At 37.8% G+C, this 288,358-nt stretch overlaps 1 protein-coding gene across 1 annotated transcript; it reads left to right on the top strand.

The window, feature by feature from the left end:
• Positions 1–65,250: 65,250 nt before the first annotated feature.
• Positions 65,251–259,804, top strand: CNTLN (centlein). The gene is given in 27 exon segments (XM_069880520.1): positions 65,251–65,422; positions 84,753–84,841; positions 95,581–95,665; positions 113,892–114,026; positions 114,616–114,795; positions 123,666–123,803; positions 132,113–132,268; positions 143,299–143,493; positions 154,548–154,721; positions 159,455–159,580; positions 163,531–163,652; positions 166,414–166,543; positions 187,910–187,973; positions 192,386–192,477; positions 196,360–196,519; positions 196,522–196,879; positions 199,430–199,604; positions 202,514–202,607; positions 203,246–203,469; positions 227,050–227,214; positions 230,496–230,593; positions 232,185–232,311; positions 233,921–234,052; positions 234,582–234,767; positions 250,416–250,601; positions 251,375–251,452; positions 259,127–259,804. Coding segments are annotated over 27 exon segments (3,843 nt in total). The 5' UTR covers positions 65,251–65,350; the 3' UTR covers positions 259,229–259,804.
• Positions 259,805–288,358: the final 28,554 nt, after the last annotated feature.

The following is a 288,358-nucleotide window of genomic DNA, read 5'->3' as shown; positions in this document are numbered from 1 at the left end:
CTTGAGAAACTGGATTCCAGTGGCCTGGACAGACACACCCTCTGCTGGGTAAAAGCTGGCCAGATGGCCGGGCCCAAAGAGCGGTGGTGAATGGAGCTAAGTCCAGTTGAAGGCTGGTCACAAGTGGTGTCCCCCAGGGCTCAGTGCTGGATCCAATTCTGTTCAATATCTTTATCAATGACCAGGAGGAGGGGATTGAATATACCCTTAGTAAGTTTACGGATGACGCTAAGCTAGGAGGAAGTGTCAATCCACTGGAGGGTGGGGAGGCTCTACGGAGGGATCTGAACAGGCTGGATCCATGGGCTGAGGCCAATGGGATAAGATTTAACAAGGCCAAGTTCCAAGTCCTGCCCTTGGGACACAGCAACTCGGTGCAGCACTACAGGCTTGGGGAAGAGCGGCTGGAAAGCTGCCTGGAGGAGAAGGACTTGGGGGTGTTAGTTGACAGCCGACTGAACATGAGCCAGCAGTGTGCCCAGGTGGCCAAGAAGTCCAATAGCATCTTGGCTTGTATCAGAAATGGTGTGGCCAGCAGGTCCAGGGAGGTGATTCTGCCTCTGTACTCAGCACTAGTGAGGCTGAACCTCAAATACTGTGTTCAGTTTTAGGCTCCTCACTACAAGAAAGGCATTGACATCCCAGAGTATGTCCAGAGAGGAGTAACAAAGCTGGTGAAGGGACTGGAGAACAAGCCTTATGAGAAGTGTTTGGATTACTGGGGTTGTTTAGCCTAGAGAAGAGGAGGCTGAGGGAGGAGACTTTATCACTGTCTACAACTACCTGAAAGGAGGTTGTAGAGAGTTGGGTGTTGATCTGTTTGCCCATGTGATAGGTGATGGGACGAAAGAGAATGGCCTCAGGCTGTGCCAGGGGAGATTCAGATTGGACATTAGGAAAACCTTCTTCACTAAAAAGGTTATCAGGCACTCGAACAGTCTGCCCAGGGAGGTAGTTGAGTCACCATCCCTGGAGGGGTTTAAAAGACAGGTAGATGAAGTGCTTAGTGATATGGTTTAGTAGTGGACGGGTATGGTTGGGCTTGATGATCTCAGAGGTTGTTTCCAACTTCGTGATTCTGTGATTCTATGATAGTATTGCAGGACAAGTCAGAAAATCTGTCATGTCCAGTCTTGAAAGATCACTACTAAAATTTCCTGATTTTTAGCAGAACAATTTTTCTGTTCTTTATGTAGGGCTTAAATGGAGACTTAAAATGGATGTGGCAACCTAAGCTGAATACAGTACAGAACATTAAATGAGTCTTTAAATAATGGAGCATGATTCCTCATGCATCATAACTTCTTTATGTCCTTGTTTCTTTTGTAATTGCTTCAGATATTAAAATACAATTTGATCTGCCTGTCAAGAGAAAGAAAAGAAGGCAGAAAAATTGACAGCTTGATCCTTGCCTTCTTTCCAGAAACCAGCTTTTAGATTTTGACCTCTCCTAGCAGATGATTCAGCCATTGTAACTGCAAATATTTAATCGGTCTTGTTTGAACTTGAGCTTGGTTCTAAGCCTCACATCCAAAGGTCTAGTTAGAATGACAGGTACTCTCACTGCGTTTTAGTACAAATACTTTTTTTGAGGGCATCTACTAGACTTTTTTTTTTTTCTTTTTTATTTTACCACATTGTGGCCAGGTGCAATTGCAAAAAGAGGGTTTCGATTTCACAACAGGCATTGCTTAAAATATGAGGAACCTGGAGAAAGCAGAAAATTAAAATACTGTGTACAAAAACTACTTTGCTTTTTACTGTACGTTTTCCTTCATGTACTTCTGTCACTTGATTGCAAGCCAAATACCACTTGGAATTGGCAGTGCTATCCAGATAGGATTTTGGTTTTCTCCTTCAGCTGCCCTACTATCAGTTCATTTGATTTCACATCCAAAGGATTGGTCTTGGGCCTTAAACAAATCTCTCCAAGTCTATGGATGTTCTAGGAGTGTTTTCTGAAATAAAAAAACATTAAATTGACCCTACTTGTGTGTATAGAGTGATATATATATGAAATGAATAAAAGAAATTTATTCCATGGATGGACAAGGAGAATAAGAGAAATAGTAAACTGTTGGATAGATGGTTCTTTTTAATATCTCGAAATATTTTAAAGTCAATTCAAAATTCAAATATGGTTCTTGCAGCATTCATAATTTGTCTAGCTGGTGAGTTTCAGTTATGCAGGGCTGGAAAGTCTTTAATTACATTTTATTTCAAGGATAGAAAAGCGTGACTTTCTGCAATAAAAGTTGGTTTACAAATGTGCTTAAAGAGACTTCCTGTAATTCGCCCTACCATTACTGCTCACTGAATACCTGTCTTAGATGAGAGATGGATGTGAAGAGGACAGAGCAATGGTTCTAAAGAAGAGGCAAAGGTAGTTACCATTTGAAGGACTGCAAGAAACTCTTCCTTGTGAAATACTGTCCCATAAAGGCTGGCTACTCTTAGAACACGGCATTGAGTCTATAGCAGATGACATTCTGTTTGTGATTTTATGCTGTATATGGTGAACATTTTAATTTTACCATCTATTTGTAATTTCTGGATACATCTGAAAATCTTTTGTATGCCTGTATCCTCTGCCTTATGACTTCTACAAACAAATACACAAGTGTACAAGACATTTTATACGCACAAGTGAAAAGAAGTTGGTAGCACTCTGATTGTCTTTGTGATATAGACACCATCACTTTAAATATTTTAGTACCCAGAAGCGTTAAAACAGTTACAATAGCTGTTGCAACAAAATGGAGCCCATAGAAGGACACCCCCAACTGCCAGCTCCATCTTACTCTGTAAAAACAACTTTAAAACAAAACCTGTCCCAGTCCAAACTGGTAGCAGTGTTTCACAGATCATGGCTATGAGCTTAGGTTCACTCTGCCTGACCTGTTTCTGCCAATTAATGGGTATGGCCCTGGTAGCAAACTACATATACTGCAACTAAGGAAGAAATGCTACAAGCTCTGAGATAAGAACTATGACAACTGCTAGAAAATGAAGATCTCAGTAGCGTTAATTTGGCTTCTTCAGTTCAATGACATGACTAGCAAATAAAATACTTGAACTTAAATTATCAGCTTTACTGCTCCATAGCCTGTAACTGAATAATCACAGAATTAGCTGACTCTTCAGATACATATGCCTGGCAGCTACAGACTAGTAGGTTTTGGTGGTGTGGAAAGTACATGAACCCAAGCTTTATTGACAGTGCCTCCCATAACATTATTGCTATTTCCTGTTTCAATCTTCAATAGTATAGGATAGGTTAGGGTTTCAATATGTTTTTCTCTCTCTTTTCTTTTTCTTTTTCCCCCTGAAAGTTTAAAGAATGGTTGAAATACAGTCCAAGTCACATTTTTTAAAAGGATGCTGGATAGTTACTGTCTGCATTCTTCTAACTTATTTCACATATTTCTCTTAAAAGGCAAAAAGCACTTGAAACTTCTTCATCTTCTTTGTGTTCTTATTCCTTCACAGACCACACACACATGCAAGTGTTTTGTAAGACATGTTGATAGAATTGAAATAATTACGTAAAAGTGGGAGGTAAAATAAATTTTGTATATAAAAGGAAGGATGATCTTTAATTGGAGTGCCACAGCAGAGGAAAAACACAGACATCTGGTCCTCCATGTAGAGTTTTAGGAGGCAGTTATTCCGGAAATCTGTTTTAGAAGTTTACCTATGGATACATTTTTCCAGACTCCAAAGGAAAATGCTGTCCATTAGGAGTGCAACTAGCTCAGAATACCTCATTTTTTAACAGAGGAGCATCAAAACAAATATATAATGAGCTACTTCTTGCTCTCATAATACTTCATTCTCTATTTCACTTATTAAAAATTATTTTACTCACCTCCAACTTTAAAGCACTTTGTAACATTATTGTAAAGGCTAGGCTAATAATTTAGGTTCCAAGCTTAATCACTAATTCCAGGAAAAATACATATGTAAATATAAAGTAGCACCAGGTTACTGGTGTTGTGCCTTTTAGATGGAAAGCAGGTACTGTAATGCCAAGAAGGAGGCAGAATCCATTCAGCAACAGTAGTCTGTATGATCAACAGAGGTGTTATTTCAATTGAAAGGGTACATGTGCAGCCTGTATGTGGCCTTGTATTCATGGCACTGCAGAGTTTTACATCTGGATGAAATCTCAGGACTTCTAATCTGCTTTGAGACAGGATTAATATGTGTAAAACAACTCTTAGGAGATGTTAGTCCAGAATTTTCAAAAACAAAAGATCCCACTCTGCCCTCCATAAGTGGCTTACTCCAGTACTCCACTACCTGTAATGTTAGATTTTCACAATAGCTAAGCAATTTTTTTCCTCTTATAAATAAACTGAGTACTTCTTGTCCTATCCTAGATAGTCTTCATAGCAGGCTTTTGAACACTGCAAGACCTTTATAGTGTTCTTTTTCAGACTTCTCCCTCCCCTCCTAGACCAAACAATGGCTTTTCCTTCAAGCATTCTTCATAGTTTGTATTTCTGAGAATTGTTAGCACCCTTTTTGCTTTTCCCCAAGTACTACTCAACTTACCATAAATGTCAACAAATTCACTGGAGTGATTTGCAAATAGTTGTCTAGCTGAAGCCTCTGATGTCCATAGACAATAGAGTAAGTACTTCACGTATTTTATCTACAATGTTCTTGGTAACACAGCTCAAAATGGGATTTCCTTTTTAATATCGAACTGATCTGGTCAGTTTACGTTCCACTCTAACTTATCTCTCGACACATATTACTGTGATCTACAGTATCAAAGATGCTAGTCCTTTTTTCTTATTATTTGATTTTTACTTTACTCTGTGTTGTTCTTTACCAGTTACTTCTCAACAATCCCTTCTTGAATGCTTTTAGTCGATCAAGACCAGGTTAAACCCCACCTTCAGTTTCTGTAACCTTTTCTAGCCAATTGCTATTGTAGTTTTTAAACATATAAAATATGCTTTACTCTGCCACCGAAATTGTTACTAAAATTATGATCAAACTTACTGTCAAAATTCCTCAGTTTGAATAAGCCATGTCAAGTGTTTCCGGACACAAATAAGCCAACTAGTTGTGACTCTGCTGACCCAAAGATTGCCAGCTCAGTTACCAATGCAGTACAGATGTTATCAAGTAGGACAGAAGACATAGAATCATAGAATCATAGAATAACCAGGTTGGAAGAGACCCACCAGATCATTGAGTCCAACCATTCCTATCAAACACTAAACCATGCCCCTTAGCACCTCGTCCACCCGTCCCTTAAACACCTCCAGGGAAGGTGAATCAACCACCTCCCTGGGCAGCCTCTGCCAGTGCCCAATGACCCTTTCTGTGAAGAATTTTTTCCTCATGTCCAGCCTAAACCTCCCCTGGTGGAGCTTAAGGCCATTCCCTCTTGTCCTGTCCCCTGTCACTTGGGAGAAGAGCCCAGCTCCCTCCTCTCCACAACCTCCTTTCAGGTATCTGGAGAGAGCAATGAGGTCTCTCCTCAGCCTCCTCTTCTCCAGGCTAAACACCCCCGGCTCTTTCAGCCGTTCCTCGTAAGGCCTGTTCTCCAGCTCCTTCACCAGCTTCGTTGTTCTTCTCTGGCCTCGCTCTAGAGCCTCAACACCCTTCTTGTGGTGAGGGGCCCAGAACTGAACCCAGGAGTCGAGGTGTGGCCTCACCAGTGCTGAGTACAGGGGGAGAATAACCTCCCTGAATATTAAATATTTCCTAAGTATATCATTAGCAAAGAATTCCAAAACCCTGTTTTCCAAGCGTTAGACTCTTAAGATTGATGAACAAGTCTCCACGGTGGGCAAACCTTCAAAGAAAAGTATGTTAAGTCTCACTCAACTTTTGGGTTATTCCATCCACAGCTCTGAAAGAGAGACGCAGCACAAGAAAGGGACCAGAAGAAACGTCGTTCCTCAAGCTAATAAATGCTTTTATGTGACTCTTGAAACCCATTGCAGACAGCCTGGTAGCTCTATGCAGAATTAGCTTGTATCCTGAAAAGCTTACCCATTCAGGTTTAGCTACAGCCGTGTCAATAGGGCACAGTGGAGTTACACTGACAAACCAGTAAAGACTTGTGCATTCTGCTCTGAAAATTACCATCTAAGACTTAACCAGTATAACAGATTCTGAGGATGGTAAATTCAAGCTGGCTTGACATAGAGCTATTAATTCCTTTAACATTAATAAAAACTAGACCACCCATACTGATGTATTCTCAAGTTTGAAAAATTTATTTGAAATTTCTTGGTATTTCATGCATGGCCCTCTTCTTTGTAAAATCACCCTAAGAAGAGTAATGATTCTGTGATTTTCAGAGATTTGTGGATGAAAGATGTAACATAGGCATGAAGATAGCTGTCTGTTCGGTCAAGTATGCAAAAACAGGGAATCAAATTGAAGTCTTTTGCACTGTCTTGCAGACCATTAACCACAGTAAAAGTATTTGGCTGGCCCAGATCTAACATGTGATACTTAAGTCATTTCCAGACTGGGGATTTCTTGAATCACTGTATTCTCAGGAAGCAATAATTTTTTGAGTGATCACACGATGATCGTTTTGTTGTCTTCTAAATTTTTTCTTATACTAGTTGTGATTGCAGTATGAAATAAGAGATCTGTCCAGTGTGATATTCATTAAATACATCTCATATCACAGCCAAAATTCTAAATTTGTGAAACTTAAAGGACTGTCTGTTTAGAGTAGAAAAGTATTTGTTTGCAGAAATGTGTTTATGTAAGCAATAAGAATAAAGTCAAACAGCAGAATTAGACAGCTTTCAGATAAAGGCTGCCCCAAAATACATAACACTTGCAATGCATACAGATATAATAGAAGAAATTAATCTGTCTTGTGCAGACAGTACTAGGCATCTTAATTTGACTTTTAAAAATTGTTCAGCCTTTAAAATGGTTACAGTATTTTTTATTAGTACAGACCCTCAAGAATAAAAGTTTCAAGCTTTGCAAGAAACACAACCAAACAGCACAAAAACAGAAGTATAGATCTGTGAATTAAATCTGCTAGGTAGGTGAAGAGTATTAAATAATTTCACCCTATGCTTTATTGCAGAACTTGGGCAGTATTTAACAGGGAATGAGTACACTTCATCCCCTCTTGGTAATTTGTGTTGATGTTCGTGTGTCCTATGTGCTTCCCTCAATCATCTGTCATTAAGATCAGTTCTACTGGCAGTCAGGTTTCCATGCTGAGAACAAGGAGGGAAAATAGTTATGATTAAAGAGACATATTGCTGCTATTACTGACCCTGAATGGTTTATTTTGGACACACTAGATTATGACTTTCTTTTTTTTATTTCCCACATTTGGGCAAAAGTCTGGGTGTGTGCTTGAAAAAACAGAGAATGCCCATGTGTTATCTGATTCTGTCTACAGTTTAGGTAGTGTAGCATATCTGAGATAGACAGCAAAATTGAAAACAATGTTGTTGTTGCTGTTGATTGTAATTTGTAGTACATGTATTTACTTTGATTTGAACAAACATAGGGCTCTTTTAGTGTCAGGGACCAAAATCAAATTGACACTAAGTCCTATTCTATACTTTAAAATAAATTTCAGACTCCATCATTTTTATTACCTTATTTTTTTATGGTACATTAAAATAAATTCTCTCTTTGATTTGCCTTATTAACACTGATAGCAAGGTAAATAAGTGGAAGCAGATAGAATCCATAATTCCGTTGAATACGTGAAGCCAGCAAAAGTAGTTTCTTCTAGTTCTTTTAGAAGTCTAGACCCTTAGAACTAGTAGTCCATTTCAGGAAGTAAACTACTTTTCAAACACTTTGGGGAAGTTTATATTGATGTTGTCTAATACTGCAGTTTACACATCCTTAGCAGATTGTTCACATGCAGAACTATATTGATGTTTAATTATAAGCATATAGTTTAGAGAACACCTGTTGACACCAATCATTTAATACTTAGCAACACTGACTCAGGCACTTAGTTTCATCCTACTGCAGAATTTCTTCTGAGTGCTCGGAATTGTTTAGAATAGCTTGTCCTGATATATTTTGCCTTCAATACTGGTCTAAGACTTCCAAGTCACTTGTTTAACTAAATGCTTACTCTTCTAGTTCTGCCATTTTCTCTGTTAATATTTGCTTCTTCTCCAGTCACTGCAGACAGCTGTATTCTCAAGCTTTCTCCACTTCTTCCTCTGCTCTCCAGGTTAGATAGATAGTATAATCTCCAACAACTAGTAACATTAAGTACAACTTCTCTTTTAACCCTCAAGCCACTTATCTTTCATTCTCTCCCCTTCCATCCTAAGACAGAATTTCTTCCATGAATTAAAAATAAGGAAAACGATGAAGTATTTAGATGAAACAAAACTGCCATGGGAATATATAAATTATTGCACTCATTTTCCACATAAAATAATTTATATATTACCTTGGTAAATGTACCTCTTACTTTGGAGTGTGTTTTAGTACTAGCAAACATCTTCTGGATCAAAGATGCAGTCATCTTAACTTATAAGTTCTTTGCATCAGCAAAAGTACTTTTCAAGATTGAATTTATTTTTACATATCAACAAAGATGCTATTCACAACCAGAGGTACGTACCAAATCTGGAAATACTAGAAGCAGTTATTGTAGAGGAGGAATGTCTCATGGGGCACCTCAGGGATTCTTGAGAAAGTTGGATTCAATTTTGCTTTCCTCCTTATTCTTGTTCTGTGTCCTCAGCCAAGTTACAGACTCATTGTGGTTCAGTTCCTCCTGTGTGAAATGGGTGGTATTAGAATTTTCCAACTTACAGGAGTAGAGGGATGTACACTTGGCTAAACCTATGGGATGAAGACACTGGTCACTACATATACTCCACTGGAAAAGTGCAGCTTTTAATAAAAACATTTCATCTGTACAGGAGATCAAGCTTTCTTTGTCAAGCTTTCTTTGCAAATCTTAGCAGTTTCTGCTCCGAACACAATTTCTTCTTCAAATACAAGGTGCATTTCCTGACTCTGTTGCATCTAGGGTAAACATACGGCAGGGCAAATTTTTACATAGTTTTAGAAATATTCCAAGTATGCTCTTTTGCCCCTAGAGAGAGGTTGAGAGATACAAATTGCATTGCTGAGAGGCTGCTGAGACACAATTGTAAGAAGAGTAACAAAAAAGCTGTGTATAGAATCTGTTTAATGTCTTGCAGCAGTGGCAGACAAATTGAGATTACAATGGAGACCTCAGCACAGGAAGGACATGAATGTGTTACAGTGAGTCCAGAGGATGGACACAAAGATGATCAGAGGACTGAAGCACCTCCACTGTGAGGACAGGCTTAGAGAGCTGGAGTTGTTCAGCCTAAAGAAGAGAAGGCTGCGGGGAGACCTTATAGCAGACTTTAGTACTTAAAGGGGTCCTATAGGAGGGGTGGGGAGGGGCTCTTTATCAGGAAGTGTAGATGAGGGGTAATGTTTTTAAGCTGAAGGAGAGGAGCTTTAGAATAGATAGTAGAAAGAAATTTTTTACTTTGAAGGTGGTGAGGCACTGGCACAGGTTTCCCAGAGAAGTTGTGTATGCCCCATACCCAGAGGTGTTCAAAGCCAGGTTAGATGACGCTTTGAGCAACCTGATGCAGTGAGAGGTGTCCCTGGCAATGGCAGGGGGATTGGAACTGGATCATCTTTAAGGTCACTTCCAACACAAACCATTCTATGATTCTATGCAAGGCAACCTAAAGTTTGTGATGTCCCCTATTAAATGAAAGAGAAATATTGAAAATGTAGAAGAGATAAAGATGTATAAGAGCTTGCATATGAAATAAAAAGGAATGGACAACAGAGAGGGATACATACTTTCTGTCTTTATTTCTGCTTTTCACTTTTTATATAATTTTTGCAAGTGAAAAGTAGTATCTGATTACTCTATTTCTGGTATAGTAAATTAATCCTTTTCCACAATGCAATTTCTGCATATGTTTTCTTTTCTGATTTAAGGCATATATTCTTATTTTCCACTGTAATCTCATTTGCCCACCCTCAAACACCTTTCTTCCATTTGCTTTGAAGACAATATTTAGTGCTTTTAAATTTCATTTTGATTTGGTTCTGTATGTTGAATATGTATTTCCCTTATGGTTTTAACACTGTAAAAAATTACACTAAATAGAACACAGCTACTGCTGAAAAGGAATCACATTATTTTACTTTGGAAAACTAGCACACACAATGCACTGTAGCAGTAGTCACAATGTTTAAGATGGCTTTTCTGTGTGCATACTTTTCTTCCTTCCCTAAAAGAATGCTCCTAAAAACATTCAAATACAAGTGGCGAATCATATGCCTTTCTAATATTTGGGAGAAAAAGAAAGTCTCCTGGTGAATTTACAATCTATTTGAGGTCTATTTACTTTATATTACTTCAGAATATGACCAGCAATGAAAACAAACCTACACTTTGCAGCAACTGAAAGCTTTGGAATAGAACTTCTGCATTATTACAGGACTTACTTCTTTCCTTTATGAAAGCAAGTCATTCATACAGTACCTTGAGAAGACTCCAGCTTTGTAGTGGACAGTATGAATTCACCGAGGTAGGAGAACAATTTGGACATAAAGTCATTCAGTCTCAGGGAGGGGAAAATCTGCAGGGCAACAGATTATAAATTGTGAGAAAGAAGTATAGGTAGAATCTAGCAAAGCTGAAGCAAATAAAGTTACAAATATCAAAGGGGACGAAGAAGAGAAAAGTGGCCCACTAGCAAGATGGCAGATATTGTCACATGGTAAGGGTGGGCAGGAGTATAGAGAAGACACTAAAAGGCATTTAGTTATCTCCTCTGAGGGGCTGATACCAGCAGAAAAGGAGATCATGTTAGGGTCAGTTTTAGGGTCACTGATTACAGAAAACAAATATTTAGAGGAAAATACACATGGAAAAACATTTAGCCTATTAAGCCTGGAAACTTTGTGCCTGTTATTCAAAGAAGATGTGTTTGTAGAAGTTAAGTACTTACTAAATATCAAAGTGAAAAATAGAATCATAGAATGGTTTGGGTTGGAAGGGACCTTAAAGCCTATACAGCTTGAACCCCCCTGCCTTGGGCAGGGACCTCTCCCATCAGACCAGGCTGCCCAAGGTCCCATCCATCCTGGCACTGAACACTTCGAGGGTGGGGACATCCACAACTTCCCTAGGCAACCTGCTCCTGTGTCTCACCACCCTCATTGTGAAGAATTTTGTCCTGATGTCTAATCTAAATCTTCCCACTTCCACTTTAAAATCATCCCCCCTCATCCTATCACATGAAGAGACCAAAGTGGTGCCACAAACACAAATACTAAGTAATGCACAGAGCATACAGCAGAACAGGCTCAGGCTTGCAGAAATAAACTGAGAGCCAGAGAGGATTCAGCTTCAGATCGAACCCTAGATGCTAGGCATAGAAGCTCATGGGATTTGTTCTGTATTCTTTTGGACTGCTTGTGCAGGGCGTGAGTTGAAATTCTCATTTTATGACAGTTCTTTCCATCTCTTCTCAGGTTGGAGAGTATCATATTTATTTAACTGATTATTTAGAAACCTATCAAATTTCAATGCAATATTACAAGAGAAAAAGCTTCAAGGATGTAAATTATTGGACTTTTATTACTCCATATAGTGCTGCTCCTCAGGAAGTAGATTCCTATTCAGTACTAAGTCCTTGGTCTGAAAAGCCTAGTCTTGATAAGTCTGTGACCTCCTGGTTAATCCTTTACTCCCTTGCCCTGAAAATACTGTTTTCCTTGTGCACCTTCAGATTGATTACTCTGTAGTCAGAATAAGTGGTGAGAACATGGAAACAAGTTTTTTCTTCAGGTATTTGTTCAAGGTTTTCAAGGAGTGGTGAAAGGTATTCTGTGACTATCTGTGGCTGTGGCCAATAGTTCAGCTACTCCATAGTTGCTGTATCTATGTCTTCCCAGGCTTTTCAGCAATATTGCACTCATTTTTTATTCCAGAAGTTAAAGTGTGTCAGCATAGAAGAGCAGTTTCTTCAGTTTTGGTGAGGAAAAGTGAGTTTAGTGAGAATCCTATTGACTTTTCATGGGGTAAGGTGATATTCTGTCACCTCGTGGGAGAAGAAAACAAGGAAAGCAATGGTGATGACAGAAAAAGATCTGGCAGAAGTCTACACTATTGACATGGGACTAACTGCAAAAATATATACTTGGGCTTAAGAATAAAAAGCTGTACAGCGAAATGTCTTTTATTCCTGTGATTTTTTTTCTGTTTCCTCTTGATACTGTCTAGGAAAGGAAAATAAAAAGATAGAGCCAAACAATCTTTTTTCCAGTGGAAATAATGGAAGATGGGAAATGGACATCTTTGAATACAAGTATAAGGCCACAGAGATTAATAGCCTCCAAGGGAACAGATAGTTCTACAGGGAAAAGAAAAAAAAGGCTCCTTGGAGATCCAGATCCAGTGGCAAAGTTACCTGAGTTTCAGAAACTTCTATTTCTCACATCAAAAACTAAAAAACTGAATAGTAACGCAGGCGCCTGAGGGAGGTGAGCAAACTGAGTCCCCCAATGAGCAGTACCCATGCCATTCAGGGAGAAGTAAAGATCATCCAATTCAATGTGCCAAAGTGTTTATAGCTTGCATCCCCTGTTTCGCCTTTGCACTCTGCTGAGGCTTCTGCCAAATCCCTGCGTACATTAAAAATACTAACCACACTCCCTACTTGCCTGACAGACTGTGTATCAGTGAAGAATACAAATTAGGCCTGGATACTAAGATTTTCTAGCATGTAAAACACTGATATACAAAGATGACCAGTAGTGATTAAGCTCTGGTACTACACAGAAGTTCCTCCATGTGAACTGAATTAATTGATACATTAGTAGCAAAATAGCCAGGTGGGTCAGGCTAATTAAGACTATGATTGCTAATTGCCAACACTGGGGACAGTATGAATGGTTGCAGAGGCAATAGATGCAGTTTGTTTGCAACAGCTCTATAAAGTGTCATTTAAGACTTGGGAAAATAGGGGAGAAGATGTTGCTGAAGATGCAAGTGTAACTCATCATAGGCTCCATTCAGATGAGGTGAAAGCAACCAGTCCTATTGAGAACTTTTGTCATTCATCAGTATTTTAGTCCTGTATCATAAGTATTTTAGTAGTATTCTTCAATATTTTAGTCCAAATTGGGGTGTGTACTAGATAATCCACTAGAGTGCAAGAAGAAATTTTTTTTGTACCAATAATAAAAAAAACTTAAAATTAATGTCATAGAATCATAGAATCATAGAATAACCAGGTTGGAAGAGACCAACCGGATCATCAAGTCCAACCATTCCTATCAAACAGTAAACCATGCCCCTTAGGACCTCGTCCACCTGTGCCTTAAACACCTCCAGGGAAGGTGACACAACCAGCTCCCTGGGCAGCCTCTGCCAGTGCCCAATGACCCTTTCTGTGAAAAATTTTTTCCTAATGTCCAGCCTGAACCTCCCCTGGCGGAGCTTGAGGCCATTCCCTCTTGTCCTGTCCCCTCTTATCCTTACCCTCTGTCCCCATCACTTGGGAGAAGAGGCCAGCACCCTCCTCTCTACAACCTCCTTTCAGGTAGTTGTAAAAAGCAATGAGGTCTCCCCTCAGCCTCCGCTTCTCCAGGCTAAACAACCCCAGCTCTCTCAGCCGTTCCTCATAAGGCCTGTTCTCCAGCCCCTTCACCAGCTTCGTTGTTCTTCTCTGGCCTCGCTCCAGAGCCTCAACATCCTTCTTGTGGTGAGGGGCCCAGAACTGAACACAGTATTCGAGGAGCGGTCTCACCAGTGCCGAGTACAGAGGGAGAATAACCTCCCTGGACCTGCTTCTCACGCCGTTTCTGATACAAGCCAAGATGCCATTGGCCTTCTTGGCCACCTGGGCACACTGCTGGCTCATATTCAGTCGGCTGTCAACCGCCATCCCCAGGTCCCTCTCCTACAGGCAGCTTTCTAGACAGACTTCTCCTAGTCTGTAGCACTGCATAAGTTTGTTGTGTCCCAAGTGCAGGACCTGGCATTTGGCCTTGTTAAACCTCATGCCATTGGGCTCAGTCCACCGCTCCAGCCTGTTCAGATCCCTTTGCAGAGCCTCCCTACCCTCCAGCAGATCAACACTTCCACCCAGCTTAGTGTCATCTGCAAACTTGCTAAGGGTGCCCTCAATGCCTTCATCCAGGCCATTGATAAAGACATTGAACAGGGCTGGACCCAGCACTGAGCCCTGGGGAACCCCACTTGTAACTGGCCTCCAGCTGGAGTTAACACCATTTACCGCCACTCTCTGGGCCCGGCCATCCAACCAGTTTTCCAGCCAGGAGAGTGTGCGCCTGTCCAGGCCAGAGGCTGACAGTTTCCGAAGCAGAATGCTGTGAGAAACTCTGTCAAAGACTTTACTGAAGTCCAGGAAGATACATCCACAGCCTTTCCCTCATCCAGCAGCCGAGTCACTTTGTCATAGAAGGCGATCATTTTTAATGCTACTGTCCTGCTAACCACCCTCTTCACTTCACCTAGAACAGAAAACCCTATCATCTCATGTTCACTTTGTCCTAGGCGTCCACCTACTGCCATATCCCCCGCAAGGCCTTCTCTGTTCACAAACAGCAGGTCCAGGAGGGCACCTTCACTTGTTGGTTCATTCACCAGCTGTGCAAGGAAGTTGTCTTCCACGCAGTCCAGGAACCTCCTAGACTGCTTCGTTTCTGCTCTATTGTACTTCCAGCAGATATCAGGAAGATTGAAGTCTCCCAAAAGAATGAGAGGCATTGATCTAGAGATTAACCCCAGCTGTTTATAGAAGAGCTCATCAGCTGCTTCTCCTTGGCTGGGTGGTCTGTAACAGACTCCCATCACAAAATCTACCTTCTTGTGGGCTCCTCTGATTTTAACCCACAGGCACTCAATCTCCTCATTGCCACCATCCATCTCAACAGTGTCCAAGTCCTCCCTTACAAAGAGGGCTACCCTGCCTCCTCTCCTACCCTTCCTATCCCGCCTGAAGAGTTTGTACCCCACCATCGCTGCATTCCAGTTATATGAGTCATCCCACCACGTTTCTGTGATGGCAACGACATCATAGGCTCCTTGCCCTACAACAGCTTCCAGCTCTTCCTTCTTATTCCCCATGCTGCGTGCATTGGTGTAAATGCACTTCAGCTGAGCTGCCGAGCCTTCAACCCTCTTAGAGGGAACAGAGTTCGTTCCCAATTGCCTGGTAACTGGAGTAGCTAGCTCCAGAGTGCCCGTATCTCCCTTAGCACCCCCAGGTGTGTTCTCCCCCATTTTCTGTGTGGTGATGTACTGGTGGTCCTCTCCAGCACACTCACTCCCAATCACCAGTGCCCCGTGTCCAGGCTCGCTCCTGTCTAGCCTGGTCTCCACCCCCTCCCCCTTCACATCTAGTTTAAAGCTCGATTTATGAGCTTAGCTAGGTTTTTAGCAAGGGCTTTAGTCCCCCTAGGAGACACACGTGTCCCATCCTTAGCAACAAAGTCTGGGGTGCATGAGCCACCCCATGATCAAAGAAGCCGAAGCCCCTCTCCTCACACCAGGCTCGGAGCCAGGCATTAATCAGATTCTTCTTCCTGACTTCCAGCTCCTCTCTATTTAGCCTTGGGATGGAGCAGAATACTCTTTGTGCCCCAGAGCCCTCCATCATTTTCCCAATGGCCCTGAAGTCTTTCTTGATGGCTTTGGTCTTTCTGTTTACTAGATCATCATTACCAGTTTGGACTACTGTCAGAGGATAGTAGTCTGTCTCGTGGACCAGGGAAGGAAGTTTTCTAGCTACCTCCTTCACTGATGCCCCCGGTAAGCACCAGACCTCTCTGTGGAGCGGGTGCAGTCTGCAAATGGGTCCCTCCATTCCTTTTAGGAGGGAGCCGCCTACAACAATCACCCTCCTCTTCTTAATGGAGGATGTTTTTATCTTTTTCTGAGGATGGTGCGGCCTAGGGAAAGATTCTAGGCTGTGGGAGCCATCATCCTCATCGTCAGGATTGGATTCCACCTGCAGCACATGGTACTTGTTCACCAGGGGGATCTGGGGTTTTGGTGTCTGGTTGAGGGGAGCAGGTTTCCTTCATCTGGCAGGAACTTGCTGCCACTCCCCATCTCTTGTTCCCCCAACCTTGCAGTTTGCAGGTGGATGGTGTTTGGACACACCAGCTCCAGCAGGCTGCTGAGTTAGTGAGAGGGCCCTGCTCCACTGGTCTATCTCCCTCTCACACTCCCTGATGGTCCTCAGCCTCTTTACCTCCTCCCTTAGCTCCTCCACCATGCGAAGGAGTTCCCCCACTCGAGCGCAACTTTCACAAGTGGAGCCAGGACCAGAGGCACGAGCTGGTGTGGGAGGGGGGCACTGCCTGCAGCCCAGGGTCTGGGTAGCTGCTGCACCCACTGTGGCTCTGGCTGGGTGGCAACATCCATCCTGCCTGCTGCAGCACACGGAGGAGCTTTAATCTTCTGCCAGGTGGCCACCATGGTCTTCGGTGTCCTCTGTCTAGTCTCTAGGTCTTCTCTGCGCCCTGCCTTCTCGCCCTGCCTGCTCAAACTGCCACACTCCTCTTTCACAGAATCACAGAATAACCAGGTTGGAAGAGACCCACCAGATCATCGAGTCCAACCGTTCCCATCAAACACTTTGCCACGCTCCTCTTTGCCACACTTCAACCATGTATTTAATTTGTCTTTATCTCATCCTTTTGTAATTTCTATTTTGTGAATATTTTATAATGTACATCATATATTAGTATAGTAGAACACGCATATAATTTACATATTATATAGGGGTGTACAATCCAGAAAGTTTGGAGTCCATTGGTTTAGTTGGAAGTTCAGAATGTCTTTCCTTCAGGTTTCCAGGGTTTTGTGTGTTTTGGTTTCTAGTATACAGGATAGTGTCAGGTAGTTTGACTGCCACGTTTAGGTTCTTTAAAGAAAAAAGCAATACAATGTCATTGTTGATGTTTGTAAAACTTAAGATTTAAACTTGATGTTCACATACATTTAAAACTGAATGTTTCTCTGTAATGCTTCATAAACAATACAATACAACTGTAGATTCAAATGGGACCAACTGATGTTTATTTTCAAATTGTTTGACTAAACAAATGCTATGGAGAAAAGTGCTGGCTGAGAATGTATAATCTAAATTTGGAAAATCTATTTTAATAAGTCTATATGACCATAGCTGTATTAATTCTAAAAAAAATTCAAATAGTATGCATATTTTAGAAGGCTGAGCTTTTAAAAACTTAGATTTTGTAGATCAAAGAAATGAAAAAACAACAACACATTTCTATTTATTGAATTGCCGTGGAGGATGATTTAAAGCAATATCAACACTGTAATTTTTGAAGCATTTCTTATTCTGCACCCATCTAATTTATGCTAGGTTAATTTCAAAAACAGTGACATTTTTTACATGGAACATGAGGTTCTCCATACTTCTTCCTTTATACTTCATTACACAGTTCTAGACGTTCCTGTGCTTAACGTCCCTTTCTTTTTGTCTCACTAGTAAACAAACCATAACATTTAGTCCATTAAAATAAGTTTCTTGTTTCTTCCAGCTTGCCTGCCAAAACTGGTCATCTCCTTGGATGCTGACACAGGTGCTTTAGAGTGATACAAGTTCTATAACTTATTCCATGTTGATAGTGCCATTCAGTAAAGGGCACTTTACCTTCTGTTCTCTATTCGTCTTCGCCATAGCTTAATCTAAGAACTAAACAAAATGCAGGTTTCAGATAAATACTTTAGTTTGTTCTAAGAGAAACTTTTATATGTGTGATTTTTTTTCCTTTACCATAGCTTAAAAGGCAAAAGTGAAATGTCACATTCTATTAAAGAAATTTTGGTTAATAATTGATTCTAATGAATAACGATATTCGCAGCATTGCTTACTCAAATATAATTCAATCATGATTACAGATCATTTTATCTTGCCAATTTTTGCCAACAAATGTGGCAGGCTTGTTGGAGGAATGTTTATTTCCCATTCTAGTTATATCTGTTTAGTTGGGGTTTCTCTTAATTCACTGATTTTACTTCACTTAGCTGGTGTTGGTTCTTTTCTCTAGGGTGCCACCACCTCATTTCATTTTCTCAGTGAGAGAAATTCTGATCCTGAAGAAGCTGCTGGGATCAGAATTTCCCCATCAGACTCTTTCCAGTGCTTTGTGTTTCCTCTGACATGCTTTTCCTAGCGATTATAGGAATTTACTTTTAGAACCGTTATTTGGTAAATAATAAAAATTTTAAGGATAATTTCTTTTCAGAGATTAGCAACACATGGCAGTTCTGTGGGATTCTTTCTTCCTTAGCTTCAGTCTGATCTTTAGTCTCTTGAGCATAAAATGTTGAGTTGCCTGTGGGAATTTTTAGTGCATTATTTCACTAAGCCAATTAAATTAAATTTATTATCTATCTGTATACCCATTCTATCTCAAAACATTAACTTTCATCTGATTTTTAGATTTGGTTTTGATAGATTGGTGCCAAAGGATATGTGTACAGTCTTTCCTGAAGTCTCCCCTATATGTCATTATGTTCAAGTTTCTATGCTGCCACACAAGTTGCCACAGATGCCACATTTTTTAGCTTTTCTTCCTGTCTGACACATCCCTGGCATTTATTTCTCCTTCTGTTTTGGTTTGGGTTTTTTTTTTTTAATTTTTGAAATTAGATTAATTGCACGTCTTTTTAAAGCTACTTAATATTCATCACTTTTTTTGATATTATGCAGTAGTTTTGAACCCATCTGTACCAAAAATAGAAGAAATATAAATGTGACTTTCTGACCTCAAGTCATGAGCTTATGGGTTTCTTGTCACTTGGTCCTTTATAGAAATATTTTAGCAATCTGTTTAGGGACACATCAACAGTAATATCCTTGCTTTATAATTTAGAAATACTCAGTCTGTTGCCTGAACTGTCTGCTGTTAAGCTGAAAGAGTGCTGTATGCTCTAGGTGCTGTACGGGTATGCTGTGCACAGCTTTGAGATACGCCCCTACATAAACTCCAAGTTGTGCAGAATGCTAATATTAGCATTACTACTAGTGCTCTGATCTCACACAACGTTGCTTAAATAGTTGTATGAGCAACGCATTCAGTTTTACTGTTCTTGCAAGAATATATTTTAACTTGCAAAACAATACTGCAACATAGAGCATCCACTTTCTGGGTCTGTTGTCTAACTGTGTGCCTGGAGTTAACCTCCTGAGGTCTTACACTGCTGACCTATGGCCTGACAACTCAAAGTTATCTGAAGGGATTTTTGTATCTCTTTCAGCTGCTACACTTCTCAAAGATGGAACTGGGTATTGTCTATGGAGGGGCAAGATGCATCATATACATCAGATTTTAGATCAGAGTTCAAACCTCACTAGCTCCATTTGGCTTCAGCTGTTTAACTGAGAGCTGCCATTAATACCTGTGAAATGTCTTGGTAGACCCATCTGAATGATGTTATTTAAGTCCAATGTGTGTTGCACAGACAAGTTTAACTGTATCTGTTATTTTTCTGTAAGGACAAATGTATTGGGTTTTAATTGTTATTTTAATGGATAAGAGTAAAATATTGTTCTGTTTTATTTGGTCTCAGTCCCTTGGTAGGCTTTCTTTTTTTTCTTTCTTTCCAACAATGTGACAGTTTCCTCTTCAGACTTTAATTATGCCTCCAAGGATTTCCTGTATTAGCAATGGTGGTGGCAGTTTACCATTCTGAGATCTAACCCAGCTAGCTACTCCCAGGCTATAGCAAGTTTTACAAAGATGAGTCTTGTATATTTTTAAACTCCAATAGATTTGGGGCATTTACTTGAATAATGAAATGGCTGACAGCCAAACCTTCTTATATCTGGCTGTAGAAGAAAATGCCACATTTATGATTGTCGTGCCATGGTGTATTCAGGTCACAGATCAGACCTGAACATGGAAATTCAGACCAGTTATTTCACAACAAAACTGCTAGTGGTGGTGTCCTTCCGAGGGGATCTCATCAAGTCCCTCTGTTTTTTGGAAGCTCTGCAATAGTACTTTTACAATCAAACGTTTTAGGTATCTCTTTTCCTCAGCTTTAGGATTAATATAAATAATGCTGCATTAATTACGCTGTATCTTTCTGCTTTACATTCATTCTGTCACTCTTTTTTACCACATCTTTACATGTCTTTCTGTGCTACTGTAATCAAAATATATGTTGTGCATCTTCCTTTTCGTTCAAAAATACTTCCCAAAAACCTATTTCCCCCATGAAGTCCAGAAAGAAGAAGAGTCAGACATCTCTTCACATGGCATATTTGTAAAAGTAGAGTAAAAGTAGTGCTGGCTATGCAACATTTGAAAATTGGAATTAAATATATAATAAGATAGCTACGAGTAACCCTACTATCTCACTCAAAACATGTCCTTAATTTCTTATTTTCCCAATTCTTCTTAGCTCCCCTTCATAGTCAGATTATCAGGTCTAATACAGAGTAGTTTTTAAGGACTTTGAGGCTGGTACCAGCTTTTAATGATTGTTACAAAAAAGAATAATGTACACATGTATATAAAAACACGGACTTAGTGAAGGTGCTTTTATTGACAAGTTGCATCAGGAATGCTAAGTATTTTTTTTAAAAAAAGTTTCAGTCTGAACAAACTGTGAAAACAAGGCTAGTCCAACCCAAGATAAACAGTGACTGCACCCATGTAGTTCCGGGGAAAGAGAAGACCCCCCTCTTCTGGCATGAGCTGGAGTAGCTCTTAGCAGAAGATAATAAAAGATGTTCAAACCCATGTTTTGATCACAAATTGGGATACACCTAGGATTAATATTTGTGTAGCAAATATTTCTTCCTCTATCATGTCCAGTGAAGTTTTCTCACTCCACACTGCACACACAAAACTTAGTCCTCCACATCAGCTCTCTGAAGGCATAGTGAAAGTGTTCTGGATTCTTTGCCAGAGATCAAGCACACAGTGTGTCACAGTCAGATTATTTTTACATAGTTGTTTTCTGTTTCAGGACAAAATGTAAGAAGAACTCTCTACTCCAAGCATAGAGTGGATTGAGCACCGATATTAAAAATATGCCCTACAGTCTTGATGGCTGTAGTAGGAAAAGCCTTTTGTCGGACAAATTCTCTTTGTTTAGGCAGTATTATTTGCTGCATTGTTCCCTGAAGGTGATAAAAAATTCCAGCTGGTGAGAGAAGGCTGTTGCTAAAGATGTTCTGAAATCCTGCATCCAGCATTTCAATGTTCCTGTAAACAGAGGATTTTCTCTGTCATAAATATGGCAGTGAGAATTCTGTCCCCATCAGACTTCAAAATTGAAAACTGTATGTGTATTTATCATTATATATTTTGTTGCCAGAAATAAATAAGACACATTTACAATGTTTCCTGTTGTTTGTTTTTATATTTTGCATTATTTTATGTTTTTACCAGCACTTGCAGTACATGAGTTAATGGTAGGTAGATGGAATTCTACCCTATTAGATCATGTATTTCAGTCTTCATAAATGCAAAATAGACTACTTTTCCCTACACTCAACAGCTAAGAAAAAAATAAAGCAGTGAGAGACATTCACATTCCTTCTGCCTTGCCAAAGGAGCAGCTGTTTTGCTTTAGTTTTAAAAATTGAAGTCATAAATGGAGAGAAATGTAATGCTATTTAGTGTAATTCGTGCACAAGATAGAATGTGCCCTGCAAAATGGGAGGAGTTTTAAAGACTAACACTGTACAGTTGTCTCATTTCTATGCAGTAATACAGAAAATAATATATTTCATTCCAACACACAGATGAGGTATAAACTCAGCATGGTTACTCTGGTAAGTGTTGGAAATAGAATGGCAGCTATTAGGATAGTTACTGAACTGGTATAGCAATTTATCTCAAAAATAACAGAAAAGCTCTTAATTTTCAGCTTTTCCTCTCCTGTATTTCAAGCATATTCCAAATCACTTTAATATATATTATACCTTTTAATTCCAGTTTGCTATGTCAAACCTAAGTAAAATGAAATTAGCAGTTTTTATTTTTCTTTTCTCAGTGTTTTTTCTATTTTTATTTATATTATTCATGTCTAATATTAACTAACGTTTTTAAATTTTATTTGTGTAAAATCTGAACAAAGTGTGGAAAACTATAGTAAACATCATCTTTGCAACATTTTTCTAGGTTTTTCTTACACCTTCCTCAGTTGTGCAGTAGAATGTTTCTTTTTTAGATTTGTTTTATAACTGGAGCAGTTTCCAAACACTACTACAAAACAGGAATTTGCTCTGGAGCTGCTGTACTAATGGGTAAGAATCACAGATTCACTTATGTTGGAAAAGACCTTTAAGATCATCAAGTCCAACCATAAACCTAGCACTGCCAAGTCTACCACTAAGCCATGTCTTTAAGCACCACATCTACACCTTTTAAATACCTCCAGGGATGGGGACTCCAGCACTTCCCTGGGCAGCCTGTTCCAAGGCTTGACAACCCTTTCTGTTGTAATATTTCCCGAAGTGATATTTCCTAATACCCAATCTAAACCTCCCCTGTTGCAACTTGAGGCCATTTCCTCTTGTCCTATCTTTTGCTACTTGTAAAAAGAGACGAACGCCCATCTTGCTACAATCTACTTTGAGGTAGTTGTAGAGAGTGATAAGGTCTCCCCTGAGCCTCTTTTTCTCCAGACTAAACAACCCCAGTTCCCTCAGACGCTCCTCACAAGACTTGTGCTCTAGACCCTCCACCAGCTTCGTTGCCCTACAAAGAGACCTTCCTTTTCTTCAGAATACTTTTGCATTTTGAGATCTTTAATGAATTTATCTAATGTCCCAAATAAACTCTATTATGAACCATCGAGAAAGATGAGATCAAACCTTGAGAATAAATGGCTAGTATGTCAACAGATCACCCAATATATTTCTGAAGTTTTCAGTTATGGATGTTTAACAGTTGCTGCCAAACTACATTAAATTTAAGGAAGTCACAGTTAGGAGGGTGAGGATGAAGAAGGTTTCTTGGTGTAGACCAGTAAGCTAGGAAAGAAATCAGTTATATATTTCTAATTATTTCAAAGTATGCTTTAATTAAGAAGAATCTTTGCCCAGGACAAACATACACTGTGGAGTCTAAGATAGTATTGTTTTAATTATGATTCTATTATAAAACTATAACTGGGGAAAAGAACTTTGATCAGCAAAAATACTAAAACTGGTTAATCGTTAGTGTATTGTTATCTTCTTGAATGTTTATATGGAGAACACATTGTACCTCTACCTGCAATATATTTCATGAATTGTTCCTCAAACTTTTCTAAAACTACTACAAATGTAAATAATGATTTTCTACTTGCTTATCTAATGCTAGGTCAGTTCTCCTTTCTTCAATGAAATGTCATGCTGGAAGCTTTTTGTGAGCACTTGTCAGCAGGTGGGTTACAGAGTGAGAGAAGAAGGGTTTTATCTCCTATGACAGTGAGGCTAAGCCTGTTGCTCTGTTGCTAACCAGAGTTTTAAAAGGTTTGGAATCTATATTCCATTTTACTGGTGACTTTAACTGACTTTCAAGCAGCCAACTTACAGCTAAGTTTTAAAAGGTTTTCTGCTTTCTATTTTCTAAGGATTTCAATGGTTGTCCAGCACCAAAACACTTCAAAAATATCGGTCCTTTCTGTGTGCTGCCTTTAGCCTACAATCCGTTAACATCCTTCCTCAACAGGTATGTCAGAGGACTGACTATATGTTACATATATACTAGTATCTTACAATATTGATACAGACGTTGGATGCTCAGTTCTGCTAGGGAGGGGATTAGTAGTAATTAAAACAGGCTGAGGTTGTCTCATAACTATGACTTCACCAGGGGCAAATCCTGTATGACCAACTTAGGCGCTTACTATGATGGGGTAACTGCAGCAGTTGTCATGGGCTTGCATATAAGTAGAACTTGCCAAGAAGACACAGAGCTTGTGCCCACCACCCCAACAGAACCCGCCTGGAAGAACTACTGGACCATGTGCTCCCGAAGAATTGCTTTTGAGCTACCAGACCATGTGTCCCTGCGCAACTGCCGTGTCCCATTGGAGTAGTGACCTTTTCTTATTTTTTCTTTTCTCCCTGCTACCTACCATTTCCCACCCCCACCCCCTTTCTTACTTATCTTATTGTGCCTTCTTTTTCTTTCTTGGCATTGTGGGGTGTGTTGGATCAAATCTGAGTTGTGTTTTGCGACCTTGGCTATGTTCAGGGTATGAGATTGTGGTCTGACCAGACTGAGATCTGTTTTGGCAACGTTGGGAAGTTGCCACTCAGAGTGCACCAAGGTATCTGGTTTGTTATCTTGACTGTGTCCAAAATAAACACTGTGTTTGGTTTTACTCTGGGAGATTTATTGGTCTCCAATTTGCTGCACAGGTATCAAATGACCCTCCCTCTTCAACGATGCAGGTCGGAGGGGACCCAAACACTCATGGTTGTTGGAAGTGGGTCCTGACAGGGACCATTAAAGGTCACCTAGTTCAATACCTCTGCAGTGAGCACATCTGCAGCTCAATCAGGTTACTCACAGCCCCATCCAACAACACCTGGAATGTTTCCAGGCATGGGGCATCTACCACCTCTCTGTTCCAGTGTCTCACCACTCTCATAGTAATTTTTTTTTACTTTATATCCAGTTTAAAAATACCCTGTTTTAGTTTAAAGCCTCTACTCCTTGTCCTATTGCTAAAATGTTTGTCCCTGTCTTTCTCATGGTTCCACTTTAAGTACTGAAAGGCCACAATAAGGTCCCCACGGAGACTTCTCTTCTCTAGACTGAACAACTCCAACACTCTCAGCCTTTCTTCATAGGAGAAGTGTTCAATCCCTCTAATGTATTTTATTACCTTCCTCTAGACCCACTCTAACAGGTCCATGTCTTCTGTGGGCTGAGGACTTCTGAGGTCCTCCAGGTGGGGTCTCACCAGAGCAGAGTAGGGGGTGGAGAATCACCTCCCTCAACCTGCTGGTCATGCATCTTTTAATGCAGCCCAGGATACCACAAGGTTTCTGGGCTGCAAAAGCACATTGCCAGCTCATGTCCAGCCTTTTACCTACCAGTAAATCCAAGTCCTTCTCCACAGGGCTACTTTCAATACCTTGTTGCCCCAACTTGGGTGCAGGGCTTTGCACTTGGCCTTGTTGAACCTCATGAAATTCATATGGGCTCATTTCACAAGGTTGTCCAGGTCCTTCTGAATGACATCTTGCCCCTCAGGCACATCAACTTCACCACTCAGCTTGGTGTCATCTGCAAATTAGTTGACGGTGCACTCAATCACACTGTCTATGTCAGAATATATTAAAAAGTACTGATCCCAATACCGACCCCTGAGGGCACCCCTTGTCACCAGTCTCCTTCAGGATACTGAGCTATTGATCACTACTTTCTGCATGTGACTATCCAGCCAGTTTCTCCTCCATTAAACAGCCCACCCATCAAATCCATCTCCTTCCAATTTAGAGAGACGAATGGTGTAAGGGACCATGTTAAAGGCCTTATAGAAGTCCAGATAGACATCAGTAGCTCCTTCCTTGTCCTCTCATGGAAATTCCCTTTTCACTACATCATAGAAGGCCACTAGATTGGTCAGGCAAGACCTGTCCTTGGTGCAGCCATGCTGGCTGTCCCAAATCACTTCCATGTCCTTCATATGCCTTAGTATAGCTTCTAGAAGTTCTGTTCCATCATCTTTCCAGGCACAGAGGTGAAGCTGACAGAGTGGTAGTTCCTAGGGTCATCCTTTCCGCCCTTTTAAAAATGGGTGCAATATTTCCCTTTTTCCATTCACCAGGGACTTCTCCTGACTGCCATGACTTTTCAAATACCACAGAGAATGACTTGACAACTGCATTAGCCAATTCCCTCATGACTCTGCGATGCATCTTCTTAGGTCCTGAGGGTTAGGTATGTTCAGGTTCTTCAGGTGGTCATGAACCTGATCTTCTCTTACAGTGAGAAGGGCTTTGCTGCCCCAGTCCTCATCGTGCAGTCCATCCACTCAAGACACGTGGGGAAAATTGACTGCCAGTGAAGACTGAGGTAACAAAGTTGTTGAGTATCTCAACCTTCTCCTTGTTCATTGTTTCCAGTTTGACACTTGTTTTCATCAGGGGAGATACTCTTCCCTTAACCTTCCTCTTCTGGTTGACATACCCACAGATGCCCTTCTCGTTATTCTTTGCTTCTCTTGCCAAGTTCAGCTCCAGCTACACCTTGGCCTTCCTGACCCTATAACTACACAGCCGGGCAGCGTCCCTATACTCTTCCCAGGTTCCCTGTCCCTGCTTGCACTGCCCATGCAGTTCCTTCTTGCCCTTTCATTTGAGCAGCAGGTCTTGACTCACCCATACTGGTCTCTTGCCTTCCTTTCCTGATTTCTTATACCTGGGGATCAAGAGCTTTTGCACTCTATGGAAAGCATCCTTAAAGGTCTTCCAGCGCTGTTCTGCTCCCTTGTCCCTGAGGGTAGTTTCTCAGGGGATCCTACAGACTCACTCCTTCAACAGCTGGAATTTTGCTCTTCTAAAACCAGGGACCTGACTATACTCCTCACTTGTCTCATATCCCTCAGGGCTGCAAACCCTGCCAGTGCATGATCACTGCAGCCCAGGCTGACTCCAATCGTGACATCACTGATTAGCTCACTTGTGTTGGTGACCATCAGGTCCAGTATCGCCTTGCCTCTGGCAAGGTTGTCTATAACCTATGTTAAGAAATTATCCTCAATGCACTCTAGGAGTCTCCTAGATTGCCTACAGCTCACTGTGCTACTTTTCCAGGAGATGTTGAGGCAGTTGAAGTACCCCAGCAGGACAGGCACCTGCAAGCAAGATGCCTCCTGTAGCCGAATTAAGAAGGCTCCATCAGTAGACTCCCCTTAGTCAGGCGCCCTGTGGTAGACAAACCACAAGGCTCCCTTTATTGCCTTTGTCTCTAATTCTTACCCATAAGCTTTCAACCTGTTTGTGGCTATTCTTCAGAGACAGCTCTTCACAATCTATCTATTTCTTGAGGTAGAAGGCAACCCCTCTGCTCCACCTTCCTCACCTGTCCCTTCTGAACGGCCTGTCGCCATTGACAGCTTCTCTCCAAGTGACAGAAGAGCCAACAAGGTGAGGTGCTGTGCTGGACCTTGTTCTCACAAAGAAGGAAGAGATGTTCAGAAACCTGAAACTCAAGGGAAGCTTTGGCTTCAGTGATCATGAAATGGTGGATATCAAAATCCTTAGGGCAGCAAAGAGGGTGCACAGAAAACTCACTACTCTGGACTTCAGGAGACCAGATTTTGGCCTTGTAAAGTACTGTGGGATAAAGCCCTGGAGGGGAGAGGGGCCCAAGAAAGTTGGTTAATGTTCAAGGATCATCTCCTCCAAGTTCAGCAGTGATGCATCCCAACAAAGGCAAATACACCAGGAGGCCTGCAAGGATGAGCCAGGAACTCCTGGGCAAACTTAAACTCAAAAAAGCTTCCTGAGGGTGAAAATAAGGAGAGGTAGCCTGGGAGGAATACACAGTAATTGTCTGAGCAGCCAGATTAGGGAAGATAACACCCTGGTATAATTAGATCTGGCCAAGGACATCAAGGGCAATAAGAAAAGCTTCTATAGGTACATTGGCAACAAAATGAAGACTAGGGAAAATGTGGGCCCTCTCTAGAAGCAAATGGGAGACCTGATTACTCAGGATATGGTGAAGGCAGTGGTACTCAACTGCTTTTTCTCCTCAGTCTTCGCTGACAAGGACTCAAGCCACACTGGACAGGTTGAAGAAGGTAAAGGTAGGGACTGGTAGAACGAAGAACAACCCACTGTAGGTGAAGATCAAGTGCAAGACATCTAAGGAACCTGAAGGTGCACAAGTCCGTGGGAACTGATGAGATGCATTCGTGGGTCCTGAGAGAACTGGTGGATGAAATTACTAAACTACTATCCATCATATTTGAGAAGTCACAGCAGTCTGGTGAAGTTCCCACTGACTTGGAAAGGGAAAACATAATCCCTGTTTTTATAAAAGGAATAAAGGAAGATGCAGGGAACTACAGGTCATTCAACCTCACCTCTGTACCCAGCAAGATCATGGAGCAGATCCTCCTGGAAACTCTGCAGATGTACCTGGAAACTAAGGAGGTGATTGGTGACAGCCAATGTGGCTTCACTAGGTGCAAATCTTGCCTCATCGATTTAATGGCCTTCTACAATGGGGCTAAAGCATTAAGGGGTAAGGGAAGAGCAACTGACATCATCTACCTGGACTTGTGCAAAGCATTTAACATTGTCCCACGTGACATTCTTTCTCTAAGTTGGAGAGTCAAGGACTTATGGATGGTCCGCTTGGAGGACAGGGAACTGATGGTCACACTCAAAAGGTTGTGGTCACCAGCTCAGTGTCAAAGTGGAGGTTGGTGGTGAGTGGTAGTCCGCAAGGGTCAGTATTGGGACTGGTATTGTTTTAATGTCTTTGTCAGAGACAAAGATGTCCTTTGTCAGGACAGTGGGATTGGGGACACCCTCAGAAAATTTGCTGATGACACCAAGCTGTGTGGCATGGTTGACAAGCTAGAGGGAAGGGATGCCATTCTGAGGGGCCTTGACATACTTGAGAGATGGGCCTGTGCAAACCTCATAAAGTTCAACAAGGCCACGTGCAAGGTCCTCCACCTGAGTCAGGGCAATTCCAAGCACAAGTGCAGGCTGGACAGGGCATGGATTGAAAGTTGCCCTGAAGAGAAGGACTCAGGGGGTTCTGGTGGATGGGAAGCTCAACACAAGCTGGCAATGTGAGCTTGCAGCCTGGAAAACCAACCATATCCTGGGCTGCATCAAAAGAAGTGTGACCAGCAGGTCAAGAGAGGTGATCCTGCCCCTCTATTCTTCTCTCATGAAACCTCACCTGGAGTACTGTGTTCAGTTTCTGGATTCCTCAGCACACAAAGAACATGGATCTATCGAAGCGAGTCCAGAGGAGGGCACAAAGTTGATTAGAGGAATGGAACTCCTCCCATATGAGGATGGACTGAGAAAGTTGGGATTGTGCAGCCTAGAAAAGAGAAGGCTCTGTGGAAACCTTATAGCAGCCTGCCAGTACTTAAAGGTGGCCTACAGGAAAGCTGGGGAGGGGTTCTTCATCAGGGAATGCAGTGATAGGACAGAGGGTAATTGTTTTAAGTTGAAAGAAGGGAGATTTAGATTAGACACTAGGAATAAATTTTTTACTGTGAGGGTGGTGGGGCACTGGCACAGGCTGCCCAGAGAAGTCATGGCTGCACCCTCCCTGGAGGTGATCAAAGCAAGGTTGCATGAGGCTTTGAGCACCCTGGTCTAGAGGAAAGTGTTACTGCTCATGGCAGGGGGGTTGAAACTGGATGATCTTTAAGATCCCCTCCAATTCAAACCATTCCATGATTCTAAATCTAATTAAGTATCAAGTTTTGTGATTATAGATCAGTCTTGCTACACTGTTGGTGACAGTTCAGAATCAGTGGTATATTTTGGTTCCGGAGAAGTTTTATGCAAATGGCAGACATGCATCAAATTTTACAACAATGACTAGACACCTTCAGTGTATGGTACTCTTTACGAGACAGCGTTGGAAGAAGAGCATCTGCAAGTTCTAAATCTAAAAATCATTAGTCATTATACAAAGAAAGAGATACATGTTCTTTAGCGATTTACAAGTTTGTGTTAATTATTTCTAGACATAGAATCACAGAGCAGCCCAGGTTGGAGGGGACCTTGGAAGATCATTTGGTCCAACACGTTATGGGAAAGGGAGCCTGGATGAGATTATTGAGCACCCTGTCCAATCATGTGAAATCCTCCAGTTATGGGGACTCCACAACATCCCTGGGGAGGTTGTTCTAATGAGTGATTGTCATGATGAAACCTTTCTAGGTGCAACTTGTTCTTCTCCATGTGGCTTCTTGTACAGAGGGAGCCTCTGTTCTCTTTCTAGCTGCGTTTTAAGTAGCCATGTCCAAACCACAGAAAACCAAGATGTTCTATTTCATACTAAGGAGACTAATCATGTAACAAGTGATAGCTGTGCTTTGTGATTATTGGCATGGCATACAAACATATCTACAATAAAACAAAACTGTCCTGATAAGTTCCAAGACAGAATTTTTTCTCTGTTTGTCATAATGAAACAGGCTGTGTTTGTTGCAGAAAAGAAGTTACAAGACAGTACAAAATGTTCTCAATTAAGAAAGTGGGTTCCAAAACATACACACCACAAGCCAGAACCTGGGCAGAATCAAGGAAGACAATAAAGCCCTGGGGGTACAAGTAACAAATATTGGTGCCTAAGTTATCTTTTCCTCCATTTTACCAGTTGAGGGGAGGGGGCAGTAAGAAATGACATATAATGCATATTGACTCCTGGCTACACAACAGGTGCCATTGTGGGGACTTTGGCTTTTATCACAAAAGGACATTCATAGATATCTATTACCTGTTACGGAGGGATGGAATCCACCTGTCTAGAAAAGGCAAGGGAATCTTTGACAGCAGGCTGGCCAGCTCGGTGAGGCAGGCTTTAAACTGAAGGGCTCTGGGAGTAGGATCCAAAATGGCAATGCTCATGCCATTGCATCCGAGTGGGGAATAAGACAGGCCAAACAGAGCAGGACTAAATATTCTGTAGCTACCTCCCATGACAAGAACCAGAGGGCCAGCCATATCAAGGGTATGTATGACTATGGTGGATTCTCTTGCATCCCTCCAAGAAAACCTGCAAACCTGCACGCTTGCCTCCCTGAAATGCCTGTACAAGACAACATGGTGGACTATGCAGGGATGCAACAAGGCACACCTGAAATTAAATCTGGCAAGTGATGTCAAGGACAATAAGAAGGGCTTCTTCAAGTACATGAACAGCAAAAGGAAAACTAGGGAAAATGTGGGCCCTCTGCTGAATGAGGTGGGTCCGCAGGTGATGAAGGATACAGAAAAGGTGGAGTCAGTTAATATCTTCTTTCCTTCAGTCCTTACTCTTAAGACTGGCTCTCAGGAATCCAAGACCCTGGAGGAAAGAAAATTTGAGAACAGAAGACTATCCCTTGGTAAATAAAGAGCTGGCTGGAGATCATTTAGGCAAACTGAACACCCACAAATCTTTGGGTCTGATGGGATGCACCGATGAGTGCTGAGTGATCTAGCAAGTGCTATTGCTAAGTCACTCTCTATTAGCTTTGAAAGATCATGGAAAAGTGGAGAAATGCCTGAGGACTGGAGAAAAGCCAGTGTCAACCCAATCTTTGAAAAAAAAAAGCAAGAAGGAGCACCCAGGAAACTACAGGCCAGTTCGCTTCACCTCTGTCCCTGGAAAGGTGATGGAGCAGCTCATTCTCAATGTACTCTCCAAGTATCTGGAGGAAAATAAGGTTAGCAGGAGTAGTCAACATGGATGCCCCAAGGGAAAGTCATGCTTGACTGACCTGGTAGACTTCTACAGTGGTGTAATTGGCTGGATCAGTGAGGGGAGAGCAGTGGATATTGTCTACTCCGATTTCAGCAAGACTGTACCCACAACATCCTTATAGGTAAGCTTAGGAACTGTGGGTTAGATGAGTGGACAGTGAGGTGGTCTGAGAATAGGCTGGATAGCAGAGCTCAGAGTGTTGTGGTCAGTGGTACAGAGTCTAGTTGGAAGTGGTGTACCCTAAGGGTCAGTACTGGACCCAATCTTGTTCAACATCTTCATCAATGACCTGGATGAGGGGACAGTGTGTACCCTAAGCGAGTCTGCTGATGACACAAAACTGGGAGGAGTGGCTGATACACTAGGAGGCTGTCTTGCCATTCATATATTGCCATCTGGACAAGATAGAGAGTTGGGTGGAAAGGAACCTGATGAAGTTCAACAAAGACATGTGCAGAGTCTTGCACCCAGGAAGGAGTAAACCCCTGCATCGGTACAGTTTAGGGATTCACCTGCTGGAAAGCAGCTCTGCAGAGAAGGACCTGGGAGTCCTGGTGGACAACAAACTAGCCATGAACCAGCAATGTGCTCTTGTGGCCAAGAAGGCCAATGGTGTCTTGGGTGCCTTAAGAAAAGCGTGGCCAGCAGGCTGCAGAAGGTTATTCTGCCTTGCTACTCTGTCCTAATGAGGCCAAATCTGGAGTACTGTGTCCAGTTCTGGGCTCCCCAGCTCAAGAAAGACAAGGAGGAACAACTGGAGTGCCACAAAGATGATTAGAGGACCGGAGCATCCCTCTTATGAGGAAAGGCTGAAAGATTGTTTAGCTTGCAGAAGAGAAGACTGAGAGGGGATCTTATCAATGCTTATAAATATATAAAGGACTGGTGTCTAGAGGATGAGGTCAGACTCTTTTCAGTGGTGCTCTGCAACAGGACAATGGTCAATGGGCACAAACTAGAACACAAGAAATTCTACGTTAACATGAGAAAAGACTTTTTTATTTTGAGGGTTACAGAGCACTGTTACAGGCTGCCCAGAAATATTATGGAGTCTCCTTCTCTGGAGATATTCAAAACCTTCCTGGATGCATTCCTCTGCAACCTACTGGAGGCAAACCTGCTATAGTAGGGGAGCTGGACTAGATGATCTCCAGAGGTCCCTTCCAATCCCTGCCATTCTGTGATTCTGTGATTCTGTGATTCTTTCATTATTTGAACCACAGTGTCTTTCATTTTAAACAGAGACAGGTGATTGTTTTTCTTCAGGTGCTTAATTGTAAAGGATGACTGATAGGGCTTGTTGGTAGCTGCTTGTGCAGTTTTCCTGAAGCTTCACAGAACAGATCCATCTTATGTAAAAAGTCATGCTGAATTCCAGGAGAAAATCTAGACTCACAAACTTCTGTGGTGAGACATGAAAATATCTGACTTAATACAGCAAATGACAAACACTCGATACATTAAAAGCAATGTGGAAGAAATAAGCTTATATGCCAGCTACATGCCAAGAAAAAGAATACTTAGTATTGAACTGATCTATATGCACATGAATAAAATACAGGCAACAGGACCGAAATCTGCTTTTGTAAAATGCTGTGTACCAATTCTTGACATGGAATTAGAAATTATACATATGGCACATGATTGCCCTCTGTGCCTTGGCATGTCAATCTAGACTGTCACTACACAGAGTTGTCCATTGGGCAACAAAAATTAAGTAATAGGGTTTTTAACAGAGTAAATAAGCAACTGATTACATAGATAGAGTTCCTAAGATGCTTGGTTCTGAGATAAATTCCAAATACAGATGTCAAAGGCAGGAAAACTTATTGTATTGCTAGCACTGTACATACAATATTAGGAATTATTGCTTAGAAATTACACAGACTAATATATTTATATTACTCTCTTTTCAGTGACACATCTTTCATAAGCAGAAAGCATGTCAGACAGATACGTGGAAAATCATTCTGGAAACTATATTGCATATAGCATGCACAGATTTCTGTGGGATGTTATCATTGCCTTCAATAGTGTTAATTTACTTCCATGGCAATGCATTACATTTAAAACTTCAACAATTTCTTACTGCTACAATGTGCTGCTGATAAGAGGTGTTACTACTGAAGTCTATTGCATCCCTATCATTTCATGGTCAACACATGATGGAGGAAACAAAATTCTGTACAATAATCTCAAGCACTATAATATTTTGAACTGAGAGAGAAAACAGTGAAGTTTATGGCATCCAGATCCAGAGATGATGTTAAACTGCACACCATTCTTCATGCTTTAATAAGAAACCTCCAAGATTTCCTTGGTACAGATTATATTCTCTTTTGTGCACACTTCAAGTCAAGAATTATTAATGTTCAAACTTTCACTACTCCTCTTATATTTAATAGCTGTGAATGTTGCTCTTAGTAACTATTTGATGTATCTGTTTTCATTTCATGGTCTGAGCAAACATAGTACAGTATTTTCAGCTTACAATTGTGAAAAATTTTGGCATACATAGTTGTTCTCTCTTTTCAGTTTGCATACATCCATGCTGAGTATTTCTGCAAGGAAAATATAATTTATGAAATAATTCAGCAAATACATAAATAGACCTTCATTCTAAAGAAAAAATACTTGCTGTGGAAATGGCTGATTCTAGCATTCTAGCGTATTCCACAAATAATCGTAAACTTCTGCTTGAATAGGCTGAAAAACTACAGTCCTTTTGTTTGCCATATCATAGCACATTCTGATGAATTTATGCAGTCTTCTGTCTGCACATTTTCAGCTACTCAACCCAGATTCTTTTTTACCTTCAGATTGAACTTCCACTCCCACAAGCAAGCCATTCTCAGTATGGAATGTACCCATGATCCGGTTACAGGTGTCACCTAAGCAGAATTTGTCTTCAGCTGTGCCTTTTACCTGGACTGTATACTTGTTAGCACGTAGAAGAACAACACATGTTGTTATTACTGTAAGAGGGGAGGGATGGGATGGGATGGGATGGGATGGGATGGGATGGGATGGGATGGGATGGGGGGGGGGAGGGGATGGGATGGGATGGGATGGGATGGGAGGGGAGGGGAGGGGAGGGGAGGGGAGGGGAGGGGAGGGGAGGAGGGGAGAGGGGAGGAGGGGAGAGGGGAGGAGGGGAGAGGGAGAGGGAGAGATTAGTTCAACTAGAAGGGACATGCAACGATCATCTAGTCCAACTGCCTGACTACTCCAGGACTGACCAAAGTTAAAACATGTTATTAAGGCCATTGTCCAAATCTTTCTGAAACTCTGACCAGCTGAAGGGAGGAGAGGGAAGGGAAGAGGACGGGAGGAAAGAGGAGGGAAGAGGAAGAGAGAAAGGGAAAGGGGAAGGGAGCAGAGGGGGTTTCCAGTGGTGCTCAGTGACAGGACCAGAGGCAAAGGACATAAACTAAAACACAGGAGGTTTCCTTTGAGTATCAGGAAAACTTTCTCCTGTGAGGGTTACTGAGCCCTAGCACAGGTGACTCTGGAAGGTTGTAGAGTCTCCATCCTTGGAAATATTCAAAAGTCATCTGAACATGGTCCTGGGCAAATGACTCTAGATAGGCCTGCTTGAGCAGGGGAGTTGGGCAGGATGACCTCCACAGGTCAGTCTCAGCCTTAGCCAGTTCTTTGACTGACCTCATGTCAGGTGGATGACCTGCCATTTGACCATGTTTTAGCATGTAATCGTGTTATACACCAACAGCAATTTATAGCCAGGAGAAGACTATAAATCCAGTACTTCCCTGCAATTGTATATTCTTGATAGCACAAGTGATAAGTATGAAAAGAATGGTCATCAAAAGTTTAAAATTGTATCTGATTATAAGATATGAATTCATGTCCCAGTTTAGCCCCTGAATTGGCATCTAACACAGTGTGGTCTAAATTGCCCCCAGCCACCAAAAAAGGGAAAGGAATCAGGCAGAGACACTTATGGGTTGGACAACCTCACCCCCACAACCCCCCAAAAAAATCTGCTTTAAAAATTAAAAAAAAAGGAAAGAAAATTATTAATAAGAGAATAATCAAATATATACACAAAATTACACTCCTCTGATGACAATCAGTTCACCACTGACACTGCACTGGGAAAATCCTGAGCTGTACTCTGTGGCAGGCAGCAGCTGGATCCAGAAGCTGGATTCAGGAATGCATAGATTGGGATGGAAGGCAGGAGAACATATTAGATCCTTCCATGCATACAAGAAGAGAGCTTGACCCTTGTGATCCCTCAGCTTTATACTGAGTATGACATTTACTGAATGAGCTACTTTGTTGGTCAGTTTTGGATTACCTGTCCACTCCTCCCTGCAGGTATGACCCCTTTTCACCCTTTGACTTACAGCATTCCACCAACTTCAGCAATGGCCTTGGTTTCAATAGAAATAACTATAAACGAGAATCTGCATACCTTCATACCGTTACTTGGCACTAACTATAAATGTAACGCGTTATCACTTCTAGAGGCAGACACTGTCTGAAAAACGTTCTTCAGAAAATGCATTCTCTCAGAAAAAAGCTTTAACTGAAAAGTTAAAAGAGAATTGGTTCTGTTTTAGCTTAATCCAGGGTATTGCATTATCTCAGATTTTACAAATCACAAGATTGCTGGTACTGATAGGACTGATGGTAAAAGTTGTTCACTGTGGGAAGGAAGGTAATGATATATAATCTAGAATTATTAAGTAAACACTGATCTAATGTGCAAGAGAATGCATGGTAACCTGGTTAGAGTAAAAAGCTTTTAAAAATGCGGGTAAAGAGGAGCTACTATTTGGCTAGCTTTCTTCAAAATTAAAACTTATCTTCAAAACCAGTCCATTTGCACACAGTACACACATATCTCCATTTGGAAAGGGAATGATTAACTTCATTCTAATATCTAAAATATTGGGTAATCCTGAAACAGTGCAATGATTCTACTCTGATCTCTCTGGATTCCAGTAATAGTCAAAATTAGGACGGATTTTTTTTTTAATGGAGACAGACAACACTAGGAAAGTAAGATTATTTTATCAAATTAAATGCATTTCTCTGTTATATTAAAAATCAGAAATATATGCAATTTGAGGCAAAGGTGTAATTTCCTCCCCCTTAAAAGAGAGGAGGAAGTATTGTACCTTAGATTAGTTTCACTGAGCTGTGTCATCTACTGTGCTTCCTTCTTGGAGCCTTTCAGTTCATCAGAACACAACAGATGACATCCAGCAGCAGGTAGCTAGTTCCTTAGGTTCGGTATCCTATCATCCATAACATTAGGTAGTGCTGAGCTGCAGTAACAGAAAACAAAACCTATTTGTACACAAAACAGCTGATAGTCCACAACTCCCAATTTAACAACAAACATAGAATTAGAACTGTCATGCTGGAACTGATCCAATGCACTGTGTCCAGCACTGATATCACAGAAAGTTGTACTCAATAATTAAAGACTGTAAAAAAGGGTGTTCTATTCAGTCCTTTTGTTTGCTCAGCATTATCTATGATGACCTCTGCACTGTCTTTACTGCTAGAAATCACCAGCCCCTTTCAAGTCTTAGTGAAGTCCCACACTCTAATTATTTGTCATATAAATAATTATTATTTTAATTTATTTTGAATTCAACAACTTTAAAATTTTCTTTATATCTCACTATTGTTTTCAGTAATGCAATAGGGAAATGAAAACTTATTTTCTCCACACCATTTACTTCCTCGTATGCTTTTATCAAAGTGTCTGTGCATGATTTCTGTAGAGATCCTCTATTGTGCTGTGTTTTGTAAAGTCACTTTTGACTGTGCCCTGTAAATAAATAAAAAAAATTCCAGACTAGAAAAACAGTTTTGAACACGTTTGTAAATATAGAAAAAGTAGGCCAGCAGTGTATTTTTGTACAGCCACAGATTTCTGACTCAGTCACAATCCTAATGAAAAATATGTAACAGCTCAAAATATTTTTTCCATTACTACTCAAAATCTTAAAGCAATTATAATGAGAGTTTAATTAACAGAGTTCAGGTTTCCTGGGAAGGAGTATAAATATGTATTCTTTATGCTGTAGGCTGGAAATCAATGTTCAAAGTGCCTGCTTGGCTTATTTCTACCTGCACATTGTTGAAACAAATGGAAGGTCAGTCTTCTTCATTACCATGCCATAGGTGGGAATGCAATGCAACTTGATTTTTTTACATGAATCCTCTGTAATGCAGGAGATTCTCAGACTTCACTGTTTTGAGTGGGAGGGAGGCTGGATTATCTTAGAAGTCCTACCTGACTCCCACCATAATCTTTTGATCCACTGGCAACAACTGTATCATTCTTCTCAAGCTCTCTTGAACTGTTTTGCCTCTATTTACAATTCTTTAATTTCACATTTTGAGGCACATTTTGGGCACCATGGCCATCAGACATTAAACTCTTAAGAGCCAGAGAGCGGAGCTATACTTAGGATTTGGATGTGTTGCAGACTAAGCATTGCTTTTCAGGATGGAAAGATGAAGCTGGCTGGAGAAAACACTAATCTGTTTGTTCTGTCTGAGGATTTCCTTTGCCTCAGTATAGCAATTATGGCCATCTGATTCAGTCCCTTAAGAGGCCAGCTGCTCTCAGAAAGCAGGAAGGGCTATCAGTCAGCTGAGAAAAGTCTCCTTCCTTTAACACCGCCTGCATCTGCTGCCTGAAGTCTAAAGGATAGCAACTGTCTGTGCTGAATTATACTCTAAAGAACAAAGTAACTGGCAGCAAAACCTGCAGTTAGAAGCCTGGTTCAACTGCAAAATAAAATACACTGCATCCTGCAGATTGTGCAGTTTTGTTTGTCAGGACTTTCTATTGATATTTCTAGTGCAGTGGAGCTGTTGCACTAAACACATGTACAAGGCAAAGAATCACGTACCTGGACAGTCCTTAAAAATTTCTTGTGCACTTGACTGTGAGTCCACACGAGTGCTGGGGTTTGGCAGATAAGGAGAGTGAGACAGGGAACAGAGAATAGTCAGGCAGGTTTTTCAGTGGACAAACTGGACTGCCTGTGCTCCATTGCATTATCTTTTTCAGCTGACAAATATATCTTGAAAAATTTGGAAGTTACTGTACTTTTCAGCAACATTGGCTTGCCACTAAAAATCTGCAGTTGTAGGACAAAATGTATACCGTATATATCCAACCATACAGATCTTCAGACTACGACAATGTAAATTCTACTTCAGGCTACAGCAGCCTATAAATGTTTGTGATACAGATCCATACAATATGGCTTGGGTAACAGAGATTCTGTACCAGAACCACAGTCTCCATCTGTGTCTCCAACCATGACAGACACTCCTTCTTCAGTCCACTCAGGAAGTGTTTCTATTTACATGTGCTAGAAAGGACTATAAAAAGGATTTTCTTATGACTGAATGGTATCATTTATATGACTTTGTACTAGTTTATCATAGTTTTGTCCTGACAGAAAGCAAAAGGAAATGTAAATGTCTGCTTTCCCCTACGTGTATGCTCACGCTATGCTGATGCAGTTTGGACCTACAGAGGCCAGAGTGTTGGTGAGCTTTTGGTACAAAACTCTCTCTGCCAGGAGGTCATCATTGATTTGTGGTGCCTCTGAGCGAGCCTCGGAGTGCCATCTTTCCCAGCTGTGATGCCATGCTCACCTCTGTAAAGGGGATGGTGTGCTGCTGGAAAGGGATATACTGTCCACAGAAGGATGCACTTTCTTTTATTTGTTACGACATGGCTAATGTAATATTTCCGTGGGAATATTGTTTGTATGCTCAAATTGATTACCAACATTTCAGTTGGGTTTTAGTCCAGCTTTAAAGGCAGATTATAAAATATGTACTTTGTTGGTGTATATACCCAGGCAAATACATAAACAGATAAAACTCATGCTTTAAGTCTGACATCCCATCATGGCCAAAGGATTGGCATTGGAGATAATAATTATATGCCTCAGCTGGGGAAGTTGCTTTTAAGAAATGATATTTAAAAAGGCTTTCTAATTAAATTATATGGTACATGAAATGATTAGATAAATAAAGACCATCAACAATCCTGTGTAAGTGGCAGATTCACAAAAATAATCTGATGGATGCTCTTAAAAGCCATCAGCTGATGAAAGATATCTCAACGTGATTTTGCATCTGCATTCCTTGTTACAGAAATATGAAGCAGGATGTATAAACAAATAATGTCAGAATATACATAATATGCTGCAATGATTTTATAGTAAAATAAAGTGCATGATATGTTGTGAAAAAACCCCATAGTTAGGTTATAAATTTTGCAATTTTGTATTTTAAAAAAATGTAGCAACTAATAAGCATATTTTGCTAGCCATAATTTTGTTGCCAATTAAAGGATCAAAGAGAAAGTGAAAAAATAGGTGGTTGCCTGTTTTATTTCCCTCTTATTTTTTTTTTAAAAAGCTACCTTTATTTCTTTATTCCTTTGCAGGTAGGTCTTTCATATCTATTTCTTTGTAGAGCTCACTTTTTACTTTGATGCTGCAGAGCACGCATGGGAAAAGGTCCTGAACTAGACTCAGCAGCACATGGAAGCAGGATTCAAGAATGCATCGATCTGGGATCAAGACACAGAAGGACAGAGGAGTTCATATTAGATGCTGGTCATTGAAGAAGAGGCCCTGACCCTCGTGCTCTCTCAGCATTATACTAAGTAAGATGTATGAGGAATGGAATACTCTGCTGGTCAGTTTGGGGTCACCTGTCCTGTCCACGCCTCCCTGGAGGTGCAACCCTTTTTCACCCCTTTGCATTATGGCCTTTCACCAACTTGCAAATAACCGTGGTCTCTCCAGGGCTGAATATAAACAATGGCTGTTCTGCATATCAAAGCCCTACTCCATTGGTGATAATCATAAATTTTAAGCATTATCAATTCTAGAGAAAGACAGTGTCCAAAGAACATGTAGCTAAATTTCAGAAAAGAAGTTACTTAGATGAAGCTTAGCTGAAAAATTAGAAAATTGATCCTGCTTTAGCTCAAACCAGAACATGCATTTAAAACAGAAAATAAGAAAATAATATAAAAGTTGTTTTATGATACTACATAGGCTATGCTTTTTTTGATCACTTAGTGATGCTTTCTTTCTTGTATAATTTTGATACAATCTAAGACTTTCCATGTTTACCTGCTGACTTGCTGATAATTATAATGAAATTTCTCACCTAAATATTGGCTCTGATACCGTGAAAGTAGGAGACATTTTTGTGCATACAGGATGAAAAAGATTCCTCGAAAATCACCTTGCTGCCTTCAGAAACAGAAATATGGTAATTATGAGAAAGCTACAATAAACAACTCCAGTGAAACACAGGAATGCAGGTTTTGCGCTAGCACTTTTCAGAATCCAGAGGGCTTTTATATACTGGTGGCAGTATAGCTCAAATGGCCTTTTAATAGAGTGGTTAAAAGATACTGAAGACAGCATGGCAATCATGCAACAAGATGAATTTTAATATCACTCACCTCTTGTCGATCTCAGTGCGGTCAGAAACTCAAAATTCCTCCTTCCTTTGCTGGCTAGCAAAGGTCTGGAGTCTTTCCCCATGTAATACAGTGGCCAGAGGAAATCACTGCCAGGGATCCTTGCAGAGTTCTGTTTTTATGAAAAAGAAACAGAATAAACCTGGCATTTCATGAGCCAGAAAACTCTTGAAGCTTTGTTCACAAAGACCTCTCCATACCAGTAAGATTCTGTGACTTGCAAACAGTTCTGTTCTGCCCGGCATTTTCAGGTAAATCTAAAACATTAGCAGCACACATGTTAGAAGTAAACAAACCTAATCAGCAGTGAGGCCATAGTTTAAAGTTCTTCTTTTATATTCAGTGAAAAAAAATAATTTCCACCATAGTATTTCAATATTTAGGCAATAAAGCAAGATACTCTATTTCTTATATGCTTAAGCATGCTATTAGTTACAATGAATAAATGCAGTACCCTACACTTAACAGTATTTTATGTGGAAAATTATGCAATGAATCCTTCCATTTTTCTGATAAAATAAAAAAAAGGTGTTCACACTTTGACAAAGATTAAATCATCCTTCAGTGCTTATGTGTGCTGTATTTGTGAATATGAATAGGTCATTGTCTTCAAAGTTACTGTTCATGCATGAAAAATTCAACACATGCATCAGTTTATGCATGAAGAATGTATTGTGCTTGTATTGCTATGGCAGTGTTTCTGGATAGAGTTTAAGCATGTTTCTTTGCCAACGTGGAGCATTTTCTACTTGCTTCAAATCCTGTAACAGTTTAGTGGTTATGTAGAAGGTAGCCTGTAATCTAGACAATCTTTTAATTTTCATGAAAGTGAAAATAACTTATAACGAAGTGAAATACACCACAGTGTTAAAATGTTAAAAGTCATAAAATATTAAATTCCTTATTTCAAAAATCCCCCACTGCACATCAGGTGGTAGCTATCGATTCTCTTTTCATTCAAAACTTCCACTATCTTAAACAAATTGCTTCTTTAGGGGTCATGTGTGTCCCATTGAATTCAAGTGAATTTTACTAGAGAACAATGTTAAATGACAAATTCAAAACTCCGGATATAGCTAATGTTTTCTTTCTAAGCACTTCGGGTTATGTTTTTAGATTCCATGCACCTGCAATTTGTGATAGAAAAAAACAGAGGCAGAAAAGGCTGAAAAATCACTTCTTAAAGTGTCTACAACTGGAATTGTTGCCTGTTGGCATCATTTGATACTGCAATACCATGTAGCATAACCTGGCTGGAAAGTCTCAACAGCTAATTTTTTCAGTGTAAGAAATAATTGCAATATTACAAGAAGCTTAGGCAGGTGCTATGATCTTTTAAAAGAGGCTTCTAGTCCTCACATCTATCAGAACATGAGGTCTTCAAAACCAGTCCCAGATCACTGTTAAGGCTAAAACAGAAATTAGACATGATCTTCAGCACTAACTTAGGTGGAAGTTAGTGGTTCTATAATACTTTTCCACCTGCACTTTGTAATGCATTGGAACATAAATAAGTGGAGAGCCGAGCACCACTTTCCCTTCCAAAACATTCAGCTTTCATTGACTTCAGTGGGAAATGAAGGACGACCACTTCTCCAATAATGGAAGTTGCAAACATTACTCATTAGTCTTTTTCTGTTCATTCAATTCTATGGGACACATTAACATACACAGGGCTGTGGTGCTGAATGCAAGAAGAAAATAAAGTGTTTGAGGGCAAATACTGCTGGGCAAATACTGCCTGGCTGCCTCTTTCAAATCACTGTGATGAACTCTGCTATTGGTATAATCATAATTGTAGGATTGCTTTCAGTTCACGTGGATGTATTAGAGACAGGAATTTGTCCCACTGAGATTACTTTGAAGGCTGATGTAACAGCCCATTGAGTTTGGTAAAGACAGCAGAATTTGGCTTGCAAGGGAAAAACTCTCAGGATTTACAGTCCAACTGAAAAAAGAATGCATAATTACACTACAAAAAGGATGCTACACATATTATATTTTCTGTTTTTCTGTATTTCACAGAGAAAATGCAAAAAATTCCCATGTTAGGTACAAAGCAAAAGAAATGTCACTAAAAATTACTTTGTCCTAAAACAATATCCCACTCCTCCAAATATCGTGACATTTATGACTATGGTGAGAGTGTATCTAGCCACTAGTTAGATTGCCTTTCAGTTCTCAAGGCAAAATGCTTTCCATGGGAAGCTGAATGATGGAATTTTAGTTACAACATAATTTTCCAGCTGCTCAAAAAAAAGCGTGTCATGGTGTATATTTCACAACTGCTGAAAAGCAGTAAAATTAACTGATGAATAGTCATATCCATCTGGGCCCAATCCTGGGTGTTAAGTGTCCTGAATTTCTGCATTTCTATTGAGGCTTACAGGCGTCTGGGGTTTGCTGAGCATTTTGTGGTCAAAATAAGAGGAGAGATCTTTTGCCACCTGTCAGACTAGGAACAACATCCAATGATATCAAACCTATCCTAATGTCATTAAACTAAGTCCAAGCTACATCAGTATGAAACATGGTGCCAGTGAAAATTTGCTGTGCATTAGATGATTTGTATCTGTTTCTCTAACACTAACTTTGGAGATCTCTTGGATGAACAGCAAGACAGAGTATGAAAAAAGAGCTTGTTCTCTGCAGTCCGGTGGAAAAGAATCATCTGTGTGAACTGCTGCTACAGCAGTGAAAAAAGTCTACAAGTTTTTTATTTGCAAAATATTTATGCTAGCTCCTGAAAAGAAATGAAGATAATCTTAATCTTTACATCAGTTCTTATTTTAGAGCCAAAAAACATTGTCTGCTTTGGGAGGATAACAAATCTGACAGTTTTAACCTGTCTAATGGATTAAAACTTTCCCTTTTCTTTTGGTGCCCTGAAGTAGGAATATCACAGCTGGACACGCTTTCTGAGGACTGTAACTTCTTTACTGAGGACTGCAGGGCTATAACTTCTTCACTTCAGCTGGAATATTCCACTGGATTTACACTTAAAAGCCTCTTTTCACTTGCCAGTCACACTCAAAGCCAACTGTGTTCCTGATTCAAGAGCTTTGTCTCATGTAATCTGCTTACTCCAACACTGAATTGTAGTATCTGAAAAGCACAATGCAAATGTGCTATTGGCTTCTTTAATGGTCAGCCTCCTTCTCTCTCCCGTCCTATATCAAAGACTTTGTCTTTCTATAATACAGAGAATAAAGAAACAAGGGTTTCCACAGGCTTTCAGCCTGACTTCTTAATAAAAATTTTTATTTCTTTGAGTGCCAAGCTCCTTTTAAATATTTCTTCAATGGGCCATTAAGAGAATAGTGGCTAAAATCTTATTTTACTGCTTTGATAGATTCAGCAATTAGAGAAAACTGTGGGACATTCTAAAATGTCTCAAAAATATGAGAATATTTTTATTGTCATATGGTCAAAAATATCTGTTTAACAGAGAAGATGACCCTTCACCTGAAATCTGAGCCTACTTCCACAAAATCTAGTCTCCTGAGTGATCTTTGCTGCCTGTAAATTTACTAACGTGAAAAAGGACTACTGCTGTCAGTAAAGATTGTGGAATCTGGATCCTAAAGCTCCACTAACAATTTTACCATTAACTTTCTTATTATTTGCTTAAAAAATTATTTGTTACAGAGCCATCCAGGTTGATGCTGTATATCACATACTTCTGCTCTGTGTATCCATTCAGGGTCTGAGTGTTTGCAAGTAGGAATACAGAGGCAAAACCAAACCGAAGCTTAATTACTCTCCTGCAATTGAAACCCCATACCTCTGAAAATGGCTGGACCATATAAACCATGAATTTAAGGAAGCCCATAAATGCATAACAGAATAATTGTAATGAGTAACCTAATTCTGCAGAGATCCAGTGAGGGACCAGACAAAGGGTAATGCTCAATGGCTCAAAGTCCAGGTGGAGAGCCATGACAAGCGGTGTCCCTCAGGGGTCCAGTGCTTTCTAATATCTTCATCAATGATATTGACAGCGAGATCAAGTGCACCCTCAGCAAGTTTGCAGATGACACCAGGCTGAGTGGTGCAGTTGCTGCACCGGAAGGACGGGATGTCATCCAGCGGGACCTGGACAGGCTGGAGAAGTGGGCCTGTGTGAACCTCATGATGTCCAACAAGGCTAAGTGCAAGGTCCTACACCTGGGTCTGGGCAATCCCCGATTTCAGTACACGATGGTGGAATGATGTCATTGAGAGCTGCCCTGCAGAGAAGGACTTTGGGGTGCTGGTTGATGAGAAGCTCAACATGAGCCAGCAATGTGCGCTTGCAGTTCAGAAGGCCAACCATATCCTGGGCTGCATCAAAAGAAGCATGGCCAGCACATCGAAGGAGGTGATTCTGCCCTTCTATTCCTTTCTTGTGAGACCTCATCTGGAGTGCTGTGTCCAGTTCTGGAATCCTCAACATAAGAAGGATATGGAACTATTGGAACAGGTCCAAAGGAGGGCTACCAAGATGATCAGAGGACTGGAGCACTTCTGTTCTGAAGACAGGCTGAGAGAGTTGGGCTTGTTCAGCCTGGAGAAGAGAAGGCTCTGAGGAGGTCTTATAGTGACCTTCCTGTACTTGAAAGGGGCCTACAAAAAAGCTGGAGAGAGACTATTCATAAAGACTTGTGGTGAAAGGATGAGGAGGAATGGGTATAAACTGGAGAGGAGCAAATTTAGGCTTGATGTAAGGAAGAACTTCTTCACCGTAAGAGTGGTGAGACACTGGCACAGGTTGCCCAGGGAAGCTGTGGATGCCCCATCTCTGGAGGTGTTCAAAACCAGGCCGGATGGGGCTCTGGGCAGCCTGACCTAGTGGGACCTGTCCCTGGCCATGGCAGGGGTATTGGAACAATATGATCTTTAAGGTCCCTTGCAACCCAAACTATGTTATGATTCTATGATTCTATGATTCTATGGTTTAACAACTATCAAAATCTTAAAATCTTAAAATTTGCTTGAAGTCTTCTTTATTTTGTAGCTTGTAACAACCTTTTTAAAGAACTCTTGGGAACATTCTCCAAATATGTCATTTCTTTGTAGAAGAAATGAAGAAAGAGCCATCTGCTGCAAATGCCATCAACAGAAATGCTACCTGTCTAGCTCAGCTATGGTGTTCTTTCATTGATTTACACAGCTGCTATCTGTTTGTGACTATTCCTGCTCTAGATTTGTGTGTGCTGGCATATCTTTCCACAATAAAAGGGCAAACTAATGGCAAATGAAGAAAAGACCTCTTGATCATAGCTCAGATTCCCTCTCATTCTTCTGTCTCTAAGTTAAGTTTCCAGAAGCTGTGATTGTGCAGAAATATTTCATATGTAGTTATGTAGCTAAGAGTTACCAGCATAACTTGGTAGCAACTAGCTTGAACAACCACAACTGAAGTCTAACTGCTCTGTTCATTTTCATTATCACATTATCTAAATTCTAAAGGAGTTGGCATTACAGTTATAAATATTAACAGTTGTATTATTCAAAACCTTTAAGAAAGTTGAGATAATGTAATCTCAGAAAGTAATAGTATATTAACTATGGAGAAATCTTAGCAGCAAAGTTCCACTTGTCTTGGTGACGAGCATGATTTGCAGAAGTTTGAGAAAAATTTTCCTTAAATGATCATTAATTCCAGTCTCATGCAATGTGACTACTAAAGAAACAAACACGTAACAGCAGTTGAAGAAAAATACTAGATGATATTCACTTACTTGATAATCTACCTTTATCTGTTCCTTAAAAAGCAGTGATTTTAAACACTACAGTGCCACGATGTCTACATTTTAGTCACCCTGCCTCCTCTACTTATTTTAGACATGTCTTGTTAGCATCAGAATTTCCATCTTAAAATCTCACTCTATAGTTATCAATAGTTAACATCAGGAAAAAAAAGAGTCAAACAAATTATTGCTGGCAATTAGCATTTCAATCCATTATAATGCAGGGAACAAGGGAGATGTTAGTTGTCATAATACTTGTAGCACCACAGTCTAGTTCTAGCCTATTCTATCCTAAGACTCTTCCCAGTCCACATTGTTAGAGCCATATGTATAACAGAAATGATAGAAGACTTGCAAGAAAATTCTGATGTCAGTAGATCTGAGTGGAATCCACTGTCTGACAGAAAATCCTTTTCACTTTCTTTTTTCCTATCCATGCTCATGAAATAGGTGGAGTAGTTTCAAGGAATTCCACTATGAACTATAAACTTGAGAGGGAGCAAGGAGAACCGAAATAACTTCCCTGCACAACATTACTTCCCTTCTGACTTCAAGAGTACACGGTCCCTAAAGTAAGAAGACTTTCAGCCTCCCCAGGCTTATTGCCAGGCCTGTTCAGATCAGAGGCTGCTCATCCTACTGATTGATGCCAAATTACGTGTGATGGTTTTCCTGATAAACTAAACTGTCTGCTAGGGGATGAGCTGAGACCGCTAAACTAATTTCATGTAGGAGTTCAGGTTTAAGTCATTTTTAGACAACATTAACATATTTCATATATTTCTCTCCAGAAAAAAAAAAAAAGCCCTTGAGAGACCAAAGCAGAATAGTTTCTATAACATAAGGTAATCTTAAATTCATATGAAGGATTTGCCTACAACTTGCCGTCAATTACAGAATTTATCCCATATCAGGTGAAACAAGTTTAATAAGCCACTTAAGCGTTATAAGGTATGCTTCCTACCAACATAAATTATGTATCTATCTGCAGCTAAATGTATGTGTTCTATTGCTCTGAATATTAAATACAAAACCTATGTTTAAATAATGTGAAGGTTCTGATTTAAAGCAACAAAAGCCAATAAATTCAAAGTTTATGCTAGCACTCTATCCTTAACTCACACAAATTGTTTCAAACAGGTATAATGGCATGAATTACATCCCTCTTACACTTACGTTTCTACTTCCACATTTGAATTTCCTGAGATCTGTCAGGCTCAGTCTCTCCATGAAGGTCTTTAAACAGAAATCTAAAATGTAATTTACTAGCTTTGGTTTTATTTTTTGAGTCAAACGTATGGCTTATAGAAAACTTAAAAAATATACATTTTTTTCTCTGGTGATGGAATGGTTCCTTTAGAACAGTTTAAGTTTCTGTATTTAATACACAAACAGAATATTTAAAAATATTTATTGATTACTTTATTAACTTTGTATTATTTACACAAGAGATTGTAACTTGTCTCTCACAGTTTTTCTGACTGCTTGTGTTACCATGGAACTGGCCAGATATTTTGAATTCTCATCAAAAAATAATTGTTATAAGCCATTTGAAGAGACTTAGCAATATGCATAACAGCAAAGTGAAGGTCTACTCAAATGCTGAGTTGGGTTTTATCTGCTTTGCTGTTTCTGTCACTTTATATTTCATCATATAAATGTGAATAGGACTATAAGAGCCCAAAATAAATTGTACTCAAGTGGGGGTTTGTCAGGGGATTCCATGTAAGCATAATTGGAAAAAAAAATGGTAGAAAACACATGGGAAGGTATGATATTTGTAACTATGGCAATGCTGCTAATCAATAAGTACCTGTAAGTCCTTGGTGAGAGGTAAGAACCAAGCAAGATGGCATTCAAAAATATGATGTCTCAGTACAGCAAATAAATGCAAATCTCAACATATAGGCACATAGAGTACAGTCTTAAAATGCCGCTTAGTTTTAAGTTTCTCTAGAGACGGATATGAGCAATAGCTAAGTTGGGAGCAAAGAATGTATTTACTTATAAAACAAGAGTTCTGTAGTGTAGTACAAAAATCTCAGAATTGGAAACTGAAAAATCTGAATTGTAAGTTTCAAAATTAATATCAGTACATTGGGAAAGCCATTAAATCTTTTTCCCTTTAAAATTTCACACCTATAATATGGAATACTTACTCCATTGTGATAGCCTCAAAGATTTACTTGTTCTTGTTGCTAAGCACACAAACTCCGGAAAATCATTCCTTGGCCAGAGACCAAATAAAGTCTGCATTTTCTGGTTCAGAAATGTTGGACCTGCATTTAGAATATTTTTTTTAAAAAAGCACCTAGATATAAGTGTTAACGATTTAAAATTATAGTACTCGGTTGTAAGAATTTGGGACTTTAGGCATTTTTTTAGAAGTTAATGAATTCATTGGTTATATTAAATTGACTTAGTTTTGAACCCTTCAGTGCCTCTAGATTCACTCATCTGCTGTGTGGACTCCTGTGAAATATGTTAGGGGGGCAATGAAAAGTGGCTAGCCCTGTCAGCTGCAGACCACTCTCTTAGAACAACAGTGTCTGAAGCTACAAGTCCAGCTTGATTTTTATAAGCCAGGGAATAGTCAAATGGTAGTTAAGGTGTACTAGGAATTCCCCAGAAGGAAGGAATCAAAGTTATTGAAAATCTATTAAAGCTATTACAATTTTGGCACATATAGTTAGGAATACATAGAAAAGTAAATACAAAGGGACCCTGCTAAAAGGGAACAGGACATAAGGGAACAGGACATTTCTTGACACAGAAGTCAAGACATACTAGTATTTCGAAAATAAGGTATGTTGGAGGGGTTCTGCCTAGCAGAAGTGATGCGAAAAGTTGCAGTGACCATAGATTTGAATCTTATGAGCATCACAACTGGTGAGAAAACAAAGGCTGCAATATGAGTACTTGTTTTACTTAGATCTGAGTATCTCTTTTGCTTTCTAAAGCAAAGAAAAACAGTTCTTATGAAATATTTCCGAAGTCTTTGTCTGCTTTTTCTATTGATCAGATGACCCTGAATGGGTGAACTGTAAATCAGAGAAAGGAGCTCTAGGAAAAGACATTGTTTAAGCTTCTGAGGTGCTTTATGTATTCAGCACTACTGTAGAGTTCAAGGCAGCTGGAATGTGGTTACTAAATCTAGACAATCTTCACAATGAGGTACTGTGCTTACAAAATGTGTGGTGAACTGAGAGCTTATCCAGCCTTTGGAAAGTGTGAAAACAGTATTGACACAATTTGTAGCTCAAAGCAGAGAAAACTCAAAAACAACAAATGTCCTGCTATAAAGGTGCTTGGAAATGAGAGATCAGGTGTCTTTGTTTAAATGATGTATCTCTTAAATGCAAAGGAATTTTCCTGAAATATTTTCCATATCTTCCAAGTTCATGCTGGTTTATGTGTGTCATTTTGTGCAAAGTATTTAGTAGGCCAGTTCAAGAAAATAATTTTTGTATCACCATAAACATCACTTGATTTTCTTAGCACTGATGAAAGGTGAAAGACTGCAGGGCAAACTGCAATGCACTAGAATGTCCCCCACATTGCATCTCTGGAATACCTCTCTCAATCAATCTTTTTGTTTTCTACCATGGATCTTTAGTGAACCATAGCTCTATTCAAAATGGGTTTGCCCCGTGAGATAACTAGATCCAGAACAGTGAAAATGCATATGGCGTTAGCAGCCATTATTCTTATCGGCTTGCCCCCATTGAAGTTTTACACTCTGTCCTTTCTCAGGCTTCATCCAGCTTCATTTGTCCCTCTAGATTCTCTTACTTCTCCTCTTTACTATTTCTTAGTTTTGTTTACAGGATTAGTTTTCCCTTCCAGCTCTTTTTGCTGGTTGAGAGCCAGATAATCAGGAGAGATAATTATAAGAGGCTCTGGCCCTGGCCTCTTATAATGGAGGAAAAATTCCATTCATAGAATCATAGAATAACCAGGTTGGAAGAAACCAACCGGATCATTGAGTCCAACCATTCCTATCAAACACTAAACCATGCCCCTTAGCACCTCGTCCACCCGTGCCTTAAACACCTCCAGGGAAGGTGAATCAACCACCTCCCTGGGCAGCCTCTGCCAGTGCCCAATGACCCTTTCTGTGAAGAATTTTTTCCTAATGTCCAGCCTGAACCGGCCCTGGTGGAGCTTGAGGCCATTCCCTCTTGTCCTGTCCCCCGTCACTTGGGAGAAGAGGTCAGCACCCTCCTCTCCACAACCTCCTTTCAGGTATCTGGAGAGAGCAATGAGGTCTCCCCTCAGCCTCCTCTTCTCCAGGCTAAACAACCCCAGCTCTCTCAGCTGCTCCTCGTAAGACTTGTTCTCCAGTCCCTTCACCGGCTTTGTTGCTCTTCTCTGGACTTGCTCCAGACTTCCCCACAGTTCAGCTGAAAACATGACATTTCAGTGGCATGACAGTCAAGCAACATCTTGATTATTGAAGAGTTCCTGATGGACATCATTCAGAGATGCATTTCTGACTGCTTTCATGGTCTCCAATACTTGGCTGGGAGTCCTTCACCTATGTCTGCCTTTTCAGTCTTGGAAAAATCAAAAGTAGAAAAAGAAAGAACTGATTTCAATATTCAAATGTCAGAAATGGAAACTCAGTCAGAGACTTCTGGGATTTGTTGTTTCAGCAACTGAGGTCTCATATAGTGTAGAACGTAGCTGGCACAGCTATGTAAAGAGTTTTGCTGGAATATAGATTGTGTGGCTGATGGTGTTAACTGAAAGAAAGGTTAATCACCACACTGGTAGTGCAGTGAACACAACAAGAAAAATTCTGTTTTAATTTCTGAAGGTATTGCAGCTAAATGCAGTTGTTACTGCATATTCATAAGAACAGATATGAAACAGAAAAATGAACTATGCTACTGATTCTGGGAACACTGACCTGTTACTCTTTCCGGTACAGTAAACAGGTTCTTCATCTTTTCCTAAGCTCTCCTAGGATACTTCCTCTCCTTTTAATAAAGTGCTGCTTCAGCTCAGCAACTACAGCTGTGTGGCTTTTACTAAGCAATGTTTGGTTCTTTCCAGCTCCTCTTACTTGTTTGATACATACCAATAGAGAAGAGACATGGATTCAATTCCCATGACTAGGCCCATACACAGTAGGAACTTAATATAGCATCCAATTAATTAAAGAACAACAAAACCCCAAACAAACAGTAAAGCAGAATTTAGCAGAATAAGAAATTCCTAAATTACAGTGAGATGCTGTCTCAATTAATCCTGTGCTTTTTGCTTAAATACTAGAAAAGTAGCTTTAAAATTCTCATGATGAACACAAATTCTGCTGGTTTGTTGTGAATAGAGAGGTAGTCAGAAATAGTCAGCTTAATAAGATTCCTCTAACAATCTGGATAGTAAAAAAATGGTCTCTGACACGTACAGCTACTGCTGCTCTTGAATTAAAGCAGAACTAGAGTAATAGAAGAGCTAGCAGTATCTTTCAGACACCTGTTTTCCTGGGAGATGGAGGAATGGGTGAATCTGTAGTTGCATAACTTGTACAAGGGAATGGCAAAAGAAAATGCAATCCTAAATCTGGTAAAGGCAAGGGAGTCTTTCTGTTACCTTCACGGGTTGCAGATAATGACATATTTGACTTATGCTTACTCTGATACGTGGATGGAGTACAACCATTCATAAATGTAGCAGCAACAGTATCTATAGGAAAACAAAAAATCAAATCTATTGTGAGGACAATCTCTGCTTTTTTAACAGGAGTATCTGCAATATTAGATAAATTGGAATTGTGTTTGAATATTCAGCTATATTATTCATTAAATCTTAAATTATTTTTAGTTATAAAGAGAAGTTTCTTTCTGCACATACATAGTAGACATCTCTGAGTTTTTTCTCTGTTATCATAATAATTTGTAGAAAGGAAGAAAATGCTATGAATGAATTTTATTTTCCCATTTTATGCTTCAGTATTTTAACCTGTTTAGATAATTTATATAACTGAGTTCTCAAAGAGAAAATAAGAAAAATTGGAGAATTCCTTCCTGCCCTCACCCCTCTGTAGATTTCACAATTGCTATTATAATGGCTCCAAAAACAGTGAGCCAGAAATTGCAGTTGTTCGGGCAAGAAGGAGTGATCTGATCAGGGTAACTTCTCTTCCTGCAAAGAACTAAACTGATCATTGGAAGAATTTTGGGAACTTTAAGGACTAGGGCATAATTTTCTACACTGTGTATATCATGTAGATATTTAATGCTTTATTAAAGATTGTTCACAATGCTCTATAATATTGAGGTTCTAAGACTTTATAGTCATTGTGGTCAGGTCTGAATACTTAGATAAAATACAAGGCTGAGGCAAAATTCAGCCTTTGATTGGAGCATCATTCTGATTTGGAAAGTGCCTGTTGTTTGAACATAATTCATAAATCACATTATGTTGTGACTCATGATGGATTCCAGGCAAAACAAACAATATTGAAAGAGATCCCCCCCCAAAAAAAACCCAGAAAACCACCCAACCCAGGAACTGAAACGTAAAGTAAATAAAGCTTTTATTGTCTTTAATAGTCTTCTATTCTTTTATTCTTGAATGTGTGTATACATTTGTTATTTACTATAATCAAAACTATACCTTTATTCCCATATATTTGTTTTCAAGGAGGTAATAATACTGCTGCTACTACTACTCCTGCTGCTACTACTCCTGCTACTACTAATGATACTGCTACTGATAGCAATAGTATCAATACTCTTACTATGTTTTACAAACATACTATTCCAAATTTGTAAGTCAAATCTTCATTTTAGCCAACTGTATTTGGCCTGCAATTATAAAATCTGAGCAGTTGTGGTATATTGCAGGATAGAGTCACTCAACCAAACTGAATGCTTTGTCAGCTTACAGATCATTCATATAGGTCTGTCCTGTTAGATTCTTCAAATTATCTTTCCTAAATCATCTATAGATGCTAAATGCTATTGATAACTACAGCTTGTTTCAGGGACAGAAAAATAATTAAGAAATTATACAAAAATATCACTGCAAAAACTTTAATGTTGTAATTAAACCCTTGTGTTCTTTTAAAAGGTTAATTATTTTGGCTGCTTATCCTTTCTGGAAACCAGAATACTTATGGAACCTGCTAATAACAAAAAAGAATCTATTAATATCTGAAAGCTCTGAATACTTAAGTTTACTGAAAATTACAGGAAATATGACACCCTGCAAAAACAAAAAAAAAAACCCAAAACTCGCAAAACCACATAATCTAAAAAATAAAGACTAATTTGTAATTGACCTATTTTGTAACTGCTTCATCAGGCTGACTACCTCACACTGATAGCTGCTGGCTCCTTTCTGTAAATCTTTCATTTTATGCGAGGAGTGCCCAAAAGATTCAATTTTATTCTTGCTCAATAATAGCAGCTAGCATTACAGAATGTACTAAGGCAATCTCTATTAACCATATGTACGTTATATCTAGCTGTTGTGTCAGGACTTCATACATGCCTTCACCTTAGGCTCCTAGCCAGTATGAATCAGCTTAAAAATGCATTTGGTAATGCTCTTCTGTCACCTGGATTTGAAGGAAAGTTCAATTTAAAACGGTATCAGCACCAGAGTCATTTGTTAGCCAGGTCATTATCATTGCAATATTATGGATAAAAAAACTTAGAAAAGCTGGCCAAGATCGCAGTAGTAAAGGGGACATTTTTACGGTCATTCTGGTAAGCTGTTCTTGCTGGGCATTTTGCTCGAAGTGGATGGTACTTCTGCTATGTTCCCCTTTTTCCTAAAAGACATCACCTGCTTTCCTGTTGTATTGAGCTGAGGGTGTTCAGTTCTGTGTGTTCTGCCCAGGAGTCTGTCCATGAAGCCCAAAATAATCCTGGGAGGGAAGGTGGCACCATATTTTCAAGTGACTGCTGAAAAAGAGGAGGCAAACGGTAAGAAGCAGTTGGCAGGGATGGTCCTATTGACAGCAAACAGATCATACTAGTGAGTACGGGTGGGTAAGTGCTACTGCATGGGAAAGCCTTGGCTACTCTGTAATAGGTGTGTGGCATTTAGTGAAATAAAATGTATAAGAAATACTGTGTATGAAAGCCTTTGCACAGATACTGTGCACCATTTAAACCAAATAAATTATATGTATTTCCTACAATAAAATTGCCTCAGACTATGAGTAAAAGGACCTTGGAATGGAATTCACTGGCCTGCAGAAGAAAGGACAAAATTTCAGTACTTCCCACAATACCGCTTTTCATTTTAGCCACTAAAATTCTATTTTAACTCCATTCAAGAGACCAAAGGGGAATAAAAACTCTGAGGACTATAGTGTTGCAGAGACATGATAGATCATCAAACAGAACAGAAGAAAACCACTGGTGTATGCTGAATGGAAAAGTACATTAATTTTTCTGTAGTAAGTAACAAGCAACATGTGGTAGAATGACTGGCAAGGCCACACAGTGACTGCCAAACAAAGGTGACTGTGTGCAGACACTGGCAGACTCTACGGAAAACAATGTGAAGAACAAAGAAGATGGATATTACAATAGTCTGCACTGTAGGTTAGAATAACTGAGGGTGGATGGAAGACAGGAAGCTGACCTGAAGCATCCCTAAGCATTTGTTGATATTGCTGAATAAAAGGACATGGAAAGCCAACTCCTGTTAAAAAAAGGATAGCACATTAAGCAACACAACCACCAGCATAAGTCAGAGGAAGGACCAGCTCGAAGAAGAAACATAGATGTTACCTGCATTGATGATCAAGCTGAAGAAATGAGCAAAAGTGGTAATGAGGAGGAATAGGGATTAGAAACAGCATGTTTCTAATGTGTAGAACAGCATGCATTTTTCAAGAAAGGAGAATAAAATTCAAGGAGATGTGGATGGTAAAAAAGTATGCTTAAATGTGCCACAATGAAGGGAATAAAGAATAGTGAGATCTTTCTCTTGTGGTCTAATGTCTCCTAATCACAAGGAGTGGGCTGGATATGGATGGGGATCTTTGCAAAACACACACACACACACACAAATTACTTCTGATGGATTTTAAAAGTAAATAGTGCTGAGTTTTCTTTGCTCAGAGTAAAAGGGACTGACGACCAGAAGTGATAAACTTCTAACTAAAATTATACAGTTCCAAGGAACTAAAACACATAGCTGAAGTTTTGCTAGCTATATAAAGAAAAAGACTGTGAAATAAAGCAGTGGGCCTGCTGTTCAGTAGAGCTGCAACTCATACTTAATACTGTATTGTCTAGACATGGGCCCAAGATTAGAGAAAAGTCCTTTCTGCTTTCATTATGGATAACGCAGTTGCTGGGGGCAAATGCAATATGCCTACTGGGACTGAAGAGAATAGCAGACAACTACTGTTCCAATGCTATAAACACTAAGTTAGATAAGGAGGAAAAAAATGGGCAGATGAATAACATGCATGCACACCAATCTGCTGTAGTTTTGATTCTACAAGTCATAGTTTCTATGCCAATCCCTTATCAATGTAATCAATAGTATTTAAAGAATGTAAAGTATTTATAGTATTTACAGATCAGCATATTAACAAAGGATATTATTTTACCTCCTGTTATATTTTTCTAACTTTCTTCTACTACCCTGAGCGCTGATAAGGATGGGTAGATTCAGAATTTCCATTTGTTAAGTGAGTCTGGGGCTTCATATTTACCTGAGCCTTTGTGTGAATTTAATAGTGAAATACATTGCTTGCTGTTACAGAAACAAGTAACAGCACTTCTGTAAGCAGCATTCTGCTGTATATAATCCAAATAAGTAAATAATCTGTGCAAAGGGAATTTTCATCCAAATAAACTTTAAAACCATATTCATACAGAAGTATTATTCAATAGGAAAGAAAACCCCATTAAAGTGATGCAAAGAAAAAACAAATCATGTTCTTTCAATAAGTGGACCAAATAGGATGCCAGTTATTGATTTAGTCTGGGATACTGGAATACTAAATCTTCTGCTGCATCTAGGCATAGTATATCTTTTGGAACTCTCATGGTGATTTATTTTTTATATTTTAAAAATAAGAATTCTATTTAAGGGCAGAGACTCATCTTCAAATAGCCATGTTTTGTTTAGCTACTGGGAGAAATTACTGGCTTTTGCTGAAATTCCCTTGAATAAGTATTGTCCTTAAGATTTAATATTTTTTTTCCATCAGTGTCTCCGGGCATTGAAGCGTTGTTATTTTGTGCCTCTCCCACATGACTTGATAACTTGCCCAAACATAGGACTTCTAACTTCTCCTACTATTTCAGACATCATTTCCTATGTATATTTACTATCTTGTAAAGTATTTCCAAAGAAAAAGGTCAAGCCTTTCACTACACAACGATGGGACAGGGAAAAAGGACAATGACTGAAAATGTTTACTTGCTGAAGTCAGTTAGGGGAACACAAGTATGATCTCGGTCCAACTAACATTTCATCTATAAAAGAAATCAATATAATAGCTATTTCCCCTACAATGGCTGTTTTAACAATAATATAATTTTTTTCTTTTTTTTGTGAAGCACAAGGTCAGAACGACACCCTAATAAATAATGTGCAATTGGGTAAGTACTTATAGTGGGCTGAATGACCCTCATGTCTTAGGTTACATTTCCCCTGTCTATTCTAAGAACAAGAGTTTTAGAATGAAGTGGACCTCCTCGACTTGGCAGACTTGTCTTATTGGCACCAACAAAAATGTTCAAAGTGGTGTCTCAGCATGGTATAGATGAGGCATTAGCACTATGCTTTCCAAATTTTTGTTAAAAAAGTCAAGTATTTGGCAGTAATGCTGCAACATGCTGCAAAACAAGATAATAATCCCGTTAGCACTCTGTATGATAGATTCTCCAGACATGCCAGAGGAGTATTCCCCTTTCATAGCAGACAAAACCAGAATTATGCACATAGATAATAGGAACTCTTAGTGTCCAAGTTATATTATTGAGTATTCCTAGAGGGTATGTCACTATTACCACCTAGCCCAGAAAGCTTGCATATTTTAAGCAGTTACTGTCTGCTATTCCTTGCTCTGCTCCTCATATAAACGCTTCTATGCAAGATTTGTCCATCTACACAGGGCTAGAGATGACTAAGATTATATTTTAAACTACTGCTGCTAGACTCTTCAGAATTTCTTTGTCAAAGTGTTAACTAAATTAAGTTGGTTCACTAGTAGCTTGGGCTCTTGGAAATGATACCTCAGACTAAACACTGCAAAGGATTTTCTAGATCATGAATACTGCCGGAAAGCATGTGCAGAATATCAGAGCGTCTTAGGGATTGGATCATTTGAGAATACTTCTAAAACAGAATACATAAGCAGGAAACATGTCATCAGGATGCAGGATTGGTCAGGGGAGACAGATGACAACTGGGCACTCAGCCTTAGCTGAGAACTGAGAAGAAGCATTTTGCTTGCAAAATGAGATTAAAGGTATTGTTCTATTTGTAGCTACACCTCATTCCAAGTAGAGTGAAGGCAAATCAACACATGACCTAATGTACTGTCTTAACAACATATTTGTTCTATACTTTTCACAGCCTCAATGTCATATTGTAGAAAGAGTTCAGATAATTAAAGCAGTGAAAAATACTTGTATCAGTTTTTGAGTCTCCATTGGCATATTTCTACCATTGTTTGGGTAGTGAAATCAGATAACCTTTTTTGCTATTGTTTACAAAAGATATCTACTGTTACCTCTACTAAGCATCCAAAACCCCACAGATTTTAATGGAAATCAAATAGTGATATCTAATAGGTATTTCTATTTGATTTTCATTTTTTTTTTAAGTTCTTAGATCATATTTGGGTCATATTTCTATACTGCTGTGAGAGACAGAAGTACTGAAAAGCAGCAGAAGAAACAATCTCTTATGTAATCAAAAGACTCCAGAAAGGGGTTTTAAGGAAAGTAACAATAATAGGAAGCTTGCAATAAATTGTGAGGGCTGGCAATAATTAGATTTCATTTTTTGGGGAAAAAGGTAATAATGGAATATAATAATTCTTGGCAAACCATTCTGATAATAAGTTATTTATTTACTTTCCTAACAGAATGAAAAATGAACTGTGGAATGAATACGATTCCTATTTGTTTTGTGAATATGAAACTGAACATGGTTTGACAGCAGTCTGCCTACTCCACAAATGAGTAAGTATGAAAAGCTCTCTTCTGACCCCTCACTGTCTGACTTCAGAACTTAATTAACTTGTTTTACATGCTTAAATCAATTCTTATCTTGTGCACATTACTAAGCTACAACTGCTGAGGAAATTAACAGAAACACACTTGTGGAAAATCAGTATTTGAAGAAAAATAAAATCTTCTTTCCTCTGTGGATATCTTTTGTTTCTGAATTTATTCCAGACAATTTTACTTGCAGTCTGCTTTAACGCTTTATAATACTTCTGTTTGTTAGAAAGTACAGGTGCTTATGTGGCATGTATTTGTAAATATCTTCTGCCTCTAAAGGAAGAAATTCTGTTGAGTAAGTAGTGTTTAAAAACTTATATCAACAGACACAAGCGTAACACTTTGTTACGCTAAACTCAACCACAGTAGGAAAGGAAAGTTCAAAGTTACAACTTTGCATTGCTGCCAAAATACACCAGCCCTATCTCACTGGATTGATTCAGTTGAGTCCCACTGTGATGATGGAGTTCAGGCTGCAAGAAGAGTTCATGTTGGGCTGACTCTGCAGTACCACCCTAGAATGCAATGTGCAGTATCTGTTTTGTATTCCCTTGGGCTAGGAATTTATAGCAAACACTGCTTTTGGGAACAGTGTTAGCAACTGAAATACTGCAGCACGAAGTGGCCTCCCAGTAACTCTGAGCTACTGCCACAGTGTGCACAGATAATAAAAATACAATCCTGCTTGTTCATCTGAAGTAGTTTCTGAATTGTCAGTTTAAGCAATTGTAAATAACTGTAACTTAAAAAGATGGTCAAGTGAGGGAAGTACAAACACATGTAGCTTAGAATTAAGTAAAAAAATCCAGCAGGATAACTGGGATAATAATGGGGGATATTACACTGAGATGTCAAAAATCTCTTATCATACAGTGGGAGCAAGTATCTTTTCTTCTTAAAAAGCTAGTGCCTGTAAAATAATTCATAACAATAATGTAAGTAGACCAAGAAAACTAGAGGAAGTGTTTTAATTGCTGCAAATGTTTTTTATCCAAACTACCAGTGCTTATATTTTGTTACAATTTATTTGTTTTCCTAAGAGCCTTTTTTTTTTTAAGACAGTATGAGTTGTTAAACAAAGACCTGAAAATCATATGCCTTGGCTCTGTTCTTAGCAAAAACATTCCTGAGTTCCCATTTATGTGCTATTTCATAAATGTGGCTTTATCAAACAAGGCTACTGCTGTGCACTCTGCTGTGACTTAACCTGAACTACACCTTAACCTCTCCACCATGTAAAAGAAGGTGAGCTACACTTAAATGAATTTTGTAGTTTGCCTGAGATATTCACAGTAAAACTCCTGTTCAAAATTGTATTCTTTCTGAATGACATAAATTAAAATGTAGCAATTATTTTTTTAAATTGAAGCTGAAATACTTATTTCATTCCAGTACTTAGTCTTTCAATCTGCCTGCAGTCAGAAAATTAGCATGTTCCAGTGCACTGCTCACTAATATGCACTACTAAAACAGACAAACTGCTGCAAAACTGATTTCTAATATTCAAAATAGGTAGATTGGGAAGCGCCTGCATACATTTGTGGCTTTTGTGTTGTATGCATGCACATGAATGCAGCGGGCTGGTAAGAGTGAGGATGTGTAGGTGTATGTTCACAGCTGACATCCCTAGGGTGAGGGAGAGTCTCATCTGTGTCCTCTGCACACTGTACAAAGTTTGGGTGGTCATGGACAGTGTTGCCCCTTCCAGCAACCACTCCTAGAGTTAAGAAGGGTATCATGTCATACTCATTGAGCCTGGGTGGCCACATACTCCTCACACCCTTTTCGGGGTGATGGAACTCTTTTCTTCATTTTCCATGCAACCCTTCCGCAGCCAGGTGACTCTCCCAGTTAGTCTATGACACCAGGTTACATACCACATGCAAGGTCAAAGCTGAGATCCCTCCTGGGGTTTAACCTCACTAAGAAGCAAATTAACAATGAAACAATCAACTCCCAAGACTCAGCTAAAACCATCTCCTCATCTTACTGCAAACACAAACTCATTGCCCTCTGCCAGGACAGCCAGACTCCACAATATGCTTCCTCCTCTTAATTACCTCCAGCTGCTGGACCCTCCCTCTGGGCCTCATGTTGCTGGCAGGTGCTGTGGGGTGGGGCAAAATCATCCCCACATCCAGGACACTGTTAACTACCTCCTTCCTCAGTGCTTTATTTTGCGGCTAAGCCCTAACTTATATAACATTAGTGGTTTGTGTTTTTAATTGTCTTGAAGGGTATGGCACCACAACTTTTGACCTTATTTAAAAGACAATGAAAAACCAAGTCTTCCTGGTGGTAAAGGTAAGTGGAAGGGTGACTCCCAAGTCAATACTAGAGAGTCCCCAGACAAAATGATACAGCAGCCCCAGGGAGATGCAACCTGTTTATCTCATTGATTATTATATACTTTATACACAAGTCTTACTGTATAGCAGAGAATTATGCAGTAAACCAAAGCAAACCACCATATCCTAGCCATTTTGATAGATTTTAGGTGGCTACTTGGTCCAAACTTTTGTTTTTTTCAGGGGAAGATCAGACTTATGCTACATTTTTCTCTGTTCATGAGATGAAAATGACATTTTCTTTTCACTGAGTGAAAAGCAAGTCAGGCTACCAGTGGAACTCCAGGTCCCTCTGTCAGTGATTCTAGGATCCTATACTGAACCTTTCCAGCTTTGATTTCTAAACTGTGCAAATTCAATTGAACACATTATATTAGTACGAATGAGGCCTGAAGTAGTATCTTTTATTAGATGCAGTTAGAAAAAAAAATGGGTAGTTTTTGTCACATATTTTTTTCACCAATTTGTTCCTTCTAATCTTTTTGCCTGTCCTCTCAGTTATGACAGGTGGGCTAATACTAGAGATTACTTCTCCCTAAAGACCTTGCCACTTTTATATCCCAAACCTATTCCTGCTACAACTACAATCCTGTTATTACTTGCAGCTATCACAAAGGTGAAAAGAATATCCCCTGCAGCCCAGAATGCATAGATAAGCCGGCTTATACATAGTCAGTTGAAAAAACCCTGGAAACTAAATACACTTCACAAAACCACCAGAAACCTTGATTGAAAGTGATTACATTTTGAATTAATTTTCTAAACAAGATCTAACACATTTCTAGGATTATAGTATGTTCCTAAAATACAAATAAATTACTAAAATATTGAGGATATTGCCAAAACCTGTTAGAAATTATGTCAGCAATTTTGGCTTCTTCTGCTCACTGTAGCTGAAAAGCATCTTCCTGAAAGTACCTGTCTGATGATGCTGTTTCTTACCAAACTACTGGTGATGAACAAGAGTGGTCAACAAAAATCCTAGGAGATATGCAAAATAATTAGCAGAAAACTTTAACATTTCTAATTAAAATCAGAATAGTAATGACATCTTTTGTTTAAAAGGAAACAAGAACGCTCTATTACACACTTAAGTTTCTTGACTTCTAGCAATGCATCACTGGGGGTCGCCACAATGGATGCAATGTTCTATTTAACATTTGGACAAGGAGAGGACATAGGCAAACAGAAAAAAAGAAATTATGCGATCAGGAGCAACTGTAACATATTTGTAATGTGGACATTTTTCAAAGAAACATGTGGAATTTCCCAGCTTAAAAAACCTTAAACATTTATGCTTTCTGCCACCAACGAAACTTAGGGAGCACTTTTATTTGTGTAAACTTCCCAGACACCATAAATGGAAAAGCCACAAAAAAATCACATGCTTGCTCAATAGCTGTGTTTTAGGAAAATTTCTTGCTTTGACCCAATTCAAATTGCATGTTGTTTTACTTGAAAAAAAGTGAAATCCAAAGGGAAATACTTACGCTTGGAAGAAATCAACCCAACGTTCTCATACATTTGATAGTTGTAAATGTAGGTGTTCTAAAAAACAAAGATTTGGGGGGAGGATGAGGTACAAAATTCTCCATGGGAAAGCAATGTCTCCCTATTCATCAAAACTCGCCAACTGCAAGTTTTAGGTTTTCTAGAATATTGTAAGAATTATCACGAATGCTGCTTGGGTTAATAGCTAGAAAGTTTACATAGAGAGCCAATTTATGAAACTGCAGGCAAACAAATATGAAGATGATTAAAATGCATACAAAAATGTGATGTCCACAAAATAAGTATCTGGCTATGGGAAACCATTGCTTGTGTGCTTATTGTGGTAACGTGTTGTGTCTACACTAATAGCAAATGCTCAGATTTCTCTTCTAAGCTGTAAAGTTATAGGGATTGTGGCCTTCTCTTTCATGTGTCAGGCTGTGAACCTAGACCTTGTAATGCTTGAATCTTTTCAGCTAAACTTTAAATGACCTTGTACTTGGAAAATGTTTTTAAATCCCATTTAGTCATTACAGTTGTTTAGCAGTTAATCCAAGTATGTTGTTTTTAAGTAAGGTTAGGTTCTTGTTGCTCACATGTAATAGGGAACAAATGGTCAAAGGAACAATGATAAAAAAACCTAGGGAACTGATGAAAAGTAAAAATGACAGTTATTAAAAGGTGGGGATGTGGAGAAAGTGAAGTCTATATATTACACAGTGACTGGTTAATTCAAGGGGAAAAAAAAAAACCCTAAAGCAAAGAAAAAGGTAGTACTTTAAACATTTTAGGATTAAGACAGGATGGTTAAATGAACATATAATTATGAACAAATATAAGTAATTGGAATTTTAAGATCACAAATACAAGATGATACAATATGCAAGGAGACATAAACAACAGTAAAAATTACAAAGGATGTTCTAAGGAGAGACATGGTACTGATCAGGTTATGGTTGCATTTCCTTACATCTCCATATAACTGCACAGAGGATACTTAGATGTGGTCTCTCACCTTTAAATTTACATTTGTAATACCACAGGTAATAGTGGCAGGCATAATAAAATGCTTTTATATAAAATTATATAAAAATAGGTATTTTGGCCTTGAGTAGCATAGTAATTTTCAACAACTTTCACAGGCAAAGACCTCACCAAGTATGCTGAAGGCTTTCTCATTCCCACCAGTAGAAGAGATGGATATTTTAATGTGTAATTCCCATGATATGTAGAACTCCTTTGTTTCTACACATACATACACAGAAATAATTTTATTTCTTGTCATAGTGGTACAGTCAGGGCAACTTCTCTGGAATCTGTGCAAAAATTACAACAGAGGGAAAAAACCCATATACTTACATGTAAAAACACATATGACATTCCTATAGCAAAACACTGACATTGGTATAATGCAATTCAATTGGTGTTTATTTCCAGGCTACAAAAATGTTCTGACCTCACACTTCGATTTCCTTCTTCATGTGTTTGGGAACAATTCTAGTCTTTTTCTGAGTATTTTTTTTCACATGTAGGCTACAGGAAAGGAGCAAAGATTTGCTTTGGCAGCACCGTAAAATACTTTTATTTTTAAACCAAGCACTCTGCATTTCATCATCTTAAATCCAGAACGTTTATCTACCAGGGCCAGCCCAAATATCTCATGTGCTGTAACAGATTTTCCACGCCTTTCTCAGCTTACGGTTGTAGGTTCTCAGGTCCAACCCTGGAAATGATAAATGTAAATAAATCTAAATAATCATAGAATCATAGAATAACCAGGTTGGAAGAGACCCACCGGATCATCGAGTCCAACCATTCCCACCAATCTCTAAAACATGTCCCTTAGCACCTCATCCACCTGCACCTTAAATGCCTCCAGGGAAGGCGAGTCAACCCCCTAATCTTCCCTTGTGAGCGACGACCGGGTTCTTCTGCATCCTAAAGCGCTACCAAGTACTCTAAAACCAGGCTTCTGGCTCTTCTCCGGCCCAGGGAAAAGGGGGAATATACCCGCTAAAGCCTCGCTGAACTGACACAACGCAACAGCCTCGGAGACCACCGAGCCCGGGAGCACCAGCACCGCTCGTACGCCCACCTCCAGCATCGCCACGGAGACACCAGACACCCCTCGGCGTCCGTCACACCCCGGGCCGAGCACCGACTCGGACGGGGCCTCCGGGCACCACCGGGACCGCCGGCCGCGCGCGCGCGCCACCCCCAACCCCGATCCCCCGGCCCCGCGGGGCTCCGCCGGCCGGCACCGCGCGCACGAGGCATGCGCGGCGCGGCCGCCCGGGCGGGCAAATTCAAACGTGCCTCCCTCCCTCTCTCCGTCTCTCTTTGCCCCCGTTCTCGTCGCCGCAGGTAGCAGCGGTTGCGCTGACGTCATTGCACCGCGTCCTTCTCCTTTCTGCAGTTTCCGGCGCTCGCCCGAGCGGTAGGTGCCGCAGAGTGCGGGGGTGACGGGGGTCGGGGAAGTTTTCATTTGCGTGGTTCACGGCACCGTTTCTCTACCCTTTTCCCCTAGGGGCGGGCGGCTTGGCGCGGACCCCGTCCGCCGGGGCGGTCGCGGCGGCGATGGCTTCGGGGCGAGTGGCGGAGCTGGAGGAAGAGCTGCGGAGCTTGGCGGAGGAGCTGCGCCGCTGCCAGGTTACCGGGCGGCGGGGCTGGGGAAGGAACGGGGAGACAGCACGTGGCTCCCGGTCCCGGTGCCGCCGAGCCCCGAGGGCGGCGGGGGAGGCGCCCCGACACCCACCTGTTGGGCGCTTTATCTTGGCGCAAAACCAAGAAGCGCTGGGCCTGAAAAGCATCTCTCTTCTGCCTTTTATATGCATCTTCCCTTCCGCGAGAAGCTGGCGTTTATTTGCTTGTTGCTCAATGGGAAGGGAAGCACAATGCTGCCTTAGGCAGCTCCTGGTAAATCGAAGGGTGCAAGGCTTTTGTAGAAATAAACCTTTAGAGATCATTATATCTCTCCCTTCGCCTTGTTGCCCTTCATGGGTGGGAGGTCTTTATGAATATAAATCCTTATAAATATGAATCTTTATGAATCTATCAGAAACTGTGTGACCAGCAGGTCCAGGGAGGTTATTCTCCCTCTGTACTCGGCACTGGTGAGACCGCTCCTCGAATCCTGTGTTCATTTCTGGGCCTCTCACCACAAGAAGGATGTTGAGGCTCTGGAGTGAGTCCAGAGAAGAGCAACAAAGCTGGTGAAGGGGCTGGAGAACAGGCCTTATGAGGAATGGCTGAGAGAGCTGGGGTTGTTTAGCCTGGAGAAGAGGAGGCTGAGGGGAGACCTCATTGCTCTCTATAACTACCTGAAAGGAGGTGGTGGAGAGGAAGGAGCTGGCCTCTTCTCCCAAGTGACAGGGAACAGAACGAGGAGGAATGGTCTCAAGCTCCACCAGGGGAGGTTCAGGCTGGACATTAGGAAAAAATTTTTCACAGAAAGGGTCATTGGGCACTGGCAGAGGCTGCCCAGGGAGGTGGTTGATTCACCTTCCCTGGAGGTGTTTAAAAGCCAGGTAGACAAGGTGCTCAGGGACATGGGTTAGTGGCACATAGGAATGGTTGGACTCAATGATCCAAGAGGTCTTTTCCAACCTAGTGATTCTATGAATAATTGCAGTCGTACTTGCGAAAGTTCTCCCTGTGACCTTCCTTCACAGGTGCTCATTCCACACTTTTTCTAGCTTATGTTTAGGTACCTTTCATGGAAGTAGCAAAATGTTGATAATGTGAGGTCCTGTCATAGAAATCTGTGCTAGTTCTCTGCCAAACAAGTGTATTGCACTTAAAAGCTACATCAGAGAGGAAGGTGATACCTGATGCTCTGGTTGCTTTCTCAGTTGTTTACTGACAGCCAAAACAGTGTTTTCTTTTGGTTAAATCCACAATGGCCTGGGCTGACATAGTCTTATTTGTGAACAGAAAATAGTATTTGCTTTAGGGTTAATAGAGTTTTGTGATTCCAAGCAGCGTTGCAACTGGCACCATGTTTCTGTTACGGGTGGAATCCAGACTTCTTGCAAAAACTTGTTGCATAGGAGATCTGTGGAGAAGAGGGAGCTGTCAATAAAAGTCCTGTTTAGAAGTACTGAACGGTGAATGGTTTGGGGAGATCTTTAATGTCTTGTGGGACAATAGAAAACTATGATCATAATTTAGTTAGTTTCCTCTTCTCGGTACACAGATATGTAGTATCGGACAGAACTTGGCGAAGGCAGAAGGAAGGCCCAATGCTCTGCTTATTTGCTAGTTAAGCATAAATTGTATATTTCTAAAACACAGTAGCATAAAATATTTTTGAAGAACATTATAAATAATAGAAACTTGGAAATAAACTGTTCAAATGTGAATTTTTAATCACTTTGATAGTATAGCTTGATGTACACAAATTGTACTTAAGTATCTGACCCCCCCCTTTAGATTTGTGCAATTACACGTGCATTTCTACTTATTCCTTGATGAACCTGTTCTAATAATTTTGAAGTCAACAACCAGAAAATATTTCTAAATGTGCTTCTTTTAAGCCTCGTGCATATTGTCTTGCCATTCTTGTGTCTTTGTCTTATGTCAGATCAGATAGTTTTCTGTGAGGGAAGCACACAAATGAAAAAGAACATGAAAGTAGTTCCTGTACTTGAAAACAGAACCCAGTCAGTGTTCCACACTAACATCTCCAGCTCGAGGTAGAATCCAATACATAACCATCCTTATAACAACAGGGAATGCCTGTCTTCAGGATTTATTTCAGATTATAAATAAAATAAAAAGCACCACAAGAAGGATGTTGAGGCTCTGGAACGAGTCCAGAGAAGAGCAACAAAGCTGGTGGAGGGGCTGCAGAACAGGCCTTATGAGGAGCGGCTGAGAGAGCTGGGGTTGTTTAGCCTGGAGAAGAGGAGGCTGAGGGAAGACCTCATTGCTCTCTACAACTACCTGAAAGGACATTGTAGAGAGGAGGGTGCTGGCCTCTTCTTCCAAGTGTCAGGGGACAGGACAAGAGGGAATGGCCTCAAGCTCCGCCAGGGGAGGTTTAGGCTAGACGTTAGGAGAAAATTCTTCACAGAAAGGGTCATTGGGCACTGGCAGAGGCTGCCCAGGGAGGTGGTTGAGTCACCTTCCCTGGAGGTGTTTAAGGCATGGGTGGATGAGGTGCTAAGGGATATGGTTTAGTGTTTGATGGGAACGGTTGGACTCAATGATCCGGTGGGTCTCTTCCAACCTGGTTATTCTGTGATTCTGTGATTCAGTAATCCACAAGCAGAGTTTCTTCTTTGAAAGCTCTACAGTATAGATATATCCATGCTTTACCATTTTACTAATCCATCAATAAATGGAGAAGCATGTTTGAGTGTGTTTATGTTATGTAAGGAAGGAGTAAATCAGGTTTTAATGAGTTGGAGGTGATTAATTAGTCGATTATGCAGCTTTTCCAAATTAGGATTTATATAAAATGATAAACCTTTTCTGAAGTTTGGTGAAGTTACTCTGACTCTGGATGGGAACTAAAATAAGCCACTGCAGGTTGTTTAGCTGGTTTAAAAGCCAACTGATAAAATTATTCAGGGATGCTTAATCCATTTTAAGTTTATAGTCCAGAAATATGAAAACTTTGTGCAAAGACAAGCCATTTGAAAACATAAATATGCGTGGGAAATGTTAGTGTGCTTTTCTTACTTCTTTGCAGTGGAAACAGAAAGTTTTTACTGACCAACTATTCCTTCTAGTGGAATTATATTTAATCTGCTGTGTCTTTCTTAGTTTCATATGAATGTAAAATCATCTTTGGTTCTTATCTTAAGTTGTTACCTAACATTTGCAGGTCTTGTTAGTAAGAATCACGTGTGTGTTTAAGTGGAAAGGACCTCTTGAGAACAGCTTTGCCACCCCATCTTAGAGCAGGTTGTTCAAAATGGTGTCCAGTGAGATTTTCGGTATTTCCATGACTGGAGATTGCAGCCTCTCAGGGCAACCTATGCCAGTGTGTGAAGACCCTCACAGCAAGTATGTTCCAACTTCTCCTAAGATTTTCCTTGTCTTATTGTTTGTTCTGTTGGGAAGGTTTATCTCTTTAGGAGACTACCTTAGCAGGCATTTTGGATAGAAATGCTATGTCTTTTTTTTTTTTTTTTTTTTTAAAGCCATAGCCATAAATGCGAGGCTGTTAATTGAGGGTGTTAGTTTTTAATCCAGCAAGTGAGGTTTTTTTCCCTTATGAGTAATACGTCCACAGGCATTCAAACTACACTTTCGAAACAAACTTCCCAACTGAAAACTAGTTTTAACAGTGTACTGGAACAAAAGAACTAGCCTCAAATATTTGCTTAGGTATTAGCCTTTTGGATTTTTTTTTTTTTAAAAGAAGAAAACCTCATTTATCAAATGATTGAGGCTGAAAGTTTTAATTGATTCTAGGGAACACTAAACAAGGTTGTAGAAGTAGAGATGGATATAGGCAACAGTTACCTAACAGCTGAATAAAATATGTCATGTTTCTTTTCTAATTCTACGTACCTCCTTGGATTATTATATTCACTGTATTATAAACTACATTTCCAAAACAAAGTCTGTCTACTGGGAACTGGAATCCATTAATGGTATGGAGTCCATTGGCTAAATGTATGGAAGCCTTCTCTGGCTAATGAAGCTGCTGAGTGTTAGTGGAAGTATTGTGTCAGCTAGCTCTGCTCCAGCCACAGGTATTCCAGGCATTGACTTTTAGCTGTGTCTTTTTTGCAACAGGATGGTGGAGCAGTTGACCATGACCATTTTTCTCATCTGGCATGGTGGCTTTCATGTTAAAATCTAGGTTCTTTTACTTCTACATGTCTTTTGTCTTTTAAGGTAACACTTCCCACCAAGGAAGGATGCCTGCAGAGCCAGATATGGTATTTTGAAGACTTTTTTTTTTTCACTACTCTTTTCTAAAGTTAAGATTCTGCTAGTAAGTCTTGACTGCAGCATCTTAGGTTCGCAATATTTGGTTATTTTCTTTAGTACTCTTAAAAATGTAGGAGCCTGAGTCGTAATGAGCAGTATCTTTGAAGAAGGAGCGCTCTGTGAGAGGTGATGTTGTCTTGTAATTCCGTGATGAAATTTGCAAAAATGAGAAAGAAAAAAAAATAATTCATAGGTCCCAAATAGTCTGCTGAGGAGATCTGTATAAAGCTGAGAGTGTAAAAAAGAAAAAAAATCCAAAACTTTTTTACTTTGTATTATGCTGTTTTGGGAAAATTATTGTTGTGTCTGCACTAGTCATTGTATAATGATTTTGATAATCACTTAATAAATTACTTTTAATTTCAGTACTCTTAAATTTAATTGAAAATGATGCGAGTAATTGAGTAGTTTTCCTGAAAACACCTGAAAGGAATTTTTTTATTGTTGTTTTTGTTTCCTTTTGGACCTTTTGTTCCATTTCTGTGACTGTCTTGGCGTGGTTGAGGGGCATCAAGATAGCAAAGGTCAAACAGTATATTATGACACAGCTGGTCTCTGTTCTTTGCTTTAACTGCTGCATTCTGTTTTAAGGTTTATTGCTGCTGCCTACCACCTTAATATCTGAAGACCCTTCCATGGAGAATCTTCCAACATATATGTTCTTGTTACTCCATGGAGTTTTTTACTTGACTTGGTGTTTTACCTTTGTCTTCTTTTCTCCTGTGATTGTATATTTTACAGGGGAGATGGAGGTGCTGTTTTTGCAAGCATAGTTGTTCCTGGTAAAGGAAATCTGAGTGGCTTTTTTCTGTTTTTCTGTAAGGGGAATGATTTACTGTCCCTGGAAGCTAGCTCTGTGAGTGGAATTGCTGTGCCAAGAGCATTTTTCTTTAGCTTTCATGTTCTCTCTTTTATCTTGCATATTCTTTAAACCACCTGGTCACTTTATTGTCTAAGCATTGATTTACAGCATATTCCTTGGTTAGTTTCTTGCAGTTCTCTCTCTTATTTTTGTGTGTGGAAAACATTTCATTTGGTGCCAAATACTGTGCTTTCCTCAAGCAGAAGGTATGTTTTTGGTGTCCTAGCTCTCAGTCTCTTAGCTGCTGAACTAGATACTTTCATGCCCCCTTTTCTGTTAACTATAAAGATAGGAAATGTTCTCTAAGGTATCTCTTGGTAAGAAACTATCAAATCCTCACTTTGAAAAAAAGATTTGATTTGGGGCCAGGTTTTCTGCATCTATTTGATTGTCTTATATTGTTGGAAACATGGAGAGTTGGAAGAAGTAAGCATGTGACCACTGCATTTACCTATGCTGTTGGTGATGCTCACAGGAGGACCTTGGTTTGATTAGCTTCATTTCGTATTTTCCAGCCTAAAATCTCTGTCTTTATTTCCTGAAAGTGTTGTTGTGGATTCAGACATGTGTCTTGACAGTTTACCTATTATTAGTTTAAAATAACACAACAATCTTGTTTTTATTCATTACTGCTTTGATTTGTGATTCTGTGGCATTTGTCTCTGCTAAAATAAATAAGATGATGTTTTCCTAAGTACAAACTTCCTTTCTAACTTTGTGGTTTTTGAAAAGCAAAGAGCACCCTGTCTCTTTTTCTGTGGTTATATATGTACTGCTTTTAGGGAGCTCTTGTTATGTTATTTTATTTTATTTTTTTATCTCATATGCCTTTCCTGTGAATGATTGTTATAACCCTTACTCCTTTGCTATGTTAGGAATTTACAGGTGCCTGTAGCTGTAACTAAATAAGAAGTCTATCAAGAGAACTGTTTGTTACTCTGTTTGATACTCTGTACAGTTTGTACCCCTATCTCCAAAGGTAGTCTGTCAGCTGCCAGCAGTCTGCAGACCATGATGTTTATTCAAAGCAACCATACTGCTGCTTATGTTTTTTCAATTTACAAATGCAGTTTATAGATTAAAAAAATAAAAATTCAGCATTAGTCAAAGCATTATGAACTGATCAGTAATCTGTCTCTAAGTGTTCTGCTCTAGTAGATTGACCAGTAGAATTTCCACAGTTTCTGTCAAAGGTGACAAGTACAATTGGAGAAGGAAGAGATCTTCTGGTTGTAGATGTTAACTGTTGCTTCTCTTTGTTGTCAGGGATCGGAAAGAAGTCTGTATGAATGGACTATGTATATCCCAAAGTGTTTCTGGGTACAAGAGAAACTGGAAGGTGGACTGTTCCTTTGTGGAGAGTGAAGTGACAGGGGCTTCAGTTGCTGCTAGCTTTGTATTGTGTTTTGTTTCTTGCTCACTGTGGAAAGCTGCTTATAGACCTGTTCTGTTCTTCTAATCTTTATACTGCGTTTGCAGAAAAAGATCAGTACTTTGTGGAGAGCTAGACTGTCTTGTTTTGTTCATTTGTCAGGGAGGGATGTAAAACAGTCCGTTGGTATCACTAGCACTTGTAACAAATAGGATTGCTATAATGAACTTGTCTTATGAAGTCAGCTGAGTAAACAGGTGCATTCTTTCATTGTGGACTGATTTAACTTATTGCAAGTCTTATATAGCCATGACAAAGTTGATTTATAAGCAGTTTTAACACTTCCCACCCTTTATTAACAAGCAACAAATAAACACAGAAAATATATTAGATAACAAAATGTTGCATTGTTTCATGATATTTGAATAACTATTTGAGGTGTATGTTGGTTGCACCTATTAGAAATATTTTTTAATCAGTAACTGAGAATTGAAACTAATATTAAATGTAAAAAAAGCCGTAGCTCTTCCTTAGTGATGTGTTTTTATGCCAACTTGGTTCTTAGTCTTCTGACTTTGTGACTGAAATTTAAATACTACCAGTACGAGAATTCAAGAGTGTCAGTATTTTTCTCTGGATGAAATGTTGATATCCATACTGTTCTTTCAAAACAGAACAAAGTATTTAATGCCTCTGTTCACCAAGTACTAATTTATTTGTGACTAAGCCAAGACCATGTATTTATTGGTGCCAAGGGATCACAGCTGTTTAGTGTTTTGAGTGTTTGGGGTTTTTTTTTGTTATTTTATACTCTTATATTTTGCCATAAGTAGCCTAAATCACATGAGTCTGATTAGTACAGGTGTTGTTAATAAAGGCTGTATTTTTTATGTTTTATAGACAGCAGTATTGTTGTATAGCTAAGTTTGCTTTGTTCTGCTTTTTTTACTTTTGACAAATTTTAGCTGACTAGAATGAATTTTTACATCTAGTCTTTCCTTCTGAAAAATACTTGTTTGCAATATTAGAGTAAAACTGAAGATGAACTGAGAGGGAGATGTAAAAAAAAAAAAAAGTGTTTTTTAACTTAATAAGTACCTGCCTGTTCACAGTTTATTTGTGCACAAATATATCAAATTGCCCCCAGCATGTGAGTGGGAATCTAAAATTTGGTGTGAAGGATCGTGGAGTGACAGTATGGTTTGAGTTGGAACAAACCTCTAAAGATCACCTGTTTCCAGCTCCCCTGCCATTCACAAGGATGTCTTTCTGTAGATCAAGTTGCTTAAAGCCACATTCAGCCAGACTTTGAACACTTCTGATGATGGGGCACCGACAAGCCTGGTCCTGTTCCCCTTAATCTACGCTCTTTCGTTCTCAAACTGTTGCCCTGGCTCTTGATAGAATGTCTCTGTCTTATAGGCCCCTTTTAGGTATTGAAAGGCTTCAGTCAGATCCCTTGGGAGCCTTCTCTTCTCCAGACTGAAAAGCCACAACTCTCTCAGCCTTTCTTCACACGAGAGGTGGTCACCCCTCTGATCATTTTTGTGACCCTACTATGGACCTGTGCTGATGGGGGTATGTCTTTATGGTGCTGGGGTCCCCAGAGCTGGATGCAGTGCTCCAGGTAGGGTCTCACAGGAACAGAGGAGGAGGGGAAAGTAATCTCTGTTGACCTGCAGGCCGTGTTTCTTTTTATGCACCCCAGGATATAGTTGGCTTTCTAGGCTGCAAGTGCATGTTGCTAGATCATGTCTATTTATTTCATCTGCCAGCATCCCCAAGTACTTCTCCATGGGGCTCCTTTCAAGGCCTTCGTCCCCCAGCCTGTATTGCTACTGAGCGTTGTCCTGACCTAGGTGCAGAACCTTGCACTTGGCCTTATTTGAACCTCATGAACTCTTCCTGGGCCCATATCTCAAGCCTGTCAGTGTCCCTCTGGATGGCATTCCTTCCCACTGTGTAGAAACTACACCGCTCAACTTGACATGATCTGCAAACGTGCTGAGGGTGCATTCCCTTAATCCCACCGTCTGTCGTTGGTGAAGATATTTAACAGTACTGGTCCCAGTGTGGACCTTGGAGGTCCAACACTCATAACTAGTTTCCATTTGAACACGGAGCCATTAACTGTAACTCTCTGAATGTAACATCCTCTCCTCCTGTCACTAGGGGCTTTCACTGCCATGAGATAGGATTGAGTGGAAAGGTACCATTTATGGAAACAACAAAACATTGCTGTTTCTCAGTAAAGGAAGTTGTGTTTTACGTTCAAAGAAGTAGGCTCTTGCTTGGAATCTTCCCAACTGGATTGAGGATGCTTCTAGAAAGTGCTGAGATGTTTACATTTACCACGTAGTTACAGGTTCAGACTGAAGGGGAATGCCTGCAGCTGGTCTGGATTTCCCATCAAACTGTATTTTGGTTCAGAGAGAGGCATACCGTTCTTAGAGAATGACTTCAGCTTATCTTGTTCTCTGTTGACATTTTGTACACTGTTTCAACTATTTCAGGTATTGCTTAGCTCATGACTTGGAAGATATGCAAATACTCTCCTGTTTGTCTGCAGTTACACAGGATTTGGAAATTACTACAAATTAATTTCAGGCAGAGTTGACATGATGGACCCAAAATGTACTCCTGATAAGTCAGAATGAATGTGCCCAAATGTATGTGTATTTTTATATGTCTGTAAAATAAAACTACATGTGTATTCCTGTATTGTGAAATGCATTGAAAAATTATAAATGCAGCATGACTGTATTGATCCAGAATGCTATCTTTAAACAAAAAATCTGAACCCTATGTTGACACTTCTGGATTATCCTATACTCTCAAATAACTGATTAAAGTCTTAAAATAACTTTTAGATTTGTAGCACTTACAGAGAATGGTTATATATCTTAGAAAATTCGTGCCCTGTTCTATTCTGTGCATCTTGTATCCACATTATCTCAAAGAACTACAGTTAGTTTAAATTTACGTTGTTTGAAAATTTGTAGCTTGTGATGAAAACTTGGAGATCAGTTATCCTATTCTTGGTCTTATAAAGGGATTAAAGTAACTGGCACTCTGGAACTGAACTTGTTGCTTTCTCATATCCCCTCCTCTTTGAAAACAATTCTTAACATCAATCAAATGTTAAGTTTTTGAAGATGAGTACTCAGAAAAAGACAATTGTTACTCTAACAGCTGTACCAATGAGTGAAGGCAGGAGGCAAATTAAGTAATCTACTTTTAGCTTTTCAGTGAGGGTGACATTGTTTGTTGATGTTTATCTAATAACTTATAACATTTGACATGTGTCTTGCCCTCCTGTTATGGTACTGATCTGACTTTAATGATGTTAATTCATCGACTATGTCATAATGGGCCAGGAAATATCTTGTATTTCTTGTCTATTGATGCCTCAGTGAGTCCGTTAAATTTATGTCAGTTAGGAACATGTAATAGAATTATTCAGTTAAGTGCACTGCTGTCTTTTTGTAACACTGATAGACTAATCTGATAGTTCATTTATGAAAGTGTGTCATGGCAGCATCTTTTAGTATAAGTCATGTAGCATTTTTGTTAGACCACTATTACTGCGTCAACATTGTAACACAATAGCATTATATTATTTTTATGGTACCTGTTTGCTTTCAAAAGAGTTCTGAGTAAGGATGCAATCTTTTGGGAAGGGTATGTGTATATGTTTATCTACATACATTTTTTTCCATACTACATATATGTGTGAATGAAGCACTACTATCTTTTACCATTTTTGATTCAAAGGTTTCTTTGTTGCCAAATCTACTAACAGAGATGAGATAACAGGAAAGTCTTCAAACAGAAAATTATGGTGGGAAGTTATTTTAAACTATTTTCCTAGTATCATAAAATTCATTGTTGCTTGCATACTCCTGGTACTGGAACATTAAAGAATTTGGAAGGAAAGGTACACTTGTTTGCTGATGCTGTCTGTTTTGAAGCCATCAGTCTGGTCGGGTCACATACAAGTGTCTTAGAAATCTCTACCTGGCAATTGGTTGTAACTGCATACTGTATGTCAGTGACTTCCGTGAACTTGAAGATAATATTATCTTTAGAGCCTATTACGTATAAGGCACAAGTTGTCTTGTGAAGTACTGATCAGTCTTATTGTCTAGTGACTTTAGGTTGCTGAAAATCATAGCACCTCAATGATAGGCTTTGTAAAGTGTATTCTTTACTGTGAGCACACAGTAGGACTGGGTGAGTTGTAGAGAGTATACCTCTTATTTAGGAGTATAACGTGTGACTGGAAATCACAAAGAAACACTTGCACAGCAGGATCAAGAGAGTCTGCACTGGCAGTATACAGCAGTGCAAGTTTAGAGGTCTGTCACTTGCATGTAAAGTGTATGTGTCAGCGCGATTAAAGGCTTGAGCTCTTCATTTAGAAGTATACTAGATGTTAAGGGAGTCCAAATGCATTTCATATTAACGGGTTTCTTGCAGATGTTTCAATACTTATACCAGCTATATTATGCAATGATATTTTTTTCTCAATTCCATATGGTGTTTTGCATATCTGTATGAATTCTTTCAGCCTGGCAGTCATGCATATTTCACTTTGTGTTTAAATATTCACTTCATAATCAGATACTGACAGTTTTCTGTATTATAGAATTCCTTACTAAAAATTAACAGTGAACTAATAGCTCCCTCTGTCCTCCCAGCTGTTTAATTTACCTTTTTTTGAGGCATCTGCTGGCTGAAAAACTAAATGAAGGTTTGTATCCTGTGCTTTTCTGGCAATTATTGGGAGTGGGAGGTGGGGGTGGGAAAAGGTGGTTGATTTAGTTTTGCTGGTTTTATTTTTTTCTGTTCTAGAGATATTCTCTTCCAGTTTTCAGAAGATGGTATCTTTCTAATTAGTGAATAATAATTTGTACTGCTGTAAAAATTTAAGGTATGATATGAACACTAGTAATAGTTAATGTATTTTAAAATAAACACAGTGGAACATCAAAAAGAGTACTGATTTCAAACAAGGTAACTGAGATGCTTGATATATGAATTTGCAATAGAGGAGGAGGTTTTTCAGCTTATCCTTGTTCTGAACACAATGTGTGCTAGACAGGTAAACCAAAATTAAGCCTACCTGGAAACTGAATACCCAGACTGCGACAAAAGAAAAATAGTTCCTTGGCACTCATCTCACTGCTAATTAAAACCATCACCTACAGCAATTCAATATTGTTACTTTAGAAGAATGTCAGTTTGTTTCCTTGACAAAGCAGTGTAGAAATACTCAAAACTTTCTGTGCATGCGTCACTTTTGAGTTTCCATTAGACAAATATGCAACATTGATATGGTTTTATATGCTCTTGACGCCAAATGTCCAGAGCAGTGTTTATGCTTGGATGTTTCTTCCAAAAGGGAAGTAAATTATTTTAATTTAAATAAGAACATTTGTCTTTACCTGCTTATAGGACAGGTGGATTCTGCATTTTGTGGCTTAACACTAATGTAAGTCATTCACGACTTCACTTTCAAACAAGTGCTTTTGCTGTAGCTACTCATGCCACGTAACCTTTGTCAGTGACTCACTTGGTGCTTGTTCTTGCTTCTGAGCTTCATGCTGTTAAAAACAAGTAATAAAAATCCAATTTTCTTTGCAAAGAACATATTTGAGGCCAAAGGTACTCTTCATTTCTGTATGTCTTTCAGTATGATGATAATACAATTACTTCCACTTTGGGTTGAAAGAAAATCCAACTTTTCAGTGTATATGCAGTGTACTTCTGTTCTTTGTTTGCATAATTTTTTAGTTTTGGCATGCAAACAGGATCACAGGATGAGCATCTATCTGATATTAGATGTGTTGTGAATAATCTTAGCTTTAATGAGTAATTTTCACTAACTTTCAAATGACATCTGCATACTGCCTTGTACGTATATAAGTTCTCAGCTGTTCAAGGTACACTCTTGCTGACCTCTTGAGCTGTTAACATACACTTGAGTAGGCTCAAAGTTCCTTGGGTATGCTGAAGATTGATATATCCCAGGTCTTGACAGCTGTAGTGTTTTTCTGTGCCAACTTCAGGCAGTCTAAGCAGTCCATTTTTGGAAGAAATTGTTTGGCTTTCAAGATCACTGAGGGAACAGCCTTACTAAGTCCATTAATTGTGCCAAGAGCTTAAAACGGCTGTTTAAACTTCTCATCTTAAGCTAACAATTTCTGGCTAATACTTGTTCTGTTATACAAAATGCTTAATTATTTATAGATTTAAATGAAACGGTGTGTTAAAGAGAAGTCAGTCATATTTTATGATAACTTCCTATCCATTGACTAATGTTTTACTAATGTTTTACTGTCATAATGAGAAATTTTGTACATTTCTGTGTAAACTTTCATTTTAAGTAATGAAGTTCACAGACTTTTAACTGCAGATGATTTGTTTTTTTTTTTAACTTGTAACGTGTATTTGAAGAAGCTATTAAATCATTTGTGTCCTTATTCTTTCGGTAGAAAGACCACTTAAGCAGGACTCTTCTTTTTTGTGTACATTTAAAGAAATAGAAATATGCAGTGAAAGGCATTTGTTGATATAGATTAGAATATCTGTTGACAGTATTACACCTTTCCTTTATAGTTCAGTGTGTGCTAGTCATAGGTTGTCATAAAAAACTTAAATACTGTCTCCTGACATCATTAAAAATAACAAGCATTTATTTAAATGGCATTGTTTTGCAGTTCTGGAAATTCCAGTGATTTTTCACTGATTTCCAGACTAATTGGGAAGGATTTTGTTTGTTGTGGGGGTTGGTTTGCCTGTTTTTTTTGTTTGTTTTAAATGGACACTACTTAGCCGTTCAGTTTAGCTCATTCTTTGAAGTTCATTTAGTGCACACTGTTCACAATTAATATTCCTTACTGCAAGCTTTTTTCTTTTCAAATTAGGCTGTTTTTTCATTCCTTCTTCATCTACCTACCTATTTAATCTACCGTTCTTGTAGCACAGACAGAAACGTCGCAGAACATAGATGTGTAAGGAGTGGCAGTTCAACTGACATGAGTACAACTTGGATTTGATTTCACTCTTCCGTGGACAGCTGTGAAAGTAGTCTGTTTGTGAAACAGTTACAGGTTCTTTGAGGTTAATCTGAACTGCTTATTCAATCAAAGATCATTTGTACCCGAGTATCTGTGTGCTCATAAGGAAGACAACTTCCATTGAAACTCTTATTTCATATGTTATCAAAAGGTCATTTTCTGGGAGACTTGGCAAAACTTAGCTTGCCAGAGACTCAATATGTACTGGATACTCAGCAAAAATGATGGGAAGAAAACGAGCATTTCTCTCTTCTTGTGTTGTTCGTATGCATGTGTTTTGTACATATTTATTCATTAGGAACAATTCAGTGTATGTTACTGTAGTTTTACCTTTTCTTCATGTTTTTATAATGGAGGAAAGCTGTGCTTACAAGTATACATTTGAAAGTCATGCACTGTTTTGTTCTGTTGTGTTGCCTTGTGTTGTTCCGTTCTGGGACCTGCAGAGTGTGGGAACCTGGAGGGTAGGGTAACAGGCTGCCACCACTGCTTGTAGTGGGTCTGGTGGTATTCCATAGGTAGTACTTATTGGAATCATGCAGAATTCCAAGTGACTCATGTGTCTTCTAGTAAATAAATAAGCAGAAACACCAACAGCTACTCTTGTGTTGTTGTATACAGGACAATAAAGTGAAAATGTAAGGAAGCATGATGATAAGCAATTCCAAATCTTTAAAAAACCAAACAATTGAACTAAACAAAGCTCATGAGCTCATAAACCAACATCAGAAAACTATTTCATGCAAGTTTTTTGAGAATTAGCAGGTGGAGTACTCTTAGCATTTTCATAGAATCATAGGATCATAGAATAACCAGGTTTGAAGAGACCCACCGGATCATAGAGTCCGACCATTCCTATCAAACACTAAGCCATGCCCCTTAGCACCTCGTCCATCCGTGCCTTACACCTCCAGGGAAGGTGACTCAACCACCTCCCTGGGCAGCCTGTTCCAGTGCCCAATGACCCTTTCTGTGAACAATACGACTTCATGGCCCTACAACAATTTGGTAGTGATATAAAGTAGGTTAGTGTAAAAAATATACAGTTAATTGTGTATTAAAGATAAGGAAAATATACAACCACTATTATCAGTTCGGTTCTGCTCTCCATGTTACTGACTGAGAGATTTGAATTAATTATTTTAAAATTAGAGTTAGACAGTTTATTAGATATAGTGGTGTATTCCTTCATTACCATTCAAAGATCTCCTTTTAGTAAAAGTGGTGTCATTTAGAGTGTAAGAACTGATGACATACTTCTAAGTAACTGAAAAGAAGTCACATTTCCATGGCTGCTATTGGGCGAGATTTTGGCTGGCTTTCTGCTTTTTCTTTGGGCTCCGAACATAATACCAATATGTTTTTAGATGCTACAGTTACTGAGAATCTGTGTTCTGATTATAGATCCTAGTAGTTTTTGGAAGCCTGTAGCAATTTTTCCTAGTTTGGAAAACAGAATTTTGTTTCTGTCTGAGAAGCAGTAGGTTGTGCATGGTTCACATGCATTGTGACTTTTTGGTGATATGGTAAAGCATTTTCAGACAATGGTTGCTTTTTGGAGGACACATGAAGATAAGTCCACACTTCTTCTAGTCTCTCAGACTATACACAGAGAAATCTATGATCTTAAGTGGGCTGATGTCGTAGCACACAATGAAACGTTATACTTCTGTCTTTTTGTAAATAAAATGATTAAGAAATTATATAAAGATTAAAAAAAATAGCCTGAACTGAGTAACTTTAATATGATACTTACTGTTTGACTTCTAATTTAATTCCTAGCTGACAGTGAAATTGTTTTTAACATGTGTACTGAATAAGCACTTGAATCCTGATGTGATTTGAGTTCTTATTTATATGGTGTACAGCTTAACTTTTGTACAGTGTTAACTTTTGTTTTGAATGTGTTTGCGCACCATAGTGCACCATAATCCAGTTAGTTACTGTCTGTCTGCTTGCATGCAGCAGGATCACGTTTGGTTTTGGAGTCATTACATAGCTAAGCCGTTTTGGCCAGAGAAAGGTGATGATCCTTTTAAGAGTTTTGGAAAAAACAGTTTTTGTCCCATTTCTTTTAACATAAAGTTTTTTATTAATTGTTTGATTATGCTTGGAAATACCAAAAAAAAAAGTCTCCCTGGTAACACTTTAAATACTATTGGCTACCCTGTCACCATACCTTGAGGTATTTAAAAGATGGGTGGATGAAGTTCAGGGACATGGTTTAGTGGTTGATAGGAATGGTTGGACTCGATTATCCTGGAGGTCTTTTCCAACCTAGTGATTCTGTGAAAAGTTGTATATATCGTATGAAGACAGTTAGATGAAATTTCTCTGTTTTTAGGAGAGACAGATTCTTTCTGCTGTAGTCTAGTTTGTGTAAACTTGAATTTTGTAGGCTTGAATTATAAGATGTTTCTGGTGAGAACCTCCGTTTTATTTATTTCTGACATGATTAGAAAGCCAGTTGGATTTGTTAGTGGTGTGCATTCTTATAGTACACTGGTGAATTTTTTTAGGTTAGCACTGAAGGCATCTGATCTCCTTAAAGTTGACTTCCTTGCATGGTTGAAGAAGTTGATGTCATTTAAAGATTTAAAAAATGTAAATGAGAAATAACCATAGTTAAAAAGGTATTTCTTAAACCATCAGTAATAAAGTCCCTCAATTCTCACTTGCTCAGCATATTTCTTATGTTTTCTTGTAAGTTCAGCATTGCCTTATTTTTCTTTGCAATGTAAAAATTCAGAGTATGTGCACTTTAAATTTGAAGGAAAGACACATCAGAACTTTGGGAAGTCTTTGAGACTTTCCTCATAAATCATTGAGAAAATAGGTACAATACTGTTTCATCTTTAATCATTGTTAAAGTTCATCTCTTTCAACCTGAATGATCCTGTGATTCTGTATATTCGATGTATTTAGCTGTTACAGCATTAATGTTGATAAAATAATTTTGACTCAGTACTCTGATAAATCTTGATAAAATTCTGCTAGTTTGAGAGAGATCTTTTTATTTCATATTAAAAATAGTTCTTTCTTCAGAACAAACATTAAGATGAAGTGTTTGTCATGTGCTGGAATAGATATTGCTTGTGAAGTTCCCCTCTGCTTCCTAGAAGGCAAAACTGATAAGGCAAATGAAAAGGAAAAATAGTAAAAATAGAAAAAGCAGTTCTGCTCTTGTGAGACTTACTCTAATTCTATAGTACTAGATTTGCTCTTGTGAGGCCTGTCAAACTTGTACTTCTGTTGAAGTACATATGTCATAGATGACCATTGCTTTCAGTTGTTTCAATTCACAGTCTCGCAGTACTGTGACCAAAGGTGTGATTTATTCTTATTCACTCCAAAAGAGAAATCAGGGAAAGAAGACATGAAGTGGGAAACCTATGAGGAACTCAGGTCTTCTATTATTTCCTAGACAGGGAGGTGCTTAGAGACAGCCAGCACAGCTTCACCAAGGGCAAGTTCTGCCTGACTAACGTAGTGGCTTTCCGTGGTGGGGTAATCACAGCAGTGGACATGGGGAGAGCAATGGATGTAATCTCTCAGGATTTTTTTTAAATCTTTGACGTGGTCCCACACCACTTCCTTCTCTCTAAATTGGAGAGAGATGGATTTGAAGGGTGGACTATTCGGTGGATAAGGAATTGTTTGGATGGTCACAGAGAGTAGTGGTCAATGGCTCGATGTCGAGATGGAGATCTGTGATGAGTGGTGTCCCTCAGGGGTCTGTACTGGGACCAGTGCTGTTTAATATCTTCATCAGTGATATAGACAGTGAGATCGAGTGCACCCTCAGCAAGTTTGCAGATGACACCAAGATGAGTGGTGTAGTTACCATACCAGAAGGATGAGGTGTCATCCAGAGGGATCAGGACAAGCTGGAGAAGTGGCCTGTGTGAACCTCATGGGGTTCACCCAGGCCAAGTGCAAGGTCCTGCGCCTGGGTTGGGGCACTCCACAGTTTCAATAAAGGGGTTGACGTGATTGAGAGTAGCCCTTTGGAGAAGGACGTGGCTGCATCAAAAGAAGTATGGCCAGCAGGTCAAGGGATGTGATTCTGCCCCTCTGCTCTGCTCTCATGAGATCCCATCTCAAGTACTGTGTCCAGTTCTGGAATCCTCAATCCTTCAGCATAAGAAGGATATGGAGCTGTTGGAATGGATCCAGAGGTGGGCTAGAAAGATGATCTGAGGGCTGGAGCGCCTCCCATATGAGGACAGGCTTGAGAGAGTTGGGGTTTTTCAGCCTAGAAAAGAGAAAGGTGCAGGGAGATATTATAACAACCTTCCAATACCTGAAGGGGGCTACAAGAAATCTGGGGAGGGACTTTTTACAAGGGCATGTGGTGAGGGCAAGGGTGAATGGCTTTAAATTAGAGGTGGCAAGGTTTAGATTAGACTTTAGGAAGAAATTCTCAATGAGGGTGATGAGGCACTAGCACAGGTTGCCCAGGGAAGCTGTGGATGCCCCACCCTGGAGGTGTTCAAGGGGGCACCCTGATCTAGTGGGACGTGTCCCTGCCCGTGGCAGGTAGGTTGGAACTGGATGATCTTTAAGGTCCCTTCCAACCTTAACCATTCTACAATTTTATAATCAGGATTAGTTGTGCAGAGCTGGAATACTCTGCTCTTAGTTTAGCTGCTTTTTGTGAGGTCCTAGTAAAGTAATGATGCCTGCAATATCCTAGTAGGTTGTTGGTTCCAGAAGCTTGGGCAAAGAAGGAAGAGGGGTAAATGGATTGCCGTGATAGTGTTGTTTTTTCTTTTGGGTCATGTATTGTCCTCATGCAAATTGTAGCTGTCTTTAACATTCAAAAACTAGTAAAACGTAGATCAAGCTGCACTTCTGTGATTTTTACCTGTTGAATAGACCTAGCTGCCAATATAATGATTTTGGCTCATTAATTTCTATTTTTTGTTTAGGAGATTTGGTCTTAGTCCAGTCCATGATTTACTTGCATATGCTTTCTTATTTTTCTCCTTGTCTTCATATTTGACTGATTTATTTCCTCCTCCTCCTCCTATTTTTCTATAAATTTTTATATTTTTTTATATAATTAACACATTATGGTTTTAGTTTTTAGTAGCATAACTGTATCAATATTGCTTCCAGCAATAAAACTGTATTGCAATAAAAATATGGCAGTACAAAATAACAGCTTATGTGTAGCAGAAAATATAAATCTGGAAAACATTTTAGCTGACACACAGTTTTCACATGTTTTCTTAAGTGTATTTTTAAAGAACAGTGTTTTCTTGCTCTTGCTTGAGACCTTTTTCCAAAACTTTTATATAATGGAGGTCAGCTGAGCATATGCTAGAAGACTGATTTACTGTCTATGAAGAGCTACATATGTTAAAATTTAATGTTGAATCATGATTTCCACACTTAGTGTTTATTAATAGAAATTATGTCCTGCTGCTAGAAGTACCAGCAATAAATATAGCAAAAGGTAGCCTTGTTTGAACAATGTCAGTTGATGCTGCCTTATGTCATGTTGAATACTCTTTTATTTTCAAATATAGGTCTTTGTCTTCCTTTGAAATTCTGTGTGGTTAAAACTTTGTTTATTCAAGAGAACTCTTTGTCATGCCTCTTATTTGTAGGACAGTGAGTAACATTTAGAGAATTCTTGCTAGAATGGTGGGGCTGTAATTGTCTTGAAAATGCGCAGTATAACCTTTTTTTTTCTTTTCTTTTTTGTAGGCTGATAAAGAATTTGTATGGTCTCTGTGGAAGCGTCTCCAAGTGTCAAGTCCAGATCTTACTCAAGCTGTCAGCTTGATTGTGGAAAGGTGAGTTTAAAGAGTTAATGTGATACTAAAACCAAACAAAAAAGACACTGCTGATCTTCTTAATTGTGATCTGTATAGGATTATTAAAGTGTGTTCCAGAAATTCTGCTGTTAAATTTTGCCAAGAATACCTAGAACATGTTGCAAGTTTTTGGTTTTTTTTTTTGTTTCAGTTGAAGAATACTTAGAAACATGTTTTCACTGAGTTTGCTGTGCTGCGATTTAATTCAATTTTTAAATTTGAAATGTACTGCATATTCTGCTTTTTCTGTTGAAGGAGCCAGAGGAGGCACATGACATTTTCTGGTGTCATAAGTGGTTGCATAACAGTTAAATATTTAAATTATGTTTGTCTGCTTCCTTAAAGAAGTGAAAGGCTAGGAATTGATAATTGAATAAATGGCTATGCAGTTTACCTGTTATTCCTCTGAGGGTATTGATGATGATGATGATGATAATTTCCTCGTGGTACTTAGTTTTTGTCATCTGACTGCATCAGAAATTTTACAGGCCAGAGATAAGGAGGATATAAATGAGTTACTAATATGACTTTCAGAATTCAAACACTTGATTCTCTTATGGTCAAAAGATTTGTCTGTTCTATCTGCTTCTTTAAGTGGCTTGCCAACATTACTTTGAAAACTCCTCATAGAGCCAGAATGAGTACTAGCTCCTTTGGGTTCCCATTTAGTGCTTTGATCGCAAAAGGCATGTTTTGTTTGTTCACATCTTTGCTTTCTGGACTTGATCAGTGAATCTTCTTTCACTTCTGAAAATACAGCATGAGGTTCTGTAGCTGAGAGTGTGTTCACTATAGTGTTATCCCGTCTTCTGCATTGCATAAAGCAGTAAATTTTGTCAAAAAATACAGTGTGATCATGTAACTAGAGCTAATATTCTAAAGATTTCAGATCCAGGAGTAAAAAAAAAGATGGTTAAACATGTACAGCTTATTTTGGACAGTTGTTATCTGTAAGCTGACATTTGGTTACCAGCAATGATGTCAATTAAGTTCTGGCTCTGTACTGGGACACTTAACCTGCAGAGGGAAGTAGCTTGATTCTTAGGATAATGTACTACTTCAACGTTACTTGTGTGTTTTAGTTTGGGAAGTAATTTTAGTATCTGAGAGACGTAGGAACACCTTTACAACATCCCTTATTTGTGTTGAAATGCGTGTTCTTGCTGACTTGTTTCATGATAAAACTTGGGCATATGTTCATAAGGACAGTGGTGATAGTATCAGTGTTCCTTCTTCAAACACTAAAAATGCAAAAGCTGCATAAAATTTGTAAATATAGTATTTAATTTATATAAACATATATTACGTGTATATAAAGCACAAGTGTATTGAAAACATTAAAAAAGTTTTGTCTTAATCACATTTTATAGAGAGCTGAACAATATGGAAAATTTTAGCTCATTCACATGATGCTTAATAAGGTAGAGAGAGATGTTCAGGCTTACATAAACATATTTTGATTTGTATTGCATATAAAAATAGTCAGGTTATTAGGACAAATTGAAGTATAGAGGTGTCAGCATTCATTTAAACAATGTTGAATACAACGAACTACTTTGAGTTCTTGAATCATGGAAACTGTACCTTATATAAGTATATTCTTTATTTTTCCTTCTTCATGTCTATGAATATTTTTATGCTTGTTAATTATCCTTTGCTTTAAATAATTTCATACTTTATTTAGAACAGAAATCGATAATTACATGTCCGTTATCCTGATCGATACAGTGAACACGGGGCTTTTAGATACTACTTTGATGGCCAGAAGCGTGATCACAAGCTGAATTATTTTACAGTAGCAGGAAATGTGTGAGATGCTTTTAATGTAGTGTTCAGCTTATCAGAAGAATTGCTACAGAAATCTGTTGTGAAAAATAGTCTATTAAGTATGAAGTAAAGATGTATTCTGTGTATGTGCTTTGCACTTTGTGTAGAGGTGTAGATGATTGGTAGTCTTATGTGAAAGCATGACAATGTACTTCTACTGAAGTGCTTGTCTCGTTTTTTATGTCCTCTCTTCTTTCAGAATAATGCTAATGCTTTAGAACACCTCTCATAAACTCAAGGCTATATATCTATAACATAGCTTTCTCATGCTTCTCGGAGTTATGGAGTTAAGAAAGAAGAAATTGCTTCTGCAGCATCTTTCTAGGTGTTATCTTTACCCAAGAGAATCCTGGAATAGGCTTGGATAAAACCCATTTAGTATGTAGGAGTTGCATTAATCACTACTTTGAATGTTGATCTTTGGTTTGAAACATGGAGCAGTAATGTGTATTTTTCTCTTTAATTGATGTAGCTTCATCTCTTTTGCCTTAGAATGATTTAATTGCTGCTTTGGAAATAATTTCTAGCCCAGCTTTGCCTGAGACTTCTGCACAAACTAATTACAACCCTATGCTTTTATTTCCAGCTATAACTTTCCATAATCTTTTCTGAAGTAACTTCAATTTCATGTATGTTCCTCTTCACACTCTCATCCTTTCATAGAAGTTTTTATCTTAATCCCTGCCTTATACTAGTACATTTTTTTTGGTATCAGTGTATCTCAGTTCCAATACAAGTTTCTGCTTGGAGCTGTGTGACATGGCTACTGCCATTGCTTGCATAGCTGCATTTTCTTCATTTTTCAGTGTGTGCTTTGCACCAAAAATTCCATAGCCAACAAATTCTCAGTGTCCACCAAGTGTTTTTTTATAGACTACTTGAGATCATAACCAGATGCCTAGTGGAAGCAGACAGAATCGAAGAAAGTGTAGTCAAATGTGTCACAGATCATGCATACAATGAAGCAAACAATGTTGTCCAGTGAATTTGTCTTTAAAGTGATGAAAGCAAGAGCCAGACTTTCTCCAGGAGGTTACAATGACAGGAATAAAAAGATGCAAGGGTGAAAGGACAAAACATTTGCTTACAAGATTGTAAAGCAACTATGTGTGATGAAGGGAAAAAAGAGAGAATATGTATTCAAACAAGGCAGTACTAACCATACAGTCAGGTAGGTATTTTTGTAGCATTAATTTATATTTGTAGCATTAGACAGTTCCTTATAGTATCTTTTCCTCAAATAAATCAGGGAAATGTAAAAGGTATAATTTGAGGGTCAAGGGGAGAATCCATAGTAAGTTTCCATTATTTGTCTGCTATTTTGAAGTGCTTTCATGGTCCCGAAACAGAAGTTCACTTGCCCTAAAATTGTAAAAATGTAGCTGGTACCTTTTTATGACTATGCTGTTGATTCCTGTAATATACCAATGATATTTTACTTTTCAGCAGTCTTTGCAGTTCTTGCTGGATAACTATAACTGTATTCCCACTTTAATATTCAGATATAAACAAAAAATTATCTTTACTGTGCAAATGAGAAATGCCTTTGGGATATGTAAAAGCCTCCAGGTATTTTCAAACAAGCTATTGTAAAAGTACTACTCACGTTAGTATACTTTCCAGCTACTTTAAATACTATTGATCTCTATATTATGTAAAGAGCATGCTATTTCTAGTTCACTGGCTTTTGAAACATTCAAATATTTATTTTTGATGATGAGTTGAAAAAAAGTGCTAGTAAGTACCTTTTACAGGTAAATGCATGTGTAAACTCAGAGCTGGCATTCAGATAAGAGTATCAAAGGTTTTGAAATATTTTTGTAAACTGGGAGCTCTCCTTTAAGACTTCACTTAAAAGTACACGAAATTTTGACAGGTCACCTGCCTCTAATTTTCCTTTAGTATTTCTAGCTGACTCCTTTCCTTTCTTCTGGAAGGGGGTTGTACCAGGATCCATTAATGATCAAACTGTGACATTGGTATAACACATGTTTTTCCATATCTAAATTCTAACTATGCTATGTCTTGCAAGAAAGAATTTATCATTCCAGGCCACTCTGAAAAACAGTGGCAATGTGAATGTTAATGCCAGTGATTAACTGATAGTTTTGTTGTAACTCCCCAGGAAGAGTAACATCTGTCTGGAAGCATACAAATGGGCAAAAGCATGGTTGAAGAGCAAGTGATCAGAAATAGCCAAAGAATTTTTGTAAGGGTAATCACAGGAGCTTGCTCTGTGGTTTGCTGCATCCTGTAAACAGCAAAATGTTGAAGAAACATTAAACAGGTTGACGTAGATTCCTCACTGACTGACAACGTATAGATGTACTAAAAATGACAAATACTTCCTATGTAAAAGGATAAATGAATGTGCTGTATGAGTGAGCAATATAGATTGCTGATGTTAATTGAAAAATAATTTGAAAAAGCGTATCTTGCATCTTTTGAAGGAGTGATAAATAGCTAGCAGAAGCTTTCTTAAACCACTACCATTTTACTTTTGTGCAAATTAACAGGAAACAATGATAGGTGAATGAGGAAGTAAACAAGATCTGACATATTGTTAAAGGCATTACCGTTTTGTGGACTCCCTAGTTATTATCACTCAATAAAGTGGACAAAATAATAGAGCATAAGAGCACAACCTTTCTGTCTAAGGTCAAATAATTGTGATTTTCTACAGTTGATGAAAGTTTAATATCCTGTTTCATTAAAAATTCTCAGAACATTGAACATAAGTCAACATTCCATGGAGAAGAAGGTATTATGCAGCTTGCATGTGTGCATATCTGCATATCGGAGCACAAAATATTGACATGATAATTGCAGTCAAGCCTGATTGAACAGTAGCCTCTGGGAATTCAGCTGGTGTTGTACCAACTGGATGGCTGCTCAGGACACAGTTTGAAATGCAAGGTGCAAGTTAGCACTTTATTCAGCACAGGCAGGCATCATTTAAAAATCCTTGGGGGAAACCCTGGTGATGTGCAGATGTTAAAGCAGTCTGTTCTGAAATGCTGATATTTTGAACACTGTAAGAGACTTATATATCTTAGATGAAAAATGTTCGCAAAATTATTAGGGGAAAAATGTCACTATTTTCTTTATCACTCTAGTGTAAAAATATGTTTAGTATTTTATGTACATTTCTTAAAATAAGAGGCCTTAATTAATCATCGAATGAATAAATCAGTCAAGTTGGAGATGCAAGAAAAATTACATTTCTGTGATGGTGCTTTTCTGTGGGAACATAGAACTGGTTCTGTAAATAATTTATGAAGGAAATAATTTCATTTTACAATTTTTCTTTAATTAGATTTTAAATTATTTTTGTTCAACAAAAATAGTAGATGCAATTTTGCTATACCAAGTAACTGCTGTCTTAGAAAAGTGCAAAATATGTTATCAACTTAAATTCTGTTTTGCTCCATACTGTCTACATCTTTTAGAAGTACTATCTGTAGATATTAAAAGAAAAAAATACAATATGCATCAGTTATAATTCATCCTGAAGTATGAGGATCTTCTAGAATCTAAGGTGAAAATAAACTATTAAATTCAAAGTATTTAGCTATTTTTAATCTCTCCTTAGTAGGTACACTGAAACACAGTAAGGTTTCTAGGTGGAAGATAAAGGCATAGGCTCTTTTTCTGCTAACCACTGACTGACAGCTGCGTAGCCTGTGCGCTACAACTTTAGTTTGTACATGGGCAATTCGTTATATGTTTAATACCTATATTGAATATATGCAATTGTGTAAATCTGTCAGTAATATAGTTGGAAGTTGGAAGACAAGGAAAGATCGTAATAATGAAATGTTGATATTTTGTAGTCTTTATAGTCCTGCAGCCCTTTGGCTTTGTGGAAGTATCTTTCAAAAGTAACAAACTTTCTATAAAGAGTTTATTTTTACTTTTATAGGTATACTGCTAAAATATACCTTTGCCCTAGTTGGCAGCGTAACTTTAACTTTCCTAGATATTTAAGGCTAAATCTGCAGATACGGTGGGTTTTTTTGTTTTGGGGACTTTTTATTATTTTTTTTTAAATGCTTCTCTTTGTAAAACTGAAAGAATGTATTCCATGAAACCTGTAAACAGAAAACTCAATTTATTAGTTACATCAATTAAATGAAAATAAGTCTAAAAGTGACATGATTATATACAATTTTGAATTACTTTTTCTTGCCAAGTGATTAATTGCTTGACTGATTAAAACCTGTGGTAGGATACATGATGCCTCTTTTCTCACTGATTTTGCTTAAGATTTTGGGAAGCATGGTGTTTTATAAACTTCAACAAACTTCTGTTTCTTAAAATTTTAAGCATTTTGTAGTGGATAGTTCATTCATAGTTTAATGTTTTCTCATAGTCTAATGTTTCATTTTTGACAAGCCATTAAAAATATGCCAAACCTCAAAAACATTATCCTGTCCTGTTATGTAAAGTATAGCATAACACAGGAAAAAAAATCGTAACATAGGAAAAAAGCTTAAGACTATTTTCACAGTTTCTTCATTTTTGTGGTAAGTGGAATCCTAATAATCTTTGTAGCTGAATACATCTGTGTTAAACATTTAAAATAGGTACTACTCTTGGGAAAACTGATTGGAGCTTAAAACTTGTACAAATTGACAACCTCTCTTCACTCCATTTTTCATCCTAAAGAAGTCTGCAAATATTCTTAGCTCACATCATTATTGCTCATCAGTGGTTCTAATTAGCTAAACAGGAGTTTGTCTCAGTCATTGATCATCATCAGCTTCTTGACAGTGCCTGAATTTTTTTCCTTCATATTCTAGTAGACTCTTTTTAGTATATTGTAAATGCCTAATGGCTCAAAGGCGGTCAAAGATTTTTTCTTAATATCTGTCACCCTTCTATGCAAAAGGAGGGAATTGCTACAGTTCTTATCAAGTCTCATTTCAAGGCACAAGGGCAGATCCAAATATGATATATAAATTCCAATCAGTCATACTATCTTGCATGTCTGTGGGGAAATGTCCTGTAACAAGTGTTGGAAGTCGTCTTATGCCACCAGGTGAAAGTCCTGATAAAGTTCTGTGTGAGGTGTACATTTATGCTTTAGCTTTCTGAAATCCATTGTGTGCTTAAATTATGATAATTGGGATTTTTTTTATTTAGCTATGTGTAGCATCTGGTGAAACCATTTTTGGAGGACATTACTACAGCTGGTGCTATCTTGAGAGCCTGAAAGAAAACCTCAGAAAGTCAAAAAAAGCTTGAATTTACTTTAGGCTTTTCTCACTCATTATGATGATGATAGTAGCATGTAAATGTGGAAGGAGTTTTTCTTTGCCCTGCAACTCCCTTGAACTGTACAATACAAAAATATGGCCTGAAACTCCTAAATTTATTTATGTATTTCAGTGTATCTGTATAGTGGTTTCAAGGTGGAGCAAAGGATAGTCAAGGTTTACCTATGAGAAGCTGTTCTGTTACTGTTGTTTTTTTGTATGTTATGAATGACGTGCAGTATGAAGTCTATCAGAAGCCTGAGACTTAAGTTTTATTGATTTGGTTGGTTCCTCATGAATAGTCTTTGGAGAGAGCATGAACTGTGTTTACTTGCCTGACTATTCAGTAATGAGGGTTAAGAATTTGCCTTTATCCTTATTGTTCAAACCAGTTCTGATAAGTGTCTCAAGGCTGGAATACCATTTTTGCAGTCTCATTTGCAGCTAGTTTTAAAGTTACGCTTTCATTGACTTGTAGAATAATTTCCGTAAGAAGGGATGACCAGAGGTTATCTAATCTAAACATCTGTTTAAATCAAGTTGCTTTAAATCAAATGGAATTTTAATTTGAAACCAGGTAACGTGTTTACAGTTTCTTCGTATCTCTAAGTCCTGTTGAAATCAATTGAAGATTCAAGTGCTTGGTATTTCTTGAGAAATGGGCCTTTTATTTAGAGGCGTTAATATCAAAGTAGAAACTCCATTCGTTGTGGTTTAAAAACTGAAGCCAGGATTTAAAGAACATAGCGGGTGATACCATGGGAACAGCAGAGGAATAAAGCTGGACCATGGAGAAAACCTAGTTAAATTCTTCTCATTTGTGAAAAATTACCTATATTTCATGAGGACCGTAAGACAATGTAGACTCGAGTAGCTGAGACACCACTCTTTGGATCAGTCTGAGGACTAGGAGGGAATGGCATTTAAATTCAAGGCCTTTCTTGTTTTCTCTATGTAGATATTTTTAGAAAACTAAATGGTGATATTTTTATTCTGATTTCTGGAGGAATCCTGACTAAATGGACAACTTAATTTCCCATTCCGTAGAGCCAGCTCATGTGGCAGTTGAACTGAACTATTGGGAAATATTTATAGTACCACATGATCTTTAAAAATAACTTCCCAGGCTACACTGTAAATGTCTTGGATTCTTAAAGTCTTTGCTGTTGTAGTTAGATAACCATGACATTCCTGGGGTGGAACAATCTTAGCTTTGCTGATATAGGCATTTACTTCCAATCGAGTTATTTGTATTTGCTTTTTAAGTTTGTAAGCAGCTGTGAAAGGCCAGAACCTCAAGTGGTTCATTTTTTGGGGGGCAAAGTAGGAATTTCAGTGGCATGGTATGAGATGACTTACAGAATAAACTAATCGTCAGTGTGTTAGTTCCCACCTTTAAAGAGGGTTGCTGCAGGGTCTAGGGAACAGAAAATACCATTCCTGGTAGTACATGCGTGTTGCCCAACAGAGGTGCTTTCATTTGTCATGTTCAACTGTTAACCTAGGTTGCCATTCCAGGTTACCCCTCATTGCACCCCTGTGAGTGCTGCTGGAGGGCAGCAGCAGTGTTCTTGCCCCAGCCCTGCTCCAGATTTGGTGCCTTCATGGCCCAGGGTGAGGCAGGTCCTTCCGACTAAAAGAAAACCAGTCATATTTGTCTGTATTGTTCTCCCATTGTATGCCTAGGAGGGTGGGGGAAAGCATGGCTGCACTTCAGGCTGTAGAGAGCCCTCAGCGACCTGCAAAAATCTTATCTTACGATTTTTTAAAACCTGGCTGAGAATGTGATTGCTGTAAACTCGTTATGCATTATAGGCAGGGTGAGTCAGTTTCCTTAAGTGTTGTGTATTATGAAACCTGTTTGTTGTTTTCTTTCTTGGGCTCCCTATTTTTGATTTAGGCTTTGTTCAAAGGACATAACAAAAAATCCTTTGGAATGTATCAGATAACTTCATGTTCGCATGGAGCTCTGTAACTGCTGCCTGCTTAATTCAGTTTTAGCAGAGGTTCACAGAGAAACTGAAAAACTTGTTGTGCTATGTTGTGTTTTCCGAGCAGCCTATCCTGACAAGTCCTTAATGCTTCTGAGTGCAGGTGATGGGATGGTTTTAGATCAGGAGCTAGAATGCGTTTTTGTATTAATTTTTTTTCAGTTAAAATGCTAAGTACCCCTCAGACATGAGTTGTCTTTAGGAATACTTGTTGACTATTTAAGGCTTCACGTTTCTCTGCTCATTAGACTCCTAAATTAATTTCTTTATAGAAACAGACTTTTTTTCCATGCCATGTGAGTGCTTAAGAACCTACATATTTATGTTTCTCCTAGGTAAATGTATTTTAAATACGAATTTTTTCAGTTAGGTTTTTCTTAGTTTTCTTCCAGTGCTGCTATATTTTCAGTAGGAGAGTGCTGCTTACACGTTTGAAGTCTTGAGACTTAGATTTCCAAGGCCTTTGCTTTAAGTTCCATACAGTTTTTATTTAATTCTTATTCAGTTAAGATCTAGATATTTTAGCAATCATAAAACTTTATTTGAAAACCCATGATATCGCATGACCTGTTGGAAAAGTATAGTTTGGCCTTTAAAAATCACTGGTAGCAGTAGAATTTGCGGTAGTACATAACAGTGGAGAAAAGTATATATCTACAATCCTTATTGCCCTCTGTTACAAAATGCTTTACCTGTCCTCCATTCCCTTCCACCTCTGCAATATTTCTGATTTTGCTAGAGCGAAAGATTCTCTGGCTTCTGGGGATGCCTTGTATCCAGCCCTGGTGTGTAACAGTTTTGTGAGAGCAGAGATAATCTCAGAGTTTCTGTTTCTCTTTCACCTGAAGTTGCTTCAAGTGTTTGGCCATTCTTAGGGAATATATTTCTCAGACCTTTTATCACAGATCTGTGGTAGGAACTGTTTTGCACTAAGGAATGTCTGTGTATCCTTACTATCACAACATTCATTTTCTTTCTGCCTAAACCAGAAGCCAGTAAACATATCTCAGTGGAGAAATAGTATAGTCATCAGATGAGGTGATTTGTTAAACAAAGTATTAATGATTAATTGTCTGGTTTTCTATGAAGTAGTGTAGAGATGATTACAGCCCTGCACTTTTTAACCACATACAGAAGCCCTACTTGTCCCCATTATGCAAGCTTCTGATTTGTCTTTTTTCCCTTAGTAAAAGTTGTAGGTTCTATCCATGTGAAAGATGATAATATAGTTATTCATTATGTTTGAAAGTCTTGTTTCAGGTGTAGAAATGCCATATAGTTGAGAGAACTTCACAAACCCAGGCAGTGTAGTGGCTTTATTTTGCCAAGAGAAGAAAAAACATCTATGGACAAATATACTTCTGGCATTTGGGAAGAATGAGACAGATAATTTCAGCTACTTAAAAGTGTATTTTAAGACCTCTTGCTTCTGTTTCTTTTGAACAAAGTTGTGTTAGCTGTTTACAGATGTAATTTGCTGTCACTTGCCATATGCTCCCTGATTAATTTTGCAAGGCGTGTCAGCTTCAGATAATTTAATTTTCTGTGCTTTAAAATGACATTCATTATGAGGACATAAAAATTCAAGTGATTAACTGCAAATTATGACTAATAAACTGTCTGTTGTTTTGTTTGTTTCCAGAGAAAAGCAGAAAGCTGAAGTCAAAGACAGACGGATTTTAGAGATTTTGCAAGTCAAAGATAGCCAAATAGAAACCCTGGAACAGGTTCGTATGATGTTTAAATAGAGCATTTAAGAAAACTTTTATCGTTGACATTAAATTTATGTTTCCTAGGATATGAAAATACTTTGCTGTTGTTTCTTAAGGTGAAAGTTGCAGCTGATTCAGCGATGATAAACTTCTGATAAATCATTAATTAAAACTCTTCTGAGTTGTTCAAACAGTTGATCTTTCACCTAAAAAGTTCCTATGATTTTAGATGAAACTTCTGAAAGGTTTTGTCAACAAATTGCCTTGGTTTTCCTAATGGACTGACCTTAGGTTTGGGTTTTTTTTGTTTTGTAATATGCCTGTGGTTTGGAAAGATTTGCCCTCCTGACAAATTAAAAAAAAACCCCATTTCTAGAATAATACGGGCTAAACATAATCCTAAAAGCAATACAGCTATGTATTTTAGTGGTAGTATTCTATAGCAATAGTTACTAAGTTGCCTTTAGCAATAGTTACTAAGTTGCCTTTAGCAATAGTTACTAAGTTACCTTTAGCAATAGTTACTAAGTTAACAGCATAAACTATAGAACAATACTGATAAATGAAAAATGTCTGAAATGTCCTATGCCTTGTTTATTGTCTATTGAACAGTTCACTTAAAACTGAGTGTTTTGTATTAGTAAAGAAACCTGAAATTAAAACCACGTGCTAGCCAAGCTGTTGGTGAAATTCATGGAATATATGAGCATTTTCTAAAAGTCAAAATAATTATTTGAAAACTAATCAAAGCTTTTGAACCCTTCATAGTATTTGAAAATACTTAGGAAATCCGACACTAATAAATACTAAGTAAACACAAGAGAAGCATAAACATTTCATCTTCCTTTTCTCTGTAAACCTCAAACGACTATCTTCAGACTATGAGGAGAACAAAATGTGCTCTTCCATATTAAGAGTAATAATAAGAAAACAATTGTAATCAGACCAAGTATGTCATGGAAGGAGAGAAAAAGAATTAGAAATTCTTCACAAATAATAAAACTGGTAGCAAAAATGCAGTTGGAGGTCTAGGGTGTGCTTTCAGATGTCTAAATCCAGCAGTTTCTGGGGATAGAAGGCTGACTGATAGATAGTTTTTCATAAAATTCTGGAATGGTTGAGGTTGGAGGTCATCTGGTCCATCTCCCTGCTCAAACACGGTCACCCACAGCCCAGGACTGTGTCCAGACACTTCTTTAATATCTCCTAGGATGAAAACCACAACAACCCTGGACACCAATGAAAAGAGTCTAGCTCTGGCTTTGCATCCTCCCTTCAGGTATCTGTATATGTTTATGAGATTTCCCCTGAACCTTTTCTGGTCTTGGCAGAAGAGTACCAGCTCTCTCTCAGCGTTTTCTTATTTGAGAGATGCTTCAGCCTTTGTCTTTGTGGCATTTCACTGCACTCCTTCCTGTCTGTCTTGTTCTTTGGAGCCCAGAACCGGACACAGAAGTCCTCACCAGTGCTGAGTAGAGGTGGAGGATCACCTCCCTTGACTTGCTGGCAGTGCTTCGCCTGATGCAGCTCGGGATCTCATTTCCCAGCTTTGTCACAAATAGTGCTTTGCTGGCTTATGGTCAGCCAGTTGCCTCCCAGGACCACCAAGTCCTTTTCTGCAAAGCTACATTCTATCTGGCCAGCCCCCATCATATTCTGGTGTGTGGACCCAGCATGCAAGGTAGCATGCTGTTGTTTCTCCCTGAGTGCAGAACTCTTCATTTCCTATCGTTGAGTTGAATTTCATGATGCTTCTTTCAGCACATTTATCCACTGAGTCCAGCTGCTGAATGGCAGCATGGCTTTCCTAGTGATACCAGCCAAAGCTCCTAGTTCTGTGCCATCAACAAACTTGCTGAAGGTGTGCTCTACACCATCATGCATTAGTGCATTTCCTCACATTTCTGATGGTCTTTATTAGGGTCTTGATTGAATTCAGGCAAGTTGCGTAGCCAGTTGTGAAAACCATATTTGCAGAGGTTACCTACTTCTGGTATGTTCAGAATAAATATACCTAAATAAATTAACACACCTGCTGCCTAATGAAACTGAAACACCACTAAAATAAGGTTATTCATCCTTTTGTTTTGTATTACAGCAGTGGCTGGAGTTTGTGTTGGCTTGGCTCTAGGTGTGATTGTGTATGTCTGGTGCATATATGCTCATCATTCTTATAAACCAGCAATGCATGATTATGCCTGCATTTTTACTCCATCCTTAGCTAAAAGAGAAAACACCTGTGTAAGAGGTTTATAAGAATTTAGGTATGGTATTTTACTTTTAAAAAGGGCTGCTTCTGACCTGTAGTGTGCATCTCCATGAGATTGCTGTCTGCGGTTTTAGATCAATTTCAGGAGCTAAAATTGAAATTGATCAGAAATCTGAAATTGATAGTGTGGTGCAGTTACCATCTGGAAGTGGAGCCTGAAAATTTAACTAGAACCAAGGGAAAGTGGCAATCAGGTAAAGGAGGCCTTAACAACAGGCAGGATGAGAGGAATTAACAGATAAGGAGCACAAGGAGGACAGAAGCTGGTTTTTTTATGCTTGTCACAGCTTTAATGAATGTTGTAATACAGCCCATTGAAATAGCTTTACTTAGAGCATCATTGACTCCAGGCTGGGGGAGGGCAGGGCTGTGAAGGGCACCAGATGGTGCCATTGGCCAGTGCTTTGGATAAAAGCTGTATATAGAGGTGATGTTGTTCTGCCCTTCTTGCCTTATCAGCTGGCTGGGATACAACAGGACTGAAATGAGAGAGGGGATAATTTTTTGAGTTTTTTTGAGTGGCTTCAGAAGTTTGGTAATCAAAGACTGGAGCTGGCATAAAGAACAACATAGTAAGGAGCATTCTTATTTATTTTGTTCTGGGTTTGTTCTTTCTTTGTTCATCTAAAGAGAGAGATGTATTTATTTAATGAACATGCAAATATGTTGCTCATGAAACTGAGTTTTTTGATAGTAATGACAATGAATGATCTTTCATTTAAAGTACAGACAGCAAGACATCTATGCTGTATGTTGCAGTCTACCAATCTGCTATGTCTAGGAAGGAGAGATTATCCTGTCATATCTTCTGTTGTTTTTCCCTTCCCCTTCACTCATCATACAGAGATATCAGTTGCAACAGTGTAATTTGTTGAAGAATATTTACATATTTACATTTGTTGAAGAATATGAGTTTCTGAGTGGCCAGTGAACAGCTGATTATGTGAATCCATGCTGACTAAGGGGGAAAAAAAGCCAAATAAATGAACTATCTCATGATTCAGCATGTATATAAGCTGATATTGCTTCCAGAAACAACAACATAACCATAGAAGGAGAACGTGAGATAATATTCCTTCTCTTGTATTCTGGTTAGGCTTTATCCTGACATACTTAAAAGCCCTATTAAAATTACTGTGAATAAGAAAGCACATTCTTGACACATTAGGTGAAATGTATGTAGCTTTTTAATACTGAGAGCTAAATTAGCTTTGTTTGTAGTGAGATATTTCAATTCTTTGAAGGGTTTCCATTTTAATGGATATTACTGAAGATCATCTAAAATAATTAATTTGGAAAATTATGACTGATAAATAATATAGTCTTCAGTCACTTTTGAATAACCTGAACAGGAGAAAAAGTGCTGAAAATTTAGTGAGAATGGGACCTGTGGCTTTAAGGGAAGGAATCAGTGTAGATCACTATTTTGCACAACTTCTCCTGTTTAGTGCCTTTGCAACAGTGTACATGCATTGAACTTTTATATGCTTCATTATGATGTCAGTCTGTTGTGCACCTTTCCTAAATGACAGTAGTGTAACCTTCAGTTTTACATAAATGTATAAAACCTTTTTCTTGCTATGAGTTTATTCCATAATTGCATATTCTGTTACACATTTAAAATATGAAATAGTATGGAGCATTTCAAAAAGTACCATTCAGAAGTTCAAATAAATATAGTATTTATTAAAGCATTTAAGTTTTTTTTAATCTATTATTACACATATATTGTACTGGAATTTTTAATTGTATTTTTCCTCTTTTTTTAATTCTTGTCTTTCCAATTGGTTACTTGGTAACTTTTGGTTTTGATATTAACAGCTGTGCCAAATATAGCTTATACATGTTTACTATAAATGCTGTGTGATAAAAGTCTTACTCCTTTGAGGTTATTGAATAGATTGCTATGTTGTCTTTGAGGAATAGCCATAAGCAGGTTAAAAGCTTATGGGTAAGAATAAGAGACTGAGGCAGAAAAGGGAACCTTGTGGTTTGTCTACTCCAGGGTGCCTGATCAAGGGTGAAGTCGTCTTACTTCAGCTACCAGAGGCATCTTGCTTGCAGGTGCCTGTCCTGCTGGGGGACTTCAACTACCCCAACATCTGCTGTAGCACAATCCAGGAGACTGCTGCAGTACATTGAGGATAACTTTTTAACACAGGTCACAGACAACCTTGCCAGAGGCAAGGCAATAGTGAGCTTATTAGCAAGTGAGCTATGTGGTGATGTCAGGATTGGAGGCAGCTGGAGCAATCATGCACTGGCAGGATTTGCAGCCCTGAGGGATATGGGACAGGTGAGGAGTACAGTCAGGTCTCTGAACTTAAGAGAGCAAAATTCCAGCTGTTGAAGGAGTGAATCAGTAGGATCTCCTGAGAAACTACCATCAGGGACAAGGGAGCAGAACAGCGCTGGAAGACCTTTAAGGATGCTTTCCATAGAGTGCAAAAGCTCTTGATCCCCAGGTATAAGAAATCAGGAAAGGAAGGCAAGAGACCAGTATGGGTGAGTCAAGACCTGCTGGTCAAATGAAAGGGCAAGAAGGAACTGCACGGGCAGTGCAAGCAGGGACAGGGAACCTGGGAAGAGTATAGGGACGCTGCCTGGCTGTGTAGTTATGGAGTCAGGAAGGCCAAGGTGTAGTTGAAGCTGAACTTGGCAAGAGAAGCAAAGAATAATGAGAAGGGCATCTGTGGGTATGTCAACCAGAAGAGTAAAGTTAAAGAAAGTGTTCTCCCACTGATGGAAGAAAATGGTGACCTTGTATCAATAGATTAAAAAAATGCTGAAGTATTCAACTTTTTTTCTCAGTTTTCACTGACAGTCACTCTCCTCACCCCTCCTGGGTCAATGAACAAGATGGGGAACAAGGCGTTAAAGCCTCTCCCACTCTAGGGGAAGATCAGATTCGTGACCACCTGAAGAGCCAGAATATATGTAAGTCTATGGGACCTCATGAGATACAACCCAGAGTCCTGAGATAATTGGTTGATGTGGTCATCCAGCCACTCTCCATGATACTTGAAAAGTCATGGCAATCAGGAGAAGTTGCTGGTAACTGAATAAAGGGCAACATTGTGCCCATTTTTAAAAAAGGTAGAAAAGATGACCCTGGGAGCTACCAACCTGCCAGGAGAGCAGATGGAACAGAACCTTCGAGAAACTATGCTAAAGCACATGAAGGACAGGATGATGATCAACAGAGGCGGCATGGCTTCACCAAAGGGCTCAGTGCTGGGTCCAGCCCTGTTCAGTGTCTTTATCAATGACCTGGATGAAGGCATTGAGTGCACCCTTAGCAAGTTTGCAGATGACACTAAGCTAGGTGGAAGTGTGGATCTGCTGGAGGGTAGGGAGGCTCTGCAAAGGGATCTGAATGGGCTGGATCCATGGGCTGAGACCAATGACGTGAGGTTTAACAAGACTAAGTGCTGGGTCCTGCACTTGGGGCACAACAACCCTGTGCAGTGCTACAGACTAGGAGAAGTCTGGCTGGAAAGCTGCCTGGAGGAGAAAGACTTGGGGGTGTTGGCTGACAGCCAACTGAACATGAGCCAGCAGTGTGCCCAGGTGGCCAAGAAGGCCAATGGCATCTTGGCTTGTATCAGAAACGGTGTGACCAGCAGGTCCAGGGAAGTTATTGTTCTCCTGTACTTGGCACTGGTGAGACCGCTCCCTAAATACTGTGTTCAGTTCTGGCCCTCTCACAACAAGAAGGATGTTGAGGCTCTGGAGCGAGTCCAGAGAAGAGCAGCGAAGCTGGTGAGGGGTCTGGAGAACAGGCCTTATGAGGAACGGCTGAGAGAGCTGGGGTTGTTTAGCCTGGAGACCTCGTTGCTCTCTGTAGCTACCTGAAAGGGGGTTGTAGAGAGGAGGGTGCTGGCCTCTTCTTTCAAGTGAGAGGGGACAGGACAGGAGGAAATGGCCTCAGGCTCTGCTGGGGAGAATTTGGGCTGGACATTGGGAAAATATTTTTCACAGAAAGGGTCATTGGGCACTGGAACAGGCTGCCCAGGGAGATGGTTGAGTCACCTTCCCTGGAAGTGTTTAAGGCATGGGTGGACAAGGTGCTAAGGGCCATGGTTTAGTGTTTGATAGGAATGGTTGGACTCGATGATCCGGTGGGTCTCTTCCAACCTGGTTATTCTATGAGTCTATGATTCTATGAAAGGCAAGTCTTGCCCGACCAGTCTAGTGGCCTTCTATAATGGAGTGAAAAGGAAATTTCCATGAGAGGACAAGGGAAGAGCTACTCATGTCATCTGTCTGGACTTTTATAAGGCCTTTGACATGGTCCCTTACGTCATTCTTCTCTCTAAATTGGAGGGAGTTGGATTTGATGGGTGGGCTGTTTGTGGAGGAGGAATTGGCTGGATGGTCATGTGCAGAATGTTGTGGTCAATGGCACCATGTCCTGAAGGAGACTAGTGGCAAGTGATGTCTCTTAGGGGCTGGCATTCTTATTGGGATTAGTAATGTTTAATATCTTCGTGAATGACTTAGTGGGATTGAGTGCACCCTCAGCTAATTTGCAGATGACACCAGGCTGAGTGGTACAGTTGTCACAACTGAGGAACAGGATGCCATTTAAAGGGACCTGGACAAGCTTGTGGAGTGAGCCATGTGACTCTAAAGAGTTCAGCAAGGCCAAGTGCAGAGTCCTGCACCTGGGCCAATGCAAGATGTGGTATCAATATAAGCTGGGGAAAGAAGGGGTTGACTGCAGCCCTGTTGAGAAGCTCAATGTGAGCTGACAATGTGCGCTTGCAGCCCAGAGAGCCTACAATATCCTGGGCTGCATGCATAGTAGCTGGATGGAGGCGATTCTGCCCCTCTGCTTTGCTCTGGTGAGACCACACCTGGAGGACTGCATTCAGCCTCTGGAGTTTTCAGCACAGGAAAGACATGGACTTGTTTGACCAACCTGATCTGGTTGAAGATGTCCCAGCTCATTGCAGGACCTTTAAAAGTCCTTTCCAATCCAAATCATTGTATGATCTTACTACTGTCATATTTTTGTATGCAGTGGCTGAAAACTTGTTTCTCAGTAGTGATGTATCCTTGCCATATATACGCTATTACTCTGTGTGTGTTGAGGGAAAGAATTTATAACTACTGCCTTGAAGTGGATAACTCACTATCCTAGAATTTCAAGTATTGTTCTGAAGGCTAACTGTTGCAGATAATTTTTTACATTCTTCCTTCTCTTTGGAAACTTTTCACATCTGGTGTATTTAGTCTATGATATTTGTTTGTCTCTCAAATAGATCACTGGTGCTTTTTTGTTTTCTTTTAAAAGAAAGTGTGGGTTTTGTAAGAATGTATTAAAATTTCTGAATTTAAACAGTTAGTTTGAATAGTGGGAATAGGGAACTCAATCTTCTGCCATTCATGCAATAGATTAAGTATCTTCACTTGTTTTCTTTAGAAGGTGAAATTAAAGACATAGCCAAGGTTTATTGCTACTTTTACATCTTGTGTAACATTGTTAATGAATTAGGTTTCAATTTTGATCTGAGGAACTGAAGCTAATCTTTTTGTCCTAGATGTTGTAATGTTTCAAAATCTTATCAACTGATTATACTCCAGAGGGGTTGAAATAGTACTAGCTTGCCTTGTGATTTGCACTTGAAAATCTTCAGCTTGCTCTGCAAATCTGTATTAATGCCCCTTTAATGGGTCCAATTGAAAGAAGCATAATTCTACCTTCAAGCATTAATTAACTCTAATAAATTTTTCTTAACTTTCATAACTTCACCTGATTGTATTTTTTCTTTGTAATAAAATGTTGTTAAATGCAGATAAATGTATATATGCATTATTGCCATCTAAACACTTTATTTCCAGTAGTGTATAATCTTGATTATTGATGTGTAGTGAGGGTCATGAGGATAATTTCAGTAATAGCAAGTTTGCCTGAATGTGTCAGTAGTGATGAGATTGTGTGACGTTTATGAACTGTTCGCAAAAAAAGTTTCTCCAGTGAATGAGATTTATAGATTCTTAAGTCAAGTTTTACTCCTTTGAAAAGGAGTATCATTTTACTTATGCTGTACCTTTAAAAGGGATCAGCCTTAAGTGATGAAACCAGTCTGTTTTATGTTGCCCCTTTGAACTGCATCAGTGATTTATCATGTCTTTGTGCCTTCCTGTTTGCTTTCTTCTAGTTAGTTTGCTCAAACTTAAGGAGAAGAAATCTTGTTAAGGACCTGGTCTGAATGAAAAGGGTGTGGAGGAAAATGTATTTCTTTTATTCATATAGTTGAGGTGCATGATGACTGTGGCTAATACGTGGGGCTTATTTGTCTGAACAAATTCATAAGCTGTAGATTACAGTGTATCTTTACAGCTCATTAGTAGTTTATTGTGAATTCCCAGTAGGAATATTTTCTCTGAAAGTTGAAAATATGTTTCTGTGCAGTAGCTTAACTCCATTTTGAGGAAGGAGTTTTCCTATCTAACCTCCTAAAAAGTAGCTATATTGGGTGTTTGTATAGGTGTACTGTAAGTCCACGCTTCATCTTTTCATTAATTTGCCTGTGTAGCCAGTCTTCAAGTTGGCTAAAGCTTCTAGATCTTCGTTACTCAGCCTTTGTGTTTTCATTGGTGTTTCTATGAAGAAAGCCTGAAATGATAGCTGCACTTGGAGAAAACAGGAAAAAGTACAGTAAGTAAAGAAATGTGAAGTTTCATATTGTCTGGGCGTTCCGCTTGTTTGAAATGCTCAGTTCTTACATTGGCAGAGCTCAATATTCATGGCTGGAAAGAAGAGGGAGGTCATCCTGGTTTTTTTTCTGTAAAAGAGATTAGCTTCTTAAGTGTATTCAGTATATTATCTGATGACTGTGGTGACACATTTTTTTTCATTGTAAAGTCAGTAGAGTTTTAAGAGGGTGAGGCTGGTTTTTATTCCCTGTTTAAGGACATTGATGATAAATATTTTTTTATATCATGGCTCCTTACTTGAATATAGGCAGATTTCCTAAAGTTCAAGAAAACTGTTGTTCCTTCAGGACCACATAGCATAAAGAAGCATACAATGCCTCTTGAGATTAGGTTCTCCCCTGATGAATCTGCTGACTGCACTTAGGAAGAAGCTTGTCAGAAAAGATCATAGCAACAGCTGTTCTTTATTTACTACACCTGAGCTGGCAGCATTGATGTATGTGAGTATAATGAAATATTGCTGTGTCAGGAGTAGATGCTAGTAGGTATCCTTTCCTGCAGGTCTCGCATAGTCATGCATGCTTCCAGAGACAGCGGCTAACTCACTCTGAGGACCTTGTAAATGCCTTGCTGAGGAGAATAATGTAGAAAAAAATTACCCAGTTCTATCAAGATCATCCCTTCAGTGAAGAGAAAAGAAGAGCTCATTTTGGCAGTCTGTTTGTTTTGATTTGGAATTAGTAGAGAAAATAGCGGCAAAGGAGGTATTTTCCATTTTCTGCCTGACCTAGAGGTCTGGGCTGTTACTTTCTGTGGTTTCAAAATATAGCTGTAAGGAAGAGAGGAAAGAGTAGTGGAAGTATTGTGTTGCACAGTGCTTTTTTACAGTGCTGTGTTATAGGTCCTATACAAAATCCAGTCTGTCCTGGTGCAGAGAATGCTAGACAAAAGAGGAAGGGGGGCTTTTTTAGAACAGCTGATGGTTAAGGTCACATTAGAGCTGTGGCAATGTTGTCAGATTATATTGTAAGTGTTCACCATAGTTATTCTGAGAGCCGTCATATCCTCATTAGAGGGAAATGGACAGTTAATCTCTAAATCTAGCAGATGCATTACTGTGATATGTGGTGTACTGGGAGAAGTGGATTTATTGTGAATCTACAGCTTTTCTTTGGTAGCTTGTCTCATTTCCAGATCAGAGGTGTGTTTTTGTGAAAAACTACCTCTTAAGTATTTTTGCCTTTCAGGGCAAGGAGCTTCTGTATTCCTTGTTTCAGAGACAGCAAACCCATTGCACATATGCCAGAAACAGTATTTGGCTCCCTTGTTGATGCAAAAATGCAGCTTCTGTGAATGTGTGCTTGCACTATGCCTGTACGGTAGAAGGGATACAAATGATTGTAGGATAGCATAAGAAATTAAAAGAATGGTAGAGCTTTGTTTTTAGTAGGTGAGATAAGGAATGTGCTGCAGTGTAGTTGTAAGAAGCAGCTTGAGTGAAATGTAATGGTGCACATTATAAAGTTTCCTTGGTGCTGTGACCTGCTTAGGAGATTGCTGGCTTGAGATGATTCCTCTTATGCTAGTGAAAGTGAGGTGCTAGAGTTGCAAGACTGATGCACTATGTAAGGTTATCATTTATTTCCACCACATATTCAAATACAAAAATTCTGTCAAGCGGTTCGATTAATATAGTAAACTTTACTGAAGACACCAAATCAATCACATCAGACAAGTCCAAAGAGGGCAATAGGGAACATATTGTTTATAATAGATTATACTGTTTGCCCCTTCCTTAATCTATGGGTCAGGTGAGACCTGGGGAGTAAGGTCGACTAGTGGTAGAGTAGTCCCTACCTGCTGGATGAAATCAGCTGCTTGTATTTATGGTCTGCTTCTCTGTAGAAACATTATACTTGATCTGCTTAAAAAAGAGCTTTGAAGAGTCTTCATTTCTTTTTCTTCCTCCTGCAAATAAAGACCTCTTTATTTCCAGCACGTAAATGGTAGGTAAGTGCACTTGAATGGAGTGTTACGTAAGTGTTTGTCCTGGTGCACATCTTTAAGTTGCCATGTTTTATTTCACTTCTGGTATTGATGGAACTAGGCATTCAAAAGTTCTCATTGATTTTGGGAATGTATTTGGAGATGTATGATTGCAGCTTCATTCTTTTTTTTCTCAGAAACAATTCTTTAAATTGTTTAATCTCAAGGAGTTCTGGAAAGCCATAGAGTGGGAAAACGAAGAACAAACAAACTTCTGGTGGTATGAATATCAAATGAGCTCTACCACTTCAGTTCTCCTCTCACTGATTTTTTTTTTTAATATTTATATAAGATTCTTAAGTGTAAGAGCAGGTGTGAAAAAGAGGAATTAATAGGATATGTATTCATAATACTATTGCTTGAGTTTATATTTTAATTCATTGTAAGTCAACTGCTATTTTCCCTTGTTTTTTCTGTCCTTGTTAGGAGTCATATTCTAAGTTGAATGATTAGGTATCGATATAGGGAAGGATGGTGTAGAAGCAGGTAGCACTGTTAACATTTTACTTTTGGAGCAGTATGGATTTAAAAATAACTTATGTTTTGTATTATAACTAGCTAGTGTAATTTTGAATATGAAAGGACACTATACAGTCTGCAAAGTGCAGCAGGTGACTTCTATAACAAACATATGGTTACCTTTTCATGAATTATTTACATAGAACTTCTGTTCATTCTACGTCTGAAAATAATTAAAGAATCTAATGAATAGTCATGAGATGAAAGACAGCTGATTTCTTTTGTTAATTTTCTTTTCTTTTGTGCTTTTCTTTATTTCGGAGTACTATATGGGAATATGACTGGGAATGTTATTTGTTAGAGATGTGTATAAGAACTATGAGAACCAAGTTTAGAACCATGAGAGTTAATAAGGTTGAAAAATCTGAAGAGAAATTTGAGAAAGCTAAATCAAGGAAAGCTATGAAATGCTACTGGCATGTTTTTAGTGTTTTCTACTTGTTGTTCAGTTCCTCACAGTTAAAAAGGAAAGTTGGAAAGGAGGGGAGAAAGTTACAAATGTGTTAAGTCAAACTTGAATACTTGATTGCTTGATGCAGAAAAAGAAAAGAGGAAAGGAAGAGAATAAACATGTAACTGTTGAAGTAGAAATTTGGAGGAACACAAGTTTAAAGGAAAGAATATTAATTTCAGATTTAAGTTGTAATAAAATAATTTCATTAATGAAGTAATCTTGTTTCTGCTTAAGATGTCAGAATTTCAGTAAAAGTCACTGCTTTGGGGAAAATACTTAAATTTTTCATATGTTCAAGTTATTTTGTTTGTGGTTTATTTGGAGATGTACTGCTGCACAGTGAAAGCCTCTGATAGAGTGTAATGACGAAAGCATTGAATGTAATGTTTCTTTGTTACTCTGATCCTTTTGAAAATTGAATGCATGTCCCTTCATTGTAGTCATAGATGGACACCGTTAATATTGTGATACAGGAAAAACTTCAGTTTTTCCCTGAAGGGGTTCAGCAGCCATTGACAGAAACAAAGTGCACTGTTACATTTCTGTATCATTAGAAGCAGCAGCAAAGCTAAGGACTGAATATGTGTCAGCTTTGCATTTCTGCTAGATTGATTTTTAGGGATTTTTAGGTATTTGAGTTAACTTCTTGACATGATGTTACCTACATTTTATAAAGCTGTATAGAGACAAGTACGCAATTCTGATTCAGTAATGCAGTCTGATCAAAGTCCAAACTGCAAAACTGAGCTTTTTCTGCACCATGGCCCCCAAAAATGTAAAAATTCAGAGAATACTTAATGCTTTAGTAGTATGAACAGCTTTTGTTTCACAGCCCTTTCTGCATGGTTGTTACGTAGTGGATTAAAAAATCTTTTACTGAAGACTGGAAGTTTAGTGATGATGTCTGTAATATCCAACAGTCCATAACTCTCCTGGTAGTTGTATCCTAACTCATATTCTTTTTGAAAACAGACTCCTAGCGTAAAAGAGTTATGGGTTTTTTTGCAATTTTCACTGTGTCTACACAGTCATATACTATCTTATTCATACCGGATAAAAATAAAGTTTAATTAAAAAAACCCTTCTTTTGTATCTATTCACATGAAATATTAACAGATAATTACAACATCCTTTTGCCATGAAACAACTCCAAGATGTTCAGAGCTAAGACAAAAAAGGACTGTTTTTCCCCTTCAGCTTTGATCTGTAGTTTTTGTAGCTCATTTTCTCAATTTGAGTTAGCATGTGATTTTTGCTTCTTCTGCAGATTGATATGAAAGTATTTAAAAAAGAGTAGTTTTTGCAACTAAACAATTTGACATAATTAGGGAACAAAAAAATTGTATTGTAGCTAAAGAGATGCCATGGGAAAGGATAAAAGTTAATTCTGGAATGACAGTCCTCTTAAATGTCAAAAAAACCTGCTCCACTAGGTCACAGTGTTTGTTTGTATGTACTCTTGCCTGGAGCGCTATACAGGAGATACTTTTTGATTCTTCCTAGCTAAACAAAAGGGTGAAATGAGTTTCCTTAGATTTTCATTAGAGCAAATTCACTTCTAGAATACAATTTTTCTTTCTTGAAGTTTGTTTATGGATAAGCCTTTGCAACTGTACTCTAGTTGTCTTCATTTTTTGAGGGTTTTTATAGTCCTTGAGTACCAAGCTGTCAAAAGCCCATTGAACATTGCTTTTGTCCTGTTTTATTCAAAGAAGTATGACTGCAGTCAATGCAAAATGTAAATTGAGGTTGTTCTTCTGTAGCATTAGCGTGTCTTTTATGGTATCTAGACAAAAACAGACGATACTGTGGGAATAGATGAATTTCTGATGAGTGTTTTTATCTGGTGAAGCCTGTCAAAATAACCTCATGTGGGAGGTTGCCCCATGTGTTGATCAGGTATGGCGGTTTTTTTCTATTTTGCTTGCCTGCCAGGGCAAGGTTGTCTTTTAGGAACACTGCTTGTATTGTGCGCTATAAGAAATCAGTCTTTACTCTCTTCCTACTACTATAGAAGGTAATTCACAGATTGAAGAAGCAAAGTGCAAAAGCAGCTGCACAGGCAAAAGCAGATGATAATTTACATCATTGTCTGTATCTTGGAAATTCTTCTTTATGACCCTTATTTCTGCCCAGTTATGGCTCCTGTTTTTTTCCCCCCCTTATTTATAAGCATGTGCAATACGTGGATACAAGAGTAAAAGTTAATTCATTTAGAGGAAAAGATAAAAGCATACAAAGTGGTCCCCAAGAAAGATACTTTGAAATATAACAGGATATTTTGCATGCAGGTATGACTTACCTAAATATTGTTTCACTGCTGCTGCAGTAGATGACTGTAGACTGCTCAGGTGAGTTTGAACGCTGAGAGAGCTGGGGTTATGTAGCCTGGAGAGGAGGAGGCTGAGGGGAGACCTCATTGCTCTCTACAATTACCTGAAAGAAGGTTGTAGAGGAGGGCGTTGGCCTCTTCTCCCAAGTGACAAGGGACAGGACAAGAGGAAATGGCCTCAAGCTCCGCCAGGGGAAGTTTAGGCTGGACATTAAGAAAAAATTTTTCATAGAAAGGGGTCCTTGGGTACTGGAACAGGCTGCCCAGGGAGGTGGTTGAGTCACCTTCCCTGGAGGTGTTTAAGGCACAGGTGGATGAGGTGCTAAGGGGCGTGGTTTAGTGTTTGATAGGAATGGTTGCACTCGATGATCCGGTGGGTCTCTTCCAACCTGGTGATTCTATGATTCTATGGCATATTTGCCTTTGATTGATATAAAGTTTTTAAGTGGGTCAGTTATGGGGATAAGTACTTAGTGTGTGAGTCTGATTCTGGATCTGTTTGGTTATCAAGCCAAGTAAGAAGTTTATTTGAGTTTAAAATTTCATCTTGCCGATATGGAACAATCATTTGAAATAGCTCATTCTGCTCTTGTACCTTCATGATTCCATTCATCCCAAACAGGACCCAAAGATCTTTATTTTCACTTCACAAATAGACATGTGCTTACCAACTTCTACACATTGTACAATGGATGACACCAAGCAGTAGCATGGTGTAGCTTATGAACTCAAAAATTAAATGCCTTAAAGAGTTGGAGCTGCTCTTTAAGATTTTGTGAGTGTGTATTTGTGAATTTTTAACTCTGTTAGAGTTGATAGGCTCTTTCAGGTAGGCAGAATTTCTAAGAGTGTTCTTCAAATAGAGACTTTGTCTTGATAAATATTAAACGAGTATTAATGAGCAGAAAGGAGGACTCAAAGGAGTTTGCTCAAATTCTGTAAGGACTTGGGGAGTGGGGGAGAGGCAAACAAAATAACTGATGCTTTCCATGGTAACGTGGATTTAACTGTAATAATATATCTCAGAAAGCAAAAATATTTGCTTTTCAGTTGTGAAAATTGAGCCTCATGTCTAATAGGTTCAAAATATGAAAGAGACTAGTCCTTAGTTAAGAGGAGATTTCTTAATTTTGTTATCCCTTCCTTATGATCTGCTGGTAACAAGCTGGGCTGAGAAGGCTTATGCACTGGGTTATATCTCTGAGAAAAAAATCAATACATTTTGGAATCTGAAATTAAGGGTTTTTTTAATTTGGTTTTTTTTCCCCTTTGGAGGAAATGGAAAAATGGAAGAATGATTATGAATCTGCAATCTTGGGCAAACTTTGGAGTCTGTTCAAAGTGGCGGTTGTGTAGAATAAGTCTCTGTGGGGCAGTTAGTTATAAAACATAAAAAAGAAGTACTATATGTTTGCGATGGAATTAACAGTTAAACACTGTTTATAATACAAGGTAGTTATGTGTGGTGGTGGTGTGGGTTTTCTTTGGCTTGTTGTGTCCTTGGCTTGTTGGTTTTGAGGTTTTGGTTTGTGTTGTGGGGTTGGTTTTTTTTTTTGTATGATTGGTTGGAATTAATTGCATCTAAGCAAATTTCCAAGATATAAGAATTTGAAGTTTCTGTATTTTCTTTCACTTTTTCCTCAGTTTTTGTTCTCCTTTTTACATTGTCTTCAATTCATATTCACTTTCTTTTCCATGTTTTAAAAGACCTGTGTTAAAGTACATAATTTTGTATGTTCTTTGAATTCTACTGTGGCTGCTATTGAGTATGTGATACAACAAAGAATTTTTTTTCTTGATAAAGTGAAATTCTTAGTGTGGAAAAAAATATCCTTCATGCTTCTCTGCACTATTTATTAAACACTATCTGTTCATTACCTTTCTCATCTGCTGAACCAGCTGTAGGGTTTATTCTTGCTTGGGTGTATTTTCTATAAGTTCTGTTGGCTTTTTTTTCTTTTCTTTTGTAAGGAATGTTATCATATTTGTAACAGTGTGTGGATCAAAGTAGTGATCAGAGGGATAACATTAATTTACTAGATACAGAAGAACAATGAATGGAAAAGATTTGGAGGTGGTGGTGGGAGAAGAAATAGGACAGTAAAAATATTGGCAAGGAAGGTGAGAAAGTGATGGACAGAAAAAACGAAGAGGTCTACAGAAGGGAGGCAGACATTCAGAGTGATGTTGAAGAAGTTTCAACGAAGGTCTGTATTGAAAAGTAAAAAATGAAACAAACAAGGAGGGAAACATAGTATCTATGAAAAAATAGTCATGTTTATTTTTAATGACTAAGACATTTGCAAAATTATTACAAGATTAATTTCACTGCACATCTTCAAATATATTTTTTTCATGTGCCTTACTGTCACACTAGCTCACTAGTGGTTTAAATAATAATTCATAAAGAAATTATTTCTGCCAGCCTTAGTCTTATGATAGAGCTTTGTAGGTGAGTTAAGTCTGGTAATACTGGAAAAGGTAGCTTATTGGCTATTAAGCTAGTTGTCAAATGTTACAACATAGAGCAGCAGAAAGAGCAGAGAAGGCTTACTTTGTGTTTGGTCCATGCAGAGTGGGAAAAAGACTCTGCATATCTTGAGGAGAAGCTGGTATTCAAGCTGCTGCTCAGACTCCCAAAATTTCACTATTTGTCTGTGGTTATTGCTTTGTGAACGGTTTCCTTGTGCAGAGTGGACGTTCTGGATGACAGTGCACTGACACTGTTCAACATGCAGAGCAAGCCCTGCTTACCCCTGCCCAGCTTGCTTCCTATGCAGGGCTGCTAGCTGTAATACCTGAGTTTATTCTTGAGAGTGAGTTAATTGTGAGTTTGGTGGTGAACACAGTTACTTTTTTTGCCCTAATTATTATGTGTAGGTTCAAAAGCAATGATTGTTGGATATGACTTCAAGTGTCTTGTTTTACATGTTTTTCCTCAGTACATTTTCATTCTTTTTTGTCTGACATACATGTGAACCAGATTTAACTATCTGGAGGTTGAAAACCCTGATTTATGCCATCAGCATTGTAGACTAATCCAAAGGTATATCCTCTTTTTGATAAAGTTGGGTTTTTTTTCTGAACACATTTTGTTTAGCTTGTATCTTAAAGGCAAATCAGTTGCATTTTTGGCCTGAGGTAAGTTTGATCTTATCACACATACAGTGTTACTGCTAGGAAAGCATTTTAGGTGAATGGCAGTTTTACTTAGGAAGGGAAGGGACAAACCAGTATGTGGGATTAAAAAAGAACTCCTGGAGAAAAATTCAGAGTTGTAATGCATGAAAGAGTGAGGGTGTTCTAATACAAACCTCATAAGAATAGAATGCAAGTATCTAACGCAGAAAATTGAAGTTGTTTTTTGATGGCAGTGAGATTTTGTGTGTGGGTACACTTAACTCTTGTTTGTGTTGAACAGCTTTGTGTTATTTTCTTTGAGCTGTAAATTAACTTACACTTCCCTTTTTTGTATCATAATCTCTTTTTGTATCATAATTTTGTATCATAATCTCTTTGTATGCCTTAATAGGTATTTCTCATTACCTTAATCTATTCTGGAGAATTTTGATCTCTACCTTTTGACTTAGTTTTTGATATGCTGTAGGTGTGAGTTAAAGAGCATTCTAATGTGTTCTTAATCTATAAGGTCAAGTATAACTTCTGGAAGTGACTGACTGTCTAAGCCTGACTGCATAATTTCCATTCAGTTTGGCGTTTGTGGGCTCTTTTGTTTAGTAGCAGCAAGATGTTCAGCTCCTCATTTATGTTACTGTGTTGCATTATTTTGAGTATGATTAAATTACTAAGGAAATAAAAATAATGCCTTAAAACTACATATATCAGATTGTTACTCTTTGTAGGTCTAAAATGCATAGGTCAAAAATCCAGTACATGCATGTTCTTTTACAATTACTTTTGTCCAGTAACATTTTTTTTTGTTTTAAAAAAATAGAGACTTGCAGGACAGCAGCAGGAGATAAACAACTTAATACAGAGAAAAATTGCTGTGGATGAGGAAAATATCCGTTTGAAGAATAAATGGAGTAACTTGAACCAGAAATTTAAAGATAAAAGCCAAGAACTTAAGGTATATTGACTTGTACACAGTTTCATAAGACTGTAGCTTTGAAGTTGTTCTTTAAGCAGTGTCAGCCTTTGTGGCACAGAAAGTGACAAGCTTGGAGGAAAAAAATTGCCTTAGGCCTTGCTATACCTTACCATTTTCTCACATACCAACTCCAAGGAAGATGCTTTAAAGCCAAGAATCTAAGCTTTGTAACTTTCAGATAAATAGTTAATGATGGAAATGGAGCAAAGAATGTAGGAGTGTGAAGATGTGGCTTCTTGTAATTAGATTCTGATGGGACTGGCATTATTAATTGATAAAGCCGAGGTCTGGGAGGATAAGTCTGTGTGGGTCTCAAAAATAGCTGGGGACAGCATCAAAGACAGCTTGATCAATTAATGGGCTCTTTGCAAATGTGTACTCATCAAAGCTGTCATCCAGATAAAAAATATGACCCTTCCACCTGCAAGAAAGAGGCCAATAAAAGTACACAGGTGACCTTGGCCATCAAATATAGAAGAAGCTGCTGTGAGGGTAAAACTGCACAGTTTATATTTGCTGATTAGTTCTCACTTTTTTGTTTATCGGCCCTTGTGGTACTGTTCTACAGGACACTGAGGAGTGTGCTCAGAAGAAGGAAGAGCAAAACAGACTGGTTATAAAAAACCTGGAGGAGGAAAATAAGGGATTAAATACATGCTGTGCTGACCTGCTAAATGACCTGGAGAAACTGAGGAAGCAGGAGGCACAATGGAAAACAGAAAAATCTGGCAATGAGGCCAGAATAAAGGTACGGAGTGGAATGGACTCCTGGATGTTATTTCAGAATTAACTTCTCCAGACATTTGCACTAGAAGTTATTTTCTTTAAATAACAAGTTATATATTCAAATCTGCCAGTGGGGACTTGCATTCATTTACATTCCTTCACTTAAGACCCACAGCTTTTTAAAAATTGATGTTGCAAAGCAGGAATCTGACTTCAAATAGTCATCTTAAAATGTAGTCATTAAAAAATGAAAGATACTGTATTTTAAGATAAAATATATATATATGACACAATAAAAGCTTAAAATCATTACCGTTCAGATCTTTTTTTCTCAGTGTATAATTTACTTACCTGTAATCTGGTTGCAGTAGACTTGGTATTTGTTGTTTTGGAAGAACACTTTAAAACTTTAACTGCAGTTTTGAATAAATAGTGTCCTAGCCTTCATTCTGGGCACCACTCTGTGAGAGGCCTTATTATTGCATGTAATATATTATAAAGTTATTTTCACTGTTTTTGATAAAATGAAGAAGGAAATAATTGAATACATTGTGCAGAATATAGTACCTTTTATTTAACTGATGCTTTGTCTTGTTTACTGGTGAAAATGGGCAAGTTCTTTTTGAATTCCTGTAAGAAATAAACCACAAACATGGCATCGAAGTGTTTGATGTCTGCTTATGTACACAACTAGTTAGTAGATGCTTTTTATTTACATGGCTAATGAACAGCCAGGCTGTGTTCTTTTACTCTTTTTCCTCTACTAGCAGTTCAGTGGTGTTGGTGACACTTCCAATTGTTGTGCTGATGAAAACTCTTTGTAAAGAGCTTCATTCAAATTTGTTAACACAAGAAATAAAGTTCTTGCAAACTGAGGCCTTTGAAGTGGTTATGGTGATAGGATTATAGGATTATCAGGACAGCAAATGGTCTGTTGATATTTGATGGAGAAAATCTAGTGTGTGATGTAATAATTTTCAAATTGTCAAATGCAGTGGTTGTAGTAGTGGATAAATTATTGGAAATCATTGTTACCCACACCTTCAATGAAAACAGAATATTGTTTAGTGTGTCTGTCTTCCTGGCTGAAAAGGCATGCTCGACAGAAAAGTACATCACAGCCATTTGATGCACTCAAATGGGATGGGAATAAGTACTGTTGGTGTTTCAGAGTGGTGTCATGAGCAGGTCAAGGTTGTGACTAGAGCATGACAGCAGTAACTTCTTGAGATGGGTATTCCCTGAGCCAACCAGGAATGACACACAGCTGGATCTGCTGTTCACAAACAAGGAAGAACAGATTAAAGAAATGGAAGGAGGAATTAAGTGTCAGTTGGTAATAGATACAGCAGAGGTACTGAATGTTGTCTTTGCCTCAGTCTTCTCCAATAAGATTCCTCCAAGCATTTGTGCCTAGAGGCAAAATTCAAGAAGTACTAAGGGTGGATGATTTGGGAGACACCTGAGAGCTTGACTAATACACATCCATTGGATCAGCTGAACTTCATCTGAGGGTGCTGAGAGCATTGGCTGATGTCACTGTCAGGCTGTTGCCTATCATAGAATGGTTTGGGTTGGAAAGGACATTAAATACCATCTAGTTCCAACCTCCATCCTGCCATGGGCAGGGACACCTTCACAACTTCATCTGGCAGAAGGGTGAGAGGCAGCACAAGCTGAAACAGGAAAAGCTGAGGCTGGAGATATGGAGAAGCATTTTCCCCAGAATAGGCCAAGGGTGGGGCTGAAGGGTTTGGGATTAGAGTTAGGGTGGGGCTGAGGCATATGGGGGTTAGGCTACCTCCATACTTAGGACACTTCAACCCCTGAACAGCCTCGTCGTACCTCATAGCAGATCTTGCTTTTTGAAAGGGCTGTGACTGGAGGCTCCCCAGGTCCCTGCCACCCTTCATATGACCCTGAGTCTGATGCTCCAGCTTCTGCTATTTGCTGTGGTAGTTTTTTGTTGGGTTTTTTTTTTTTAGTTGTTTTTCCTTCTACTGTGATGTTAGAAGTGGCTATGCATCTCTGCTAGGGAATGGAGTTAGGTTAAGTGGATTATCCCTTGAGACTATTGCAAGGGTTCAGAAACATTTAAAATACTTTCTCCAAGAGGAAAATGTTGACCTCTAGGAAGTAGTAACATTTCATCTCATTGGTTTTTATCTATATTTTGTAAAATAATAATTTGTGAAAACACGCAATCTTATTTTTGTAGTTCATCACTGGGTTTGTGTATACTCTTCCTGTATGTATTTCCTTGGAAATCTCATAGAATCGTAGAATAACCAGGTTGGAAGAGACCCACCGGATCATCGAGTGCAACCATTCCTATCAAACACTAAACCATGCCCCTTAGCACCTCGTCCACCCGTGCCTTAAACACCTCCAGGGAAGGTGACTCAACCACCTCCCTGGGCAGCCTGTTCCAGTGCCCAAGGACCCCTTTCTGTGAAAAATTTTTTCTTAATGTCCAGCCTAAACTTCCCCTGGCGGAGCTTGAGGCCATTTCCTCTTGTCCTGTCCCCTGTCACTTGGGAGAAGAGGCCAGCACCCTCCTCTCTACAACCCCCTTTCAGGTAGCTACAGAGAGCAATGAGGTCTCCCCTCAGCCTCCGCTTCTCCAGACTAAACAACCCCAGCTCTCTCAGCCGCTCCTCATAAGACCAGTTCTCCAGCCCCCTCACCAGCTTTGTTGCTCTTCTCTGGACTTGCTCCAGAAAGCGATATCACTCAAGATCTTGCTGTTCAACCAAGCTGGCTTTCTCCCCTGCCGGCTTTTTTTCCAGAACATGGGGATGGCTTTCTCCTGAGCTGCTAGGATTTCCTTTTTGAAGAGCTCCCAGCCCTCATGGGCTCCCTTGCCCTTAAGTACTGTCTCCCATGAGACTTTCCCAACCAGCCTTCTGAAGAGTTCAAAGTCTGCCCTCTGGAAATTTAATGCTACTGTCCTGCTAACCACTCTCTTCATTTCACCTAGAACAGAAAACCCTGTCATCTCATGCTCACTTAGTCCTAGGCGTCCACCTACTGCCACATCCCCCACAAGGCCTTCTCTGTTCACAAACAGCAGGTCCAGGAGGGCACCTTCACTTGTTGGTTCATTCACCAGCTGTACAAGGAAGTTGTCTCCCACACACTCCAGGAAGCTTCTAGACTGCTTCCTTTCTGCTCTATTGTACTTCCAGCAGATATCAAGAAGATTGAAGTCTCCCACAAGAATGAGAGGCATTGATCTAGAGATTAACCCCAGCTGTTTATAGAAGAGCTCATCAGCTGCTTCTCCTTGGCTGGGTGGTCTGTAACAGACTCCCATCACAAAATCTACCTTCTTGTGGGCTCCTCTGATTTTAACCCACAGGCACTCAATCTCCTCATCGCCACAATCCATCTCAACAGTGTCCAAGTCCTCCCTTACAAAGAGGGCTACCCCGCCTCCTCTCCTACCCTTCCTGTCCCGCCTGAAGAGTTTGTACCCCACCATAGCTGCACTCCAGTTATATGAGTCATCCCACCACGTTTCCGTGATGGCAACGACATCATAGGCTTCCCCACTTTCTGTGTGGTGATGTACTGGTGGTCCTCTCCAGCACACTCACTCCCAATCACCATTGCCCCGCGTCCAGGCTCGCTCCTGTCTAGCCTGGTCTCCACCCCCTCCCCCTTCACATCTAGTTTAAAGCTCGATTTATGAGCTTAGCTAGGTTTTTAGCAAGGGTTTTAGTCCCCCTAGGAGACACACGTGTCCCATCCTTAGCAACAAAGCCTGGGGGTGTGTGAGCCACCGCATGATCAAAGAAGCCAAAGCCCCTCTCGTCACACCAGGCTCGGAGCCAGGCATTAATCGAATTCTTCTTCCTGACTTCCAGCTCCTCTCTATTTAGCCTTGGGATGGAGCAGAATACTATTTGTGCCCCGGAGCCCTCCATCATTTTCCCAGTGGCCCTGAAGTCTTTCTTGATGGCTTTGGTCTTTTTGTTTACTAGATCATCATTACCAGTTTGGATAGTAGTCTGTCTCGTGGACCAGGGAAGGAAGTTTTCTAGCTACCTCCTTCACTGATGCCCCCGGTAGCAGCAGACCTCTCTGTGGAGCAGGTCCGGTCTGCAAATGGGTCCCTCCATTCCTTTTAGGAGGGAGTCCCCTACAACAATCACCCTCCTCTTCTTCTTGATGGAGGATGTTTCTATCTTTTTCTGAGGATGGTGCGGCCTAGGGAAAGAGTCTAGGCTGTGGGAGCCATCATCCTCATCCTCAGGGTTAGATTCCACCTGCAGCACCTGGTACTTGTTCACCAGGGGGATCTGGGGTTTTGGTGTCTGGTTGAGGGGAGCAGGTTTCTTTTGTCTGCAGGAACTTGCTGCCATTCCCCATATCTTGTAACCCCAACCTTGCAGTTTGCAGGTGGATGGTGTTTGGACACACCAGCTCCAGCAGGCTGCTGAGTTAGTGAGAGGGCACTGCTCCACTGGTCTATCTCCCTCTCGCACTCCCTGATGGTCCTCAGCCTCTTTACCTCCTCCCTTAGCTCCTCCACCATGCGAAGGAGTTCCCCCACTCGAGCACAGCTTTCACAAGTGGAGCCAGGACCAGAGGCACGAGCTGGTGTGGGAGGGGTGCACTGCCTGCAGCCCAGGGTCTGGGTAGCTGCATGCACCCACTGCAGCTCTGGCTGGGTGGCAGCATCCAGGGCTTATAGCAGCTTTCTGTGGCTCCCAAAAGTGCAGAAGTAGAAAAGTAGTCAATCAGTCACCTTATGCATACATCTGTCTCCATACTTAAGAATGAATTAGATTTTTCAGTTACTTAGTGTTCTTTCAGTGGAGTTAGTACTTAAGTCTACTTTCCCAGACTTAGACAGTCACAAAGGCCTTTGTGTGTAGATGCAAAAAAGGTCAAACTGGCAAATTTGAAATGGAGGAGACAAAATATAGTGGCATTGCTTAATCTTTTGTTTGTTTGTTTGGTCATACGTTGTTTGTTTTTTTATTTGTTTCCTAGTTAGGGAACTACTTTTTGAAGTTCCTAAAGTCTGGAGGTGTGAGCTTTTAAAGAAGTAGAGAGAGGTGTTCTCTTTCAGAGTGAAACAATCTGAGAAACTACTATCTGTCAAAAGGAGTCTGGGATTTTAGTTCTGCTAAAAAATGAGGGCTTTATTGAGATGGGACCTCTAAGAAATACTCTCATTTCTGTTGTAGTACATAGAAGGAAAAAACATAAGAACAAAACTACTGTATTTAAAAGTTACATTCTAAGGGTTTGAAGCTACAAATACCAAAACCTTAGTGATAATTCTTGGTGAATCAATAATCTATGCATAGCTATGCAGCCTCATGCCTTGTCTATGTGTTATGTTTTTCATGTTTGGAGTTCTTCTAAATTCTCCTTTTATCTGATTTTTCTGAGTTTGTAGTTCTTGAGCTTGAAGCGATCCAAATGCTTCTGTAATGTTTTACCTTAAATTATGATTCTGACTCTCAGAATAATGACAACCAACTCAGAGTTAGGTGCAGGTATGTGGCTGTGCACGAGGCATAAGGGGGATTTTTCCTCAAAGGTGGCACACCAGGCGTCCGAGCCGGCACATTTTTATTGTTACTATATTATTCATATGTATTGGAGTAGTATACATAGTCATGACTTTTCTGAGAAGTGGGTTGCGTTTGTAAGATTAGTTCTAAGAATTCATTAACATATGTCTCCTCCTTGTGCATGTGCTTCTCCTAGTTTTAGTGGTTGATGAGGGTCTTTGGGGATGAAGGAAGGTCATCTTTGTCGCGTTGAACTTTTCAGCTTTCCTTCTTATGCATGATCTTAAACTTTTTAGGCATCTCTTCAAGGTTGCATCTGCTCTAAGCTGGTTCTTCTTCCTCTTATCATTGCACCAGTCCTTGTTATCTGGCTTAATTAGATACAGTCACATTCTTTCCCATTCTTTCTAATTGTAGCTTTGTTAAAATTCCTTATGTAAGCTTAAGTATCCAGGTGCAGGCTAGCTAGAAGTTGTTGTTCAAGCTAATTCTATATTTTAGTTCTAAAATCACAGAAACTATACATGATATTCAGACTTATAATATGTTAGTAACTTATAACAAATGATCTTTTCTTTCAATTCTACTCTTCCTCTTAATTTCATAATAGTCAGGATCTCCACTTTCATGGCTAGAAATAATGACTAGACCTAGTATTTGTTCTTTACTGTCAGTACTGTTATAAGCATCATATCTTTTACTGTCTTGTATTTTTCTCTAAAATATACATTTTCTTCCTCATATTATATAACCAAAGGATTAGATGTTTTGGCATAGAGTATTGTAATTAGCACTTAACTTGCTTTAATATGCTTTAAAAGATGGAGTTCTAAACAGTCTGTATGTACAACTGAAATTAACTTCAAAAATCAGATTTAGGAGAATTTGCGTTTTACCACATTCTCAGTCTGCATGTTTATGTGATGAAACTATCTTCTTGGCTATTGTATCAACAAAAAGGCAACAATAAATTTCATGTTATTTTAAAAAATGTAGATACTTAGAAGCTGACTGCAAAAGATCATAGTTTATTTCATAATCTCAGATTTCTGTGTTGCATACAAAAGCTCTGCTGAATGCCTCAATATATGATTTTTTAGTATATAATCTATTTCTATAACTGATCAATCCTTGCCCCTATTTTCATTATTTGCCCTTTCAGTAATGCTTCCAAAAGAAGTCCAGGTCTCAAAATCAGTTCAGAAGGTTGAACTGATTAATTTTTTAATTGAAATCAAAATATGAATTTTCGTGTCACAAATGAATTGAAATGTTGAAAGATGCTTTTTCCTGTTTTTACATTCTGACATCATATAACTTCTAAATTTTTATGCATGAGAAAATCACTTCTTACCTATTCTTTGTGTTGAACCCTGCAACAGATGATGGGAACTTAAGCACTGGTAAGGTTAGATTTTTTTTTAATCTCTCTCATGAAAAACCTCTACAACTCTATAGTGTGACGTGAATGATAAGCAAGTATGATTTATTCACAAAATATGTAAGATATTATAGGTTTTGTTCACATGTGCAATAACTTCTAGCTCCTGTGGGGGAAAAAAAACCCCAACAAACTACTGAGGTGAAGCCTTAAGATATTTGGCTATAAACTATAAACACCTTATTACACTGCAGCATTTTCATGTGTTGATAGAATGAACTGTCCTCTATCATTCTGAAAGCTTTTTGTTATCTGAGGAAAAGTATTTTTTGCCCAGCCTTTTAAATTGACTAATGACCTATTCGTCAGTTACACCATATATAGCCTGAAAGTTATCATGAAACAAGTAGTTTTCCCACCTCATTCGGTCATGAATTTTGCCATTTCCTTACATTGGTGTTACTGTTATTAACAGGACATGATAATTCTTGTCCAAATTAAAATAATTTGATTGTTGTACACTTATTATACATCCAAATATGTGTAAGAAATTTTTATGCTATTTTAAACGGAAGCATGTTTTGATATGTTCAATATTTGTGGCATCTTTGCTGAAAGGGAAGAATGTGCATATCCTCATTTTTTAAAACTAAGTAGATTAGGGATGCTATCCTACGAAAAGGTATTTATTTTACATTACTGATCAATCCTGGAATATTCGCCTTACGAAGAACAAGTGATTGTGTCTGTAAGTAGCTTAATACCAAACCAGGTCTCAAGGCCATTGACACCTTCTGAAACTCTTTTCTAGACCTCAATGTCATGTTTCTATTTCCATTCTTGTCTTAAATCACTCTGGGAGAATAGTCATATAAAGCTTCCTAAGGACTGAAGTACTCTCCTAAGCTGCTGAACCTATGGAGAACTCTAGTAAGGTCACTATGTAGAGATCAAAGTCTTGCTTGAGTAAGCTGTCTTGAATAATGGAATCCCTGGGTAGGAAAACACCTTTGAGATCAAGTCCAACCGTACCTGCCCACTACTAAATCATGTCCCTGAGCACTTCATCTATCCATCTTTTAAACACCTCCGGGGTGGTGACTCAACCACCTCCCTAGGCAGCCTGTTCCAGTGCTTGATAAACCTTTCCATTAAGTTTTTTCTAATGTCCAGTCTGAATCTCCCTGGTGCAGTTTGAGGCCATTCTCTTTGATCCTATCACTTGGGCAAAGAGAGCTTTCAGGCAACTGTAGACAGTGATGAGGTTTCCTCTCAACCTCCTCTTCTTTAGGCTAAACAACTCCAATTCCCTATAGAATCATAAAATCCCTAGGCTGGAAAAGACCTTTGAGATCAAAGATTGTGCTGCTGTATTTCCCAGATATACCTTCATGCTTTGTAAGGCCTACTCTAAAAAGCAAGCTATTGCTTGTTTACTTTGTTTTCAATGACCATTTCCAGAAGTTTTCTTGAATGCTGTTTCTTTTCTGGAAAAAACTACTCCTTGTACTGAATTAGAAGTGCAAAATTGGAGCAGATTAAACCTGCGGTCTCTAAATTTAAGCTGTATCTGTGATTCTTACTTCATATGTGCAAAACTGTGCAATTTTTTTGATAACTTGAAACAATGAACATAAAGCTGTTTTTTGTTAGGAGTAGGTTTTTTTCCTGTTTAATTTCCACACAGAAAACAAGGCTTAGTTTAATTGGTTCTCTATCCATATGCAGCAAGAAAATGAATTAAGGAAAACTTCCTACAGTAAAGAAAAGATGACCACCTCAAATTTAAAATATACCTTTCTTCTGATATTTTTCATTTTTTTCATATGTGCACACATGCACATATAGCTATTATATTTATAGTTGCTTAGACCACAATAAATAAATGCATGTATGTATTTGCATATCTTTATGCCTATGTACGTAGTAGATTTTAAATCTTGCACATTATCGAATATATTTCAAATTCTTTCTTTACAGAATTTAGAAACTGAATTAGCAGAGGCAAGAGAACAAATCGAAGGGTTGCGCAGGATGTGCAGTAACTTGTCATCTCAGGTATCTGTGAAACAGGAAGAACTCTCCCAAAGGGACTGTGATGTGATCAAAGCTAAGTAAGTATTTCATTATTTCATTACCTTTAAGTCTGAATCTTCTCAAAACGATTGTTCCACTTACAAAGCAGTATCTCACATTAGAGGTATTTTTGTGAAATGTATATTTTCATACCATTCTATTCCACAAGTTGTAAAGCTTTGCAAGTCTACCAGTAGATTACGGTTTATGTAGACTCTGTCTGATCTATGTTGACTCTTAGTATATTAGTATCAGTTTTTGAGTAGGGATGGGCTTTAAAAAATACACTTCTGTAATTAGCATTTGGTCAGAGAACTCGACTCAAAGTACCAAAATACCAATATTGTTAGTGACACAAACATTTAGTTGGAGAAGCTAAATGCCCTAAACTTGGGAAAACTTTAAGCCCAACTATAACTTTTACTTAGGGTCAAATCTAACAAGACAGCAAAATTCTACATAGGTCTGTACTAAATGTTGAAGTGTAGTGATTTAGACTTTATCCTAGGTCTCTCACACCATTTCTTTATACAGTATCTGTAAGATTAGTGCTTCATTATTTGAGTCATGGAAAAGAAATGAAGGATGAAATGACATATGAGTTGAGTAGACTACTGAATTCATAAAAATTAAGGAAATGGCAGAAGACAATTGGTAATTTTAAGTGGATTGTTAGGAAGTTGTCCATTTTACACTTCTTAGTTTGAGGCATGCACAGTGTTTATCACTCCTGTTTTCGAAAAGTTAAATTCCCTTCAATATTACCTCAAACTGTGGTTATGACTGAAGAGCTGCAGTTGGAAGGCAGAGATAGATCATTGGTATGGGCACTCCTCTCTCCTTTCGAAGCAGAAATAATTTTACTCTAGGGAGTCAGTATCTAAGTCTTTTTTGGAAAGAAACAGAAATATGATTTTTTTATGCTTCTGACCTAGATTGTTCTCATAGTATTTGTTGAAATCTCTGCAGGAAAAAGGTTTGTCTTTTTATATTTATAAGGTGTAATGGTTTGATTTTCAAAAGTCAAAAAAGTAGGCAAGTTTAATGCAGAATTGTATCAAAAGAGGCAATGACTGGAATTTGTGAAATTCATTGAAGGACTACTAGGCTTTATTCTCTTCTGAGATGATTCTCAGAAATATATATAAAGTGAGAGGACTAGGGGTATCTTCCTAGGCCAGGATTTTGGAACCATGTTGCCTTCATGGTTGAAGCACTTGGTTGTTCCTTTTTTTGAAGTTATAATATTTTTTCAATTATCCATATTTAAAACCCAGTCTTTTCACATTGAATGCTCTGTTTTCATTTAATGCTGGCAGAAAATTGTTTGACATATAGTGTGGAAAATGCCCTATCTCGCTCACTGTCTCCAGTTTCCCATTATCAGTTTCAAACTTTCCGGAGCTGAAAAGGACAATCTGATTTGCACTTTTCACTGTTCTCCTCATGGCTCTCTTTGTCTCCCAGTCTGCCTACCTTGACCATTCTCCCCTTTTTTGAAAACAGACTAGGAGCACAGTTGTAATTATTAGAAATGGGCTCTGGAGAAAGAAAGGAAGGACACTAACTCCCTTCATTTGGTGTCAGCTTTTGTATGCAGTGAATGCAGATCCAGAAAAATATTCTTACAGCTGACAGTTTGGAAATACTATCTGCAATTTTTACAATAGATTTTAAAATTAATTTTAAAAGAAGGACTGTGTGCAAACTGATCTGGTCCTCTTTCTTGGGCAAGCATAACTCCTTGGTCTGTTCTGCCTATCTGTCAGTTTGTTTGCAGGAGTTCTTTTCCATGTAAAACTATGTCTGTGGACCTTAAGAGAACTGTTTTCTTTAAGGGGCAGTTTTTTTCAGCAAATTGGCGGGGACAAACATTTTAAGGAAGTACTCCTAATAGAGTAGCAGGTGCTTTTGTGACATCTAGTGTCAGTAAATGTCACATGCTTCTGAGATGTGAAATGTAAATTTTCTAAGACCAGTGAAGATACAATATTTGCAGGATCCATCCTGCACAGCAGATGTCTTCAGGTAGCCACCACCTTATTTTGCTGGCTTTATTCTTGCAAAGACTCTTGATTTTCCTGGGTTTAATTTCAAGCTTCTAAAACAGATGTGAAAAGCATTTCCTTGTCACATTTTTTATGTTTCCATTCAGTACCGATTTCTGGATGTATTTAAAGTCCCTGGTAGCCTTTCCATATTCATGGTCTTGAAGAATGTTAAATGTTTCTGTTTGTTTCCAAAACTAAACTCCAGTGCAACTCTGCAATTTTTGTTTTAAAACTATGCTAAATATCAGGATTTAGAATTTTGTGTTTACTGCTGAGCTCTTAGTGGTCTTTGTCTTATTGGGTCAGACCTCTGCTGGAACTCCAGACATCAAACTGGAGAGGTTTTTTTTCTGTCATACATATGCAAGAAATAGTAAACTGCAGATATAATAAAGTCTATTAAAACATCTTTTTCCTATGTTCTTACTGGAAGCGTCTGGCAGGACTTCATTCCTTTGATTAGTTTCTGGTCTGAATCTACTCCTGATCATTTTACAACCACTTATTTTGTAACAACATTGCTTTGGGAGAGGGAGGGGTAGGAAGGTGGCTGTCCCTTCCCACTGCTCTTGCTGTTTACCTCCATGCTGCAAATTACAAGGCAGTCTGATTTCTCCTCAGCCCTTATTTTGCTGCTCTGGGATTTTCAGTTTATTCTTTGCTGTGTGCTGTAAAACATTTCACAGTATCTACACCGTTCTCTTGAGAAATCATAATTCTTAGTGCCTGTCACTGTGTTGTATTTCCAAACTACAGGTAATAGAATCTAGAGATTTCCTGAATTACTCCAAACCCTTTTATATTCCCTTGGTAACAGGTGTAGCTGAGGTACTCAATCCCAGCTATTCACCAAAGCTGGTGATGAAACAAAGCCGACAACATCACCTGAAGTGGTGGGTGTGATAATCATTAACGCTATTTGCAGCACAGTTGTATATCTTCTGGGGGGACAGTAGCTGCTCATCTCATTTACATCTCTAAGAAGCCACAGTTTACTCTTAAGCTGTTGGTATGTTCAGGATGTAAAGGTTTTATTTATTGTCCTCTAAGGACAGGAGGACACTTTAGTCACACTCTAGTCAGATGTGAGCACTAGAGCTATCTCTACACTAAACCTTAAATACTGTTATTTCCTTGTGACTTGAAGAGTGCAGCTCACTTTCTGTTAATTTCTTTGTTTCCCATTGTATTAGGCTAGAGGAATTAGCAAAGAGACAGAGAAGTGTGTTCTTTTCTTCCTCAGTAATATCTGATGACTCCAGTGTTAAATGGAACTAAATAATCTAAATATTATAGTGTGTTTGTTTATGGGGAAAGTGGGAGTGAGGGATAAAAGATAGACCTAGTATTTTGGTGCCTATCTGAGACAATATTGGTTTTTTTCAATTAGTGTTGCTAATGGTGGCTTCTTATATTTGTGTTTGTATAGATTATATAGAAACATTTTATCAGTATGTGTTTGTACTTATATACATATATGCTTCTTGTATGCTTAAAGGTACCCATCCACATATAATTTATATATTTTACATGTGTGTGTATATATCTATCTATCTATCTATCTCTATATTTCTACATATCTGTGTATGTATGTATAGATGCATAAATTCTTACGTCCATACAGGTATTTATATAGGTGCAGGTATTTTAAATGAAGTTATTACCTTTGTTACATCCAGTTTGCAATTTTTGATTATTTCCTCTCTTACATGCTCACCTGAGAGTATCATTTTATTTAGGACTTGACATCCTTATCCTGCTGCAGCAACAGGCAGGTGTTTTTAGAGTGCTTAGTAGTTTGCATATTTAGGTAAGCATATTCATAGATGTTTTCATTAGAAATTTATTATTGTCTTGTCACTGGTTTCTGGTTATTATGAGGTTGGCTTAATACACTCTTTTTGAGCATGCTGCAAGCAAATTAGTAACAGAGTCACACAGAGTGGCTGAGGCTGGCAGGCACCTCTGAAGGTTGTGTAGTCCCTCTGCTACAGCATCATCAGCTACAGCAGGCTATGCAGGATGGTGTCTAGCTGAGTTTGAGTATGTCCAAGAATGCAGACTCTGCTGCCTCTTTTAGTAGTCTCTTCCAATGTTCAACCACTGTTAAAGCATAAAAACTTTCTTCTTATGTTTAACTGTCATTTCACATGTGTTTTATTTGCCTCTTCTCCTATGACTGGGCACCATTGAGAAAAGTCTGTCTGCATTGTCTTTATAGACTCTCATTAGGTGTTTATACATGTCCCACTGAGCTTTGCATTCTCCAGTCTGAATAGTCCCAGCTTTCGCAGCCTGTCTATGCACAGCAGATGCTCTAATCCCTTCACCATCTTTGTGGTCTGTCACTGGACTTACTTCAGTATCTTAATGTCTCTCTTGTACTGTGGACCCCAGAATTGGAGACAGCAACAAGATGTGTCTTACCACTTCTGAACAGAGGGGAAGGATCACCACCACCACACCTCCCCTGACAACACTCTTCTCAGTGTAGCTCAGGAGTCATTGGCCTTTGGCACAAGGGCACACTACTGGCTTGTGGGCTCATGGTCACCCTAGTGTCCATCAGGATCCTCAGAGCATTTTTTGTCAAGCTGCTTTCCAACTGGCCAGCTCCCAGCCTTTGTTGAACTTCATGAGGTTCCTGCCAACCCATTTGCCTAGCCTGTCAAGGTCCCTCTGAACGGCAACACAAACATCTTGTGAAACAATCACTGCACCCAGTTTTGTGTCATCAGCAGACTTGCTCTGGTGTGCTCTGCTCCCGTTGTCTGGGTCATTACTGAAAATGTTAAGAAGTGTTAACCCTAGTGTTAGTGCTTATGATGCTCCACTACTGCCTGGCCTTCAACTGGACTATATGCCATTGATCGTAACTCTGTAAGCCTGGTAGTTTAGCCAGATTCAAGTCCACCTTACTGTCTACTTACCTAGTCTTAATGTCATCCCGTCTATGAGCAGTTTGTGGGAGACAGCATCAAAAGCCTTCCTACAGTCAAGATAAACAACATCCCCTGCTCTCCTCTCATCAGCGAGCTAGTCGTTTATTCAGAAACGGCTGTCAGATCAGTAAAGCATTATTTCCCATCTGCAAATTCATGATGACTGCTTTCAACAATCTTTTTGTCCTTCATATGGTCTATCACCTTCCCAGGGATTGAGGTGAGGCTTACTGCTTTTGTTTCCCACATCTTGCTTCTTGAACATAGGAGTGACATGCTTTCTTTCAGTCCTCAGGAACCTTCCCTGATAGTGATGAACTTGAAAACATCATTAAACTTTCAGCATGTGTAGTTGTATCACATCAGGTCCCATGGACATGTGTATATACAGTTTGTTTAAATGTTCTCTGATCTCATCCTTCTCCACTAAGACTCTGAGTCACAGAGACCTGGGATTACTGGAGTCAAGTGTTACCTTTCAGAGACAGAACTGAATAAGGCATTGAGTGCTTCGGCCTTTTTTATGGCCTTTACTACCAGAGCTGATGCTGTTTTCAACAGCAAGCTCACTTTATCTCTTGTCTGCATTTTGCTGCTCATGCTATAGAAGCCTCTTGTTGCCTTTTATGTCCCTCAGCATGTTCAACTCCACACAGATTTTGGCTTTCCTAATCCTATGCCTGCATGCTTAGACAATGTCTTTAAATTCCTCTCAATCTCTTGTCCCAGCTTCATCATCTTATATCCTTCCTTTTACTCTGAGTTTATTTAGGAGAGGTCCTTGTTCATCCATGCATCCTGCTTCTACCTTTGCCTGACGTCTTGCTTGTTGGAAATGAACCATTGTTGGTCTTGGATGAGGTGATGGACCCTTCTTCTCTCCAGGCTGATATTATGCTGGACTGTTCTAAGCAGATGCCTGAAAATGTCAGAGTCTCCCTTCCTGAAATACAGGGTTCTGATCCTGCTTTCTGCCTTTCTTCCTACTGTTCTTTCTTCCTTGAGGTGATTCTCTCTGAGCTGAGTATTATTCACCACAACATCTTTCTTGTCCTGCCTTTTCCTGTTCCCTTTGCTTGCCAGCTCAGAGCATAGCTCCCTCACATTCTACTTAGACAACATCTCTGTCCTCTGCCATTCCTAGTTTAAAGCTCCCCTCACGAAGTTGACTTGTCTGTTATCAAAGATGCTTCATTCTGCAAATTTACTTGTATTGCACCATTGGTGCTAAATAATTTCTGGTAAGGTTGCATATAATTTCCTCCTTCCTATGTGAAAACAAAATTTAATGTTCCCTTTATAGATTTACAATGTAAAAATAGTACCTTGTTCCCTAAAGAGGATAAAAGTAGCAGTAGCATATGAGTGCAAGTTAAGTACAGCAGCTGTGTATTTCTGTGACTCAATTTTTCAGACTGCAGTTTTTCAGATGTTGGATTTTTAAAATGTAGTGTAATGGAACCATGACTAAATTTCCTTATATTTAAAAATCCCTGAATTTAACATGAAACACGTTCTGACTGTGCTGCAGTTCCTGGGTGACTACAAGGTTTAGCTTCCCATTCCCACGAGCTCCCCTTTAGGGTATAACTTAAAGCCTGATAAAGTCAATGACAAATATTCCCATTGACCTTAATAGACTTTGTGAGCAGACCATTAGAGAACAAACAATACTGCATTCTCAGGTGACAAAGATAACTGCATTGATGTGTGTGCACAAATTAAAGAGCAGCAATCTAGCAGAGTGATCTTGGCAACACTTACCACCAGTATTTCTAGCACTATCTGAGGATTCAATGTTATCCCATGGTTTTTTTACTTCCACAAGAAAATGATGAATTCATTGGAAAATCTGTGCAAACTTAATATAGTTTGTGTTGTAAATGCAGTGCAAAGTTGGGTCATTTTCTGGTATTTATTCACAGTCAGGGAAATGAAAGAACTACTTGTTTGGAAGCCTGTTGTAGAGGATGTCAGTAAGTACTACTATATTATTGCGTTGTTATTTCTGCTGCTGTGCCTGTGAGCAGAATTAAGTTAGTTCATATGAAGTACGTATTGCAGTTGTGCTTCGATTATGTCACATAAAGAGTCCTTAATGCATCTCCGCTATTGTTGATTTTGAGGAGCTATTATACTTCACATCTCGTTGAGAACAGTAGGACTTAAATACTGTTAAGTAAGCATGTCTTTAAGTGTTCTCCTATATCGGCCTATTAACAGACTTTTTGAAACAGTGCTTTTTTAACAACATTAAGCTGTCAGACTTGTCTGTTTTGGTACATTTCAATTTTTCTATAGTTATTCAGATGTTGTACCTTTAGTGAATAATCAACATGTTAAGTAGTGGCATAGGCCTTAAGAAAAGTTGGGTTGCTGTCTGTGAGAAGATTACAGAAGCTTGCCCTGTGTCCAATAAAGTCAATGCCACCAGCTCCAAGACAGACCTGCTGCTGACCAAAGTTGACTCTATCAGCAACGTTAGTAGTGCCTCTGCAATAGCATATTTAAGAAGGGGAAAAAACCACACTGTTCAATAGCAATTGCATTCAGAGATGAATAAGTGAGAGAAACGGCCCTGCAGATGCCAAGGTCAGTGAAGAAGGAGGGGGAGGTGCTCCAGGCGCTGGAGCAGGGGTTCCCCTGCAGACCATGGTGCAGATCATGGTGAGGCAGGCTGTCCTCCTGCAGCCATGGAGGTCTACAATGGAGCAGATACCCACCTGCAGCCTGTGGAGGACCCATGCCAGGGGAGGTGAATGCCTAAAGAAGGCTGTGATGCCATGGGTAGCCTGAACTGGAGCAAGCTCCTGGCATGACCTGTGGACCCATGGGAGAAAGAAGCCCATGCTGGAGCAGGTTTGCTAGCAGGACTTGTGACACCGTGGGGGACCTGTGCTGGAGCAGTCTATTCCTGAAGGACTGTACCCTATGGAAAAGACCTATGCTGAGAAGTTTTTGAAGTCTACCATGCCTACGACTCCATGCTGGAACAGGGGGATAATGTGACTTTACAGTGTGTGTGTTCTAAATATTTTGACATTACTAAAGAGTTAACTGAATATTGATTAGAAAGTGTTGATGCAGTAGTGAAAATCCATTTGTTTTAGAGCAGTTAGAGCGTTAGTGAGAAATTGAAAGGCATGCCATTTTGAAACTTAACTGCTTTGTAGATAATTCACAAAAGTATGTGATAAATATTTTATACGTAACTTCTAGTGTTTATAAGGCAATTGACAGAAAAATAAATGAAAATAAGAAGCTCATTATCTATGATAAAATTATTAGAACACAATTGTTTAGTGGAGGTCATAGTTATTCTGTTTCTTAATATTTATTGCTTGCTTCGCACTGGAAGGATTTACAGGAGCTGCAGAATCTTTACAGACAAAACATTGAACATACAGCACAACAGGATGAAGTGATAAAGCACCTTCAGGCTCTCAATACTGCTGCACAAAAAGTACTGAAAGACCAAGAAGTTGCTTGCACAGCTGAAACAACATATCAAAAAGTATGTCATTCTGCCTTATGATTACAGGGTTCATTTTAATATTCATCTATACAATATCAATGGACAAGAATAATCAAAGCACTGAGTGGCACTGCATCCTTTTCTGTTACCAAAATGTGACTGGCATACTAGCAGAGTTTGTTTGTGTTGTTACATCCCAGCATATGTGGCCTCTTGCTTACAGTGAATTGATGAGCCTTAAAAATTAAGATTTAGTTGCATCTGAAGAAATTTAGAAGAATTAATTCTTTTCACTTGAAAATACTGTATTTATGTGAATCTCAAACAATTTTACAGGCTTAAGGTACAAGAAACCATCTCTATCAAAATTAACTGGAAAAATTGTTGCTGTAGTAGCTTTTAAAATGGATAGCTAATTCAAAAATTTTGAACTATATTTGCATTTACAGAACAGATTCATAATTTTGCTGAGTGCCAGGAAAAACACTAACTGTGAAGGCTTCTCATGTGTGCACTACTCAGATCTTCTCCTTTTGAGTATAACAGATTATAAAGATGTGTGTTTCAGTCTGCAATAAATACAAAAGATATATTTCCTTCCTCTTTAGAAACGTTCAGAAAGAAGAAGACAAGGTACTTTGACATACCTTCTACCAGTCTTACAACTGTTTTCTCAAGTTGTGTACTGTCAGTGCTTTTTAAAAAAAAAAAAAAAAGTATTTCCCTTTATCATCTTACTTAAGCGTATGCAGTTTGTGATGAAATAGTGAAGCTGAGCCTAAGTCAATTGTCTAAGAGCAATTGACTCTTACTTCTCTGAGGTGGCAGATGGACAGCTCAGTCTGGGAAAAGCAAGTGAGTCACTGAAGACAGCATCACAGTGTGTTGATCAAGCAAGCAACAAGCCAGCTCTGTGGAGACTGCACATACTGGGACTGGCAGAAAAAACTCACTCAGTCCAGCAAAAGACCTTAACAAAAGATCACTTAAAGGACTTTCAACATATGTGGTCATCATAGGCAACAAAATAGCCAGAGTCAGTACTGTGTTTCTAAAGATGTGTTTTGTTAACATTTTATAGCACATAGTGCACAGCACATTCTTATGTACTCAGCTTGGCACAAGTTTATCGTTGACTGCAGTGTTGATAGACATTAAGTCTTCCATTTACTATAATGATAGCACAACCAAGCTACAGGTAGACATTCTAATTCTACAACATATGAAATAAAATAAAACAGGATTTTCATGAAATTGTTTTAAATAAAATGCACTTTATGTAGCATAATAGTGATTTTACCAGTATTACTTTTTTCAAATTGGCAGAGAGTTTAATTGGTCCAACAAAAATAATTTTGCTATTATAAATTACTTATGTATTATGAAAAATTGATGGGTATACTTAGATAGCTATAGGGGTAAGCAGCTTCTAACAGACTTGGCTCAAAATTCAGGGTTGCTTCAGAAAGCTGATTCACAGTTCTTGGTATGTTCTAGCAGGACTTCTTCTTACCTGCTCATACAGCAAGAGCAAGAATATTCTGACTTTGAAGATTAGTCCTATTTCTTTTTTTTTATTACTGCCAAATACTTCAGCTCACAAGTGACCTTAAAGTTTGCTTGTTTGGAGGTGCTGACTTCAGTATTTTGCCAGGTTGGAGGAGTAAGGTTTGCCTCTTCAACCAGCAAAAACTGACTCATATATTCTGACAAATATCTATTGTGGAAGTTATGATCTATCTTTCTGTAAACATATATATGTATATAAAAGGTACCTTGAAAGAAATATGTTCTTTTTGACTTCTATAAAAATGTAAAAAAAAAAAGGTAAAAGAAAAAAATTAAGTTCCCTAATCCGGAGTGGAATAGGTAGAGAACACATAGAGAATAGTTGAGAGAACTTAGGAGGGGAAAAAGAGTTCCTGTTCTATACTTCTGATTAGAAGAACTGTATCAGATAGCAAACTGTAATTACTTCAGAGTAACATGCGTTTTCCAGATTACAAGATACGTATTCCTACTGAAGTCACAGCAGGCACTTAGAAAACTCAGCATCTATGAAAATAGTGCAAGTGCCTAATTTTTTTTCCCTTCAGTGAGAAAGGCAGACTATTGCAGACAAACTTGCACTCTGTTTGTTTTCCATGCATTAATAATATGCAGGCTGCAACAGCTAGATAAGGATGCGTCATCTGTTCCATAGACATATTCACAAAGGAATATTTTCTTACTGCTCCAAATGGCATTGAGCCTATCAGTCTGTACATCCTATGATATATTGTCCCTTACAGCAAGATCAATGACCTCTCTGTTAGTGGTCAGATAGGCAGTATATGCTATAGCTCACGCATTACGGTTGGCTCACGTATTCCAAGTTCATGCAAACTGTCTACCAGTAGGAAGAACTGCTCTTTCTCCTGATAGTAATATGTAGTACAAAACAATAGACTGAATAAAAGGAAAAACATTTCTAATAAGCCCGATCAAGGTCATGAACTTGTGCTGGATTATGTGTAAATCCATTGAGGACCACAAATTCTCTTCCAAGTCTGACTGTAGTGGGCAGCATACACATCTGTAATCTGTTTTATCAAGTTGCATTGGCTTGACATGCTGTTGCCTTTTTTTTTCTTTAAGTACAAATTTTAAAGATGCTGTGTTCTATAATAACTCCTTTATGTTAAAGCATTTATGGAAACAAATTGATACCTATTTCATATTGCAGCTGTAGTTCTCATTCTCAAGGATAGGGAATATTTTTCTAAAATGTATAGCATCTGTTTTAGTGGTCTCAAATGCTCTGGGGACTTCATTCCTGTGCTGGATTTAATGAGACTCAATAGATTTGTCCTCACCAACAATTTCAAGGTGGAGAGGCTTCAATCAATACTAGAGATAATAAGACAAGAAGAGATTCTGAACTCCTTAGCCAGCTTATCACAGTTTTCTGAAATTTATAATTTAGGGCCTTTGTTTTTATAATGTAGTTCTTTCCCTTGATCTGATGTAGCCTTTAGGTTCCTTGTTAATTATACTGATTAAAAATATCTTACTGGAAGGCCTTTTAAGTGAAGTGGAAATACCATTATTTGTCAATAAATGGGAAATCTTAGTTCAAGTTCTGGTACTTGGCTCCTGGAACAAAAAATAGAGAATACTGTGGATAGTGGTAAGTACACGTATGTGATTAAGAAAAGCATTGCTTAATTGTTAGATTTTTTACATAGTTAGAAAACACGATAAGAATTTTTAATTACAAAGCATTGCAGAAGTCTTCATCAAGTACTCCTGAAAAGAGATTTAAAAAGGATAGCATCAGGTACATCCTGGATATTGTCATTAATTTTGTGCCTGCAGTTGTCTTTGCTAGTCCTTCTCATGATGTCAGCATATGGACATAGTTGGCTTTCCTTCAAGCCTGACAAATTGTATTCAGAATGTCAAGGTATTGGCTTTGCCATCGTAAGGTTAAATTTTACCACTTCCAGTCTTTATTGCAATTGCAACAGCCTTTATGGAGAGTTAAAAATAATAAAAATGTGTTTATTTTCATGTAAGCAGCATTAAATTAGGAAAATAAAAGCTAAAAACATACAGATGACTAAACACTGTATGAGGGAGTACATAGAGGTTCTCCCTCAAACAGAAATGAAAAACATAAGTTCTGAGAAAAACATAAGAGCTGAGAGAAAATATTTATGCAGTCAAATATGCTGAAGTCCACATCAGTAATAAGCGAATAATCATTTTTTCAGTCCACTTTGTCTGTGAAGGCTGTAAGAAACTCAGATCTTTAAAAATTATCTCACACTTTAGTTCAGATTTTGATACTGTTTTCTGTTGTTGGGAACTGTGTTAATTAATTAGTCTATTTATTTCTGGTATACCAAACACCAGTATACTTGCTTAGATACCATCAAGTAGATTTTGGCATCAGATGTGCTCATAGGTTAAAGTTAAAGAAATCCTGTGTAGACTTTGATTTTCTCTAGGTGATGTTAAACTCTGTACTCACAGGCAACAATTTCATGCTTGAAAAACCCTGTACTGATTTTGCTAGTGTGCTGTAGTTCTTATGCGTAATGGTGTAGATTGGTATCTGTAGAATGCTTAAGTATTTGGGAAAAAAAGTAAATTATCTGCAATTCTAAATCTGTCACCAATGTTTACAAACCATTGTCTTAATGTTTCTGAAAATGATAATACATTTTTTTATGAGGGCTGTAGTTGAAAGAAATTGTGTAAACTGGTGAGACAGTGCAAGAGGAGTTATACACCAAGGAAGAAAAATCTTAAGATTAAACTTAGTTAAGTATGTTTTTTGAGTAATGCCAAATGTCATCTGAATTATAAGATTTAAATATGTCTGAGTTTTGTGCATAATCAGATTGGTCTCACAATGGAGTATTTTAAATAATATAATTTGCAATTTGAATTATTAACGTTTTTCTGTATTAACTCTAACTTGTGTTCTTCACAAGGCTGTTAAATCCAAATAGGATATGGTAGCATTTCACAGACAAATTGTTAGTGAGTAAACAGAGTCTTTTTGAGAGAAAAGTATCAAAATTGTTATATATTCAAAAAACGGTTTGCAAACTCCACCATTAGATAGCCATATCAACAGAAGGAATTGCACAAAAGTGATTAGATTGTTAAATACTGGAAGGCTGTGTTGGAGGGGGCAAGGCAGTAATCTGTCAAGAAATAGGAGATAGTGGATTCATTGCAGTAGACAGACTTGTCAGTTTGAATTTTTGCAGTAACAAGACTAATCAAATGTCTGAAATCACCTTTTCTTTCATGTTCTGTTAATTTGGAGAAAGTATACTGCTAAAGTTATCCATTTTACACAGTTTCTAAAAAAACCCATAATATTTACAGTTATCTAGTACTATAAAGTAAAGGAAAAATGCGTCATCTTTTTAGCTTATACTCTTTTTAGCTCTTGTTTGAATGTTGTCTGATGTTACTTACATCCTTTCTGTACTTCCTTTTGGTTTTTGTCTTAACCTCTCACTTGTGTCTTGTATCATAGGTAAGCTTTATGGTCTTGCATCTTAAAAAATTACTCCACTTCTGCTTTCCCATTTTGAAATTAAATGCCATGAATATGCTGTATGTAGTCTGTCTGGAGTGCCTGTTGAGTTTCACGCTAGAGCTTCTCCCTAGAGCTTGGGAACCAAGAGTGGGAGGGAAAAAACGAAGAGATGGTTACAAAACATGCTCGAATCTGTCAGTGAGACAAGGCTCAGTTCAATCGCTTCACTCAGTACGGCTGGATGCGTGTTGAAATATGGATGCTTTCTTACCCTCAGCTGGAAAATGTCGATGTGCAAGAGAGAAGAGTGACTTAACAACAAGGCAATGCAGTAGCCCACAATGCTCTATCTGTGAATCAGGTGGTTTTTTTCCAAGTACCAAATTTCATTAAATGTATAAAGAATTATTTTAAATGCAAGCTCTGACACAAAAAATCCTGAGACTATGCGAGTAACTCCTTCTATCTGACAAATTAAGAAAATCAACTATGGTCACTTAGAGATTGTTTCCTTCTGAGTTGACACACAGCTGCATGCAATACTGCCAATGTTCAGAGTAGTTCTGTAGATTATTTTCTGAAAGGCTGTAGAGAATCTGTTTTCATTTTTGTGTTCAGATCTTCTACTTACAAAAGGTGGTTCCTTTGAGCAACAACTTGATCTTTTTGAAGAGGTAGAAACCATTGGGAGCTTTGGTGAACCGGGTTGGCGCACAAGCACAGTGATATTTTTATGTCAAAACTGTTTCAAAGCCAAGTGCATTATCTCTCTTGCACACCAACTTTTTCCAGCCATGGGTAAGAAAACATCCATATTTCAGAGTGTATCCACTGGTACTGAGTGAAGTGGTCAAGCTGAGCCTTCTTTCATGGTGACAGTTTAGAACATGTTCTGTAACCATTTCTTTATCTCTCTCCTCGTGCTCTTTGTTCCTGATCTATAGTTAGTCTCTATTTTTTTTGTGTTGGATCTTGTGCTCTTGTGCTGGTTCTGAGATAAATAATTTTCAATATTTTTGTCTGCCTTTTGGATTTTCTACTCAGTGTTCCATCATCTATGGAGATCAGTCTTCTGATCTCCATTTTATGGCTTGTCTCTTAGACTAGACTTTCTGTACCTTTATTAACAGTAAACCTGTTTCACCATGTGGTACAATTCTGTATATTCTGGAAAATGCTTATTGTAGTGTGGTTAAACATGGTGCCTCTTCTACTACGCAGTCAGAATTGAGCAAAATACTTCAAAACAATACCATATAAACATTAAGAATGTATTTAACGCACAAAACAGTGCATGGAGATGAATTACAAGATAGGGAGCCAAATGGAAATTTGGAAGGAGTTCTAGGTATCTGTTGACACTTGATAAAACTATTTATTTTCATACAGATAATTTTAATTTTGAAATTTCCTGATGTTGAATACCCCCTGAAAAATAAAAAAACCCAAACCCCTGAGTTCCATAAAATAGTACATTGTTGTTATTTAAAAAAAAATACATCAACCTCAGTGTAAAAAGATGAATAATGTGCATGTGTTTTTTGCACATACCTTTTAGCTGTTTTAAAGCTTGCAATGTAAGTGGTTTGTTGTTGCTGTTTTCAAAGTGGGAAAGGTTGGAAAAGTTTATGCAAGTGAAAAGACATGCTATTTGTCTTGTCCTAACAAATGCTGACTACCAAAAATACCCTTTAGCTACATTAGGGGATGTGGCTGTCAGCTAGGAAAAAGCATCATATTTTTGATGATCTCCGTTCATCTTACTAGGATGTTACCTTTCAGATACTATAATTACAACCACTTAAGTGCTGCTAGTCATAAACCCAGCAAACTGTCATACCAGTATGATCTAGCTAATGAGCTTATATATTTATAACTGGAAGTAACTGTGTCTTGATGTTCCATTTTTTTGTAAGGACATTATCTAAAAATGCATAGTTTTGATAAATGAGATGTTTATTTTCCTGTGATATACTTACTGATTTTCTTAAGAAACTGGCTAAATCTTGAAGTTGCATTTCTAGAGATGTTATAACTTTCCTTAAATCTTAGAATCATAGAAAAGTTTGGGTTGGAAGGGACCTTAAAGAGCATCTAGTTCCAACCCCCCCCGGCATGAGTAGGGATACCTCCCGCTAGACAAGGCTGCTCAAGGCCCCATCCAACCTGGCCTTGAACAACTCCACGAATGGGGCATTCACAACTTCTCTGCACGACCTGAGCTAGTGCCTCTCCACCCTCACAGGTTAAAACCATTATCCCTCATCCTATCATAATACTCTCTGATAACGAGCACCTCCCCACCTTTCATGCAGGCCTTTAAGTACTGGAAGGCTGCTATTAGGTCTCCCAAAAGCCTTCTCTTCTGTAGGCTGAAAAGCCCAGCTCTCTCAGGCTGTCCTCATATGGGAGGTGCTTCAGCCTTCTAATAATCTTCGTGGCCTTTCTCTGGAGTGGCTCTAACAGATCCATATCCTTCAGGTGCTGAGGACTCCAGAATTGGATGCAGTACTCCAGATGAGGTCTCATGAGAGTGGAGTAGAGGGAGAGAATCATCTCCCTCAGCCTGCTGGTGACACCACTTCTTATGTAGCCCAGGATGCAGTTGGCTATCTGGGCTGCAAGCACACATTACCCGCTTGTGTTGAGCTTCTCATCCACCAGCACCCCCAAGTCCTTCTTTCCAGGGCCACTCTGAATCCATTCTCTGCCCAGCCTCTGTTTGTGCTTGGGATTGCCCCAACCTACTTGGCCTTGTTGAACTTCATGAGGTTCACACAGGCCCATCTCTCAAGTATGTCAAGGCCCCTCTGAATGGCATCCCTTCCCTCTAGTGTGTCAACCATGCCACACAGCTTGGTGTCATCAGCAAATTTCCCAAGGGTGCCCTCAATCCCACTGTTCATGTCTCCAGCAAAGATGTTGAACAACAGCATTACCAATGCCTGTGGAATGCCGCTGTTCTCCACTTGGACACTGAGCTGATGACCACAACTCTTTGAGTGTGACCATCCAGTCAATTCATTGTCCTCCAAGTGGACCATCCATCAACTCCTTGTCTTTCCATCTTAGAGAAACAGTGTCATGTGGGACAATGTTGAATGCTTTGCAAAAGTCCAGGTAGATGATGTCAGTTACTCTTCCTTTATCCCTCCACACTGTAGCCCCATTGTAGAAGGCCACTAAATTTATGAGGCAAAATTTGCCCCTAGTGAAGCCATGTTCACCTCCTTAGTTTTCCTGTACCTCTGCAGATTTTCCAGGAGGATCTGCTCCATGATCTTGCTTGGTACAGAGATGAGATTGGATGACCTGTAGTTCCATGCATCTTCCTTTTTTCCTGTTATAAAAACGGGGGTTATGTTTTCCCTTTCCAAGTCAGTGGGAACTTCACTAGACTGCCATGACTTCTCAGATACAATGGATAGTGACTTAGCAATTTCATCTGCCAGTTCCCTCAGGGCCCACAAATGCATCTCATCAGTTCCCATGGACTTGTGCACCTTCAGGTCAGTTAGACGGTCTCGCATCTGATCTTCATCTACAGTGGGTTGTTTCTTATTCTCCCAGTCCCTACCTTTATCTTCTTCATCTTGGCAAGTGCAGCTAGAGCCCTTGCCAGTGGAGACTGAGAAGAAAAAGCAGTTGAGTACCACTGCCTTCACCATATCCTGGGTAACTAGGTTTCCCATTCCCTTCCAGAGAAGGTCTGCATTTTTTCTAGTCTTCCTTTTATTGCACATGTACCAATAGAAGCTTTTCTTGTTGCCCTTGACATGCTTGGCCAGATCTAGTCCTACCGAGGTGCTATCTTCCCTAATCTGGCTGCTCAGACAATTTCTGTGTATTCCTTTCAGGCTACCTCTCCTTATTTTCACCCTCAGGAAACTTTTTTGAGTTTAAGTTTGCCCAGGAGTTCCTGGCTCATCCTTGCAGGCCTCCTGGTGTATTTGTCTGAATGCGACTTTGTTGGGATGCATCACTGCTGAACTTGGAGGAGATGATCTTTGAACATTAACCAACTTCCTTGGGCCCCTCTCCCCTCCAGGGCTTTATCTCATGGCGCTCTACAAAGCCCATCCCTGAAGAGGCCAAAATCTGGTCTCCTGATGTCCAAGGTAATGAGTTTTCTGTGCACCCTTTGCTGCCCTAAAGATTTTGAAATCCAACATTTCATGATCACTGAAGCTAAGGCTTCCCTTGAGCTTCACATTTCTGACTGTCTCTTCCTTCTTGGTGAGAACAAGATCCAGCACAGCACCTCACCTTGTTGGCTCTTCTGTCACTTGGAGGAGGAACTTAGCATCAACACACTCCAGGAACCTCCTGGATTGATTGTGTCCTCCTGTGTTGTCCCACCAAGAGATATCAGAGTGGGTGAAGTCCTCTGTGAAGACCAGGCTTGTGAACATGAAGCTACGCCTGTCTATAGAGGGCCTCATGTGCTTGCTCTTCCTGGTTAGGTGGTCTGTAGCAGACTGCCACAATAACATCACCTGTCTCTGCCCTTCCTTTAATCCTGACCAGTATGCTCTCAAGTCAGTCCCTCACCGATCCCCAGGTGGAGCTCCATGCACTCCAGCTGGTCATTGACATAGAGGGTGACACTCCCTTCACATGTCCCTTGCCTGTCCTTCCTAAAGAGCATGTATCCCTCCATCTTAACACTCTAATCAGAGGATCATCCCACCATGTCTCCATGATTTCAATGAGATCGTAGCCTGCAGGCATGTACACGTCTGTAACTTCTCTTGTTTATTTCCATGCTACATGTGTTTGCATAGAGGCACTTCAGTTGGGCCTCAAATATGTAAGAAAGTAAGCACAGAAATTTCAATGTAAATGTGCAATTTTTAAGGCTTAGAGTAATTTGAAATATTAATCTATCTGGACTTGAAATTAATTTTGCCTGAGACACATGGTTGCTGATCTGCTTTGGAAAAAGGCAGGGAGTAATTTACTTTGTCCTAAGTGAATTTTGAGATCTAATGGGAGTAGAGAATGAGAAGAAGAATGACAGGAAGGGAGTTATTGGTTCCAAATTTGTTACAGTGTCAGGTAGACAATTTTCAAATCTAAAAGCTGCGATTGTTTTTCAAAGGCTTTAAATTCTGCTTTTAGCAGTTTTTGGAAGTTTATATTGAAAAAAGAAAAGTAAAAATGGAGGAAGGGGGTGGTTGTTATTTTCTGTTATTCTTGCAAAACAAGTTCTCTCTTTTAGTTAGCATGTAGTTCTAGTTATTATTTAGGTGTAGTTTTAGAAATTCTTGGGATCTATAGAATCTCTTCTAAATTCTTTGTAATATTATATATATATACAATATTCTGATTGCAGCAAGAACAGTTAAGCAACAGCCAGGGATAGGGATTAGAACTTGTAATATCATCTCCGTATTTTATAGTTAATGTAAAAAAAAAATCTCAAAGAATTATTATTGAAACAACCATTTTATATTTGATACAAAATGAGGCAAGCGTTAGTGGATTCACTCTATTGCTATCCAAGCTATATTAAAAACATTGGTTTGAAAAGATCAAACTACTCTGCTAAAGACAAGGATGGTATTTGGTATTCTTGCTCCTTTAACTTTGTTCTTAGGTCAGCTGTTTCTATTTTTTGCCTTCTTCTCAATAAGGTATTTGTTTTTGCACTTGCTGTTTCTGTATTTTATATGAACTGTTCCAGGAAGTAAAATAAATCTTGATTTTTATGTGTCCATTTGCATTCATAAATGCCATCAAAAAGCAACTAAAACTGATAATATTGTAATGTTAAGTTGTGTCTTTCTGGAGACATGTCTTTCAAACTTAAGTTTCAGAGGTTGCTAGAGTCCCTGTTTTCAAATGTACAGAGTGTGACAGAAGGTGGGAGGACAAGAAGCATAAAAGAATTGCCAAAATATAGAAAAGAGAGGGTTATCTTTGTGGACAAGTTACTTAAATTATACTTCTTCTCCTCCTGTATTTATATGGCTGTCTGCGCTGACGTTGTTTTTAATCCTGTTATTTCTCTTCTCCTCTCTCGTAGCTCTTTAATGAATTAAGTTTATGTTTTCAAACTGTTCAAACAAGTGAAATTCAACTGCAGCAAAGCTGTGCCTCCTCTCAGGATCAGTTACTTGTAGAAGATCAAAAGATTTGTCAGTTACAAGAGCAACTTCAGCAGGCTCGTGATGCTTTAAATGCAGTACATCAGAATTCTTCTCCGAAATGTGAAGTACAGGTGAGTCCGCTTCTATAATAATTAAAATCGCTTCATCACCTTTTTTTTAAGAAAATCTATGCAACAATTCTCCTGCAGTAGTATAACTATTTCTGCTGTTGCTGATAGAAGGTACTTCATGATTAAATCTGTCCTGGGAAAAAAAATGAGAAACTGTCAGTATTCAGCAAGACTTTTATTTATATTCTTTAACAATGACACTAAAAATAAAACCAAAAGCCTTTTATTCCTGGAAACAAATTCCTAGAAAAAATTGTAAAGTTTCTGTGTTGCCTCTTTTCAGATGTATTGGTCCTGATTTGTTTTATTGGTCCTGATTTGTTTTATTGTTCCTGACCACACAACAAAACTTTAGATCTAAAGAAATAGTATGGTGGGAAGAAATATTTATCTGAAAATGTCTAGGCTTTAACGTGCCATTTGGAACTATTATAGTAAATCTGTCACTCTCACTAACAGGCCTCTAACTTTACAAGTGTACCAGATCTTCCATGTATACCCCTGACATTTTCCAAAGGCCAATTTATGACTTAAAGTGAGTTTGAAAGGCATTGAAATGATCTACCCACAATGGTCTTGTAAACTCTGTTGCTTAGTTTCTTCCATAGATTTGTCAATGAGATAGGCTCATGCATTTCAGTTTTACTAGCATTTTTTCTGTTGATTAAGCAGAGATGGAAAAGTAGTTAAGGTGATAATGCTACCTTTCTGTATTTTTTGAACTTGTAGCATACAACAGGTGACTTCATCCAACTGAGTAAACTAAACATCTATTGCTGTTACTTATTTCTCATAATTAAAGCAATTCTTGAACTGTATGATTCTTTTCTCCCCTTAAAGTACAGTAGTTGGATTTCTCTAAGAGCTACTAGTGTGGAGCTTTGCTGAAATCCATTTAAAATCCAAGCAGTCCATTTCACATGGACCAATTTTGTCTATCTCTTAAAAGAACTGTAATAAGTTAACGTGGTTAAAAGTATTTTAGAAGCTAGTAACAACCTACAATTCAACTTTATACTGGATTTCTTTTGGGTGTATTAAATTAATCGCATGCAGTGTTGGTGAATTGTTACTTTTTTGATACTTTTTCTGTATCTCCTAGTGGTGTCCGAAATTGTGGCACATTAACCAAGATGCTCCGTGTAAATTAGGATCCAAATGTGAAGCAGTCTTAAATTGGTTAGTAGTGAAAGTAGTTGTTTTCCTGTGGCCTGCTGTTGGTGTTCTGGTATATTTCCTTTTCATCCTATCTCAGCCTTTTAGACCGACATTCTCTGTGTTCCCAGTGTACTTGAAAGAGTGTACTTGTCATAATTATTCAGTGCATTTGCTGTTTTGTTAGTGAATGTAGGTTCAGTTGACCTTCTGCTGAAATATCAGTTTGAACATTTATGTGATCTGTCATGAGCTCAGTTAGATATTTACCAATACCAGTGGAGAAGATATGATAAGAAGCAAAAGCAGAAAACTTGTTATAATGAATATAAGATAGGAAGCTAAATGCTTCACCTTCATTTTTCAGTAAATCATTCTTAAACCAGACTCTGATAGAGCAAATTATTAATGTTACAAAAGCAGCCTCATAGGGCAAGAACTGTGTATACGTGGCATCCATAATTGCTAGGTTTGTAGGAGAACCAAGATGTACAGTTGTGTGTGCTGATGTGCTTAACATGCTTAATATTTTCTCTTGACTAACATTCTTCCATTTTGCTATGGCAAATATCCAAAATTTTGTTGACATGCAGTCTTGCTCTGCTTGAATGGCCAGAGTATGTGTTTTGGGAGTGCATCATAATGCTTATTGTTGGCGGCATTTTGATGACAGCCAAATTTTCCATTGCATGTTTACTTTAAAAATTCTTGGCCTTGCACCTCCTAGGGGTCAAAGCTTGCTGCAAATATCTTCCAGTTTTCAGAAATATCGAATTTATTAAAAAGGCATCACAAAGATCTCAAATATAATTTTTTAAGCAATTTACAAATACTGTAGTAAAAAAGGTATTTTTATTGGACAAGATGACATGAAATCATAGCAAACATTTAGAACTGTAATACTGCAGCACGTTGTTTGAGGGAGGTAAACCACTTTATCACTATTTGCTTGAAGACTTGGGCTTCTAAGAAAGTAAAATGGAAGTAAAATTGAACAATTTAGGCAACACAACTTACTGAGTAAATAATTAGTCTTTTATGATGGAAAATATCAATAACATTTTTCAAATGGTTGCATTCCCTTGAGCTGCAAAGTACGTGCTATTTGGAGATTATCACCCTTACAGTAAAGACAAGCATAAATTGTAGCCTGTAAAGTTAAACTTGCTCCACATTTCAGTATATTTGTATCAGAAAAGTACCAGTGTTTCCTCATGTTTGCAATACATAAAATATAATTTAATCTTTAAATTTAAGACATGTGATCTTCAATATTAGTGATATCATTTTAATCTTATTTATATTTTTTATAGCAAATTTAATACACAGCTAAACACTTCTTGAAAAACTACTGTATCTCTGATTCTTGGTCAGAGTAGCAGTAGTAATTTATTACTTTCCAAATCAATGTGTTATGAAACTAAACTTAAAATATCTTCTGTAGCTGTCTTTTAAACAGGATGAAAAGGAGAAAATACAGGTCCTTATTGAAGTAGTAGTATTATTTTTCTAGAAATTCTTTGTGTTTGAACTGCACATTTCTGAGATAATATAGACACATACAAAGGAGTTTATATTCCATAGTTCAAGCTATACTCTCATCATCAGAAAAGCTCTGCCCAGTTATAACTGTCTAATGAGTATGTGACGTCATTGCTATTAAGATCACAGTGTACTAGCACTTGATCACCATAAAATACAATTTCAGTTACAGTTGGGTGTGTTTTACTATGACAGTTTGGGATTCCACCTGCAATGTTGTAGGTGTGCCAGGATGCAGGCATGTATCGTCTGTTAAACAGGCAATGGTAGTTTTGTGCAGCTTTTGAAATTATTTTTTTTTTTAAAAAGGAAAGAAATGCCATGTACATTAGGAAGGTAGTGCATAACTTTTGAAAGCTAATATGCATCCTGTTCTAGAGCATTCAAAGCACAGAAAGGAAAAGCTGGATCCAGTTTTGAAGGATAGTTTAATTTTCTTTTAGTTTAGTTTATCATTCCATTTATCTGTTTTCAATGTACAATAATCTGAAAGGACCAAGATCCTGAAAATGTAGGGTATAATGGAAAGAGCAACTCAACTTTAACTACTCTATAGCGGCACTATTCATGCTGCTATAATAAAACTTAAGAACGTTTAGTAGGTTTTTTTCCCTACAATTATTCAAAATTACATTACCCTTACTGAAAACTGAATGGCTTTTAGTGGATTAATTAAACTGTAGCTGGTTTGCCATCTGGGTGCTGCTTGTTTAGCTGCTTTCTCACAGAAAGATTTTTCACTGTATAAAGAATATTTTTTTTTAGAAGACAGCTGCCAGACAGTAATTTCTAAAATAGAAATGATATATGAACTATTAATTGTTATCAGGTTAAATTTTTGATTATGCAGAGGAAACTACTTGGACATTTCTTTCCAATTTTGAATTCCTTTCCATTTGTCTCTACACCTCCTGTTCCATATTACAAAATGTGCAGATTCTTAAAATATAAAATCTGTTTAGAAATGTACAAGAAAATAATTATGTTTTACAGCAAGATCACCCATGGCATTATGTTGGAGTCCAGGGTATAGGCTCGATGCAGAAGAGAAGAAAAAAAGGGAAAAGGGGGAATTAACTAAATCTGATTTTTATGACTCAAGTGGTTTCATTAAATTAGAGTGCTGTGTGCTACTGTTCATTAATGAACTTGTGCCATATGCTTTAATTGTTCTGGTCAATAGCTGATAAAGAAAGGCTTGTGCTTAAAAAAAAATGGATAAAAATATCTTTGTGATGGGCTTTTATCAAAGGACTTACTTTGAATTCAGTAACTACTACTGAGGCAATATGGCTCGCAATTTGCGACCCAAAGGTAGTCATACATTATTGGAATACAGCCTACTGCGCTTCACATTACACAGATGTGAAGGCCTGATTATAGCTGCTTCATAATTAACTGTGATCCGATTTGTTTTGTGGCATAAATGGTGCATGTGTAGAACATTAGCCATGGCACTCTCATTCAAATTCAACTCAAGGGCTCAGCGGCAGGCGGGTCACGAGCTTCAGGGAGTAGAAGCACAAGCTCCTCCATATGTTCTTGCTGCATCTTACTATGGCTATGAGTGCAAGATAAGTTCCCCAAAGAACCTAATCGTGTTCTGTAATTACAGCGCGGCTTTCTGCTGGCTAGAAATGAGGGAGAAGCTAAAACACTCCCTCATCAGATAATTTGTAAATTACTTTACATGGCGGATGCCTAACTCAGTTGGTTTTCAACTGCTGAAATTATAAATAATTGTAACAGATGTGGCAATATGGCTGGCCTCCAATAAATGAGGCCCTTGGTAATTTGGCCGACCCTTTGACAGGCCAATTTAATAAAATGTGAACAAAATCTTCTTGCTAATAATTTATCATCCCTTTTCCCAATAGAATAAATTTAATTACCCTAGCAGTTAACAAGGTCACACCCAGATGCCAAACTCGGCTACAGTTTTGATAATGCAATCAGGAATTGAGAGGTGATGACAGCGTTGTTGTTTTTTTCATTACCTGGCTTCACATAAACACAGGTGGCGTAGCTTTCTTGTCAGTTTTTAATAATTACAGGCTATTATGGAATGCATAGTTAGCAGATTGAAAACCACACTTTAGTGAATTTGTTTGAGTATGATTGAGGTTCTAATGTACAGAGATGATAATGCATAACAAGCGCAGTCCCTAGTTTACACCATTAGTGCACAGGTTTGATTTTTACTTGTGATAATAGTGTTAATAGTTCAGTAGTCAACAAAGTTGCCTTTTTTTGAGAAGTCTCCATCAGATGCAGGTTTGTTTTTTGCTTCCTAGTATCAAATCTGTAACTCAGAAAAATGTGCTTTTTTTTTAAACTTACCTAGTAACTGCCAGTGTGCCAATATGTATCTTAAAATATTTGATGAAATGCTGCCTACATTTTGGTGTAGGTAGTCAAGTAAAACCTTCCAGTAACTAGCTGTTAAGCTTTATAAAAACTAAAATGCTAGAGAAGATGCTGTCAAAGTTCTGGGGGGAAAAAAGAAAAGCCACAGTAAACTAGTGCCTCTAAGAATATAAAGATATAGAATAATTTAATCAGCAATTACTCTGGATTTTGTAGTGTTATGTTCTATTTCTAATGTCTATTAACTGTAATACATTAGAGCAAATAGTACTGATATTTTCAGCTTGCCTTAGTCTTTGCTTGCTGCTACTCTGACGGGTTTTATGAAAAAAGTGTGCAGTTTTATTATGTAGTTACAATTAAAAAGTTGCCACTCCAACAAATGCATGGAGAAATGAGTGTCTGGTTTAACAAAAAGGTTTAAGGAAATCCAGGCTTGTCTTGAGACCTTCTAGGATGACTCTTCTGAACATTTTTCCAGACTACAAATCTTATATTTGCATATTTTCCTGAATAATTTGGAGCATTAATTTTATAACAGGAGTTCTAATTCCCCATATAAATAAAATAAATAACTTCTACCTTATTTGGGAAAACTTTCTGTTGTGGTGGCCGCATCATCTTCATAAAGGGATTGCACCCTTTTTTCCTTTCCCTGTTCCTCCATTAGATGATCAGAGTGCTCTTTTTCATCTGATATAAAGTCATATGGATTTTGGAGGGCACAAAACATAAATGTTATGAAGGTGAATTGATGGTGGAAACCTTTTTGCTGTCTTCCAGCCCCTTTTGGGAACTCATGGGAACACATGAGATCAAAGTCCAGGCTGAGTAAGTTGCTTTCCGGCAGTTTTACTGGTGCTTATCCTAGAACTATGTGCAATAAATGAAGCTGTAAGGATTGGATTTCCAAGCTGTAACGAAAATGATTTAGCAGCCCAGCTAGGTGACTCTAACAGAATAAAAGGAAACCTGGGAAGTGATTCTTCTCATTTATAAACCGCTTCTGAACATTTCCTGCATCATGGCTTTGTGTGGCATATGGCGTTGGATTCCTGGAGTTTGACTGGAAGAAAACTTTTGCATATGGGTCATCAGCCTCTTGGTTGCTCTCGGACAAAAATGCTGTTTCCTAACTCCTGTATTCTGGTGAGAGTGTGCACGCTTCTTCTAATCTCAACTGTATGCGTAAATGCTGTTGCTGTGCTCAGAGAGAAGTTATTTTAGCCTTTACTAAGCTACTTTATGCCTTTTGGCCAGTTTGTGGTTGAAGCAGAGTGAGCTCGCATCTGCTTCCTGGAAGACTGTGCAGACTTTTTCTGGTTTGTAGCTGGTGGTTTTGGTACTGTGCAGTTAGTGTTAGCACAGCCTTGTGTCTGGGAGGTTGAGGGGGAGTGGGAATATGCATAAAGCTGTGTTATTAGTTCTGAAGCTCTTAGATATCTCTTCCTTTGATAACTGCCCTCTTTTGCCTGTTCAGGAAAGTCATGCAGAATATAAGTATGGTGGAGCCATAGCTGTATTTTCTTTAAATTGTTTTGTACTATTTGTGGTCTCTGACAACAACAGCATTGAAAAGGTGGCATTGGATTCCCATCCCTAGGTACAGTATTGGATTGTTCCCCCAGTGGTACAGCTTTGTGGCCAAGATGGTGCTTATCCTTCATCTTAATGAATACATCCAGAAAACATCAGCTGTGGCTTATTTTGAAACACACAATTAAGCTTAAGACAAGTGAGAGATCAACTTGGTAGAAAAAAATCCTTTCTTGATTGTGTTTGTTGTTCAAAACATAAAAAAACTTGGACTTTTATTTGGAATAAATGCTTTGCACATTAAATTGAGTTTCAGTATGAAAAAAATTATGTATCTGTTGTGATAAAATCATATAAACAGGTTTCGCTAAGTGAAAGAAGAAACCTTTATTCCATTAAGCTATATTTTGTAATGCAGGTAGAATCAAATCTAAGATATTTACAGTTGAGAGAAAGCCTTCATTTGCTGCTCTCAACACATAGATACATGGACTGTGAAGAAGGTCAACGTTATGTGTACACTGAAATAATAATATTGTGAGAATTTTAGATTTAGACATTGGTTTCAGGGTGGATGTCATGAAGTGAACATTCATGAAATTTTTTGTTGAACTGAGTTACTATTTCAGTTTGTAAGACCAAAGATCTATAATGATAATTCTGAGACAGAAGCTGTGGAAGAATTTGGTGCTGCCTAGCTTGTAACTTGTTTGTATTTTTCTGGATTGTGGGTTTCTGATTTTTGCTATGAAAGTCAACTAAATTCTTCATACAGAGCTTGGGTGTTGATCATTTTATGCAGTGCTGAAACAAAATTTTGTGCTTTTTTGCCAAATAATGTTAAGATTTTTAAATCAGAGGTCCGTTACAGTCTGAATAACTTGCCATCTTCACCTTACCAATTGTAGTATTTCCCTTAATTCTTGGATTACAAGTAAGAGTTCAGATGTAAAGCTAGAAAGTGTGAAGCCAGGAAAAGGTCACGTTTCTTTCCAAGGATCTGATGAAATGGCACTTCTTTCTTCATGCATAAATCTTGGAACTCTGGGTTGATTGTAGAGTCATGTTTTATATAGAAGGAATTGAGGTTCTCATAATAGCCAGATCTTTTTATTAGTATTTTGATTTGGGGGATGTTTTTCCCATAAACAAAGTTATTAGCTGGAGTAGAAAAGTGTAGTAATCTAAAGTTAAGTAGACATGAATATGGAACAAGTGACCAGAGAGATACATTTCATCCAGCTTTCTGTCTTTGGGAGATCTCTTTTCATGTCTTAAAAATTCAGGTTTAAAAATTCTTTTGTGATTTGAGTAAACAAAGTCTTCTAGTTTAGGAAATGTAGAAGGTTGTTTATCAAGTAGTGAAGGATATGTTAAATTTAACAGAAAATTATACCCAGCACTTCTTAAACTCAAATCCATTGATAAGCAAAACATCAAATTTTAAGCAGATCTCTTCAGGTTACATCTGAGTTTTCAGAAGTTCTGAAACTGTAGAAGTTTTGCATGCATAGTTAAAAAAATTGAGCAGGTTTTGAGGATATTGTAATTGCAAATTACATAGCAAGTTCTGTATTGGTAACAGTGACCTGCTAAATAGTTTCAGGGTAAAAACATAGGCATTTTGGAGGTATAATTTAAGATCTAATACTGGTTTTGTTTGGTTTATTTTTCCGAGAAATATGTATGTGTATATGCACACTGTTGTGAAAGTTTTATTAGAGAATGTGCATTTAGAGTACTTTAATCTAAAATAAATATCGATTCATGGTGATTTCTAGAGATCTCTTTTGGGAGAAGAAAAGAGTAGAGAAAAAAACCCCAAGAAGAATGCTGTTCTTATATTGGTCCTATAAAGGTCGGAAGTGGAACTCGCTGGCACAGGAGGGCAAGAATTTGATATATTCTGTGAGACTTAAATGGGTTTACATTTCAAAACAGTCTACATTTCACGTTTGAAAGAAAAAAAATTAAAAGTAGTGATAAGTTGATTGTCAGCTAAATTTGCGTAATTCTTACAGTTTAAAAGGAGGCAATATTTAACAGAGACTGTAACAGTAATATATCTAAAATTATTAAAACAAATTCAAGCTGTTGATCCTCTTTTAGTTACTTAGGTAATTGTACAACTTATGTTAATGTACAAGTGTTTTTACATACAGCTGAGAAATAAACAAAATTCAACAAGATCTTAGGTGTATTTCTCTTTCTTAAGAGGAAAGAATAAAATTTGAATAGAAAAAAGAACAATTATAACTTGAATATAACTACCTTTCCTTTATCTCTTGGCACTGTTTCTGTCTTCTATGTTTTGCTGGTGTTTGGTTTGGTTGTTTTTTTTTACTTTTTATATAGAGCTAAGGTTTTGGGTCAAATGAACCAAAAGCCCAGTTTTCTTTTAAACAGCTTTTTCAATGCATGACTTGTCTACTCTTCATTTTTCTAGTTTCCATTTTTTCCCCTCTGTGTAAAGTTTTCTTTCAGTTATAAAAGGCCTTTTGCTGATCATAGGTGGAAATGACATCTGTTTCCAACTACATATGGCCTAAATTATGCAAAATGAGCAACAGAAATTATTTAAGGAACAGTCAGCAAAAGCATGGGCAACTTTTCCTCTCTGACAACTTTCCTGTGTTTGTTTGCTGTATAAGTACTTGCAGTATTTCTGAAATGAATGCTTGGTATTTCTAACTTCGGATTTATGTGTAGAAAGTGTAAGTTTATTAAATGCTTCAGATTCTGCATAGAAAGAAATGAAATAGCTATGCCCTTAAATCTGTTTTTGTCAAACACTAAGCTTACTAATGTGTTTGCTTCCTTGATTTTAATCAGCTTTGAGCCATCTCATTTCTTGAATAACCTGAATTTGGACATATTTTGGTCTGCTTAACCTTTTTAAACTGTTTTCTCCTATTTTTGTCAGGACACCTGATTTGTTTCACTCAGGGCACACAAATAATTGTGATAGTAGGAACAAGTGATAATTGTACTGATTTCTTTTGTCTCTATTGAAATGAGTATTTGTCTTAGGAATATACTCAAACAGTTGCAAGCAGGTCAGATCATCAGAATTTTGATAATTAGAGAAAATATATGTAAAATAAAACTTCTAGTCAGTCTTGAGTAAGTTGTCCTCTGGATCAAGCCTTGTTGGTTGAAAATTACTGTTTCCGAGCAAGCTGTCACTGCTGGAAACAAAGGTTTCATGAGCTCACCCTAATCAGTGCAGTACAAGGTCAGATGGGTCAGCTCAGGCCATTTGCATTGACTTTTTAAACTAACTTGCCCTTTCATTTGTGTAACAATTAGGGAGTGGGGTTTCACCATTTCTTCTTTCAGCAATAGTGTTGGGGTGCTAACCTCCAGCTGCCTGGATGTATTGACCATCTGGGAATTATGTTAGTCTGGCACAGCTGTGGCAAGGGGAATGCCTGTCCCCAGCCTTAAAACACTGTGGGAGGAGGCTTGAGCTAAAGCATTTCACTTTGTTATTACCATAGTCTGCTGCAACAGACATATTGTTGTTCCTTATGCTAAGCTAACAGTGTTTTGCTTTGTGATTGTAGCACAGTGGGATGTGAGAAGCAGTAATGTGTCAACGTACGGTAGCCTGACCACTCTTAATCACATGTATACATGATTCTGCCAAGGACATCGGGGACAAGACTTAAGGATAGCTGGAACCAATGAAAATGTGTTTTGGTCTGAGCAGGTTTTGTGACAGGGCCAAGGCAAGCAGTGTGCATCAGTGTTGTATTGAGCCAAGGAATTGCTGTGAACAGATTGATTATTGGGAAGAGTTCTGGAATTTGGTGGCTTAATGAAATGACATCTATCTTGAGTAATACTGTGATCTAGAATTACTGCTTTTTTTTTCTATAAATGTTCAATTTGATGACAACATTTGTGCTGTCTGAGTTTATGGACATAGTGGGTACACGTTGTTGATTTACATTAAAGAGGTAATTCTCTGAGGCAGTTATTAACTAAGAGTATCTTTACTGAAAGAATATGCAGTTAAGGGTGTCTTTTTCACCGCATTTGAAAGGCCAGCGATACTTACCAACGTGAAATTTACCAGAAACAAGTCTAGAATGTAAAATATTTTGTAAAGAATTTTTTTACAGCATATGAAATATAAAATACTGCAGCAGAACAGCTTGCTGCAGAAGAAATGCCTGTACAAGAAATCAACATTTTTAAGACTATACATTCGGATTTGGAAAATATGGTGGTGGCAGTATGAGTATGTTTAGTTAATACTAAACATACTGGGTCTGGTTTTGATTATGGATTCATGAGCCATTTGCAAAAGCAGAATTATTTACAGCCCTCACACACTCCTGTAATATCTTTAATGTTGTGTTTCTCTAGGCAGTTTTATCTAAATAGTTAGATATGCTGCTGATGTTTTTGTAACTAGTGTAATGTATCTGTCCTATATCATTTTCTAGGTATTTCAGCAGCCTTCTTTAGATGAGCTGGAGTGTCTTATTACAATGCAAAAATCTGAAATCGAGACTTTACAGGAAAAATTGAAAAAAGCAACCCTTAGCCTAGGAGAGCATAATCTGTACACTAGAGATACTCTGGAAAGCAGTTCTATAAGGTGTGGAAGAAAGCATGCGATAGGAAGCATTCGGTAGGATAGTCTTGTGTGTTTGTGTCTAAGTCAGACTGGTAAATCCAGACATTTTTGCTCAAGGGTCCAGATAATAATTTTGATATCTGTTGATGCAGCTTATAATTCTAAAAGCTTGTTTGAGTGATTCTTGTTTTATCTGCCAAAGAGTTGTTAAAATAGCTGTTGGCAGTAGAAGATTTTACCTTATTAAGTACTGAATAAGGGATTCTTAATTAAACAAAATATTTAAAGGATAAATTCTTTGTAGGTTTGTTAAAGTGAATATTTATCAGGTATTTTGTGGTGTTAATCAGAATGACTGTCTTTCCCTGGAAGGAAGATGACACAAATATCAGGGATTATTGTCGTGATTTTGGTTTTGGGTTTTTTTTTCAAATTCTTGATTTTTAAAGTATGATGGAGTATTTTTCCTATGAAGAATGACAACAATGTCCTTTTGAAATTTATAATTCTTTCTTTTTGTTACTCAGTTTAATACTGGACTGTCTCTCTTATGAAGACTTGCTGTTGAATTTAGACACCAGGCAACAGATATAAACTATAGCTAATGAAGTAGATCCTTAAATAATTCTGTGGCTTAAATTGGTTTATTAAATTACCCAAAGTCATGATGCTTTTCAGTGTGTTTAGTGGGAAACTTTCTGTAGCACGGAAGCAAATATGAACATATGTCCATATGCCTGTGTAGTGTAAATAATGTACAAGGGTGGACCGTCATGTTCACTTCCTTTGAAATCTGGTTTTCCCACAGTTTGTATCTAATAACATGTCCATTGAAAACTGTATGGCTTGTGTTTTCTCAATATCCCGCACTGTATGCTATTTTTTTTGGGAAAAGATGTGTTTTAGAATATTTGTTCGAGAGCATGTGGTGGTGCCTCTGTGAAAATGTGTTTAAGAAACAACAAAATGCTGCACAGGCAGTGTGGAGTGAAGAGCAGGAGGTGAGAAACAGCCCTGCAAACCCCAAAATCAGAGAATGATTAGAGGGAGAAGGTGCTTCAAGTGGCAGAGCAGTTATTTCCCTGCAGCTTATGGAGAGGACCACCATGGAGCAGACATTCACACTATGGCTTGTGGAAGAGCCCACACCAGAGCATATGGATATTCCCTCACGGAAACTGCAGAGCGTGGACAGTTGTTGAAGCTGGAACAGGTTCTTCTGACAGGAACTGTGCCCCATGGAGGACCCACTGTGGAGCTGATTTATCCTAAAGGACTCCAGCCTGTGGAGAGTCTCCATGCTGGAGAAGGTTAAAAGTGTGAGGAGGAAAGAGTGGCTGAGAGGAGCTGTTATCGAGTGACTGTAACCCCCCATTCCCCATCCCCCTGTGCTGCTCAGCAGGAGAAGAAGTAGAACAATCAGAAGCAAAGGAATGAAGTTATGCTAGGGAAGCAGGGTGGGGTTGAAGCTGTTGTTTTAGTATTTTCATTCTATTTTAAAGGTGACAATACTTTAATTTTCCCCAAGTCAGGACTGCCTATGATGATGAATGATAAGCAATCTCCATTGCTTTGTCTCAACCCATAAGGTTTTTCAACCTATTTTCAACCTGTGTCCTGGTGAGGAAGGACAGTGAGTATCTACCACTTGGGTAGATATTTGACCCTTTGCCAAATTTAACTCATGACAGTGTCATTTCTGGTTACCTCAGAATAATATGTTCATCATGAACTGATGACTGTGTTAGGACTAAAGCAATTACCTCCCTTGAGTAAAACTAAATTGAAACTGTTAAATCATGTTGTAGGGAATGTTTTCCTGTTTTGATACTTAGGTCCTGGTCATACTGTTTCAATACTCAGGGTTGTTTGATATGTGCATGTTCATACAATCTTTATTAAACTTTTGAGAGCTAAATCGGCAGGCTCCAAGTCCTTTATATTTAAGCAAGACCATAAGGAAAACAGTAAAAACATTTTGGCTTTAGGATCACAAAACCCACATAAAATAGAAAAGATGCTACTGCTGTCTTTACTGATTTTCCCTTGCAAGAAATACCTTCCCATTACCTTGTTGTTCAGTCTTTTATGGTAAAAGTATTCATGACAGAATTTATTCATGCTTGATTTGACAGAAAGAATACGTTGGATATATGATTCTTGGTTTACAATGGTGATCCTTTTGGCTTCACAAAGACTCTGTCATGTTAACCCTTCATCCTCACTTCTGTGTATTCCCAGGATACAAAGAACAAATAAACATGGAGTCACTCCTGATCAGAATGACACTGCTTTGATTTCTTTCTGCTTTATAAAAAACCAAAGATTTTCAAAGAATAAATAATTAGACAGATGTTAAAAAGAAGGGCCTAGGATAAAACAGGTATTTGCAACTAGTGTGGTCAATTGGGAAGTGTGGCGACATGACAGTGTGCTTGCACCTGTGTTTGGTTCTGCAGAATGCAATGATATATATACATCTGTAGGCTAGTGAAGTTTTTTTGTGAATTGTAGAAGTTCAGATCCCTTGACTGCAGTCATACAGAGTAATAGAGCCAATGTATTCTGTCAGACAGATGATGCAGTGGTTAAAAGCTTTGTTAAATGTGCATGTATAGTGGTGTCATTTTTTTGGTACCATTAAGCATGTACTTAGAGGCAGCTGTAAACCTGATAGTACAGGCTTTGCGAAAAGTCGTACAGCTCAGTGCCATTTTGTATGAAGTCTGAGTCAGTTGCTTGATCTTCTCCTTTTGGAGCTTAAACTCTGCAACTTTGTGAGCTATGTATAATTTCCTGTTACCTAGTTAAACTATCATCCATATGTCTGCTGACTGATTCAGTAATGCAGCTTTTCCTTTTTTATAGCTACGTTTTCCCGTTGTATGATGCGTGGAAATAATAATCGGCTTTTATTGATATACATTCTATAGCATTCTTCTAATGTCAAGATATTAGAAAACATGAGTTCACTTGCAGTGCTGATGAAGTTCCTATTGAAACATAGTGAATCAAGAATTTTCCATATTTCATCTCAAAAATGCCCTACTTGTATCGTGTCAGCCTCAGGTTCAGCTTCAACAAAGTTTATGTTTCTTCACCTGGTTAAAAAAAAGATTTCTGATCTCTTCAGTGCTGTAGCCTAGCAGGCCTGATCTGATCTGTGTGTGCAGAGAGGTTATCCAAGACATTTCAGTAAGAGTTCTGTCTTCCCTTGTTGTTTTTTGGTTTGGGGTTTTTTTGGTGTTTTTTTTTACTTCTTTTGGGACTTCATCGAACACAAAACCTGTTGAATTCAAAAACGTGACTATTTCCAACTTCATCCCATGGTGTCTTTCATGGTGCAGATGAGTAAGAGAAGGTTGTTCAGAAAAAAAGGTCTTTGCCTTTTCTGCTTCCTGTACCTTGTTAACTGTGTCACGTTGATTTACCAGCTCTTCCTTTACATTCAATCTTCTGTCACAAAGTTTTGTATGTATTAATATTACAAAGCCTGCTATTTGGCTTAATCTTTTGTAAACATTTTAGGATCATTTGATGAAAAATCTTCTGTTGTTACCCTTCACTGACCTGGATTACCATTCTTTGCTCTGTCCGTATGACATTCAGATTTCTAACGTACGAAGATTCACACTTCAGAAGCAAAAGAAACCCAAAGCCAAATGACAAAAACATATTTGCATTTAGATTCTTAAATGATATTACTGTTTTCTGATAGTTCATGATTTTTTTTTTGTCCATTTTGGAAACCCATACATTTTAAAATGAAAGTGTGGTGTGGTATGCAGTGTCTTGTAAACACTTAATTCTATCAAGTAATTATCAGAGAAAGAAATTCCTGTTGCTAATTATGATTCTCTTAAAGATTAGATTAATTTAATGGAATAGTGAAAGTGTTGAAATATATGGTATTCCAGTAGACTTTATCCTCAGTTTGTTGTAAATGAGTTATTTTGCAGTGAAAATGGTGGCATGCAACAATAGTCACAATTAATCTTAAGTTTTTGCTTGACTGTATGTATTTACATAATAGTATTTTAACATTATTAGTGTTAAGCATGTGGTAGTATTCCTCTGTCATTTCTAATTTCAGGAAATCAGAATGTCTAATTTGATGAAGTCTGTCTTTCTTTGCCATAAGGAGATACAACATAGAATGAACAAGAAAGCTGCCCAGTTTAAGTGTTACTTACACATATTCTTTCTCCAGATTGCTATATGAAGCTGTACATAATATAAACACATATTCTTGTCTCTAGTCAGTCACATTATAGTTAATGACCATATGGTCATTATAGTATAAGATCTACTGTCTGTTGTATTTATATTCCTCAAGCATATTGTTCCTTCAACTTCACAGTGTGTTAAACTATTTCAAAGGGAAAAAAATCCTTTCCCTCTTGTTTCTGGTTGTCCTATCAAGTGTAACCTTGGACCCTTATAGAGCAATTAGACCAGCCTCTATCCCCTCCTTTGTAATGAGGTTTCTTGCATTTCTGAGTCTATAACCCTTTAGTCTTCCCTAATGGGACATCATTATTCTGAAAGAAACAATGTAAATGTAAATGAATATTCTCATTAACGAGTCACAGAGAAACCTTTAGTGGTAGCGCTGTGGTAATTCTGCTTGTTATTTCTCTGGTATTCCATGCAGATTTTTTTTTTTTTTATAATTCATTATTAGTATTCAAAATTACTTCTTCTTTAATTCTGCATGTCTTTCATAATCCAGTGTTCCAACTAGTTCAACCATGTCCTTGTTTTATTCTCCAGGAACCACCTGTGAAACGTTCAAGGTCTCTGTCCCCAAAGAGCTCTTTTAGAGAGTCAGAGGAGCTAAGGAAGCTTAAAATAGCTGAAAGGAAGATAGAAAACTTAAAGAAGACATTACAGCTAAAGGTGAACGTTAAAAAATAAAAATAAAAAACCCTCTAAGCTTGCATAGATAAAGATATAACAAAATAAACAGACATTTTAAAAATACAAAATGCACATATCGTTATGGACTTTAAGTGTGTTAGTATAAGACAGCACTCTCCATTAGGTTGCCTTTTCATTTACTACTAGAAATCTAGTGCTGGTACTCCTGCAGTCCTGTGGAAACATAATTTGAGTTGTCATCAATAATGCATGCTTGTTAAAAACATTTTCAAAATTTGTGTATGAGAATATATAATCTGGGAAATTAATGTATTCATATAGAAACAGAATGAGGTAGAAAGTACAAATATTTTTTTTCTTTGTACAGTGAAGCTAGTGTTTTAAAATGCTGGAGTCAATTACTTGGAACAGATTTACCCCTTGTACGCTTAGAAGTTATGGCTCAGAAATTGTTGTAACAAATGCTGTAAAAAGAATCCTTTACAAACAATCCCCTCACACCCCTTGGTAGAAAAACTTAATTAAGCATGTATTGCAATTCCACGTTTTGTCTCCATTTTATAGATTTTTCATTTGTTTTTACTTCAAAAACAGTACCTTTTGAACGAACTATTGGTTTTGAGTTGCACCTCAGAATGCAAAATCAAAACCCTGAGCCATATTTTCTTAAATGTTTTCAATTCATACTCTGCTTTTTTTCCTTGTTTTTTGTAGTTTATGTTTGCTTAGAGTTAGGGAATTCGAAATATATTTTTGGTATATGTAGCCTAAAGCAGAACTGGTTATGGTGAACATACTATAACTGTCAGCTGTGTGAAGAAACTTGGGGAGCCCCTCAAACCATAGTCCTGAGCTCCTGCCTCCTATGATAGGTCAGTTTTATAAAAACATGTGAGTGCGAATTACATTTTAGCATAAATGCAAAAGTTCATACCTTTGTATACTTGAGAGTGTTTAATGTAGTGTCTTAAGACAGGTAGAGTATATTAACAGGAAAATTGATTTAGATTTCAATTTCAGTCTTACAGACTGTCTTGCTCTTTGTTTCTGGGCACCAGAAAATTAGTTTTGGTTTGCGATTTGTTTTTTGGGTTGGTTTTTTTTTTTTGGCAAATCTAAGGCACATCCTGCCAACTGTACCTTTGAACAGGCCTTTGACAGACCTCCTGTTTGTCACTCTTAGTTAGTTGTTGTTTTAAATTATAGAGTTCTGCATTTCTTTGTGTTTTCTTCTGGAAAGAGGAATGAAGAGAAGGATTATGATTGTCTAAGCAGGTATAGAAGAGAAAAGATTGCTATTCTCTCTGCATGATCTCATAACATAATTTTCACCACTTGCCATTCTGCCTTTGTAATTTCTTCCATTTCATCTTGAAAGCATAATTTAGGAAGCTGTGCAGTTTTGTTATGTTGCAAGTGTGGGATCTCTTATTTATCACAGCTGTTAATGCATGAAGACTTTAAAGACTAAATCTTGTATGTCACCTTAAAACTTAAAGTATGAACTCTATGCATTTTCTCTAGGGAACCTATTTGGCTTCTATTGTACAATGATATAATAAATTGAAAAAAATCCATGAAGGCCCAGGACAACACATTAAACACTGTTGTGGCACTGCATTCAGAATTCAGTGAGACTGTTGTCAACGTGACAGTGAACTCAGCTGTCATAACATCAATACCAGAAGAATTCTGTTGGTATTGTAGGATTTCTTGATATCAGCCTCCTCTCAGGCATTGCTTCCAACAAAGAATAATGCATGTCATCAACATTTTTGAAACTGGTACTTGCATTATTGCCTCCTCAGAGTGTTGACTATATGATTATTATATTATTATATCAATACAATGATGTATGTCTTGATAATGAAATTGTGAATTATCCATCTGTTCTTCTGCAAATTTGGTGACAACTGAAAAAACTGATGAACAGCTTTATTTACTGGATTTTGGGGAACAGGAGTATTTGATTCCCCATTCAGTATTACAAAGGAACAGAAAAGGGAAAGGTCCTATTCACAGGATTTTCCAGTTCGCCTCAGCTGACTCATTTCTAGCCAAGGAAATTTGGCTCTTACTATCTTTATTGCTAATATAAATAGGATAATCAAGTAAAATCAAAGTATCCATTGTTTTCATATAGAATTGGCTGCATTTCTGCACTCCAGGACATACTAGAAAGTAACAGAGCACACTTGTTTGGGGAAGAGAATTTTGAAGTAAAAAAGAATACTTCATGGATTTTGAATAACAAATTATCAACCTGGTACTTAGAATGGTTTAAAGCATAAGTTTATCAGTGTACTGTTGGTCTTTAAGAAGTGGATAGGAGTTTGATTGCTGAGAGTTAGATACAAACTAAGAATATGATCTGTTCTCTTGTATTATGTTTCTAGAATTGTGATCTTTAGTCGCCATTTTCACGCTTTTTTATGTGAGTAAGGGCACACAGTTATATTTAGCTTGGATTTCATATATAATCCTGTTCCATATATGGTGTTCAGATGCTGAAAATATATTAATATATTGTTAATAATTTAATAAAAGAGAGTGATTGGGACAATTAATTGTCTAATTTCTATTTCTGCAAGAGCAGAGCATCTGTTGTAATGTCAAGCAAAGCTTCCTAATAGTCTCTATGTCCTTTGTCATAAATTTGTCTTGCTATTTGTGTCATTGTGTTTAATATCACTGTAGTATTTATATGAGCTACTTAAAACCAGTGAAAAGTAATTTTTAAGCAATTCTAAATTTATATTTTTATGTTGTTTAGAGGTTGTTTCAGAAAAAAAAACCCCACACTTAGGAAAAATATTCATGGTAAAGTCTGAAATTTTAGCTGATATCTTTCAGCTTTGTTTATGCACCATGGAAGCTGGGCTACATCTTAAAAGCCAAGCTTAGTCCCAGTACTTTATAGTTAGTGCTACTGTAGAAACCCTTGCCATGTTTTGATAGTGGCATTTATTTTTTATTATTTACAGCTTTGACTACTGGTGTATCTTATTTATTGAGTAATGCTGAAAAGCCTTCCTTGCATGCAAGCAGTAAATGCATGCAAATACAGTATTGTGATTTTTTAGAAGTTAAGGAACATGTTCTTTAGTTGCTTTACAAGCAGAACTCCCATTGAACTGGAAATGAATCACTGAGGGCAAATTTTACTACAGGGTAATGTCTGGTAAATTCTTTTAATGCTGTATGCCAGAATTTTACTTGCTTTATACTGGGGAATGCCTTCTTAATGTTGTTTTTTTCAGAACATAGTATTGTCACTTAGGAAAACGGGTTTTTTAAATTTGCATGGTGTTATCCTGTAATATAAATCAAGGTATATCTTACTTCTCGTTCTGTAAAACGAGAGTACATTTTTTGATATGGTTTTGATTGTGTTAAAGCTACTGCAAAATGTGGCTTATTTCTTTTTTGTTATATAATTCAAGGACAATGTCTGTGTGTTACAGGTTTATATATATATAATTTAACATATAATAATTTAATATATGAGGAAACCCTGAAAACATGTAAATTTAGGGTTTATTGATGTGGACCTCAGTGTAACCAATGTTTCTCTTGAAAATATGTAGATTATTTTTCCTTGGGGGGTGGGGAGGAGAGAGAAGAAAAAAGTAGTTCAGAGGAAAAGACACTGCCAGCAATCCTTTTTTAGTCTGTCTGGTTTTGAGTGTATTAGGCCAATGCATTCATAAGATGAAAGCTGACATTTTGGTAGTGAATTTTTTAAAACTTCTCAGTGGTCTTAAAAAAAATATAGATAAATTTTGCCAAATTAGCAAAATATGCCAAAGTGTCAGTAAGGAAAACGTGACTTTAAGGATTCTGAACTTTTTATTTATTTTTTTGAGGCTTTTAATAGTTACTTAAATAGAACTTTTATTTCATGTGGTCTGTATGAAAGTCTCTTACAATTTGCCCAACTCTACTATTGTTTTTCTGGTGCTACACAGATTCAAGAAACTGAGGAGCTAAGACCAGCCCATGAAAAAGTCAAAGAGAGGCTGCAGATGTTACAGACCAACTACAGAGCACTAAAAGAGCAATCAAAGCAGTGGGAAGAGGGTGATAGCAAGTAAGTTACATAGCTCATTAAAACTATTTTCCTTACACAAGAAATTGGAAAAGAAGTTTTATACAGGTATTCAAAAAAAAAATTGATTTGAAGAAAGAAACTACTATACAGTGATCAAGACTTTATCCTTCTTTAAATCCAAATACATGTTATACTCGGTACTCCCATATAAGAAAAAAATACAGTTGAAAACAAGAGTAAAATGTATTTAAACGTAAGCTGACACCCTGACTTATTTTGAACCTGAGTACTGGACAAAGGTCTGCTGGGGCTGCTAATTTATGCTTGTCTAGTTCTCCAGTCAATTCATTTGTTGACTATGTGTGTTTATTTTCCATGATAGAACCATTGTTCCTTATGTTTCAAATAGGTTTTTAAAATTATTTTATTCATTGAACAATATAGAAATAACAGCCTCTCTAACATTTAGGGATACAAACATTAATTAAAGCTGATCCTAAAATCCCCTTATTAATAGAAAATAGAAGTATGTGCATGAAATGCAAGGTGATTTCATGTTCTAAATTATTATAAAATCAGTTATCAAAATATTGCAGTAATATGTCTTTATTAATGGAAAGAAGAAAGGTTCTACCACATAAAAATGTAACTAAAAATATTCTATATGTAATTCTTCCTTAAATTCTATACAGAACAAAAATTCTTTTTTATTAAGTAGTTAGGAGAGAGTTGGAATTTTTGGTAAACAGATGCTTTTGGAGGTATGGAGACTTTCTTATCACTTCAGTTACCAGACACTTCTGTGGTACAGCTTTTCAGGTCATAATTTAAGCAGGTCCGTATGTTCTGTTGACTTTAGTAGGACTTTGGTGTGCACCTACAGTTCAATAAGCACATGTGTGTTTTTACTAAAAGTAATTCTCTTTGTAATTAGAGTAATACTGACTAATCTTGACGTGAACTTTGTAACTCTCTCTAACAAAAACCAGAATCACAGAAACTGTTACAAAACTGGTAGTCATCAGAGTCCAGGATCACGTAAAGGGTCCTACTGCGAATGATAAGCTGTCTCTCATATATAAGTAATGCTTCAGCCTACCTGAGTAGATTTGCATTGCTTTGTAATACTATGGCATTTCCTTAAGAATGGTTTGTCTTTTAAAAAGAAAATAAAAGCGTGGATGCAAATAATGGTAAGATACAAACCAGCTAAATTGGTAGCATGGGAAGATTTTTTGAAAAATCAAAGCATAAATAACAAATAGATTTGTTTAAATTAGAATGAAAAGGGTTTGATGATTTAGGAAAAATATGGATTGCTTTATTTTCTAGCTCACTGTTTTAAATTCAGTGCAAGATGGAAATGACTGAAACCTACTGGACGACAGTTATTTAAGCAAATGATTTAATTCTTTGCTTAGGCTAAATAGGTATTTGTGATCCACAGAGGGGCCAAGGCTGAAAAGATACAGAAATTCAGTCTAGATAAAGGCAGTAGAATCAGACTTCATATACAGTGAAGCACTAAGTGTTCTGGTTCTGATATTTGGAAAAAAAAAAAAAAGGAAGAAAAGAAAAGGGAAAGGGAGACAAAAGCAATTTCTGTTTCTGTTCAATGTAAGTGAGACCAGATTGTGTCCTGACAAGCATATGCTTGGAAAAAGTAGATGTTGGGGGAAGTGTAATGCTAAATCTTTGTTCCGCCTACTTGCTTTTTTCATCAATAATTAAGATGAGCTGAAAATTATGTGGGATTGATAATTTTTGTCATCAGAACAGAATCACATGAAGCCATCATACTAAAAGGAGTTTGTTTTTCCTTTTTAATATACTTAAACAAGGGAAAGTAGCCAAGAGACAAACAAAACCAGTGTGTAAATTGATATACCTTAGACTATTGTTTTGGTATCTCAAAAGCTTTCTATGATGTAATGTCAATTGTGTATTAAGAATTCAGTATCAGGTACTTATGTGGTACCTGATGCTCTGTACCTCTGTAAGCAATGGAGGACACCATTCTTTTTGATTCTCCATAGATTACAATCTGTTATCGAGATGGCAGCTGATGGAACCTAATCCATGTGTCAGTAGATATACAATGTCCAATGACCTACGTGACTGCAAGGATGATAGGGGCCTTAAGAGGTTACCACATTCTCTGAGAGTTTATGCTCAGTAGGAATTGAAATTGCAGAGTTTAAAATTTGTTTTATAAAGATTATTTTTTAATACTACTTTTTCATTGGTATTATTTAAATATGTAAAAATATTTCAGTGATAGGAACACTATAAAACATTTTCTGTTCATCTAAATTCAAGATGCTTTTTCCAGATGCATCATCTTAGGCATAGATAGCTTATTCATTCATTAGACAGTAGATAAACAGTTTGATTTACAGTAAGCATTAGTGCAACTTCCAGATCATTTTGCATGGGCATTAGAGGAGCTGATGGCTCTGCCATTTTTTTTGGAAGGGATTGTGTGATGATTTCACCCTCTGCTTTCTCATAACAGTATAATAAGGAACATTGACAGAATGAATGGAGGTGACACTGCTCTGCCATATGTCAGTTGAGAGCTATGGTGCCATACTAGCATTATGTCTGAAACTATGTGATCGAACTTTTCTATAATACCACCAGGTTTCATGCCTCATGGAATGTATATTTCATACAATGTTTATATTCAGTAGATGCTGCAGTTTAAGATTTGTATTTTTTGAATGCATGGATGCTTTTGTTCTTGTCCTAAAATATGTACACATTTGAAAACAAGCAACCTCTTCTTGTTCATTGACAGGATTGAAAATAGTAAAAGCAGATACCAGCATGCAGGCACCCATCAGCTTTATCAAGAGGATTCTGATGCTGTGTGGAATGAACCGGCATTTTTCAAAAGGGAACACAAAAAGCTGTTAATTGAAAAATGAGTTGGTTTCTTAAATGATGTTTACATAAAGAAACGTTCTGGTGCTTTTTCTGAAGGCAGTGCTTTGTAGGCCTCATAAGAGGAATTCTTTGCAAAATTCCAACATAAAACCATCTTTTACCCAAAGCAGAAAAGGAAAACATCAGCTCTTTTTTTTTTTCCTTTTTTTTCCCCCCTTTAAATCAGTGACAAGTTACAAGTTTGCTAGCACTAACAGAAACTGTATTGCATGATCTAGGGATTGTGTTAATTAATGTGGCTCTCATCTGTTGGAGGTGTCACTCTTCATTAGCCTGTATTTTACACACTGCCGTGCTTCATTTTTGGAATGAGGTGGTGAGGGGATAACCTAGCCAGCCATCCTTGTTTGATCTCTGTGATACATACACAATGCAGAATGCCTCAGCTCTCTTGGTTCCCTGCCCTGTCCTGCTAATCCCAGCTGAGCTCATTATGGTGTAGCCTTGCTGCTACTCCTGGAGCCAGAGCTGTCCAAGCTAATTACTGGTAGCAGCAGAGCTGCCTGTTAAGGGTCTGGTGTGGATCTGCTAACATGGTCCTTGGTAGTGACCTGCAAAAAGCACGAGGGAGTTGCTCTCTTTCTTGCTGTGCACAGCCTGTCCTCTGGGTTTAGTGCTGATCCCTTCACACAGCTCTTTGAGCTGTAGTAAATGTAAAACTTGGTGAAGGAAACTCTTACTTTAGAAAACATACAGTTTGCTGCTTTGATCTCATGATTCATAGGCTATTATACTCAGCCAGGCAAAGTAAGAAAATGTCCTTTTGTACTAGACAAAAGGAAGTTAGTATGGTATAATTAGCCCTTTGCTGGTATTTAACACTTTCTCTAAGTCAAGTTGATTTTTTTTTTTTTAATTTGAGAATCAAGACATAGCAGAAACTTTTATTTAGACTTTGTTTTTGTCAGCATTAAAGAAAAGGTGTTTTCCCAATGGGTGTCAGTGTAAACTGATTTTGTGGAGATACCATGAAGGCTAGTATCACAGAATTTCAGCAGCAGCAAATTGTTTCCTAGTATGTAAGTCCTAGTGTTGCCCATAAGCTGCTTTAGTGTATTATATTCAGTATTGCTAGTAGCTGTGTTGCCTGGGGCATTCTTATATCTGCCAGTTGCAATTGTGTGCCTGTTCTTGTCACTTCGTTGTCACGTCTTTGTTTACTGTTCTGAAACTATCAGAACAAATTCTCACATGTACTTCTTTTGTTTATTTTTATTTTTATGTAGGAAAGAACAGTTTCTTGCCATACAGGTAACTGCAGTTGTAATTCTCCTTCAGTCACTAATCAACACATGCACCACAGGCACCACAGTTAGCTCAGGAGTAGTAACACAAGCTTGACCTTTTCACACAAAGCCATAAAAGAAAGATTGCTTATGTATTGTGCACACCCTGAAGGTTGGTACAGTTGGACTGTTTTGCGAGAACTCCTATGCAGTCATATTTGCTAGAACTCCTATGCAGTCATAGTGCACTCCTATGCACTCTTATGCCTGTTACATTGCAGATCAGTGGCCTTGACTAGATTGTGGTAAAGAGGCCCGAGTAAGCAGTTGAAATATAGAATTTTTAAGTCAAAATGGGTTCTTAAAATTCTGCAGTGCTAGTACATAGTAAGAAGCCAGTGCATTCAAGTGGCCTTCCTATGTGTCTTTAGGTACTTCTCATTCTTTATGGAGTAGTGTAGCTTATTCTTAGTTGAAGCTGAAGGAAGGAAGGAATATACAATGGCAGCATTTTTTATATCTGCGTTCAATGTCTATCTCTAATGACTGTCTTTAATTTGTTGAAACAAGTTAGCACTTCAAGATCTGAGCTTTTTTCTTGAGAAAGCCAATACTAAATCTAGTGTTCTTTTTAGATCTGTGGATAGGCTTCTTTGATTGCATATATTCTTTTTTAAGCTCTGTGGATAAAGGATGTGTTCTACAGAGTTGTACCAATTACTTGTATGTTTTACAAGCAGTCTAAGTAAATCAGGTTAGCTCGTAGTTTTTGGGACATATTTAATTTGATAGACCCTACTTATTGTTAGCTTAAGTTGATTTAGAACATATATAAGTCAAATGTAGCACAGCATTACTCAAGGAAGAGTATCTCTGTAGGGATTTTATTTTGGTTTAAGTGTGTTTTAACTTTCAATGTGTAATTTCTATCTGTGACTAGGCCAGAGAGTAAATGTTAGGAAAACACGATTATTTTTTGTTGTTTGTTTATTTGCTTTACCTGTAAGGAAGATTTTCCTTCCCTTCCCTTCCTCTTCCACTTCCTCTCTCCCCGCCTCCCTCCCTTCTTTCCAGGGGCAGAACAGTGATGTAAAATGTCTTTCGCTTGCACATACATTACTCTGAAAACAGATAGATATAAATAAAGTATAGGATAAACCTGAAGAAAGCTCATTGATGCGTGTCCTAGGCTCCAAAATACACTTATTACCAGTATTAGCCTACTGTAACAATCAGTTTATTAGTTAAAATCCATTAAAAAAAATCCATTAGGATCCAAAAAAAATCTAGTTAAAAAATCTTTTTTTGAGTCAGGAGAAACATAGGTTACTTGTTCTGGTGATGCCTAATTCCAAACTGGGTTTGAAGTTTCTGGTAAGACTTTGCATTGGCCACTACCTTCTGCCAGATCCTTTCTATTACAAAGTTTGCTTCTCTTCACAAGCCGCGATTGCTTTCAATTGCATTTAAGCTGCTAAATATTATGCACCTTTCAAGCTAGACACCAACATACAAATAAATATAGGGTTTAGGACTTAAATTTGAGCACCTCTTTTTAAAATATGTATGAAGTTTTCTGTTCTCATATAGTTCAGAATGCTTAATGTCAGGGTTTCTTTTTGGAGAATGATGATGCACAATACGTGGCATTGTTACTGGCATTTTTAAATTTTTGCTTAGTAAAGAATAGTATGTGCACGTTGTATTACTTTGCAATTAATAATAGACTATGTTTACTATGTCTATATTGTTACATTCCCATACTATATTACTTAAAATATGTTCATCAATAAGCTGGGATTGGTCAGTGTTTGCTCAATGCTTTATGCATATATTTCACTTGAATTTCACAATATTCCTTTGGAAGGAAGAGACTGTTTTTGCTATTCATATGATTTATCTGCATATAATGTGCATTATGCAACAAATATTATTCGTCTTAATAGAAGCTGGTTTTAGTGTCAGTTTTACCTGACTTCTTTATTAAGCCTTCTCCCCTATTATTTACTCTTTTGCAAAAAATATAAAATCATATTCTGTGATGTATACAATGTGGATTGAAAGCTGCATTTTTAATGTTATTAGTTATCATATCTAATTTTTTTTTTATTATTTAAAGTAAACAATTAAAAGCAACAGAGAACCACAGTTTAAATTCACTTTGAGACCTGAACCAGGAGCTAAGAAAATAGTCTAACTTTTAAACTCTCATAGTCTTAAGAAATCTTATAGCTCTACCAGCTAAACTGAAGCCAGAACTTAAGAGTTACAAACAGGAACAAAACAATGTAGGTGAAATAAATTCCTGAACTATTCTTTGAGATGTTTATTAATGCTAATGGCCAAATGAAAGCAATTCCACAGCTCTGCTAGGATGTCTCATTTTGATCTTCTCACATGGGTCATTTTCCCTATGAAGTATGCAATACCTGTGTTATGCAGCAGTCATTTCCAGTTAAATACAGGCATACCTTGGAGATATTGCAGGTTCAGTTCCAGACAACTACAGTAAAGCGAATATCATGATAAAGTGAGTCACATGAATTTTTTTGTTGCATATAAAAATTATGTTTACACTACCTTGTAGTCTATTAAGTGTGCAATAGCATTATGTCTAAAAAACCCAGTGTACATACGTATCTTAATGATAAGAGACTTCATTGCTAAAAAATGGTGCCATAAAACCCACAATATCTGCAGAGCACAAATAAAGGAAAAGATGAGGTGTGCCTTTACCATGTTATTGTAGGCTACGGAAGCAGCTATTGTATTGATATTCATGTTCTGCATAACAAAAAACATGGGATTTGATCTTTTTTTCCCCCTTCAGCAAAGAGAAAAACATAGTAGTATCCAAACAGCAGTTAACACTTAGTTGAGGAGAAGAGTGATCCATTCTAGTATATATTATACATGTTTGTATTTGAGCTGCATGAAACCACTGAAAACTTGCAAGAGAATTATCTAGCAAAAATTTGAAATTTCTTTTATTCAGCTGTGCTTTCAGATTCAGCATTTTTGCAGATGCATAGAACTGGCATATCGCCAACAAAAATAGACATCTAATTTTACAGATGGATGCGTTTTAGAAATATATATAGATAGATATACACACATACATATAGTATAGTTCTCAGGTTTTTAGATAAATTATTTTTTATCTTTGCTAGTAAGTGCTAAATGTTGTCTTACTTTCAATAGAATTGTATTGATAGCTATGTTCTGTGTTTTCTTCCCACATCAGTCAGATTCATATTTGCATCTGTATTATTTATATTTTGCTGAAATTAATGGTAAAGTGGTTAGCAGCATGTCCAATTAAACTGCTATTTGATTGCAATGTAGCTAATTTAAACGACTTCGGCATTTCCATATTAAATTCTTGTTTACTGGAGTGTAGGGATACCGCAATCCCTTAGGCCTTTATGTACAGACTTTGGAAGGGTATAGCTAAGTGTATATAAGCTGTTGTGGAAGCTTTACAGTTTTACATCTTGTAGGAGATCTCATAACTGATACCAGCAACACTAAATTATTTGACGTAGTACATTTTTTGGCATAAGACATTATGACTTAAGTCATTGTCTTCACAGCAAACTGGAAATTAGTCATTTGTATGATATGGTTATATGCGTCTTGTGATGAGGAGGAAACAATTATCAAGGGAAAGTCACATCATTAAAAGAACATTTGGTAGTCATTCTTTCCACTGACTGCCTAGGTAGCTGTGCATGTCCTCCATGTAGTAAATATGCTCTGGATCTTTGAAGCACGTGGAGTCAGTGGAAGCGTGGTAGCATCCTTACTCTGCCATAGCAGCTGTTTAATAAAGGTTTCTCATTAGCTCTGCTTTTTTAGGAAAATAAGACCTCATGATTTCTGCTTTGAATATTCTTTGTAGAGTCAAGGCAACTGCTTTCTACCTGGTATAAGGGTATCTCACCAGCCAGTTGGCAGGAGCCTAACTTGGGACTAGCAACAGCATGTGATGCCTCTTGCCTTTCCTAGCTGTCAGAATGGATATAGTAGAGGAAAGATGAATTTACTGTTCTGGAATGGTAGCAGTAAGGAACACAAACATAGGCTTTATTACCTCCTGTTCTTCTTCAATGTGTCTTTTCTTTTTTTCTAGAGAATATTCTGAAAAAATGCAGTTTTGATCACCTTGACAGTCTCTTTAGCTAAACAGGAAATATCTGATCATCAGAGACATGTAGTTTTTAAACCTTCATTATTGTGTGCAACGTCCAAATAGCACAGCATTTTTTTGATTTGTTCCACTCTATGGCTACGTCCTGTACCAAGTGAATTTGGAACAAAGCACATTCACAGTATAGCAGTGTTAAAAATGTCACCTGCAGAGTATAGCCTTTCTGACATATGTACTATCTCTGAAAAGTAATCTTTCTCTTCTTCATTTCTAGGAGTGATGGGATGTTGCAGGCTTCCTGCTGCGAAGTACTTCAATCTAATAACTTAACACTCTCGTTTACTTTTTACTGCAGTTAGTAATTCTATACTGCAAAGCCAAATATTGTTAAAATAATGATACGTTCATTTAGGTTTTAGTTGGACAAAAAGATCGCTAAATATAAAATAGTACCTATCATTCTACTGAAAACCATTGGAGCCTAGGTTCTGCTGGTGGAGTTTGGAGGTTCTGATAAAGGTGCATGCTCACTGACTTCATTGAACATTGCTCAGAGGAAACGACCATCAGGCTAAAGTGTGAGAACCTCAACAGTGCAGTTGTTACCTAAAATAACTACAAATTATTTAAAATGTAAGAAAACAGTAGAATTAGTTGTACTACAGTGTGCAGTTCTTAAAATGTGTTTTTAAAGTACCAAAGTCAGAACTGCAAATGCCACATGAAGTCATTTAGGGGCTTTGGCATAATTAAATTATGTGGCCCCTTTTGTGGTGAGAATTTTCTCTTTTCCAGAAAGCTTCCAGTTCCATTTTCACAAGACACTGTGCCAGCTAACTGAAACAGATATATTGTTGTTTTATAGTAAGAGGGTTTTGTCAAGAATGATGAGATTAATGATCTTTAATTGTTAAGCTTGTCTTTAGAACTTTTCATAGCTATGGCCACCCCATGTTTAATTTCCTGTGTCCTGGCTAACAGACAAACCTAGGGGCTTGCTGTGCTTTTGGAAATCAGATATGTTGTTTTTTTTCTTGTGTTCTTCCATATTTAATTAGACTTTACTTGTTTGTATGTATTTGTTCAAAATCCAAGTAGTATTATCAAATGTCTGTAAGCAGCCAGTAGTATTTCAGTGCCTTCTCTTACCTGATGAGACTGTGTCATACTGAAAACATACAATCATGTCATTAAACATTCTTCTATAATACATGAACAGGGAAAGGAAGAGTTTAAGTTGCATTAATTATAAAATTTGGGCATTGTTAGGGACAAGAATGTCAGAGAGGTGTTAGAAAAAGGTAGGGACACTAGATTAACTTCTTCCTGTATTGCTTGTGCAGAAGTGTTGCCTGCCTTGTTGTTGAATCACAGTGATTTCTACAGATTATCTCACTGTTAAAGAAATTAAATATTGTGTTGTTGATAAGCACGCTGCCTGTGAGAGTGCTGTGTTTTTCTTTCCTCTATTGAGTACGCAAAAATTCTTGAGAATTTAGGTGGAGATGTCTGATTTATCACCCTATTTATTTATATGTATATACAAAAATAAAGAAGTGCTAAATGTATCTTGTTAAACTGTACTGAATGTTTATAGTAAGAAGCCTGTGAACCTACAATATATAACACCAAAGTACACCAATGCTAGTCACGTAAACTGTCAGGCTGCTGTATTAAGAGAGTAATGAAGGACTAAGGAATATATATTTTTTTTTTCTGTGGAGTTCTTGGGAATTCTGGTAGGGGGAGCACTGTTTGGTGCTTTCTGGTAAAGCTAAATTTAACATAAATTTAATATACAATGCAAGTTTTCCATTCTCCGTGCATGGTACTAATTTTTGAAGGGAAACGTCAAATTTTCAAGTTTCAGTGTATCTCAGCTTTGCTAATAGCATGTGGGACTTCAGGAACTGAATATTGCAAAGAAGTTAGAGATATTAAGTTCCTTCAAAGACCACAAATAATATTTTACAATGAATATCATTAAGCAATGTTTATGTATACTTGTGCTATTTCTTGAACTCTTTCCTTAAGTGTATAGTTCTGGATTCCAGAAACTCATTTGTGGAGCTAAGTGGACCTCTATTGTAGCCCAGCATGATCTTTGTGATGAGTTACTTTTGATCTCTTTTGCTGCACGAGGCAGAATATGCTTATACATACAAACGTTTAACTTGTCTTAATGTTTTTGGATCCTTTCTAATGTATAAAAAATTCAGAATAGGTGTTCTAAGAAGCATTGATCTGTTTGATTTTCTCAAGTGCAATCACATCAAAGTAAATGTGGAATCTTCCATTTTTTCCTAAAACTGAAATATTTCGGTGTAAGAAATAACTTAAGAAATCTATTTGCATCCTTAGCTTTTAGTTAATCAGCTGGGGTTTGTGCTACAATAAAACAAATAGATCATGGTAGGTTAAATTTTAGGCATGAATTTCTACCATCCGTTTGCAAGCAAAAGGCTATGCTGCGTGTTGAAGGTATTTTGCTTGCTAGTCACTAGTGCATCTTTGCGTTTTGAGTGACTATTAATTTGAAATATATCTCAAAACTCATTCTTGACAACTATGACACTGTTCACTTTTATGTTATGTGAACAGGCATTGGATTGGTGTTGGGGTGTTGCTTTTATCCTTTTTCACTTCTGAATGTGGGTTGTAAATCAGAGAGACTTTACTTAGCACCAACAGATATCGCTTCCTGCAATCTTCATCCATCCTTTAAGTGACTGAATTGGGAAACAAGAATGATAAAGACAAATTTCTGGGAAGTGAATGGACAAAGGAAGATACATAGCTCAATGACTCTGTATAGTTAAATGCTCCATTTCCTTGGTTAATTAAGACGACAAGTGTAACCTGTAAGTTTATAATTTTCTTCCTGCAAAGAAATTCCAGTAAATCATTCTGGATTTGAATGTTCACAATATGTAAGTAATGCTAGTACTTTTTGTTTTATTCTCCTTTTGGCAGCATTATCACAAGACATATGTAATGGGTTTTGCTCTCTTGCACAGTCTAGATCAAACACCTACTCCCAGGTTTACTCTCACCTCCCAAGGCAGCTAGTTGACACATAAATATACAGGTCTATGAAAATAGACAATTTTGCTCTTACTGCAGGCAAATATTCTTGAATCATAATGCTATTGGAATGAAGAATTTCTGTCAGAGTAGTACTTCATATGTAAAAGTTGGATCAAGTTTCTGTCTAGCTTGGTTCTCATGACTGTAAACCATTTTTGAGTAGCAGAAAATTAAAATCTGTTTGCATTATGACAGATCAGACTCCCCATCCTAATTTACAACAGCCTCTTCTTGTATTTTCTGTATGGGCTTTTACAAAAGTTTGCATTATGTACACGTGCATTCTCTAATTTTACGAAGTAGAATTTTACCCTTGTGAAGACTTGTGAGCAGAAAGTACAATTCAGTTTTGTTTACCTAGAAGACCTTTCTCTGTTGATCTGCTGTCTTCTCCAGCTCCTTTCTTTTCTGAGGGGAAGAAAACAGAGCTACTTCTGCTGTCCTTTTTTCTTTGCAAGGATAATTATGCGATTCGGCTTAAGCTTTGTATAAGAAAAAACTCCTTGGCACTACTTTGTCTTTAAAACTTACTTTTTTGGTTACTGTAGTAAGCAACACTATGTCGCTTTGTAAGGACTCTGATAAAGAGTATGCAGAGCTTGCTTAGTAGTCTTTTTCTGTCTGATTTTCTTCTTAATTTGGCTTTCCAGTCTTTTAACAGTCTTCCATGACTCTAGAGGAAAGCATTTGAAAAAGCAATAGTTAACCTCTTGGACTTGGTGGAAAACTTCCCTGACTGCAGCAGCTCCTGGACTAGCCCCCTGATATCTGTCCAGACCAGCAACACTATGCATTAGGAGATTGTGGTTCGCTCTGCTTGTTTCTCTGAAGAGTCATCCTGCTGCAGCCTTACAACCTGTAATCCTTGGGAAGGAATGGGTTTCCTCAGTGGGTTATTCCTTCTTATGTATTCAGCTCTATTAGAAATGAGATTCTCTGCTTGGTTTTATTTTCCAGATATAATTCCCTGGGACAAACGGAAAAAAAGTTTTACTGTTTGTTTGGATGTTTATTTCAGACTGCCATGAGCCTACTCTCTTAATTCCTTTTATCTGTATGCAGAGGAGCATAGGAGACCTACCTGTGAACGCTGAAAGCTGCTGCAGAGCAATGGCTTGCTTATGGGATGTGTATTACTCTGGAGGCAGTGGTTTGCTAGAGGACTAACTGGAGTCCTCTGGCAGTTGGTTAACTTGGGGTCAACAACTCTTGAGGGAAGAAGCCCTTTGAAATGATAAGGGCAGAGAGACAGTTTATGCTATAGTTCAGGCTGTCTTTCTAAATTACCTTTCCTTTAATGCACTGAGACGCAAGCGGGCATGTGTATATGTACCTTAAATCTGGAGCTGTGTGAAGGCTCCTGATGGTATCTTTAGAACTGCTGACAATTAAATATGATGAGTACTAGGAAATTTTTTTGTAACAAGAAGGTATATTTTGCAGAAGCCCTGCTTATATGCAGATGGCACAAGCTTTTCACCTACTCTAGTAACTTGATAAGTAAGCAACTGTTACAGAGAAATTCTTGCTGATGCCTAGCTATAATCTAAAAGAAATCAGAAGTAATTCCTCTGGCAAAACTGATTCTATAGCACAGTTTTTATTGTGCTACCCCTTCCTATATTCCAAATGGCTGAGTGTTACAAAAATAACTAAATAATGGAGGAGTAATCTCAAATATTATGTATGCCATAAAATACAATACAGAATATTGTACAATATGGGAAAGAGCACTATATTATAATTATGGGTCAAGGCCAGCACATTGAAAAATTTGTGGAGTATCAGCATAAACTACTAGCTGGATAGATTTGATCTCTCTTGATTTCTTACCATCCTTTTTTTTAATACTGCCAAATGAGGCTTTGGCAAGCTAGCTGAGTGACAGAAAGGAAGCATTGGTACAAAAACCAGGATGCTGTCCTGCTCCTCTTGGTGCCTTTTGTATACGTATGTTACAAGGAAGAAGGGTGACTTCCTTGAAGTTATTGATAGAAGAGAAAGCACTTTAAAGTTCTCAGGATGTGAAAACAAAGATGTGATTCTACTTACCTGCCATATTAGAAGGTACTTCCAGAAGTCCCAGTATATTCCTGCTAATTTAGGATTCCTGTTAATTCAAGAACTCCACAGCTTCTCCTTGGCTAGCAAGGAGCTGGAAGTTGTTCTTTGACAAGGTTAGCTAGAGCAACTAAAATTGTTGCTGGCCTGGACTGTTTCTTATCAACAGAGTGAACTTCAGAAGTATTTTGAAGTAAATTATATTGTCGGAAGGTCTCTGAGTTTTCGACTTGTTTTGGAACTAGATAAGAAAATGCTTGTTGTTGTGAAAGAATTACTGAAGAAATAGAGTCAAAATCTACATATATACTTACAGGCATCATAACCTCTCTATGCAGAAGACTCAAGAGCATAAGGCAATTTCAAGTCTGTGTAAAGGTGAAGATCAGTACAGCAGTTTCTAGACGCTGTATGGCTTTAAGTTACTTTTCTCCTATCTGATGGGCTATTATTCAGATTTAGCAAAGCTGCTAGAAAATACAACATTTGAGTATAAATAAGAGCAAGATGGGTTTTGGGAACGAGTTGTAAATTCTGGATTTTTTTCAGTCTACTGGTTTACTAGTGTAAAGAATACATCTGGATACAGGCCAAGTGATAGCTGCAATTTCAAGACTGCAGGCTTTTAGAAGTGACTCACTGTTAGCATTATCATTGCATATATGAGTTTAGATTTTGAATTTAATGAAACTTAATAAAGTTTAACTGAGCAGTTACTTATTTTCTTGTCATCTGGATTGCTGATAGGTTTTCCTAGTAATGCATGTCCTTTGCCTAAGGTTATTCATGTATACAGCTAGAAGATGTATTATGCATATTTTCAGAGACAATTTGGAACAGTTTTTATCTGTTTTAAAATACATTGAAATTTGGTTTGTGTTCTCTCTATTTTTAGTACTTTTATCAGTTTGTTAATGGTTAAGAATGTATTTATAGAATTCTGGAGTTTCAACACCCTGCAAGGTTTCACCTACTCCACGTATCAATATAAATGGTTGTGTAAGTTGTCAGAATACTTCACAGTATTTGATAAACATCTGCACAAAGGTCATGTCTTACATCTCTCTATTGTTTAAAATTATATCCTAGGAACTTCGCTTTTTAAAAGTTGAATTGAATAGTACAATGAGTACAGAGCATGAATGTGGCAAAGACTTTAAAATGCAGTAGAAGCCTTTGACTTTGCCAAGAGAAAAGATGCAGAGTTGTAAAGATGTGAATTTGCCGTGAGCTGAAAGTAATCAATTTATACTCAAATCAGTTTAGTTTGTTTTAGCTCTTCACCTCCATATTACCATTGAATTCAAATCCCATCATTTGTTCTTGAATTCTTGTTCAAAGGTCTATCTTTCTTAAATCTATAGAGCAAAGCCTTTTTTTCAAAGCAAAATTTTTTGTTTTCCTGTTATGGTTACTGTTGCCTTTCTTTTGAGTTCTACATTGATGTATGTATTCAATTTAGAGCTTTAATAATTTCTGTTGTCTAAATTAGGTTTTTTGACAAGCCTCTTATCTTTTTTTTTTCTTTTTCCCCTCCTAGTTCATTAACCTTAACTCCAGGGTTGGGTACTTACTCTTTATTCATTCCTTGTTTAATGTTTTCATTAGTTTATGTTGTGTATCGTTTGCCTAGCAGCATTTTGGAACCTGCATACCTCATATTTCTCCTTTTGTAAAATCTGCCATCTCTTAAGTGAACTGCAGTTTCTAACTCTTCCCTTTACAAATGGAGCTTAAAATCTGTCTTGTAAAATGCTTAGAGGGTTGAAGTTTTATAATTTTGTAACGGCAGGCATAATACTGAGATGTTCATGAGGTGCTGGCTGAAAATAACACACGAACTTAAATACAACAACAGAATTTAAACATTACATTGTTAAGGAGGCAGAAAATTAATTTTCCTGAAAAAACGCTGATTTATAAATTTCATATGCTATGTATTTTATTTGCTTGCTCAAGCAAAATCATACAAGCTTTGAAAAAGAGAACTAGGAAGCACTCATCAACTTAGGTAGTGTCATTAGGAGGCTTTTGAAAGGGTAAAGTGAAAGCATCTTCCATGTTCTACGTTACTGCTCTACACAGCAGACAGTTGATTGTTTCCAAATTTTTGTAGATTGGTTCTTTCTCCTGAAGTTCATTCATACATTCATTGCTGAATTTCCCTAGGGGGGGAGGAATTATGCTTACATACTTGTGCCAGTCAGTATTATAATCTGGAACAGGGAAGATGATTAAACTAACCTGCAATGTAAATTTACTATTTCTTTCACTTTGTTTAGTAACTACTAGATTTATGTTTATCTGGAGAAAAATTATTTGCTACCAGATACAAAAAGTTTAAAATAGGCTGTTATTTCTTCTGTCAAATCAAGCATGTAGTTGTATATAATCGTAAAATGTGAAATTTTTGGAGCAATCCCACAAAAACTGCTAGAAGCACGGTTAAATGAAGATTAATGTAAGGCATCTGAAAGTCACATCATCCTCAAAATTGCCTACTTTTGAAACATCTTCAACTCCCAGCATTTCCACTGTCAAAAGATGGAGTAGACACATACACATTAGTTCGAACATATGAACATTGGTTCAAAGATTTCCTTTTAATATCCATGCCTCAAGACTACAATTAGCTAGAAATACTTTATAAAAAAACTACCATTCTGCTTTAGAAATAACTTCAAAGATTCTATCTCTCAGGTTCAGTTTGTGTCTTGGATCTTTTCAGATGACATAAACATGATGCCCTTTGCTCAGCGCTTGATAAATCAAACACAGGTTTCTCAATGCACAGAGAAATCCTCTTTCAGTTAGTATCAAAACATCATGTGTTTCTTCTTTTCATAGCATAATTAGATCTAATATTAGCTTCATCTGCCAAAATAGTGTTGAAGCTTTTATTCTCAGTATCTGAACTTTGGAACTGTTGTCCTCACTCTCTAGTTCCAGGAGGTTAGTATTCTGCATTACTACACACAGAGCTTATTTTTTATCCTTTGAGCTGAAGGCAGAGGCAATCATTTCACCCTCAGTAAGTGAGGAAAGCAGCTCATGTCACTAGAATCCATGCAACTGGATCACAGGTCTCTACCTAATGTGCTTTGTGAAAGAGTTGAATGTAGATAATTTAAAATACTCTTGGGGCAGACATAACCTGTTAAAGATAATCCTCCTTTTGAGGGAAAAATATCACACACAGATTATTATCTTCAGACCCACTTGAAATATTTGTTGGGTAGGGAGGGAGAGTTTCATAAACATAAATGACTTCTTACCTATTAGGTTGGCACATCTGTGTGATGGGACAGTAAGGGAGATAATGGTGTAAATGATAGACTGGTAAGTAAATATCTCTTTACCCCCACCCCAACTTTTTGCATCTATGTTCTTTCAGGTTGAGTCATTTCTTCTAGTATTGCATTATAATTCAGTTTTCTGTGATTTCTTCAGTTGCCTTGAATTCCTCTACGCCCTTTCTTGCTCCTTAGGAGGTTCTTACTTAATACTCTTTGATGGTTCTTAGAACTGATGATGTTTGGTTGTTCTTGGGGATGGTAGCAATTGTGCTGTCTCTCTAAAAGGTAGTACTCTTCATGAGGACTGCATTGCACCCTTTCTTCCTTTTTGTTGAGCTGAACTCTTGTAACAAAATATACAGGCTACATTACTTTTGTGGTGAATTTTAGAGGACTGAACTAGATGCGTATTTTTTTTAATTGCATATACAAGTGCCTTTTGTTGATGACTTCTAGCTAGAGTTGCATGACAAAAATATTCCAATGTGTCAGAACACATTTTACTACTGAGTTGGGAACAAACAGAAAAGAAGAAAGATCTGCATGCTTCTCTATATAATTCTTCACAGTTCATTTTTTGATCTATTTGCCTTGAAATGTGAAAAGATTTATGAGTGATAGAAAACACTTGACTGTATGCAATTGTGATAAAAAGTGGCAATTACATGTACATTCATTTTTTATCTTCTGGTTTTGTGTAATTAATGTAATATGTATCATGACTGTACAGATTATATTTTCTTATTTTTCTCTGTTAGCACTGTATTTGCCATAAAAATTCAGTAGCAAATAAAGCTTGAAGGTTTTGTTGTATTTTATTTGTTTTTCAGAAAGAAAAGATTGAGTAGAAATCAGTATAGGATCTGTTCCCAGATGAGTGAAATAGTTAGAAATTTGCTCAATGCTAGTAGTGTTGGTCTTCAGGGTCCCAATATGTGCATTCAAGACTAGACAGAAGTGTGAACTGGAGACAGTCGGGCTTCAGAGATTAGAAAAACCAAAAGAAACTGGGAAACTAACTAACTGATTGATGGGATGGGATGGGATGGGATGGGATGGGATGGGATGGGATGGGATGGGATGGGATGGGATGGGATGGGATGGGATGGGATGGGATAGCATAGCAAAGGATAGGATAGCGTAGCAAAGGGTAGGGTTGCAAAGGATAGCATAGCATAGCATAGCATAGCATAGCATAGCAAAAAGTTCAAAAAGGGAAGCTGTACATGTGTAAGCTTCCCCGGATCAAATGAAAAAAATAAGCATGCTGGTAGCAGTTTCCCCAGTGGAATGTGATTTATTCAGTTTGTCTCAATGTGACATGTATGATTATCTACATATAAAACATGTTTTATAGGTGCTGCTACAAAGAGCATAGCTCTTTGGATAGGGCAACATCTTCTTAGCAAGGGATAATCTAATCTCTTAGACAAGACCATGAATGAGGTAAGACCAGCCATCTAGTTGATCTATCAGTGAACTCTTGCACCAGGAGTGCTCTTGCAGTAAAAGGACTCTTTTTAAGGATAGAAGGAAGTGGGTATTGGTAGTGGGAGGTCACAAAAGTTAAGGAAAGCTGTTTTAAAATTTCATTGACAGTAGCTGACTGGCATATTAAACAACAGAATGAGGAGATAATTCACAAATACACTTCTGTGCTAGAAGCCCAAAAAATAAGATGTGAAGGCAGACTGCTTGGTATCAGATGGACAGTCCTGACACACTGGGCATCTCGATGTCCCAGTGGAAGGAGGGTTATTTGTCAGGGCAGGGTTAAGTGGGTACTAGCTTTGCAGGAATGACAGAGTAGGATTACCTGATGAGAGAGTGGTGCTGTATGAAAAGGATTATTTAAGTATGGTACCAAACAACTGTTACATAAATAAGAAGCATTGCATAATGCTTTTGTATAGGAGTCCTCTACTTTAATAATATGTAAGTAGCAGTGAGATTGTACTGCTGATCTTTTCATCAGGATGCTGACGGTCCTGCAGAAATGCAAGGCGAGTTTCAGCGAGATATGAAGGACAGGCTGTAATTACAAAGGGTTTCAACTATTCACATAGAGCCTGCCTCATTATCCATTATCTTGCCAAGACAAGATGCAGAGATACAAATTTGTATGGAGTAAGTAACTCTTCTAGGACAATTAGTCTTAGAATCCAAAAGGAAAAATACTGTTTTGGATTTTATTTTGGGTGGTATCCAGAACTTAATTCAGAAAGCATTAGAGAGAATGCATCAATGTCTTTCTCAGAGGAGCTATTCTTAGACATAGCCGCACATACTGTCTCAGAAGTGCTGAAGAAAATTGATTTTGTAAACCAATTAATTCCATTCTTGCATAAACTAGTATGTTCTTTGCTTTTACCACAAAGGCATGTCAGTAACTAATGTTCAACTTGTTGCTTAGGACCCTGCTTTTTCTGCAAACCTGTTATTCTAGCTGGTTGGTTTTTGAGGGGTTATTCTGGCAGGACTTTTGTGCACTTCATGAAGTTCCCATCAGCCTGTTTTTTTCCACCCGTGAGGTCTATCTGAACAGCAGTTCAGCCCTCTGGAGAGTTTATCAGTTACTCCTCTCAGTTTTGTGTCATCTGTTAACTTGTTCAGAGTCAATATAACCCATCTTTGAGGTTGCTAATGATGTCCCTACTAACTGGCTCTGGTATGAATCTCTGAGGTACGCTTTTAATTGCTAGCCGCCAGCTGAACTCCACACCGTGGATCACCATGCTTTAAGCCTAACAGTCCAGCCAATTTTCCAGCCACCTTGCCGACTTTTCAGTATATTTCTCAACTATTTGTCAGTGAGGAGGTGGGAGACAATCTCGAGTGCTTTGCGAGATTGAAGGTAAACACTGTTGTCTGCTCTCCTTTTACTCTTACAGTCTATCATCTCCTTACACAGGTGATCAGATTTGTAAAGCAAATTTTTTCCTTGGTAAATCCATGCTAGCTGTTTCTAATCACTGTCTTGTCTACCAGGTGGCTGGACATGATTTCCAGGATTATTTGCTCTATAACTTTCCATGGAAAAGAGGCCAGGCCTGTATTTCCCCTGCATCTCATCCCTTTTAAAGATGGTTTCATGTAGTGTTTGCCTCATTTTGGTTTTGGTTTTTTTTTTTGTTTGTTTTTTTAACCAGTAGTAGAAGAGAGTGAGGGAATGGACCAAATCAATTAGTCTGGGGATAAAAAGAATATTCACTTTCAAAAAAGGAACCACATAAAAATGCAGCAACTAGTCAAAAAAAACCACAACCCACCTCAAACACTAGAACAAATAGTACAGAAAGGCTATGAACAGCTGGAGTCTGTCAAAAAAAGGTACTGTAGCTCAAATATATTCTGTAGTTTGAAAAAAACAAATTGGAAAAAAAAAAAGCCAAACCAACCTGTACCCCAAAATATTCTTAAAAAGCTCTCTGTAAAGACTTGGTGAGGAAGTTTCTGTGGCCCTCACAGAAAAAAGGTAAGCATGAAAAACTCGAGCTTACATTGCTGAGAACAGATAGGGCAATAAACACTGGCAGGATAAATGCAAGTGTAAAGATGAGAAGGCTAAAGAACCTCTTGAAGAGTCATTTTTAAAGGTGCTTAAATAATAGTGATAGTAAAATTTTACTTAAATAAAATTAAAAAGACGCCAGTAAGGAAATGTGTATGTTTGCTTAATGATAACAGTCTAAAAGGACACATTGGGTTTGAAATGCCATAAAAGAACAGCTCAGTGAATCTTTGCATCAGTCTTTCATTTTGAAGATGCGAAGAAGGTGCCCACAAGTCATGTATTCTTTGTAGCGGATAGGTCAAGTTGATAGAACTTTTTGAAGTTCATTCTAAAGAGTCATTGTGCCACTTGACTGGCTGGTTGTCACTGTAAAGTCCATCTACAAAATGGGCTCCAGGGGGAGCTGCAGACCAGTAAGCCTGAGTGCTTACATACTTGGGAAGGTAGCGGCCTCTGTAGCAAAAAAGAGGAGGAAAAAAAGGAAAAATATTGGGGTGGAAGAGAGATCACTGAGCACAAACCGATGCTATTTTGCTGTGGAAGCATCAATTTCCATTTCCTATAAATGGAAATCTTGCTTTATTAACCTGCTGGAATTGCAGAAGGGTGACAGTAACCATCTAAATAAAATCTGATCTGTGTTTTCCAATTGCCTTTGACGAGGTTGCCCATTGAAGATTATAAAGAAATTTCATTCCTGAGGGATTGGAGAAAAGCTCCTTTTAGCAATAGGAAACCAGATGAAGCAGAGGAAGCAAAGGGTAGTACTTACATGCAACTTTCAGGATGGAAAATTAGAATCAGACAACAGAAGCTCTTAGGCTTGTGCTCTCTCCCGAGAAGCATCTGCTTTTGACTCTGCTGGAGACAGAGCACTCGTTGTTGATAGACTCAACTCTGGTCTAGCCTAGCTGGGCATTTTTAGTGTTCATGCAAGCCAGCCATTAACCTGCATGAGTGGCTGGATCTTGTATTACGCATTGTAATTTCTTATATAGGCTTTCCTGAAATATTTCCAGCTTAGATATAAGTTTAGTTTGGGACTTTCACAAGCAAATTAATATATTTGGAAATGCTTCAGATATTCAGACTAGAAGCCTACCCCTTTACTTATTTTATATAATTTATTCACTTCTGCATGCCTTTTATTTCCTTAAAAAAATCTTTATGTAAAAGTTAACTTTTTAAAAAACTCTTGTACAATTATCATGATATGCTTCTTCCGTAGTGTTTAGGGAGGTATTATGTATGTATATATGCACATAAACGTGTTATTAGTAATAATGTTTTTAAAGCTGAAAAATAACATGTTCAAGAGACAGAAGTTCATGCAGGAAAGACTCTAAAATATCTTTAATTCACACTTTCATATTCACTCTAGGATAAATACAGTCTTTAATTATGTAAACAGAGTGTTTTTTCAAGCACACATATTATCATTCAGCACAAAAAGTGAACTTGCAATGAGTAGTAAGGACTGTGTGATGGTTAAGGCCACTGTAGTTTGTGTTATAGAAATTGATGACTATTATGGTATGGAGAGTGAAAGAAGAGAAAAGAAAGTCAATGTGTGAAGGCAGCTAAGAGATCCTGAAAACAGATCATATCTTATGTGTCATACAAAGCAAGTTACTTTAACTTATCACATTTATAACTTTCTTTGTACTTGATATGAGACTCTTGAATGTAAATTAGAAAACTTAGAGTAAGAGCTGAGCAAGAGATGCATTAGATGTATAAAGTCCTTTAAAACACTGTATATACTGAAAGGCTATTTTTTAAAAAAATGCTTTGTTTAAGTCAGCATATATTTTTGCCCAATTTTCCTCTGCCTTATCTCAGGAGGACTTTGTAAAGCATAGATTTCTGGTGAAGTAGTTAGATGCCGCTGTTCAGAGTACAGCAGAAAAAGCTTTGAGGAAATCAGCAATAAACCTTCATAACAGAGCTAAAATACAATGTATTTGTATAGAATATGAGGTTATATTTTAAACAAAACCCACATATTCATGATAGGCAGGTCCTGCCAAACTAACCTGATCGTCTTCTATGACAAGGTGATCCGCCTACTGGATGAGGGAAAAGCTGTGGTTTTAGTCTTCTTGGGCTTCAGTAAAGCTTTTGACGCAGTTTCTCACAGCATTCTGCTTAGGAAACTGTCAGCCTCTGGCCTGGACAGGCGCACACTCTGCTGGGTAGAAGTCTGATTGGCTGACCGGGCCCGGAGGGTGGTGGTAAATGCAGTTAACTCCAGCTGGAGGCCAATGACAAGTGGTGTCCCCAGGGCTCAGTGCTGGGTCCAGCCCTGTTCAGTGTCTTTACCAATCACCTGGATGAAGGCATCGAGTGCACCCTTAGCAAGTTTGCAGATGACACTAAGCTAGGTGGAAGTGTTGATCTGCTGGAGGGTAGGGAGGCTCTGCAAAGGGATCTGAACAGGCTGGACCGCTGGGCTGAGACCAATGGCATGAGGTTTAACAAGGCCAAATGCCGGGTCCTGCACTTGGGGCACAACAACCCTGTGCAGTGCTACAAACTAGGAGAAGTCTGGCTGGAAAGCTGCCTGGAGGAGAGGGACCTGGGGGTGTTGGTTGACAGACGACTGAACATGAGCCAGCAGTGTGCCCAGGTGGCCAAGAAGGCCAATGGCATCTTGGCTTGTATCAGAAACGGTGTGACCAGCAGGTCCAGGAAGGTTATTCTCCCTCTGTTGTTGGCACTGGTGAGACTGAATACTGTGTTTAGTTCTGGGCCTCTTGCTGGAAGAAGGATGTTGAGGCTCTGGAGCGAGTCCAGAGAAGAGCAGCAAAGCTGGTGAAGGGGCTGGAGAACAAGTCTTGTGAGGAGCAGCTGAGAGAGCTGGGGTTGTTTAGCCTGGAGAAGAGGAGGCTGAGGGTTGACCTTATTGCTCTCTACCTGAAAGGACATTGTAGAGAGGAGGGTGCTGGCCTCTTCTCCCAAGTGACAGGGGACAGAACAAGAGGAAATGGCCTCAAGCTCCGCCAGGGGAGGTTTAGGCTGGACATTAGGAAAAAATTTTTCACAGAAAGGGTCATTGGGCACTGGAACAGGCTGCCCAGGGAGGTGGTTGAGTCACCGTCCCTGGAGGTGTTTAAATGACAAGGTAGACGAGGTGCTGCGGGACGTGGCTTAGTGATTGATAGGAATGGTTGGACTCAATGATCAAAGGGGTCTTTTCCAACCTGGTGATTCTGTGAATCTGCGATTCTATATTAAATTATTGACCTCTGTTCTGTGTGCTGCAGGATCTTAGGCTAAAATAGGTGAGCTTACTGCTAAAATAGTGTGCAACTATATAGTTGAATTTTCATAATTAATGACAGAAAACACAAGAATGTACTGTTTTAACTAGTGTCTTTCATTCTAGCATTTGCCAATTTGACTTTTAATATTTATTATTGGTATCCTTGCAACTTTATTTGTATGTAATTTTAAGAAAATAAAAAAAAGTAATTCAGGTGTTTTGCTGTACAGACCATAGTTGGTTGATAGTACAGAATAAAGTAGAGTAGTAGTATAGTATTAGATCAGAGCTAGCAAAGGGGAGGGAAGATTCTATTAATAAGTTTCTGTAATAGTCTCTTGAAAGAGAGGAATGCTAAGATGTATCTGCACATGGTTGGCTGGTGGTTTTCCCTTCAGACTGAATACTTGTTCCCCTCTTAACATGATTCCACCTCCTACCAGTCTACTTTTCATCTCAGGGAATTCCTTACCTAAAAATAACCAGTTGAAACTTCTTACTGTATGTTACAACCAACATTGTATATGAATTTCGTAAATTCAGATTTGTGAATTGTAAATTCAGATTTATAAATTTTTATCAGCTGTTGTACAAATTACTGTTTATGTTTTCAGTATGCTAAGTGTTGTCAAACTAGGACTAATTCCTGAGTGTTGGCAACTTTTTCTCCAGTAATACATTGGTATGATAATAGTTTAATTTTTCTTAATGGTGTCTATGTGATTGCTCAGTGGTTCTTATTTTCAAGTTCCTCTTTTGTAGACTGAATCATGAAGAAGAATTGGATCAGATGAAAGCCCACCAATCTGCGGGTAAGTTCACAATAGTATTGTTTACAACAAAAAAGGAAGGTATAGTGTTCTATATGTTTATGTATTGTCTATCAGAAATATTAATTTTAAGGTTATTTTCTCTCCAAAAGTTAATTTCTTTTTCTTGAATGTGATTTTGTAAGCATAAGGCCTTGTGTATTCTTATTTCAAAGTATATTTGTCCTTAAGTTCTTCACATATCTATTAAACCAATGTAAATTTTTATATAGAGATACACACTAATATATACTTGCAACTTAGATGTATGTGCTGCATATAGAATAAGTTATTTTCTGTCTAGAATATCTATGTATATGTATGTAAAAATGTGTATATCCGTATGTGTGTGTAAAACCTAAAATACATTTATATGTTTATGAAGCTTTCTCCAGAATCTGAAGTGGGTTTTGCTATATTGAAATATGGTGATACAAAAATTTCAAACTCATTTAGAATTCTTTTTAAATACTAGTCTCACAAAGTATGTGAATTTGAAAGTAAATCAAAATGGTGTAGCTCTTACAAGAATTTATCTTAAATATCTTTATTTATATATTTAAAATCTTTCCAGTAGCCAATGGTTCTGTGAAGATGGGTTTGTCAGATAGGTAGTATGTTGCCACTGTGTCTCCATAACTACTCAGATTCTTTGTATTATTTGCTGTTCATGAATCACCTTGATATCAGAAAAAAAATACAGACTAGATACCAGGAAAAAATTTTCACCGAAAGGGTCATTGGGCACTGGCACAGGCTGACCAGGGAGGTGGTTGAGTCACCGTCCCTGGAGGTGTTTAAAGATGGGTAGATGAGGTGCTCAGGGACATGGTTTGGTGGCAGATAGGAATGGTTGGGCTCACTGATCTAAGAAGTCTTTTCCAACCTGGTGATTCTATGATTCTGGGAGAAGTATTCAAGAACGTGTAGTTATAGTCCGACTGGGTGTTACATCTGTGGTGAATCCTTTATGCACAGTGTTGTGCAAAGAGAGAGACTGGAGAAGTACTCTGCATGTTTTTAGCAATAAAGCCTTACCATTCTTTATGCCAATTTTCTCCTGTTGGCTGGTGGGATTTTTTCTCTGATACTGTTGACCACTTCAATTAAAAGTAAAGGTTTTTTTTCTTCCTTTAATTTAAAATTGTATTAGAGTGCCTATAAAACTAAGCGAATATATCCAGCTGCTGAAAGCTGGAAGATAGTGTTTTCTTTCATACTTCTTCATTACTTACTTTCAAAGCCCCCAGTATAGCTGAAAAGTTACTAGTGATGGTTTCAAATACTGCCTTTAAACATCAGTTATTTGTTTTCGACAATTTAGTCAGTCTTTGCACAGAAAGAAGTGGAAAGGCGACTAATGGTGAGAAGAAGCTGAGGCTTGCTGAGCAACGACCATGAGTTTCAAAGAAACAATCTGATCCCTGAAACTGCCTATTCTTGAAATGTTTAATTTAACAATTAATCTTTTATTCCTTTTTTTGTTAATTTTCTTTTCAGACTAAAATGTATTATCTTTTTAAAGTGGGTAGTTGGATACATGCTTCTAGTTTGGCTATTGGTGTGATGATTATTTGTTGTTATTTGGTACTGAGGGAAAGTGTTAAACTACTAGTGAAGTGTGGTAAGCAAATCTTATTTAACTTTTCCAGCATTTATTGTTATTGGTATCATTTACCTGAACAGCAATTTTTTTATAATCCGAAGAGATATATTAAGTAACACTTCTTGTCACCTCATAACTCTTAGCTGATTCCAGCCATTTTGCAACTTTCACCAACTGAAATATAAAAATAGTTGCTCATCCAGTCTATAAAAAGTAATTCTTTGTTGTTCCCTTGAAAATCCTAGGATATTACAGTATGGTGGACACTCTTATCTACTGGTTAACATTTTCTAGAGGACCATGCCATAATGACTGAAATTGGATGTCCACCCTTGAGCATAAATGAGTGTGTGTGAGCAATCCTTGCTCATACGCTGAGAAAGTGTATGCACCTTCTGCCCTAAAATGGGTATCAAAAGCCTTCCTCTTCCCAAATAAACGTACAACCTCAGCTCTGTTATCTGTAATTTACTGAGAGTCCAAACTTGATATGGTCTAAATATACTTTGCTTGCAGTTTTAGTAAGTATGTTTTCTTTTCTTTTAAAAGGAAACTTGACATGAATTTACTCAGGTTATCAATGATGAGGTACTCTATCCATGACTAATACAGAGCTCTGTTTATGTTGAAACTGATAGGTTTTTCTCTGTGTAAGAAAGCTTTCTGCAAATACTAGTAGTGAACTGTAGTATCATGGTTCAAGTACCATTTTGGCAGTAATGTTGAACTAACTCATTATCAGCTTTGGTGACTATTAATTAGGAATTAAGTGTTATGTTCTAAAGCTGGCAGTGAGCTGTGCTTTCTCAGTGGGACATAAGTATACTTCTGTTAGACCACAGTAATTTGATAACTGGAGATAGTAGGGTTTATGACTTGTGGTTCTGTTCCTTGAGGGAGAACCTTATATTTTATAATGTAGGAATATGATAGGCAGAGTCTTGCTGGATAGACTGATACATTAAATCTTTCTGGTGTTGTAGACAGACAGTTGTAGGCAATGCTGTTTCATTGGCTCCCTAACCAGTTCTGTGAACAATTAGATAACAGGAGGAAGAAGGAGGGAAGGGGGCCAAACAGGCCATTTTTTTTTTTGCTCAATAGAAAAGGTTATGCATCAGTGACCTTTGATTTTATTTGATGCTGCTTGTGACTTCTGTGATAATACTGAACACATACAGTCTTTTCTGTCTATTTTGCAGTGGCATTCTTTATTCTCTTATAATATGTTTATTTATAGCTAGAGTTGTAAATTCTATTTTAATACATCCACATGATAAAGGTAACACCTTGGGTGCTTTGATCAGTTTCCTTGACTATGGGAAATATTTTTTCTTTTCAGTGGAGTACAGTAAATGCTGATATAAAAGCTACAGCAGACATTCAAATGAGTGAATATTTAGAAAAAGATGAAAAGCATGTTCGTATTATCTTTGTGTGTTACTTAAAGAATGTTGTAAATGTATGCAGTACCACTGTGCTGGGGGACTGTAGTCTGAAATAACATGGGAACTAACATATTAATATCAAGGTAAAGGTACATATTCCCCAGATGCATAGTTTTACCTTTTTCAGCTTTTATTATCTTTAGAATAGTGTTCCATTTATTTCATGAATACAGAAGTATTAATTGGCCATGACATGTTCCAAAGACAAAAGAAAGGTCTAATTCACTCTAACAAACTTGTTAGTCACTGTTTATATCAAGAGGATTGTGAATCTACAGAGAGTAAAACTGTTTTCTTCTACCCTTGCTTTGTTTATAAATCAAAAGTTTTCAAGTGACCTGAGTGTCTGCTTGGAGTTTAAAATGATACTTCTAAAGCAGGCCTTCACCATGTAGCACAGATATTTATCCCTTACGATTAATTCTTTAAGTCAGTTTGGGGGGAAGAAGGACAAGAAAGGAAGTATGGGTATTGTATTGTTTTTACAGTGTTAGTTTTTTTTGTTCTTTAACATAATATTTCTTATTCTAAGAAAAGGTCCTTCTGAGATGTGTAATTGCTCATTTCTGTGAGCAGTGGGCAATTTGTGAGTGCTAAGCACTCAGTTCAAATCTAAACAGAATGGTTTTTACTTATGATTTACTGTTCATATTAGTAATTTAAACTTTTTCTTAGCATTCTTCTCTATGAATAGATCTAATTTTCAACACGTCTTTTTTTATGGGGTTTTTAGTACCTAAAGTGCATAGCTGTCTCTGAGAGGGATGCTTAGAGTCATGTTCTCTCTCATTAGTTGTATCAATTTCTAATTGTTACGAATTCACATTACAATCAGATGATTTGTGTCATTTATCTGGTGAAGTACATGATCTTTCACTTAACAAAAAAGGGGGTTAAAGTTTTTATCCATCCTAATTCTGAAACTGTTTGCTTTGTTCACCAATCACTCTGATCCTCCTAGCAGGGGACAAGACCTAGAGAACAAAACTGGTAGTGACTGTGTAGATAAAAAGGCAATGAATTCTGCTTTTAAGGCATAGAGGGAATAGTCTATAAAAGAATAAAAACTGGAATGAAAGTATAGCGTCTTTAACCTGCAGATCTATTGTACCTTTGAAAAGCTCATACTCTGAAAAAAACATACTGTAATGCTACAAAGATTCATAATTGTGTGACAGAACACTTTGAAAAGAGGTCACTCTTTAGAAACTGACCAAAAGACCCATCAAGAAAATAGACCCACGTTATAAATAATTGCAGAAGTAAAGAACGCATTTCCTTAAAATGTCTAGGTATTATTTTAGTCAAATACTGGGAGTATTTTATTTATTCTCTGATATATTTTTTTTTTTTTCTGGTAGAGCCACTTTTAAAACTTAGTAAAGATGATGAGGTTAAGAAAAATACTCCAAAGAGGAATATGAAAGAAGTTTCACATCAGACATTACAGAAGGTAAGATACAAACCCCAGTAAACAGATCTAGATTTTCATATAAAAATCATATGTATATGTCAGTGCTCGGGAATTTAGGCTGTGATTTTCCTATCCTAATTAAAAATACAGATTTCAGAAATTGTGGCTGAAATGATTCTTAGTGAAGTAGGTGTGAATGTGTTATGTGAAATAAACATGGTTAATGGCAGAAAAATTAGAAGAATGTTTAGAAGTATAATGTTAAATATTAAAAAAATATTTAAACTGCAAGTAACGTATGCTTAGCATTTTACCACTGTTAAGTTCAGAAGATGTTCTCAACTAGTTGCTATTTGTATTGATATTTGTAACATACACAAGTAGTTTAGTATGTTAACAGGTGTTCACTTAAGAGGGCTCACTTGTATTTTACCATATGTTTTGTTTGCTGCAAAGAAAAGACATCCTTCAAACAGTATCATGCCTTTTGTTTGTCAATTTGCAGAACAATGTTTGTTTCATTACTTATAGATCTTTAAAAGTATGCTTAAATAAACACAAATGTGTAACTTTGAGTGTCAGTTTTGGTATGTCTGTTTATTTTTTATTTGTGAATTAGCTTGTAGGAAGTATGGTAATTTACAGCAGATGATGTGATTGCATATACTTGTTACACTTGCCATATGGTCAGGCAATGAAGGCTGTCATCTCGTTATTACTGAATGACAAACATCATGTTAAAATAATAACACACAGAATAGGAAGTGCTCACATTCATTTATCTTAAGGTAGAGTGAGTAATTGAAATAATATGAATGCTACCATCTGAAATGTCACACAGTGCTTGCTTATCATCTATATTTCAGAACAATAATTTTGTTTGCCAGGTACTACATAATTTTTATTTCTATGAATATATGGAGTTACAATGGTACCTTAGGGATAAGTGTAGAAGCTACTCATTGTTTGTTTCCTTCCAGCTGTCATACATGACTTTTAAGAGCTAGTGGTGCAAAAGGTTGCTTTAAAGAACTGAGAACTAATAGCAAAATTTCAGTTTAGGAAGATGGTTGAAGAAAGGTTCTGGTCTAACTAATTATCAGTGGGTAGCAAGGTACAAACTATCAGACCCTGGTTTCATTGAAGCATTTGGAAAAATACCTTTTATTTCTAATTTCACCCAATAACTTTGTTCAGCTGTAAGGCAATCTCTATTCATTGTGGGATTGCTATGAATTTGTGTAGAGGAAGGTGGCAATAGATAGACAAGCATATTAAAGATTTGGTATCAAACTCACAAATTCAATATAAAATTCACAAATGTATGTGAAATTTGAGCAGCTCTTGCCCTAATTTACTCTGTAATTTACTCTGTGCATAAAGACCTCTTATTTATTTGAATCAAATCTGTAGTACCCACTTTATAAATAATTCCATAAGTTTTAAAATAATTCAAATGCTTTAGCAAAATGTCCTTGCAAATACAGATGGCATTTGCTGAAAAATACTATGGTTTTGATACTTTCAATTTCAGAGTAAGTTTTGACTTTTCATATCTCTACACCACGATGGAATTGCTGAGTATTTTACAAGATGAGTATCTCAGACTGGCCACGTGCATTCTAGTATAGCTCCTTGAAAAATAGTATTTCCTACCCACGTTTAGAAAAATACAGAGCATTTGGAGATGGAGCTTGTACAAATCCAGTGAAAAATATTTCTCCAAAATAACTAAGTTGTTACTGAACACAAAACTCACTCTCAGAATCACAGAATCACTAGGTTGGAGTAGACCCATCGAGTCCAACCATTCCTATCTGGCACTAAACAATGCCCCTCAGTGCCTTATCCACCTGTCATTTAAACACCTCCAGGGAAGGTGAATCAACCATCTCCCTGGGCAGCCTGTTCCAGTGCCCAATGACCCTTTCTGTGAAAATCTTTTCCTGATATCCAGTCTGAATCTCTGCTGGCGCAGCTTGAGGCCATTCCCCCTTGTCCTATCAACTGTCACTTGGAAGAAGAGGCCAGCACCCTCCTCTCTACAACGTCCTTTCAGGTAGTTATAGAGAGCAATGAGGTCTCCCCTCAGCCTCCTCTTCTCCAGGCTAAACAACCCCAGCTCTCTCAGCAGCTCCTCACAAGATTTGTTCTCCAGCCCCTTCACCAGCTTTGTTGCTCTTCTCTGGACTCGCTCCAGAGCCTCAACATCCTTCTTCCAGCAAGAGGCCCAGAACTAAACACAGTATTCGGGGTGCGGTCTCAACAGTGCTGAGCACAGAGGGAAAATAACCTTCCTGGACCAGCTGGTCATGCCGTTTCTGATACAAGCCAAGATGCCATTGGCCTTCTTGGCCACCTGGGCACACTGCTGGCTCATGTTCAGTCGCTGTCAACCAACATCCTCAGGTCCCTCTCCTCCAGGCAGCTTTCCAGCCAGACTTCTCCTAGTTTGTAGCACTGCACAGGGTTGTTGTGCCCCAAGTGCAGGACCCAGCATTTGGTCTTGTTAAACCTCATGCCATTGGTCTCAGCCCATGGATCCACCCTGTTCAGGTCCTTTTGCAGAGCCTCCCTACCCTCCAGCAGATCAACACTTCCACCCAGCTTAGTGTCATCTGCAAACTTGCTAAAGGTGCCCTCAATGCCTTCATCCAGGTCATTGATAAAGACATTGAACAGGGCTGGACCCAGCACTGAGCCCTGGGGACACCACTTTTCACTGGCCTCCAGCTGGATTCAACACCATTTCCCACCACTCTCTGGGCCTGGCCATCCAACCTGTTTTCCACCCAGGAGAGTGTGCGCCTGTCCAGGCCAGAGGCTGACAGTTTCCTAAGCAGAATGCTGTGAGAAAACATGTCAAAGGCTTTACTGAAGTCCAGGAAGACCACATCCACAGCCTTTCCCTCGTCCAGTAGGTGGGTCGCTTTGTCATAGAAGGCGATCAGGTTTGTTTGGCAAGACCTGCCTTTTGTGAACCCATGTTGACTGGGCCTGATCACCCGGTTTTCTTGCATGTGCTTCATGATAGCACTCAGGATCACCTGAGTTGTTGTTCCACAACATCAGCCAGCCTCCAGTGGAACTTCCCCAGTCTTCCAGGACTGTTGGAAGGTGATGGAGAGGGGTTTGGCAAGCACATCCACCAGCTCCCTCAATACTCTTGAGTGGATCCCATTCAGCCCCATAGACTTGCTGGGTGACTAGCTGGGCAAGCAAGTCTCTAACGACCTCCTCTTGGATCATGGGAACTTTGTTCTGCTCCTCTAACTCCTGGGTGTGTACACAGAGGGAACAACTTTCCTTACTATTAAAGACTTGGTCAAAGAAGGCATTAAGTACTTCAGCCTTGTCCTCATCCCCTGTCACTGTAGTTCTCTGATGCCCTTTGCAAGCTTCTGGAAAAATCTCACCAGCTAGATATTTATTTTAGTATCCTCTAAAATTGAAATTGTCTCTTATTTCTGGAAATTGCAGGCTTTTGTGGTAACTTCAAACAAATATTCCAGAAGAACATTGAAAATCACTTAAAAGACCTTGTTGATTTAAATAGCTGATACAAAATTTTATTTCAAAATAGTTTTCCTTATGAAAATGTTTTTGTAAATTCAATTAGTATGTATAACCATATCAGTAATGAGCTCAAGATGCATCAGGAAGGTTCATTAGCATACTTAAACTTTCATGTCACTTTGTCTGCAATTTTAACTTGTTTTACCATCTGCCCTTTGTTTAACAGCTGTATTATTGCAGTTGAAATGTTTTCATCTGTGTTACATTAGAATTATTTTTAAATTAAGAACTATAGATTGCTCTTGTCCTTGTACTGTATTTATTATTGTCGTATAATAAATGCATTTGAAAACAGGTTTTTTTTTCTACTGGATAGGCTGAAAATGCTAAAATTACTTTTGTTAGGTACAACAACTGGAAAGAAGATTAAAAGCTATTGAAGGAGAATTAAAGAAACAGAAAGAAGTAAATAAAGACTTACTGAAGGAGAAAAAGTCTTCGAAAGCATCTTTAAAAGTGCAAAAGGAAGATGTAGACACAAGGGAAAGAGAGCTGGAAATGCTACTTAAAGGATTTCTGAAATAAAAAAAGACAGAGCAGAACTTCAGTTAGTGATTGATGAGCAGAAAAAAGAAGCTGCATCTTTGAAGAGACAAGTGGCAGAAGCTAACAGGTTGACAAACGAAAATGCAGATTTGCTGAGTCAGGTGAAGGAGCTGAAGTATTTGCTGGATGAAGCCAAAGCAGTGGCAACCTCTGGGCAATGTAATTGCAAGATAACAGGCACCAAGGTTAAATTAAAAACAGCCAAGAAAAAGAGCTCTTTGGGACATCATGGAGCTTTTCTCAAAGAGTCCATCAAGGTTATGAGTAATGTATTTGAGAACTTCAGTGAGGACGGCTGGGAGGATGTGAGTGAAAGCAGGTACGGCTCTCATTAACTTAGGCCTGTAGAGGGGACACTGTGCATATGTAAGGCACTTGCAAATGGAGATTGAATTTCAACTACTGTTGATTTGGTATTCAAAAAAAATACTGTCAGATCCTTTGAAATATCTTGGGAGGTCTTGTTCTGAGCTTATTGACTGAAATTTGCATGCAAAATTAGCCACAACTGCATGAGTATTTGAATAGGTGCCAGGAAACCCAAAAGAAGGCAATGCTTGATTTCTTCCAGTGATGCTATTTTCATGCAGTCATGAGGCTTGAAATTGACAGTTTGGCAGGTTGATTTAATTTGCTGGCCCTTTGCATATTCACCACTGACAGCTAAGGATTCCCAGGCAAGCCTACTAAGTCGGTTTAGTTATCTTGTGACATGCCGACCCGGGAGGAGAAACATTTTTTCCCCTTAATTTAGTTAGATAAATTTTGAATGACCCATTTCAGCTTGCTAGCAAATGTCTACAAGCTGTTTAACATCCTTTAAATTAAGAACCATCCACACTAATTATTTCATGTATGTTTTATGCACAGTCATTCCACTAGCTTTAATTGAATGGTGGTTAAAAATTAGTTCCTTAAAGGTAATTGTTACTGTATAGAGTCCCAGTCACGAGTCACAAAGCCCTCAGAAAATTGCACTGGTGAGCTTTGTAAATGTTTAGAATTTTTACTTCTGCTTCTATTTGTCTGCACATCCTTGAGGAGGCAGCAGTAAGCCACTAGGTAAATGGGTATCACACCTTGTCTTTCAGTACTTTATCCTAATAGAAATGTAAAGAGATTTCACAGGCCTATATTTACCCAAAATATAGATATGATGACAAAAGAGTAAAGAAAACAGATTTTTTTTTCGTAGACATCATGTTGGCTTTGTATGTCATATGGAGCAAATCAACACTGGCAATTGAAGCTCTTCTGCTGCTTCTCCCCATGCAACATAGGGGGCTCTTGAACACAGCATCTTGAGGGAGAGAACTAATTTAGAACCCAGTAATTTGTCAGTTGCTATTATTTTTGCAAAGCTTGTTTGGTTTTTTTGTTTAATTTAATGTTGCAGACCTGATTTTACAGGAAACAAGTGTTTCTCTGTTGCAATTAGTGAGATTTATGTTTTGGGTTTTAAGAAATTGAGCAAATTGTCATTTCAATTTGAGTTGGAAGTGAAATGGAAACTAATTGTATGGCTTCAGTTGTGGCTTGCCATAAATACTACTTTTGATAATTGTACAGATATCAACTTAAGGAATTCTAGTCATAGAATACTGAAGATTTTCTAAGGGGATGTTTCAAGGTGTCATTCTCAACAAGTTAGGGAAATATCTTCATTTAGTTCCCTTTTGTACTTACTAGTAAATACTGTTCTTTACCACTAGTACCTATCTCTGAGTTTCTGGATTCAAGCCTTTCATTTTCTAAATAGAACGTTCCTTGAAAGCATTCGAGTGAGGGAAACGTACCTAGTAAAAAGTATCTCTGTGCTACTGCAGCACCTTCAAACTATTGTATCAATTTCTGTTCTTATCAGTCAATAAGACTTACTACTGTGTCAGAGTGGGTTCTGGAAAGTATAAACATACTTTTGTATGAACTCTTCTCTTCAATTTGAGGCCTCTTCTCTGGTTAAGTAGCCTCCATCTCTAAACCATTGATTTATGACAGTGCAACTTAATTTGAACTCAGTTGTGCCCTTTTGAAGTGTCTTAGTTTAAACAGTAACAAATCAAAATTACTTTCTGGCAAGGGATACCTTCACAAATCCGTTTGCACAAATGGTGATGAATAGACACTGACACTATAGAAAATGATATGTCTGAGATTTTTAAGGTAGGCTTCACTGAATATCAGAAAACGAATTATAATCTAGGACAAGACAGTGAAAAACTGGAAATTAAGAGGACGTTGAGTGCAAGTTTAAAAAAAAATGTGAAGTAGAATGAAAGTTGCAGGTCCAGTTTTTCTGCGCAGGCAAACAATTTCAGTAGAAGGACTACCACACTTAACGGAATTTAAAAGCACTCCAGTGGGCTGCTATGCAGAGATTTCACTGAAATGTGATTTCTGTGTCAGCTGACACTACAGCTCAAGTTCAATTGAAGCAAAATGTTATTGAGTAAAATATTGTGGTTTTGCTTGTTTTGTTGTCTAACTTGAAAAGGAAAGACAGTAGAAATGTGCTATATCTTTAAGCTGTTCACAGACTCAAAGTATATATCAAGTAGTTTTTAATGTATATCACTTTTGTAGGCTGTAGCAAAAGCTGTCCTTTAAGAAGCAGTTAAAGCCTCAGACCATAGTGCATTTTGTGGTGAGATTCCATTTGACAGAGTAGAACTTGATAAGTGAATTTCAGAGATTTCTTCTTTGTTGTATTTGTAAACATCTGTTGAAAAGTCAACTTAGTACTGTTCGGATTTTACATTAGTTTCTCTACGTTCTTGCATGTGTTATTTTCCATGTCCTCAAGCAGTGGCTGCTTGGAACTTTAAACATTTATCTTTGTTTTGTGTTTTTCCTTAATGTGCTGTTCTAGTGACTCTGAAATACCAGCTTCTGAAAGTTTTGAAACAGTGATTATGAAGACAGTGCAAAACATTGACCCACTGCCCCACAGAAGTAAACAACAAGGAAAAAAGCAAATACTGGATAGTCAAAAGCCCTCTGATTTTGTTCATTTAGAAGGCAAACCCCAGCAGTATAATAAAAAGGTATGTAGTAGAACTTGTTTTGTTCTTCTGTGTGAAGATTTGAAGTTTAATTGTTAGTATTATCACTGCTGTTCCTCTCTTAATTAATTTGGCTGTCTTCGTAAACTGAAAAGAAAATCTGCTTCCAGATATTGAATGGATTAGTTCATTATAATTTAGTCTACTAAAGTATTTGGAGGAGGTGTCAGGGGTGCAAAAGCTGATTAAAAAGTGTATCGTTGTGGTAAGCTAGTCCTGCTGTCTCACAGTCCAGACAAAGAATGCCTCAGACAACCCATTAAATCCTCTCTCGATCAGAAAAGTCATGCAGAACAGAGTGACCTAACCTGTAACAAGAAAACAGCACCACTCCCCTATCCCCTACTCCCATCTAGCAAACTGGTGTGCTGATGAATCAAGCACAGTTTGCTGTGCGCAGATAGAGTTGTCTCCATGTTGGAAAGATGCTTTTGGCTCACTCTCTGTCCAGAAGATTCTGTCTAGAGAAAAGCGTGCTTTTAGCTTCTTAACCCATTTACATTTATTGTCTGGGATTTAATGCCTTGTCTCATTCTTAACGTCTATGTGCAGTTTCCTCACAGAAGAGGGCCAGCTGGTTGTTTCCCAGGTCTTTAGAGGCTCCATACAATCCATAACAGATGACTCATTTTTGGACTTTTGAACAGTGTCTAATATTTCTTCCCTCCTGTGTTCGCCTAAATAAATCACTTCACTTCATGGAATTTGAAACACAAGAAGATATTGTTTCTTAGTCCAAGAAACACAATACTGAAACGACTTGCTGCTGTTAGAAAACTAGTTTGAAATTCTGTTACCTATAGTTCTAAAATAAAGAGATTACGCTTTCTTAGTCTCAAATTTAGAGCAAATACAGGCTCTCTGGTCTTGTTACATAGTCTTCATTGTGTGTTTCCATGAAAAGATCAGTTTTTTTCTGGCAGAAAAGTTGAAAATGGGGGAAATTCTTCTGCAACCATCTGTTGTTACAGAATACTCAGTATAAGCAAGTGCACGAGATACGTGTGAAAATCTGACAGTCTTCTACTCCTCTTATCTCCTGCTGTTCTTTAGTGAGGATATACAAGGCAGGGAATCCAGGAGGCTCTTACGTGGTAGTATAAAACAGAGCCAGTACCTCTTCTGTTTGCCTATAGTGCAATTACTCTCTTTTGCTACTGGAAAAGACAAACAGGATATATTCTGATACACAAATTGTACAGACCAGAGGACTTGAAACATACACAGGTAGCATCCCAAGAGCCCATAAGCAGGTAAATAATCTTCAGCAGAAGTTCCCTCTTGCAGGAAAAGCACCTGAAAACATCATTTGTGAGTACCAAAGGTAGCATTGCAAAAAATTTTAGTATTCAATATTGGAAACATCAGTTTTAACAGAAACATTAAATCCCTCTGGAGGATTTAAGGACACTCCAACTGGTTTATGGTATTCTCAAACAAAGAGAGATTAGAGAAATCTCCTGAGTCCTGAGCTATGCCTGGGGTTGGAGATGAGGTAATTTATGATACATGGACTTTCTCAGTTTTGCCCCACATGGTATAAACATATAATAACCCATGCAGTATCAGGAGAGTTATTGGCATTCTTTTGCAACTCGTACATTTATCAGGGCTTTGGCCTAGAGTTGAGATCTCTATCATTTTGCTGCAAGCATGGATCATTTGCTCATCATCTGCTGAGACATCAGTTCTCTGTAACATGTGATCATCATTTCAGGCTAGCATTGGTCATTCAATTACACGTCTTCAGTGTCAGCAGGATCCTCTGGTCATACTGGTAGGAATTGAAAGTTGCCATTGCTGTCTTTGAGACATGGAATAAAATAATTACAAGACCACTCAAAGGAGATGGAGAAGAGCTTGACCTCCTTGGTTTTCTGTTGCTTTGGTTTTAGCCAGAAAAGCTGGCATTTACATTTCTTTTTTTTTTTTTTCTTTAGCATATCCTGTTTCCCTTTACTTCTAATTGTGTTGTGACTGTACAAATCTGGAATTCATGACTAAGCTATCCTATACTGACAGTGATTTGTTCAGTTAACAGATAATCCATTGCTGTTCAGCCTTTTAAATTTGGGGAACAACAATTTTAGTTATGAATATTTCCAGAAATATGTTGCATGATATCACACAGAAATTGCAATCTGAAGATGTTAAAAATTGGATAAATGTTGCAGAATTAAAAAAAAAATACACTGAGTATTTAAGAACCAAGGAAGTAGTACTTTGGTTTTGGAGTAAGCCGTGCTCAGGGCATTTTCATTTTATATGTTATGAGCAGCATTTTTCTTCAGCTTCTGCTTCTGTCATTGAATATTTGATAGGTTCTGGAAATAGCTGATTTTTCAAATCAGATATCTAAAAGGCATGCAGCTGACTTTATTACACCTTGTACAAACCCAGGAGATGTGTTTTCATGTATGTGTATATTCATGCATCTTCGAGTTACAGCTTAATGTCTAATCTGATCTTTCTCCTTTTGGACTAATAAGACTCCTTTTACTTTTTATTTTCACCTAAATAGTTTGAAAAATAGAATGTTGTAGATTTTCAAGTAATACAAACCATGTTTTTTCACTAAGAGTTAATTCATATCTTGTCTAGAAAAATAACATAGGCATTAGCAAACAGACGCTTCATTTTTCTCTGGGATTCTTTGGAAATGGTTATGATTTGCTTATGACAGTTTATTCTTTCCCCTAAATTTGATGGGACAGAAAAGCATGCTTTTAGCAGGCTGATGTTTGAAGAGTGATTTTCAAATTAAAAATCATTAGAATCTTGTGTATTTGAAATAATTTTTGTTGTTCCAATTCTAACAGGAAAACTTTGCAGTATTATTTGGTGTGCTATAATGAAGAATTCCTAGCTTTGTGCTTCTGGTTTTTATTTAGGGCCATTCACAAAATGAAGACCTGGTAAAGTTATGTCCCAGGAGAAGGAAGATCATCTGTTTTATAACATCTTATCCAGCAATTGTAAGCAAAGGTAGGAGTGTTTTATATTTTGGCAACTTCGTAAGTAAGATTGTCAAAGTGTTCCTGCCTGATATTCCAAAACCTCTTCTATATTGCACAAATCCACTTACACGCAGTTGCAGGACTTGCTTGTTTAAATTTGCAAAGTATATTTTCAAAGATTTAGCTCACTTTTTTAAAAAGTGAAATTGCCGTATGAAAAGTGACTATCAAACAGCATCTTTTTACACAGTTATAATATACCCTGCTTTAAATAAGTCCCACCTACTGAATCTACTGACTAAAATAAGGTTTTTTCACTACCTTTTGTTTTTGTTTCGTCCTTGGAGCAAACAAAGCCAATGAAACAAAATTAACTTGGCTTTGACCTTAAAAACATCCATTAAGAAGATACTGAAGCCTTTTTTTCCAGTAATACAAATCAGAAACTTAAGCAACATTTACCTTTCAATTTGCTGTTGAGTTTACAGTGTTGGTATTTCAGAAGAACGTCATAGAGCAGTTACAGGCTAACAGAATTAATTTACCAGTTTGCTTACAGTTTGCTTTTAGAGCCTAGAACAGTATTTTGAAGGAACAAAGAAAAAAACAGGAATCAACTTATTTATGATGATTTGTCAGTTTAGTAACATGCCATTTTATGTTTAGTGAACAGAACAAAAAGGAGAAATATCATTGTCCAGAAAGCAGGCTACTCTGTTATAATGCTGCAGGAAAGAATTAAGTTGTTGCAGCAGCAGATAGCTGTTTTACAGAATGAAAAAAAGACAGCAGTGTCTTCTGTGAAGGGATTTAAAGAAGCCAATGAAAAACTAACAACTGAGCTACATTTGGCAGATGAGAGACTTCAAACTAGTAAACTGACCATAGAGGTAAAGTACTTTTCATTATGATGACTTACAATGTTTAATTCTGTTGAAATTCTCTGAAATTTTAATAACTTTGGTTTTTGTCTTTTAATTTGTTATGATAAAAGTTATTAGATGTTATATATTTGCATGCTTTGTACAAGATGATGAATCCTTTACTATGTGTAAAATGGTATTGAGGCCTGATTTACTATTGTGTCAACCCAATTCATTAATTCTTCTGAAAAAGAAGTTTTCATGCTGACATTTTACCTGTATTCAAGTGGATGAGAGAAGTTTCACTTTTAACCTGTGGTCTGTAAACTTGTCAGAAAGTCAAGTCAGGCCTCATGAACTAGCTCCCATTCCTTTGTGAAGAACAGGCACTTTTGGAGAAACCATCTGTCTCTGTACATCCCAAGTGCAAAGTGCTCAAGGCAGCTGGAGCTTTCTTCTAAAGCAGGCTCAGACCAGTTCCATGTCTGTTTAATCCCTATCTATCAAGGTGGAAAGCTAGAGAAGTTTTTTTCAAAATTGAGACTAGGAAGCTATTTGGTTTACAGCCCCAAAAATGCCAGCTTTCTTCTCTTCTTTAGTGTTTCTATTTAATCCTTTCCCATACTGTTACTTCTTTCTGGTTTTCCCCATTCTCATTTTTATATATGTGCGTTTTGTGTTAATCTATATGCAGCTCCTCAGCTGGAATTCTTTTCTGTTCATACTGCAGTGATTGGCCTGCCCTTTATAGAGCTGAATCAACAAACACTTTTGCAATAATCGTCTCCTGTTGGTCACACACACATCCTGCTTCCAGAATTATAGTGCTACAACAGATGGACTTGCTGGAAGGAGGCAGACATTAAAAAAGAAATCAAATCCCCTCCCCCTCACACTTCTCTGCTTTTGTGTCTCTGCATAGACGCCAGAAGCAGTATCAGGAGCAGCACTTTTCACTTTCTTAGGGCTGGGGAACATTTAATTTCTAGAGGAGGGAAAACCTCATTTCTTTTACTCATTTTGCATAACTATATGTATGTAATGTATTGTTCAAAAAGAGTTTCCAAGGTCATTGGAACCAATGGAGATCTCCCTTTCTCACAAACAGTACAGTAATGTAAAATTTCATGGATGGTATAAACCTCACAGAGTTACGTAATTTAGGTAAAATATTGTGCTTGCTCAGACACCTTCATGTTTTCCCTTCCTAGAAGACTGCACCTTAGGTGTCCATAGGAGAGCAATGTAAGAAATATAATTTTGAGAGGCCTTTATCATGAAACTGTTTAAAAAAAAATAAAGGCCAAATTTGTTTCAAGATAAGGGATTCTGTAATGTGAAAGTCTGTCTACAAGTGAACTAGCATGTTCTTAAAACCAAACCATTTTTCGTGGAAAGATTTTTTTAAAAAATTATCACTGGTCAATTTAAAGGGTGGTGCATTCTAAGCAAAAATAAATAAATGGCGTTGCAGGTACTCAAGGAAAAAATCTCTATTAGGCATGCACATTTTTTTCCTTCTCAGCAACCAATTCAAATTCCCTTTCTTACAACTAATTATTCTTCAGGTGCCATACTAGTGCCACCAAGTGGGAAATTTAAAGTAGAGGCTTGGGCTACTTGCCAAGTAAAAATTAAGGAGGTAAAGAACCCACACAGTCACTGCAAGGTACGTGGATGTTTTAGAGAGAGAACCATGGTTCAGTGAGATCAAATGGTTGTAAAGCACACATTTGTGCGCAATTTTTATGGGTTTTTTTTTGGTTTTTTTTTAAGAAATACTGTCTAGAAGTAAAGTTTTAAGATATTGCAAAGGAAATGACTTTTTAAAAAGATTTTTTTTCACTAGCAATAGCACTCCTCATTGTTTCCTTTCAATGCTTCTGTTACTTTAGATTTTAGAATTTTCTTGCACAGGTAGAAGGTGCAAAAAGGCAAGCAAACCATGGAAAACTAGAAGGTTAAAACAATCTCTGTATTTAGGAAGACTCTTAAACACATCAAGAGTGTCAAAATGACTAATATAAGTAAAAAAATGAGCTTCCATATGTAATTATAAAGTTCTGAGTTACTTTATTATCAGTGAACTTGTGATGCTGGGCTAAGGTGAGTGTAGCATTCTAGCCACGGTAAACATTCATGTCATGGCTTGAACAAGATGCCATGTTGCCTGATTTTAGCTAAGAAAATAAATCCATTAGCAAACAAGGGCAGATGTTTGTGTAGTCAGTCCTTCTTATAATCCCCAAGGAATCTAGTGCTAGAAGACTGACTCTGGATTTAGGATTTAAATATTGCAGATGTTCATTTTCAGACAGATTTTACAGTTTGTGCAACCTAAGGACCATTTTGTATCTGTTGGTTTTCAGAATCCATGGGTTTGTGTATTTTTCTTGAAGACCCACATAGATCCATAGGTACTTATGTATACCTTTATCTGTCTGGTGGTAAGAGTTCAGATTGCTGGATTTGAGTTCATTTTTTGTTTGAACTTATAAACTCTTTGCAGTAATACAGATTTCTTGCTTTGTTTTGCTTCTGCAAAAGCAATTCTTTGCATATTTCTGCAATAATGACTGTAAAATGACTGCACATGTGAGAATCAAAGCCTGCATTCTCCAAAGATTCACATCAATGCTAAGTCAAGACCATTTGTACAGATGTGCAGTAGTAATATTTTGTTATCAGTGTATAGAAATCACAGCTGAAGTTGATACTTAATGTAGAAGCAAAGAGGTTTAGCATTTCCTTAGTTTCTTAAAAAAACTTATGAAAAGAAGTGTTGGAAAAATCCAGGAAATTTTATTTTCTATGATTTGTTCTCCCTCTACTCATTTCTGTCACTGGTGACTGCTTATAAGACTGTATTATTTGCATCATCTGCAATAATTGTAATAAGTTTTATGCAGTAGGTGTCATTCTTGTTGCAAAAGTTCCAACAAATTATATTGAACTAGAAATTAAAATCGTAAGCAGGTTAAGTCATTAGTGCTTATTTATTTCAAGGCCACTCATGAGTCTGCTGCTCAAAAGTACTGCATGATCTTTTGCATAATTTGTCAATTTTCCATTTTCTCTGAAATGTAAGAGAACTTTTTTCCCAAGCTCTTACTGTGCTTTCAAAATGCAATTTTCTTGCCAAAAGTTTGTTTAGTTAGTGGATTATGTCAAGCATAGAAAGGCATGGACATGAAAAGCAGAAGGGATAAAAGTGTGGTGAAGCAGTATGTATTGTCTGACTTCTCCAGAGTTTGCAAGTACAGTTAATGGCAGCAGAGGTTTATCTAAGGATTGAACTAAACTATGTGCCAGCATGAGACTGAAATCTTCTCAAAATTTGATTGGGTGTAAATTCTGTGGTTGTTTTTCTTCTGAGGTCGCAATACTATTGTGTATGGATGTCTTGAAGAGCCCTCTCTGTGGGCACAGTAGGTAAATCAAAACTCAAAACATAACACCCCCCACCCCCACCAAGATCCTGTTTTCTTGAGAGAAAGCCATCCTTGCTTTCTTGGTCTTGCTACAGTGTTCCACACCTGAATGGTGACATTATCTGTAGACAAGAAAAATTGTCTGTAATGGGCCCTACCTGTAGTTTTTGAAGGCTTTGAATTGACAGTCAAAAGAATATTGACAATTAGAAGCATAGATTTTGATATGTTGTAGTTTTATTGGAGCTTTGCTAAGCCTAATAAATTGAAAATCATGCTATGATGTCACACTTCTAAAGGCTGTAAGCAGAAAGAGACAATGCTGTGTAAGTTTGTGAGACTAGAATTCACCTTTTTAAAGTCCAAGTCCAAAATTCTGCCTGGAATGAAGCATGATCTGCTAGTTGACTATGTTTGTTCAAACTTTTGGATTACCAAATGGGGAAATCTCTATATAACTTTTCCTCTGGTAAACTACTGATTCAGAATTCTGCTGATACAAAACAGTTCTCAATTTTCTATTTTCTACTCTGTCAGTGAAGTTGACTTGGAAATAAAATGAAGAACTGCCAAATGGTGAAATGAAAGCAACTGTGTTTTTAAAATGCATCTACTCAAATTTTTTTAATTATTATTCTATTTATTTTGATAGTTTGCTGTATTGAAAACTAACAGCATCCTGAACTCAGTTCCATTAAGAGAACTACACTGTAAAATATATTTATTGTGAAAGTGTGCTTTCATTAACAAAGAAAAATAAAGTAAAATACCTTTTACATTTATATTGATCTCTGAAGAAAAATTAAAATAGACCTGTTGAATTATTGATGAACAGTTAAAGTACATTACGTGTAGGAAATGCATCTCATTCATAAATTAAAGAGAACAGTTGGCACGAACTAGAACTATGAGAGTTGTATTATATTGCTGTCAAAATGAAATAACTTAAGGATAGGTAAATTCCTATAAAATGTATTATAAAGAAAAAAATTGTGGAGACTGTATGAAGTTCATGGAATATACTTACAATCTGTATAGCAGTATCATGTAGGGATCCCCAAAAGTATATCTCTATATTAAAAGGCCTGTATCACAAGGATTAGCATGTTCTTGTAATGTTACAAATACAGACACTAAACATATCTATAAGCTTATCTGATATATGTACATCATATAGTACAATACAGTAGTAGAATATACTTGTACATATATAACATTAAACACTGGAAGGTATCATCTTGTCATTTTTCTTCATGGATTTCATGTATTATGTAGCTTATTTTTCTTCACCTTCCCATGATTTGGTCAAACTTTCCTTGTCCATTGGTTCTTAGCTTATTACAAAACAAAAAAATAGAACTCAGTTTGCAGGCTTTTTCCCCAAATAATTCCTGAATAAGATCCTTTTTGAGACCTGGAAGAGCACAACAAATACTGTCGTAGTAGGATTTTCTTTTGTGCTCGCAAGAATGTCTTCACTGCATTCAGTGTGATCTGCTCATTTAATTAAAGCTAAGCATAGAGCTAGACTGGGTTCTTGAACCTTCTCTACTATGTAAAGTTCTGCGGATAATATACAGTTGTCAGGTAAGATTTGTTCACCATCACATCTCACTCAAAAAAATTATTCATATGTAGATGAGCGATTAGATTTCAGCTCTGGCAGTCTGATTTTCTCATAGATTGTCCAGTTTGGTTTGCAATTGGATCTGTACTCTTAATCCTGTTCACTGGAGTGGTCCATGAATTATTCATTATTAACAAGTACCAGTATTAACTATGGAAGTGATTTACTAAACTTCCACTGAATTTAATGAAATTTCAAGACCTCCTGAGTATGATGGTGAAAATATATTTCATTTGCTCTAGTCTTGAATACAGACCTCACTATGGTGAGTGGTTCTTTTGTTTTTGAACTTGCAGGAAAGGAATTACAATAGAGGATGTAGCTGCATTTTTTATTAATATTGTATGACTTAGTTGTCTGATAGACTATGCAATAACACCTCTGTGTACCATTCTATATTGGTGCTACTAACTTGCAAGAAGTAGATGCCTTGAGTTTCTTTCTACCTTAGAAGTTTGAGTTCTCTCCCCTTGGTTGCAGTTGTCTGTTTCATGGTATTTTTTTATCCAACAGTCTCTCTTTTCTCTCTTTCCTGGTCTATGTAAAGGTTTTCCTCATTATGCTCTTATGAAAAATTTTCAAGAGTCATGAGAAGCTGGGGAAACACTTCTGCATTCCTTTGTGTTATGAACATTAAGTCAGTTCATTCTCCTGCACTCTCCTAATGCATACTGTTCCCTTAGTTTTCCTTCCTTTGCTCCTTTTCTAATCTCTTAACAATTCCTTTTTGGGACGTTGGGAACATAAGGTTAGTGGAGAAGGGTGCTCAGTATAGTTGGCAAGGCAGAGGCATGTAGTAGGCAAATCAGTAAGAGATGGTTTTGTTCCTTATTTCAGGAGCTGGGATTCCAAAAGAAATTAAAGGAGCATGGTCATGGGATTTCAGAAATGGGTCTATGACGTGGAAGCATCTGTAAGTCTTGCAAGCATGTCCACTCATTTTGTTGCATGCCCCTGTTAAACAGTGATTGCTTGTATTAAAATGTACAAAGGAGATTAAATTCCAAAAATTATCTTCATCACGACTGGTTTTACTTACTATTTGGATAGGAGCTAAGCACTGACACATGGAACACAGTGTAGACTCAATGTCTCAATTCATGCCTTAAGGTTAAATTGATGCATGTAGGTATTGCTTAATCATTTTCAGTAGCTCAGAATCTCACGTACCATGAAATTAATTTTTCAGTTGATCCCTCACATGAATGATAACATTATTTTTTTCGTCAAGAAAATGGTTTGCACCTTACACATCTATTCCATTTGAATATACTATGAAATATATGACAGTCTTTTTGCTGTTTGTTTTATAGGTAGAATCTTTCAGTCATTTTTTAAAAATTAGTGGCAATGTAAAAAATCCAAGCCAATCCAAGAGGATATCTTCAGTCATTGACAGCTATTCTAAGCTTTCAATCTTCCACCAGAAGCTGATTGAAAACTATAGATCATTATGACCTCACAGTGTTCTTAATGAGGAAATCATTACATCCTAATGAAAACCAATACATTGCTCAAGTTCATGTTGAGCGAGGCTGAATTGCTGTCTCCTGGGAACCAGGGACTCTGAAGAAAAATGAGAGTACTAGTAGGTAACGAGCTAAGCTTGAACTCCTATTGCCATTGTGAAAACCACTAGTACAATCTCTGAATTTATAAACTGTAAGCTGTACAATAGGAGCAGAGAGAATATGTTTTCTTTCACTTGGGCGTGATTGCCAAACTAACATGATCGCCTTCTGTGACAAAGTGACTCGGCTGCTGGATGAGGGAAAGGCTGTGGATGTGGTCTTCTTGGACTTCAGTAAAGCCTCTGGCCTGGACAGGCGCACACCCTCCTGGGTGGAAAACTGGTTGGATGGCCGGACCCAGAGAGTGGTGGTAAATGGAGTTAACTGCAGCTGGAGGCCAGTGACAAGTGGGGTTCCCCAGGGCTCAGTGCTGGGTCCAGCCCTCTTCAATGTCTTTATCAATGACGTGGATGAAGGCATTGAGTGCACCCTTAGCAAGTTTGCGGACGACACTAAGCTAGGTGGAAGTGTTGATCTGCTGGAGGGTAGGGAGGCTCTGCAAAAGGACCTGAACAGGGTGGATCCATGGGCTGAGACCAATGGCATGAGGTTTAACAAGGCCAAATGCCAAGTCCTGCACTTGGGGCACAACAACCCTGTGCAGTGCTACAGACTGGGAGAAGTCTGGCTGGAAAGCTACCTGGAGGAGAGGGACCTGGGGGTGTTGGTTGACAGCGACTGAACATGAGCCAACAGTGTGCCCAGGTGGCCAAGAAGGCCAATGGCATCTTGGCTTGTATCAGAAATGGCATGACCAGCAGGTCCAGGGAGGTTATCCTCCCTCTGTACTCGGCACTGGTGAGACCGCTCCTTGAATACTGTCTTCAGCTCTGGGCCCCTTGCAATAAGAAGGATGTTGAGGCTCTGGAGCGAGTCCAGAGAAGAGCAACAAAGCTGGTGAAGGGGCTGGAGAACAAGTCTTGTGAGGAGCAGCTGAGAGTGCTGGGGTTGTTTAGCCTGGAGAAGAGGAGGCTGAGGGGAGACCTCATTGCTCTCTATAACTACCTGAAAGGACGTTGTAGAGAGGAGGGTGCTGGCCTCTTCTTCCAAGTGACAGTTGATAGGACAAGGGGGAATGGCCTCAAGCTGTGCCAGCAGAGATTCAGACTGGATATCAGGAAAAAAATTTTCACAGAAAGGGTCATTGGGCACTGGAACAGGCTGCCCAGGGAGGTGTTTGATTCACCTTCCCTGGAGGTGTTTAAGGCATGGGTGCACAAGGTGCTAAGGGGCATGGTTTAGTGTTTCATAGGAATGGTAGGACTCAATGATCTGGTGGGTCTCTTCCAACCTGGTTATTCTATGATTCTATGATTCTATGATTTGTTTGCTCCTCGAATACTCTATGTAGCTCTGATATCTATAGAGTTTGATGGAAGTAAAAAGCATTTGAAGAAGACTTATAAAAAGAATTTGAAATTATGCCTTTCCAGAGCACAATTTGAGTTCTACAGAGATGTAACTCAAGTTTAAATATCTAAGAAACAGAAATCTGCTTTTAGACCCTTCAGTCTAGCAAAGGAAGATTGAAAAAAAAGTATCAAGGACACAGAACTGAAACAAGATAGAAATATACCAGACATGAGATCTGTAATGTGTCTGTAATTGACCACTGGCAATTCGAGTCAGAGCATTGAATCATAGAATCATAGAATCATAGAATAACCAGGTTGGAAGAGACCCACCAGATCATCGAGTCCAACCATTCCTATCATTGCAGTAATATTGGACAATTAATCTAAAAAGGAAGAATTAGAGAGAAATCAGGTAACTCAGGGGGCGGAGTCTTCCTGAAAGGAGTTGAAAAAATGTCTTTTCTGTAGGAAGCATGAAAAAAGTAGAGGCAGGAAGAGAGAGGTTATATTTGATGACATGAGTTGAATTAATGAAAAATACAAACAGGAAGGCATATTCGCAACTTCAGTAACACTTTAACTGAACAAGAAGAACTGATAGAAGAAATGCATGTACTTAATAGAGCACAGCTGGGTAACAGTATTTTTATGATGAAACCCAGAATGCATTTACTAGTGGTGTGGAGAAGAGTTGTAAACATAGATGACAAATTTGAGGAAAGTCAAAACAATGTTTTATAAGGATTACTGTAGCCAAGGAAGAGTGTTATAATGGTGCTCAAATATTAGATTATGAAAAGAAGAATTCTGCAGCAGAAGAAAAAGCCATCACCACTCAAGACATACAAATATATTGGGTTGATACCAAAATATTTTTTGTTATTAACCATCAGCTCTAAAGCACTGTATCTCAGGCTAGAATAAAAATTTATTACTTGAAATAAGAGCCATTAGAACCTACACATTTTTGCAAACAAGAAACAAGTGTGTTTATTCCAGTAACATAGAATTATGGAGTCTTGGAAATTATTAATTCTTCAAAGGCATTTTGAGCTGCTGCTTAGTTGTGGAAAATCTTTTCTTGGAGGAAGTTGTTGAGATGATTGAAGATAGGGTAATTGGTGAGAGAGAGGTCTGGTGAATAAGCTGGTCAATGTATAGTTCTGTCACCTCTCAAGTTGTTTTTGTGGGTCTGCTTCAGTACTGGCTCTCAATTGTTTTTTTAGCTATTGTAGAAGGATGTCAGTGTTCTTCCTTATCTTCAAGGCTCTCGATTCTGTTACAAAATTTTTTATCAATTGTTGAGCTGTACTTTTGTTGATGTTCCCCTGACCGAATGCTTTGTTGCTATTGCTAGCAGTTTCTGCTGCTTTACATTCCCTTTTGAGCTTATACAACAAAATCACTCAAATTTGCTTTTCTTCCATCTGTAATCTGGCAGTGTAATATCAAAATATAAACACTGAGAACAAAACCATTAGCAGAAATAAGTAAAGCAAATTTTGCACTTTAAAATGGTACATGACTTGAACACAGTTAAATAAAAGTTTAATCCAAAATGAGCATCACAATTTATAATAATGACAAAAACGCCAATCATTTTTGCACCAACCTAGTAGAATCATTGCACAGGGGCAATGGATAGTGAGACAAAGGGAGTAACCTAAAGGAAATGTAAGTTCCACAACATTCAACAGAAACATTAAAAGAGAATTTGTATTTAACGGAAGAAAAGAAAAAGTAGGTTTTGTGGGGTAAGTTACACAAGATATAGAGTTACATTGGTCTTATACAGCCTTTAGATTTGCAGATTGCAGAGCTAAGAAGAGTCTGAAGCTCTCTAATTTAGCTAGTGCATAGATTGGTAAGGGAAATACAGGAAAGAAAAATATAAATAACCATTATTTTAATATTTGTTTCATATTCTTTTGTCTAACTGTAGGGCTGAATATAGGGAAACAGTTTTTTAATGAGGTAGTAGAAAAATATTTAAAGGAGAAAGTTTTTCATTTTAACTGAGGGTGTGAAGACAGTTTAATCTTTTTTGAATAAAAAATCTTTATAAAGGACACAAGTTGAGATATTTTGGTAAAGACTTGGCTTCCGAAGAGTAAAAATGCTTATTTTTGAATTATTGTTTGAAGTCGATGCTTTGGAAGAAGGAAAATGTAAACTAAATTTACTGTGAGAAATGAGGGAAAGTTGTTCTGATAGTACTTTCAATTAAAAATCTGCAGGTGCTGTACTTACCTGAAGATACAAATTTTACAAGCTCTGTCACTGAAAAAGCGAAGTTAAGATAATCATGAGGAAAACTAAGCAGTAGGAGACATAAATTTCTGTTGTTTCCTTTTTAGGAAAAGCGTATATTGAGTCCTTACACTATAAGTAGTCTATAACGTAGTAGTTCATGGTCTGAAGACTTCTACTCTTCGTAGTTTTCCTGATGAAATGTTTTCTAATGTTCTTTTTTTTAATGAATGTAATATTACAAGAAGGCATTGCATACAGTGTAGAGTACATTTTATTGCAGCCCAGTGTCATACGTATTGTGTAGAGTTCAAAAGATACTTGCATTTTGTAGTAAATTCCTCAAAACATTATGAATATTGGACTGTCCTGACTGTGTGTTTATTTTTCTATCAAGTATTGTAAAATTTTAGTTTCATTACCATTATTCAGCTGCTGCTTTGTGATATTTGCTCTTAATTTTCATAAAAAGGAGTTTAAAACTTCTTTATACACACAAAGACATGTGCCTTGTTTTCATATACTCACTGCGTATCTCTAGATTTCTTTTTACACAGACAGTTTTTAGCAGTAGACGTCCTGTGTAGGGTATTCAGTTTATTATAGATGTCAGATCCTCACGGGCCATGGCTTTTGCCAGATGAAGCACTTTTGATTTTGAGGCTGATGAAACACAGTGCTATTATTGATCCGTGCATGACACAGCCTGTCTCTCTGCTGGCAGAGTGTAGCAACATTTATCCAGGAATTTGTGAAATGTCACTCGGATCATGTTTATAAGGTAAACTGTGCAAAAACCAGGATTCAAGCTGAGAATCCATGAGGAATTGGATGCAACTCTCTTATTCTTTCATCCTATCATCTAGATCAGCCAGGTGGTATTTGTTAAAACAATGTCTGTGTTTTATAGTAGGTGTTGAACATAAGATTACCACTTGAAACTCCTCATGCATTGTAGTCATATTTTAAGTTGGTGAAGGTGATCTAAACATCACAAGTCTATAATTTCTATTCTGTAGCAAAATGATGGTTCCCATACAGCTCCAACCAGGAAACTCTGCTTATGTTCTTTAAAGAATTTGACTGGTTTTGCTTTTCCTTGCCTGCAGAGATGTGTGGTGATACTTGTTTGTCATTAAGATCTCAGAAATGAATAGCGGTCAGAAAGTGTGTATGGCTGTTGCTACACATAAAACTGAGAAAATACTGATATTTACATATTTTGTTTCTTTATAAAATATTATTGAAAAGGGCTGTTCATTTTTGTTAATATCAAAGGCATGCAATGTAAAAAATATTGAAATATATGCTAAATAATAAAAAGCAAGCTTCCATATATTACTTATGTATTTGTAAAGGGTCAAATGTGACTTCCAGACATTTTTTTACCTAGGGTTTTAGCAACAGACTCACTGTTGTTTGTGAAAGGCTATTGCACCTTCTTATTAAAAAAAATTGTTCTAAAGTGTAAAAAAGACACAGAGAGCTGCAATTATGAATTTTCATTTTCTGTTTCTAAAACAGCTATAACAGTAACGATTTGAGTTAATCATGAAGAAAAAGAAATTCTTTTTGCATTTGTCAACATTTTTCAATTTTAAATATCTTTAGAAAAGTCTCTAGATCATCTGATTTAAAAATTGTTTAGTAGTGAAGTCAAGAAGAAGCAAATTTTATTGAAGTTAGAGGTTTGAGTTTGGCTTTCTTGGGAATTTTCTCAAGTATAACAAGGATTTTCTTTTATTTCTGTAAGATAATTTCTGTAGTTTTAATTCCATGAGGCCAAATCAAGTTTTAAATGAAATATCATTTGTGAATGACCACCAAAAGGTACTTAATTTCTACTTTTTAAAATGGTTTTTTTGGGGTGTGTGGTTTTTGGGTTGGTGTGGCTTTTTGGGGTTTTTTTTTTTACTTACTGGTATGTATTTGTTTTGCATATGTCCACAGGCTGGACAAATACTGGTGTCTGTTTCTCATGAACATGGAGGTGGTATTTCATAGCATGAATGGTACTTGCTTGTCCAACCTACTGCTCCTCATAATAGAACTGTTGCCAGGTTGCTAGGCATTATTTCTTGCAGAGGATTTCACAGAGGATATTTGTTTTGTGACTTAGCAGTGGCAAGGCACTCTGAAATTACTGTAACTTGGTTTTGACACCACATATAAAACACACATATTGGAAGAAAGAAGCAAGAATTCTAAGAAGTTTTGAACATATTAACCATGAGAGGAGATTGAAAGTGTGTAATTAGTGAAATCTATGAAGTAACAGATCAACAGTAAAGACTAGAAGAGTGTAATAGCCACCTTCCATTGCAAGAACGATCACTTAAAAGGGCTAGTGATCAGTTTGTGCTTCCATCTCCTTTAAAAGAGAATAGATTTGATTTTTGAAGAAAGATTATTTCGATATAAAGGCAAATTTTCAATCTGAGAGCACTGAATAACTGCAGAAAGTTGCCAGAAGAATATTCTCTGTTGTTAAACCAAAATAAATTTTCGGGAGTAATCTACTTAGTCTTTTGCGCAGGTGCTAAATTTAATGCATTTTTGTCATCATTACTAGCCGTGCTCTTGTTGCAATTGATTTTTTTTTTTTAATTTTTTTTGTCATCATTCTCAAATTAAAGACTTTTTTCTTAGCTAGCTAGCGCAGGAAAAATATCTTCATAATGAAGGTTCTTAACAGTGGAGCTAGCAGCTAGGACTTGCAAACCTTTACTCCTTGGACACCTAGTTCTCCTTTTCCTCCATGCAGCTTATTATTCTTTGATTTCTTGTAAAGTAGATCAATGATTAGAAAGCAGGAATATAATGACAGCTCCCACATCTTCTCCTTCAGGGAGCAATGTCAGAAACCAAACATATTTTGTCCTTTTTAACTGCTCCAGCTTTCAGAAGGGGAATCTTCTCCTTCACCAGTTAAGTGCCGTTAGGTCTTCTGCTAAGCCCCAAGTTCTCTTCTTCGACTCTGTTTCCTTACCCATCCCACATTGAAGTTTTCTTTGTCTAGCTTATTGCACAAAAGAAAGTACCATTTTTATTAAAGCTTGCATCTTACTCCAGCTTTCTCATTCACACAATCCCATGCTTAGGCTTGTATTTTCAAAGTTAATGTTGGTGCACTGTTGCCTAGCTGCTCCCTTTCACTACAGGAAGAAACTTCAAAAGACACATCGTAGCCAGGAGTACAAACCAGAGGCATACAGCCATTCTCATCACTTTACCACGTAAGATGCATGAGCCTTCAGACTGCATTCAATTTTTTTTTTTTTTTGGTCTTTTTAGGCATGAAGGAATAGGAATTAAGAACTAAGGCACAGAATCACAGAATCATATCATAAAATCTTAGGAGGGTTTGGCTTAGAAGGGATCATGAAGGTCATGTGGTCCAGCCACCCTGCAGTGAGCAGGGACATCTTCAATTAGATCACGTTGCTCAGAGCCCCAACCTGACCTTGAATGTTTCCAGGGATGAGGCTTCTACCACCTCTCTAAGCAACCTTTTCCAGTGTTTCGCCACCCTCAGTGAAGAAAAAAAATTCTTCCTGATGTCTAGCCTGAACTTCTCTTTCAGTTTAAAACTATTACCCCTATCCTGTTGCTAGAGGCCCTGCTAAAAAGCTTTTCCGCATCTTTCCTTATAAGCCCCCTCTAAATACTGAAAGGCTGCACTAAGGTCTCCTCAGAGTCATCTCCAAGCTGAACAACCTCAGCTCTCTCAGCCTCTCTTCACGGGAGAGATGCTCAGGCCTTTGATCATTTTTGTGGCCCTCCTCTGGACCCACTCCAACAGGTCCAAGTCTTTCCTGTGCTGAGGGCTCCAGAGCTGAATTCCAGGTGTGGTCTCACTAAAGCAGAGTAGAGGGGCATAATCACTTCCCTCGACCTGCTGGCCACGCTTCTTTTGATGCAGTCTAGAATATGGTTGGCCTTCTGGACTGCAAGTGCATGTTGCCAGTTCATGTCCAGCTTCTCATCCAGCAGGACTGCCAGGTCCTTCTTGGTAGGGCTTCTCTAGATCTCTTCATCCCTCATCCTGTATCAATACTGTGGGTTGCCCCAGCCCAGGTGCAGGACTTCCACTTTCCTTTGTGGAGCCTCATGAGGTTTTTGCCAACCTGCTTCTCCATCTTGTCAAGGTCCCTCTGGATAGCATTACCATCCCTCAGGGGTGTCAGTCTCATCAATCAGCTGGGTGTCATCTTCAGACTTGCTGAGAGTGAACTTGTCACATCCTCTATGTCATTAATTATGATATTAAGCAATGCTGGTGCCAGAACAGACCCCTGAGTGACACTGCTCATCACTGATAGGCCATCCAGACATTGAGCTGTTGACCACTACCCTCTGGGTGTGACCACCAACCAATTTCTTATCTACCAAATAGTTTACCTGTATTTCGCCAATTTGGAGAGCAGGATGTTGTGGGGGACCACGTGAAAGGCCTTGGAGAAGACCAGATAGATGACTGTTGTTGAAGGCATGTTCATCAACAGTAGGAAGTGTTACAACTAAGACTACTTCTGAGATAAAAAACCGTGAACACTTATCTGAGAACTGCACCTGAAATTCCTTTTAAAATATGGTTACCTACAGCATTCCTTCTTTTGGATCATCCTCATTTTTGTCTGCTGTACACCCCACTTCTTCCAGGATTCTTTGGCATCCCTATTGAAGTCAGACACAGACTCTCCTTATAACCCTGAGGAAAGATTTTTTGTGATTTTGAAGCCATACTGAAGTACCTGGACCTCATGAAGTCAGCTATAGCTGAAGGAAGTAGGAGGATCTTTATGCTTCCTTAGTAGTGCTTTGCACCATCTAATTTGTTCTCCTAAATTTTCCTTAGCAATTAATGAAGTAATCATGGACTGTTCTCATATTTCCAGGCTACCTTTGATGCCTAATGTGGCAAGAGCTTCAATTTATTTCTCATTAATGGAGACTGTATGACTGGCCATATTATGTCTCACAAGATTCAAAAGCACTGGAAAAGGATTTATTCTTCGGTAGCTTGACTGGGCTTATGTGCACGGTTTTCTGTTCATTTGTAGACTGAGTGAACACAGGTGGTCCTGTGGTCTTCAAGGTGTTATGTACACCAAGGAGAAATGTGTAACTTCGTCTGTACTCTTATTTCAGTGAAGGAAACAGAAGCGGTTGAGGGAAATATAACAAGACAGCAGCTGTAGGTCTGGTTCAAGCTGGGATGTTAAATTGCAGGGATTAGGCACAACTACAATGTGAATGTATGTGAAAATAATTAATTGTCCAAATGTATTGTAATATTGATGATAATCATGATAAAGGGAAGGTGTATTTCATTTTACACATTAGGCTGAAAAGATGGCTTTTTCTTCTGATGGTCTCTTTAACCATTTAATATGTAATAAAAGAAATACTTTACCCTAAGCTGATTCATTTATGTCTGTAATTTTAGCTAGGGTTCCAATGATAGCATAAATTACAAATTAAAGATAAGGCTGTGAGGGTTCATTTGCAAGAATCCAGGGATGAATTACCATTTTAATTTATATGCAATATGTTTTAAAGGTGATTTTTAAATGCATTTCATGATTTTGAAAAATATCCCTGTCTTCACATACACCCCCCCCAACGTCTGTCACTACCTCCCTTATACTTCTCAGAAGTGGCTAGTAATATTTCTTTATTTTCTTATGTAGAAAAGTCAACAATAGATTAATATTTGTGCAGTATAAGCTTTATGTGATGAAAAGAAATTCAGCCTTTTAATTTTTTTCAGCTCTTTGTTGTCTATTTGTATATTTGGCCTGCTCTGAGACTAATGAACTTTTCCAGTAATTAAATTTGTTGATACTGTTTACATTTAAAATGCTTTGCTTTTACACAGCTGTCTATATAAAAGAGAAAATAAAAAAAGCTTGTGAGAACATTTATTCAGCTTTTGTTGATATTTGAAGTAGTTAAAAATGAGATGTTTAAGTAATTGCATAAAATTAAATATAGAGCTATCTCTATAAATTTTGTCTCTTGAATATTGCAAGAACTGAGAATCCACTTCTGAGAATACCCCTGATGTACATATTTTTTAGTAATTTTTAGTCTCAAAATACTTATATCGTTTCCTCAAACCTTTGTATCTTTTAGACATGTTTTCTATAAGTTGACAAAAAATGGTCTCTAATGGTTGAAAAGCTGAGATTTAAGCAAAGAAAACCCCAGTGTATTAAAAGGGGGGCAGATTATGGGAGATGGAACAGCTTTTCGTACAAACAGAAAATTCCTGCCCACTTACATTTGAAATGCAGAAGTACTTCAGTAGAACATGTTCATTCTGTAAAACAGATGAAAATGAGGAATGGTTAAATAAATATTTCACCATTCTTTCAGCTGTTTTGTTTCTTCATTTCTTGTATATTCTTTTAAAAATAATTTTAATTTTTAAGGAGATAAAGCTGTATGCTTTGGAACTAAGTGAGTAAATTAAAAAAAGTTTAAAAACAGTCTTTATAATAGCGTTTTCATTTTGATTTCTCTCTATTTTATGTGAGCTATATGGAAAACAGATGGAAGCATTATTAATTTTTTCCCCCAATGAGTTTTAGTGCAGCATATTTGTATGTGTTATCTGAAACATATGAATACTTAGTATTGCTGCTGTTAAATTCGTAATGAGTTGTAGGGATTGTGAAATTCCCTGACTGGCTCTCATGCAAGTAGTTCATTTGCAGTGCTTAGAAGTGTTAAGATTAAGCAGGGGGAATATGGCAAGCACTATCCCTGACCCTAGATGAAAAATTCAAATTTCTAGCTTTATGAGTTTGCCCCAACTCTCATGGTTGGTGAAAATCAGGTAAATGTTGTGTAACCCTGAAGAAAAACCTTGCAATAAAACCTGATCCTAACTGTAAGAATTTGCATGGATTTCATGTCTTGTATTGAAAATGTTCTGTTAAGTGCAAAGATGTGGAAATCTTGGAGCAAATTTTATGTATCAGATGGAAGTCTTTGCTTCTGTATGAGAAGTCTTAATATGCATGGGCACATTCAGTGTTGGAAAACCCAAATCAACTTGTATTTGTTTAAAGAGCAATGGGGTGGACTGCTGCCACAGCTTCACAACTGGTTTGCTATAATATTCAGAAATTTTAAAGTGGGACAAAGTGTTGTAAAATATCTCTGGTTATATTTTCATTTTTAATTTAATTCTAGTAAAAAGTAATTTAACGTGCCACATTGTGTCTTTGTAGATATTAATATTTCAAATAAGTTAAACCAGGTATGTAAGGTGCAGTATAATACACTGTGATCTTAAATACTTTTTATAAGAAATATTAATTTTTTAATTCCTTAATTTTTATCCAGAAATGTTAAGGCCTTAAAGACAGGATCCTACACATCTGTATATTTTGGCAATTTGCATCTCCACATTGGAAATTCAGTGCCTACAAGAATTAAAATACATAGTTGTGATTATATAAGTGATTATAATGAAACTTCATATGTAAGTAATGTTACTTGCATAGTTAATAGTCCTTATATTCCTTTGAAATTTGCAAGGACAGATGGAGTGCTGCATCTGCTTTAGTAGAAAAACAAGATAGTGTCTTAATATGTGCAGAAATTAGACATGGGATACAGCAATGTTTACTCATACAGAGACATGAAATGAAAGAGTTAGAAAACACAAGCTAAAATGGAATTACTTCAGGTCAAAACCCTTGACTTTGAATTTATGTTATAATACAGATGGAGTGTTTCAGAAGCATTTTCATCATATTAAAAAATTGTTACCTATGTTATTACTAAGGGTTTTTTTATTTTCCATAGTTTATTGCAGTTCTGTACTCAGGTTTGTCTGTTGTTTATTCTGGAGAACTGGGCCCAGAATATATAATTTCCAATTAATTTATACATGAGTGTTTGTGTATTTCTTTAGAATGTATATATGTGTTCTAGTCTTGGTCTATCTGATATTATGATTCTTTATAAAAAGAAAAGACAAAACAAAACAAATTTTGAAATGGACCTATCTGCTCCGATTTTATTGATGGTTTTTTTATTGTTTCATAAGATGCCATAGTCAGATCAAATGTTCTAATTTTGGGCTTCTATAAGTTGTGAAAAAAATTTGAGTATGAATCAGCTATAAAACAGCTGAGTTAAAATTACAAGTAAAACATTTGTTTATGAAGTGGTATGCAGTAAATAGTCCTTTGTAAACAAAAATTGCTCTGATAAATACTAGTGCACAATAAAGAAGGCATTCAAGGACTATGTTGAGTCTTTGTTAGTAACTACAACTGTATTCCCAACAATAAGTGAAGTTATAATTTCTATGTGTGAAAAAGCCATTCTGTGGATAGCAGTGTAAACACTGCTTTTATAAAGCTGGTGAACTGCAATTGTGTTACTGTGGCATTATCAGTAGGACAACTATGTTTTTTCTTCAGTAAAATACTTGAGATGAGAAAATATACCTCTTATCTGCATTGTAGTATCCGTATTTCTCTGCTGGAACCTAATTTAAACACTTCAAAAGAGATTGACATTTTCAGTGCCTTAAACATCCCTAAAAGCTGCTTTGTTCATTGCAAGCCATATTTAGTATGACCTCATAATAATGTAGCACACCTCAAGTGTCATGCCTGTCTTTACTATGCTCGTTGGAGCTATGTTCATCTATACTAGACAACTGCACTTCAAGGAAAGATTTTTTTTTTTCTTGATAGGCAATTAGCAGTAATTAGGAAGATTCACTTCAGTAAGATGTCAACATAAGACTGTTTAAAAAAGTTGAATGTCAGTGGCTTTAAAAGAGGATTTTTTTCCCTGACACATAGGTATGGCATATGAAACATGAAACGTTAATTTAACTTTTCTGCTTATTATTCATGCACAATATTATTTTGTCATTCAGATACTACACTGACAGAGTGCAAAGGGTGTTAAAATAGTGCTGCTAGAATAAGAAGAGGATTAATCTACCATTGGCCAATTAGCCAAAGGGTACTTAATGGTCTCTAAAGGCTACTGAAGTCTAACAACTAGCTAAAGCACAGGCAAAAAGTCCTCTATATTACCTTCATTTACTTGACGTTTTGTGAAACAGAGTCAGCTGCTGATAACTGCATTTGGCTGAAGAAAAAAAAAATGAATGATACAGTGGATTTAGCTAAAATTTTAGAAGAATAAATGACAAATAACTTCTACATTTTAAAACTTTTTCTTGACTTGGGGGTGTCTTTGTCTCAACCTAGGGGTAGGATATTAAGTTGCCTAAGACTTCTATTTCATATTTTGTCTTCATGTCTGAAATACTACGCAGTCACTTAAAGCACTTGCATGAAAAAAACTTTCACTGAGGATTTGGAGTTATTTGCCTTTTGTCTATATGGTCGCATTAAGTATGCAGCACAGTTCACATTTTAGTCTGGTGTATATCTTTTCATGTTTTCACATACCTACATACCATCTTTATAAATTTTTATCTTTTTTTCCTTCACTCATCAGGCAGAGGTAATTTTTGCTTCAAGAGAACAAAATCAGGGTCAGGCTTAGTGGGATTGGCTCAATAGATTTTACCTTGGATATTGTAAATATGCTTAGCATTATCTTATAACAATTGATGGAGTGTGTTAAATCATACATACCTAACTCCATATCTGCAAATATATTTTGAAAAGTTCTTTCATGGTTTATGTGTGCAATAAGTACTGCTTATCTTGTATATTTTTTAATGACCAATGTAAAGATGTGAGAAAATAGTGTTTTATTTAAAATCTTTAGATGAGCATAGTTAGATTTTAAAATACAACTTGGTACAGGAGCTGTGCTTATGTCAAGTGTATTTTACCTATTGTATCAAAATTTCTTAGGCAAAGGAAAAAGGAGTGTGTTGACTTCAGGTTTCTTACAGTCATCTCTACACATTGTACTACTTTTGTCTGCCAGGATTTTAGGATGGGAAACTTCATAGCAAATACATTTTTTACACAGCTGAGGATATTCAAATTAGTTGTACTTGGCTTACAAAATGAGTAGTAAAATAAGGTAATGTCATTACTTAAAAAGTGTTTCAAGAATGCCTAATTTACATCCTATTTTATAACTTTGCCCAGAAATACATTCTATATAATATATCCCACAAATATAAATGTATGGGATGATGTACAGCAGTATCAGTGCAATAGCAGCCATCACGGGCAGAAATATCATTTTCATATGTGACACTTACTGGAGGAGGGAGTCTGCTGTAAACTGAGCTAGCAGCTCCTCACAGGGTTGTTGTGATGCCAAGGAGTAATAGGCTGTTCCAGGAGTTCCTACATTAATCCATTGGGCCTTCCACATAGCTGTCTTTCTGGCTTTATGCTAAAAAGATTTGCTGAGTCACTGGATGTTTTACAGTGACTACAAAGGAACTGAGATTTCATCACTTATCCCTTTTTGTGCAGCAAAACAGTGTGTCATGAGTATACCAGGAGCAAGGAGACCAAGATAGATGACTGTTAAAATATTGAATCTATAAACATCTGTTAAGCCAAAACACTCTGGAGGAGGTGCAGCAGACAAAGGCTGCTACATCGTGGAGGAACAGCGGTAGCCTGCCTTTACCAGCATCTGGTCTAGCTGGTGTTTAAGATTCTGCCTTTCATCCTGGTGACCTCTTCCCCTAGAGTAAATCCTTTTTACTCTGTCAGTCAGGATCTGTGTGTCTGTGTGCACAGTAGCACACAGACAACACTCCACCCCACCCCCACCGCCACTTCCTACTGTCTAAAGAAGAAAAAAGAACAAAAGACTTGACCTAAAATTAGTGAGTAGAGAGGGACAGCAGAGCAATGAACTTGCTTCTTAAGTAAATGCAAGGAATATATAATTAAGCATAAATATCTTGCAGAGGCACGGCGGGCTGTTTTTCACATCCTACACGTATTTATATAGAGTTTTCATGTATCTTTTCACTGTATTGTAAATCAAATCAGTAACAACATTTACATTGTCTCTAGAGCTGTTAAGAGACAACTTTCTTGAGATCTCTGCAATTGTGTGTCTGTCTTTATCTGCTTTTGTTACCTGGGAGTTGTTTGGCTTGTGCACCATATATGCCTTTTACTTCACTCTTGTAGTTCTCATGCTGTTCTGAATTGATGTAAATTCATGTTTTAAATATTTTTTTTTATTTCCTCACCAGTGTAGCACTCTTCTCTTTGGCAGCTGTCCTGTGAAAGCCCTTTCTTTTTCAATATATTTGCTGTCATTTTGCAGAATGTGGCCACTGCAATCATGGCATTTCAGACCAGATGCATATTGGTGGCAGCAGTAGCCTAAGAAGCTTCTGAGAGTCAAGCTATCTTGGGCAGATATGGGGATATGTCTAGTTTTAATTAGAGATCTTGAACTAGCCAAGATTTTTTTTTTTTTTGCTTTTCTTTTTATGAATAATTTATTATAAAGACACTGAATCACGAAATTCTGCATGTAGAAATATTTGCTATACTGGACAAATTAACCTACTTATATCTTTCTATGTTATATCTTTCTGTACTACTACTGTTTTTGCTTATTGAAGTAGTCTTCATTTTGTCTTTTAGTCAGGCTTGTGAGAATATTATATCAGATTAAGGAATACCCAGTTAGATAAAAACATTAACAGTATTTCTCTTGTTCAAAAATGACAGCAGATACAGAAAAGAATGGAAAGAGTAACCCCTTTGCTAAGAACAGTACTTAGATAAATGTGTAAACTACCCATTTGGCTCTAATAAATGCACTTCAGTGTGAAGTACTGTTAGTTTTAACTTTACATACACGATGCATTTTCATGTATCTGTGATACTTTTTTAAGGTAATACAAAATCTACTAGCATTCTCATGTTATTCATAATGGGAATAAAAATAAACATGACCATAAGTAGTTTTTCTTTTATTTGCATATATATGTGATCTTTAGGTGATTGGTATGGAAGTGTGTGTGTATATGTGCACATGTAAATAAAAAGTTTTTTCTAATAGCATCAAAAAGTATAAAATATGGTTTGGGGTTAAATAATAAAATATCTGGAAGTAGACTACTGTCTTTAATGTTCTCACCCAAGTTTCTTTGTTTACCAGTGTATAATTAGGCATATATTTAATCATTTTGAAGTCTAGTATGTTCTCCACTATCTTATCAGGATTCTTCACAAAGGAAAGGGGGTTTTGCCCTTTGAGGGATTTCAATACTATTTTGTATAATTGTTCTGTATGTTCCATATGTTACCATATTACAGTCTTCCTTGGAATAATATGATAGTACTGTAGTTATACTCTTTAAGGAGCAGGGAGTTGTTATGCCATTGGTGGCTTTTGGCCACCATGAAGATTATTTCAGTTCCCTTTTTCTCTGAAAAACATTCAATATTATTTAAATTCCATCAGATATTTTATTTAAAAGATTACCTCTATAAGGAGTACAGTGAAATGTATTGTCACAAAGGTTGAATAAGTCTTGTCAGTTGTCAATCAAGTGCAACAAGACCGAGACTTTGTTTGCATGTTATTTATTTGAGCTAAATCCCTAACAAGCCTCGTCTGCTAATTGGACTTAGCATTTATGTTGCTAAATGAGAAGCGTTTTGGCTGCAGTATAGGGTGGTAAGACCTACCCAGTGGAATAAACAACTAACATCTGTTATCCTGTCCTGCTCCAGCTTGGCTTTTACCACTTAAGTACCTCAGCCCTAGAGTCAAGGTTATGCAATATGTGGTTCTCTGGCTATGGTGCTTATATGTGAAAGGGAAGAAATAACACAACATGAGTAAAGACCAGCCAGCCAGAAGATATTCAGTGCAGCTGGTCCACTTTGCTTTAACCTCTACAAGCCCTACAAATATCAAAACAAAAGCCAAGGGAAGAGTGAATGTTTTATAGCAGTTGTCAACACGGCAATTCATGTGAGCTTACAGTGGTCATCATTAAAATAAATTTGACATTTAAGCACATTTTATACACATTGGTGTCTAAGACACCTTGTATTTCTTCATACTCTGTGTAAAAATAATTATTGAGTCCCGGAGAGGGTCTAGATAAACAGGGTGCAACAGTAACTACTGTTACAGTTTCTGCCTGTCATAGTAAAACCAGCAATGTTTACAGTCAAAATTGAATTAGCTTGCTTTAAAAAAAAACTACTTCTTTCTAAAGTTAGTTGACTCTGTGTCCTGCCAGATTTGAACTTTGCATGGGCTAGACTTCAACCAACAACTGTGCAATATATTTACAGACAATATATACTGTTCCATTGCTCTTGAATTTTGAATCAGAGAAGCATCTCATGTGATCAAACACGAGTATTTTTAGGATGCAATTGAGATTGTTTCTTCTGTTTGTAAAACAGGTGCTGACCTCCAACCTGGCCAAGTGGCAACAGGAGAAGGAAGATTTAGAAGGAAAACTGAAGTTGAGAGAACATCTGTCTCAGACAGCTGGCAAGAGTGGAGACATACTAGCTTCTTCAAAGAACATTGATTTAGAAGTGAAACAGCTGCAGTGCAAACTCAAGGTGACAGAACAGATTATCTAGTGCTGAAGATAATTCTTATTAGCAATATTTCAGAACTAGGTCAGGCAGATATATGTAAACTTACATACACGTATAATTTATGTATCTTAGCCAAAGATTAGCAACTTAAATGTTAGATAATCTTTGAAGTTAAGTAGAAATATAGTCATAAGCAGGAGAATAGAAGTTAAAATTATACCATCTTTTGCAGGTCAAATAGACGAGACAGGGAGGCTTTGCGGATTTTCACACAAATTTTAAATGTGTCTTGTTGGAAGGTACTACAGAATTACTTCAATGAAAATTGTTGATTTCTTGCTTCCTTTAAGAAGGAGAAAAGCAATAGCTATTTGTGTAAGGAGAACATAGAATTTGGGCTGATGGGGCAGATGACATAATGTAACAGTCTTGTGTAACCTACATGTCATTACTATTCTTGTCTTCATTATTTTTGTGTTTCTATTTTTGTAGGAAAATACTAACATGTTGATGATGTAATTTTTCTTTTATATGTAGATGATATAGATGCTGGCTATGATGATCTGAGAGTTTTCTCAGCAGGTGTCCTGGCTAAAACATATTCATTCTTTTTCTCTTCTCACTTGAGGAAATATATGTGCAACAGAATGTCTTAAAGTCACGTTTTTCCATCATTTTGTGTTTAACATTTGAGGAAAGAGAAAAGGTCAAAATGGTAGAGCTTCTTACAGACAGAAGAAATGGCACACTAGCAAGCTAGCTGCCAAAGGATCAACTGGAAGAAAAGGCCATATTACATGAGCAATGTAGCTGGCTGTATCTCAAAGTACCAAATTAGCCGTGCTGATGCACGAGGTATGGGTAGTGCTCAGACCTCTTAGCTGTTGATGGTAATCTCGGTACTACAGATGTTAGCTATAGCACACTATATGTGTAACATCTGAATTCAGGGATCAGTCAAGGTAGGTCACCTTGATAAAAGAGGTGAGGGCAGCAGGGAGTAACCATGAAAAGGCACATAATTTGATTTAATTTAATTTAAAAAGATCTTGAAACCATACATGCTTGCTTATTAAGTGTTGATTTTAGATTTGAGTTTGACTAAGCTGTTTCTGCTGGTGGTGAGTGATAATTTCAGTTAGTTAGGGTTGTTCCTTTTGGATGAGCCTCCTCGTTGTTCAGAAACACAGTAGTCAACTGCTCTGTGAAATTAAGAAAAGTAAAAAATGAGGTGGTTTTCTTTTGTAAAATACTGTAAGAGTAATAGTCATGCTAGAAGCCTACTTTATTTATCTGACATATGTGAACTGCAAAATATATTGCTGAAAAATCAAAGGGTTTTTTTTTGTTAACACAGCTGAGGAAACATTTAGCAAGCATGTATGAATATGATGTCAAAAAACTAACATGATGTTTTATTAATTCTTAAAGCTGTATTACATTTGTAATGTAAAAAATAAACCATGTATGCAAAATCACATTTAGAGTAAACATAGTCTGCGATCCCAAATCCAGAGTAGTAGAATAAATTCATTGGTTGCTAAATTGGATGAGAGTTTCAACTACAGAGGCCTGAAAAGCTATTTAAATCAAGTTACTGAAATTCTTATCCTTATTTTGACCGTATAATTTTTCAATAATTCAAGTCCTGGAAGTCATTTTTAGCAGAAGAAATTGGAAAAAGTTGTCAGCTATTGTTCCTGGCTATCTACCATGCTTAAAAACAAGATACAAAGTCACTCTCCTAAATTTCTGAGTTTGAAGGAAGCAAAAGCTTTCCTTATAGCTCTAAATTTCAAAGTACCTGGTTTTGTTAGTTAGTGTTTTATTCTCAGACTTATTTTGCAGTGTTAGTTTGTGTTGTACATAGTGACCCCTTGTATCTTTGCCAATAGGAAGAAATGGATTAGGTGTTGGTACTGAGTTTGGAAGCGAACTTTTGTAAACACATGTCTTTGCCTCTGACCATGTACAAAGGCCCACCTAAGTATTCAATTTCATATGTGGTTTTGTAAACGATTTAACTGGGTGGTGTGCTTCATGCTGATGAAGCTCAAGCTCAACAAAATGGTCTCAGGAATACTCTGCTAACATATGTAGTTTTAACAATTTTTTGGTTATACTTCACATTATAATGCTAGTAAATAGATTAGTAAATAGTCAAGTTATTAAGAACAATGTTTTACAACTAACTATGCACAAAAGAATATATACTCCCCTTGAGGTGCACAGAGTTATGTACAATACTCCTATTAATGTTAATAGGTGCTACAAGTCTGCACTGAGCAAAGAAATTCTCTGAAGTATCTTTGATTACAGCACGTCTGATCTGTTTGCTCATTTTTTTATACACAATGAGTAAAAAGCTTTATTACAGTGGCTGAACCTGAATATATATGTATATGCACATATATATGCTATGCTTACACTTCACACACATGTATGTTTTGGCAACACCTTTTGTATTTCTGAAATCTCTCTATGTGATACGTTTGATCTGCTAGTTTCAGCCATGGCATTCAATGCATATGCATATATTGCTAGGGTGGTTAAATTTCATATTTTTATTGCTGTAGAGGGATTTGATTGCTATGTATTTATATCAGGCAGATTATCTGTTTGCTCGGAGGAACTGAGACTTTTTCAAACTTTTTACTGTATACAGTGAGGAAAGGCTGAGAACTGTATAATTCTTCACTAGAATTACACGTGTCTGAAAGTTAGGATCATACTTTTTTGTTAGTGAAATGTAGGATTTGAATTGGTATGGCCAAATGGTAATTTCTTTGTCTTGTGCTTTGAGTTTCAAGGGACACAAAACCAACTGGTTTTATAGATTGTCTTGTATTTCTTAATGCACAAGATGAAAAGAATTATTGGAAATTGTTGCTCTATAGATATAGGCCCCATGTGCTTTAGAACTGTACTATTTAAGGATGTAATTCAAATGAAGATGCAATTTTATTTCTCTTATCTTCTGTTAAGTTTTCAGCTGACCATTCTATGCAAGAGAAAATGTGGTCCTGATAGGTACACAGGGCTTGCAGGTGTCCTAGGGAGCATCTATTAATCATACATTATTTGAGCAATGGAAAAATACTGATATGGGTTATATTTTCCAAAGAATGTACTTTTGTTTATATGTAGAAAGAAAGAATTGCCTCTATTGTACCAATTCATGTTTGAAGAACATTAATAACATCTGTGGAAGTTTATGCAGCACATTATTTCACAGAAAATTACTGTTAACTTTGATAATATTCAAGCCTGATTTATTGATATTTTATTATTTTTCTATGTAGAATGTGAAAAATGAAATCACCAAGCAGTCGACTACCATTAAATCACTAAAAAACGAAGTCCAGGAAAAAGAAGAGCAGGTTCGAGTGCTACAAGCAAAGCATGTCCACTGTTCTATCCATTGTGTTTGGTGCCACCCAGTGGCAGCTATATAATTGTTAGAACATTAACCATTCTTAGATTTTCAAGAAAACGTTTTATTCTTCATTTTACTGAAATCTTGCAGACTGTTACAGAGGGTTTCTTTTAGATATTAGAGCAGGATATGCTAAATTCTGTTTTGTTTAAACTGATGAGTGATTAGCTGGTACAGTATCTATATTGCAGTAAGAATATCCAGACCCTAGAGTAGACTATTTTATCTTTGATTTAAGTGTAAATTAATTCCTCAGCACTGTTAAACACAGTCTTTCAAATACAGTAATTCTTTGCCTAGGGGCTAAGAGACATGTCAAGGTTCAGATGCTTAAACAAGATTAAATACCCAGTCCTATATTCATAAAAAGTTCAAAAGGACAGTTTTATTTGTTTCTGTTTGAATTGATTAAGGTTTACTACTCATTTGAAATTCACATGTATTGTTGTGAAGTATGCAGCTGGGATTTTTATTGTGCCTACTTTAACTGATATACTACTGTTCTTCGATTATATTATGATATAAACATAACCTATTAGTACATCTGTGAAGTTTTTGCATATCCCAGAATTTAACTCCTCTAGCCATTCTAATTTTTTTATTTGTAGAAAGAATGCGATTTCCCTATGTGAAATCAGTTCAGTTAAAAAATAGAAAACTCTTAAAACTGTTAAATTTTGTACATTATATATTACCAAAACAATGTTAACAGTGTAAATGTGAAATTTTAAGATGCACAATTTTCTGGGTCTTTAATATGGTGTTGGCATGGTATCAGCATCTTTTTATTCCTGAACTTATTACCATCATTCATTTTGCTTTCATTAAAAAAAAAAATTAAAATCCAGAAGTCTGAATGTATTCAGGTTTTGCTTACATTTTATTTAAAATATTAATTAGTATCATAAGGGTGGAGGCATTGTACAAGGCATAATTTTCTTATTGAACAGAGATTGTAGTACATGAGAGTTTCTTGTTTTGAGAGTTTTCTGAAAAATGCAGGTGTTATTTCTAGCTTTTGTAGTTTTTAAGAATTATTAGCATACTAACATATTATAGGGATAGAGATTTATTACGTATTTCTGTGTATTACTGAGTTGGATGAAAGGAGAATTCTCATTTCATTTATTTTTTAAAATAATTTTGTACAAAATACTGTGTGAATAATACCTGCTTCAGACCTCAAATAAATTTAATTAATTAAATTTTGTGTTTTCAACAGTGGGTTTGCCTTTTTTTTTTTGATAATAGCTTAGGAAGAATTATTATTTCAGATCAGACAAGTTAGAGTATTAACCATAGCAAAGAGCAATGACAAAGCAATTGCATATTTAGAAACAGGTCTCTTTAATAAGTGACTGGAAGTCATTGAGAAGAGGGTAAATCATTGAGAAGAGGGTAAATTGTAAGAATTGCATCAGCTTTAAAAAAAAATTCTAAAACTACAGGAATGATGGTTTGTCTACTGCACTTATACTTCTCAGTTGTGTAAAATACTTGCATGTTAACAGTATTTTCTAACAGTGACATGTGGTGTTAACTTCCTCCTTTCTAGGATTTCTCAGCTGGAGAGGGACCTTAGTATGAAAAGACACTTGATAGAAGACTTAAGATCTCGTCTAAAAGTAAATCAAGAAAATGAGAAAACCTCTAATGAAACATTAGAAAGTCTTGAGAGAAAGGTACTTCTTTCTTGCTATTGATAGGTTTAGGAAAAGCAAAAGCTCATGGATTTACATAAGTTATTTCAACAGACTATACACACGAAATCAATATATTGCTTTAAGCAAACAACATACAGTTAATTTAAGGATGTAATTCCCTCTGCTGTAATTTTCATGAAATCAGTATGTGGTGATAGCTTGGATGGACTCGGCTTAATTTAATGTATGTTCATAAGAAGTGTAATTAAATATTAAGGTATTCAGAACAGTGAATTGCCAGAATAAACTGTAAGTAGTGAGATTTACTTTTATCCACTCTAAGTTCATAAAATACAGTAGACCTGAAAGGGTGATTTCACAGGACATATGCTAATGAAATCCGTGCACCTTTCCTGGCTGTAACAGTCAAATGCTTTAATATGTTAATATGTTGTCTACTGCAGTGTTGTGAATGATACACAGTTCTTAGCTTAATGTAATTTTCTCTGTGTAACTAGAGCTTAATTTCTGTAGCAAATTATTTTCTCCTGCAAAATTCTAGAATGATTTCACTGAAGCTAGGACAGCTTGTCTATGTTTTGTCACATTTCTATATTATTCAACTGATTAATTGCACTTTGGTCTTTAATTCCAGAAAATGATTTTGATACTTCGTTGTCTGTGAGGTTATGCAGCATATGACTCCAAAATAGAATTTTGCTTTCCTAGAATGCGGATGCTTGCTGAATACCATAGGCACTGTCTCTGCTTGCAGTCATACAGCACGTTCAGCTCTAGGGAGAGCTACCCTTTTACCCTCCATGCCAAAGGTGTTATTCAGATATCTGCAGCTAAAGAGGGAGAGCATAAGTAAGCAAGGGAGCTGGAGTATAAAATGAGAGAAATACCTGGGTTTTCATTTAGATGAAAGATTTAGACTTGAACGATGTACTTCAATCCTGTTCTTTCATTTTAAGCACGGCATTTCTCAGATTCCAGAGAATCAAATTCCATGCATTAATTTGATTATTCCATGTGGAAAATCAGCTTGATACATTTTACATTATCTTCAGCAGATGATCAAAGAAATTTCATGTTACTAAACTTTGTCAGGAAAACTTTGTGTTTAATACGGTTAGGAGAGCTGAATGATTTTCTAGGAGCATTGGTCCATCTCATTTTACCCAAAATCAGTGTTTGCATTGTATGGCAAAATTATAATAATTATTCAATACACTTTACAGACTATTAACTTGTAGGCAGTTATCATTTTCTCAGCTGAGTTTTAATTTATGTTTTTACTTCTGATTGAAGAAATGAGTGGAAATTGTGTTTTGCTCCCTTTTACACACACTGTCTGTAACAGTATGTGCTACTGCTCTGCAAGTGAAGAGGTTTTCTTTACACTTCACATAAGTCAAGACTTTATGTAACAAGATTGCTTGCAAAGTGATCTCTACTGAATCAGTGGTAGAAATTTTTTAAAGACAGAATTCAGAAACAGATGCTTTGATAGAATTATATAATACAGGTATGTTTATGCAATATAGGTCAGCTTATTTTTTATTTTATTTTTATTTTTAGTTTTTTTATATATATGATCAATAAATAATCAGTTGCTCTTGGCCTTTCATTATTTCATATAAAGGTACTGGCTGAAGACTGTTCAAACAAAAAATCTTCCATTGAATCACTGAAACAAAGACTTAATGTAGCTACAAAAGAGAAGTCTCAGTATGAACTGTTGTATGACCAGACTAAAGACAAGATGGAGAAAAAGGTATGTTGGAGTTGTGATGGCTTCACTGTGGAATCTTTTCATACCTCACTTTAAAATGAAAAGTTACAAGGTCATCAACTTAGACTTTTAAACAGAAAAGGGAAAAAATATTAATCAAAATGTTTCTCTGATTTAGTTCAGGCACATGGCTGAAATTTAGATGCTGAAACTTGGATGTACTGATTGAAAATTAAATTACGTTTTATGATTTGCAAGTGTAATGATCTCTGATGTTAACCGTTGTGTGAGAGGTTAGTTTGTTTGTGGTCTACCGTACCTCTCAAACATGGTAAGGTTTTTCACCATGAAAACAGTTAAACATTGGAATAATCTTCCTGGTAAAGTGGTAGATTCCTCTATACTGGACGCTTTTAAGGCTCAGCTTTATGGGGGTCTTGGCCGTCTCATTTAAGCTATATATAATCTAAAAAGGTTGGATCAGATGATTCTTGAGGTGTTTTCTAACCTGGCATTCTATGATTCTATAATACCTGTTTGTCACCATTGTTTCTCTGCGGATGCATTTCAGGATCTCAAACTTACCAAACTAGAGAGCAAAATGATTGAGACTCAATGTGCCATGGCTGAACTTGAGACTACTGCATCTCAACAACTACATCGCTTGGCTAAACAGAATGAGCAAACTTTGGAAACTTTACAGAAGAAGCTACCGCTCACCAGTGACAAAGTAGAAGAGTTCATGACATTTGTGAAGGTTTGAGTATTGATTTTCTTTTAAGTGTCACCTTAATAAAGGTATTCTTGAGTGAAAGCAAAACATAAGAGATTAAATGAAGCTAATCTTTGGCAGGTTCCCTTTCCTGGAACAATCTTTGAAGTTCCTTCACTGGTCTGGTGTAAACTCTGAACTGGTCAATGGCTCGAGGTCTCTTTCCTAGACTTCCATAGACATATAATTTTTGGTGGCAATCTTTGTGTATATGGTTGCCAGTGTAGGTGTTCCTGAGAAAAAGGGCTTAGTTGAATAGCAGTTTACTCTGCAGAAAAAAAATTCCTAACACATTTAAGAAAATAATTTACATCTATTGATTAGTGTGGATGACCTAATTTTCCACATGCATTAGTTTTTATAGCAAAAATATTAAAATCAAGAAACCTCTATATTGCAGAATTTAAAGCAGTTTTATAGGTAGTGTGTAGAATATTCTTTTCTTGTTTTCATTAAATACTTCAGTCTGCTACAGCGCATGAGGCAGTAATAGTGTCTGTGGTGATACACAGATTGCTTTGTCATCCTACTTCAATGTAAAGTTCTGCAGAATGGAGTAACGAGGGTTTTGAAACTTAATATTTGAAATATAGGTATTATTTGGTTTTCTGAAATATCCATTACCTAACAAAGAACTATAATGCCTATTCAGTGTATATCTGTCTTGAATGTAGCAGATACCTACAGTATATGTACTTTCAGACAAGATTCTGTCTTACTAACCCATGAAACAGCTCCAGTTCTCTACTACTCTTGGATTTCTGCAGAGCTGAGATACTTTCAGATATGTTTGAGCAAGTCTGATAGCACAGTAAGTAAAAAGTGGTGGTGTTTTGATGCACTGGTGGAAAAAAAGGCATATGTTATCTCTTCATGAATAATTTTCTACTGTGGATGGAAATTTAGTAGCTTAAGTACTTGTGCATTTTACCTTCTTTCTGCCTTCATCAGATAACCACCCCACATTCGGTTCAGTAGCTAAATTCACATAAACTTTGTTATGAAAAAAGACTAACCAGTTTTGATTGCACTTCTAAAATGGTAGTTCAAAGAATGTCTAAGCTTAAGTACCAAGGGTGAAAATGAGGCTTGATTTTCAGGGGGAAAAAAAAGTGCCTGTTATTTAGAAAACAATAGTTATTTTATTTTTTAAGTGTGTGGTTAAAATAAAGGCTATCCTCTATTTGCCTTGTTTTACAATGCTTAGGAAAGTGGTATAAATCTGATCACTGTGTCCCATGATTCAGAAGTATCTTGCCTATTCTTGACCAAACTGTTGTTTTTCATGGGGAATATGTGCTTTCTTTTAACACAAAATGCTAACAAGAAGAAATTAGTGTTCTTTCTATAGCTGCATGCTTATTTTTGGTTGAATATGGGAAAAACTGAATTGATCTGATGTAATATCTACTTTTTTAGATTAAATACTCCTATGACATAGATGGCAGACAGATGCAATTCAATGTCCAGTCAAGCTCCTCTGAATTTTGGAATGTCTTAATTTAATAGACTGCAGTAGTAAATATAGACAACAGAGATAAACAAGTGTTCATGCTATCAATATAATTGCATAATGAAAAGTTTGTTAAAAATTAAAATTTGAGAAAATAAGACATTCTGTTCTCAAAAGTAGCTGTAATGCGCAAAATCACCTATTAGTATTATTATACTTCATTAGTTGTTGAATAAACTTCTCTGTTAGTTACCATGAATACCCACTAGCATTTATATGGTAGTACTGTATGTGAAAAGAGTGTGAATGAGTAATTTATCTATAAATAACAGCAATATTTAGCTACTGAAGCTAAATATGTAGTTTCTCCTCTGGAAAAAAAAAATATATGTTCATATTTCAAGTAACATTTTTGCTGACAACTGTTCCTCTGTAGAAAGATCTTTTGAAACTAAAGATGCTGTCTATAAGTAAAATATTGAAGACAGAGAGTTCCTCAATAGGCTGCTTTCTTTAGTTAGGTACTAAATATTTGTGGCGAAAAAAGTTTTCAGAAATCAGATTTTATTTGCGGTATACCACTGTAAAAGATACAATTGAAAATCCTTGCATTTCAGTGGAATTCTGCGGTATATTAAGAAAATTTTGATAAAATCCCTCTATGCATCTGATGCTATAACCTGCACAGGAAGATCGAGGTGGCACAAGAAGTAGTAGTATTCCTTCCTGCACCAGCTCTTCCTTTGAAGTCTGGTCTGTCTCATTCCGCCTCTCTCCTCCCAGGCAGCTGTCAGTTTTCCCCTGACCCATGTTCTCACTCAAGTTTCAGTAACTCAAATAAGTTTTTCTTCTAGAGAACAAGTTTAATCAAGTTTAAACTGTCTCTTGTTTAACCTGTTTAACATATTTGTATGATCCTCTTATCTTTGCTATTCTGATGAGTTCACAAGCCTTATTTTTTTTCTAAGTGTAAGAGTAATCTTGTCATTAATCAATTGAATGCAGTTACTTTTTCTATCCAATCTATGTCTCTTGTGACATTACATAGTTCTTTTTTTAACATACAATGATTAAATCATTTCAGCATTGCTAATTAATAGCTACAGCTAATAGTAGGATGAGCAACTTCAGAGAAGAGATTGTGGATCTTTCAGTTTATAACAGACACTGTTATTTGCTTTAGTGTTATTCATAACTCAGAACCACAGGATCTTGGATCCAGAGGATAGATTTAGATTTGATATTAGGAAGAATTTTTTTACAGTGAGGGTGGTGAGGCCCCAGGGATGTCATGGATGCCCCAGGGAAGTCATGGATGCCCTATCCATGGAGGTTTTCAAAGCCAGGTTGGATGAGGCTTTGAGCAACCTGACCTAGTGGAAAGTGTCCCTTCCCATAGCATGGGGGTGGAAGGTTGCTTTCAACCCAAAGCATTCTATGATTCTGTGAATACTAAGTTCCAAAACTTGGGGGAGAGATTTCTGGTAGGAGTCCGATATACACCACTGAATAAAATTGGAGGATGTGTTGTGTTACTGCACAAGCATGTATATTTATAATATACAGTAAAGTATTGAATTGCTATGGGGAGCCCAGTTTGGGACACTTATGCAACTAACTAAAATTGCTTGATTTTAAGATCTAATAATAGTTTCTAAAAATTTTGGAGGAAATAATTACAAACTAAAGTTACTGTGTCTAATACGTTGTAAGTCATTATCAGACTTATTCTTTTTGGAGTGTGGTATAGGGATCAGGTGTTGTATCCTAAATTACATTTAGTGGGAGCCAACTGGACACCTAAATAGAATGCTTCAGAGCAACTTATTTCTCCAAAGCTGTTATGAGAAAGATATAGACTAGTAGAAAATATGAATAGAACTTCTGCACTGTATTAGTTTCTGAAGAAACAAAACCCCCATGATTTCATATTTAGAGAGTGGCTTCTTATAAATATCTGTGTCAGTTTGATAGGAAAAAAAGCACTATACTTAGAAATTAAAAGGCAATATAAAGGAAACAGCAAGTCAATTATAGATAATAACTTGAAACTATGAGCAGCAATAGAGTATGGAGGATGGAGAAGAGGCTAAAGATATCAAATGAAATTTTTGAGTAGCGAGGCCAAGAATAGTAAAGGAGGGGCAGGATTTAAAAATGTAGTAGTAATAAGATAGCTGTTACAGGGTGGATACGACCCATTATTAGAGAAAACAACTCTGTGGCTGTGCAAAGATAGAAGTCTTGTATGAGTATTTCTGATTTGTATCTGGAAGGAAGTGTATGAAGCTGATGAAACATCCCTAGTCTATTAGTAGCCATCAGAGGATTTTAAACAATTTCTAGAAACAAGTAGTATTTTTAAATTGAGAACTCATATAGCTTACAACTTTACAGGGTTGGTTAGGGGATTTTACTTTTACTGATCCACATTTTAAGTAAGAATTGGAACTAATTGTTTATGTGCTATAATATAACACTGCCACAAATACAGGAGTAGTCTAAAAGAATGATAATACTGAGTCAATATTCAGAAAAGGCTGTCAAGATAGGTATTTTTAGGTCAGTTAGTCTGATGTAATTTCTGGCTACAGTAATGAAAACCTGATATAAAATTCTAATACTAAAGTATTAAAGCACAGGAGTATGCAGATAAATGTCCATTGGATAAAGTTAAGAAACTGCCATTAGGTTACTTGACTGAATGTCTATTGAAAATAGAGTACTACATACTGTTTTTGATGAAACTATCCAAAATCCTGCCTAATTCTGCAGGAATTCTGTTTTACTGTACTTTTTTTAGCTTGCCTAGGGTTTGACTGTGTATAGGTGTTATGTACCCTTGTAAGATCAAGACTCGGTGCTTGTTGTTTGCCCCATTCAACTTGTAAATGAGCAAAACTCATTTTTATAAATTAATCTTTGGTGACAACATCTGCCTGAGTGTGAAAATATCAGAACTTTCTGATCTTGAGCAAGGTATTTTGAAAGGCACTTGTATTCAACTGTGACTGTAATAAATAGGTGGTGGAGGCTGAATGCTTCAAAGTCAGATGAGCGCATTTCTCACTTCCATAATGCCTTTGTGATTTGGGACTTGTGTGCCCTCCACAGAGGATACCCGCTGAAGCACAGTTCACATCTGGTCTGTTCTGGCATTGTTCTTGATCAGTGCCCAGTATAACCATCTGATAGAATTAACTGCCAAAATCAAGACCCATGGCAGTTTATTTGGCAAGCTTAGTGGTTCTACTTGGGATTCACTAACACTCACTCTCTTAAGACATCTGCCTTATTTCTGCTACTTAGTGCATGGCTTAAGCTAGGTGCTTTTCCCCCTTACTTTGTTTTTTGACATACAGCTACATGCAGACACGTGTCAGAGGCCTTATTCCACTTGTGCTTGGCTGAGCGATGTTTTGCCAGTCATTTGCTGTTCAGTCAGCTTACCTTATATTCCAATATATGTCAGTGGCTCTTACCTTTCAGCCATTTACTTTGAATCCTGGCATCAGTTTTTCCATGGCATTCTTACTGTCATCCTGGGCTGTAGTTTAATATGCAGTTTAAGATAAGTTAACACTGCTATTAAAACCTTTCACCCCTCCATGGCCCTCACTGCTCATTTCTGTGCCTGTGAAACTTTCTTCCTCGTCCATTTATGAAACGTCATCACAAACATTATATGGGTCAGTTGTGAGCAAATGTAGTTAACCTTTTGAAAACCAGAGCACAGAGGGTCAGAGCAGGGGCGGGTTTACATGGTTGCAGGTGAGAGATGCTGGAACTGCCCTTTAGTGGTAGTGCTAATTGAAAATGTCATAGGAAACTTCTTTGTGTTAAGAAGAATAAACTAATTAATGATTCACCATTTTCATGGTAAAAAATCCTGTCATTTGGCAAATTCCTGATATTTACTATCATTGTCTTTTTCACTTGAATTGTTTTTTGCTGGGGAAGACAGAGCATTGCCCAGAAACGTGATCTCAGAATGGCCATGTATTCTGTATGCGGAAGACATCCTATTTTCTCTTCATCTCAGAAAAAAAAATAAAATAAAATTAGAGATAATTAGTAGTTGTGTTGGGAAGCTCAACTATTTAGGAAATAATCTGTTGTTTTTTATCAACTTCCTTCTAATAAAAGATCAACACATGTGCGCTGCTACTGCCTGTACCTCCAGCTACAATGTTGTTTGGTTAGAAGTGTATCCTTGCAGGGGACTCTCAGAATTCTCCAGTTATGGTGAGAAAATAAGATATATTCTTCATAGAACATTTCTACTGATGATTGTATCTCAAACACCATGGATTCAGTACAACTTCCCCAACTTTTTCCAAGCCCAGGGAGTATGGAACATGCTTTTTATATGGGTTACTATATCAGATGCAGAATGCCATTTGAATGGTCGTTTGTTTCTTCGTCTAAAAATGCCAAGCATAGTAATCCATTATAAATATTGTATTTGGGAAAAATAGACTAGCTTTTATTGAAATATAGTTTGCTGTGGGGGTGAAAATAATTTATATTCAGAAGTTTATACAGTGGTGTGTGAACCATGCTATCTTGGCAGTGTTGTTTAACCAAACAGAGGTTTCTTCAGCAGGTCACTTGCCCATTTTGCAAATGACAGCAGATAGTGTCATTTATGTAAATCACCACTGTCAGTTTTTATTTGAAAATGGACAACTTTAATATGACTTCAAGCTACTAGAAAATATTCCCCACTGGAAATACTTAAAAGCCAAAGAATAAGTATATTTCGTTTATTACATTCCAAACTGTCAACACTTTACCTAAAAAGCTATAACCAGAGTGATCATTTTGTATTGTGTGAAGTAGATGATGAGTCTGCCAGTCTGTGTTCAGTCAGAATCAGCAGAACATTTGATTACCGGGATGTGTTCCAATCAGTATTCTTATCTGCAGAATACGCAGCATTAAGAGAAGATGTCTTATATGTAAAGAAATATTTGTACAACTGAAAAAAATCTCACCACCTAAAAAATCAGGAATTTGTTGCTTCTTTTTCACTATGCATACTGCTTTAGGAAAAAAGGAGCAACACAGCTTTTATTATGAAATACCAACCTTTCTTGGTTCTGAGAAGGAATTGGTGATAAATTAAGCTAATCTCCATCAGGATTACTCTGCATCTGGGATTTAGGCAAATTGAATCAGAGGCCTGAATAGTGACAGTGAATATCTATTAGATTGTAAACAGAATAATAGGCCCTGTGAATTTTAATGAATTAAGTGACTAGCTGAACTCTTACAGTTTACTGAAGGCATATAGTCAGTGATGCATATTGTGTGCCAGGAACAGCATATGATATAGATGTCTTAGTGGATAAAGTCTTGACTACTAAAAATGGAGAATAAATAGGAAGATTTTTACAAGCGTTTCCTTTAGAAGGATAGCACTTCATTTTGCATTTTGACTATGATAACAGATGTAGCTTAAAATATGTTTGGTTTATATATATGTATATCTCTCTGTATTAAGAGTTTAGAGAAATTTGTTTAAACTGCTCAGGTTTTGGTAGCTGCACATGTGTCTCATGCAAAGTTACATAGATGCATGGCTGACTCATGCAGAAGATTTTTTTGATATTAGTGCTACTTTCATTTTTCTTACAGTGCCTAGGAACCATTCTCCTAGACCACGACTCTAATAGTAGGTAATGTGTGAACAGATCTCACAGACTAGAGCAGAACTAGAAACTATTTTCACTAACTTGCAAATAGCTTTCTTTTCTGCCTCAGGAAAAAAAAAATCTCAGTTTTTGAGATAATGAGACTGAATCAGGCTCATCTGGGAGCTGTTTGGAGCCTCTGCAATGCACTCCCTGGAAGGGTATAGATCCACCTGTGATTCCATTAAATGGCTTGGAGAGGCTGCTCTTTAAAGTTGATACTGAGCCCCGTGCATAATCTGGAGATAGTTAGAAAGATGCCTAGTTTAAAGCAAATGGCCAGTTACTGTTTAAAAGGTAGAAATTATGTTGACTGGAAAAAGGGCTCCCTGGAAGACCTGGACATATGAGCACCAAGTTTATAATAAAAGCTCTGGGCTTGAAAAGTTTGAGAAACTATTGGCAAAATGACAGGAAAAGTAACAGAACTTGGAAAGGAGGAGAAGAGTCTCCAATAACGATTTACTTAAGAGTTCATGTAGAAATAATTTTTCAATGTATGTTGATCAGATTACTAAGAAAGCAAGCTGAAGCAGAGAGAACAGAAAGCACCCATATACAGAGCTTTGTGAAGGCTCCACAGTAATTTTGAAAGATAGGAGTTAAGGATGTTCCCCACCAGACGTGCTAGAAGATCTAGAGAGGGGTGCAAAGAGCTCTAGGAGGGTGGAATTGCAAAAAAACGAGTGACAGTAGTTTAAGAATACAGAGCTGATAAGATTTATGGATTTTTTTTTTTTTTAAGAATATAAGGAGTGCCAGAGCTCACCTCTTAAATTAGGTTTCAAACACATTTGTTTCAGCAGTGCAATGGCCTTACACAGGGCATCTGGTTTATAGTTCTTATGCTTAGCATGTTTTTCTGCAGAAGGATAGCAGAAACTCCGACACTGAGCTGAGTATCAGAAAATATTGGTGCTCTTCACATCTTGGTCACTGACCTGCTATGCGACCTTTGGAGTGTTGTTTCACCTCAGTATTTCTTGGTCAGCTCTGAATATTCTTTGTTTGCTATGTCTGGTATAACTGCTGACTTTCTATGCCCTAACTGTTCAGATAATAAACTCTTTGAGATCCCAGGCATTTCTTACTACACATGTGTGAAGCTCTAATCTCTATCAATGCCTTTTTTTATTTTTTTTGTTCCTTAGTGTAAATAACTGTAATATATGATGTTTTAAAGGGATTATGCTAGTTTTCCTAGCACCTGTGTAAATCAGAGGTAATACTGTTGAAACCAATGAATTTACAGCAAGGAAAAAAATAATATAAATGAGGTAGGACTTAAATGCTGAATTAAATAGGACTTTAAATTATTATTATTGCTCATTTCACATAAATATAATTTTAGAAACTAGTATATTTTGACAGAGTTATTCTGCCTGTCATCCCGCTCTGATTACACGTATTTCAACTCATTCTCAGCTATAACCAAAACTATTATTCTCCCCTGTTATAGGTCATGGTAATTGTGTTGAAATTTAGCAACAGTACAATGCAAATTATGCAGTGTTTGCTGATACTTAAAAAGAAAATCATCACTCTGAAAACATTTAGTATACATCTCAAGTTTTTTACAGTTTAATATACTGGAAAGATCAGATAACTGTGAAGCTGTAATATTATATATGACCAAATGTCCCTCACATCAGTATCTTCTGTATGTTTTATAAAAGAGGTGCTCAGCTGATGCAAACAGTGACTTCATTCTACTTAAAGCCATGTTGTGAAGAATGCTATGAAAGCAAACAGATTTTTAAGACTAAGGTTTAAGGCATAAATAAAAGTATGATAGCTGAACAGTTATCAAGAAAGGACTAGAAAAGAGATAGAGCAAAATATGACCAGCAATACAAAACATTAGTTTTTAACCGGAAAGAGAATTTTAAAGCGAGTGTACTCTTCAGTATGCATTGTGTACTTCTCTACAGAAATATCATCTACCTTGTATTTGGGCCAGAATAAGTCCATTGCTGCATCTTGGTTTAAATATGGTTTGTTTTGAAAACAATCAAAAAATAAAACCCCATTCATTCTGTTTTGTCTTGTTGATCGTGAGCTGTTTGGGGTGGTAATTGTCTCTCAGCCTTTTACAGTGATAAGATCTGCTCTAACTTTAGGCCAGGTATAATTCTTCGAACACAAAATTAGAGAAGTTCTTTAAACTCAGCATTCAGTTCTGTGAAATTTAGATTTTTCTTTCCACAAACAGCTGCAACACCTTCACAGTACTTTTGATTCTTTAAGAAACAAACTTTGTTTCAGAAAAGATTTCACGTTTCATTTTTGGTGCAATACTCTGGTCATATCCTCACGCCATCTTAATCTACAAAACAAGTGAGTTTCTAAGAACACGTTACTTATGTCTAAAGACATTTTCATATTGAACTACACACAAAATGCTATGTATGGATTTGTTCTTTGTGTTATACTTGTTCTATACATGTGTGCTTGGTTGACCCTAGCCAGTGGCTAAACACCACTTAGTTTCTTGCTTACTCCCTGCCCCCAGTAAGACTGGGGAGCAAAAGCAAGAAAATTTATATGTTGGGGGGCAGGGCTGTTAAATAAATGAATGAAAGAGATGGGGAAGGGGAAGGAGGAACCACCCAAGGGATGTAGGCCAATGCCCAGCCAGTCTAAGGGTGGCCACCTGCATGAACAGTTGCCCACCGCCCTCAGATTTTATTGTTGACCAGCAGTTTAAAATGGTATGAAATGTCTCTTAGGTCAGTTCAGGTCATCTGTCACTCCCTACTTCTTGTGCACCCCAGCTTACTCACTGAGAGGGTCAGAGTGGGAAACAGAAAAGGTCTTGATGCTCAGCAATAGATGGTGTGTTAGCAAAGCTGTTTTAGTCACAAGTCTATAGCACCACACCATGGGAGCTGCTAGAAGACAATTAACTCCATCCCAGCCAGGCCTATCACAACATTATTACTATTGTATAAAGTACAGTAAAGCTTAAAATTTTCCATAACTAATGGGAACCATGGCATCTGCCACGAGGTCTGCGCCTGTGCAAGACTGAAATCTAGCTGTACATAGCTACAGAGCTAGCATCAGACTTTGGTCTGTCTTGGGGCCATTAAGTTTTATTATATTACAAAAAGTAACAACAGAGTGTGTAAATTACCATGGCAATTATGAGAATTATTTTAGGCGTTGACTTGGTCATATGTATTTGTTAGGACCATTTATCGTTTTTTGTCAATTCCAGGATCAGCTAGTGTCATAACTTTTGGGGATGTAAAGACCTTATTACTAGTGTGTTGTCAGAGTCTGTGTATCACCACAGCATCTTTGAGTGTAATTAAATATGACCTTTTAAATTAAAAAATACCTTTGTCTTTATACATCTTAAAAATACCAAAGGTTGTAGTGCTAAAAAGTGTTTGTATGCTGAGACTAAAAATGAAGAATATTTTCTTACGAGTGAGTACTCTGTGTTGTGAAATAAAGCGAAAAGGCTTATAAGGGAGATATTTTAGAACTCTACGCAACCCAGTAGATGTAATATATATTTGTATAATGGTATGAAGTTGGTAGATAATGCAACAATTGCTGCTGATTTAAAAGACCTAGGTACTTTAAGCTCTTGTTAGTAGAATTTTAAGTTTGTTGTGTTTTTTTTTTTTCTAGTGGGTAGCAATTGCACTGGTCCAACAAAATGTATTTTAGATTTGTTTTCAGGAATTAATCATGGATTCCCATTCTAGTTGGTTGGTAGCATCTAAGCATATCCCACAGGAATAACTCTGATGGCAACATCTAAGCTGAGAAAATGGCTTTACTAATAAAAGACCCCTTAGATTTGACACCAAAGAAAATCAAAGAGAAAAGATCAAATCCTAGTATTAGTAGCACTAAAAAAATGCACTGTTATCAAACATCAATGTAGTACTGAAGTTACAGTTAGCATTGATTTCATTGTAGGAAGTTTCTATCATCTATGTATGCTTATAAGTTTAAAAGCCAGGAATTCTGAAATACATAGAGGGAAATGTTTTTGTTTAAAATCCTACACTTAGCTCCAGAATGCATTTGGATCAATTTCTTGATCAAAGAATGATATTACACTGGCTACAGTACACTCACCAACAAAACCTGCGTTGGTTAACTTAGGTGGTTTTAATTTTCAGTTTGGAAATACTCTTCATAACTCGGTGAAACACCTGTGTGACTTTGATCTTGAAAATTTCTGCAGTGAGCATGAATTGACATATAAATGAAATCACTAAAAAGTAAAAAATGGAGCATAAGAATATATTTACATATGATGGATAAGGATATACTAGCAGAAAAGGAACTTGAAATCATAGGGAAGCTATAATTTTTTAAGGCACTTACCAGTGAAAATGTATATCAAAACATTAATATTATAACTTAATAATGTCATGAGGGTGGGTTCAAAAATAGCTGGCCTCTCAACCTACTTGGAAGTCCATAAAGTAGTCTTACTTTTCACATATGGTGAAAGGCCGTCTCTTAGTCATTTAGAACACATCAGGGAAAAAAAGGAATTGAAGTGTGAGTCCTCTGTATGTATGATCTACTGTGATTATATATAGCATGTTTCCTTGCATCTTAGAATTATTAGTTGTCAGTTTTTCTTCCTGATTTCTGTTTAAACTTGCTTCTTCTCATCTTTCTTTCTTTTTTTTTTTTCTTTTTAAATAGCTGGTACAGAGTCTTCAACCACAGTGGAGTTGCAGGTTTTGGGTTCCACTATTGTTCTTGCTGTCAGCTTGTTTGTTCATCATGAACCTCTTTAGGGCTTTGGATGCACTGACTGAATTTATTTAATAATATTGTAAGATGGTAATGGTTTTATGTTATCTGAGATGTTCAAATGAATGTTTAACTTCGTTTATTATCATGCTTTTTGTTCGTCTGTGCTCTGCTTGCTATCGTTATCTATAGCCTTTTCATGTGGCTTTGCAGTTAATTTCCTTGATATTTCACTCGTTTTGCACCAGCATACAATTGTGCATCTTCTGATCATAGCCTGATAACCTGTGTCTGAGAGATCTCCTTACTTTTAAATTTTGGGAAGCTGATTTGATTCACTTTGATTGAAAATGTGCAGTTGGGCTTATTTTGCCATTGTCAGACACATCTCCTACATGTTGTTGGAGCGATCTACTGTTGGACCATTTCAAATGCTACAAAAACATATTGTGATTTATCTGTATTTCTTTTTCATACTGTGTGCTTTTATACTTGAGGCTCTGTTCTCCCTTAGTCTATTTCATTCTATGACCTTGGTTCAAGTTGTCCTAGCTCCTTGCCTATGCCTATAACATTTTAGGTTTCTTCATTCCTCTCAGTTCTGTTTACATACATTTTTTGTTGAAAATACTGTGGATGGAGCGAACCACGCGTAAATCTGAAAACAGGACAAATCTCATTTTACCTTTTGTCCTAAAACTCATTGTAGGCTAATTTTTGGTTTTAATAATTAAATTTTAGCTAAGTACAAAAAATGTGAATTTGGAAAATGGTAGAAAAATAAACAAGTCTTGGAATTGGATGAATCTATTCTGCTTGCTTTGAGATATATCAACAAATGCTCCCTAATAACTATATTTTGGATACATTAGAGTCTGTAGAGTACTTCACCCCAAATGCCAATAAACAGCCTTCATATTTCTGCATTCGGTTTCTATGACACGAAGGCGGAAAAAAGAATTTTCGGGAGCTTATCAGCTGCTGGTGAGAGATAATTTAATAAGATGAGCCCCACATATGATGATTGAAAGAAAATCTTATTCTCTCATTTTAAACTCAGCCAAGGTGTCTCTGTTGACAATCACAGTTCTACCTGAGTCATGGAATTTGAACTCACTAGGAAGGTCTTCTGACAATCAGTTACTGCTCTTGTGTCTCAGACAGCAATTTTTAAATAAAATGTCTTGCTCTGCTTTTGACAAAATGGTTTTGTCTTACATGCAATTTTTTTTGGGTGGAAAACTGGTTGGATGGCCGGGCCCAGAGAGTGGTGGTAAATGGTGTGAAATCCAGCTGGAGGCCAGTGACAAGTGGGGTTCCCCAGGGCTCAGTGCTGGGTCCAGCCCTGTTCAATGTCTTCATCAATGATCTGGATGAAGGCATCGAGTGCACCCTTAGCAAGTTTGCGGACGACACTAAGCTGGGTGGAAGTGTCGATCTGCTGGAGGGTCGGGAGGCTCTGCAAAGGGATCTGAACAGGCTGGACCGCTGGGCAGAGTCCAAGGGCATGAGGTTTAACAAGGCCAAATGCCGGGTCCTGCACTTGGGGCACAACAACCCTGTGCAGTGCTACAGACTGGGAGAAGTCTGTCTAGAAAGCTGCCTGGAGGAGAGGGACCTGGGGGTGTTGGTTGACAGCTGACTGAATATGAGCCAGCAGTGTGCCCAGGTGGCCAAGAAGGCCAATGGCATCTTGGCTTGTATCAGAAACGGCGTGACCAGCAGGTCCAGGGAGGTTATCCTCCCTCTGTACTCAGCACTGGTGAGACCGCTCCTGGAATCCTGTGTTCAGTTCTGGGCCCCTCACCACAAGAAGGATGTTGAGGCTCTGGAGAGAGTCCAGAGAAGAGCAACAAAGCTGGTGAAAGGGCTGGAGAACAGGCCTTGTGAGGAGCGGCTGAGAGAGCTGGGGTTGTTTAGCCTGGAGAAGAGGAGGCTGAGGGGTGACCTCATTGCTCTCTACAACTACCTGAAAGGACGTTGTAGAGAGGAGGGTGCTGGCCTCTTCTCCCAAGTGACAGGGGACAGGACAAGAGGGAATGGCCTCAAGCTCCGACAGGGGAGGTTTAGGCTAGACGTTAGGAAAAAATTCTTTACAGAAAGGGTCATTGGGCACTGGAACAGGCTGCCCAGGGAGGTGGTTGAGTCACCTTCCCTGGAGGTGTTTAAGGCACGGGTGGACGAGGTGCTGAGGGATATGGTTTAGTGTTTGGTAGGAACGGTTGGACTCGATGATCCGGTGGGTCTCTTCCAACCTGGTTATTCTGTGATTCTGTGATTCTGATTTATATTGAAACAAAGTAACTTTAGTTTTGCAACCATTTTATACTAACACTTAGTGGTATTTCCTTGAACCAGAGAGCTTTAGGAATAGGAGGCAAGAAAGGAACTTTAAATTCTTTGTTGTGCAGTTTGGCCTGTGTTCAGCTGAGGAAGGTATTGTGCAAGCTTAGTACTTGTGTGGTGTTGGGGAACAAAAACCAAAATCAGGTTTGGATTCTATTCAGTTTTTATCCATGTCAACAAAGTCTTTTTAGCAGGATGTTTCATAATATGTTTTAAATAAACAAAGAAGAATCATCTCACCCCTGCTGGGTTTCTTTCCTCTTAACCATGACTACAATTTTTTATCTAGTCATCTCTTTATTTTTTTTTGTTTTCCTAGGTTTTTTTATCAGCTTTATAAATCCTGATAATCTCTTTTTTTTTCCACTCCAGCTGATGCTTCTCCTTTCCTATAGTTTCAGCCTTTCTAAAAGTTTTCTTTTAATAGTATTCTATTTTTCTGATTTTTTTTTCAGGCTACAAGCATCTTTCCAGCTTAGCAGTGTACACCATATTTCAGAAATGATGGGAGAAAAATTGCCTTTTATTAGCATTGGCTTTTTTCAGTCATTAGTAATAGTAGTAATGATAATACAGGCAGTTTAATTGTGCAGCATTAGACATCCAATCAAGCTCTAATTCTTGCTTAAAACTAACTAAAAGTCTTCAACTGCAAAATGGAATCTAAAATTGAGGCATCCCTGTTAGAGAGCTTGTCAAAGTCAGCATTAAAGAACAATTGGAATGGTTCTGGTCTGGCACCTGGTCTTCCTCCCACTGCTTGAGCAACTATCTGTTTAGAACACCTACTATCTGCAAAGAGACTCCCTGGCCTGGCTAGGCTTTCTGTATAGGCCAGCTGCATAGAGAGTACAGCCCTTCTTTTGCAAACCTTGGACAGTAATGTGATGAACTTGTGTGGTCCAAGGGTATGCTGCTACCAACAATGGATAACCACCACTGTGATGGTTTAGACTGTAGAATTTATATTGTAAAATTCAGTAGCCAGGACTGTTCAGAATTACCCTGTATGATGGGAAATGAAATTTCAGGGTTTGAATAAAGAGAAACTGGTGTTTCTTCATGCAGTGAGGTATGAATGAGCTTTAAAAAGATCCTTGACCACAGTAAAGCCTGACATTTCTGTTGTTATTGCAAGAGCATTTTTGGCAGACTGGATTAGGAAAGGATTTTTAATTGAAATTATGAATTGGCACTGTGAATATAATTGTTTGCTAAAGACATTAAAAAATTTATCTGTATTTAGGAACATTTTCTGCTTTAATGCATTAATTTATATTTTGTGTACTAAATACCATATTATTCAATATCAGCGCACTTATCTTTTTGAACCAATAGAACAGACTGAAGGTAATATTCCTACCTAAAGAAGCTTAGTCTAAATGATACTGGTTTTGCACCTTCCAGGCTCTAACCAGGGAGTTACAGCACAGCGTACAGGAGCTGAGAACAAAAATCAAACAGGCAAAGAAAATGAGAGAGGCGAGGACGTGCATAAAGGGTCTTTCCCAAGAGTCTGTTCAGTTGGCAGCATCTATCCTTAATGTTTCAACAACTGATCTTCAAGAGCTGTTAGAAGTAGAAGATGATGAGGTAAGTTATTTAAGGGCTCTTCAGTAAAAAAGTACTAAATCAGAAGATGCTGTATGTTTCTGTTCTTGAGGAAAAGGATTTCTAGTTAAAGACTGGAATTTCATTGTGTGACATCCAGCACAAAAAGAGTAGAACAGTTGGATTTAATAAGAAGGTCAGATTAGAGATTCATAAGGTGGCAAGACTTCGGGCATGCATAAATAAAATATAAATATACTGGTTTGAGCATGTAGATGTAGAGACATTATTTGAAAACCCTTAGTAGTTTTCTTTTTTATGATATTATTTGGCAGGGTTATGCATTTTAAATAGACATCTGCATTAATAAAAACAAAATTAGAATTTGTCTTGCTGTGCCAGGTTGATTCCGTTGATGCTTCCTTTCTTCAGTGTTGATACCTATTAAAGGTATTTCTAGTAGACAGGTGGTTTCTGAGGGAATCCATTGCCTTTTTTTGTTCATTCTATTATACATTTTACTATGAAATATTTGATAGTGTTTCATCAAATCACCCACTATTAAATAAAGTAATAGGATTTCTTATCCAGATTTATTTAGGCCTGATCAAATGATACATGAAAAAGCCCCTACACTTAATTTAATAAGAGTGTCCGGGACTTGGCCATTATTGGGCTGTATTAGTACTCTGATGATGACTTAATTTTAGCCTTATTGGAGCTTTGTATCACAGAAGTCACAAAAGAGAGTTTGCATATTGGTTAAATAAAATATTGTCAGAATATTGTATCTGTTCATATTTTTCTATTTTTAGGAAACAGCAAAGACAAAAATTGAATTTGAAAAAGATAAAGAATGGATGCAGTATATACAGAAACTTCTTGAAGCACAGGTGGTAAATTTATATCTTTCCTAAATGAATTATAACTTTCTACTCTAAATAGCTAAATGGTTTTAGGTTGTAATTCATCTGTTGCATTTGTAATTATGTTGTCACTGATGGTCCCAAGCTATACGGTGATGAGACAATATAAAATCCTTGTTTTGTAGCATTTAATTTTTATTTTTCTTAAGGAGTCACTGGGTAAAACTGAAGATATGTTAAGCAAGGGTTTGTTGTAGCAAACTTAACAGCTGAAACCAGTGAAAAAATTCTGGAGAAAACCGGCACAGATCTTGGCAAATGTGTTAATTGAATTATTCAGACACTGAGTAATGCTTGTTAGCGTGAAAAGGATCCATTCTCTCATACCTCTTAGGAAAAAGAGATTTTTTATTATGTGCCTTTAAAGTTAGTAGTTGATATGGACACCTGAGGAGTTCATGGGTTTCAGTGACCTTTTACTGTGGACCTGTTTCCAGTCAATTCATGTTTTCCTCATAGCCAGACAGCTGTTTATTATCGTGTCTTCCCGCATTCTCTACAATATTTTCTACTGAGACCTTGAGCAGCTTGTTAGTGGGAAGTAAATATTGATTTGGCATCCTGTCAATGCAGAAAGAATGAAAAAATTTCCACCAGAGGCCCCTCAAACATTTTCCTATCGACATTTTCTGGGCAGAGAGGAAAGCTGCATAGAGGATGACAAGGCTGAGACTAGCAGAAATCCCTGAGGGGTCCATTGAGACTGCTGCTGTGACCTGTGTGATACTTTTTCTTCTCTTTCAAGTGTTTTTTTTTTAATACACACAGAGTCTGCTGGGATGCTCCCCTCTTGTAAGTGATCAAGGGCAATTTATTGGCAGGTGAGAGCCCTGCTTTTCTAGCTATAGTCGGCTTTTGTTTGGACATCACTGACAACATACACTGACTCTTCAAACTTTTCCATTATATTTTAGTTGTCTCCTTTAATCAGATTAGAGGTACCTGATGTCTGAAAAGAAATAAAATTTGATTTATAAATCCAGTGTTCCTAATGCATATTCACTAGCATAGGTCCATTAGCACTGTAGTTCATTTCTGGTAAGAATGTGAATTATTGAAAATATTTTGAAAGCCATTTCAAGATAAAAATCACATTCAGATTTATATATTTTACTATTAACAGCTTTTGTGACTAGATTGTGTCCTATGACCAGATTTTTTTTAAAATGACAGGTTTTCCCTCTTTCATTATCAAAAATTACTGCCATTAAGACAACTTAATTGCTGCAGTGGAGGAGATGGAAATATCAGTTCCTTTTTCTTGACAGAAATACTGGCATTTTAATTTAACCTCATAGTGTTACATGGAACTCAGCGGTAAAATCACAAATATTTCTATGCCCTACATTCCATTCATATCAGGATTTTATCTGAATCTATAAATTTCAAAATTCTGTCCATGTTACAGATTCTACAATATGAATCAGATTCATGGAATATAACAGAGAATTCTTATGCTATTTTCTGTTATCATTCTTTGGCAGTTCATTAAAAAATTCTAAGCACAATTTTTTCACTTCTTTTGTTCTGATATACACAGATGGCAAAATCCAGCTTGCAGAGAGTATGGGGGTTTTTGACTAAGTAACCAACTATATTAGGATTGCAAATGCTAGCTAGGGGTAGAGGAGCTCGCTGCTTATAGCTGTATCAATTTGTGTACAAGTTAATAGTGGTTTTCAGTGATTTTTGCTCCATCTTGTGGGGTTCTTCAGGAGAAGCTCTGAGAGTAAAAGTAATTCTTGGCAACCCGACCATCTTTAAAATCACAAGGAGATTAGTGCCTTTTGGGAGAAGCCAGCACTGCTTTTAATTTCTGTCCATGCTGTCACAAGGATGGAAATTACTGTGATTTCTTGTCTCTAACTAGGAGCAACTCACAGAAGAGCTTTCAACCTTTTAAAATGCTTAACTTCTATCTTGTAGAGGGTTTCCTTTAGAAGGCATTGGTAAGATTTCTCATCAGAAAACTAAAGCTCATAGTGAACTGTAAGATTTCTTACAGGACTTCACTCGTAACAGGTTGCTTAATGATACAGACTGGCAAACCATGTGCCTGTTTGCATCTCAAACAAAGATGCAGGCTTGCCATTCTCTGTTATTCTGAGAAAACATTCAGTTGAAAATTGCATCACATCACTTAGTATTGCAATTTGATATAGTGTCTTTTTGTGCCATTGTGCCAGGACTTTGGAACATAATTGCCCAGCAGTATTGATTTAATTGCCTAGGCTTATTTGTGGACTCCTAATTATTGACTGGAGGTAAATTTAATGGAGAAACCTTTATGAACACTGGGAAACTGCTGCTGTTGCTGTTATACATAATGAACTGCATCATATCCCTTTAGATCATTCTTCAAGCTAATTTTATTCTGCTGTGACAGTACGATAACATTTAAAATGTCATAGACATTTTATTTTTATTACTGACATACGCCATTTTACTGCTGCATTAGAATTTTGAGGAGGACTGAGGGAAGCACTAGTTGCTTTTTGCTGTCATTTCATAGATTCCCCTGAAGTGTAGTGATAAAGGATAGCTCACCTCTGTTTTACACTTTATCTGTACCTTTGTTTTCCATACTGTTCTGACTTAAAAGTCTACTTTCTGTCAGCTTTACAAGAATGTTAATATTTCAGTGAAAAATATTTTTGCATTCCTGAAGCTCACAGAGTATGTGTGTCCTTATTTTATCAAATAGTATTGAAACACATGTGAAGGAACTACACCTCTACTAAGAAGCTTACGGTTTGATAGAGACATCTTTGCATCAAGTTGTTATTATGTAAAAAAGAATCCCATATAATTGAAAAGTACAGTCATGTACAGGTCTGGTAAAAATCACTTATTACCTAAACGTACGTCTTGAATGGTCAACAAGTGTTTTTTTAGAGTTGCCTTTTTTTTTTATACATTAATATCCAGTGACTGGAGTGTTCACACTGAAGTAAAGGAATGAAACATCTTAATAACTGAGATTAGAATAAAGGTTAAATGATTCTCTTGCCTATGAAGAACCTGCGTGTGGAGAGGCTTCACAGGAATGCATGCAGATATCTGCCACCTGCACAGGGAAAACTGGATCATGTATAGAAGCATTAGATCAATTATGCATTACTGATAAGTATGAGAAAGAGAAGCTGGGCAAGGTATCACATTATAGACCATTCAGTTTTCAGCGGTTCATAGAATTTGGGAGAGGAGGAAACAAATATGGTTATCTCATATATGTGTGTTTACAGCTTGCATGATGAGTGATGAGACTTTTCCCTACTTTCCACCTCACATCTAGGTGTGTATGTCTTATTATTTGAACCTGGCACAATACAGTAGCACTGCCTTTTTATAATCATAAAAAAAAAAAGCTAGCAACTTTGTCTAGCTTTTTTTCCCATCACAGGAAACTTCTATAGCTAAATCAAGAGGATGACTTCTTTTCACATAGCTTAGACAAGACTTCTTTTACCACCTAAGGCTTTCATTCATTGTGAGAGGTTGTAAGGAACAGCATCTTGGAACAATCCATTTATAATTTTATATGTGAGTACAGAATGTTAGCCCAATTGAGATTACTGCTGGAAGTCTCCAAGAACTACTTTTTAATGAAATACAAATCATCTGCCTAACTCTTCCAAGCACTGAACCAAATGACAGCATTGATTTAGCCATGTTCCTTATCAGATATACAGCAGCACTTGCCTTACTTTCCTCCTCATGTACTCCTTGGGATATCACTCCTGACATCAACAAAGCTGCCTAATAAAATCTTGCCTTTTGTGACATCATTATGAGTCAACAGATGATATTGCAACAGTGAAAACTTCCAGAAAAACTCCATATAGCACTAACGGCTATAGGTTGTTTACTTTCAAGTGTGTTGGGTTGGTACTCGCCTGCTTTGTTTTCATTAGTCTCCCTCCAGCCTGTGTATGTCCTCCTCTTCTGTTTGAATAAGTCTCTGCTCATTGTCCGTCCTCTGCTCACTTGCACGAATGTATTCACCCATGCGCAAACACATATGCACACACTCACCATTGCCAGCATCACCAGGTGCTGTGAGAACCTGCACTTTAAAAAGCAGTACCAGTGCAATCTGAACCAGATTCTGGGCACCATTAAGATTTGCATCAGACCATCAGAAAGCAAACGTGATTTTCTCATCATTATGAAAATAAGAGCTCAGTCCTGTGCACTGACAATCCATTGTGTTGTGAATCTATGTTTTGTCTCAGGCACAGAAACAAAATCACATTACGTCACTTGTTCTGGACTAAGAACAAGGAGACATTGGCTTGATGTCTCAAGAATACAGGCAGGCACATATGTATTTAGATAATCATGTGTATACATCCAATACAAAGCAGAATGGACAAAGATCAATACTGAAGTGAAGTATTTCTCCAAAGTTTTATAAAATTAGACTTCTATTTTATAGTGAAATTAGGAAGTTCTGGTCATTCTAATCTGAGTTTACTTCTATTTCAGGTCATTCTTTGTGATTTAATTCAATTTGAGGCAGCATTGCAGAGCGTTTGGATAGTTTTCTTGGGCAAATGTATTATACTGGTGATCCATATGGGGAGAGTTAAAATAGATGTAATGACTAATTCTTGTATTCCAGAAATTAAATACCTTTATTTTTATGTTAACACATGGTAGTCTTTGTGAAGAAGAGGCCAAATAACACTGTGCACCGGATAGAGATGCTATGTTTTAGTAGAATAACAGCATTGCCTTGCATTCGTTTTGAGTCTTTTCATCAATATATATTAATGCATTTGTGCTGAGTGAGACTCAGTCATGTCATGTGAAGTCAATAGATATTGCTAGTTTATTTTTTACAGAAGGGATCTCCATAAGAAGTATACTCAAGGTCAGAAAAAATAGGTGAGAGCAGCAGAAATAACTATCAGCATTCCTGACTCTTTAGGATTATATCTATCAGCTGTCCATACACAAAGATACTGTCTGATAAGTAGTGTAAGATATATGCAGTTTCTTTCACATGGCCTTCTAGTATCAAACAATCTATAATTCTGGTAACGGTAAATAAATAAATAAAAATCTTTAAATCCACATGTAGTTTACACTCTCAAATTTTCTGAATTTGTACAAATCAGTAAATACTACTTCTCTTCAGGCCTACAATAATGTACTGATTTAGGATTGCTATCATTGTTAATGCTTAGTGTTCAGATAAATTGATTATGGCACAGATAACTAGAAAACATTTGAAAAAAGTATTTTGTGTTAAAATATATAATTATCATGGTATTAGCAAGCTTTCACTCCTTGGGTATGCACTTAGCAGTCACTGAACTCCCAAGGCTTGCCAAGCGTATGGCAGGTTTGGAAGCTCAGGTGAATGCTTTGGAGTAGAGATATCTTCCAACAGTTGTGAAGTTCTGGGGAGAAATGTACAGGGAAGCTTCCCAGGATAGTTACAGAGCCATCATTAAAAGTACATCTGACAGGCTTCTGTTAAAGATGAAGACTGTAGAGATCATCCAGTTCTGGGTGTCTGTATGGAAAAAAGACTAGATAAAAACATGCAGCACATTTTCTGAAACATGTTGAGAGAACCATGTAACATTCAGCTTTCAAATGCTCTTGATTTAAATGAATGATTTAAATGGAAGGAGTTATTGAAAGATCACTTTGCTATGACATGGAAGCCATAGAGAGTAGTGAGCAGAAAGTAAAATGTAGCTAGAAAGACATGAGTCAGAGACATCAATAAGAAACAATTCATCTCAGGCACAACATTAAGGAGGTGAAATGTATCAGAAATTAATGTAGTCAAGCTAAGCGAGAAGAGTTAAAGACTTTGAGGTAATGGCGTAGTGTTCTCATAAAAAAACATTTAGACAAGGAGGTAGAGCAACTAGAGTGAACAGGATGCTGGGGTCAGTGTTTTTAAAGCACAGTAGCGAGTAAGTGTCACAGAATTTCGGATAAGATTATGTCTTATATTACTCTGAATAGATTTGTGCTCAGTGAATTGGATCCCTTTATTCCCCCAAAAGTCATCACAGTAGTGTACAGGAGAAAGCTGACTGATGTAGATGTCTACTAGAAAATTATTACCATATACAGAAGTTATTTATGACAGATGGAGACATGTCTGACTGGCAAGCACCAGCCCTTCAAAACTCCCTGGTTTGTAGAAAAGGGAAATAATACAAATTGTCCTGCTTTTTCTGTAGCTGCAAAGTGACTGTTGAACAACATTTAGGATTGCTGTTACAGTCACTTCATGATACATGCTTTCTACTAACAAGATTTTCCTTGCTACTGTTTTAGTTTTTTTTCACTGACTTGTTATTAATGATAATTATCAGTGTATAGATTCATATTGGTATATCGGTTCAGCCATTACATCAGTATTTGTATTTTATGTACTTCTATGTGGCGGGGGGCGGGGGCGTGTGTTTGTTTGTTTTATATTTTTTGTTTCCTACATCTAGGAAACAGGCAGTACTCTGTCTGGTATAACTAGCATACAGTTTCCTCTTTAAGATGGAATAATGAAGTGAAATTAAAAATCAGAGCAGCAGTACTCAAGTGTGGAACTAGAGATTGGTTCTAGTTGCAAAAGTAATGCTTTGAACTATGGCTGTGAAAAGCAGGAAAGCTGCTCAGCTATCTGCTATATTTTGCCTGATTTATTTCTGGTGGCTTTCTGATATGAATATCAGGTGTTACTTTTGGTGTGGGACTGACCCTACAATTACGTCGGGTCTCACAAGAAAGCAGACACAGCTTTGTGAAGCTGACAGAGACTTTTCAAAGGTGAATGAAAGCTTTCCAGCTCTCCTCTAGTGCAGCACCAACCTCATTTTGGGAGGAGCTGCAATGACTAGTGTTTTGTACCACCTCCAAAATCACTTCCCAGAATACAATGAACCAGTGCACCAAAACTGTGAAAAAAATGCCTCTTTGAGCATTAAAGCAATGACTCTGAAAAATATACTAAATCTCTCTCTTTGAAGACATAGATTGTATAAATACATTGTTCATACTAGAGGGCATATAGAAGAGGTTTTCACATTTTTCCTGTAAATAAGTGAATACAACTTTTAAGTATCGGGTTTTAGAGAAGCAGATGTTTGTATACTATCTCAATCAATGCAGTTGGAGCTGTTGAGGGGTTGGTTTTTGTTTTGATTTGGGTTTTTTTATTTACAAATTTTCACATGTGAGTCTAAGGGAGTTGCCACAGCATTGAGAGCTGTACTGGTTAGTTGTTGTCTAATTCTCCTGAGAGTAGTGAACATACGCTACCATTTCTACATGCCCTAGATTTGACTGTAACCTCTTATTGATCAGCTGATTGAAGATAAATGACAGAGATGGTGGTACTGCAGTTTACATCATTAACATGGTCAGTAAAGCATGAATTGTTCAATAAGGTGTTTATCTTTTTTTCATTTTACTCTGTTCTTTTATCATTTTTATGATAGGGAGCAAATTTTCAGATACTAACTAGGCAGATGAACTTTAAAGATCAGATGTCTGCATGTGTGGTAGTTGTCAGAACTAAGTGAAATCTAATAGTTTAAAGATACTTAATAAATGTTTTTCACATGAAGAAAATAACATTCAATGATAATTTTTCTTATTATGTTTCTTTTTCAGTTTCCATTTGCCTCATACTTAATGGATGCAGTACTGGAAAAATTAAATGAGAAGAAGAAACTGGTAGAAGAGTACAATTCTCTCATGAAACACACTGTATGATGTTGCTAAGACCTATCTTTGCAAAGTGTGACTAAAATGTTTTGGCTGTTTCTTCCTATCTTTCCTCTTTACGTAAAGAATTGTCAATACACATGTTCAATACATAAGTAGAAACTGTGAACTAATTAATTGTTGAACAAGAGGAATTAATTATGTTTAGAAAGGAGTGTGGTATTTGTTTCCTGAAGATAAAAATTGCTGCAAATCAATGCAAAGTTAAAAACATTTTTCCTTTAAACGCATTGGCAGTGAACATCATTGCAGGCTTTGCAGAGAGGGGATGTTTTGATAGGACCAATATGCATCTGTACAATTCAGAAAGTACAAAAAGCAGCTAAGTAAATCCTGGCTGTACTAATCAGAACAGTAGAAGTAGGATTTACAAAGGATCTGGGAATATCATTGGGGTTTTGAACGCCTAATTTCTTTTAGCTTTTTTGTAAACCCAAGTTCATTTATATATGGTACATCAAATGATATGCCTTCTTTATGTTGGAAAAAAATAAGAAAATTAATGACTTTAGAAAAGAAATATTCAATGTAGAGTAATATTCCTGAGGGAAAAAAAAATGTATATTCTCTTCTGAGTTGGAATGTGTTGTGGACAGTGTATTTGATTGTATTGTAAAAATTCAATACAATAAATTTATTTCCAATGTGTGGGGTTTTTCCTTAGCAGTCCTAGTTCTTTCTCAGCTAACACCAAGCTACAAGCCCTCACTTTCATTGGGAAAATGGTATCAGTTGTTTCCACCAAGATTTCTCTGGCACTACAAACAAATTATTGTTGCTTCTTCTCATCTTTAATCTTAAGGCTTTGTATTCCCCTGGACCAGCACACCTGAAAAAAACAAAATACCTCGGTTTCTTAATTTATGTGTTAATGACATTTAGATCTTACGTATGGCTCTTCATCTATAGATATAAGTTGTTTTACAACAGATATCATTATTTATTTTGAGTAGGGAAGCAGAAGCAAGCATCTGTTTGTCCTAAGATCACTCAATAGAAGCATGAAACAGATAAGTTTTGTGCATGGAGTACAGTATTTCATGTCTTTAAGAAAAAGATGAGGAACGAAAGACATCACTAAACTTCTGCTCAGTTACACCTGGTGACACCAGGGGCTTGAGAGAACTTCTACTGGAATTACTGAAAATCACACAAACATAGCCTACCTACACTTGTAAATTAAGATCTGAAACTAACCCTATATAAAAAAAAAAAGTCTTTAGGATTGATTGACCACCAACTTTTTCCAAAGCATGACATAAGGGATGTCATATGAAACTACCAGATGACATATTCAAAGCAAGCAAAAGGAATGTGCTCTCATGGCAAAGGGAAATGAGCTGTGGCACTACTTGCCTCAGGGTGTTACTGAAGCTAAAAATTTACGTGAGAGCCAATGCCAAAAAAATTATGCCAATAAAAATTATGGAAGATAAAGCAATCAAAATATATTGAAATCATGTTTGTATATTTTCCAGCAATTCCAGCAAAATATATTTTAATGTAATGTCAACATAAAGAGGTTCTGGACATTCAAAAAAACATTTATGAAGGCAAAGCTCTGTGAAATTTACCCTCTGTTTTCATTTCCATGCTCCGCAAGACCTGCTGGTACAAGTATGATGTTGGTGCTCATCTTAGCACTTGTTGATCTTTTATCTTAGAGATAGAACAGGGAATGTGCACTACTTCACATGGAAAACAAATAACTTCTTGAGGCAACTTCCCAAGCTTGTAGCTTTTTCTCATAACTTAAATGTCTTGCTTTACTGGCCCTGCAAATTTCTGTATCTCCTGGCCACCAGGATATGGAGAGAGCTCTTTTCTTGAACAAAGAGTAAACAAGAGCAGAGAATGCTGCAGAACCAAATTATTACCTACTTCATCTGAAAGAGCAAACCAAAATCCTTAAACCCAGGTGGAATTAGAAATATTACAAGTTTTTCAAGGAATGGAAAACACAGCAAGTGTAATTTTTCTGCAGCTATTTCCCTAGTGCGTCATGTCACAAGAGACCCAAAAATGCTCTACAAAGAAAATAATTTATTAATAAATCTCTAAGGCCTAAGCCTTTATGGTGAATTAATTTTCTCCTTCTTCTGAAAATTATTTGAATCAATAAGCCTGATAAATTTACCTGGCCAAAACATTGTCATTGGACTCTTAACCAAAACAAACACTGCAGGACATACCACAGCACAGATACATCTCTTTCCCTTCATCTGAGTCTTCAGCAATTGTCTCATACTTCTCTGAGGTGGCAGATGGACAGCTCAGTCTGGGAAAAGCAAGTGAGTCACTGAAGGCAGCATCACAGTGTGTTGATCAAGCAAGAAACAAGCCAGCTCTGTGGAGACTGCACATACTGGGACTGGCAGAAAAAACTCAGTCCAGCAAAAGACCTTAAGAAAAGATCACTTAAAGGACTTCCAACATATGTGGTCATCATAGGCAACAAAATAACTTCATTTAGTGGAATTTCCATTAAATTAATTTATTGGCAATTAACAAGCTTTTAATCACTGATTCTGGTATTAAGAAATCCAACCAATAAGCGCTTAGGGCAGTCCCAGAACTGGTCCCACATAGGTCACAAACAGCTGCCACCAACACCTGCCACCTGTGCCTGGTGTACTTGTAAGTGAATGCTATGTCTCTCTTGCCTGTGTGTTAACCTGAAAGCCTTACCACTAGCCAAATTTTAAGTTGTCTCAAGTTTATACCAAGAAGCAGGTTGGTAGGGACCTGATGTAAAAGGTGGAAACAAAATTACAGACATTTGCAATTTCTGCATTATTTTAGCTACCTTGAGTCTGCATGGGATGATGTCACTGACCACTGCTTTGGGATTTTGAGTGGGGTGGCAGTCTTTCCCCTGCTCAAGCATGCAGCCCTCAGAGAGCTGCTCTGGAACTGGCCGCTTTCTTTGGATGGAGGTCTTAATGTTTGCTCATACAGTAGCAGAGTGAAATGAATTCTCAAAATAAATCATAAATAAACTGCTATGGTGTTACCATTTTAGTATCTAAATTTAGAATTAGAAGGTACAGTCTATTTTTACATTACTGCTGCTGTACTTAGAGAGGCTGGTGCGCAGAAGGCTTGTGGGCCAGCAAAGATGCAAAAAGAGCTGTCACCATGTTTGTTTCCTCAGTCTCTCAAGCAGCCTGTTTCTGGCTGGCGCTTTGTCTCAAACACAAATGTGGAGAGAGACAGAAGAAATCAGTCACTGCATTTTATTCCTACATCAACTTGTTCCTTCTGATGCAGAGAAGGTTAACTAAGTAATGTATTTTAAGAAATGTTTTTTGAAACCCTGCTCTCTGCATCAATATCTTGTTCCCTATTGACAGAGAAGTACGCTGCCTAAGGGATATCTCCCCTTGGATTTTGGGGTGTTTGATGTTTTGTCCATGGCATGCATAACTTTCTTGCAACAGTGGTGTGTCCTTTTTCTTACCAATCATATTCCACCCTCCAAGGGCATCAAGCTGGGGGAGCAAGTGTCAGATTAAAATTTACTGTCTTAATTGTGCAGTTAAAATGCTCACTTAGATCTAGCCTCATCCTAGAGCCTGGAAGCTCAGTGTCTCCCTCTCTGTGCCTCTGAAGCAACTTCCTTGTGCGAAAGGTGGAGACTCGGCATCATGAAATGGCTCAGGTTCTGGTCTTTAACCTCTAAATGCAACACCTGCCTATGGACAACACTGCAGCACCCGTTACAGCAAGACATAGGTTCCTATAGCAAGCCAGTATAGGTAGTAGTCATGTCCCATTTTAGAGACCATGAGATGCCAGTCATCTTGTACTTCTGAAATTCAACAGTCAGTAACCTTATCTGTCCTTCTTTGCACATTGTACTGAGCAGGGTATTTTGAGTCATCAAGAAAAATGTTTTCAGAGGAAGAATACATGTATTGTCAAGTAAAAGTTTATTCCTATAAAAGCTGGAGGGAATGTGTGTGTGTGTGACTGGGCCAGGGTGTGAGGAAGGTGTTAACTCAAGTGATAACTTGAGATAAAACAAATGTCTCTGCTGAATACATCGTTACTTACCTAAACTTAACAGGCCTACTCTGGCGAAGATATTCTTCCTTCTTAAGTTTTAAATGGTGGTAGGTACAGTTTCCTGCATTTTTTAAAACACACTTTTAGTACAGTTTTTTTTAGGGTGAAAATGGAACCTAATTATCCTAATGAGAAAAGGAGGAGGAAAATAACCCAAAACCATAAGTTATATTTCATGATGAAGAGGAAGAAATGAGTACTGGCGCTAATTCCAAAGTGCTCCTGAAATCATAACACTACTAGTATTTCTGCAAACTTTTGTGGAAAAGTTGCCAAATATCTTTGAAGATGTTTCTTCATCTTTTAGTAGTGTTATAAAAGCACTTCCATCCAACTTTTCTAATTCAATAGAAACAAATTAAAATGGAAGTATCGGTTAGCATTTTTCAATGAAAAAAAATTCATTTAGCTTGCAGTGAAAAAAAAATCATAAGGAGAATAAAGAGACTTATATTCCGAAGAAAAAAAATTTTTACCTTTCTCTGCCATAAATGTTGCATTCTGTCTCTATAATGACCAGATTTACTTTTACTGCTATTTGATCTTTGCTCACCCAGTAGAAGAGAAGGCTTCTGAAACAATCTTTCTCATTATGAAAAGATTAAAAGTAATTGTCTCGATTATATTTTATGAACAGTTTAAAAAAATCCCTTTTCACTGAACCAGGCTCAGATTACACGTGCATGTTACAAATTCAGTAAAGAACCGATTCTCATTTGGAGAGTAGTATCAGCTCAACACTTTCAAAGTGATATTGCAAACAAAACTATACAAAGAAGATATTAAAGACAGTGCTGTTTTTAAACAATTTAAACCTAGGAACATCCAGAAAATTCACTTAATGTTTTATTACAGTGGTTTTATATCCTGGTGCTTCCCGAGATGGCCTCTAGATGGCAAACTTTCACAGAAAAAAAATTGGTTCAGTGCTGGCAGCTGCAGCAGCTGGTGCGGGCTTCCCTGGCCGGGAGCTCAGGTTCCTGCGAGCTCTGAAACACTGCGTCAGACAGAGCTGATATCTCAACGTGTGACATATATTGTCTATTTACAGCCATTGTATACTGTGTCATAAGTGTGAATCTCTAAAATATAACAACCTTTATAGATAAATAGATACACACACATGTATGTGTGTGGACATACATAAATATCAACATTTCAGAGCTGTGCAGAGCTTCACAGTGGTGTGAATGTTCCAACTCTCTCCAAAATCTTCATTAAGTACTCTAAAAATTCAAAATTAAAAGTCAGAGCATCTGTCAATAGTGACTTCTCACACTATTTTTCTGTAGTGCCATCTGTCTAACCCACACAAATCCTAATTTACCTTGATAGGAATCAAAGACATGAGTTCCAAAATGTAGATCTCTTATTATAAATGAGATCCATCTGCTTGTCTCTCGAGGATTCTCTGACTGAGAAGGCAGCGTGCACCTCCCCAAGTGCTGCAGCACTTCCACATTGTATGAATAATCCTGTTATCTTCCGGGCTTCAATTTTTAAGACTCAATATCCTTTACATGAATGAGACTCCAGCTGCTAAGTGTAATTGTATAATACAACATAATGGTCACAATAAAGAGGAGGGCAGGTATAAATCAAAAACATTTCAAAGGGTTCATGTAGCCATCATGAAGTATCACAATCCATATTCTTGCAAAATAAGAATAAACCTACTTACACCATTATGTTTCCTCTGTAGTGCCTTTAAGTAGCACACATTACAGTAGAATAAAATGTTATTCTACATCTACAAGTCCTTGAACACATTTTACTTACTTCTATGCTCTTCTCTTTGCTTCATTATGCACTGTTCCCATGCATTTTTGAGACTTCCTGGTTTGAGAATTCCCAGGGTATCATGATTTTAAATTATCTGTGAGACAATGAACAATCAAGAGAGCTGGGAATGTTCCCTTACTTCTGCTGTGATTGTGTGTCTATAAATCAATTCAGTTGTACTGCTGGCTGTGTTATGTTTTTGTTGTTATCTTCAGCAATGCAGAGAGGCTGTGGAGTCAGGAAGGTCTATATTTTGATATTGGCTGTCATTCCTTCAGCTAGGTTAACTACCTTTTCTGTTTCACTTCTTCTTTTAGCTAAACTGCGAGCTGAAGATCAGAACAAGGAAAAAGGGACAGATTTCAATAGTTGTGTGCCATTATACACAGATTATGCATCACTGTTGGATTGCTTCATATGACTAAAACTAGATATGAAACTAGTATGTGAAAAGAATATGTGTCCAAACAAGTCCAGAGCCGGATAAGCAAAGGATCTAGCTTGTTGAGGATATTGGCTCAATATCTTGAGGTTTTAAATTGAGATAACCTGTCTGAGATAAGTGGATTAGTATTTGCAGCTCACCGAGCTATTTGAAAGCTCAGCTTTCTGTGAGGGCCATTTTGCAGCATGTTTAACTTGGTAGGGAAATGTAAGGCTCACATCTCTGTAAAAGAATGATATTGCTACAATAACAGCCTATTCTGATATCTGCATCAGGTGCTAAAGAGAAGATGTTCAAGTGACTCTATTGAACCTATCTATTGAACCTATTGCAGAGCACAGTTTTTAGATCTTCCTGAAACAGGATAAGTCCCTTGGTAAAGGAATTAGACATCATTACCTATTCAACCAATCATGACAGTCAGATTTCCTTCATGGCTGGCTGTTGCCGAACGAAAGAGAACTTGCAGCAAAAAACATTATACTTTGTATTTAAAAAGTTACTCAACTTGGCCTGATGAATTGATGTGATGGACAATACAGAACAGTAGCCCTATGATCAATAACTTTCACAATTCCAGATTTCCCATCAAATTTGTCTAGATTCAGTTTCAAATTCTGGCATTTATGACTGTTAAAAAATCACCTTGTGCAGGTAATCAAGGCTGCAAGCTAGATGGAAATATAATTGTAACTCAAGGTGTGTGTTCTAGTTTTGGCTAAAGCAGAACGTATTCTCTGACTTTCAGCTGGGCCTGTTCTGAGTGATTTCAGTTTCTGAAAGTTACCAACACAGTTTTATGGACAGTGGGTGCCTCTAGAAGTGATAAGCCTGACAGTAATTACCAAGGCAATGGGGCATTGGTGTGCAGAGGCCATTGCTCACATTCATTCCTATGTAAATCAAGACCATCCCAGAGTTGGTGGCAAGGGGTTTGCAGGAATAGACAGAACAGGTGACCCAAAACTGACAACAAAGTATTCCATGCCATGCATGTCATAATCTGTATAAAAGCTTAGGGACTACAAGAGTCAACCATTTATCTTTGATGACCAACATTCAGGGAGGATTTCACCTTTCTGCCTGCCACTGAACCTACCTTCATGTTCCTGAATCCATTTCCTGGGTCCGGTTCCTGAGTTCAGCTCCTGCCTGCTGTGGAGTCCAGTCTGGGAATGCCTGCCCTGCAGTGTCAGTAGTTACATATGGTCAGTAGTGACATAAGGTCATCCAAGGAGTTTGATTTGGTTTTGTACACTTGTATATACCTTATTATTTTCTTATTAATTTTTTTTTTTTGTTATTACTATTTCATTAAATCTGGTTTAGATTTAGTTTCCAGCCCACAAATCTCTCTTTTTTGTCATTTCCTTTTCCCTTTTTCCTATGGGGTTGCACTGGGATACAGCTGCCTGGTTTAGTTGCTGACCTGGTGAGGGAGGGGGACACACGTGACAGCCTGGGAGATGAGACTAAACTTGGTCACTGTACATGTCAGGAGGAGGGGCATGAGTGCAAAACAAGCATTGTAATTCACCTTTGCTACATCTTTACATGTTGCTCATTCTGCAGAAAAACTGTTTCAAATACATGCAAAGTAATGGTCTTGTTACATGATTATTATTCAAAAAGTAGTCCTATTTGCCTATTCTATTTGATTTTCCTTGAGTTATACGTGCAAGGATCACATTTACCCTCTTAGCCACAACTTTGCATTAGGAACTCATGTTGGACTGGTTATTCAAGGGATTAATCCTCATTCTTTAAGTATGGCCAAGGTGGGGTTTTTTTCTGTTTATGTACACACTTCACAAATAACTGTAGTCAACAGGAGCTCTACCTATGGCTTATCAATGTGAAAATCAGGGTTTACAGGTGTCAATTGAAAATGCAGTGATATTTACTCTAAAAACATAGGGTTTTCTCTGCAGTTTACCTTTTACAAACGTAAATGGGAAAAAAATATTGACTTCACAGAAAAGCTAGGAAAAATGGTAAGTTAAAAGCTTATTTATGTTAGTTAAAAGCTTACTATCACTATTAAATTTAATTTAAGGTGCTGATATAGTGATATATTGCCAATTCACGTCGAGCTTCTCATCAAACAGCACCCCCAAGTCCTTCTCTGCAGGACTGCTCTCAGTCATAGAATCATACAATCACTTGGTTAGAAAAGACTTTTGAGATCATCAAGTCCAATCGTAGTTGTGCACTACTAAATCATATCCCTAAGCACTTCATTTACCCATCTTTAAAATACCTCCAGTGATGGTGACTCAGCCATTTCCCTGGGTAGCCTGTTCCAGTGCTTCATAACCCTTTTAGTAAAGAAATTTTTTACAATGTCCAATCTGAACCTCTCCTGGCAGAGCTTGAGGCCATTCCCTTGTGTCCTATGACCTATCACCTGAGAGACGGGACCAACACCCACCTTGCTACAACCTCCTTTCAGGTAGCTGTAGACAGTGATAAGGTCTCCCCTTCAGTGTCCTTTTCTCCAGGCTAAACAACCCCAGTTCCCCTAGCCACTCCATGTAAGACTTGATCTCCAGCCCCTTCACCAACTTTGTTGCACTTCTCTGGACACACTTCAGGACCTCAATGTCTTTCTTACAGCAAGAGGCTCAAAACTGCTGAGTACAAGGGTACAATCACCTCCCTGGTCCTGCTGGCTACGCTGTTTCTGATACACGCCAAGATGCCATTGGGCTTCTTGGCCACCTGGACACGCTGCTGACCCATATTCAGCAGCCTGTCAACCAGCACTCCAGGTCCTTCTCTGCCGGGTAGCTTTCTAGCCACTCTTCCCTAAGCCTGTAGCACTGCACAGGATTGAGTCCCAAGTGCAGGACTCACAACTTGGCCTTGTTGAACCTCATCCTGTTGGTTTCAGCCCATCAACCCAGCCTGTTCAGATTCTAATGTTGTCCCCCAGCCTGTACTGAAACCACAGAATATACATAAGAATACATATACATAAGAATTTTGCTGATCCAGGAGGGCATTGCAGATGTCCTCACACAGCCTGCTTTTGAGCATCTGGCTCAAGACAGGTATTTCTCATGTCAATTTCTCTTACTGTCATATGTTTTCCCTGCACTAAAAGCAAGCTAGGCTACTAGCAGGCAGAAGTAAGACATGAGCTAGCCACAGGGACCTGAGATCTGTTTCAAACAGAGCAGATCAGCTTCATATGCTGAAAATCCAAAGATACCACTGCACCTTGCCTTCTTCCCTGGGCCCTGCCATGCCTGCAAACGGAGGCATGTGCTTACTCCACAGGTACAGTCTCCTCCAGTACCTTGACCCAGACATGAGGAGACGGCTCCCATGGTGCATTCCAGAGAGCTGCGAGAGCAAGGTGCTGACAGCCACCACTTGAATGACAGGTCTGCAAACACCAGGCAAAGTGAAGTGATGACTCATGTCCAACACCAGCCCAGAAAAGCCTAATGGCAATTCAGCAGCAGCAGGAGAGAAAGCTGGAGACAGGCAGCATAACTGAGTCCAGGGCTCAGCCTGAGCTCAGGTGGGCTCCTGAACCAAGAGGCTAGAGTCTGGATGAAGTTTGCCAGAAAAGCCTCATGGCTCTGAGAGCACTTTTCATTCCTTTTCCTGCAGAGCAGAGCTCACTTTGCACTTCAGCCCCTGAGGGTCTCTTGCGTTGCTCCTCTCTTTACTTTGATTCTTTGCTTTTTCTTGGTTCGTGCTCTGGTCCTGGTCTGGCTTTCCAAGTTTTCACAGGTAGGATTACATGGCTGTGAAGTTAATGAATGTTTATATGTCACTGATGTAGTTGTTGTCTTCATATATTCATTTAGGTGTAAAGCATACTAGATAAAAATGGCTGTGAATACTGAGTCTGAAATACCATAACTCCAGAAAAAAATCTAGTACATCAGTTCAACACTGACTGAAGACCACCATTTTTAAAACAGCAAAATGAAATGCCATGGTTTCTTCTTTTGCCTGTCAGTTAAAAGGGAAAAATAAACAGTGATTTTTTTTTTAGACCATCCTGCCAATAAAATACTCTCCTTCAGAGGAAGACTTATTAAGGCTTCCTATGAAAGGAAGTGGTTAGAAGTGGTTACAGGATAAGTTCTTAATCTTAAGATTAAAATATCTGTCTCCTACAGAAAACATAGAACTCCGCTCCAAACAACGAATGGACAGCAAACTCTTTGCTTGCAGTTGATCTGAAATGCCACTAAGACAAATAGGATTCCAATGATCTTTTCTTTTTTTCCAGACACACAATTTCTTAGATCACTATGATCCTCTCCCTTTTCTATGTTCAGCATTCAAAATTCTGTAATTGGATTAAAAAATTGAACATTTCTAAAAGATTTTATAAGCGGGTGGATGTTGGACATATGTACAGTAAACTTGGAGAGATAAATCAGGAACTGAAGTATTAAGGCAACAAAGATTACTTCTATTAGGTAAATGACCCTGTATCTAACACTGGATGGCACTGAAGTATGTGCTATGAAGCCAAGCAGGGTACAGGAAGTGGCTAAGTTCCATTACATGGCTTCTTGTTTGCATGGAATTAACTGGATAAGGGGTTTTCCTGGTATTAACCTGCCTCAAAATAGCATCTGTATTTAAGGTGCTATGCAAAGAGGATTTGTAAGTCATCTGTGAGGTCTGATTTGGAATTAATCCTAGCATTATGACAGAAACTCAGCAGACATTTGGCATAGTGACAATTTAATAATTTAGATTGAGACTTCAAGGCAGAGTACAAGCTCTATTCTGACACAGTATAGACTAACTTTCTGTCTAGTTCTACATGATCCTGGCTCACCTACTGACTGACACACGAAGTTTCTTGAGTGTTAAATACATGCTCCCTGTTTAAAAGGGAGACTTCATCAACGTTCATCCATATAAGAGCTTTACAGTGGTGCAACGCAGATGAGGAGAAGAATTCAGCATGTGCTGGATTTTATGCAAAATACAAGTCTCCTGGGTGTTAAGCAGTATCTTGAATCGGTGCTGACTGTTGTGAGAAGAAGGAAGAACGATGTTGCAATCCAAACATCAGATAAATGACAATGCCTACTTCGTGCCTTCCCATATCTGCATCTGCTGTGTGTTCTACAGAAGGAAAGTCTCCAGCCAATTCGTTTTGGGGTGATTTTGAAAAAGTTGTATTGCCTATATTTTAAGTTTTGCATTTTTGTTACTCTTGAAGCTCTCTTGAATCTTGACATATTACGTTTAGCAGAGCAATGAAACGGAAGGATCCCTCCTGTTCTGAACACATCTAAGACCTTGTCAAGCTACTTCTTGCTTGCTATGATAAGAGACTATTTGCAGGAGTTGGTGTGATTCCTTCACATGATTTTCCTTTTTTTTTCATTTGTAAATTGCAATAGCTAGTATTTTCCTTGATTCTTTGCTCTTTTCCAAACATGATTCATTATGATTTATTTCTACTCTTGTCCTTGGATGTGTACTATTAATTTTGATCCTTGCACTAACTTGGAACATGGTCCTGTAATTATTCAGTGATAGGCAAAGTACCAGAGACTGCTCAGTTCTTAAAGAAATCATTTTCCTGGAACAGTAAATATGCACTAGTAATAATTTTAATATGATAATTTTTATTGCAGTTATTACCTGAATTAAATCTCCCAGCTTCCTGTACATGAAAAGTGAATTCTCCAACGTATCTCCAGAGGCCTCCAAAACTGCTTCTTGGTTATGACTTTGAACTGGAGGATGTTCTGTATTGCAGGTGTAAGCTAATGAAAGCCCAATTCTGACACCCTCAATCTAAGAAGTACTTTTGTCCATAAACTCTTGAGAATACTAAGTTTTTATCTACGAAGTTGTGTGGTGGAGACTACCATATGGCAGCAGCATCTATCATCTGCACTATCAATCATCTGCATCTATCTGTTAATATTTAAACACAATGATAAAAGTGAACACTTAGGTATGAGCTATCTAGTATTACTTAGGTCTTACCTCTAAGGAACACGTTACACCAAAGAAACTGAAATCTGGGAACAAGACTGCTGTGTCCATCAGGAGATATGGAATTAATCAGTCACAGTTCAAGTCAGGCATAAAAACCAGAACTCTGTTTTCCAGTGCTGCACCACACAGATCACAGATCATAATCAGATATAATGGCCAGTGGAGTTCATGTTTCTTTTCACTGAGATGAGCATGCACACTGATTTTGTTATATTTTACTTCTTATGTTATGCTGCTTTGCTATGCCAGCAGATTGTACTTCAGATACTTCAACATCATTGACTAGTGATTTTGTTTTGAATCTATGCTCAAAGAACTGGAGGTCTGTGCAGACACTATGACATGGATTGAAAAACTCTGCAGCAAGGAGATGACCTGAGAAGCACTTTATAGTAGTTGATGTCTCTTACAAACAATTCCAAGGAAAAAAAGCACACTAATATAGAGTGTTGTTCTAAAAAATATTTTAATAATTCACAAATTGAGATGCAAAGCTATCATCATTCTAACATAACTTCTACATTATCCAGCAGTAAAATCTGACATCAATAACTCAATCCTTCACTTCTTAGAAGATTTTTGTGACAGGGACAAAAGGTGGCTGCGGACTGAAAAAGAGTAGTGACTTTGTTGATAATGTCTGAAATGCTACACACAATATGCCTCTTGTTAAAGTCTGTATGTTGGGGTCATAAATCCTAAAACACTACTGAAAATACAATGGCAATGACTTTCCAACACATAAATGAAGTGTGTCACACCTTTTCATCAGTTGCTGGTACCTCCAAGTAATCAATAACTTGTTTTAAAAGGAAGTGTGGACAGATCGAAAAACAAACCTCCCTTCTACTGAAACGTCCAATGACACTTACTTTACAGGGTTTACACAGCAGTCTATGAAAATAGAGAGAAGAAAATAAATCAATTGTAATGTGTCTATAGAAGGTCACACAAAATAATCCTGATCGATGCTCATGAAATTTTCAATACAGTTCAGCCCTGAGTAGCAGTAACTTGCTTCTGACATTGCAGTAGTTTATGTATAACTTCTATTGGCTTAATGAAATATACATGTGTACACTCTCCCTTGTCTGCCCTTGACTCTTCCTAATGAGCTCATCTTTTTGTAGCCTTCATTTCCCATAACCACCACCTTTAAGCAATAGGAAAAAATAAAAAAACAATTGATAGCTCCTGTGAGTTAAATTTAATATTAAATGTTTACTAGGTATTAGATATGTTCTAAGCTTTGCACAGCTGCACATTCAGGCTACCTGTTCTAACTCTTCTTATGAAAAAATATCAGTGTCACTGATAAAAAAACATTTTCTCTGACAAAAATTGTTTAGCCATAATTATCCTGATCAGGTTATGAATTATTATTTACTAATATTTATATTTAAATTTTATAAACCATCATAAAACCAAGAAGGCAATAAGGAAAAAGTAATATATTTTAATTATGAAGATGACTATGTTTTAGATGTTGATTTGTAATCAAACTTGACACAGGATAAATGATCAAGTTCACTCTGGGAACAGGATAATGGTGCAATCTTTGAATATAGGCAACAATTTATGACCAAAGGGCAGCAGACTAGGATACCTTGGTGGCTAGTTAACACATGAATGAAGTCGACTTAGACCATTGTTGTGATACTGGTGGTAGCTGAAGAAAAAAGTGCACAGAACTGAAATAGTTTATTTGAATTCTGATGGTATTGCTAGATAAAGATAAACTCATCACTCTAAATCTTACTGATATCCTCTACTATATTTTTTGCTTTGCTGTGACTTTATTTTTGCCTTCAGTGTCTGACACATAACTGCCACAATCATCCAACATTATTCCACTGCCAGAGAACTCATCAGAGCATGTGGCTGATGTCACTTATGTACAGTGAACATACTTTGCTGATGTTTGTAAACTTCTGAATTTTATTTCTTGGTTGTTTTTATGTATTTTAAAAATGGCCTTGATCATATATAGGTCTCTACTTTTTTTTATTGTATATAATTTTTACTGATCTGACCTTTTGGACTTGATTTGGATAGGGTGAATTTGACTTCATACAAGATCATATGGTGCTGTGTTTTAGATTTGTGACTAAAACAGTGTTGATAACACACTATTTTACCTATTGCTGAGAAGTACTTAGAATGATAGAGTCATTAGGGTGGAAAAGACCTTAGAGATCAGCTCCAACCCTAACTGTCTACTACTGTATCATGTCCCCAAGCACTTCATCCACCCATTTTTTACACATCTCCAGGGGTGGTGACTCAAACTCCTCCATTGGCAGCCTCTGCCAGTGCTTGATAACCCTTTCGGTGACGAAATTTCTCCTAATGTCTAACCTAAACTTCCCCTGATGCAGCTTAAGGACATTCCCTCTTGCCCTATCACCTATCACTCAGGAGAAGAGACCAACACCCACCTCTCTACAACTTCCTTCTAGGTAGTTGTAGGGAGTAAGAAGGCCTCCCCTCAGCCTCCTCTTCTCCTGGCTAAAGGCTTGCACAATGTCAAGGCCTCCTCTGTTTCTCAAGCTGTCCCCAGCACGTTAGCTGGGAGTGCACAGAAGCTGGAATGAGACACAGACAGGACAGCTGACCCCAAAGGGATATCCCATAGTATATGACATCATACTCAGCAATAAAAGCTGAAGGAAAGAAGGAGGAAAAGGAGAGGTTTGGAGCCATGGTGTTTGTCTTTCCAAGAAACCATTACATATGATGAAGCCCTGCTTTCCTGGATATGGTCGAACACCTGCCTGCTGATCAGAAGTAGTGAATAAATTTCTTACATTGTTGTCCTGAAACACGCAGCTTTTGCTTTCCTTATTAAACTGTCTTTATCTCCACCCAGGAGTTTTTGCACTTTTACCCTTCAGATTCTCTCCCCCATCCCACTGTGTGTGGAGAGGGGAGTGAGTGAGAAGCTGTGTGGAGCTGAGCTGCCCACTGGGGAAGAACCATAATAGCTGTCTTCCTCAGATATTGCTTCTTGTAATATTGGATGCTGAGTTACAGAGTGCTGTGAACTCTCACTTACCTTCATTACAGACTGACTTCCTGTCCCTGACAAAGCCTTATTGTTCTGTCAGGAATTCTTTGTGCTCCCCTGTCTCCACCACTAACATCTCAGAGCTTCTTGTCTCAGAATCTGCTCCTGGTCTGCTCTCTCAGTACGTGTTCAGCCCTACAAAATCCTAAGAGTTCTTTTTAAAATGAGGTTAGGCACACACTGTTTTTACACTTTGTTTAAAATAGAACTATTTTCAAATGTTTCACTTTTATATGGAGTGTCATTCTCCATTCTGTTGCCATCGCCCAACTTGACTAAAAGGCATTTAATTTATAATGCATTTCAAAACCAACTGTCTGATGCTTGCAAAGTGAATTTTTGTTTAAACTTTTCCAAAACTCATTTCTACAGACCCAAAGTCTATACCCACCTGCATGGATTTTAAACTGTAGTGGGGCTTTAACTGCTTCATCTTTCCAGTTAGGGTTTCTCTCCTCTCTAAGTGGCGAGGAGGCATTGCTCAGATTGTGGTTTTGCAGTCACTCTAAACCAATAGAAATGCTGGCTGTTATTAAAGGTGATGACCTCTCCATCACTCTGTGCTTTGGTTCTACGTCCTGCTACTCACCTTGGACTAATCCTAGTAGCTATGTAGGCAAATGCAAATGGAAGTGTTTTTCCTTGCCTTTGGTTACTTTTCAGCTCTGTCAGTTTCCTGACCTAGCTTTCCGGATGCAGAAATCCAGCCAGTTCAAATGGAGGAGGGGGGAAGGAGGGCAGAAAATACCCACCAGCTTGGAGAGAAGGAATAAGTGACAGGGACTTTATCGTGATTTCTTAATATTCCTGTGAGAAATCTACTTATTTGTGTTGGCCTGCAATAGCCTTTGTATAACAAGGCATCCTTTTCAGACCTAGATGCAATATTAAGCCTGTAAATTCAGGTTCTCCTGTGCGGCTAGAATGAAGATACGGGTGAGATTCTTTTAGCATCAGGTGTAAGATCGTTGTTCGATTTGAACAGAATAAAGATTTCACTTTAGGAAACACAGAAATCAAAGTAGTCCTTATTGCTTGCTGCATGCTAAACATATTTTTCAATCTGTTTAAGCATGATCAGAGTGCTAAGATCTGAGAAGATCCCAAAAGCAGAACTGATTGGAACCTGTAGAATACAATCTAATATATGATGAACAAAGCAGTAGTAGGAAACATACAAGGAAAGATGACTTTTATGGCTGTGAGTGTGCCAAAGACACCTTTGAAAATTCATGTGGAAGACTGTTCTTTTTGGATGATTAATACAAATCAGGTACCTCACCCGATACGCCACCATTTTTCAGCCTCTTTTACAGTGGCATGTCTGGAACTATCTAAACCCATGATAGAAGTAATGTTAAAAGCAATGTAATTGAGAGATCACACTGAATAGGAATTAGGAAGATTTGGGTTCAGGTTTGAGGCTGTTTCTAAGTTCTCCCTAGAATAATGATTGTGCTTGTCCCTTTTCCTACATGCTGTGAATAACTCTAGAAAGCACAGGGCTGAGCATTTGGAAGTGATACAAAATAAGAAACTGTTAAGAGTTGTAAGAACAAAGCTGCATAAATTTTAACCTATTATTCTTTGAACACAGAATCACAATATACAGCAGAACGATTTAATTCCTCAGTGGCAGTTATTCTATATTTTTTTGCTTTCTAACAGCTCCAGTGATTGTGATGATGCAAGGGTTTAATGCACTAGTGCTTGTTCACTGTTAATGCTAGTTCACTGACCTTAAGCAGCATGAGCTGAAGATAGTTGTAGTTTGTCACTGCCTGAAGTCTTCGATGTTGAATGGGAAAGCAGCAAGTACTTCCTTCAATTGTTCATTTCTGACTGTCAGCTTGGACTCTTGGCATTCCATCAGCATCTGGGAGCAGCTGGCCTATTTTGTTTTGTATGTACTAATGTTGACAGAATATTTAAAATGACATTAGTAAGAATGGTCTGATGACAGCACTGTGCTACATGCTGTGCTACATGACCCATGATCCAAGGTCAGTTTCCAATTTTAAAGCATTACAGCAGAGGAAAGTGCAGGACAGTACCACAATGAGCAGTTCTAGAGACCCTAATGGGCTCTCAAAGATCAAAAACCAGATGGAAAGCAGCATTTCTCCTCAGAACAGGCTTAAGGCAAGTCATTGCTTTTCAGAAGAAGAAACTAAAGAAGTGGTTTTTAATTCTTGAATGAGTTCAGTGCAAAATCTGCCTTATTTTTATTTATTTAACTTTAAGAGCCCAAATGCAATGTTAGGGGAAAAAACAGATCCTTCAGTGCATCCACTTCCTTTACTGCAGGCCTGACTTTCTCACTAGGCTTAAAATTCAGTTTGCAAAGGAAAGTGTGCACAAAAGTAGGGATTCTTAAAATGTTTTTCCTTTTGGACCTATAATTTAAGAAGCATAGAGTAAAAAAGTAATAGAAACAGGGTTCATGGCAGAATGTCAGTTTTACTTACATGCTGAGCAAGACTGCACCCCTGACAGTTTAAAACCATCTTCTAGAAGGTTCCTTCTAAGGCAGAGGCACTCCTATTAGATATTCAGACTAGTCCACTTGCAAAGATATACTTTTTGTATAAAGACTTCTAAATGTACAAACTACCTGTCTGATTTTCTCAACCATATCCTTCATTCTAAGAACCGACCAATAAAATATGCCCTCTGTGCATTTTAACAAAGTATCATGGGTATTCTATTAAACACAGCTCACATGTGCTGTTTACATAAACAGTGTTTATCTCTTAGGGAATTTTCACTGGCTCAGCAAAGAATACTTAACATCTGTTTAAGTGTGAGGGGAGACACCATCCACTTCCTAACATGTTAACCAGATCTCTTTTTCCTTTTATTAACTCACCTTTCTCCAATCTTTCTTCCTCATTCTTGCCTAGTATTTCCTTTAGAAACAAACTCTGTCTAGCAAAAATATTATTTTACAGTGTGGAATATTTATAGCAGCATAGTTGTTATTGATTCTCATGTATTGCTTTGGCAGTGTAGAAGAATTTTAGTGTAAATTGGAATGCTTAATGTAAAAGACAAGTTTACTGATCAGTAGAAAATGTAGCATCACTAGCAAAGAGCACAGGGATAGGTCAAACTGAGTACAAACCCACAAATGCGGTTTCTTTCAAACAATGTGGAAAAGGCATGAAAGAGATTTTTGCTTCAAAGAGTATCATGCATATTTAAGCTATTGATTTCACATCTCTTTTCTTCAAGATACAATGTAAGCAGCCTTCAGTTCAAGACTCCCTCCTTTAAACTTGCTGTTGGACAAGAAATATAGGTCACTTACAAGTTTAAAAAAATATCAAAAAAAAGAGTTTTTAAAAAAGTACTTGCAGTCTTCAGATAGTAAATTAGACTGAGGAATATCTGAAGTAGCTGCAAACAAATAAAGAAAGTATTAATGAAAAGAAGAGGAGGAACTTTCTAATTAAAAGGGTTGCCTAAATAGAATAAAATAGGCAACACAAATTAAAATGCTTCTGTCTCTATTTCTCTAATTAGCTTTTCATTCTCTCTTTTCCCCCTTGATCATGATGAGGTTTTAGGGTAATTTTGTAATTAATTAAATAATATCTTCACAGCAGTTTGAAGAGTCTCTCTAAGGAAAGAACTGTGTTCTGTGGGCTCATCAGGCAAGTAGTTAAATCCTGTCTGAATTCTCTAGCTAGAGAACCTAACATAATCTGATGTGTGAGTGTCAGTCACTGGTTTAATTGTACAACCTTCAGTTAACAATAAGTAGAAACATCTCTGTTTACATCTGTACCATTGCGAAAACCAGTCTTCTGCATATCTTTTTATACTTTTAATACAATAAATGAATGCACCCACCCTCCTCCACCCACTCTGTCTTCTCTTATTCTTTGTCCTTGGCAATATTATCACCACTTAATTTTAGCCATCTGCTTTGTAAAAAGTCTACATCTAAGCTGGCTGTCTAGTTATCTTTTCGAATCCATTGAGAGAACAGGTGTATCTGGCAGGCAATTAATGTCATTTGAAAACAGACAGATAAATCAGATAACTTCTGCTCTAGAAGTAGATATCTCTCTTTGTTAATTAAAAAGAGACCGTAGAGATAGCTTAGATGTACCCTCAGCAAGTTTGTGGATGATATTGTAGAGGGAAGAGATGCCATCCAGAGGGATCTTGACAGGCTAGAGAGGTGGGCCTATGCAAACCTCATGAAGTTCAGCAAGGCCAAGTGCAAGGTCCTACAGCTGAGGTATGGCAATTTGGAACATGGGTACAGGCTGGGCGATGAGTAGATTGAGAGCAGCCCTGCAGAGAAGGACTTGGGGTTATCGCTGCACGCAAAACTGAATAAGAACTGGCAATGCACACACAGCCAGGAATGCCAACTGTATCCTGGGTTGCATCAGAAGACACATGGTCAGTAGGTTGAGTTAGGTGATTCTTCCCTTCTACTCTGCTCATATGAGACCTCACCTGGAGCCTCCAGCTTTGGAGTCCTCAGCCCAGGAGATGCATGAGCCTGTTGAACCAAGTCCAGAGGAGTGCCGCAAAGATTATCAAGGGGCTGGAGCTCCTCCCATGCAAAGACAGGCTGAGAGAGGTTGGCTTGTTCAGCCTAGAGTAAAGAAAGTTCCAGAGCCTTCCAGTAATTAAGGGGAGGCCTACAGGAAAGCTGGGGAGGGGCTCATAATCAGGGAGTGCAGTTGCAGGATGAAGTGTAATAGTTTTAAGCAGAAAGACAGGAGATTTCCATTAGATATTAGGAAAATGTTTTTACTGTGAGGGTGGTGAGGCACTGGCACTGGTTGCCTGGAGGAGCCATGCACTCCCCATCCCTGGATGTGTTCAAGGCCAGTTTGCATGAAGCTTTGAGCAATCTGATCTAGAGGAAGGTGTCCCTGTTCATGGTAGGCAGGGTGGGGTGAAGGACAGGGTGCAGAGTGTTGGGCTAGATAATCTTCAAGATCCCTTCCCACCCAAACCATTCTATTCGCCTTCCCTGGAGGTGTTTAAGGTGCAGGTGGATGAGGTACTGAGGGGCATGGTTTAGAGAATGGTGGGAATGGTTGGACTCGATGATCTGGTAGGTCTCTTCCAACCTGGTTATTCTGTGATTCTATGATTCAGTGTCTCTGCTGTATACCTGACATTTATTTTGTGCAAGGAGTGGTAGTTCAAATATCACATAGATGACTATACAAAAAGAGAGAAATGTGGTTATAGCATATGGAAAGAAAACATTTGGTTCTCAAAGTACAGGAAAGTAAAGTAAAGGAAGTGGTTGTGAATCCCTGCTATTGTTGGACATTAAACCTCTGGCATAAGCAGATTCATGAGACTAGCTAATTTGAGTATTCCTCTCAAAACTATCACTATTGTACTCTAGAAAAGGATGTTTGTTGAGGGTTTATATGCTGGAGGTGGGACAGGAAACATGCAATTGTGATTTTTGGCTATAAATCAGGCAGAAAGGAATGAAACGATCTAGCCATTGCTTCAAAAGAGACCATGTATCACAGAATTCAAGAGATGATATTATATTGTAAAACATAGGCTAGGCAATAGTCATGACCCCTTAAGGCTGCACAACAAAGGAATGGTTGAGAAGTTTGCACAGTACTCAAGATTCACTCTTTTCTCATTGACTTTCTGCTCCCACTTCTTGTGAGGCATTTACATTTTCTTTTACAGGGTACTGGACACTGATACTACGTGATACCTACTGGTATCTACATGATTGTGTTTCTGGAGCTAATGAAGTATATTTGAGCCTTTCTAAACAAGTATTGTGCTCTGACAGGAGCCTGCAGCCTGCTTTTATGAGGCTCTGCCTCCTCTAATACACAGTGCAAGTTCAGAAGAGGCATGCAGGAACTCTGCCTGTTTCACCCTACCTGCTCAGGTTGCGTTGATTCCCTCATGCCAGTTATGATTATGAAAGAATATAGCTTGATAATCCCACAATATTTTTGTGAGTTACTGTGCCATATTTTTGGGGAGAATGCCTGAGCAGCCCTGGAATAAATGAGCAAAGGCTGTAGGGAAGAGAGAATCATAGAATCATAGAACCATGGCACAGTTAGGGTTGGAAGGGACCTTAAAGATCATCTAGTTCCAACACCCCTGCCATTGGCAGGGACATCCCACTAGACCAGGCTGCCCAAGGCCTCATCCGAGCTGGCCTTGAACATCTCCAGTGAAAGGGGACCCACAACTTCCCTTGGCAACATGTTCCAGTGTCTCACCACTCTTACGGTGAAGAAATTCTTCCTTACATCAAGCCTAAATCGGCCCCTCTCCAGTTTATACCTGTTCCCCCTCATCTTATCACCACAAGCCTTTATGAATAGTCCCTCTCCAGCTTTCTTATAGGCCCCTTTCATGTACTGGAAGGTCGCTATAAGACCTCCTCGGAGACTTCTCTTCTCCAGGCTAAACAAGCCTAACTCTCTCAGCCTGTCCTCATATGGGAGATGCTCCAGCGAGCATACATTGCCGGCTCATGTCAAGCGTCTCATCAACCAGCACCCCCAAGTCCTTCTCCGCAGGGCAGCTCTCAATCATGTCATCGCCCATCCTGTACTGAAATCAGGGATTTCCCCAACCCAGGTGTAGGACCTTGCACTTGGCTTTGTTGAACCTCAGGAGGTTCTCATATGTCCACTTCTCCAGCCTGTCCAGGTCCCCCTGGATGACATCCCCTCCTTCCACTGTGGCAACTACACCACTCATCTTGGTGTCATCTGCAAACTTGCTGAGGGTGCACTTGATCTTGCTGTCAATATCATTGATGAAGATATTAAACAGCACGAGTCCCAGTACGGACCCCTGAGGGTCACCACTTGTCACAGACCTCCATCTGGACTTTGAGCCGTTGACCACTACACTCTGAGCCGTTGACCATTACACTCTGAATATGACCATCCAACCTGTTCCTTATCCACCACACTGTCCACCCATCAAATCCATATCTCTTTAATTTAGAGAGAAGGATGTTGTGGGGGACTGTGTCAAAGGCTTTACAGAAGTTTAGATAAATCACATCCACCAGTTTACCCCTGTCCACTGCTGCAGTTGTTCCCACAGCATGACACAAGAACTTTATCTTGGGGTATTTTTAGTAGTCAGTGGAGGTGGGAGGCTTGTAGAAGCAGCAAAATTTATTGTTCTCTAAGCTTTGAGGCTAATCCAAATTCCTTATCAATTATATAAGCAAATTTCATTCACACTAGGACTTCAGTGTAGCCACTGGAGATACATTGACAGTCGATTCTTCACTTTCTGTACAAAGACTGTTATAACTCGAGTCCAGTCATACAAATGTGACAAAAAAAAAAAGTATAGCAGAAAAAATATATGTTAATAATATATATATTATATATATATATAATATATATATATTCTGAAAGCCTCTCTTGTTCAGGGAAAAGATGGAATATTAGTCATCTTTATAGCTGAAAGAAGTGCACTGGTTACTTAATTAACAGAAAGTCATCTATAAAGTGAAAGCTGTGTAGGTGATGCCAGGGTCTGGTTTGAATGCTCTCCCTGTTTCAGCTTATTTTACCCAGTAATCTGTGCGAGGTTGTTCATTAAGAGAAGGTAACACAGGACTCAGAACCTGGTGCATCCTAGGCTCATATTAAAGCAGGTGCTTTTACAGTACCAAACTAAGTGAGTCTAGGAACACTGTGATTAAAGGGGGCATGATGTGTGCTGTATAGCAAAGGCCTCTTTCTTTCCTATTTTGAACATCAAAGCTAGGGAACTAAAGGGACATGTGTTTGCTACTGGGGTCCTTGGCTCAGTACTTAGTTGGGATCTGTTGCATAGTACAGTACTACTGTACAGACCATTCTTAGGTGACAATTACCACACGTTTTTTTACTGGAGCTGGATTACCTAACTAGTGGAAAGAAAAAAAAATGGAAAAAAAACCAAACAAGTAAAATCCAGTAATTTCCAGAATCATCTTTTCAGCTGAAGTCTTTGAGTACACCAGTCTCTCCTTTATGGCTCCTGTTGGCCCTTGCCTGGCCTGTTTGATCCAGACAAAAGTCTCAGAAACACTCTTTTTGCAATTACCGTGTTAATATTAATTTTCAAGCTTGTGGAGCCATATGCTTGCATTTGTGTCTTAACATCACGCTTGCTTTAAGAACTGCTGGGAATAGGTCATAACATCTGTGTACTTCATTACTAATCTGTGTCAAGGGTGGTGGATAATTCTCAGTACATCAAATAGGCACAGATGGGATAGTCTTTGTACCTGTGGACAATATGAACAATTGGACACAGAATGATTTTAATGCTGTCTGATTACAGTTATTATTGGACATTCAATAGTACAGAAGGTGCACAAAATTTGACACAGATTTGCAGTAATAGTGTGAAACACAGATGTATGGGCAAGAAATTGTGCATTTTGGTCTGAGCTAATGGCATATGACTGAACCACTGCTTCAACTATCGCTACAGGTCTGGAAGAGCTGTTTGTTCCTTTAGTTGTGTCAAGCTGACTGTACCAGTAATTTGTGTCTTTGACGATATTTTCACCCAAAAAAAGTGCGTTGGAGGTTCTCCAGTTCTACCTAGTATTTCTGTAATTCTCTCCTAACCCACCTGTTTGGAACATTTTGTAGTCTACTAATCAACCTATCCTTCCACAAAAGAAAACAAATTTGAAAGGTGGGCACAAAGTCTGGCCAGTAACTGATTCTCAGGGCTTGTAGTCTTAAGAGCCAGAAGTTTCTTTAGCAGGTTTTTATTAGTTTGTATTATCTGCACATATATCACAGTGCAATGAAGATAACAGTCTAAAAGTTTCTAAAGGTTAAAATGCTTAAAAACATCTCCAACAGACTAAAAATAAAAGCAAATATAAAATGGTCCTTTAGGTACAAACAGAATTATAGCACAGAACTGAAAAACTGAGTGAGAAGTCTGCAACTTGTATTTATATTAGTCCATCCAAGCAACTGTAATCAGTTCTCGCTCTGCACAATGTCTATCTGAATAGATCTTTACCTACATGTAATGTAAGTTGTAATGAACCAGATGATATACAAAATATGTAATTATAATTTTATATATGTGTGTATATGTATAAATATATATATACATAATACAAATATGTTAACAACCAAAAGATAGCCAAGGAGAACCTCCTTCCCTTATTGGATGCAGGGGGAAGATTGCCAAGGATGAGGAAAAGGCTGAAGTGCTTAATGCCTTCTTTGCCTCCCTCTTTAATAATCTGACCAGTTATCCCCAGGGTATTCACCTCCCTGAACTGGAAGACAGGAACAGAGAGCAGAATAAACAACTTATAATCCAGAAGGAAGCAGTTTATGCTCTGCTATGCCACCTGGATGCTCACAGGTCTATGGGGCCAGAAGGGACCCACCTAAGAGTACTGAGGGAGCTGATCGAGAAGCTTGCCAAACCACTCTCCATCATTTATCATCAATCCTGGTTAACAGGGGAGGTCTCAGAGGACTGGAGGCTTGCCAGTGTGATGCCCATCTACAAGGGCCAGAAGGAAGATTTGGGGAACCAGGGGTCTCGCAGCTTGGCTTTGATAGTATTGAAGATTATGGTGTGGTTCATCTTAAGTGTGCCCACCAGGCATGTGCAGGACAAACAGGGTATCAGGCCCAGCCAGCACGGTCTGATGAAAGGCAGGTCCTGCTTGACCAACTTGATCTCCTTATATGACTATGTGACCCACCTAGTGGATGAGGGAAAGGTTGTGGATATTACCTATCCCAAATTCAGTAAAACATTTGACACTGTTTCCTGCAGCATTCCCCTAAAGAAGCTGGTGGCTCATGGCTTTAGACAGGTGTACTCTTCACTGCATAAAAAACTGCCTGGATGGCTGAACCCAGAGATCTGTGGTGATTGGAGATAGATCCATTTGGTGGCTGGTCACAGGTGGTGTTCCCTAGGACTCATTGTTGGGGCCAGTTCTGTTTAATACCTCTATCAGTGATCTGGATGAGGGGATTGAGTGCTCCCTTAGTAAGTCTGCAGATGACACCAAACTGGGCAGGAGTGCTGACCTGCTTGAGGATCTAAGAGGCTGAGGTTACAAGAACCCCAAGCAACACTACAGGCTTGGGGAAGAGTAGCTGGAAAGCTTATGTCAAAAAGCCATATGAATTAAATTCTTCAGGTTCTATTGAAATACATTCTTTCCACTTAATTCACAAAACTACTTCCAGAATGAGAACAGTTGTACCACCTTCCACAGTTGCAGCATATAGTTTCTAAAAGAGATGCTTAACTATCTCTGTTGCAAATATCCTAGCAGAAATTATATCTATTGAGTCTGAAATTGCCTGGAGCTCAGCTGTGCATCTTCATCTCCTGACAATGGAAAGTAGACCAACCTCCAAATGATGTAGCTGTTTTGCTCCATTACTCCCTGTCTGTAAAATGGATTCAAGTGACTTGAAGAAAAATATGAAGGAGATCTTGAGAATTCATCTAAGAATAGCCAGACAATAGGAGTGAAACATCACTGGAAAAGAATGAGAACAGGATTTTGAGAAAAATCGGACACATTCAGTTTGCCTGTGCAAATGAAGTAACAGGAACATAAGACTAAAATCAGGCTGCAAATTTAATGGGAACAAGGCTTAGACTGTGTGTTAAAGAAAATACTGATTACAGCCAACACTCACATATTGAAAAACAAAATGGAGAGCTTGTTCCGCCACTAGGCTTAACACTGTTGTGAGCTCCAAATTGCTACAAAAACATTTATATAAACATTTATACAAAAACATTTATTTACTATCTAGACAGCCATAAAAGATTTTTACATCATGTTTTGCTGAGTAACACAGTTTAGATGACTTACATTTTCAAAAAGATACTGTAATTTTATGTGTTCTGCTACAGAAAGCCAGGGTATGGTTTTCAGAAATGTTTCATCCCAACAACTCTGACAACGCTTATTTGACAGAGGTTTGGAAAATCAAGCATCTTCAATCAGTAGCTTGACATATGAATCACCTCAAATTAGTTACTTCTTGGAAGAGGAAGTATGAGACTTCTGTTGTTGTGGGTTTTTTTTTCCCTTTTTTCTGTTTTCTTCTTTGCTTTCTTTAAAAGACTGAAGACTTCATGACTGGGAAACTGGCAGAACAGAGAAGAATCTTATTCTTCTGAACTCTTTAGAATAATATTATCATGTAAATTAATAAAAGCATTTCTTGTATGATCTTTACCACACCATTGGTATTTACAAGGTCACAAATCAAAAATGCAGTTCTTTCTGTGACACCTGGGATATTTCCTATGTATTATGCCCCACCGTACTTGCATGACAGGTTTAAATTAGTGAAGATTCTTTCTCTCAAAATCATCACTTAATGCAAATAAATACTGCTAGAAACAGCATGCAGGTTGAAATTTGCAGAATCAAATATGTGTTAAGAACAATATATAATTAACAACATAAAGCCATAACAATGTGCATAAAAGATGGGATTAGGGTTGCACCTACAGAAGTGCTTACTGCAGTTGGTAATTCCTTTTATATGCAATGATCAATTTTTCTTATTTTTTTTACTGTTAAAATTCTTTTTTGTCATTTGGAATGAAATAAACGCCTACCTTATTACATTTATTCAAGTTAAAATGGGATTTAGGATTGGAAGATATATTTATATAAATACATATATACACATAGATTTCATAAAAACATATAAATATTTTAAAATGAGATATGATACATTATAGGAATAATTTGTTTTTATTCACTGCAGCTTATTAAAAAGAGAAGTCATCTCCCTGAAACTGATTTCAAAGCATTATTCACATAAATTTCTCCAGAAGAAGTCACAAATGACATCATATACAGAAGAACAGACACTAAATTAAGTTCTCTTTGGCCAAAAAGTGTCACCATTTAATGTACACGAAGTAGTTTTAAGTCCATTGACACTGAGACACAAATTGTGCTCTAATGAAGTATTTTCTGCTACCAGGAATACAGATGCTCTAGAAAAGGGAAAAGAAGTGTGAGCACAAGTAGAAGTGTTAGATTCAGCTATAAGAATGCAAGTATGGACTATCAGTGATACAAGATAAATCAAGGTATTCAACTACTATTTGGATTAATTCATAGCCAGGTACCGTACCAGTAATTTCAATGAACATGCAGTAGAAGCTGTGCATGGGCATAACACTCTTGAAAATAAGGCCTTCTGTCTCCAGGTTATCACCCAGAAACTGAACTTGGTGGACATTTCTATGCCCATATTGTCTCTTATTCTTTTAGTCATATAATTTTCATGTAAAATTTGTAGCAGACAGGAATGCACTCTTTTGAAATAGCCAGCAAATGCCAGCTCCTGGAATGCAACCACTCAATTCCAGTTCTTTAGTAACATAGAAATATACTCTCCGTTTTACATAAGTAATTAAAATAACAACATTTATAGCTTTCATAGGTCTTCTTTCTACCTCTCACTGTGTTTGCAGACTATAGAGCCCTTTCCCAAGTACAGTGGGAGTTTTCTGTCAAAAGCACGAGAAACTCCATGTCTTTGACTGGCATCTCCATATGGCTTATTTATCATTATTTAAAATAATATTACTACTAAAGTGGATGGAAAAGTTTCTGTGCAGACTTGTGACTAGGATAGAAAGTGGTGACCGCTGCTGTGCCCAGGACTAGGCTGTTAAAACCTTGCACTCTGCAGTAAGCAGAGAATATTCTTGGTTTGCTGTTCTTCACAGTGAACAAGTTCGGTAATTCTTCTAAAAGCACTGACATGATTCACAATCAATATCCTTTCCCTTATTGACATGATTCACATTTAAGCTCCTTTCCCTCACTGTGGATTGCCTCCAAAAACTGCCTGAAGTCAGTGAAACTCAGTGATCTGGAGGCATTCCTCTGCCTCCGGATGACCAGGTATGTGGTCCAGTTGCTTCCCCCACGTATCATATTGCTGAGATGACACATGGGCCTGAGGAGTGTGGCAGTGCATCCCGGCACCAAGCCTGCGTGGTGCACCGCAGCAAGTCCATGGAGAGTTTAGAAACAGCTTCAGGTCCTCATGGAAATACGGTCATGTCGTCTAACTAGCTTGTGTTTGTGGTGATTGAATCCCAAAGGCAACACAGCATGGCTGCTTTCCATCAGCTGGCAGAGCCTGCAACAAGCGCGCATCTTGATTGAGCCGATTCGCAGCGCGTACGCACGGTGACTGGTCCAGCCTGCACAGAAGGATCATTATGTCTGGATCACAGCGCACACGTTGTTTAGTCTTTTGCTGGCAGAGCCTAATAATTGTTCTGCTAGTGTTTATAACACCCAGCTGCTGAAATACATGACTTAGAATCATAGAATCACTAGGTTGGAAAAGACCTCTTGGATCATCAAGTCCAATCATACATATCTGCCACTAAAACAAATCCTCAAATACGTCATTGACCTGTCTTTTAAACACCTCCAGGGAAGGTGACTCAACCACCTCCATGCGCAGCCTGTTACAGTGTCCAATGACCCTTTCCGTGAAATTTTTTTCCTAATGTTCAGCCTGAACCTCCCCTGGTGCAGCCAGGGGCCATTCCCCCTTGTCCTGTGCCCTGCCACTTGGGAGAAGAGGCCAGCATCCTCCTCTCCACAACCTCCTTTCAGGTAGTTGTAGAGAGCAGTAAGGTCTCCCCTCAGCCTCCTCTTCTAAAGGTTAAACAACCCCAGCTCCCTCACCTGCTCCTCATAAGGCCTGTTCTCCAGCCC

This window comes from Phaenicophaeus curvirostris, chromosome Z (genome assembly GCF_032191515.1).
Source record: "Phaenicophaeus curvirostris isolate KB17595 chromosome Z, BPBGC_Pcur_1.0, whole genome shotgun sequence".
Classification (NCBI taxonomy): Eukaryota; Metazoa; Chordata; class Aves; order Cuculiformes; family Cuculidae; genus Phaenicophaeus; species Phaenicophaeus curvirostris.
Note: the sequence above shows the minus strand (reverse complement) of the source record. Positions and strands in the feature narration are given on the sequence as shown.